The 288,358-nt window shown below is 37.7% G+C and overlaps 2 protein-coding genes across 4 annotated transcripts; one reads left to right on the top strand and one right to left on the bottom strand.

The window, feature by feature from the left end:
* Positions 1–4,640: 4,640 nt before the first annotated feature.
* On the bottom strand, positions 4,641–25,469 carry GABRA6 (gamma-aminobutyric acid type A receptor subunit alpha6). Its single transcript, XM_058815619.1, has 11 exons — positions 25,432–25,469; positions 25,196–25,314; positions 24,865–24,932; positions 23,402–23,622; positions 23,221–23,303; positions 22,473–22,616; positions 21,901–22,053; positions 21,668–21,820; positions 18,439–18,698; positions 9,600–9,860; positions 4,641–4,691 (listed from the first exon to the last, which is right to left on the bottom strand). The coding sequence occupies exons 1-11, from the start codon at positions 25,467–25,469 to the stop codon at positions 4,641–4,643; spliced, it is 1,551 nt and encodes a 516-aa protein (XP_058671602.1).
* A 42,146-nt stretch (positions 25,470–67,615) lies between these two features.
* GABRB2 (gamma-aminobutyric acid type A receptor subunit beta2) lies at positions 67,616–201,348 on the top strand. 3 transcript variants are annotated; one of them, XM_058815194.1, is made up of 11 exons: positions 67,616–67,736; positions 68,504–68,736; positions 68,863–68,954; positions 69,750–69,817; positions 112,821–113,041; positions 140,215–140,297; positions 180,347–180,484; positions 181,657–181,809; positions 184,998–185,242; positions 197,161–197,211; positions 200,783–201,348. In XM_058815194.1, exons 2-11 carry the CDS (start codon positions 68,660–68,662, stop codon positions 201,128–201,130), a joined length of 1,476 nt encoding a protein of 491 aa, XP_058671177.1. In that variant the 5' UTR covers positions 67,616–67,736; positions 68,504–68,659; the 3' UTR covers positions 201,131–201,348. The 3 variants fall into 3 exon arrangements, with proteins under 3 accessions (XP_058671177.1, XP_058671178.1, XP_058671179.1); XM_058815195.1 differs by lacking the exon at positions 197,161–197,211; XM_058815196.1 differs by lacking the exons at positions 67,616–67,736; positions 68,504–68,736; positions 68,863–68,954; positions 69,750–69,817 and adding an exon at positions 77,760–77,808.
* The last annotated feature ends 87,010 nt before the right edge of the window (positions 201,349–288,358 follow it).

Here is a 288,358-nt window from a genome sequence, read left to right on the forward strand (position 1 = left end):
ATTTACGGAAAAAGCTTTAAATTTTGTTCACACAAAGATGTTTCTGCCTTACTTTTTAAAATTTCAGTTCAGTGAATTTTGAATTTTGGATGAAGCAGTAGATTATTTCTGATCATTTCTAGTTGCTCTCATCATCACTATCCAATCTTACCAACAGACTCATCTATGCAACAAACAGTTCATTAATTTAACATCCTCATGTTAAAACCTGTGACTTTATTGCTTAGATCCCACTTTTTAATCTCCCATCCACTTCTCATGTGTCAGTTTGGAGCACCATGACTCCATCTAGTTTACATGAGGCCACAGAGTTTGCAGCCCTTAGGAAAGTCAACTTCTAACAATTGATACTTTCTAGCTTTTATTTCAATGAACAGGAGTAGCAGGAATGAGTATTCTTTTATTAGTTTTATTTAGTTTCAAATTATAAAATATTTTTATCTGCTCCATGAAAATGTTATTATAAACAAAGCAGGTATTAGGTGGGGAGAAAAACCTTTGCTTTAATATTAAATATGTAACTATATAGGGCCTGGAGGAGGTTTATTTGCTCCTTAAGGCATGTAAAGAATTTAATATCTTTAAACTATTAGAAATTACTCTTATTTATGGAGGTTAAAATAGTCTAGTCATAACTGAAGCCAGATCCTGTTTTCATGAACTAATGACTCCTTTGAGAACCAGCCAAGTGTGCTGCAAAGTGATTCAGTACAGATGCATGTTACAGGGTTTATGGGATTCCTCGATGCCAGGTATTGTCCTGCTTATATAGAACTACATTAAAAACCCATGGGTATGGGGTTTTCCCTAAATGTGATTGGAAAGTCACATATAATTTGGTTCTGGGCAGGAGTAAGAATTTGTTTGGTCGGTTTTTTGTTTATTTGTATGTTCTTTAAGGACTCGCAATAAATTGGAATTCCCTTTCCTACTTGACAATTGTGGAGATGCTTTGGTTTCTTTGCATTCCTTCCTTTCTCTTGGTAAAACTTTCTGGTTTATGACTCATATCTCAAAGCATGGCTGAGTCTCATTTGTGCTCTGTCACCAACTTCTTCTTCCAATACACTTTTCAGAGTTCCTGAGGGCTGTACCCAAGTGCTGCCTGGAAATGAGCTGCAGAGTTCATTCTGTGTGCACAAGCACCACTCCAGCACTGGCTCAGGGATGATTTCACTGAAGCAGTGATGCAGAACTCAACTGTTTACTTCTCAATCCCTACCCATCCTGAGTGTGGGTAAGGACTTTTTCCTTCGCAGATTTCTCCATAAAGCCAGGTGACAGACATCATTTATGCAGAGAGTTGAAAGGCCTTGATTGATTACCAATTAGAGGAAAATCCTGCAAGAATGAATTCATTAGAGAAGGCAGATGAGGAATGCTGCTCTTGTCATGAACTGGAAGAGAACCAAGAATGTAATGAACTAAGCAATGACAAAGTCACCTCTGAATTTTATTTGCATACGAGAGAAAGGCCTTGAGTTTGTTACCTGACAGGTAGCATCAAAATATCAAAACACTGGACAGGTCCCTTTATCAGGACATTTTCTTCACATTTCTGGGGTTTATGCAGCTCCTGTTTTAGCTGCTGGGGAGGACAACCTTTTGAACAGGAGTGGATGATCTCAAGGCTGATCTAGTGTGCCATTGCATAATTTCTATGTCTTAAAACTGCTGGGTTCTCATTTGGCTTAGAAATTATGAAAAAAAAAATGGGGGAGGAGGGGTAGAGCCCAGATGAAGAATAACAAAGATTTATATGTAATCACAGGTTCTAATTTACTATGAAATAATTCTGTATTGTTGTTCATAGTTATGCTTTTTCTTGAACTTCTGATTAAGCAGAACATGCTAAAACTGAATGTAAACTTCATTTGGTCACTTTGTGTGGGCTGAAACCAGAGCATCCTTTTAACCAAGATCCATATTAAGGGAAGTTGGTGGTGAATGATGTGCATCAGAGTGCAATAGCTCACTGAAATTGCACATCTCCTCCCCACAGTGCCCTGTTTCACACACAGGAATTCCCATCTTAGAGCAACCTTAGCTTCTGCTCTTCCTATTGCAGTACAGTCAAAAATACTGGAAGAAATCCATATCTCTCAATTTCCTTTCAATTTGTGATACAGAAAGAAATATATACTCTTTATTATGGTATTATTTATTTATTATTTATATTTTCTACAGAAATACATATGTATATATGCATACAGAAATATACACATATATTTATATAACCTTTTTCTATTTCTCTGCTCTTTTACTGTCTTGCTTGGTTGATTAGTGTTTGACCATAACCAGGATTGTTAAGAAGTGACAATAATTGTAAGTAATTGCATTTATCCTAAGATATAACTTACCATTATTAACATTATTGATTACATTTGTGTCTCTACAAAGTATGTAACAGGAAAAATACACATTCCCTTCCTACCATTCAAAAAGCTGAGGAGAAACAACCCTTCTCTGTCATATCCACAAAAAAAAGCTCTTTGGAGAAAAAAGATAAGCAGTCTTTGTGCTGATGTTGAAATCTCTTTTTAAACACCAAGAGCTACTAAAACAATTTTAAGATGATGATACAGCTTCCTAATTGGGAAGTTGCCACCATTTTATACACTGAAATACATTTCAAGGAAATAGTCACTGTTTAGTAACTCTCTGCATCTGCTGTAAAATTAGTATTCAGAATTCTATTAAGCAAAGACCAGATACAAAATTTAGCTCCTTTAGTGTCACATGTTTTATCATATCTTTTAAAAATTTTCATATTGTGCATAAACTAGTTTTAAAATACTCTGGAAACTCTTACAGATATTAATGTACTCAAAATAAAAAGTCAGTGAAGCAAGAGTGAGTATAGTTATTCTAAAAAATAATTTCTGGGTCCCTACTGCATAATTTGCTTTTTTCAAAATAAGATGTATTTACAAATTATAAAATATTTGCCCAGTATCCATAGTTTAATTTTTTCTTAGAACAGTATAAAAAGGCTGAAAATAGGAAAATTTTTCACCACTTTAGTTTGAAAGCAAAATGTAGATAAAATTCCATGCACTTACAAATACATCCAAGTGTGCCAGCCTGCAGCCAGTCAGAAAAAGCAAATAGCAAATGTGACATTTATGTACAAAAAATATTTATTATTGTGTAGAATCCTTAAATTTTTCCATTTAAGCCCTTCAAAGTTAGAGAACAGGGTGTGCAAAAAGGATTTCCCATGATCACGCCAGCTACCACACTTGTAAAAACTCTAGAAACAGGAGGAGGAGAACAGCTGGAGCAAGGCCTTCAAACAGTTAAAATGTCATGGTACCTATAAAAGAGTTGGTGACCTACTGGAATCAATTAGTCAGCCTGTAAATATTTTCTCACAGGAATTAAGATGTTTATGTAGACAAAGGAAATGCCCCTGAATATCCTGAATCTGTGCATTATTTCATGTTTCTGGTTAATTTTATCATACTGAAATTTCAAGATAGGATGGAATACTTTATTTTTATTTAGCTTTATATAAAACTTCTTTGTATGCTTCTGAGTCCTCTCAATGTCCATTACACCTGCAATAATTTGGACTTGGGTTTGGTTTGATTTTGGCATGTGTTTCCTAACTACATTCCTGAGAAGGATCGTGGAGATGAAGGGTGAATGAAGGAATTCTGTGACTGTTTGTGTTGAGAGTGGCAAAATATTATTTCCTTTACACTCTGAATGTGCTGGAAGATCTTTGGCTCTAGGAAACATTTCTAGGGAGTTTTCTACAGGCAATTCAGTAGAATCAGCTGATAAAAAGCTGTTCCTTAACTGGTAATCAAGGCCTGCTTCCAGGAAGTTCCCTGGAGCTGGAGGCTTGCATTCAGCCTGATGGGCAGCTGCATCTTTCTGTCCATTCATCTTTAGACCTTGAAAACTCCCTGAAATTCCAGTCCTCCATTTCTGCCAAGAAATTGCTTGTTATTAGTCTGGTTGTACTTTAATGGTGACTTTCAACAAAGTTACATTGTGGTAACCAAACAGCTAAAGCACACAAAAAATAGCTTATATTTCTTTTTTTGTCTTGTATCTCACTTTATAAGTGTCACCCTAAAGATAAAAATTAATTTTAAAATAATTAAGAACTAATCCCTTATCTTTTATATGAAAGGGTTAAAACAGGATAGAACTACAGCCTTTTCATAGAGTTTCTATCCAACATTGTTTTGGGTCAATTTCAAGTGCTGAAATCAGTACAACTCCTAGATTTTCACTGAAACTATGCCAAGTTCTACCATTTCAGAATCAGCTGAGTTTAGCAATCCTTATTCTATTAAAAAAACTCAAATCCTTTTATTGATGTTTCATATAAATGTAAACGTTCAATTGTTTACAAATGTTTTAGAAGAAATGAACATTCTTTCCTTTGACAAATAATTTAAGAAGAACTTCTGTAGTACAATCATTTTAAGAAATCTTAAGAAAATATTAATTAGATCCCTAAGAAGTTTGCAGCTCCTGATTTTTCCAGAGTTCGCATCCAGGTAATGTCCAATAAAAATACTCCCTGTTTGAAAACTGAGATCACCTGTGGACAGACAAATCCTTTGAAGTCTCTTCAATGCTCTGTGACCTTGAGTGATTTCCTTGAAATCCTGAGCTGTTCTTCAGTTGGACTGAGGGTCATTTCGAAAATGCATTGCTGAAGGTTCAAAAAACTGGAAAAAAAGTTTAGAGGGATTTAAGCTGTGGCTTGTTAACCACTTTTTGTAACAATTGAGTTAACCCACAAACCCATGTTATTTCTAACTCTCTCAGCAGACTCAAAATAGAACTGCACTACAAGGAGAATCCTCTTAGAATTTGATGCTCATTACCTGGATCATCAAAGCTCAGTTGTTATGCATGTATGGCACTGACTGTTCCTCTTAACCTTTATTTTTCCAGTGTTTAAACTGAAAAATGATGTAATGATATGCACTACAAGCTTTATAATACCAATGTACTGAAGCTAAATATTTTTCCTGCTCTTGTTTCTTTATTTTTTTCTTCCCACCTGACATCATTAGCATCTTTGACTTATTATGTAACTCTTCTCCTGCCATCCTGCTATGTTCTCTGCATCCAAATAATATCCAGGACTCAGCAACTTTGGTCCATTCAATGACTTTGTATCTTCCTGCGTTCCTAAAAGCTGCCTCTGCTTCTTTTTCTGGATTTATCATCAAAATTTTAACATCATCTCCTTATCTAGCTTGATTCACTCTATTATTCCATGTTTTATTACATGAAAAGTTGTAATATAATGTTACATATAAAAATTAAGATAGATAAATTTAGAAATAAGGTGCATAAGATGATGTGGCAGTGGCATATGCATTGTGGGTTATGTGGCAAAGGTAGTACTTGCTGCTCTTTAAAAGGGGGCTCTTTGCACTCTAAATCAAGCAAATTTTAAAATAAACTAAGTGTGCAATTCACCTGCCAAGGTCACTGTCATAAATTAGTATTCGGCTCAAGGACTTAGGAAGATTTAAAACAGAAAACAAAGCCTAAATATGCTGTATGACAAAGTAAAAATCTAGAGTATCTTTTTCATTTGTCAGAAAGGTTTGCTCTTCTTTCAAGAACTTTTCTATTTGTCAAATTTAGACAAATGTGTCTTTTTCATTAATGTTTAGAGCTTCTTGTGGATGGCAGATATTGCTGTACCCTACAGAAGAACATGAACCATAGAAATATGCCAGAGAAATGTTCCATCCCCCATGTATAAATCATGGGGATGCTACATCCTCAAACTTTCCACCTAATTTAATTCACCTTACATAGAGAGGGACTAAGTCCTCTCAGAGTAACTCTGATGCTTTATTTTTTCTGTACTATAAATAGCACAGTGATATCACTATAATTAGTATCTGTAGCATTAACTTATAAAACCTTTTGAGAGAAAAGGGACTTATCTTACAAGTATCTTACAGCATTTTCTGTGGTCTGAAAACTAGCATCAGTTATTTTGTACATTCTGTAGTCCTTTTCTTATATTAAGTTCTACCAATATACAATCTAACCAAATGCAGAGAAAAAACTTCGCTAGTTTAATTAATTCCTTTGTTTTGACCAGTACAATTGATGCTCTGCAATGCTCTTGCTACTCCCCAGTGCAAACCCATTTACACTGAAATATCTTATGTATCAAAAGTTGCACAGTGGATGACTGCTATTGAATGTTTTCCCACTTGTTCCAATAGATAATTAAACCCTTTATTGAAATACTAAGACCAGAAGATGAATGTTATCCTCATCCATGTAAAAAAAAAAAAAAAAAAAAAGCATTCAGGTGAATTCTTAATTTTAACCTGGATTTTTTTTCTCATTTTTTTTCTTCAGAGAATGGTGCTGTTTTTGATTTAAAATATAGAAAAACATTAATCTTGTAATGAAAGTTTGCTACTAAGCTTCCTGGTTTGCAAAGCTTGACTTGGTGCAGTAGGTATGGAAGTATAAAATACAGAGTTCAGTTTAAGATATTTTTGCGTCTGTCCAGTCCTGGCTGCCCTCCCTGTGAAGGTGGTGAGGGCCTGGCACAGATTACTCAGAGAAGTTGTGGATGGTTTATCTCGGGAAGTTTTCAGGATCAGATTGTATTGGACTTGGAGCAGTCTGGTCTAGTGGAAAGTGTCCCTGCCATGGCAGGGGTGTGGAATTGTATGATCTGCAAGCTGCCCTCCCATCCAAACCAGTCTATGATGACAACATTCAAATGTTTACAGGTGTACATTTTATTAAAAACACCTTCTTCTTTATACACACTTCCAAATCAAAAAATGTCCGTGTAATTTACATACTCTTAGTTTACATGTATAGTAAGAAAAAAGATGATTAACCTGAAGAGAAAATTATTAATGGCAGGGGGAGAAAAAGTTATCCAAGGAGCACTTTTGAAAGTAGTCAGTCCCCAAAGTTCTCATAAATCTTATAAGATACTGTACATAAAAATGGCTTTTTCTTTTCTGAAACACATTATCTAAGCCAAAGAAAATTGCTTAGTAGTGTATTGAACTCGTACCAAACAGCTCAGAAAAGAGCTCCTCATTTCATGCAGCCCTGTGTCACTACACTAACAAGGCTGCTCCTTCCAGCTGAGGCTCTGAATCCAGAACATGAAGCAAAAAACTCTTCTTGCTCCTCCTTCAAAGCCAAAGGAAGAGCCTGGCCAGAAAATAATGATAGGAGGTGAAAATGACCTTTGATTCCAGTGCTTATAACCTGCTTTTACAAACAGGGCCATGAAATGCCTGATCCATTCTCTGTGTACCTCCAAAGACAGGAGGTACCTGTTTGGTTTGAGCTCATGAATTGCTGAATGATCTTCTGTGCTCCAAACTGCACTTACAAAAATCCCAGAGAGTTGCAGTACAAGAACTGGTGTACTGGAAATTTGTCTATTTCAATAAATTAATTAGATTTTTTCCTCTTTTTGTTTTTTAACAAAAGTCCCATGAACTCAAAAAAGTAACTTAAAAAAGCTAATATACCTGAAATACTGCACAAAATGCACTTTTTAAATTGAATAAGCTGAATAATATTGTAACAACATTAAATCTGTTGAGCCTGAGGGAGCAAAAGATTAACTGCCCTTGAAGCATTCCATGCTTTATTCACCCAACTTTTGTATCTCCTCTCTTTGGAATTAAAAGCTTATATATTTTAATATAATTTTAAAGCAAAAAGAATCTTGGTTGTTGTAAGTAACAACTGGTGGCACGTTTGGATTAGAAACCTAGATTGTGTATATCACAATTATTATTAGTTCTAACTGAGTACACAGATGCAGAAATTTAATTTAGGAAGAAGAGCTTGGTCAAAATTTACACAATTGTTTAAACTCTTCATAATTCAAAACACCCCAGCTGTCAATACTGTTCTCTTTTCTAAGCCTTGCTGCTGGATTTCTGTTGTTCTGTAATGCTACTATAGAACATCATTTCTCAGCTTCTGACCATGTTTGTGTGCTTTCACAGTAGCATTTAAAAATATTTATAGTCAGCACTTAGTCCTAGATTTTGGAAGTATTTTAAAAGCCTGGTTCTAATGTTATCATTAATATACGAGGTTCAGTGTAAATATTTCATCACCACCAGGGGAAATGGCAAGTATGTTCCAAATATTTCCAGATCCAGAATGTGAATGGTTTAATCACTGGAGTCTTGGCAAGCTGAGGAGCTGGCCTCTAAACACAAGTTGTCATGATCAGACATGAGCTTTTCCAATCCCTCCTCTGAGATAAGTCATTTGCACACATAGTCAATATTTTAGCAGCAGGATCAGTGACTCTGGCACAAATGCTAAATTTAGCACTGGGCAGGGTTGGAGTGGCCAGGAGCTGGCAGCTGTGACCTCTTGAGAGACATCTGCAGGAACATTTGTGAGACAGTGTCTCCTACCTTCCTGCCCTCACAATTCCACAGAAGCTGCTTGGCAGCACACCCCATCTCTGAGAGACAGCATTTCCAGATCATATTGATAGCAAAAATCAGAGTCTGCTAGAGCAGCAGCCCTTCAGCAGAGGTGAGGTGCCACCATCAGCTGATCAGCACCGACTTGTTTCTTTGAACTGCAACATCTCTTGGCTGCCCACAAGATTTCCCTTAGCCTGCTTTACCTTTGATCTAGGAAATAAAGGTACAGCCTGATCCCCACTCATACCATATTTCTGTTTTTATTGATGTAGGGACTTTGTGCATTTGGTGCTATCTAAATACCATCATTATCTCCTAGCTGTCCTAAATAAACTAAATGTACCAATCAAACAAACTGCAATGTACAGTGAGATCCAAAACTCTATAGCAACGAGGGAAATGAATATATTTTTTACCAAGGAAATAGGACACTATTAACTTTAATTATGTAAAAACAGGAGAAAAATAGAGATTTAAAGCATTAAAGAATTAAAGTTTAATGACTGATTACTGACTGATTATTCTAGACATGCTCAATTTGCAGGGCACATGTCTCTTCTGGACCTCATAGATATCTAAAGGTGTAATCACTGTCTGCCTGATTCAAAGAAGCTTAAGAAAAGATTTTTCAGTTTTATTTGCATAAGACAGTATGATATATATGAAAAAAAAACAGGAAAAATGTATTTAAATGAACAAAACTAAGGACTCTTGATTCACAAACTTCATACTGCAGTTATTAATCATTTATAAAAACTTTTTGGGGAAACTTATGGTACTAGCTCCCTGAGAAAATCTTATGATAAAGTTCTTATCTCTTTCACTTCATGGCTTCAACAGATATTTCTAGCATTCCTTACAACAGCTAAAGAAATAGAAGATTTAATATCAGTTTGTTTGCTGAGAATGTCATCCTGTGCTGTCTTACAGAGCATTTTCTGCTCAGCGCAGCATGAGTTAGAGAGAAGTGTTTACATTTCCCCTCCTCAAACAGCTTTTCTGCATTTTACTGAGTGCTACAGCTGATTTTTTTTGATAAAACATTCTAGTGTTACTCAGAAAGGACTGATGAACTGAGTTGCAACAGTAAATGAACAACTGAAGTAATGCTGGGCAAGTAAACATATTACATATTATAGACAAGTATTCAGGAAATTTACTACTCACCTCCATAGTGTCTTTTGAAAGATAAACAACCCAGTACACCAGGTTGAATCCTGCAAATGCCACTGGAAAGAGGATCCTGGAATACTGGTCTATTTTACTTGCACCTCCAATGGCTGGTGGTTGTGGTGGGGCTGGTGGAGGAACCGGCAGAGGTTGACACTGGGATGCAGTGTTTGATATTATGCTGGGCTCAGGAGACTGCTCTGCCTGAGATGCTATGGAGTTCACTCTCTTCTTCAGGTTGGAGTTGGAGTCAGAATGCTGGGAAAGAAAAAAGAGGGAAAAAAAAAAAAAGGTGTTATTTGGATACAGAGTCTTAGGTTTTGTGACCTTTAGACTTTTTTCCACCTTTTAACTTAAATTTCTGGTTTTATTGTTGCTTCTCTGCTATAGTGCAATATCTGAAAATCACAAAAATAATGCATCTATGCAGAAGGACATATATTTTTATGGCCTAAAGCTTTCTTGTAAAGCCATGAAAGAATATGTGCTTTTCACATTGTTAACATTGTGATAAGTGGAAGCTCCAAGAGAGAAAAAGAGAAGATGGAGCTAAAAGGGAAAGAAAGTAATGGTGTATCCAAATTGTAGTAGGTTGGTATGACTGAAGTGTGTGCAGATATGGATCAAGATTAAACCAAGCAGCAATATGGGCTGGCTCAGGTGCAATCTTCCTGGCTGAACCCACTGATGAGTTTGGTAAACACTGAATGGAGTAATGCAAGAACTAGAAAACTGCTGCACAAAAGGCAGTGGACTACCTTTACAGCTGCTGAAAACATGAATGCTGAATTGTCCTCTTGTTTTTTCCAGGATAAAATTTCATTTTTAAATATATCTCATAATTCCCACAGCACTTCCATGCATACAACTGAAGACAAATATACTCAGCTGCAATGGGACTATTTTTATTTTCATTTATGGTGAAATGAAACCAAATTACTCCCATATTTTGTGCAGCATTTGCAGCCAGGTCCAATTACTCTTCAGAAAGCTGTATTAAAACTCTTCTGAAAATTCAGCCAGAACTCAGGGACATGTAGAGCTTACTAGGCTAGTGTGTATATTAATTTTGTACATCTGTTTTATTTGGGACCACGTTGCCATTATTTTACTTTCCCAAGATTAGAAGTGATAGAGTTCTTCCTTCCAGAAATGATTAGGAACAGGAGCTACCCCAGGCTCTGAGCCTGCTCTAATGGATATCAATTGCTCACTTTCACAGTAGTGTCAAATAGGAGGAAATATTCAAAAACCTTGCTGCTCCTGCCATATCCCAGCATGGCCATTTGTGGATGCATGGCAGCAGCTCTAAGATTTATCTGATGGCTGAGAAAATACAGAAGGATGACGTGAGTGACTTTGTTTGTTTGTTGTTTGTTTTGAGATGAAGTACTGTAGTGTTCTGTTATATGGAGCTTAAGCCTAAAATTTTGTCCATAAAACTCATTTCCCTGATTATTGAGGAAAAATCTGGTGCAGAAAAATCACACAATGTACACAGATGTTCTTGGATTTGAATACAAAGATTTTCTGGTCAGCAGAATGAGATGACGAAATGACTGAAGCAGATGAGGGAAGTCTTGGACAATGTAAATAACTCCCAAAATAACAGCACGTACATCTATAGTGAAATGGAAGACTAACATTGGAATGATTTTAAGGTAGAAAAACACTATTAGATAGGCAATTTCCAAAGCCATTCATTGGGAGTGATTTAATGACAACCATTCACATAAATGTAGCCTGCTGTCAGCATTTTTGGGATTTATCTTGCAGATTTCTAAGCATAGGAACAGATTTTAGTCAATCAGATAAATGACTGAGTCACTAAAAGGAAAGGAAGCATTTTCTGAAATGCATTTTGCACTCTTGTACTTGGGCCACAATTTCTAGATAACAGACTAACCTAGCACAGCTGGTGTCTCCTGGGTGACAGAATAGTTGTAACAGGAACTATCCTTCCAGAAGTCATCGTAACTGTCAGAGAATCAGAACAATTGACATTTCCACAACAGGATGCCAAGTTTTGTTCATGAATGAATGGACTGGTGTCCAACTAAAATTAGGGAGAGATGGATTTCTCACAGCTGATTTTAGTCTAAACAGAAGGTGAAGAGTTGAAGTAAGTTTTCCTTACTTCAAAAGGAAAAAGGTACTTTTTATCTATGTATTTCCCTTACCTATTGCCTTTTTCTTCCCCTACAACCAATCACCACTTCCAGTTTGCCCTCTATACATTATATGGCTGATATCATGTTGTGAATGGGTATTAAATAGCATTCCTGCTCTGTGTCTATCTGGAACACAGATGGTTCGTTTTGCATTTTGCAGTAACACAGCAAGCAGCAGACAGATTTAAATGGGGGATGAGCTACAGATGTGTCACAGAAACAGAAAGAGGGTTATCCATGTCCACTTGCAATAATCATAATAATAATAATCCCCCTCTATGAACAGACTGGCTGGCTGAGCCTGCCTTCCTGCTTTCACTCCACTTCTGTTCCATTTGCCTGCATGCCCTCCTTTGAACAGAACTGTACAAACTGTGAGGCATCTTGTTTTTTCAGTCTTGTTTTTCAATTTCTGTGGAATAACGACCTTTTGTGGACACTGTGTGGTGCCTAAAAATACAAGTGTTAAGGTGAATCTTGGTCCTTTTTATCAACAATATTCTGGTATGAGGCAGGTCAAATTCTACTCTGGGTTATTCAAGCATAAATCAGGAATTACAGTGCTGAGGTGATGGAGTTAATAGTAAGTAGAACAGATGTAGTGTATGGTCACTGGATGATGTTTAGTACTGAACATATTTAGAATATGGAGGTAGGAAAATCTTTGTGATCATTTGAATAAGCACTTGGAAAAGTGTAATCCTGGTTATTATTTTATTTATATTTATTAAATCTCATTCTTATAGAAGGGGGACAGCTAAAGTAGGAGGATTATCTCAATGTGATTTCATCTGAAGAAAAAACCCTGAGCTGTTCTTCTCACTGTCTTTAACAGTCCTGTGTCCCCACAACACCAAGCACAGGGTCAAACCTATTTTCTTCTAAATCCCTACTCAGGATATGGAATTCTAAGTCCAAATTTATCTCAGATGGGTAATGAGGATGTCTCTCAGTATGGGAGTTTTTTGTAGACCAGACTGCTGCCCCAGAACCACAACTCATATTTTTCATTGGAATTCACTGCTAAACCAAGAACAGGAGGCCTGAGGATAAGAATATAATTCCTTATTACAGTCATTCTGAACAGCAGCTACAGTAATTTGTCTACTGTATCTAGATTTAACTTCTCCTTTTGACAAAGATTACATACAATAACATCATGAAATGTTAACAAAACAGAGAAAATGGAAATGAATAGCCTATTTTGCATAGCTCCCAGAGCCAATCACTCAAGTAAGGACTGTTTTACAAGCAGCAAGAACAAGAAGCCTGAGGCACAGCACACTGTGTCGTAAGGAAATAATGGATTTTCTGGAGTTACTGAACCTTGATTCAGAGGTACTCTTGCACTCATGTGGAATGTTAGTCCCATCAGGCAATTAAACTTGCAGCTCTGTCTGAGCAGCAGTGACACAGAGCAGATTGCCAGGCCATTGTTTAATGTGAGACACCACCACACTGCACTGCTGTGTAGATGGCCTGTAAGGTACAGTCTGCCTTCTCACTGAGCTTTGCAGCCAAGCTACCTCATCCTCTGGAAAGCTCACAAAGCACCCTCATCCTCTCTGTAAAGCTCTGCTCTCACAACCCTCCTCAATATCACTAGAAGCTGATTATACTCAGAATATCTCAGGAGGTTTTCACCAAATTTCTTGCCTTCCAGATCTAAAAAAATACATCACACATAACCTTGGAGTAAATAAAATTCTTTGTCTGCTCTTTCTGATTCCTTTGGTGCATGCTAACTGTGATTTATGAATGCACTTTGTTCTTATGTTTCTTTCCCTCAAGAGATTTCTGTAATTCATATTTGTAGAATTCTCTCCTCTGTTGCTTTGTACTGGAAATACATATTCTCACTATCAGTTTGGTTTATGATCTAACAGTAACATCAGTCTCTTATATATGCAACCCAGATACTGGCTAACTTGAAAAAAATGAATATCTGTATGTCCCTCCTTATCTCTCTTTTACTCACATCCTGCTAGCAATGCAGTAAAAAGAGGTTCATGAGAAAAAAACCCTAAAAGTTTAGATAAAAATAATGTGTTATTTTTTCTTCATAATTTATTTGATTAAAGACACTGAACTTTCCTTATATCGAAACCCACACACACACAAACCAACCTCGACGTAGAGCTCAGTGCCTAAAAGGCAGAATGCCTAATTAAATACATAACATTTTTGCCTCTGCTCATTAGTAGATACAGTTTGAGAAATTTCAACCATTACAAACATGACAGCATGCTAGTGACTTATCTCCCAAAGGGGGAGTTAACCATGGTTTAGCCCCTACATCCACCAGTGTGATCTGCAAAGCCTCTCCTCAGCTTTTGAACAATCCACGTGCAGCAACCTCCAGCAGGAAAGTTCACTGCACTGTACAACATCACCTTTTGGCCATGTACTAAGGAACCTCCTTCAATACAGTGCTGGGCAGTTTCAGTATCCATCTCATGGCTCAGATTCATTATAAACCCTAATTTGGACACTTTGAATGTCTCGTCTGTGGAATCTGATTTTAAAAGAAGTATATTGCAAATAATGTGTAAATGGCTATTAGCAGTGTCCTGCATAATCAAAAACTGAGTATAGTTTAGAAGTCGTTAATAGCCCTAGCTTCAGGCATCTCTTAAGGAAATTTAAATTACTTTTGCTAGAAACACTCAGGAAAAACATGCAGACTTGTTTTTATCATTTTTTACCCTATTAAAAGGGTTAAATCACTTAGGTTAAATTGCTCACTTGGAGCAGGGGAAAACCATGTTCAAAATCTTTCTTAACCTCCAGGAAAGGAAATTCACTTTTCTCAGAATACAGCAAAAACATCAAGTGAAGGTGAATAAGGGGAGAGGCTGTTACCTATTACTTCAAAGCCATTTTATTTTGCATGGAAAAATCTAAAGACCTATATAGGCAGGAAGCATAACTGAAAAATACCCAATGCCCATTGTATTAAAATTGCTGTCATATAAAGCAGATCTGCAGTAAGGAGAGCAGAGGCTGGAACCCTGGTCATTCTCTTTTCAAAGGGAATGAGCTATGGTAGAGTTTCTTCATAACATTAAATTTGTAGCATGCCAGATAAAACATATAATTGGCACAGAGCCTCTCTGCTGTCAAAATATGTTTTTACATTAAACAGATTTAAATGTTCAAAGCCACATTTGGCTCTTAAATCTATCAGTGTCTGCCCATATGCTTTTTCCCTATAATTAAATTTACTTTATTTTATTCTCACTAGCCACCTGAAAAAAAGTTGCTGGGATTATGTCTCAATGTTGTCAGTGAAGACCTTAAAGCATATAGCTGTTTTAGGGTGATCCTAAAGGGCGGTTGGTGATCCAGATAGAAGTATTCTGCTACACCGGGATGCTCATTAAACAAACTCAATATATTCTGACATAATTGTAGGAAACTAAATCCTCTATACCAGTGACAGCTGTTCTGCAGCTGGCCAGGTTAAAGGGAATAAGAATCCTTTCCTGCCCAAGCTGTGTTGTTTTGAAACACAAAGCTGGAGGGAGAAGGAAGCTCTCCCACAGGTATTGCACTGCTCTGTGCTGATTTCTGTTAAAACATAAGGACTTGGAGAACATAGCTGTGAGCAAGCTGTTACAGGGTGGTAATCTTTTGTCTTTTACATGTAGCCTCTCACAGGGAAAGGATGTCTTTTGATCCATGGGGTTACTCCCTGACCATCCCACAAAGCATTTCTGCAAATAGCGTGCTCCACACAGTACCACCAATTCCCTTCCCCTGAAACTTCCAGAACTGGGATCTCCCTGGGAAAAGGAAGCCATCAAGAGGAATGCAATGATATAGAAAATATGCATTTGAAATGGATTTAAAAGCTAAATGCCATCATGGTTTTATATGTGCATGTATAGGATGTTTGGGTTTGACATGTTAAGCCAGCTTGGCCACCGCAGGAGTAAGAACAGGTTTGTGTCAGGGTCCAGATGAAGGCTCAGCTTGCTGCCCTCGTGCTCTGCAGAGGAACACCCAGAGTTTTGTATTTCACACAGGGACTGCCTGCAGCTGATGGAGAGAGCAAGCCAAATCCTGCTCTCAGTTAACTGAGGTAAATAGAGAAGCTTTCCTGGAGCCAGCCCAGGCCTGCTGGGCTCTCAGCTCTCATACTGACCCCACCACAGTTCAGTGGCTGCAGCATTTTCTCCTGCTTTCATTCTACACTAGAGCAGAATTTTGGTCTTCTGACATATTTCTTTTCTGAGTGTACAGGTTTTTTGGCTAGATGATAAAAACCTGCATGAGAGACTTTAGTTTATTTGAATCAAATTTTAAAAAATATTAACTAGACTGAAGGGGAAAAAAGGCTGCTTAATATTTTAATTTTTTTTTTTCAAAAAGCATTTAATCTGAAATTAAATATATATGTTCTGTAGATATGTTTATCTTGACTTTGGGCCTCACTCTAGCAGAAAACTGAGTATTATGCTGTGTGCCTTAAAAATATCTGCCCTAGGATCAGTAATGCAGTTATAAAAGCACAAGGCTCAGTAAGAATGACAATCCAGAGGAAATGGTCATACACGTGCAATCAGCCTGTATTAAATACACTGTCAGCATTCAAATTAGACACTTCAGGTCTGTTTCATATGAGATTATATCACTGACTGCAGTATATCTATGGATGTGTCAACATAGAAAAGTTCCTTCTCCCTTATCTCTACCAAAGGGAAAAAAAAAGGAATGAAAAAAGAAAAGCTTCTTAAAATCTGTTATCCCATAATCACTCCTTTTTCCCAGAATGCCCTTCTGGAAGGGAACCTTTTAAATCCAATAGCTAATTCTTCTAGAAATCTTTTTGACTACATCATCTTGCCTTCAGTTGTGAGTACCCTTTGTTTTTATGATCTCACTGAGGTTTGCTCTTTCTCTTACTGCAGTTCTCATAGAGAACTGATCCTGGGAGAAAAACGTGGTGGATGCGCAGGGTTTGAAAAGGCTGTCTTGCTTTGAGCAAGATCAGGTCTGTAGAATTTTGTGGACATTGTGAGCTGTTTCAGAAACTGAGTTTACTTTGGGGTCTAAATGTTCTTGGATTTACTACTCTTCTAAATCTGTATGCTGTCAGCTAGATGTAAATAGTTTTCATGAGCAGATTGTTGCAGTGAGATTTCTAGATGTGTATTTTATTCCTAGATTCTTTCTTTTTTCTTTTGTTGGTTTTTACTTGGAAAACCTAGTAAGTTAATATTTACAAAACAGGAAAGAAGGTCTTCAGTTTGCTCTTTGCTTTTTAAGGCTGAAGAACTTGATAAGAAATTTGAGCCTTTTAACTTCTCTATCTTTTATTCATTTGTTCAACAGAAATTTTATGTCTGGTGCCTACCTTGGTCTGCTGTGATTCATAGATCACGTAAATCTGGAGGAGCCCTATCATCAGGAACAAGTTCTTAGCTTATCTGGGCAGAAGCAGGAGATTATTTTTGGATCAGTTGTTTTCCTGAGACTGGGAACGTGAGGGGGTGGCCACAGTGGCAGTGAATGCACCAGCAGCACGTGCAGTCAGCCTAACTGTTTTCATACTGCTCAGCAGGGACTTTCCAGGGAAAACAAAAGTAGTATTTTTTGTTGAATAAGGAAGTTTGTGAAGGACAGGTCCAAGCTGTTGTTCCTCTTCAAGATATAGTAGTTATCAATATTTTCTTCATGATATATAAAACGAGGTAAACTTTTTCATTTTTCTTTTCTGATTGCTTGTCCTCCAAAAAAGAGTCAGCAAAACTTATCAACTATGATTTTAGTAGTTGGAAAGTACTCAAATGTTGTAACTTTAACTGCTATTTATCAGCAAATGTGGAAAAATTACTCTGTGGTGGGTAAGGTATTGCCTTGGTATGGGCACCTCTTAGACTGACTCCCTTGTTCAATTATGGATTCAGAGGTATTGCAAAATGTCATTCAGATTGTTATTTCTCTAAAAATGGAAATCATGGTGGTAGTAAAACTGGTTTTGAAACAGGAAGGCCACAATGATAAATAGATGAACATATGCTGTGAGACAGCATTCACAATTTAGCATGAGATTTACAGAGTGAAATTTGCAAGCAATTCTGGCACAGATTTTGATACTAGAAAGACTTCCTCTCTTTTACGTGTTCCAAAATCTATCCTTCATTTATGTTTTTTCCCCCCAAAGCTTCCACCAACACAGATTTCAGTAAGGTAAGAGATGCCAAGTTTATGTATAGGCTAATTACCCATCTCCCAAATGGCTCACCTATGGTCTGTACCCTTGCACTACAGTGGTCCCACGATCATCTGGCCAATGCACATGTTCATTCCATTGAACACTGTCCCACAAATTCTGCAGACTTGCTGGGAACTACAGCTGCCTGACCACACTGCCTACAGCATTGCTCAGGAGAAGTATCATGGATAACAGTCTAATGGTTTTCCTTAAATATCTTGCCAAATAAACATCTCCCTAGAAAATCATATTGCAAATTTAAATAAACACTACAAATAAATGAAGTATTTTCATTTTCTGGAATCAAAACAATGTCTTTGATAAATAGACACAATCTGGTTACATAATCTGCTTCAGGTTAAGATCACTTTAATATTGTTCTGCATTCTCTACTTCAGCTGCCTGTTCCTATATGATGCTTATTATCAGAAAAGCAAGCAATTACCGAGACAATCTCGTCCTCTGCCGGTACAGTTGCTGCTGATAGTGCTGCTGCCAGTGCTGCTGCCCTGGCTGCCTTCCTCATTGCTCTCTGAGCCTGGAGATTGGTGAAGTAGTTGACAGCTGCAAACTCAATGAGTGCAGAGAAGACAAAGGCAAAGCACACGGCGATGAACCAGTCCATGGCGGTGGCGTAGGACACCTTGGGCAGGGAGTGGCGAGCGCTGATGCTCAGGGTGGTCATGGTGAGCACGGTGGTGATTCCTTGGAAACAGGAGAAAGAATGGGGGACATCAGAACTTGGCTCCAGCCCTGATACTCTTAAATTCATATACATGAAAAAAACCAAAGCACAGCACCCTTTTTGATTTTAGCTGTCATCCTACTTCCCAGCAAGACTCCTAAGTATTTTGTATCCTTAAATAACTCATGTGTACTGGATTCAGCATCTAAAAGGTCTGGAAAAATTTCCTTAATGCATTGAGGAGACTGAAAGATAACAACATTCTACATGGGACAGCTTCTTAGAATTGGATAAACATGGCTATAACAAAATCCAGGCTCAAAATCTGAAGGAGATTTTCCTTGGTGGGTTAGTAAGTAGAATGTTTGGCAGAAACCTGGCTTTATATATTGTCATTCCCCAACAGTGATCCTCTCTTTCTCCAGTTGTAGTACAAGACATGGCTTACAGAACCCTCACTAAATCAGGCAAATTCTACATTAAAAACAGTCAGAGCCTGATCTAAACATTTCAAGTAATAATGCTTTGGTCCCCTGAGCTGTTGTCTTTAATCACTGGATACATTTTTTAGGATTCAGTAAGAGTATCTTGATTTGAAAGCTCCCATAGCTACAGATAGGGAAAGACAGAAAAGCTACTTCTCTAGAGCTGCTTATCTATTTTCACAGAGCAAATCTGGTCATGTAGCTCATGGGCCCCATGGTGTTCTTCACATGAATTCATGAATTTATTCTTTCTGTGTTGGAGTGTACAGCATTAATAATGTAGGAAATATACTTACTTCCTACTGCTGCCTGATACAAGCAGAAAATGCAAGAACAAACTCAATCATTTACATACAAGCCTCTGTGACTCATATTTACTTATAATTATGCCTGCTAGAATGTAAAAACTGTGGGTATTTAAAGACAGTGAGGTGGAGAATATCCTCTTCTATTTTCTGCAGTTGGGAAAGGGTAGGTGGCAAAGTGAAAGATGTTTTAATGTCATATTGTGATGGTCATGTTGAGTTGATGAAGCAGTATGCTATGAGTTGTGCTCAGAGGAAAGGATGCAGTGTCATAGCATATTGCAGCATCAGAAAGGGTGACATTATTTTCAGTTTCTCTGCAACTCTTTCACATGATGTGGCTTGCCAGCTGTCTGAGGTTAACTACATCCCCATGTCATTACTTATCACACTTTAATGAAATACAAATAAGAGATGGTATAGAAATATGTAGGATTCCTACTTCTCCCAAATCTGCCAGACTCATTTTATTATATGAATACAACTATGCTGAGATGCATTTCAATTTCAAAGGTCCAGAATGAACTTTTTGAAATGATGTGTGATTAGATTAGAATCTGTCCATGTGCTAGTTAGTAATAAAATAGATATATTCTGTGTCTGAATAAAAACTCACTGCAGCAGGAATTTAACTTAGGAATAGGTCTCCTATTCTTTTACAGATATAGATAAGAATTCTCTCCATGTGGAGTGAATATTGATGAAATGCTTTTCACTTTGGATAGCTACTTCATCAAACTGAATACCAAATTACAGTTGGTAAACTGCAACTGCTGATTGTTTACCCTTGTCTTTACATTTTGAACACTTCTTGGTAAGTTTTGAAGAATATGTTACATAATGCAAACACTGAAATCTGATAACTGACATCCATTTTGGAGGTAAACAAAGTCCTTGAATTATTTTGTGCTGAAAAACTGGTTTAGGCACATCATTATTCTTCTACTATTAATATCTCTTCTCTCAAACTTAGCTTTCAGACTTACAAGTACAAATGAAAATTTATAATTCAAGTAGTTGCAAGATGATACATTTTAAACCTTCACCATTTTAAAATTTTCTTTTTCAGTGAAAAAGACCAGAAGTCTTTTTTTGTCATAAAGAATTTGCCCTCTTTTCCTTAGATTAAGGTATTCAGAATCCATGGGATTTTGAACGAGTCTGGACTTCAAATTCAGACTATGCCCTGGGAGAAATACAAATGGAATAAGGATTGAAATATCCTTTTAAAATGCTAACATCGCTATTTTCCACAGAGGTGGAGAGTTGCTTATTTTACTCTCTTCATAAAATTTTTTCTCAAGTCCATGTTAGTCTTCAGTACAACACCTAGGAGCTGTTATTCCAGTGTTTGGGGTATTTATATAATTATTACCAAATTGACTACAGACCTACTTGCACCCTCTTGAAGCATGTAGTTACCTTCCATGCCCACTATGTTGCAAGCATGTTTTACTCAAAATGTAGAGGACATAACTCTACAATCCAGAGATGTAACATGAAGGAAAATCAAGTAGTATCATATCTGGATTATAAACCATATCATATCATATCTGGAGTACAAACCTCAGATATATATGAGCCAAGAGACTCAAAGCTTTGAGAGCATTCATTCAAACCACTGGAAAGAAAGAAAGAAAAAGGCCCTGCCATGCAGTATGGATGCCTCTTTCTCACTCTAACTTCAACCTGTGCTAGGGCCATTATTCATCTCACTGCTCTTTATCCATCTAAAGCCCTTGTTAGTTGTTTAGATACCTTTGTAACCAAGGGGAAGAGAGCACTCCAGGATGAGTGTTAGATGGGGTACCTTATGTCAGATAATAACTCCATTCCATTCCATTTTTTTTTCCTTTTAAAGCTTTAACTCATATTGGTTTCATGAGACAATAAATCCATCGGAAAAAAAAATCCTCTTGAAAAAATGGCATTTGCTTTGAAATTGTCCCTTTCTGCATACAAAAACACAACTGGAATACAATTAAAAATTGTCACAAACAAGTCTGGCTACCCAAACATTCTGAGTCAAGAATTTTGACCCTCATAGGCAAACTGACTATCATTTCACTTTAGTATTTACTTTTGCTGACTGAAACCTACTAGCTGCCTTTCCTAATGCCCCCTAGCTTGCAGTATCTGATTGATCGAACAGATTCAATACAGTGAATGAAATGAATGACAAAAGGAAAACACAAATACCAGCCACGGTTCTTGCTGGAACAGATTCTTTGTTAATCCAAAACACAACTTGAGACAAGACGACAGTCATGATGCATGGAATGTATGTCTGAATGAGATAGTAGCCTATTTTCCTTTGCAGATGGAAATAGAGCAGCTGGAGTGAATATTCCCCTAAAACAAACAAGTAATGAAAGGAATGAATGAATGAATGAATGGTAGATGCTGAGCTCAAAGACTTTAACACAGCATACCAAAAACTGTCCTGGCTGGAACAGACTCCTTGTTAATCCAGAAAGACACCTGAGAAAGAATGACTGTCATAATGCAAGGAGTGTATATCTGAATCATGAAGTAGCCCATCTTCCTTTGCAAGTGGAAATAAACTGTCATGATTACATATTCACCTGTTAAGAGACAAGTATGTCAGCATTATTCTGGCAACATGTGAGTGAACATTATTGGCTTAAACCCAACATAATATGTTCAGATGAAATCACAGACCTCTTAGTGCATAATAAAAATAAGCTGCTTAAAAAAAGGTAAAGTGACCTTATGGAAACAGAGCAGAATAATATTCACTTTATGCACTGTTTTTACTGGGGTGGAGAGGTAGTGGGAATTCTTACGAATGTAATGAAAAAATTTTGTGTTTGATGGGAGGACTGTATTGAAAAGCTGTCTTTTAGGAGACAATGGTTAGAGTCTTTATAATAATTTTTTTAAATGGCAAAAGATAAATTAATTCACTCTCTATTAAAAAACCCTGTAATTTATTATCAAGATGTTGCAAAACACCAGTAGTTTCCACATGGCTCCATCTTACCTGTGTTAGATTTAATTGTTTCACTAGATACAGTTTGTCCTATGAGGTCGTACTGGAGAAGACTGGAAGACTCCTGAGGTACTTCTACTGAATGCAATGGTCCTTTTTTCCAAGTATAAATTATTTCACTTTTTGGATAAGCATCTGAGTAACAGAAGGGAAAATTACCATTACTAATTATGTATTTTATAAGCAATTGAAAAAATAAATAGAATAATCCCTTTTGTAGCTCAAATGCCCTCAGAAACATGCATCCTACTCCAGGAAGTTCCTAACCTCATTAATTACAAAATGAGAAAAAAAATCAACAATAAGAGAATGACTGAGGTGGGACCTGAGAGGAACAAGCTATCACCTCTTAATTTGTTATAAAACATACATATTGATTATAACAGCTCAACTAAATATTTTCAAAATTATATTACCACAATATTTCAAAATTGATTACCACATATTTTCAAAATTATAAGTAATATAGTAAATGTAGCAGAGGTTTTAATATTTGTTGAAGGACCAACTTTGACTACCAGAAGTGTAAGTATAATAAACAATAAAATATGCTTCAGCAGTCACACTTCAGTGGATAAATCCATGTCCATATGATTGGTCTGAGTCTCAGACAAAAAAGTAAAATTCTAGTATAAAAATGCAACTTAAAATTTCAGCCATGTCACTAAGAAATATCTTAGGATCTTCCTCTTGACCAAATGTGTTACTTTAACAAACTGAAAAATACAAAAAAACTTACAGCTTCCAAATTTCAGTGGACAAGCATGTCCATCCATTGGGAAATTCACCAACCTCATAGGACAGTCAGCATTAATGGTTAGTCTAGAACACACAGTTGTAGATAATGAAAAAATATGGTATGTAGGAAAATGCTGATAGCATCAAAAATACAGGTCAACAAAAGCAGGGCAAGCTCTCACCTCATAGTGTAAAGAATAGTTCCATTCTGCATAATTCTGAAAAGTTTGTTAGGAGTTGTCATATTGTGAGCAATTGATTTTTTTCCATTTCTAAAAAACGTGTCTGGTGTCCAAATTTTACTGACCATTAAATTGTTCAGTCTCAAAATTTCAGTTGGCCCACTAAACTTCAGCCTCTCATCAGTCCATGTCTGACGAAAGAAGACATCCATTGTGTATTCCTGTGGGAAATAAATAGGGTCTGACATATGTGTGGGGGTCAGCACTCCCAAGTGCCTGTGGGGCAGTAACTCCATGAGACAATTTAACACACATGTCAATGGCATTTCATTTAGTGCCTAAACACTCAATCCTATTATCATTAAGTAGTTACTAAAAAAGTCATCCATGAAAACATATCCTATTTTCTTATTATTTGAAGAATAGTTACAAATGAATCATTGAACAGATAATTGGACATGATTAAGGAAAAAAACTAACCCTCATTGTACTCTCATAGATACTAATTTAATTCAAAGTGACTGAGGTCTAAGGAAATACAAATGTCTCCCTTTCAAAGTGCAAGACCAAGCTATCAGTGTTTAATTGCCAGAAACAAAAAGACACGCTCGGTGACTCTTCTGCAGCGTCCTTTGGATATTCACAAAGTGAGGACTGATCTGAGTCACACCACAGTAGGATTATGGTGTCAAGTTGATATTAATCAATGGGACTTTTTCCCAAGAATTCTTAGTAATATTTTCACAACTCTTCAGAAAAGAGGCCTCTGCGGAAGTTGCTTAGGAAACAGAGCTAAACCTGGCCAGGGGCAAATTTTGTAAGAATGCCAGGTTATGCCTTCTCTTTGACTGATGAAGAGCAGTGGAAAAACTCTGGTATTACTCGGAGCCCACAGTTCCAGCCTGCAAACTGTTAGAGGGGTGTGCAAGTGCAAAAATAGCAGCCCAAGTCAATGTCTACAAGGAGAACAGCAATGCCATCCTCACTTCCATGACTTAATGTGTTCCTGGGGGCTACTGCTGCATAGACAGAGTCCACCCAAGTCTGAACCTCTCTCTACACAGACTGAGTGCACCCAAGTCTGTGGCTGCCTGAGTTTGGGGGCACCCAGCACGAACAGGGGCAGCTGTGTCAGCAGTGCCACCATTCCCCTGCAGCTGCTCGGTGTCCTCCCACCAGGCAGCGTTCTGCAGAGCTGGGCTGGCACACGGCGCTCACCATCTTCTCAGGGTTCCAGAGGCATCTTTTACCTGCGGCCGTGCCCTCACCTGAGGCTGTGTGCGCCCAGCCCCGGCTGGCGGGCCGGGAAATAGCTGTATGCAGCTCTGGCCAAACTGCTCTGCTGGGCCCTAGAGATTGTCAAAGAGATTAAGCCTCGTAATCTGCTTTAATGACGGTCAACTCAGATGCCACCGTAATGAATCCCGGGAAAACAGAGCAGGGGCGGCGAGCGGGGCCCTTACCATCTCCACGTCGGACACCGGCCCGAAGCTGGTCACGTAGATGTCCGTCTTGACTTCTGTCACGGCGCCTGCGGGACACGGAGAGGGGCTGGGAGAGGAGCGGGACCCCTGTTCGAGGGCAGCGGGACCCCTGTTCGAGGGCAGCGGAGCCGCCCCGCAAAGGCAGGGGCTGCAGGGCACGGCCAACTTTGCTGTTCGCCGCCGCTTTTGCGGCTCCGCCGCCTCCCTCCTATCGCGGGTGCAGGACGAGCCGCTCCTGCCCGGGCACCCGGAGCGCCGCTCGCCCTTCCCCACCCGCCGGCTCCCCGAGGGGACCAGGCTTTCCCGCTACCTCCAAATCCCGGTCGGAGCCTGTTGTCGTAGCCGTCCAACAACTTGTCGAGGATGCGGGTGATGTTTTCCGAGTAGAGGTCCGCCCCGTCGCCCTGGTCCCCCAGCGCCGTCCCCACGCTGCGGGCAGAGGCGAGTCCCCGTCAGCCCCGGCCCCGGGGGGCGCACGGAGGGACAGCAGAGCCCCGGGCTGCGGGGAGCCCTCGGGGGTCGGCGTAGTGGCGGGGGCTCACTCACCTCACAGCCACACACGCCCAGGCGAGCAGCAGAGCCATGCCGCAGGTGTGTGCCGGGACGCTCGGTGCCCTCAGAGCCGTCAGCTGGAGCCGGTGTCGGCGCTCATCCTTCCCCCGGGCCCGGGTGAGGCTCTGGCACAGCCCGGTTCCTCAGCCCCGGTGAGGCTCTGGCACAGCCCGGTTCCTCAGCCCCGGTGAGGCTCTGGCAGGGCCCGGCTGGCTCAGCCCGGTTGCCCAGCCCGGTGAGGCTCTGGCAGGGCTCGGCCCGGTTCCTCAGCCCCGGTGAGGCTCTGGCAGGGCCCGGCCGGGTTCCTCAGCCCCGGCCGCTCGCTCCCGGGCCGGGCTGTGCCCGCGGCCGTGCTCGTCCCTCGGCTTCGCCGCCGCCGTTCAGCCTCATCTGACCGCTCCACGGGGGGAATTAGGGTTTGAAGGGACGGTGCGCGGCCGGAGAGCAGTGACAATAATCGAATAAGGCATTAGGGGAGATTAAAAGGAAGAAATCCACTGCTAGTTTTGGCATGGAATTAGCAGGGACCCGTTAGGAAATCTGGAAAAGCGCTGGCATCTTGCTGATAGAGATTATGTTAGAAATGGCCTCAGCTTTTATTATGTTTATGGTTCACAGGGAGATTATTATGCAGCTTCCACATCATTAGAACTTTAGGGGGGGGGGGGAACCCAACAGTTGGCAATTTATTGGGGATTTTAACCTTTCTCAACAGTTTTCCTGTTGATCAGTTCTTCAGAATTGTACAGATATGTCCAGTATGTAAACGTTGATATCTGGACATTAGACACTAAAAGTTGGTTCTGGTTCAGATTTCTAGATTTGTTTGTTTGTTTTTCTTTTTTATTTGTTTTTGTTAATACTAAGCTGTTTTGGAGGGTTACACACACAGATTTCGCTCAGACTTTAAACCAAGGCATTACCAGGACTTTTGTTAGAACTGGAACTCCTTACTTTTAAACCACTGGGATTATATATCATTACTAATTTTGTCCTGATAAGTACTGGCTGGGTCATTACTGTCCCTTCCTTCAGTAAGTGTGTTAATGTAGTCTGCCCTAAAGGAAAAAAGTTCATGCTGCTCCAGCTTTTTGTGTGGCCTTATTGCTTCTGAAGAAAACAGTGAATGATGTAACACTTATATCATTTAGCTGCACTCTAAACAAAGGAATAGGGTCCATTTTCTTTACATGGTAATACAGAGGGGCTAATAAATACACCAAAATAATTTTTTTCGTATTTTGTTGCAAAAGCCTAATTTTCTCAGCTCCTAAGAAAATATTTTAATTATCGAAAAATGTATTCACATGAAACCAGGAAAATCATGTATTTATTCAGGAGTAAAACTAGATTAAGACTGACACTGAGGTTCTGTGCTCAAGTTTTGTGTTTTAGAGAGATTGTGATGCTACAAAACCAGGAGAATTCAATAATGTAATTAAAAATACAAGATACCCTCTGTCACTGAGTCCCTTTCCCTTTTGCCATGGGCAGTGTTGTGACTTAATCCACATAGGGGGGCTCTGCATTCTGCCAGAGCTCCAGGTCTGCCTTTGAACAGTTGGAAACATGAGCTCATGAGAGTCCCTGGAAATGCTCTCTGAATACACCCCTGTGAATTCTGTGAACTCACCATGGGCTGGTGTAGCTCAGGATTTTTGTTAATATTCAGAACCACTTATCTGCATTAATTTATTCATGGACAATACTATTGCATCTATGAAAAATCAAAGGTTTGTGTGAAATACTAAGTGGAACAGGGAAAAGAAGAAAAGGGAATTCAACAAATCACAACCTTCTGGGGTTATGTTCTTCTCTCTGGTCTTGATTAAAATCTACCATTTGAAACTTTACCCCATTTTTCACATATGTTAAATCTGAGACATGTTTGAGTTGAGTGCATCACTCTTCTCAGAATATTAAAACTGTACTTAGCATGTAAACATTATTAATATTCATCATTGTAAATATGATCACATTAATATTAAATATGAAAATACACTTGAAAGTTTAGGGCTCCTTACTTCTTTTCTTTTTTTTTATTTTGGACCCATTGGATCACTTTATTTACTTCTAAGGGTTCTATATTCTGTGTTTTACCTTGCATCTCCTCTCGGCATGATGTCCTGTTCCTTTTTCAATAAAAGAAAAAAAGTCTTGGCAAAATATTAACAGGAGTATTCAAATTTCCTTCACAAAATGTGCAAGAAGAGTTAACTTTATAAAATTAAGCATATGCTGTGTCCCATCAGCATCCCCCAGCTGAATAGAACACATCCAATTTGTCTTCTTTTAAAAGGTTTATTTTTGCAGCTTCTTTTAATAAGCATCTCCTGGGTATTAAAAGGCCAGTGCTTCATGGGGCCACCAACCACTCCTTCCTTCTTTTACTTCACTTGTTTTATTGTGAATTAGGTAAACCACATTTTCTGTTAATTGCATAATTGTCAATTACCTTTTGTTCAATAGCACCCTGTTCCAAATTAGACTCCTATTGTGTGAAAACACAAACTATTTGTCTCTTTCACTAAGAGTAGATTGGGATGTGAGTCAGACATAGATTTTTTTTTCCCTTTACCTGGAAATTGGGGGGAGTTTAACATTTGCTTTTTGGACCAGGTTGGGATACATCCCAGGCTGGGATGTTCTCTGGACTCCCCTCATTTTCTGTTATTATCTCACCTCTGGGTCTAGCCCAGCACTTCTTGCATGGCAGGAAGGATCTCTGATGGCAGAGCAGGAAACTTGGGCAGTGGGCTGCATTCTTTGAATAAGTTGTATAATTTCAGTATGGGATTTCTCTGCAGGAAAATAATGATAATATTCTTCATAAGGAATTTGCAGTTAGAGTCAAAGGCATTAAAAAAACTTCAAGCCACTTAAAATATTCCAGCCTACCTTCTAAAATGCTAAAAGCAGCCTTTTCTTGGTAAAGGCAGTAGAAGGGGCTTTACTGTCACAGAGCTAGATGGTTTCAGGAGCTGAAAGAAGCTTTGGACAGATTGTTAGATCTAATTTACCTTGAAATTTCTGTTAATGTTTTCTTTGTGTGGATTTGAAACTTTCAAGAGTGAAACAGATATATTCCCCTTCTCAGCAGTTTTGAAAGTCTCTGCACCAAGAAGTTGAGTACTCTTGTGTTTGTTTTCTATTTATGAAATGTTCACACTATCAGTTGTACAAATTTCTCTATCAGAGATCAAACCAGCAAATTGTATGAGGCTGATTATCAAACCAGTTTGAAAATAAGCATATCTGAGAAAATCAGTTGGAAATTAGAACTTTATAAGTGAACTAAGCACACTTTAAAAAGGAATAGTGATCATGGAGACAGGAAGAGATGTTTCTTGGTAGACAAAGCTCTCATGAGAATAATGAAAATGTTATAAAAGGCTTGTCAGCAACATATGCTTTGGGCTTTTAATTAAACAAACAATTTGGAAATTTGTTGAGAAAATGGCAAGAGCTGAACAACAGGCTTGAAAAAAGTGAATGGCAAATTGAGAAGTGTGGTGGCAAGATTACACTTTCCAGCTGCTAATTTTATCACCTTGTAGGGTGTCATTAGCACTGAGATGAAAAATGAGATTTCTGATTCATTTGGGAATACTGTTGCTGAAAATTAGATCTTTTGCAACAGCTGAAAACTTCTTGAGAAATGTGTTTGTTTTCTTCTTGAAATTGAGGCATTTTGAAATGAAAATAGTCTGGCTGAAGTTTCTGTGGCAACAAGGAAGTTAAAATATGACAAATTTGGCACAAAGTTTACAAGCAATTGATTCTTTCATATTTGCATTTAGTCTGATACCTGCTATCTGTTCAGCCCCTGACAGAGAAACACATCTCCCATTTATTTTTGTTCAGCATCTACATACCTATATATATATAAGAAGAAATAAGATTTTATGCTGTGGATGAGATTATAAATTAACTCAAGGGTCATAGGGAAACTTTATTTTAAAATTGTTCTTGCTTTGTGGGAAAAGCTTTCATTTCAAGGTTTTGTTAGCTTTTCTTTTTACAATCTTTATTTCCCAGTGAATTAATTATTTTTACAGGGAATATACAGCAGAGGTATAAGGCAAATAGTTTTAAGATTGTACAATTCCGTGTAAATGGAATGCCTGCCAGATTGGTATTCCTTCATGCTCATTTTGCTGTCAGAGGACAGTGTTTACTCTGTTTACCCTTTCAAATGTTTCCTGTGCCTCCCAAAGCCTTCAGAGAGAATATAGGCACATATTGTTACCTGTGCTGCTCACCCCACTCTGCCACAGACAATTCCAAGTGTGGATGAGTCATCTGCTCACAAATTGCCTCCTTGGTACCTTGTAACGCCAGGAGCTGGCACAGGACAGAGCAGCTCTCAGAGCTGAGGGAACACACTGAGGTAAAGATGCTGCTGTCCTATTTATTCTTGTCCTGTACAAAGCTCCACGACTGTGAAAAATTTTCTAATTAGTACATACAAATTTATGCACCTGCAAAGACATATGCAGACATACGTTCCTATTTTTCATATTAAATGCTTAAACATTTGAGTTTATTTGCATAGGAGATTGAACCTGATTTTGCTTTTATGTCCAGGGAAGTCAGAGGTCCAAACAGACAGAAACCATAACACTTCAAATCTCAGGCTGGTTCTTAGACATTATTCAGTGTGCAGTCTAGCATAAACACTTCAGTAATCTGCTTTTGGCAGATCTTCTGGTCAGAAAATGAAACAAATTCTTTATTAGGCATTTTTGAAGGGTGTGGGACAGACTGCTGTTCAGTTGTTAGTACTTGTTCCACCTACCATGCAGATACAAAAATGGCATTTCAAGGTACAGCTAGAGCTGGCTGACACTGTGTGTACAAATCAATACAAGTATAGTGTGGTTTCTTGGTTTTCTGAGTATTTCTGTCCTCATAGGAACTGATTGTTTCTGGGAAATGTGATGTATCCATGAATCATTCTGTGAAAGCTGGGGGCTCTGTCAAGATTCCTACTGAGGCACCTTCAAACAACCTAAACCAAACTGAAGACTTTAGGCTCCTCACTTGCTGTACAGAGGTGAAACACCACAAAACAAACCTGGCAGGAACCACACTGGAACAAACTGTGCAACCTTCCTTTGCCCCAGAGCTTGAAATGATGCCTAATGATTTTTGCCTTTTTTCTTTTCTATATTCTGTGTATTCTTTACACATCTATTTGGAGCTCTGTGCCTGTTATTGCATTCATAGATAGTTCTCCCAGGACTATTCCCTGCCCTGGTAGGCAGAACGACAAAACACATTTCAAGAGCCCTATGCTATCTTGGTTCTCCTTAGAAACCAAGGTTGAAAAACAGCTCTTTTGGACACATTTTCAACAACAAAGTTTAGTCCCATCTAAGGGGAGAGGATTTAGAAGGGGCTGAACTGGGGGGAATTACGTCACTACTTGTGCTCCTTATTGGTGATTTTTGTCAATTATGCTAATTTACTAAACTTATAAAACAGTATTCACCCAGTGGAAGGGTGGGCTTTTGTGGACATTTTTTGTGGGCATTTTGTGGACATATCTGCTCCTGGGGCCTTTATATTACCTCCTATACTATTATAATCTCAAAAGTGTGTGTTGTTTCATTTATAGATTCTTTCAGGCATCAGAAGGACCTTTTCTTTTGGTGGCATTTTTGCCACATGCCATTCCAGTCGCCTCTCAATATTTTGCAGCAACTGTTTTGTGTCCTGAGCTGCAGAGGGAAGGAATCAGGGAGTGGCAGCAATACCACTGTGTCACCATGTGCCTCTATGTGTCCCAGTCACTGACAGCAGAGCTGATGGCAGAGAGATCATTCTGTCACTGAACTTTTTGAAGCCTTGTTGGCTTTCCAGATCATCTCATTTATGTAGTCAGATTCCCCGTTACTAAAAGAGGGTGTTCTCTTGTACCTCAGAGATGCAATGCAGAAAGCAAAATCTGATTCACTGGGTTATGTTAATTGTACTTGGTAGTAGCTATCCATTTTTATTTCAATTTAAGAAATCTTTACAGAGCCATTCACAACTAAAGAATGAGGCTTAATATTAATTTGTCAGGAATAATATCCTTTATCTGAGGATAGACATTTATAGTAGGGGAGAGACAGGTTCTACTCCACATTCTCTGGTTTTTCTGGATCTTGCATAAACTTTCCTGTCTTGACTGTATTGGCAAGTGTCCAAGTCCCAGTCTAGCAGAAGGAAGTTCTCCTTATGTCACTGTCAACCTGGGACACATTGATTCTCTGATTGTTTGGATAAGTGTCTGGAACAGGTGTAAGGTCCAAGCTCCAAATGAGGAAATCCTTCTTTAGCAGCAGCACCTGGGGTAGGAGGTGTTGGGAACTGCAGGCTCACTGCCCTTGACTTGGTGTGGAGCTTGGTGAATTCAACAGTGTTAACTAACAGTAATGCTTGTGATTATATAATTGAAATAATGGTGGCAATGCTTTCTTTTCACTGAACAGGAACTCTGTGATGAGGGAGAGATGGTCTCTAGCCTGGCATCCTTCACATTTGAATAATCAGTGAACACCAATTGTTAAGTCTCAAGATTTCCCCTTTTCTGTAAGTCAGTCCTTTTTTACATAGCCTAGAGACAATGCTGAGCCCAAATGCACAGTGAAAAAAATCCCAGCAAGTCTATGCTGGCTTTCTGTTAGTTGTGTGGCAGGAGTTAAATGGGTTTCTGTTCAGCCATGGAGGTGGTGGGCTGCCAAGGATGTACAGACAGAGCATTGACACATTCAATATTTTTAATATAAAGGTAAAGCTGTCTGGTTAAACATATGCATGGCTGCACAAGATACATAAATTAGACAAATTATTTAAGGGATTGTAATGTGCTGGTTGGTATTTTTTTCCTTGAGCACATGTCTTTAGGAACTCTCATTTAGAAAGTAGCCTAAAGGAACAAACCAACTTTCACATGTGTTTAATAAGAATTTGCCAACTATTGCCTAATGAGGTTTGTTTTATTGTACAGACTTAGGGTTAAATTTAATTTGTTTTCATGTTGTTTTGGATATAGCTTTACTTCTGAGATAAAGATATTTCTCTACATGATTTTTTCTTCCAAAAAGATGATTAAAACTCTTCAGCTTATTTTAAACTGAAAGGAAGGTAAAAATTAACTTCTGATTTAATCTTCAGCAGGTTTTGTTTGTTTCCTTTTACACGACTTGAAAAAAAAGTGTATGTGTGGAGCTTATTTGTCTCTTACTCAGAGTCACTTAAACTCCTACATTGCCTGGATGACTTTTTTCGTGTCTAGTAAATCCATATTTTTCTCTTGGAATCTCATAGTCACTGGTTTTTGGGTTGTATGTTAGCTAATAAGCTAATGTAGAAGTGTTACTTTATTGTAGGGGCTCTGAATAAGATGTTAGGTCCAGAATTCCTTAAGTATATAATTTATTATACTAAACACATGAATATTGCCCTCTGGAGTGACTGTGAAATACATTGGTTACCACTATGATCCCTTCCAGCTCACACTCCTTGCCTGTGATCAGGGTTTGGATTTATGTCACTTCCCTGTAGATACTCACCTAAGCACTTGAGCAAAATTAATTCATCTATATTTGTCTCTGTTTTATATATTCTCTCAAAAACGGTTATATAATTGAAATACATCATTTAAATGCATGAGTTCCAAAGTCATGCACTTGTATTTCTCTGCATTTAGGAATGTGCCCTTAGCTGGGTACTCGAACAGAAAGCAAGAGCCTCTTGTAAGTTGTTTGGCAGTCACAAGTTAGACCAGCCTTGAAATCTTGCATACTGCAGAGCAGCATTTATACAAAATATGTTAAGTATTTGAAATAAAAATTTTTAATTGTCCCTTTTAGTGTGGCAAATAATTTTCCTATGTTTAGAACCATGAGGCTTTCCCCTGCTTCTTTGCCATCTCTGGAGGAAAAAATGAGGGGAGGGGGAAGGAGCAAGATTTCTGAAAGTATTACTTGTGGATTATTTGGTAATCCTTAAAGGTTTCTCCTTATTTACTTCATTGCACAATATTGAAATTTCTTTTACCTTCCATGTTGGAGAGTATTTGGGTGCTTGCATAAACCACCCCATCTGACATCTGAATCTTTCCCTCTTGTTGACTGTTTGGATAGAGATAAGCCACTTAAGTGTCTCTTAATTAGGTTCATTCCCAATGTTGCTTGAAGTTATTAGAAAAGATTAGATGTTTGCATTACAGAAAGCAGCAAGATGCACATGTACTGCTCTGTATTAGTAAAAAAATATCAAAAACATTTTATTCTGAAATTTCCTGTTATAATGTCAATAAATACAACAACAATGCATTTTATATTAATACCAATACAAATTATATTTCTCACATGTTTCCCCTGTGGAGTTAGCAACTTTTCTTTCTCTCTACCTTAGTACTCACCCAACCTGCATATTAATCATAATATTGAATGGGCTTTTTATTTTACACCAGTCCTAGCATCATCAAAGTTGTGGTGCTGTAAAATATTAACTCACCAAACATCTCAGAAAATGTAGCCTTTGTAAATCTCCTGAGGTATTTTACAGTCAAATTTTTTGCTTACTTGTCTGTAAATATTTTAGACTACCAAACAGATGTGTTAAAATATTAATTTCTCATACTGCAAAAAATTTCTGCTCCTTCTTGTGTTGCAAGTAAATTACTATATATTTATATGCAAGGTGCTGCATTTATTTGTTTTCCAACAGAAGTTGTTAGGCCTCTTAAAGAACACCACAGTTCTGTGACTTTTCTGTCCACATCTGTAAAGATTGTCCTTAAATGCCTGTTACAAACCAGTTCAAACACAGAAGGGTGAGGGAAACTGAGCTTCTGTGAATAAAACAGTTTAAACCCAGAAAAGTTCAAAAAATATCCAAGAAACAAGATTAAACCAAGCAAGGTTAGATGTTGGTGCCAAAAATATCGGCATATTTTATTTAATAATAAAAGAGGCAAAGAGATCCCAAAATTGAATCACTTTATTTTATTTCTATCCATGAGCAATGCAGGTCAGGAGGGTATGGAGGGTGTGGTGGTTTCTCTGCAGTTTTTGTTACTCAGTTTTGCTATAATGGGCAAAGGTGCTTCATGAAGATGTTAAAGCCATAATTGATAACGTGCCTCACTCTAAATGGGAGCTCAGTATCTCAGCCAATTGATAGATGGATTGAAAGCTTCAGATAAAGCCAAATGCAATGCAGTTTAAGTGTATCTATTTATGTATCTTCTCGTAGCTTAAAAAGTGAGCATTGTTTTTGTGTAAATGATAAAAAAAACCAACCCAATCAAAATTAAAGTGTGAGCTGCAGGGAAAAAAACCAAAGCACAACAAACCAAGAAAATGTAGTTTATTTTCAATAAATATAGTATGTACCCTCTTCCATTGCAATCCTGAATTTAAAAAAAATTAAAGATGAGTGTTCATTTCAAAAATTTAATGCAGAATTATTTATATAGAAAATTACAGGAATCAAAAAAGATTGTTATATTAATCATGTCTCTGCCAAATATTTCATGTAAAATAATTTTTCTTCAATTTCATAAACCCATATAGTCTCTCAAAATTTTAATCATGTGCTGATTAGTAGTCCTCCAGTTGTTAAGAATTTTGAATCATCTGTCTCTCTTTTACAATAACCTTCAAAATTATAACTTATTGTCATTTTTCCTATCTTTGGAAGTTTGTGGTACTGTATATGCTATTTATTACTATTTTTACAGTGGATAAAATTGTATTTCTTGGATGCGCATCTTGGAATCAGTAATTTGACACTGGTTATAAAATATAGAAATACTAATTAGAATAAGTGCTTTCTAGGTATTTATAGCCTTTACTAGAAAGGGGATCTGGCAGTGGCTGAAATGAAAGACACGGAGAGAGAAAGAAAATAGATAAATTGTTTGCTTCAAATATTTGCCAGATGTTCTTTGACATGATATATGGTAAATAATTAAATATACTCCAGAGTCATTTTATTACCACAGATATAATACTTAGAGGCTTATCAGGTTGCTGATGCTTTTACATTAATGAAAAATGATCCTTTTAGTCTTTAAATAGAAAGATAAATAAACACAATGTCAAGAGTGGATTGAAGTGGATCTTTGATAGTTCTTCACATATGCATGATATAACCCAACCTGTTTATATGACTTAGTGAACTCTCCAATCTTCTACTGTCATCATCAGGACCCCTGCAAATAAAGAAATGCAGACAAAGCTTAAGAAATCTGATTTGGAACATGACATTTGATCCAGAACATTCCTGTTGATAGAGCTGAGGAAGGAGAGGTGTGATGCAGGATTCCTGGTTTTGCTGAGCACTGTGAAGGGACGGCAGCGAATGCTCTGTGCAGGGCTCAGACCCTGGGCACAGAGCACCTGAGGGAGCTGGGCTGTGCCTCAGAACCTTGGGCAAAGACAGCCCCAGCCAGCAGCTGAGTTGTGCCTCTCACAGCAGGCTATGACTGCCAACGACAACTAAAAAACCCACATGTGCTTCCTTCCCAGACTGTACAATTCTAATTTGCACGGGGAGTGGGTGCAGCATAAGCATGGACACTGGATTTTGCAATCAAGCAAGGCTATAGTTTAGCAGATTTATTACAATGCCCACTAGCAAGGCTATGCAAGGTTTCATGGGATTGTGCCCCTCTGTTCCCATTCATCTCCTCCTGCTTCACAGTTGATAATTTTACTTTCTGTAGCTTCATTCAAACTTGATCATAGGAAAAAAGCCCATCAATTTAAAATTAAATCCATCTGAAAATACTTATTTGCTTCACTTAAATGGTTTCTATTTCCTCCACTATTTTTGCAGTATTGTGTTTATTATTTCTTGTATATAGTAGATAATATATTTTATATATAACCATATAAACATACATTCTTATTCAGCTGTGGCATTTTTTCATATATGTGCTAATGCATGTAATATATGAGAGACAAAATAGTTTAGGCAGTGGACAAAACCCATTATAGGACAACTGGAAGAAAAATAACAGTTTAATGACAGCTATTTTTATCTTCTTTATCCTATTTCCCAATATAATTATTTCTGGATCAGTGTCCTCCTTTTTGGATGCTGGCTTATGTGAAGATACTGATTTATTTTTTTTTCCTTTACTCTAATATATCCTTACAATTTATTTTCCCCAACTTGCATAGCTATGTTTTCTCCATTTCTCACAAAACTATTTATAGCATTAAAAAAAAATTCAAATGCTTATATTATTTTAATTCTGACATGTCAGCCCTTTCTTCACAACAGTAATGGAATTCCTAATTGAATCTTTCATGTGATTTCCCTATGCAAATGCTACAGCTGTAGAAAATTAGATATAGATGCTGTTCCTCTCAATTTAATCAATCTTGGGTCACAGTGGCCTTAAGTTCTTAACATAAATTAAGCTTTCTAAAGTCTGAGTGCTTGAGTAGATGGGAAGAGGGATGCTGGGTCTATTTTGAAATGCCTTGAGATCTATGGGAGCAAGTGGTGACCAGTGGATGAAAACTATTGTGTATAATTTCTGAACTGATGTACTGGTAACTCTGTGTTTCCTCTAGGATGTGTATTGTAGGGGGATAGAATATAAGAAAATAAAGATAGTGCAGAAAGTCATCTCACCCCTGAGGAGTTGCAGCTGGGCCAATTATCAAAGATCAGGAACAGGCCTGGCTTTAACAGGCCACAGCTGTGAGCAGTGAGAAGAAGATGCTCTAACAGAGTGGGGTGGCTGGGTGAGAGGGGAACTGGAGTCAGTGGCTGCTTTGTGAAGGAGAAAGAGTCAGTGCTCTGAGGAGATGCCCATGAGAAACACCAAGCAGGTATGGAACTTTTGTGATAAGGAGACAACAGTATGGAGCCCCTGCAATAAGATGGCAACAATTTATGGGACCTGAGTTGGATAAAGAAACAGTTCCTGCCTAATTAATTTTTGCCAGAGACTGCCATTCCTCCACTTGAACATTTTGTACGTTACTGGGCTTATTTTTTTATGCAATTTTAACCCAAAATTTATGTGAATAGAATTGTCCATCACCATACTCTAAACTTTTTCCCAGGTAGCTTTTACTTTAAAAGTAGTGCCTGAAAAATATAGCAGCAGTAATTTTTGATTGACTTTTGCCTCCTTTTATTGTGTCCAGTGAGTCCCATCCTCCTTTGTATCCCAGTAAATGTAGTGCCTCACTGCAGGCTCATCATTTTACATTTTGAAGCCTCAACTGCTTCTGGTTTAGCTTATCTACCCCAAAATCTGAAGTTTTTAGTGGTGTACTTGTTTGGGTATAATATGCCAATTTTAATATTACTGAGTGTGAACCTACAGGAACATGTATTAAAGTTCACATGAGTGTAATATTGATTCATGAGAAACAACTAATATAGATAAATCTTGTCTTATGATAAAACTACAGCTGAGAAGAAGATATGGGAGTCTGTTAATGGCTCAGCTCTTCCTAAAATTTATTTTCATGTAAAAATTTCTATAAACGTCTACACTAGTGATGAAGGATAAGTTGTAGCAATAGCCAGTTGGAAAAATTATGATTATAATAAAATTTCTTACTCATGACTTTTTATTGAAATAAATACTCTGGGAGAACTCTCAAGTTCTGTCTCAGCTGCAGAGAATCTTAGACTTCTTCCTATGAGGGCCATCTGTAGGCTTTGGAAGCTTTGCTGACCCAGGTCCTCAGCAGGCACATTGTCCCCTAAATAGGGGAACATTATCTAAACCTGTTCTAAGGACTCTGTCCTTACAACAGCAGCTCTGAACTCTTGCTATGCCTTATTAACTGGGCTCCCACTGACCACAGATCAGGAAAACTCTCTTGGAAGGCTGCAATAAAGTCAAAGTTTTGCAGGAAGCATCTGCATTTTGGGATTTTGTTATCTTTCAAAATCTAAATGTCGAAATCCATTGCAAAAACTCTTCGTCTTTTCTCAGTCAAAGGTAATTATGATACTGCTTTCCTTTTCCTTCTTTTCTCTTATGTGTCTGACTTTCTGATTTTGATGATGTAGCTTGCGGAAGTCCATGATAGTCTGAGTTTCTGCAGTGCTGCTACAGTTGGCTCTTGTGGAGTTTCTGCATGACAGCCTTCATTGATGTGGTAATGCTTATCTACTGCAGCTTTGAAAACTATTAATCAAATGCCTCATGGGAATTGCCAGCTTTCCTCAAGAATGTATTTTCTAAACCAATGGCAGATTGAACAGCTGAATTTCAGTCAAAAATTCTTTCTGTGGGAGTATTGAATGTCTGTCAGTTTCAGCAACCAAAGACTACTAAATAATCCCAGTTGTCATTTGTCTGACAAGCAGCTTTTTATCAACAGATAAAATACTAGTTGTACTAACAGTTCTGCCCTAGTAAAATATTGTTCTGATTATTTTTTATTATGTCCTAAAATTTTTTTTTTAAAAACTCATATTTGCTTACTTTTTCCTTGTATTATTATAATATTATCTTCTTGTTTGGTATATCTAAAATAAAGAAAGGAGTCATATGCTTTCATAAAAACCTAAAATAATTTCAGTTGAAAGGAACTGCTGGAGGTAATCTGTTCTAGTCCCCTGCTCAAAGGTTGGCTCTAGCTTCAATGTCAAATCAATTTACTTATGCTCAAATCTACCTCAGCTTTTCCAAGGATAGGTTTGCAGAACATTTTTGGCTAGTCTGTTCCATTGTTTGACCAATCTTCCCATGAAGTTTTATTTCTATTTATCTAGCTGGAGTTTCTGTTCTTGCAGTTGTTTCTGTTTTCTTCATGTTTTATATCAGTGCCTTAATACTGTTTATCAGAAAGTGAAGAAAAATGTTCTCCATGTATAAGAAAAACCATATCTAGAAATGGCAGGAGAGGCTTGTTTAGGGTTTAGTCTTTCTGTCCTGCACAGAAGTTCATCCTCTCTTCAGAGAAACTCTGGCTGTGTGTATGAAATGGAACTTTCCAGATGGTCAGAGTGTGGTGCTGCTAACACCAAGGTCGAGGGTTCCATCCCTGTATGGGCCGTTCACTGGAGAGTTGGACCTGATGATCCTTCTGGATCCCTCCCAACTCCAGCTGTTCTGGGATTCCTCCCACCCTCTCTGATCTGCCTTGCACATCCAGATGTGCAAGCCTGCACGAGGTGCCAGAAACACCACAAAGAGCACAGCACAACACAACGAGAATTTGATACAGTGAACAACAGGAAACAATAACACTCTGTGTGATAGTTTAGCAAAGAAGGTGAAATTACAGATGGGAATGGGAAAGGAAAGGAGTGGGGCGCAACAATGACAGAGTAGCAATGAGCCTCCTTCAGGCCACAGTGCAGTTGCAGAAATATTCCTACTGAAAGTGCCCCGAGTACCTGATGGGGAGAGAAAGTATTCTTGGCAACAAGAGCAGTAAAAGAAAACACGTTTTTTCCTGTGTTTCTGGCAGCTGCAGGTCCCTGGCAGCCCGGTGTCAGGAGCTGACCAGCAGCTGCTGCCTGCGCCCATCTCGTTTGCTTTCCTGTCTCCATCTGCTGGAGGCAGCACTGCACGGTGCTGCGCTGGCGGGCGCTCACCGGGCCTGGGGCTGCCTCAGCACTCAGATGAACCTCCGTGTTCTGCAACGCACCAAATGTGTGCTGCAGCCAGTTAGGATACTTTGCATAAGGACCATATTGGTTTAAGTCAAATTATTGAAAAAATCCAATTTTCAGCTTCCTTTGCCCTATAATATATAGGCACAATGTTAGGGAGAGGAACGTTCATCATGAAATCTATTGATTTTAACAGGTGATACATCACTGATTTTTATTAATTGGTTTTGCTTCATAGCATTAATTAATTGTGTTAGTACTAATGTGCACTTATTAAATATTTCACAAAAAATTATTGCAATAGGGGTCTTTAAAGTTTTAACAGTTTGGTTATGACTACAGCAGCAAATATTGTGTAATTTCACTCATAAATTCCCTAAATTAGAGGCATTAGTGCTTCAAAGTTGTCCTAATAAAATGTTTATTATTTTCCATACCCTTATCAAAGTTACTTTACCTTTTAAGTCTGCTATATGCTTTCATTTGCAAAGTTTGATTGGGTTCATAAGATTTATTATCCACAATCTGCTGAATTTCTGTGTTGTAGGTATAGAGGAAAGTGGGGTTTGACATCTTTAACTCATTGGTTGAGATTTGCATGATTATTGGTGATCAGCTGCTCTAGAGGCACTAGAAATTCCTGATAGGAAAGCTGCTGGTCTTGAAGTTGGCTTTTTGTGGTACAACAGAATCCTAGTTGGAGTGTAGAGAACAGTCCAAGAAGAGTATCTTTGTGCCTTTACTTTGTGCCATATTTTACTGAAATATTTTATCTGAGAAAAATCTATGTACACAGCTCTTGCTTGAACTTCCCAGCTTATTTTTACTTTTGTCTGGACATCATTATGTAACTTTTGCTCATTAGGAGGAGTGATCCTGATTTTTTTTTTTTTTTTATGTTAGCAGTCTGAAAATTTTGTTACTTATTCCAAGGTGAAGATCAGGCTGGTATTTATGGGCTTTCTTCTATCTGAACTATGCTGAACTGTTATCAAAATCAAATTTTGATCTACATTCATTATATCAGGATTTGTTCATTTCTATCCAAAGTCAGCAACAATGGTGTCAGAATGTTTAAGATATGAAGAAAATTACATTGGTCTTCCACTGCCCTGTGCTGAGTTTTTCAGTTTATTTTAACAATCAAATAAGTTAGATGTTATGTAACCAACTGAAATGCAGATTATCTTAATTTAAATGTGTATACTACAGGCAAGTGTAGTAATTTTAAAAACTTGCCCTATCTAAATCTGGATCTTTGCATAATTCTTAAATATTGTAATTTCATGCACCAAGAGAAGTCTCAATTTTGTGATTACCTTGCTAGCAGTGTTTTAATACTCTAAAAAAGTTTTTAGTAAGTTTTCCTCATTTTGTCTTCTGATAAATCTTATTGTTAATTTTCCATTATTATAATTTTTCCAATAAGAAATAATACTTGAAAATTTTTTCCAGAATCATAGCACAAATAAATAATCCAGTTTAATGAAACATTAAAAATTAAGCTTAAGTGCAGTTGAGTAAAATCATTAGTTGATCTACAGTAGAGATATATGATAATGATTTCACTTTCAATCTGTCAAGTCCTTTTGGGACCTCCCTTGTCTTTTTCAGTACAACTCTACCATTGGGGTGGGGATATTTCATCTATCTTTGTTTTCCTCTAATCTTTTCAGTTATGTGGATGACTATTAGGGCATACAATACCTAAATTTCCTGAATAATGCCAGAGATAATTGAAGAACAAAATCAGATCCTTTGGAATAGTTCTGAAGGTGGATAAGACAATGACTGAAAGTAAAAAGAAGTTTGCTGGTGGACTGAAAGAAAAATATTTGGTCTTTTTGGTATAACTTTAATGTTTGATGTGTACAGTTAAATCTGTAACATGTGCTTCATTCCCTATAAGGACAGTAATTTCTGACAGCATGTTCAGGTGTTCTGTTCAATATTTGTGTGTATTCAAGTTAATTAATTTTTCTCAGTTTCAGTACTGTAAACTGATGATGATTTTAGTTCTTGCAAGTGATAAATTTGTTGGTTTTGTCAGAAAATACAGTTTTTGTACTGAAAATCCATTATTGCAGTAAATGAGATTTTTCAATTCTAAAACTGTGTTAATGGGGCAGAATGAGACCTGATAATTCAGAATAACTCTTCCTTATTTAAAGAAGACCTCCATTGCGTGAGAGGACTGAGAATTCAGGAGCCTTTGCAACATAAGCAAATTCTCCTTACAAATCTTTCTGCCCTTCATTTCTGAAACAATGACTATCCATTGGGAGGGAACTCACTTGGGTAAGGGAGCAAGCATTAGATGTTAGTATTGGTTTTATTTTGGAACTCAATACTTAAATCAACAGAATTCACAAAATTGTCTGTTCCTTTGAAATAGCCAAACTGACAGCTAAAACATAATTGAAGGGAAAACTATCCCTCCAGTAATTAAATTGGAATTCTGAACTTTATCATCTTTTGCTCAAGATTTCAATTTGATTCTCCTGATTGTTTCAAAGCCTCTAATTTTTTTGCTTAGTAAAAATAAGGTAAGGCTTCCCCTACTGGTCTATTTTTTTACTTTTTGTATGCAAGTAGGTTAAGCTACAGACGTTTCATAGGCAGTTTTCCTGCTAATTTATTTATGACCTTAATGTTAAAAAAAAAAAAAAGCAAAATAAAAATTTCTAGTATTCCAGAACTACCATAATACAATTCCAATTCTTGTGCCGATCAACTGGACTGTGGATGTATTGCCATCCTTCTCTTCTGCAGGCTGTGGTAGCTCAGAAGTGTCCAGTTCCAAGGGTCACTTTATCCATGATGTGACCAGAATGGAGCATGTCAGTAAGATGCTCAAAGTGTCATGTGACTAAGGAAGCTCATTAATGCACTTAAGATGAGCATTATGCAGAGATTTACTAAACTCTAGCTGCAAATATATAATCACAAGATATTTTGAAATAAATAACCACTGTTTGGATCACTAGATAGCGTCATGGAATCTGAATATGCGGAGACTTTTCCAGTAATCTAGAGCACAAGGTGTTGTTTTAACATCGCTTATTTACAACATTCTCATTACTCCAATTTTAAAGCACATCTCTTTATCCTGATTGTAAAAAAATTTGACAGCACAGGTTCACCAATAACAGCAAAACTTGATGACATTTGTTTAAAGCTGTAGTGGAATCAATGTAGAACAATGGGCAGTGGGCAAAACCTGCAAACATGTCTTTAGATCTGTAGAGTTATTCTTTTGTCAGATAATGAGCAGCAGCTTATTTGGAAGGAGAAATTTCATTCATGGCTGCCAGACTATCTATGGAGAAAGATGAGTGGACTAAGTAAGGCTTTTCTGGTGAATGTGTAGGAGCAGAACTTAAGTTTGAATAGTTAACACTTACCCTTGGGCTTTCAGAGAGCTTTAGAAATTGCTTCTCTCCCTTCATTCAAGTGGGAATAAGAAAACCCTTGGAAGGGAAAGCCATGCATGGTAACTAGAGTACTCAAAGGGTGTGTATTTTAATGATCTTCCTTTGTAAAACCAAAATATCTTTTAATTTTTTTTAAGAAATCACTTAAGAATCTGCTGTACTGAGTTCTCAACAGTTTTTTGCTGCCTTTCACTGTTAACTTCAACTCCTGATTGCAAATATGATCTCTTTTATCAAGACTTGGACAGGTGACTAAAAGTTAGTAGGCTTGTTAATCACAGCTCATGCCTTTCACTTATCTTTCAAGTCCTTCTGGGTAACCACACTTGATTATTTTCTTCATACCATGTGAATTTGATGTGTTGACTTGAGTGACCATTTACAGGTGGATGCTGTTTAGCTGTTTTTGTCCCTGTTCTGAGGATTTCTATGACTGGAAATAGAAACTTCCATATAATTGGTGTCATCTCAGTCACGGAGGACAAAGTGGAAGACACAGCTGGAAAATACTTTCTTCTGTTGCATTAAATCTGCCTGATAGGGGCACATGGCATTTTTCCTACTTTAACTGTGACTTTATGACCTGAAGGAGGCTTTGCAGAGGGAATGAAGAGGGGAGGGATGGGCACTTGGCCCCTGTAGCAGGAGGGAGGCAGAAGCTGCTCTCCTCCATGTCCCAGCCTCTCCAGGGCAGAGCCTGATGACAAAGATGCCTTGCTTGGTATGAATTCTTCTCTCAGGCAACCCAGGTCCAATGAAGACAAAATAACTTTCCTGTTGGTTTGTAAATTGAATCTAAATTAAGAACCCCAGAAAGATAAATTACTGTCTCAGATGTGTGTCTATGATACTGTCACCTCTTTCTTTCTTCTTATTTTTTCTCCCCCTGGGCACATCATTTGGACATGACCCCAAAAAGTAATGATAAAATAAGTGTAACCAAATCATTGCAAAGACATTTTATTTTGAAAGCAGTGAAACTAAATGAAGGCTTTATTTTGTACAATGAAGGCTAAGTAGAAAAACTTGGCAGTATTCTGGTTTTGAATTTGAGAGGCTTCAATGGAATATGACTTCTGGGCTCCAAGACACTCTACTTTTTTAGTTACTTCAAATAATGTTTCTAAATAACTCATTGCCTCTTAACATCTCAATGTTGGTGTGACTGCTAAGCAAAAAGAAAATGTCTTTAACAGCTGAGCACGTTGTCCAGCAATGCTGAAGATGAAGAGAAGCATTTACTAAAGAAAGATCTATTTAGGTGCTTTGATGATACAGTCAGATGTTTAACAGAATTATTTAAAGGCAATTTAGACAGCAGTATCTACTTCCCACTGAATTTCACTTAGTCACTTCTATAAATCCCATATGTATCTTCTACATCTTTAGGCACACAACTTTAGTTGAAAATCTGTTAAAGCTATAGGCAGACTTCTGTTTTCTGCTACTGGAGGAAAATCACATTTTTAAGGCTAAGTCCTCAAGTTAAGAAGAATATCAACCTTGGAGAGGGTTGTTCAATGGGAATATTAAAATTATTTGTGACATTTAGTCAGGATGGCCTGGTAGAAACATCTGTGCATATTATTTTTCACTAACATAATTAATTTGGTAAGAAATGTAACCGCAACTGCAGTACTTTCATCAGCTTTCCTTTTTTTAATTTCTTTTTTTCTTTCAGAAATTAGACTATTAAATGTTGCTGGCTGAATACCAATTCTAATATTTTCTAAAATTAAATAATCATAAATCTAAGTAAGTATAGCTCTTTTCTTGTAGGAATGGAATAATCTGCTAAGTAACAAACTCCTACAGAATGAGAGACATAAATTTGTTTGGTGTTTGCTTTTTTTCCTTTTAAATACATATATTAAGCTTTTCTACTTTTAATCTTACACACTAGTAGGGACTAGGGATGAGTAAAGCCCACACTGCAATGTTTTTATTCTAAAACAAGTATCCAAATAATTCTATGGATTTATTTAACAGATTACTCATATGGACAATACAATTGGAAAGCCATCTTCATCTGCAGTTGTCTGTTATGATGACATGCCACAACACAGAAGGAAAAAGTGGACAGTGTTTTTCTTTCAAGTCTCAACTGGTGTTACATTTTGTTTTTCTTGATATTATTCAACTGAGTGCATAGGAGAGAGTTCCAGGTGCATCATTTAATTTTAAATGTATGTTCAGTATGTGCTTGGCTTCGTAATAAATAGAAATCTTCACTCTTAAAAATGTTCCTAAGGTTAGTAGGGATGCTGGTATGGTGTCAGGCCAATTCTACTCATTTTTAACACCTATTCTTATAATGAATCGGTTTATACAAAACCAGAAACTTAGAACCTTAATACTTAAATCTGAGCTTTCAGGCTAGGGAGTTTTCCTTAATATTAATCATTAAGGGTGTTTAAAGATATAATTTCATATAAAACACAGAACAGGTTGATAACTGCATTTCAATAAGAAAATCCTGTATGCAAGACTATTAATGAAAAGATGGCCCATAAATTTAACAGCAGGTGACTCCACCTGGTAAATATTTGAATGCTTCCCAAAAGGTTTTGGGATAATCTATTCAGGAAATGAAAGAAATAAGAGGTAACGCCTGTGATTTTGGTAAATTAACTGAAAGGTGTAAAGGGGGAACACATAAAGCAGCAGCATTAGTAGATTTTAAGTAGGCCAGTAGCATTTCTTCTGCATACATGTGTATAAAGCAGAAGGTGGTTAAATAGTCATGGCCTGCAAAATATTGTGCTAGAAGAAATAATAATGAATTGGTCGTTTGCACAAAAATAGAGTTGTAAATGTTTTAGCAATTGCAAGCAGTGTATGGAGGAGGGTCTACTGAGGGAAATAGCCTGTGGATGACAGACAGTGAGAGTAAGTGACCCTATTAACTCTTGTTAGCTGCTCTTGGATGCTTGGGCCCCAAAGAGGTTCCTGTTTTGTGTTGTTTCTTTCTCTGCTGTATTTTTTTAGCATGAATGGACCATTTGCAAATGATTCTGTGCCACTGTGAAACATTCTGGGATCATTATTAATAAATTGATACCCAACTCTACAGTGAATTTTATCTAACCCAGATCTCACAACTCTTGTGTTAGCTAATTGTTAGAAAACCCTGGATAAATAGCTGTAACTTATTGAGACTAAAGTAGGCATTGCTCTACTAAAAACCTACATGAAAAATGGCTATGAAAAAAAGGGTGGAATACAGAAAGCTGGACAATCTTTGATAGGGCACGTTGCAAGCCATTGCAGGCTTAATGTTTTCATACACTCAAAGGGTGTCTGGTGGGCAGGGAGTCCTGGCTTCCCTCTGACATGCAGGACGAAATGGAAGCACTGCAGAGGTTTTTAGGGCAAGAGACTTGTCCTATCCTTTGAAATCCTATCCTTTGAAATCTACAGTGAAACTATGCAATATCCTAAATCTACAAGAGTAATCTGCTGTGCGTTCATGCTGGTGATGATTTGACAGACACAAGGAGCTCTAGACTGGTCTACCAGGATCACCACTGATCATGGCAAATGCCTATCTGCTAATTTTAAGTGCTAGTGACTTTCAAGGACTGTCTGAAACTGATTTAGTTTGGTAGTCTACCAAAAGTGATGAATAAAACTCAGCATTGAAGGAAACTGATTGCAGGGACAGTATTTCTAGGCAAGTTATATTGCATGCTCATAGCACAAAGCAAAGTATTTTCTAATGTGTTTATTTTCAGAGTTGAAAAAGAGTTTTACTTATCCTGCATCAGAATGTATATATAAGAGCTGACATTTTCATAAAGCTGTTGCTGATTTCATGGAAGAAATACACTTCATTCTAGCTAATATAATCTATTTTTGTAACAGACATTTGGGTCAATCTGTTCTCATACAAATTTTTAATAAACACATTCTTTCTCCCACCCAATGCAGTCAGAATAGAGGGGAAATGTAAAGCAAATGGGCAAGCTAGGAGCATTTCATCTTTATATTTCCAAGAAATGTTGTTATTGTTTACTACTACATAGTGTGAGGACAATAAAAATAAATCTTACTTTTTATTGTAGTCTATGAAGTTTCAGGGTATAGTTTAAAAACTCTATTTTCAGAGCTGAGGAATAAAAGCTGGTATTTCTGCTGACAGATGGCTAAGGATCCTGCCTGCATGTGCAAACAAGGATTATTGCAGTCTCATTGCCTACACCTTGATTTCAAACTTTGGCCTTTCTTTTATTTACAAAGCTGTTTATTAAACAACACAGGAAGTTGATTTCGCTGTGCCTCTTTTTTCACAAGGCTTGTAGAATATAAATGAATTAGGGTTATGTTCTGAAACCATTTTATCTTACAGCAAGATTTAATAGGATGTACATGTAATTAAAATTAAGACTTGATTGCCAGCACCAGATCTACTCTCATGCTTATATATTTCATTATCTTAGAGAGTGCTGGTGTTAAATTTTTCAGTAATTGAAAAATACTATTGCATTTTAAATTATTTAGCAATTACTGCACAGTTTTTAAATGTAATAACCTAACCAGTTTGGCTAAAATTACTCAGATCTTTTGAGTTGCTAACACATTTCAAACTACTTAGACCAGTCTGTGAGCTTGTTTCGTTCTGCACTTTATAAACAAAAGACAATTGAATATCTTCATGAAGGACTTGCTTTCATGATATACAGAGTAGAGAGAAATAGTCCAGTGACTGGAGTCTGTTTGTGTGTGGCTTGGGTTTTCTGCTTTGGTTTTTTGTTTGTTTTGGGTGTGGGTGTCCTGGTTTAGGGCAAATTTGGGAGGAAACTTCTAAAGGGGACCCTCTGGAAAGCAGATTCAAGCAGCCACTCCCCCAGCTGGTTCAGGAAAAGGTTTCATTGGAGAAAAGTGGAAAAAATTTGTTTATTTAACAAGCAAAGTATTCATAAGCATAACAAATGAATAATATTAGACCCTTGCTCTGGGAACCAGTCCTAAAAGTGCAGAACTTAATATCCAGCATAAATAGAACTGGGGATACAAACATCATTAAGGGACCCTTGGATGGTGGGGTTGATTGCTTTGGTTTTGGGGCTTTCTTGGGTAAGGCAAAGCATTCTTTTCCTGATGCAAAAGAATTTTTTTCTGGAGATCAAAGATTTGGGTTTTGATGAATTCACAAGAAAACCCAAGCCTCAGGATTGGATCAGATTGTGGGGAAAGTGATGTCTATCCACTGTGTGGCTTTGCACCAAGAAATGTGACTGACAATCTCTGATCAGGAAAGGTTCAGAATGGGAGAAGCTGTGCCAAGGTGCTTCTCAGGAAAACGTTCATATACCAGAGCCAGTTATCAGGTGTCAGTTATTTATTCTTAATAATACCTGTTGAAAAAGTCTCAATGTTCGATTCTATTTTCACAGGACCCATGTATTGCTAAATCCCAATTTTAAGCATTTAAGTAACAGAAGCTCAATTTGGCTCCAAGATTAATTTTGCCCAGACCATGATTTTTTGGACATATTTTAATTAAAAGAAACTAGGGTCTGGAATTCTGGTGTGAATGTGAAGGGGGGGAAAAATCCAAACAAAAATCCCAACATTTTTCCCCCTGCATGTTCTGCTTTGATTGAGAGATGGGGTGAGGAAGAAAGGGTGAGAGGAGAGCTTTTCTAATGAATAAATAAGAAAGTACTATTGATCTTTTTTTTGTCTGGAGGGTTTTCTTGGGGGCTGAGAGCTGAAAGTTCTAGCATAAATCTATGTAAAAAACAGTGTGTCATACTCTCTCATGATGAAGGCAGATCACAAACAAGTATCAATTAAGCAAAGTATTTACAGGAACAAAACAGAGAAGGTGTCCTAATTATGTTAATGAGCTGCGGCTCTCGTTTTCTGTGGCTGACCAGGGAGGGGAGGGGTCCATACTGTAGCTGATAAAAAACAGAGCTTCAAGAAGACTCTGCAATCTTCCTGAATCACTGCAGACAGGAATTTGTCATGGCTGTCTTTTAATTCTGCTTTGGCCTTTTTGCTACTGGTTTTGTCAATACTAATTTAGGAAATTTTTAGCGTTTTTTAATATACAATCCAAAGTATTGAAAAAAGTGGCAATGTGGCAGTGTTTTTGTGCATTTCTGCACTGCATGCAGCCCAGGTCAGTATCTTTGTTGGTTACCTTGGAAACTGTCATGGGGGACAACGTGATTGGCTGCATCCTGCAATTGATTATTGAAGTCGTGGGCAGTTTCAAGTGCCAGACATCTCATAGGTTGCACAAGTAAGTAGCACTAAATGATTCACAATTTTAGGTTCTTTTATTTTGAAGTAAGCCACATGAAGCAGTACATCTGCAATGCCTTGGAAGTTTGACTAGAATGAGTTATGGATTGCAAATTTCCTCTTTATAGTAGAAACTATAGTGTTTTGGGGGATGTGCCTTGGTTTTTCTTTTTCTTCCTGGCTGTTTCTACTGTGGTACATGCTCAGTATATTTAAGAGGAAGGAGAAAAAACTCCCAACTTGCCTCACAGCAACAAAACCAGAATCCCATACTGAAACAATAAATAGTTTGTTAGATCTGTTACAAAATATAATCTTTTACTTTATGTTGTCAGAGAATAGAGATTTACATCTCTTGAGCTGCTTATAGGTTTCCCCTTTTTTATATCATAAGAACTGATATCAGAGTTCTTAACAATTGTTTAATAGCCTGTCCTGCTCCTATTGATGAGTTGATAAATAGTGATAGCCTGTAGTGATACATTCAATATCTTGATTGTGCTTTACATACATTTTTTTCAACAATGTAGGAACACATCTTTTATTTTCAACCAAAAATCTGTTGGTGACTAAGGCCTCCTTATGTCCAGTTTTCTCAGCTACTTTTGAAAAAAGCAACTTGTATAGCATCAAGCAAAGTCATTGTCTTGAGAATATCTTTAGAAAGTCATGATTGATAATGTAGTTCCCCTATGCTTTCAGTATCTGATGTTACTTGACCATCATTGCCTACAGAAATACCTGGTTTTAGTGAAGAGTTGATATCACATTGCAAAGAGTTAATGGCCCAAATTATTCTTGGATGTTTCTATGGTTGTATTAGGAGTAAAAAATGGGTTTAAAGTAAAACTGCTGTACCATTTAGAGGTAGTTTATTATCTTTATTTTTCAGCAGCTCCTTTCTTAGTAGCATTTCATTTGTATCCTTGAATGACTCCAGGATTCTCAGAGTTGTAGACATTTTTTTCAATTCAGAAAACAATGTATAGCTATAGTACATCTTCACCTCTGTGCTCAGCCCTGAAAGCAGTGAATAGAACAGGCTGCCAAGGAGCTTTTTCAGTCTCCACCTTTGTAAGTTTTCAAGCCCAGACTGGATAAACCCTGAGCAACCAGAGCTGATCCAGTTTTTAGCAGAAGATTGTGCTAAATGACCACTGAGGTATCTTCCAGCCTGATTTATCCTGTCCTGTGAACCACCTCATTGAAAACTGTGTCTTATTTCCAGCTAATATTTATCTGACTGTAGCATTTAACCATTGGTTCCCATTGCTCATTGCCCTGTTAAGGAATTTGTTGGTACTTGATGCCTCTCTCGTTGTGAGTGAATACTGAAATACAACAAACAAACCAACTCCAGCCTGTTTCAAGAGCAGCAGCTGGACAGACACTTGGTTTGTCTACCCTGTAAGTCATTTGCTCTATTTTGCCTTGGGCAGGACAGCACAAAATAAGTAAACCTTTTTTCAAATGCATATATTGAAGCAGGGTGCAGAATTCCCCTTTTGGAGTTTCCAGTGGTGGCCACAGAAGTCTTTCCACATTTCTTGTTTCAAGGTGGTCAAAAATACTCAAAACAGATCTCTGGATCAGAAGTATTCTAATCCAATAATTTTCTGTGTAAATTTTTAAGCTATTATTTGTTGTGTGAAAAAATGAATCTGAAGTAAATTCTCACAACTTTGTATTTCTCACAACTTTGCTCACCAGCTGGGCAGTCAGACTTTAGGTAAAGGCAGCCAGACACAGGGATCTGCAGGGCTGCTCCAGTCTCAGCTCAGCTGCAGCTACCATCACTCAGTCTTTTAAAGCAGAAAGTCCCAGGAATTTAAGGGCTAACCCTCCAGAGCAATCAGGTACCTTTTTCTGCATGGATGGAGCACAATATTAAATTCCGCTTGTTTTTGATGCCTTGCAAAAATTAAGTTTATTTCATGCACATGATTACCTTCATCAACAAAGTTTGTAATCTTTTGAAAGAATAAAATCAAGCTTTTAGTCCAGACCAATTTCCTCTAAAATAATTTAGCTGTGAATTGAATATTTTTCTATAATTTATCAAACAGTTGCAGCAGCTTTCCTTTATGTTGCCAAGAACAGAAGTTGGGCATCTGGCCTGTGGTTACCTGATTCATCCCTTTTGGCATTTTTAGTATGGACACAACATTGCCTCTCTTCTAATCTTCTGGAGTTACTCCAGCTTTCCATGATTTATTAGAAAGTTAATGCTAGCAGACAGGAGATTGCCTCTGATTCCTCTCCTTTAGTACTCTTTGGGGGTTTTTTGTTTGTGCTTTGTTGCTGTTGTTGTTTGGATATTTTTCATATAAAGCATTACTGGTTGTACTTTTTAAAATTATATCTCTAATTATTATACTATGAATCATATAACTTGTTACTGTATTTATACTGTGCCTATTTTTTCTCTTTTATTAAAAAAAACCCTCCAAAATTTGATTAATTAAAAATTACAGAATTGACTTAATCTTAGCTGTCTGACTTTCTGGGAGAAGATCCTAAAATCAAACTGAGACTCGATTGAGATTATTATATTTCCTATTGAAACATGAAGAATTGAACTTATTAAGAGTTTTGTACCACTAATCCTAAAATCAAACTTGAAAATTAAGAATATGCTTAAATATCTTTAAGATAGTTGGGCTAAGGGCAATATCTCTGTCCGTGCTGCGCAACTTTTAATTTCTATCACTTACTATCTTCACTTTTTTTATTAATCCTATTTCTACCATCACCTGATCACTGAAATGATGTTGCCTCTTTCTGGCACTATCATAAACTCGGAACTTTTCATATTCTGGTTTTTAGCAACCTTTGAATTTTCAATCTTTGTTTTCGTAAGTATTATTTTTTTTGCCCACCACTGGATTTCTGATTTGGAGGGAAGGTGACCCTTTGTAAGCACTGAAGATGGGGAGTGCTACCTGTTTGTTCATGTTGAAAAAATCAATCAGGATAGTTAGTAACTAAAAGAGCAGCACAGTCCAGAATAGGCTCAGTTGCAGTGTTTGAAAACATTATAACATTTTACTGCTCTAGCTGCAGAATAGGACTGTTGGCCAATCTGCCACAAGGAAATTCTCCTTACGTGTTGCCCATGCATTCTGGGTTGGTGTTCAAGATCTGTTCTGAAAGCCTATTCAGAGATGAACCTTCCTGGCTTTCTTAGAGCATGGAATATGCATTTACAACAAATATTTTGAGTTTCTTCACCCTCTGAAACAAATGACGGATTTCCATCTGTATTCTAATTTAAATGGATTTAAAATTTTAAATTTAAAGGGATTTGAATTCTGGTGACTACCAGCAGCAATAAAACCAATTATGTATGCGTTTGTTCCTCATCCAGGAGAATTTCCAATTTATCTTTCATAACAGCTTAAGAAGAGGGTGATAGAATTCATACTTTTGGTTATATCTTACATTGTAACCTAAGACAAGAACTGACACCTTGTTGGTTAGGTGGTGGTGGCAGACCAATTAAATGGTGGCTGCAGTCCTGTTGGAGTGATAGATGTGGTTCTGTTGAAGCTGTGATCCTGTGGTAAAATCTGCTCCTCCTCTGGAGGTCCAGTGGTGGTTATTGAGCTCTTGTCCTCTGGCAATCCAGTGGTAGGGCTCTCATGTTGTTCCAGGCCTCAGATTATATCCAGGAAGGAATGTTTGATTCCTGCCTTGGGTGGGGCATCTCCCAATGGGATGGTGTAACTCTGTGAGTGATGCAGTGAGAATAGAATAGAATGCATGGGAATGGAATACATACTTTTGGTTGCATCTTTTATTGTAACCTAAGACATTTAGCATCTCAGTTATTGGTATTATGTAATGCTTTATTGATGATTTTTTACTCCTCTGATCAGAAAGTTTGCCTCTTATATGTAAAGGTTCAGGTAGCTTCATTTAGTCTTTCTTTCTCATGGAATATTTATTAAATATTATACAAATTCATATCATTAGCTTCATACCAACCATCCAATTGTTTCCTTCATTGTAAGGGCTGTAAAATATAATTATTTTCTCCTCCCCCTTAAGATTTACTCCATCTTAAACTAAACAAATATTTACCTTTACTTGGTTTGCAGTATTTCCTTTATAGCCTTTCTTTTATATCTCCAATTCTATAAAGTCCTGATACTTATGCTGAATTCTTTAATGGAATCTCAAGGGCCTGGAATGTTGCTTAGTGCTTTCTCCAATGGATAATTAAGTGTTTAAGATCAGATTCTGACACAGAGAAGCACCATCAGGTATCATCTGCCAGGAAAACTCAGCACTGCATTAAGGCAGCAACCGCTGCTGCCTGGTTTTCTGCCCGGTGAATCTCTGCCTGTTCCGCTGCATTCTGGCCCCCTGGCAGTCTCTAGATTTGCCTTCTTGCTCTCTTGCTTCAGCTTTTCTCCTTGTCATTTTGTTGCTGTTGTTCTCTGTTTCTAAGGTTCTGTCATGCCCCCAGCTGTGTCCTCTTGTGCACAGGACTGGGCACACCTGAATTGAACTTCCCAATCTGCATTCTGTGCCAACTCACTTTGTAAAGATTTGGGGTTCTCAACTAATTTTGAAATTAATGAGATTTGGATATGAGGAGGGTTTTTTTTTTTTTTAACTTGCATGTCTAAATATAGTTTAATTATTTCCCTTTGTCTGTACCTTATCCACACCTCCAAGATTTACTTGGGCATGTCAAGTGTTAAAAATTTGGGAGGTACTGAAACATATGCCCCAGATAAAGAGCTGCAGTGTCAGGCAGCTCTGAAAAAATATCCTTGTGTACCAAATGATTTGACAGGGTGCTAGGTGCTGCTTGTAGCAACAAGTCCCCATGGCTGTGTGTGAAAGAGTGAGGATACAGCAGCGCTTAATAGAGAGTGTTCTGAGTATGCAGTTACACTGGAAATTGTCTCCTGTAACACCTCACCAGTTAGCAAGAGTGAGCTGACTTAGCAATAGTGGTACCTGGCAGGCTGTGCCTGACTTCATTCAGTCAGCATCTTTCCATCAAGAGAACTGTAAAATTCTCAGCCTGATTGTTCTTGTATCAGTTCATATCTGCATCCTAGGAAACACCACTGTGATGAACTGGAAGATACAGAGCAGTTATTACAGCTGCTGGTGGATAGAAAACCCAATAACAGCATAAAAGCTCAAACCAAAACAAAAAAACGCCCTCAAGTCAGTGATTGTCTATCAATGTTTGATTGTGTTTAGGCTGTGTACAGGCCTGTAGTTTCTGTGAAACTCAATTGTTTCCTGGCTGGATTTCTGTAAGTAAGGGCAGGGCTGCTCCTTGCAGCCCATATTTGATAATAGACATTGTTGGAAGGCAAATAAATAGTGACTGGCTGCATGAAGCAGTACTTTTTTTTCAAGAGGAAAGATGTAAATCCAAAGGGAAATGCTTCTCCTTATCTATGAAGATGCTGCTATCAAACATGGTTTTATCTCCCTTTTGCCTGAAATTAGGCAAGCTATTTCCTGTGTTATACTAACTAGATAATATTGCAGGTGCTGAAATAGTTCAGAAGCTGCTTGCTGCTCATTTAGTACCTTTCTGTATGCCACTCTGAAGCCTGAGTACAGTTTATGGTGTCTGTGTTATAGATACTGTTCTGGACAGAATATTCTATTAACAATATAAGAAAAATCTAGCTCTCTAAAAGTAGCTTTGTCTTCTTTGTCTTTCATATTGTTTGATCTTGTTACTATTTTTCATGGTCCCAGGCAAGCAACATTTGACAGGCTGTTGTGTGGGGGGTTTATTTTTAGGTTTTTGTTGTTTTGTGGGTTTGTTTTTTTTTTATTTCCATGAAAACACACATGCTTGGTTGCTAGCTTGATGTCAAAAATATTTGATTTAAATTGTGTAAGTATTTTCAGAATATATTATTACAATCTATTAAAATAAATGCAGAAACTTGCTTACAGAATGGAAAAAGGATACCTGCCTGTCCCTCTTTGTTTTCCAACATTATGCTCAGACTAGCAATAATCTGCAGTGGTTTAAAAGTCATAAAACCACTTGCGCTAAAGTAACATCATTAGATATTTTAATTTGAAATTCCTAGCTTACAGTAATGAACAGGCATTTTCTTGTAGGATGTAGGAAAGCTACAAAATTGAAACTTCAAAGTTCTTATAGCTCTCCTGACTGCTGCTGGTCCAGAGGTGGGTGCTGAGGTGTCTTTGCCTGACTTTTGAGGATGTCTTTGCCTGACTCAGGTATGGTCCAGCAGTAAACAGGGAATTCAGAAATTCTTTCAGTCCATTGATGCATATTCACTGCAAGATACCATCTGCAGATGATGTGTCAAACCTTGGTCCCATTGTGCCCTTTTAAAAAAGAGACAATGTGCAAGAGAGAGAAAGCAACATTTTACTGGGATCAACCTAAACACAAGAAATCCAAAGCCAGTACTTCAGAATGTGATGAAATTTGGGGGGTTTAGTATGCATGTTGTTTTGGAAATTATTGTAATTTTGCAGGGTTGAAGAGTAATTAATGTCTTTAAGTTGAATCCAGCATTAGACTCATTTGACATTTTAGATTGTTACTACTCTGCAATCTGTTAATTCTCTAAGCATTGGTTAGTCTTTGTTACTAAGAAAAACAAAGGGGGAAGGGGGGAAGTGTGAAGGTCTAATTAAAGATGGATTTGTTTACTTTTTTGTCTGGTGCTTAATAAGAAGCTGTTAGCAGATTTAACCTTGGAGGCTGGAGATTAGGCCTGATGTTCTGCATTGAATATTCACAAGCAATTTTCAAATACATTTTATTTGTGATAGGCTCTAATCCAAAAGTTAAATTATGAACTTGGAGAAAATCCTTAGCATACAACACATAGCAGTTAACGTAGTTTAATATGTGACATCTTTGTACACGTCTTTATTTATGTGAAATGTTGAAATACAATCAAAGATTTTGACCAAACCCCCTCTAATTTAAAATCAAAGTTGTCAGTTGAGACAGCTGTGCTGCTCAAAGAGGATAATGTGCAGATGAGCCACTGCTTCTCTGGGCAGTTCCATCAGCAGTCATAGGATGCTTCTCACTTTGGATTGCTCTTCCAATGCCTTAACAAGGCAGATTACCTAATGTAATAGCTCTACTTTAAGGGCAGGAGGAGAAACAGAGAGATAAAAATAGGTATGCAGATGGAAACTGTTTCACTTTTCCATATGCTAATAGCAAACTACAAGGCCTCTTAATCATCCCTCTCATTAGCGGCTGCATTTTCTAAATGGTCTCTAAAAGATCTTTAAATGTGAATAGCCAGAGAAATATCTGCATAGATAAAATTGAACAAAAATTTAAATTTGAGAAAGAAAAAATTAGATACCAAGAGTTAGTGTTATCATGAAATAACTGGAATGCAATTTTGAGTGTGCAAATAGCTTGCAATTTTTTAATCTAAAAAATTACTTCAAATACCAATCTCTTTGAACAGTGTAATGAGAAATATTTTACATTTTTCCTGTAGTCAAAGGTGGCAACTTTCTTAAAATGCTTGAATAAGAATTTTTGTTGCTTTGGAAACTTTGAGTATGAAGAACAGATAAGTCTTAAGGCCAGGGACTCACTGGTGCCAAGGAGAGAAAGGTAAAACACAATGATTATAGGTGGAAATTTAGTGAAAGCCATGGAGTATTCAGCAGATTTATTTAGAGATGCACAGTAGAAGCCTCAGATTCAAATGTCCAATTGTGTGTTTTTCTAAAGAACAGAAAGCTACTCTTCAAACATGGAAAATAAAAGTAACTCTCCAGCAATGCCCTATATTGCTGATGCTATCAGTGGTCACTGAACAGTTTGTTATTATGTGTTATTTTAGAACTAAGGCCTTGTTTGTTTAGAATTTAAGTCAAGATAAATAAAATGTGTTGCACATTATGTGATTTGTTATGAATATAAAATAAGACAGCTCTGTTCCTCTGAGATTTTTATGACACGGTTGAATTTCTCAAAATGGACATGATTAATTTCTAAGAGTTATGAAATTATGGCAGGAGTCACTGTCAAGTTGCAACCAGAATCCTCCTTAGACTCCCTTTACCATAATATACATTGTTTAGATTTTGCTTTACTTTGAACAAAGATTTATATTCAGCCTTCTAAACACTAAAATCTTCTTAACATAGATCCCATCTTTTCTACATTGTCTGTGATAGATTTTGATGGATTCTCTGCAGCACAGTGGAAATAAATCATATCTACCCAGTGAATACTCACTACGCCCTTGAATTTATCTTATTTGCAGATGGACTTTTTTCTGCTCATATTTTGAAAAAGCTATTTGTAAAAAGGTTCTGTATTAAGAATTATTTGTTTGATATTGAAAAAAATGTATTATATCACACAATGTGGGGTCTTATGACTGTATCTATTTCCAAGTCTGTTTCTTGAATAACTAAATTTATACAAACTTTATTGTTTCTGCCCATTGGACTCAGTGGAATTTGCTACTTTATAGAACTGGTTTTAAAACTCCTTTCCAGCACAGATTGTAATTAGGACATCAGTGACTGCAAAAGTTCAGATAAAACAGGATGAAATATTCTGGGGTTCATGGCTGGGCAAAGGGATGCGAAGCACTAGAACATTTTAGTATCCCCAAATCCTGCCAGTTCTCAGGGAAACCACAGGCTGTGGGGTTAGAAATTCAGGCTCCTGACTCGTTGGGGAAAGCATTCCTGCTCATTTTAACTTTAGGAATCAAACAGACAACACACAAGCTGAATTTTGTGTTTTAGAGCCCACAGTAAGGAAATGTAGAACTTGCAGATGTGCAGCTATTTTAAATCATTTTAAGAAAGCTGTTCAAAGTACTGAAACAAATCTCTGGTTTCTAATCAACTGCGACCTCTTCAATTCTCCAAGAGTTTCTAAAAGTGATTGCTAATGTTTCAACTCTTGCATTTCTAATCTGTTACCACCTGTAGGTGCTATTTTATTACCACTTTTATTTTCTTCCAGCCTTAATTCCTCATTGTTCATCTTTATTCTGTTTTTATAACACATAGGCACACACACACCTTAAAATGTATTAATATAACTTGAATTTAATATAACATTATCCTTTATATTCCCATCTTCTCCTAATTAGTGGTTCCCTATTCCATGACTGTTTTATAGGACCTTTAAAAGTCTCTTTTTAAGAACAAAGTTTCCTATTCAATTTGTTGTACAACTTTATGGAACAGCGCTGAAAATTAAGACCATAAATGTAAATTTTCACATATTATTTAAAATCTGTTTTACCTGCAGCTTATTATTTGAACTCCTTAGCCTTCCTCTAGCATTTTCTTATTGAAAATTCACTAATTTCTTTTATCCACATTTAGGCTAATCTCAAAGTCTATGTCTTCCCCTGTATATGTCATGCTTTATTTATATTTATAATAACTTTTTTATTATAGTAACTCAATCAATAAATCAATAAATATTCCTGATATGTTTCATGCACCATGGAGTCTCTAAAGTTTTTCAAGCTCTGTTTTTCAGGATCTTGTAGAGGCCATAATTTGGAAAGAGTAGATTATTCCAGATTTTGGAAGTATTTACCTGTTGCCAGAATTCACTGATCACTTTCATAAGGGTGTTTCTCTTTGTTGGTTTGGTCATTGGGCAGGTTTGCTTGCTTGGTTTTTTTCAGTGATTTTTTTTTTGTTGGTTTGTTTGTTTGTTTGTTTTTGGGGTTTTTTTGATAAGGGAAAAACCTATTCTTTAGGAATTGTATGTTTTAATGTATCAGAATCAATCTGCCAAGAATCAGCAAGTTGCCTTGTGAGTGTAGTGACACAGAGGAACATATTTAGAAGGCATATGGTAGAGAAAGCAGGGTGTGCTGCACCCTGGGAGATCTCTTCCTATTTTCCTGCAGCACTTCACTGACTAGAGCACATGCATATGGGGCTCTCTTGAATGTGTATTAATTGAATAAGAGATGATTTCCTAATGATGAATTCTATGCTCATTTAGTTTCTTTCTTGTTTACAAAAATAACACCCTTGAACAGTCAGTATACAGTAATTGCTGGTCTCCCCCATGAGAATTAAATAACATGCTTTTGTTTTTCATTATGCAGTTGTTCTGTGCATAACATACAACTTCCAGCTGAAGAAAAGCAAAGAAAAAGCCAGAAGACATGATATAGGTGTATGGTATCTCTATATGCATAAATAGAGAAGGTGCAATTAAGATATGACATAACATGGAATAAATTTATATGTTCATGCCCAGCTGCCTGGTGCCTTGTTTTCAAGCACACATGAGCAAAATGCATTTTTTGCAGGGCCTTCCCCAGTGCAGTTAGAGAGGAGCAAAGGAGCTGTTGGGGCTGCTGTGTGTTTCAGTGCCAGCAGTGCTGCAGCCTCGCAGGGCTGAGCGTGGCCTGCAGGAGCTTTCTGAGGAGCCTGACTAATTAGTGCATGCTGAGCCTCATGCTGCTAGAGCTGAGCTCCTGATACCCAGGCTAAATATAATTCCACAAGAAGCCCTCCAAGGATACAGTAGTGGAGATGTGTGTTTTGAAAGGTACAAAATGCAGAGGCAATGCACTGCTGCAGTCTTCTCACAACTTGCAGATTTTTTTTGTATCTGTATCTTTGGGAATGCTTCAAAAGCTGCTTTCTACTTCAGTGCTGTATATGGGTTTCTCATTCTCACTTTAAAGAGCAAAGGAAAATGATTGTCTCACTGAAAGATCTCTGGGGGTACTGACATCCCGCATGCATTCTGCTAAGCTTCCAAAGTTTGGCTTTTACTCTATTTAGTTCTTACTTTTGGCAATCAGATTGGAATTATAGCCTCCTAGGCAGCTGTTGTTAGGAATCTTACTCGCTGCCATAATCTGAGTTCCATTGATAAAAAGTGGCTTCAAGGCCAACTTCATATTTAAACCTACTCTGTTCATTGCATTTTTGTTGATTTAGTATACCAGTTTTCAGAGCTTTCCCCGGACTGTCTAACAGTATGGTGTCCAGACTGCTTCCTATGGATTTTTGTTTTCTGTTCTTTTTACTTCATTGTCTTTTGAACTGCTATAGCCTTCTCATTTAAAAATAATTTGGCTCTTGAATTGCAGTGTTGCAAAGTACCACTGAGTTTGGTCTCACAAAACATGTAAAATTTAATTCTATTTTTTCTGTAGCAGGTCAATCATTCTTACTTACAGGAATTATTTCAGGAAGTTACTTAAGGCAAACTCAAGAATAGCCTTTTCTCTACTATGCTTCAGACTTAGCTCTTGCAAGATGCAATTGTCTGTTACTTTCAAAATTGTCTTTCCAATTTTTGCTGTGATATATTTGGTATGATAGTTGTCCTAACAAACTTTGTTAGAGGTTGTTCTAATCTCTGTGAAAACCAATTTCCAAAAAATTGACAACAACATCCATCAGCACCAGAAAAGAGAACTCTGACCCATAGCCCCAACAGAAAGTTGTGACAGTGGATCTCAGACCTTATAGTAGGGAAACCTTATAAAACCTTGTACTGGGAAGAAGATGGTCAAGCTCAAAACAGAAAAAAATTCAACTGGACTTAAAATTTAGGGAACTAGACAAGAAAGTGTTTAACTCACAAGTTCTTAATATGTTCAAGTGAATCTTGATGCCTCATGGTGATGCAGATTATCTGTATTTATAAAGTATAACTGGAGAAATGAAAAGGTAGTTGAAAGAAGAGTCCAGCTCTTTTTTGAGCTTGAACTCTGAGACAGAATGAATATGTAAGTAATTCATGTATAGAGTTAGGATTATGGAGATTTGTTGTGAAATCTGCATAAGGCATACTTAATTGTTCATAGTGAGCTAAACAGATGCATGTCACCAAAATTAGGGGAAATATATAAATAAAGAGGCATAATTATGTTACTCTGCAGAGAAGGTTTTTCCCTTAAATCTATTTTTAGATTGTTTTTTGGTGGGTGTGGATTTGGGGGTTTTTTGTAATGGTATAAAACCTGTAGAGTTGCTCCTGATTTACACTGGCAAGAAATGTCCAAAGTTGCCATGGTGAGAGATAAAATGCAAAGCAGTGCTTTGAATTTGCTGTGTAACAACATCAAGTATGGGTATTACTCAGCTGCTTTTGCCACGTATGAGAATAAATTTACAAAGTTAATACCTTGATTAGTATGACTATCCAGAGCTGCTTCCAGTGACGGATTCTTGTTCTGGCTGGTTCATTCACAGCTATTCCAAGTGGCTCTGAAGACAATTTTGTCACCCTGTTTAAGATTTCCCTGAACTGCCCACATCTGGCAAAGCAATCAATAGGAGCTGTTGAAGTGACCTTATGTCGGCTTGTGTGGAATCAATACAAAATGTCCCTGGGCATCAGAGGGGAGGTCACACAAAGCCAATTCATCAAGGCTTCACCCCCTCTGTGAGCCCCCAGTCTCTGCTGGAGGACTCAGCATACCTGTGCCTTTGACCTCTCTAATAAGACACCTAGTTTGAAAGACTAAAGACCTTAGAGGATCCAAGACACCCTCTAGTTTGAAAGCTGTAGCCTCAAAAAATATAACAACCTGAGGATGTTTTCATTTCCATCTAGTACTTCATTAGATTAAAATTAGAAATATTTTTAATTCGCTGTAAATGTGGTAGAGACCACATTGGTAAAAAGATTGAATAATCATATCTGTTGGGTCTCTTACAGTTTCTTAACACTGAGTGCTTTGTATGATGGGCCTTGATGTTGCTGTTTCTGACCTGAATGTGGATTTTGCCATTAGTTTCAGTAGGGATTGTCTTGGGTGCTGAGCCAGTGTGTGCTTCCTCTACCTCACCTGCGAACCTGGCATGATAATATTGTACAAACTGGCATGAGTGAGATCTATTCTAGACCACAGCTGTTTGTAAACTACCAAGTCTGAGCACAAAATGGGATGGGTGGAGAGAATGAAAGAGAACTCTCCACAGTAACACTGAAATATTTTAAAGAGAGATCCTTGAATGCAAAGTGGTAAATACTGACAGTATTCCTAGGGGGTTTTTGCTGTGTATAGCTTCTTGAAAGGGATTATTCCACAGTAAGTTTTGTGATTGGTTTGAGTGGGTTTTTTTTCCTGTCCTGGCATTCTGAATTTTCCCAGGATTATCATAATGTCCTCTAGGCCTGAGCTGCAACACAGGTGCCTTGCCATCTTCATTGGCCCCCAGCCCATCTCCATGCTTTCCCTTTAGGCAACAATTCTCTTTCTGCAGAGGATAATCAACTCTTTAAAAACACTCTCAACTCAAGAAAACTGGTTTGTTCAGACTTGGGGATTGCTGCTGAACAGAAACATCTTTCAGTGAAATTTCTACCTTTTAGCATCTGGAAACAGAGGCAGATCCCAGGTAAAACAAGTATTGATTCCATGAAACAGAACTTGTTTCTGCAATCTGCTTTCAGCTGAATCTTGCACAAACATCATGAAGGAGATTTAAACAGTATGACATAATCTTGGTGCACATTTTTTGCTGTCTTTTAAGCATTTTACTATCCTTACCCTATGCAATCACTCATTCTGCCTTGCCCTGCCTTCCTATCAAAGGATATGGATGCTGCAGATATTTCTTAGCTAAGTGCCAATGTAGCTAAAATCAAGGAATTAAAAAATTGCTGTCTATATAGCTGTTAAACTAATTTATTCCACCACCTTGAATGAAATAGGGCAGCTTTTTGTGGTGATTTCATGATTTGATAAGAGGACTTCAGTTCTCAATCTATAGTAATTCTCAGTGCCTGATACTTTGTATTTTTCCAGTCCCCACTGAGTTGCTTCCAACTGTCTGCAATCAAAGCACTTGGGGATGTTTTGTACAGTCAACTTGCCTGGTTTTTTTTTAATCTGTAATTCAATTTCACAATAAAGGACTTTCTTCAATATATACTTAAGTTCTGCTGATCTCAAGCTACACAAAAGATTTTTGTTTAAAGATGTAGCAGATCCTTCACTCACAAAATACTGCCTGGGTCAAGAACTGGGATAAGATCTTACCTATAGTGTCTTTAACCCTGTGGAGATGCATGTAGTGAATAGAGAATGAAAAAATATGAGCTCCAAAATCTAAAGTCTAACAGAATTATGCAAACCGAGATTATTATTTGCCCCTCCCATTTGCTCTTTTACAGTTAAGTGATAGTCACGCTTATATCAGGTGTTACTTGTTTCCTGAGCAACTTATTGGACTAATTTTCTGTACAATACTGAGAAATTAATATTTTTTAAGAGCCAAGAGCAGAATAACTGGAAAGTCTTACAAAATTGCTTTTGTCAATAAATTTACTGGTTTGGATTCTTGTAGATACACAGTAGTTGAAGTTGATATGAATCCCAGAAAATTGGGGCTATGAAAAAGTGAATTCCATTGCCCATGAAAAGCAGATTCCAGACACTTGCATGAATACTTTTTTCTGTGTTTGTGATGTAACAGGTATGTTTATGCTGACATGCTGATTGCTAATGGGATGGTGTATGGTGGCACACTAGATCTGGACACCTACAGTGAAAGTAAAGAAACCTAGATAAAGTATATTGAAACCTTGTTCAGGAAATGTCTACAATGGTTGACAATTTTGTGTTGTCTTTCACATGAACTTATATCTTTATAGGATTTGGAAATTGAAATCATCAAAATAGTTTATTATTAACATTCTTCTGTTAATTAGATAATTAAATGTTATCTGATACATGGAAACAACTTTCACCTGCATATTTCTGATAGTGCTGCATCCTATCCAAATGCTAGAAAATTCAGGACTTTGACAGAACACAAAAGCCTGTTGAGGTGCAGTGAAAATAATTTTTTTAAGTGGGATTTTGCACTTGTTGGTCACACCATTTGTGACACAGGACTACTGTTCTTGGGGTACCATCAATCAGCATCTCTTCTGTCTCTACTGACTTGAGTGACTGAATCTCTTGAGAACCTATCATGAAACTCTTACTCCATCTGGGAGTTTATTTCGCATAACAAACACATTTACAGCAACCCATATGAAAACCTTTTAGAGTTCCTAGTACATGGACTGGGATATTACTTGGGAAAATAATGCTGTAGCCAAGGGTTGACAAGATGAATAAGTATGATGTTACTTTATTGCCCATTTTTTGCATAGCACCACACACTGCTCAGCAAGGACTGTGTGCCATTATTTCAGAGTATTTCAGTTTTTAGGGTATTTTTTTTCCATCTTGAAAGCAAAGAATCAAAATACTCTGCAACTGCCATTTAAAATAAGACCATCTTTGCTGGCTTCTCTGTGAGATTACAGCACTTGTACTCTAATTGAGATATTTTTAGAACCAGAAGCACCCAGCTGGGAACCAGGTTGTTTTCCCATTGTAAGACACCCAAAATCTTAGCAATCCTTAAACATGCCACATGAACAGTTCTGCATTTTGCCAATACTGGTGTTCACACCAGTTATTTCCTTCACTTTTCAATCAAACACACAGACACAAGTGAGAACAAGAGGGAAACAATTTATTTGACAAGTTCCTTAAAATAAATGGGAGATTTTGAAGGTGATAAGAAATTTTAACTGGCAGAGATAGACCACAACCCCATAGTCAGGGAAAAAGTGGTATTGTCAAAAATGTATAGCAAAGCATGAACACATTTGTAGAAGGAAAAGTGTTGTATGACTTTGCACACTGTCAATAAGTAATGATGAAACCCCTAGCCCACAGGCTTGTCTGGGCACACAGAGCCTGCAGGGTTGCTAAGACAATGTTACTGCTACAGACACATTTAGATGGTGGTGTATTTACAGCTAGCAAAAATAGTGAGCTGTGCAGATCAACCCAAACATGGCTCAATGGAACCTTTATATTTCCAAAACCCAAGGATATACATTAATTTTCCACACATAATGCACCATGATATCCACATATATTGAATTTGCTAGAGAAATGTTCAATTGCTTTTTGCTAGGATAGCCAGACTGAGAGTAGGTTTCACTACACATGGCACAGGGGTGCTCTGGGCCTGGAACAAGTGTTCTCTGACTTAGTGCATACACCACATCAGAGATATTTTGGCATTGTTTGAATTCTTCTTAATATGAAAATCAAAAATTCTTGTCATTCCAGCATCAAATATTACCAACCTTCAGCATCAGGTTCATATTGCTATCTGTTCATATTCAGGTTTGGCAAATGACACACTTCTGTGATGTAATGGTAATTAATAGCAGACACTCAGAAACAGCTCAGGAGTGTCAGATGTGCTCCCAAGTTAGCACTTGCAGGTGAATTTCACAGTGCAGGATTAAAGCGCTTTATCTTGCGACCTCCTGGTCTTATCATATGATTGCAGAAAGCAAAAAAAAAAAAAAAAAAAATTGCCTGTTATACATCTAAAGTGAAATGATTCACTGCACAGCATATCCACCATCTTCCTTTCAGGGCTATACTTGAAGAGGTTTGGCAGTGAAACAGCCGGGCTGTGTGAGAACAGAAACCTCCGCTGGCGAGCAGGGAGAGCGGCTCCGTGAAACCAGCCACGGAACGAAAAGCTGCAAAATGGGGTGGGGGCCGTGGGTGTTTTGGTTTTAAAAATGCTTAAACGTTCTTTAACTTAGTTGTTTGGGGTTTTTTTTCCTATTGAATATATAAATGAGAAATTTATCACCCACACAATCTTGTCTGTTTCAGCAGGAAAAGTGTGTTTCCTCACTCTGTGCAATTCCAATTCTTACAAATGGGAACAGGTAGTGAAAACGACATGACGAATTGCCCCCAGCCCCCTAAAGGATGGCTATTTTGTTTCTGGGAGGAAAACCCGAGCAGCCACTCACTCGAGGCGCAAGGCAGAGCGTGTTGGTGCGAGGCAGCGGCGGGGAGGGACAGGGGCACGGTTCGTGCCCCGGGAGCGGTGCCAGGGTGCGCTGGCAGGCCGGGCCGGGCCGAGGGGGAGCCGGGGGCGGCCCTGGCCCCGCTCCAGCGGCAGGGCAGGTGGATGCTGCGGGGCTTCCCCGCTCCCGGCGCTCCGGCCGGGGGTGGCTGTCGCTCTCTATTAAATGGCTGCCTGCTTTTCGGGGCTGCCGACTGATTCACGGTTTGGCTGTTTATATATATATATATATATTTTTTTTTTTTTTAGCAGCTCTGCCGTCTCTCGGGGGCAGCTCCCCCCGCTCCGCCCCGCCGTTTCCCTAGGTGAGGCTTCATCCCACCGCCTCGCCGTCCGCCCCCACCCCAGTCCTTCCCGGGAGCCGCCGCCGCCTCCTCCCCGAGCATCCCCCCGGCCCCGCTCCCCTCCTGACTCTCCTGCTCCCCGGCCAGGGTGCGCCTGGATGCGGGCTGGGGCCGGCCCGGCCGTGCGGGGCGGATCGCGGATTCCCGGGGAGCAGGAGGCGGTGGCCGCTCCGGGGGCGGCGGGGCAGGGCAGGAGCTCCGGAGCGCCTCAGCCCGCGCCGGGGAGCGAGCGGCTCTCCAGCCCGCCTCGATCTCTGAGCAACACCTTCACCCTTGTCCCTCCCCCACCACCCGCCGGTTTTTTTTCTTTTTTTTTTTTTTTTTTCCTTTTCCTCCTCTTTTTTTTTTTTTTTTCCCTTTTTTTTTTTTTTTTTTTTTTCGCTCCTCCACTCTCTCGCAGCGAGTTAAATATTTCTTTTGTTAATTGACGCCCAAAGTGTTCCCAATCCCTTCCCCGCGCCGCCCGGGCCGACCGAGGACGTGTGCACGCCCAGATCCGCTCGGTGAAGCAGCACAGATCCGCGGGGCCGAGCGGGTATGTGCGTGAGGAGGAGGAGGAGGTGGTGTAAAAGGAGCGACGGGCACAAAGCAGATTTGAGAGGAATAATTTAACTCCGGTGTTTGTTGTTTTTCATGGGTTTGTTTTTTCCCTTCTCTCTCCTTTCTATCTCGTTTTCTGCTCAGGATTTAAATGTCACTCACAGCATCCCCAGATCAGCTTTCCGCTCGTCTCCGCTTTCTTCCGAGGCATTAATTGGACCACACGCTGCATTTGAAGAGCCTGGGTGTTTTACCCGCTAAGGTAAGTGGGTTTATGCACCTACGCGAGCTCTGGGTGGTCACTGAAAGCCTTTCAGGGTGGTGTTTTCCTTTCCCTTGGCCCCCCTCCCCCAGCTCCGTGGCCAGGTTCCGTTCTACCTGGACAACTCGCATCCCCGGGTTAACCATCGGGCGATGTAGGGAAAATGCGCCGGGGGGTCGCGGGGGCTCCGTGCCGCCCCTCGGGCACCAGCCAGTGACCAGCGGGAGCCGGCGACCCCCTGGGTTCCCAGCGCCTGTGCTCCGGGAATAGCGCCTGGCATCACAGTAAGGAAAGAAACAGCCTAATCCCCTCTTACAAGAAACTATTCGTCATCATTTTTTTTTTTTTCTCCTCCGTGAGAAATATTGTAGGCGCTCATCTCCCTCCTCCCCCACCGCCCGCCCCCGCTGCCAGCGCCGGCTCCTTTGCCCGCACCTCTCCTCGCTTCAGGCGCTTCCTTCCAGGGACTAAAAAGTTAAGCTGCCCCCTCTCTCCCCCCACCTGCCCCCATACGTACGCAGTGCATTCTCCTTTTTAACTATTCTCCCTGTGCCTAATCCGAGACCGTCCAGCCCCCCCAACGCTTAAACTAGGTTGCAAAGCCGCCGTACCTTGCAACTCCTAAAACTTCTCTTCTTGCTGTGATTTATATTCTATAACAACAAAAAGGACAACAAAATATACTGGATCCTCCTGTGGATTACTTTTTTTTTTTTCTTTTTTAAATAATGCATTTCCTTCTTCCCCTTTAATTTTTTTTTTTCAAGGAAATTTGCTCCATCTCCAGCAGCAACCACTGCTCCTTTTGATGTTGTGGTACGCCGTGCGCATGCGCTTCACATTAGAATTACTGCACTGGCCAGAATAAGTTGGATCTCTTCTTCTCTTCACTGAAACCCTAAATCATATCAAAAGCTAAAGGGATGCTGAGAGTCCGGAAAAAGGGTTACTTTGGGATTTGGTCATTCCCTTTAATAATAGCTGCGGTGTGTGCACAGAGGTAAGTGATTAAGGTATCTCTTTTCCTTTACTTTGAATTGCAGGGCATGCTGCTGCTGAGAGAAATGTACAACCGGGGGCTGAGAAATCAGAAATAATACAGTATTATTCTTTCTTTTTTCTTTAGTGTCAATGACCCTAGTAATATGTCACTGGTGAAAGAGACCGTGGATAGACTGCTGAAGGGCTATGATATTCGCTTGAGGCCAGATTTTGGAGGTAATTTGACTGCTTTTGCATAAGAGAGGTTGCATATCCGGGCTGGGTGCGTTGTGTATGGGGGCGGTTTCAAACGTCTTGTGGGTGCTGTTGCTTTGGGGGGTGTGTGTATTGCCATTTCCTGTAGCTGATCCAAAGTTAAGCCCATTGTTTCTCAATTTTCTTAGCAAAGGATGCTCTTAATGCGATCACTTAAATCACTTGTATATTCCTAATCGGTCCCTCATTGTGTGTGATGACACTTTACCAACCTGTAATTAAACCCTTGCTTAACTGGTTTTCTGGAGATGCAAATCTCCCTTAAGTTCACCCAGCGTTTGCTCCTTTCAGCCTAACGTGCCTGTGATCACAGCTACTATTTTCGAGTACAAGACGTGCCGTTAACTGATACAAAAATGTCATTTAACCCCCTGCGCGCTCCTACTTCCAGCGAGTTTGTTTATTTCGGACGTGTTCCCTGTGGGTGGCCCTTTACGCCCCTCACACACAGACACACCTTGTGGCCCCCATCGCTCCCGGGGCTCGGTGCTCGCCGTGCCCGGGCTGAGCGGGCGCGGAGCGGGCGCGGCGGTGCCGCACGTGTGCGCTGTTACATAAAGCACCGCCTCGGCCCGGGCCCCGCGGCCGCGCTGGGACCCCGCTGCGGAGGGCAAACGGGGGGGGAACGCTTCATGCCTCCCTCCCGACTTTCTGTATGTCGCTTCGTATGCGCGCTGCGCGTTCGCCCTGCTAACTCTGCTAAGAACGAGTTAAGTTCTTCGAGATCACATTGCGGACCATCTTGTTGGTTTGCAGGTCCCCCAGTGGCTGTTGGCATGAACATAGACATTGCCAGTATAGATATGGTGTCGGAAGTCAATATGGTGAGTACTTGGGCTTCGGGGCCGCTCGCTCTCCGAGGGGGCGGCAGCCGCCTCCCCCGCCCCTGCCGAGGCGGAGCGGGGCGTGAGGGGACCCGGCGCGGCCTCCTGCCCCGGGGAGGCGCCGGGGCGGGGCACGCCGGCTGCTGGGGGGGTCGGGGGCGGCCTTCCCCCGCTGACGGCGGCGGATCCCGGGCAGGGAGCGGCGGCTCCGGGCAGGGAGCGGCGGCTCGGAGCGGGGAGCGCGGGGCCGCTCCTGCGGCAGCTCCGGGGGCGCGCCCGCCCTCAGCGCCTTCCAGCGAGCAACGGCGCCCCCTGCCGGCCGCGCACGCGCACCGCAGCCGTGCCCCGCGCAGCCGCCGCGCCTGGAGCCCGGCCCCGGCCCGGTGCCCTCCTTGTGCGCCGGGCTGAAAACAAATAATAATCAGTAATAAGAACCTCTGAGCCCTGCACTTGCCATTATAAACAAAAAAAATAGGGGTTTGCTTCTGTGCGTGTTCAAAATTTACCTATTTTTTTTCCCTAGCCTGATATTTTTTTGGACGGTGATGAAAGAGTAGGTGATTTTAGGAGTTTAATTTTTCCAAGATGTTTGTCTCTTATTTAGAACTGACTGTCCTCAAGTACTGAACTTGTTCAGAATGTAGTAATTTGACGTGTTTCTTTCTGTGTTTCACTTACATCCCTGGGAGACTAATGATGTGTGGAGAAAATTGGACAAGTCTGATTCATACTTTAGAAACAGCTGCTCCTGACTTAGATTAACCTTTACTAACATTCAGTTTTATTATTTGGGAATTTTTGGGGTCAAATTTTGAACTTTTTAGCCTAACTTTCATCTTAATTGGTTAAGCATGTGGAATTTGGCCTAGCGCTCATAGAGGCTTATAAAGAGCGACAAAAGGCACTAAAACATAGTAGCACATGATTCAAAAGTGATGCAAAATAAATGTGATTTTGTCAAGTATTAGTGAATTTGCAAGTTTGTTGTTTGAAGCAAACTTATCATTATTCTTGAAGAAGTTCCAAGTAAACATTTTTCTAAATACGGGTGTGATTTTAGAGCTCTTGCTGTAGCTGTAACCAGGCATTTGAAAACAACACTTGGGAAGTTATCAGTTGTTTTAATAACATTGTACTACTAAAATATTTAGTTCCTCAGTGTCATGGTTGGGTTCTCAGAGATGTTGCACTGGATGAATTGGCAAACATTTGTTCTCAAAGTGGATGACTTGTGTGATGTGCAGGAGTTTTTTCATAATGTAAAATAAAGCCCTTGGCCTAATTTGAGGGTAACGTTACAGGTGATTTTACTGTGGGACAGGGAGGTGTTGGTGACTGTTTGATGCTGCTCTTTTTCAAGACACCAGGAGACCTGAATAATTTCACCTTCTGAAACATTACTTCTGGGAATTTCTAAGTGGCTAAAGGGGCTCCCAAACTTTGTATCACTGAACTTGTTACCGTGTTCTACCTTCAGGAGCTTTAAGTGCAGAGGAAGAGAAGCACATTGTATTTTAAACCACTTGTGTTTCATTAACAGAACTGTGGGTAGGAGAAAAGGGGACACAGAGTTATTTCTTAGCCAGCCCTGAGCAGTGAGGGAAGGAGGAGGGTTCTTTGCTGGGGCTGCAATCTACCAGGTCAGTGTAATATCCTCCCATCCCTTCAGAACTGGAAAGTTCATGTGAAAAAATTGTTGAAAATCTTCTGATTCTTTTCTTTGTTTCTTTAAATGGTTTCTAGACATTTGGTCTCCAGTTAAAGGTGATAACAGATCAGAACACGCTTACAGCCTAACTATATAAGGCAGTATTATTTTTAGTATTCTGTAGTCGGTTTATTGTGTTTCTATAATGAAATGTTTGACCTTTCTGAAAAAGTCTTTTCAGACTATCTGCAGAACTCAGAGGAGGAACTGTATCTACAATTTTGTCCTACTAATTTGCCTGAAGCATTTAAGCTCTGGGTTTATTTTACTCCAGGAAGCCACCTATTTCTTAAACCCAGGCAATCACGTTACATAATTTTTTCTTTTCACTTACAGTTTCAAAAGAGATACCAAACCAAGATTAGAATCTGCTTAATTGCAAAATGTAACACTTGATTTTACAATGATCTATATAACATAGCAAATCCCAATATACCCTGAATATAACCTGAAATGAATGAGGAGAGAGACATACAAGGAAACAACAAAATCCTTAAGTATGCAAGGCCTTGGCTTTTTTACTTGCACATTCACCAGAATTTGGAGTAGAAACCAGGAGGAATACCATGGAATGCCAGCTGATGCAAAGCCTTCTGAGATAACAAGAGACACAGAAAGAACCTTTTGGATTTATGGACCTGGTTTTTTTGAAGCATGGCCTTGTTGTAGCTTTGTTTGTAGTCATGGCAAACACCACTGACTTTAGATAAAGGCAGATCATTGCCTGGACTCATGTACTGACTCTTGGGATCAAATTTATGCCTTGGGAGAAAGGCTAAATAATCATAGTTCTTCAGCTTTAGATAACTTCTATTAATTTTAATGTTTATTTATTTTAAAATTGCATTTCTTTCTCAGTCTGGATATATTGCAACTACCATGTAAACTTGTGCCACCCTGCAGGGAGAACGTTCATGTCACTCCAGTGTCATGAAGTAAATCATGAAGCTTGCACTTTGTTGAAGGATAATTTAGACTTGCTTTGATAGAAAGTACGAGTATGTTAAGGATGTTCAAGAATATCATTGTTGACTTTGAATTCTTAAAGAGGTGAATTAGAATTTGTAAAGAGCACTTGCATCATAAAGAACTCAGACTGTATTAGGCTTTACAGGTGCCTTATAATTATTTCTTTTATGCAGCAGAGCTGAAACTGTAAGCTATTTACCTTGGGCAGTCAGAAACTTGAACTAGCCTTTGTCTGAGTTTGCAGAAATGGTTTCAAAGTACTGGTACTTGTCAAAACAATTTGTTCCAGCTCAGAGGAACGCACTGAGTGCACATGAGAAAAGTGGGAACTTCAAGTGTTTGTGGTTATCGACAAATATCATGACTATTTGGACTAATTCCTTTGTATTCTGCAAAGAAAAAATCTACAGCAGGTATTTTATGTGATGCAGGAATGATTATGGCTAATTCCACACACTGCCAAGTCCTGCAATATTGTTGAGTGTATTTTTATTGTGGTTATACTATAGATTTTCTTAGGGATTCTCTTATTCAGGTAAAAATGGAGAACAAAGATGGAGATCTGTGAAGGTTGCTTACATGGTTTTCCTGGGCTAATGAATTTGATGTTATGTAAGATTAGATATGGTGCACTGGGTCTACTTTCGTTTCCACATCTTCCTCTCAGTTAATTTTTGGAACAGACCCCTTGAAAATGTAGCAATGATGACCATTCTAATTTTCTCCTTTTTTTCTCCCAACTATTCCCTCATAAACTCTTTGAAAAATTGTTACAGGATTATTAAAAAGTACAGAAATAAATTTTCTTCCCTAGACACCCCTGAAGATTCTGTGTAACATGTTCTGCATGTGATCTATCTAGATAAGACATGAGGATTTCTATGGATAATGTTGGTCATGTGTTAGTTTTCAATGTCTTGGCTTATTCCCTATTAAATAGGTCAACATTTCCTTCCTTCCCCCCCCCCCCCCCCCCCCCCCCCCCTTGGTCTGTGGCTATTCTGGGATTCTAGTACAGAATGTCTTGAAAAGAGAGAGAAATATTCTGTAGCTACAGATTTTACTCAGGAAATACATTCTTGTTGAGGTATTGGGTTGTATATGTGTCCTGGAGTGGCTGTATGGTCCAGTATCACTATGGTCTGGTTTTTTTGGTCTAGATATAAGTATAATTAAATATAACTATTCACTCTGTGGGTCATTGGGGTCTGCAGAGAGGAACCTGAAGTATTTATTTAATTCCAATGTTTGCTTGTCTAGTGTGCAGGTTTTGGCACGTGGAGTCAGTGCTGTGTGTGGAGTTAGAGATGATATATTGGTTTGTCTTAGTTGGGGCCATTACTGTTGATTGAGAGCATAATCCTTCCATCAAGTGGGAGTTGGAGAAACAAAGGAGCTGTTACCATCTATCAGGGAAAGGTTTATTTCTTAGTGTGTGCCAAGTTTTACATAGCAGAGCCTAATAGCTTCAAAGCTCTAAAAGAAAGCTTTTTATTTTTTCTAATATGATATTTCACTTCTGTATTTGAGTTATGCCAAAGTTGCACAAAACAATAAGTATAATTCTTATAGATCAGAATATTCTCAGAAACGTGCAGGCATAGCTGTAATTTGCTGGTAGACCTCAGATTCTGAGTTGCTCTTGATACTGGAAGCCCACTACTGGTTTACTTAAAATATCTCCTTTTTCTTGAGGTATTTTCAGTCGGGGACATTAACAAAGCTCAGGGTTTAGATTATTAAATAGCTTTAGATAATGAAAACAACAGGACCTGTGTAGCTGCCTCTCAAGTAGCAGCAATTGCCTTTATGTATGTAAAGGGAATAAATGGCTTGTGATATAAAAACAAATGGGGATTAATTGGTAAGAAAATAGGGTGGAGCTGTTCCAAACCCCAAAACTTCATGGAAAAGTCTTGATAGAGAAAAACAAAGAGAGGAAAAAATGTCCTGTATACACTAGTGTAGAAAGAGATGAGGAAAGTAGTCATGAAAATGGTTTCTGTCAGCAATATTTTCTTTTTTTAATCCTTCCTATTTGTTTATGTTGCTGCACGTACTCTATAGAGAGAAAGAGGAGAGAACAGGGCTGAAAATGCATTGAAAATGAAATATTGGAATATTGAGAAGGTGCTGCCTTGCTAAATACTTCTGTTGCCAGAGATAGTGGGTTTTATTAGTTTCTCTGTGTCATAAATGCATGTGTTTCTTCACATAAAATTGCATTTCTCAGCAGACAGTTTGAATTTGGCTCTTGTCAAATTATTGTGCTTATGCATTACTGACTCATACTGAAATGTGTCTACAGAGACTTCTGTGAATGCAGAGCAGGTGATGTACATCTTAGAAGTGAGAACTTCTTTTTACCGAAAACCTTGTTTCACCTTTCCCTTCAGTTACTGTCTGGAATAGCATTGCAGGACATTCTTGAACTGAACTAAATTACATTAGTATGGATTTCCATTTTTTGTTACTACATGTCACTAATTCAGGCATTTTCCTTTCTTAGTTTTAAAGGTATGTGAAAATAAATAAGAACTCCTATGTCCAAACAAAATATTTATTCTTGAGGACCAAAATGAGTCTTCCTCTTGATACTCCACATGTGGATTGAAGTTTTCATGCTGGTTTTGCTAGAATATGGGTAGCCAGAGCATGAAAAGATTCATCTAGAAGGTATATGCAGGAATATAGCAAGTTTGTAGGTACTTTTACAAGATAGTTCACAAGTAATAAATTACTATGTAAATTTATATCTATATTATGTGTATCTATGTTCTACATCTCTAGAAGGGTGATGTAATTCTCATTTTACTTTAAGGTCAATATAATGGTTTGTTAATTGGATTGCACTTTCAGGGTGCTACAGTGTTGCAACACTTTAATCAGTAGAAAAATCTTGTTTGGTTGGTGGTGGTGATCACTCCCTTCTGCAGACCAGAGGATGGTTGTTAGAAATTTAAAGAGATTGCCTTGGAGGTGATTTGTACTACTGAATTAATAATTATTGTCTTCTTGTTTTTTTTTTTTTTTTTTGTTTTGTTTTGTTTTGTTTGTTTTTTCCTTTAATAAAGTCTTGATCTATAAACATTGAAGTGTTTTGGCTCTTGGCACCGAAGAAAAGATAAATTTATCTTTAATGTATTTTATGGGCAGTGTCTTGGTGCTAATGTGTGGGAATGAACATGAAGTGCACTTGTTAGCTCCTGCTATAGGCTGCTTTATTTCATAACTCCTCTATTGAAAATCACATAAAATCTTTATAGATGAGCTGTGTAGTAGAATAAAAGATTTTTATGTTGTACTCTACAAACTTGTTACAAGTTTAAGCTGTTCCAGTGGTTGTATTTGTGCTCCTTAGTGACTCCAAAGTCTGTCAGTGCATCATGACTAAATCCTTATTATTCCTCCCTCCCTTTTTTATCCTCATACATCATGCAACCCTCTGCAAGGTTTATAATAGAACTTTTAGTATTCAATCATGTTGAAGAACAGTCTTGTATAGTAATTTTTTTTTTCCCAGAAGTAATCCAGACTCCTAGCAGACTTCCAGTGGTTAATGCTGTAGTTCTCAGATAGTGCTTCTAAGAATTAAGTGAGCAAGGTTCAGTCCCGTCATTTCAAAGGATGGTGCTCATCCTCAAGGTCATTTTTGTAAGTCCCTTTTAAGACATGGAAGATGGCATCTTATTTGTCTTTAGAGATAACTTCAGAAATAGTCAGATGTCTGTAGTTATTAAAACTGAAAACTTTGCTACAAGAGAATGCAATATGTCTGTACCTGTGTATAGGTATATATACATATTAATTGTAGCCATTAACAAATATTGTCAATTGTGGTCTGCAAAAAGAAAACCAGGACAGAATCATCTTTTGTGCTCTACATTAATTACCCTAACTGTGCTTCTACAGGGATTCCCACCCTGCTCCCATTTCTAGAGATGCAGTGTACAGTGGATGGATAACAGCCAGGACAGCACAAGCCCTGGAGGAATAGTGACATAGGGGCATATTTACAGTTTCAGTCTTGCCTGACTGAAGGCCAGAGAAGGAGCAGTACTCTCACTTCACAGCTTTTCCCTACAAATTTTTGCATGCAGATTTTCTGGCTAAGTATTTTCAAATTAGTTGAACAATGCAAAGATCCTCCCAAGACTTGGAATCACACCAACTGCATTTGACATTTTTGTATGAGTTTTTCAAATAAGAGTGTACTTAATTCTCAATAAAAACTAGAAGTTCTGTTCTAAATAAGAAAGCATTTCATATTCAGGAAATTGATATATGTGCAACTGAATACAGAATATGTAGATCATATTCAATGTAGTTTATCACAGGTCAGATAAAGCTTTGAGTGTGTGACCTCTTCTCCTGTCCCCAAACTTAAAAGAACAGGAGTACTGTGCTATTGCTATCTATCTTGAGATTCTTTTTCAATATCCATCAAAGTTAAGGCCTATTAATTTTTATTCTGTGAATACTGACAGAGGGATTTACTCATTAGTTTTCAAGTAGTAATTTAACTGTGTGGGGAGACAACAAACCTTCTGAGAGATGCATTTTGCAGCTCAAGGGTGTGCTGTTATAGTAAATGTGTCACTTCTGAGTCTTTCCACTGATTTTTCCTGTATACAAACCACGGATTCTTTGTGATTGTGCTGAAAGACAAACTCAACTTCATACATTTTGAACAAAAAAATTACAGAAAGCTTGGCGTTGGACAGGAGCAGTATATTAAATTACCCTAATGAAAGCCTTACTCAAAAAATTTAGCTATTATGTTAGACATTACCTAAGCACAATCATTTTGTCTGTATTTGCATAAGATTTAAATATTATAACCTGTCTGAATGGGCTTCAGTGGGAACAACATGCCTGCTCACCTGGAGCAGCTCCTTCCTGAGTAGATGTGCACTGCAGATCTTTGTGAACTGGGAAAGATAAATCATCAAAATGGCAGAAACTTGTGAATTTAATATGCCATAGTAGGGCACAGAATGAATGACATGCATGCTGCAACTTTTAACGTAAAAAGAAGAAAGTTTATTTGTCGACCTCTGTGGGGTGATAGAATGTAGGAAAATAAAAGGTAGTGCAAAGGTAATCTCACCCCTGAGGAGTTGGAGTGGCACTAATTACCAAAGATTAGGAACAGGCCTGCCCTTAACAGGCCACAGCTGTGTCCAATAAGGATGAGGGCTATAAAAGAGTGGGGTAGCTGGGTGAGGAGAGAGCTGGAGTTTGTTGGCTGTGCTGTGAGGAAGAAGGAGGAGTCAGTGCTGTGAGGAGCTGACCATGAGAAATCACTGAGAAGGTATGGGACCTTTGCAATCAGATGACAACAGACCTTGAGATATAGATGTACATAGAATTCTAAAAGTGACTCTGGATTGGAGGATGAGATTGCTACTTCTCTAATGACACTTGTCAAACGAACAGTTTTATCCAGAAAGGAATGAATAAACAACTGTTATTTACATAAAAGTGCATGAGAAATTCTATTACAAAAATGTAAACATCAGAAAACTTAGAAGAACAGGGCGACAGTAATATTTTTCAGAGATTAGTCACCACAATTTCCTTGAACAGTTGGTTTGGGCAAAAGGCCCTAATGTGCAAAATGCTTGAAGTGTTGTTTATTTTTAGATACAACCCTTGGAGAGAAGTTGTTACTAGGTGTAGAGTTAAGTAAAGGTCATGCTAAGCCCAACTGAGATGAGAAGGTCTTCCAGCAATATGGATACTCATATATATGGGATGCCTCAGAATGGTGACTTGTGATTTAGATTTCAGAAGTCTTTCTCATTCTACTTCTTGCATTACATACAGCTGTGAAACAGCCAGAAGTTCCTATTGCTTTCAAGGAACTGAAGGCATCTATTTTCTCAGTGAGACCCAGCTATTAAAATGTAGTAATTAAGTACTGGAAAAGATACCAAAGCCTTTTTGAAAACCATTCACTGCCATGGATGCAGAAGCCTTTGGAAAATCTGATCCCAATTTCTATTGTAAATGGATTTAATTTTCTTTTCCATGGAAGTTTTAATGTTGTTGTTAATAATTGGAAGAGATTTTTTTTCTTCTTGACTTAATAAAATTAGTGTTCGGACTTTTAAAATTTTCTGTATAGACCTTTAAAAATGAATATTGTATAAAAAAGGAGGCACATTACTGCAACCACAGCCAAAGTAGTGAAATACTGTTAATTCCTTTTGGTCAGTAAGGGTGAATGTGTTGTCATTTGCATAACAGTTATCACCCAATAGTCCAGAAATTGTTACGGTCCACTGTCTAATCCTTATTTTTTTCTTTTATAAGTGTATTTCTGAGTTAATAACCCTGCAGTTCCAAAGAACTTGTACAGCATTGTGGGGTTTTTTTTCTTTCCAAAGGACTGGTGACCCAATAGACTCTGTTGGCTCTCTCAGGTGTGTCATAATAAGAGTTTTAATCCATGTTTGACAAGATGTGCACCAAAGGAGGTGTAAAATTTAAGTGGAAAAAAGGAGTTTGAAGGTTCAGCAGATTTAATTAATGAATTAAATAACTTTGGAGTGTTTAATTATTCCTTATTAGGAAATGATTTATTATTTTAGATAATATCCAGGGTAGAAAGAAATAGGATTAAGCAAACATGCATGTCATTTACATGTGAAAAGGAGCATTTTTCTACTTATTCTATCATTGTTTCTTTAATCATGTAAGTCCAGAAATGACCAAAGAAGCATTTTAATCAGCCTGGAATCTTCCTTAAACTCATGTGACTGTTCAATATGTTTTACTGTCTAATTGCTCTTTTTCACCAACATTTTGTGTTGTGAGATACTTGTAGGAAGTCTATCCAGAATTAACAATGCTACAATTTGTATCTTGTAGCAGATGCTGCCTTAGGTTACTCAAAATAAAATGCTCAACAACTGCAGTAAATAGGAAAATGAGGTAAAATTACAATCTTTTCTTAATTTTGTAGGAAGCCTTTTCAAAGGTGTGGGAACATTTCCTGAATAATGCATAGCTGAGACCTTTCATATCGAGTTTCAGCTAAGAATATATTATTATAGCTGACATATAAATCCTCAAAAAATAGATTTGTAATGGAAATTCCAGGGGACCCTTAACTATAATCATTCCTGTTAGCGTAAATGCCTGGAAATAAATACAGTTTTTCATTAATCTACTATTATGTGACACAAGTGACCAGTTACAGAGAAATCTATAATAATTCTAGTGAGCCGGCTGCATTCAAATCTGCTGTTAAAAGTGCCCACCTCTGTGCACAGGCTCTGCAGAACGCTTTTGTGAGCTCAGGTCCCATGTGAGCCTTGTTTTGAAGTCTTAAAATGTGTAAATGTGATGCTGATTTTTCCACAGAGGCTATTTCTGCATGGGTTTCACAGATTTGTGGGCATTTGAGTGACTTGAAATGCAATAGAAGATGATTCTTATAATGCCTCAGCCATAAGTGTAAATGGGACTGGGTAATAGTCTCCAAAAATGTTAAAATGTTGCTATGCAATAGGTGCTCTTCTGAAGTGAGTGGATGTTACTGGTGGTTTTAATTGGCTGTAAAGTCATAAATAAAACTTTGCTGGCAGTTTTAAGGGTATTTAAAGTCCTGTTAGTCCAGTCATAGGAAGAGTACACTTTTTTTACTCTTGCTCTTGAGTTTGTGCTATAACCAAACACATTTCTGAGGCAGCATTAGGAGGTTCATGTGGGTTCCTACCAGGGCCATACTTTGCCTCTTGTTAAATGGGAGGCATCACTTGACATCAAAATCTTCCTGGCATTGTTTTTTCACTTTTAGTTAAATGAACAAAAATGAACTTTTTAAAATCATAGAATTGTAGCTGCATTGCTCTTCGCAGAGAAAAGCAAGGCACAACTTCCCAAGTATATTCTGGGATTCATATTCTCTGAACCTCAGAGACGGAGAACACAGTTCTGATCTCATTTGCTGCTCCTGTGTTGTTCACAAGTGGAATGCATTGTGGAAGGTTGTTCACCTGCAGGGAATTGGTGGTTGGATTCTGGTGTGAGTGTTGTGATTCGCTGCCCAATTGGATCCAGGTGTGTGTGTGTGTTGGGACTGTGGGCTGACAGTCATGAGGGCAGTTGAGTGGAGCTGAGTGCCTGGCAGGTTCAGTTTAGAAGTAATGTAATATAGAATAATAGAGTATAATAAAGTAATTAATTACCCTTCTGATAGCAATGGAGTCAGAGGCATCATTTCTCCCCCTCACAGGGGTCACTTTTTTTACTGTATAGAATCATCTCGGGTAAGCTAGATGGTAGTGCGAAGTCTAAAGTGTTGAATTAAATTTTGATTAATTTTTTAATTGCATTGATTTTTTTGTTAATGTAAAGGTGTATGAACGTTTGATATAGCATATAGAAGTTTAGGATAGATATCTATGTCCCAATAATATGTTGGCTGGATAACAGTTTTGTTTATTGATGAAGGCAGCAATTATATAGTAAAGATTGAGAATATGAGGTTTCAATCAAAATTGCTGCTTTTGGATATATAAAGGGCTTGTTTTAATCATTGTATCAGTTGTTTTATTGAGGAAATGTTTTATGTATCTTAAATTACCTCTAGAGTTAAACTTCATGAAAATAAAGCATGTTTATATGTGTTTTCTTGTTGAATAACTCATATAAGCTGAAATGCAGTCATGGAGTTCTTTGTATTGCACTTTAACTGGAGTGCAAAGCTTTCCTGCTCATGGCTGCTCTGTTCCTCTACTGCTTGGTCTTGTTCTTCTTGTTTGTTGTTCATCTCTGCCAGTTTGGCCTGGCTCTGCAGTGCCTGTGGACCCAGACCTGGGTCTCTTTTTTCATTCTGGCTGATAAAGTAAAGTGATGCTCTGTCTGAGCATCAGTGTGAGCATGTTTACAAGCAAACCCAGTGGAGTTGTAGTGTGTGAATATCTGACCATCATCAGCCTTAGTCTGCCTGGCCCTGCCCTTAGCTCCTGGCTCTGGCTGCAGCAGAGATGACAGCCCAAGATGGGAGTTCTGGTGTTCTGCCCTCACATCCTGGTGTGGTGAGGGCACACACCCAGGAGACAGAAGCATCTGTTTGGGGTTAGGCTTGGGTTAGCTCTTCTGAGCTGTTTGGGGTTAGGCTTGGGAGAGTTTTGCTGAGCTGTGTCCTTTGGATCACCCTGACCACAGAGTGGAGGTGGACGTGGGGGGAGTTTTCTGGTGTCACCAATGGCAATGTCACAAACAGGATTTCTGTCTGGAGTTGTACGTAGCAGACTAGACAACCATCAAGACAGAAAATCTGTTTCCCAGCAAATATTCCAAGTGATAAAGAACCTCAGGAGAAAAAGATAAAATCTGATATATAGGCAGAGTTGTTTCTATGCAGAATATTTTTTCCAAATTTCCCTGGAGGGATCCGCTGTTCTCTGAGCATCCAAGAAGTTCATTGTGCTTCTGATCAGCTTCCCACACGTTCTCACCCACACTACTTTGCTGTGTCATCTTAATGTCATTTTTAAATACTAACAAAAGTATTTTGTTTATAATGCAGAAATAAAAATCTTGAGAGGGGAAAGAATGCCTTTTGCATGCTATTTTAGCAGATCAAAGCTGACTCATAGTAGCAAATATGAAGTAATTAATGTATTTAAAATTCACAATTCCTGAGTTGCAAATTTAAGAAGTGTTTTGATTATAGTCATCAGATTCCATAGACTTTTTAAAATATGCTTAGTATTATTTTTAGAAAGTTTACCTTGCTGCAGAGTATTACATTTAGAACATAGAGGAGTATAGCAATTTATAAAGCTAGGTATAACTGGTGTTTTAAATAAATGACTGTGCTGAATTAAACAGTGTCCAGGTACACTGGAGGCCAAGTGGAAATATGGAAAAGCAGTCTTTCTGTGAGGAAAAAAATGCAGTTATCATTTAATCTGGTTGGCATGGGAAGTTTAACCTTTGTTATTTACTGCTTTTGTGATGGCCCAAACGTCCTGTAAATACAGGAACGTGTCACTGACACCATTGCAGGCAAGCACTCCTGCATGATTTTATTTGCATCAAAACTAAAAGTTTTCAAAATTAGTCAATTTGCACCACATAGAACCTTGGAACTGCAAGGTGAAACATTAGTTCTTGAGAGGTTAGTAAAATTTCAGCCAGTTTCTTCTGGGAGAAAAAAGGAGGAAGGTGTGGATTTGGGAGTGAGAGCTTTGTCTTGCTGGCCCAATGACACAAATGTTTTAAAGAACAGAAAAATAATCCAGATGCACATGGACTCACTGGTAATATATGAGTAGCAGTGGAAGAATAATTACTTTTATAACTATATCACATATCAGTAGAAGAATTGCTTAATTTAAGACTTAATTCAACTTTGGCTCTATAGTATTGTGGGCTTCCTCTTGTATCAATGAGTTTCCAAACTAAGGGTTATGAAAAGCTGCAGTTTCTTTTTATTTTGCAGTAGCTGCCACCAAGCTGTCGTAATGACCCCTTTGTAAAAAATGACAAAGAACTCTTGATTGAAGGAGATTGAACTGCAGTTTTTGTCTCATGTGAGAACTAATAATCCAGCTCCCAAGCTATCTGAAAGATTCCCCAAAAGATTAATTTTTAAATGTGTCTAAAAGGTTCTACAGAAAGCAAGAGAAATATTGTGGGGTTGTCACTAAATGCAGTATTTCATGGTAAACTTTTTTCCTAAAGCTCTGCTGAGAAAACTATTTCTTGAACTGGTGGTAGTGTAGCACAGATTTGCAAACTTTCTACTCTGGAAACATCTCCTCCTTCTAGAGAGGCCAAGTTTTATCTCACCTGGGGTTTTTTTTTCTGTATACAAAAGCAAACAAACCAAACCAAAAAATTCAGGAAAAAAAAGCCCACACAAAACTTACCTTTCAGAAACCTTAGAACATGGGTAAGCCTACAATTTACAGTAGTAAAATGTCTGGAGTTGTATATTTTTATGTGCAGTATTTTACTGGGATGTAGTTTATTAGTTTATTTTTTTTCCTGTCTCTGCTTGTGTAGCTGTACTCCTGATATTAAGATAACTTGAATCTTAGAAGAATTGTCATAAAAATCAATGGTGTGATCGAGAAATAATGTTTTAATTCCTCCTCTCTGAAGACCTCAATGTAATTTTTTATCCATTTGAGCATGTGTTAAACCTTGGAGCTCTCTCTTGAGTTAGACCAATATACAGGAATTTGTTGTTTCCCAGTTTCAAGTTCACCCGTTTCAAATCTCTTGTTCTAAATTACTGGTTGACTTTCTAAAGCTGGACGAGGTGAGGGAAGGCAGTGAGTTTTTGTTTACTTTCAATTTACCCTTACATCTACTTAAAGAAGGAATGGGAGAGAGAGTGAAGCTATTTGATTACTTTAATGTCAATGGGCATTAGCAATTATGTCTCAGCTTTTATCAATATGATGATAATCATTGCTTATCATTATCATAGGATGAGAACTTAACATCTTGGAAAAAAAAATGTGGATTTCAGAAAGACCTCTCCATCCTTCTGAACTCGATCCTATTTCACAAAATTAGCTTGTTTGCTTGACTTTTAGCAATATGACTGTTACCCATCCAATAGTTTTAAGTTATATGAGAGCTGATTTTTCTCTAATGGTGGAACTTCACTATCCTATGTGCCTGGGCTTCCCAAATGCTACTTGCATATTTTTATGTATTATGGAACAATGGTTCCGTTCCCTCTATCACCTCTGTGCACCCCGACACAGGATTCAGGATTTTGCACAATTGACTACATTATCAACAAGGCTTCAGTTTCACAGTTGCAAACCTTAAAACATGGTTTATAGGCGACCTTGTGTTTTCCCATCCTTCAGCCCCTTTTTCTTCTAAAATTATTGATTACTAATTCACAGCTGGAATTTACATAGATTATGAAGGTAATAATCACAATCAGGAAGGTTAGAACAGTTGCCACATTGCTTCTGTCTCAAACGAAGTCTTCAGCAGAAAAGAATTGCTGTGTTGGGCTATTTGCCCTCATGTTTCCTAAATATAACTCAACAGCAGTCTGGTTCCTGAAGCCATCTGCATTAATACATCCAGAGAAAATAAAATATCATATTAGTCACTTATTTTTTAAGTGAGCAAAACTTGGCAAAATTGAAAATCTTTTCTTAAGGAAATACCCTTTTAAGCAAAGACGGGATTATTAATGAGCTACAGCAAAGAGATTTTGAAATACTGCTGATTGTGCCTCTCTCCTGTTTATAGCTCCCAATCGTGGAAGTGCTTTCAAAATATTTTTTTAAGACCTAATTTTGAGAGAGCAGTAATTATTCACCTTCCTCTGAGATTTTTACTTCCTCTGTTTTCAGCCTAAAGCATTGTCTCTTAGCAAAGGGTAATGATTTCTCTGAAGGTGAACCACAGTAGCAGACAGGGGGAGGTTTTACGTAAAGACGTGGAACTCAGCTAAGCCAAATGTTCCAGCATATCAGCAGTATCAGTTTTCCAAAATCACTGTTTTTATAAAAATAGTCCTTTAAGTGGACACAGGCAAAATAAATTAACCAGTATTTCTGCTTGGAATAATTAATCATAATCAAACTTTTCTCACTGTTCAGACCTGCAAAAGTATTCATGTGAGGGCAGTCATTTAAAAGTAGCCTTCTTTTAGTTACTATCACTCAAATTTTGTAGGTTACTGTACAGTATTCCTCTCTTCTACTGAGGTTATGCTGTCATTACATTGCAAACCAGAACTGTGGGCTGCAGTTCTTCCAGGAATTCACCTGCCTGACAGTGACACACAAAATCCTCAGGATTATCTTTTTGGCTGGTGCTCTGTTGCTGTTGTTACTTTGCAGTTCTTTATTTCTGTGGAATGTTTTTTCTGACTTTTGGGTCCATCTTACCTACAGTCTTTCTTTTCTGAATTAAGGTGTGGCAATAGCAGAAGGAGATTCATGGTTAAGAATTGGGAGGAAGTTTTAGTTTTCTTGGTGCTTTTTTAATCTGTGTGTAGTTTTTGTTTTGGGTTTTGTTTTTTTTTTTTTTTTTTTTTCCTTTGGTGGTTTTTATTTTGTTTTTTAACCCAAATATTTTTCTGGAGGTACTTTTGGTTTTAGTAATCATGGGAAACCTTTCCTCATCGTGCTACTGTAGAGGAGGTTTGACTTATGAAATGTCTTCTTTTTCAGGCATCTGTTGTCAGCAGCTTTCTCTGGGAATTATTCATTTTGGCTGCATATGCCCCTTTTTCTGGTTAAAACTTATTTTCATTCAGATATCAATTTGAGAGCTGTAACAGTCTTCAGATAGGATATAAGACTTTCAGCTTTATGTGTGTTCTTCGACTTGGTTATTTTAAAAGATTTGAAATAGTTTCTGCAGTGACTGCATTTAATAAGTCATCACTTACTAGTGACATATATACAGTAGCATTTGAGCTAGAGCATTTGTATGGTTGGAAGTAACCACTCTAAAACATCATTGAGTACTAGCTCCAGATAAATGCTGCCATTTCCATTTATGACCCTTCTAATGCACCCTTCTATCTTTTCCATGTAGATAAAGTTTGTTTTTATTTTTATCAACTGCATGCTGTTCATGCTATCCCTTTTCCTCTTGCATCTTCATAAATGCTCCTTTAGTAGAATGTCAGTGTGTGCCTGGAGAAGGAAAAATGTCTGGAATACAGCATGCAATTCTCTGGGCTGATAAAATAATCTGAGGGCAATTTTAGTGCCTCATCTATTGGATCATCTGGATACTGTTGCAGGCTTCCTCTCAGTTCTGTAAAATAATAAAATTCCTTGGGTTTTTGCAGCTGAACCCTAGTTTCCTTTAGCCATATTTCTGCTTTGAATCCTTGAGTTTGAAAGGCAAATTAGATGAGAGGACTAGTTAACATTAAATGGCTAATGATGAAGTTTTGTCCTGGTGCTTGGCTGTCTGTAGCACAGAGGGAATCACTCATGTAATGCATGTTTTGTTAACGAAAAAGTAGTGACAGAGGCACTTTGGTTAGAGGTTGGTCTCAGAGTTCCATAGTCTGTGTTCACAGAAGGGATGACTGTGTACTAAATACTTTAACAGATGATTCTTTGTTAACAGTTTCCCCAGGTACTGTTAGCTTCTTTTTTTAAACAGCTGGTTTTGAATTTCTCTCTAACACCTTCCAAACCTCTACTGCTGAATGAAAACACTGCACAAAAAAAAAAAAAAAAAAAAAAGGGAGATAAGAGCATTAGGAACGAATGTGAAAAACAATTCTGTATTACTGTGACTATCCAGTGCTTTGAGAATTTTAATGGAGTACCCATTCATACTGCCTGGAAGAAAACAAATCCAGCACCAGAGAATGTGAGAACATCTGGAGTGCAAGCCAAGTATCTAGGTCAGCAAATGACAGTTAAGTTATTGCTTTAAATGGTGCAAGTTAAGGATAGACAGTGGTTGAGCCTTAGTTCTGCAGGATTATCTTAAAGTCATGTTTTTTTATTCTTGTTCAGTGATTTAATTTATCTTTCAAGTTGCTGGGAGAGTATAATTTTCAGTTTCAGCAGCTTTCCACATGCCATTATTCTATGGCCAAGGTAATTTCATTGATCTCGTTATTAAAAGTGTGATTGCAACAGACTTTGTCACAGGGGAGCAACACATCTTGAGAGACACTTGTAATAAAGAATGATGTGCCTTTGATGTCTGTGTGCGGGTTCTCCAAAGAGGAGAGCTTTTATTTATATTTTCATAAAACTCTCAATTTTTTAGTCCTATGACATAGACTTTAGTGCAGCCTGAGGTTATTCTCATGCTGATAGAGGGCAGGTTTGAGTGGCCTTGAAGAAGTGTTATGTGTCTGGGAGGACTTTATTATATGTGTAAGTGTATTAGGTTGTATAAAAAATGGTGATGTGAATGAGGAATTCAGCTGAGTAATAATGGACATGTAAAAGTAGTTTGACCAATATGTCATTGTTTTGTTATCGATATTCTACAGTTGTACAATGCCATATTATTTTTAGCAGATTGTCTGGAGTTAATGTACTTTTAAAAATGGAAATGAATATGTGTGAAATAAATGTGGTTGCCTGCAGCAGAATCTTACCTGCTCTTCTGTAAGTATATTGAAAAGTGCATTGCTCTTATCTCAGTCTTATCCTCCAAATAGAAAATACAGTTTCACTTTTAAAATAATTCCAGTTTGGGTTTGAGGGCACTTGAATTATACACACATACACTATAAGCAGCCTTTAGAGTCATTACGTTCTGATGGAGAAAGAATATGTGCAGGAATATGGATAAGAAAATTGGAAGTACAAAATTTAACTTGGAACTGTGCGCTGTAGCTGTCCTTACATTGGGAGTACCTTATTTTATGTAGAATTTTATTTATGACTAGGCATTTTTCAGAAGTAAGCATCAAATTCTGTTTTCAAGGTACAAGATGTATGCCTTATTCCTGTCTAACACATTTATAATCCATAGCATTTCCACTGAGCTGAGAAATGTGTTTCTTTGAATATTTTCTGCCAGCTGATTATCTGAGTTAACTGCAATGTAAAAAAGCTGGCATAGCTTTGCACGTTTGTGTAAGCATGTTTTGTACTCTGTAAAAAGCAATGCAGGAAATAAGTCAGCAGTGGGGCTGTGCTCTGCTTGCCTAAAACACAGCTCATTCTTTATGCATTCCTAAATTATTATAAAGAAGCCTCTTGAAAAATTTAGTAATTTTTGTACCAGAAAATAAAGAAAGAAAGAAAAAGAAAGGAGGGAATGCATAGAACCAGCTAAAATTAGTAACCAGCTAATGGCCTGCTTGTTGTTCAGGGCTATGTGCAGCTGACAAGTGATGTGCTGGCAGACTGCAGCCAATTTCCATTAAAAGTACACTCAGGGTTGAAGCAATCTGCAACTTCCTCATGAGGGAAAGCACAGGTGAGCAGTGGCAGGACCTGAGGGGATGGCCTGAAGCTGTGTCAGGGGAGGTGCAGCCTGGAAAACAGGAAAAGGCTCTGCACCAGAGGGTGGCTGGGCACTGCACAGGCTGCCCGGGGAGGAGGTCACAGCACCAGCCCGACAGAGCTCAGGCAGAGTTTGGACAACCCTCTTGGATACACAGTGTGACCCTTGATGTCTTGTGCAGGGTCAGGAGTCGGGCTTTGGTGATCCTTGTGGGTCCCTTCTAATCCAGAATATTCTGTTATTCGCTTAAGGAAATATTTGTCTTATGTATCGTGAAAACCTCAGTATAACATATATTAAGTCTCCAGAAAAATTCTTGCATTCCAAACCTCTTCTGGCACTTTAGAGTTGTCACATAATTCCAGATCTATACTCCTGATGAAATTATCACTTTTACTGAGAGCAGACTAGTTATCATCAATGTGTGCGTTGAGCTCTGTGGGGCTGTTTTCAGGGACCAAGAGCTGTGTAGCATCCTCATGGCATGTGCTGGAGCTGATGGGAATTGGGCTTCCTGGGCTTCCCAGGAATTACTTCTTGTATCTCAGGTCTGAATTGGAAATTGGAAGTAGTGACGAAAGACAGAAGTGTGTTCTATATTAGAAATTGTCACCTCTGCTTTTGGGTACACACTCCAAACATGTGTTTGCAATGCAATTAAAAATCACTGTCGTTTCAGAGGACCTTAATTATATGGAAAGTGTGGCTCGAGAAAGCTTCAGTATCTTGGTAATTGACTTTGGATTTAAAGTTTAAAAAAAAAAGTATAAGTGAAGTGAGTCATATAAAACCAGCAGGCTCTTAGGGATGGATGGTTCCTCTAGACTACAGCTGCATGCCTTAATCCCCTCCTCAGCATCAGTGTGGACTGGCTCCATTCCATAAATAGACCTCATGGTAGAAAATTTTGTCTTTATTTCCACACTTCATTTGCATAATATCTCAGTGGAAATGTTTTCAGTTGAGATAAGAATGAAAACATTGGAGTCTGAAAACTGTGAAATACACATTTTAGAGCAGAAGCCATTAGCTTTCATGTTGTCGGTTTTTCTTAGCTGATGTTTAGTAGTCAGAAAAGTGCTTTGTTTCTTAATTCTACTTTTAATTTTTATGACAGGAAGTCAAGTGATCCAAGAGCTAAAGAAGTGAATGAAGTTTAACAAAATAAACTCGAATTAGTGACATCATTTTATTGCTGTGAGCAATGTATAACTGATTCATGATGTGATGAGACTAAGGAGAGAGATCTGTTTTGTCTGCAATCTCTATGAATTAATAACTGATCTTACTGGCCATATCAAGTGTGTTACCTTTCTGTCCTCATATTTTATTTTATCTGGACATTTTGGAGATGAGAATTTTAGGATTTTTTTTTTCAGTGTTGAATGTGGATCTGTTCTCTTTTTGGGAAATTGCACCTTTTCCTCTCTGGTCACATGTTTAGTTTATAAACTGGGAGGTGTATAGGAGGAATTAAGTGCTCTAAGCCAAGGTTCAGGTTTTTCATTTATTCTTGCTAACCCCTAGCTAACCTTTGTAAAAAAGAGAGAGAGCTGGGTTTTGCTTTGAGCTTCTGGCATGCTCTCCTTCTGAAGGTCACCTGCCTTTGCTCCCCACCCTTCGGTGTGGGCTTGTGACCTGGCAGCTGCTGCCTCCTGTTTGCAGGGAATTCACCTTCTGGAATGTTCCCCATTTCTTACTCATGACTTCTTGTACCTTTTAGTAGAGAGATTGTTGAGGATTTTCTGATGGGAAACAAGAGCTGTGGTTTCATGAGCACATGTCTTTTCAAGTTTGCAACATCCTTAGAAGCAGGTGAATGGTGACACAGGTATGTGTCAGAACCACACAGAGTTTGAGGGTTTCTTCTTTTGAAGTGTGTTATTCTCATCTACCTGCCATATTCTGAACCTTGTTGCATAAAATGCATGTCGAGACAAAAGACAAAATGTTGGTTTTAAAATGTAAGGTACCTCTACTTCCTACTGAGACAACCAGTAATTTCTGGAGCTTTCTGTTGTGCACATGGATCCACAGTGTTCCTGTGGATGAATTTGCATTTTAATTCAGAAGTACTACAATAAGAAAGAAGTCAGCTGGCCAGTGCTGAAAAGTGCAAAATGACACCAGGGAGGTTGGTTTAGAGAGTGATTTGGATGAGGGAGTCAGACCTATTTTAGAAGGTACATATAGGTACTTTACTGAGCACCACAACAAGAGGAGGCCAAGCAGGTGGCCTGTGGGGAGTCAGACAAAACTGATGACTCAGATGGAAAGAGCTATGTATAATTGAAAAGCACAGCATTTCTGGTTTTTGAGGTCAAAGTCTGTGAGGATGCAGCTTTGGAAATTTGGAACAGTTGAATGGTGTGATGTGCAATGGACCTTTTCAGGCATAGACCATTCTTTTATTATTTGTTTGGCCCAGTCCAAGCCTACTGGGGCTTTAATGTGCAATGAGAGTTTTAGAGCACTGTCCACAGGCAATAACATTTGCACAGTAAAATTTGTGCAGTTACTGCTGTCACACGAAGAACCTGAGGCAAGTGGACTTTGGGAAAAGGCATGACTCTGTAATTGTATGGATAAAGCCATTAATTACCAGCAGATTTTTTTCCAGAGCTATTATTATACATCACAATTTAACGTGTAACACTGAGGAGTTGAAATAGACACTGAAACATTCCTATACAGTCATTAGTAAAAGCAGCAGGGATGCCAAGAGCCATTACGTTGCTGGAAGGTGGGAGGTAAGGAGTGCGGGACACCTTGCTGTAAGGCTCCCAGTGGCTGTATGGAAATGAGGGGACCTGTACAGGCACACACTTCAGGAGGTGTGAAACAAAAAAAGACAGCTTGAACAAGAACGAAGAAGATATTTAATAGATCCTTTCGGTTAAGGGATGAAGAATGATTATGGAGGAAGAAAAAAGTAATTTTTCAGAGATCCTGCAATAGAGGAAGAACACAACTATGTGAAATTTGTATTACAAAAAAACCCAGCCTTTAATGATGTTACCCAAGTGAAATCAATGACAGGTGATTTATTCAAGTTTATGTACCGTTTGTTTTCACTGTCTTAAAGGCTATAATAGTTTATATTTCACAATAGTGTTTTATTTTTTGGATGTGTGGGGTAATATTTTTTGCCTGGCCTAAAGCTGAGTAGTTTGGCAGTTTTAGCTCTGGTCTACCCATATTTGTGGAGAAAGGGATAAATTTTTTGCAACTATTTACATTCTTCTCACTGTAATATTTTTTGTTGTCTCACGATAAATCTTCAGGCAGACAAAGCTGCTGCTTGTCTGGAGGAACATTGAGATTAGAAATTTTAGTGGAATCAATATGCTTCTTCCATGCTTTCAGAAGTATTAAAAAGCCTTGAATAGCAGTAGTTACAAATCCAAAGCCTCAGATAAAAGTAAATTAATTTTTGACCTCAGTAACAATAAAGATGCTGGCTTTTCTTTGTTTTTGTTTCCCTCCTTTCTGCATGATCCTCCTTCTTCACTCATTCAGTGAGGTGAGGAGCTTGCAATCTTACCTGAATTCCTGAGAATGTTCTATGGCAGAAATAATCACAGTTGGGAAAATCTATTCCATTCAGAGTTTTATTAAATTTTCTCAAAGAAGAGTAATTTATATAATAAATGCTCTGAAGTGGCTTTTAGGAAGTCTTACTTAAAGGACGGGAGATTCAGAAACACAAATGTCCTGTCGAGCCAAAGCAGCGCTCAAAGCAGCGCTCAAAGCAGCACACAGGGATGGTCAAGATAGACAAGTCTGGACTTCAAGAGCTGCTCGAGCACCATTTTTAAGGGGCTTGGGGTTTGGTTCTGGTTTTTGGGTTTTTTGTTTGTTTTTCAATTGACTTACTTCTGAGAGCATTTGCATTTATGTTAACTAGGGTAAAAATTTGGTGATTGGAGAGTCATTTAGCTTCGAGGGAGAATTCATGCGAGCATCTGGTTCTGGGAAGAAGACAAACATGTTATTTAGAGATTTGCATTGCCCTGCAAGGCTTCTATTAGAGGAGACATTAACTGAAAAGCTGCTGCTTTAGCAGGCAAAAGATTTTTGATCACTATTTTTCTGTAGATGCTTCAGAATTTGGTTTTGCATTGCTCAAGAGATAATTTTCTTTCAAAGATTGCTTTTAAGCATATTGCAAAAGGAAATGACATTTTATTAATTACTGAGAATACTACAGGACACTTCCCTATCCACCCCTGTAGATTCTCAGTAGCCAAATTATCATGTATATGCTGTACGTTAATTTCACACCTAATTTGAAGCAGGAGGAATCTGAACAGTTTTATGTACTCTAAAAAACATATCTTTATTGTGGTGGAATGATCCAAAATGGTCAGAAGAAAAGAGGGAAATGACTGTGGTTTAATTTTAGCAGAGGGAAGGCATTTGGGTTGGTGGTACTGCAGCACGTGTGTTTAAGGGTCTTTTCTGTTTATTATCCTGCTCTGTTTCACACTATGAGTTCATTGGCATTGAGATTAGGATTAAAGCATTTTATTTATGACTACAGAAGTGTGGTCACCAATTTCTTTTCATATGACCTTTTCTGACATTTTTTCCCCTTTGATATGTGGCAATCCCCAAGTTTTTACACTTGGAGTTTTTCACAGTACCTCATTAATATATATCACCATGCTTTGAAATTAAAACTTGGCATTGTCTCTGCACCCTTTGTGACTGTTACATTTTGCTACTATTATGGGATTTCTTTCTGTAGTATGCCAGTAATATCACTTCAACATTTCTGCAGCAGTGGCAGGTTTTAAGTTATTATTTTCAGAAGTGCTTTAGACTTTTTGAAGTATGTGAGACAGAAAAATGAAAGAAAGGTGTTACATTGCATTTTTAGAAAAATGAGTAAGTTCTGTTCTCATCAAAGCTCTCTTCTTATCCATAGAAATATGAGTGAGAAAATAATTTTGGTTAACTTTGCCACATAGTCATGTCTAAGTGTAGTCATGCAGCAGTAACATTATTATACATCTCTGAAAAAGAGTTTCTTTGGCTCTCAGAATTCATGTATTTAGTATCAGCAAAGGTTTCCATCTGTTTTGGTGTTATATGCACAATGATTTTTTTTAAAAATGAGACAGACCTGAAAGGATAAGCATATTTTATGGCTAGATGATGCTCTGAACCATCTTGAAATGGTTTGGTAAGAACCATAGGAGGTGTTTTTTGCCCATAACAGAATCTATTTAGCTCTGACATTAGTAATGCAGTATTATCTGAAGACAGTCAGGTCAGCTTTTAATGAGGCAAAAATTACCAAGAAAAATGGCATGTAATGTTCTGGAAACAAAAAAGATAGATAGACAATGGTTTTGCAATTGAAAATAGATGCTACCAGCTGTTTTATAGATTGGTCACTGGGGCTTTAATGTGAAATAATTAACTTGACCTCACATAAGGTAAATTATGCTTTTACTCTTTGAGTGCTATGAATGAGAAGCCCTTAGGAACACAGAATGAACTGCAGGATCAATTTTTAAGTCTGTCTGGTGTTGTTTACTTTAGCTGCCACATTACCTTATGCCACAGGGAGTATAAAAAAGGAAATAACCATCCCTTATCGAGACAAGGAAAACCACAAACATGTAGCACGTGCAATTTTAGTCTACCTCGAGAGCATTAGTGGTATTTTGGTGTCTGCTGAGATAAATTTAAGTATTGTTAGATTTCAGGTCAAATTCTAGCAAATTTTAGCATTTCCAAGTCATATAATGTATTTAATATATTTCTGCTAGCAGGGAAATATAGTGAACTTAGAGAATGCCTTAACTGGGTTCTTCCTGATCCCAGAAGTTTGTAGAAGGCAGAGGAACATAACTGAGGTTTAATGACCAATTGACCAGATGAACATTAGACCATAAAATGAGGTCTGCATAAAAAGAGAAGAGGATAAAAATGCCCTGGGCCTAATCTGCTCTCCCAGATTAAAAAAAATGAAAGAAAACTTAAAATTTATCAAGATTGTATGCTTTGGAGTTCCTTGAGAGGACCATTTCAAGATTTCATGTCACATTGCTTTCACAGCACCACTTATTAGTCTGAGCTGGATGGGTGCTGATGACCTAAGTTGTCTCTTAATAACTGATTAATAGGAATGATTTTACTTGTAACAAATTTGCTGCTTTCACTTATTGTGTAAGCTCCCTGAGAAATTACTCATAATTCAAATACAAACTGAAAGACAAAAATAATGCCATAGAGTTCTGTGCGATATAGTGGAGCTTGAAGTTCCTAATAGGAAGAATTGAAGCTATACAGTAACATTTAATTCTAAACATGAGATCTGTGGTAGTTCATTAGAGGAAGCTGAATGACAATTGTACGGAAAAAATTGAACTATTAGAAGCAAGCTTATAATAATCAACACTGCCATGAAGTTTGTAATGTAGCACTCTTCTATCAGTTACTGAAATGAACATGATTATCATTAGAACAGTCTTGGTTTTCCTTCCCACGACTGTCTGTATATTGTCTGTGTTTTGCTGTGAATATGCGTGTGATTTAAGCTCCCAAATTTCAAGATATTTTCAGTTGTTAAAATGTGAAACAGAGCTTTTGTGTCTTTGTTCTCAAGCACCTGGTGTCTGAGTTATAGTCAGGTTTAATTTTTTCTCCATTCCCCTGGACCACAGGGGAATCCTTGCTTTAATTAGTAAATTGCTTTTCAGTTATCTTTTTACACAACCAATCCTGGTTGAGTTTGCATTGCACTGTGGTGCTTATCCACTCTGTCAAGTTTGTGTTGGGAAACCAGCTCACCAGCTGTTAGGGAAGAAAAGCAGCCAGTTGGCAGCTCTTTGTGAAACCTGGAGGTGCTTATTCAGAACTGAAACGCTGGGCTGGGAACTGGTGCACAGAAAGGCTCAGGATCTTCAGCTCCTGATGGTGTGGCACTGCTGAGCCCAGCTGCCCTGGCAGCCCACAGGTCACTGTGTGGGGCAGAGGAGATGCTGCTGCCCCTCATTTGTGTGCCAGGAGCCAGCAGTGGCAGCAGCCCTGGGCAGACCTTCCTCACCAGCAGACTTTTGTGCGAGGAGGGCCAAGAGCCTCTGCTGTCACTGAGGTCTTGTCCTCTGTGGCTCTGGAATGCCTGATGGGTTTCCATTTTCCTATGAAGAGTCATTTAAGCTACCTTTAAATATGAATAAGTGTTTGTGTCTCCAACAGCACTATGCAGCTGTTGCTCTCCCTGCTTGCCTGTGCTCTGTGTGTTTTAGGGTGGCTCTTGATGAGCTGGCACTGGCTGCAGTTTCTCTTTTTACCTACTGCTGCTTAGTGAGATCCATGGGCAGGCACCAAGGCAATCACCAGCAAGCCCTGCCTTCACAGTTCTGCCTTCTTTTGCACTGCGATTCCCCACCCCAAATCTCCATCCACCTAAAGAAATTGGAAAACATTTCTGAAGGTACAGCTGCTTCATGACAGGTGAAGCCTCACTCCAGTCATCTGCTTTGCCCTTAGGTGAAGAAGGGTTGCAGGACCTTTTCAAGGAGTTCATCATAGTGTAAAAATTCAAAAACTAAACATTTTTAAAGTCATGCTTCTGAGACTGAACAAATCTGAGTTACAAGAGCTTTGAGGCCCCTCCTGTGCAGGAGTGAGGAATAAATAACAATTTAAAGGCAAGAGCAATCTCCTCTGTTTAGTTATGTGAAGTCCTGGAAATATGATGTCTCCATGCCCTCTTTTTGGCATCTAGAATACCTAATTTGGAAGGCTGAAAGGATGCAAACTCTTTGTGCTGCTGGTATAAAGCACATCCAAGTTTTTATGTGCTAGCAAATGGTGCAAACCCCAGTAGGAAGGTGTGCCTCTCCTGTAAGGTCAAATATTTCTCCATTTTGTTTCTAGTTGCTCTGCTAAGCTGTACTATAAGGTAGGGTGAGTCTTAGTTTCTCTATGTGCCAAATGGCCATAAAAATATAAATCTAATGTTATTTTAAGGCTTTGCTGATGTTTATGTGCTGGGATTAAATGGTGCAAATGCTGCAGGTTCTGTGGGCGGTCACTTCAAATACTGCAATTTTAGAGCAGCACTTTGGAGCAACTGTTGCTCTGTCATAGTAGCAAATATCAGATCAAATGATTGAATCAATGTACCCTATTCAGTGTAGTAGAAATGCCATTTGTACTAGAATATTGTCATTGGAATAATGTCCCTTGCTTTGCATGTGGCTTAGCTGTGCCTTGGCATTTAATAGCAGCAGGAGACCATTGTCCTCTAACAATGCACTATTTCATTGACATTATCTCTTAAGTAACACATATTGCACAAAGAAATTTTCAGATGGGTTTCCTTCTATACAGAAGACAAAGTGTTTATGGTAGTTCATGCAGCTAATTCTGTTGATCTGCTTTTTCCCTTCATTGGGATACGTTTGTGTTAAGATTTTCTTAAGGTATTAACAAATGAAGAAGGAAAATTTTATGATGATTTTAGAAGAGTGTGTGTGGGATCTTAAGGCTTTAATTAGAAAGCCACATAGCTAACCTTCTCCTTTTTGAAAGCTGCATCATGATATGGGGTTGTCTGGTTCTGTTGGTCCTTTTCTGTTTTGGTTTTTTTTTTGGGATTTCAGCCTCGGTAACAGCCAGGCTTTTGGCACAGATGTCACCCCTCACTGCATCAGGTCCTGAGTTATGCCATGTGTTATGATACCAGACTTCCACGTGCTGCAGTAGTTTATTTGCCTGTTTATTTTTCTTTTTTGCCAAACTTAAAGTGGTTGGTGTAAAATCATCTACTAGATTTGGAAATCTAAAAAAAAAAAAAAGAGAATAAACTTCTCAGCCTGTTCTATGGCTGAAATCTGAAATATTATTTGTATCTGGAGATCTCTGTAGAATTACCTATATTCTCAAACCCCACAATTTGTGCTCATCTATTCCTGTATTTGCCTCGTTGCAATTTTTCTTCCTTGAAAATGCAAATATGTGGTTTATTTTTGTGGAACTAATATTGCTAATGTCCTGTTGCTATCAGGTTTGTCCCAGATGTGGGGTACCCTTAGCCAGTTGCAGATAACTTTGCTTGGCGTAACAAAGTTATATCTTTAAAGAATAGCCATGCAGAACAGGAGGTGCTAAGTCTGCAATAGATGCAGAAAAATCCACCAGTGAAAGATTGGAAGCAGTCTGTCAATTGGAGGTACCAAAGTGATTTCATAAATCTTTATTATGTCCATGTTTAGGCTTGTTGTCCATGTGTAGCAGAGGCACCTCTTGCTTTTAGGTGTGATGTTTGGTTCTTGTTCACCAGACATATAACAGGGTGAGGACTTTGGGTGTTGTAACTGACATTTTCAAACTTGCTGTTTAAGATGTTTTGGATTGTTGCTCTTTCAGACTTTGTATTCTGTGCTGCAGTCTGGAATTTCCTCAATTTTCTCATACCAATTTTGCGTTGCAATGTGGAATATTGTGATCTAGGTTTCAATAACTTTTTCATATAGTCATTGAAATACCACTTTACGGGAAGACAGAAAAGAAAGAGATTATGTAGGCAAATGGATCATTACAAGAAAAATAAAAATCAAAATATGAACAACTAATTTAAATGAATGCATAGAAGCATCCAAACATCAGTCCCTAACCCCTATTAACTGTTAATAAAATATTGAAAATTATCTATTTTATTGAAATTCTCAATGAACCCTTCCACATGTGACATGATTAACTCATTTTATAAATACCTATATTGCATAGCAATATATCTTTGAGTGATTGAGAAAGTGACCTGGAGGAGGAAGTGCTGTGAAGCGACAGCAGCACTCAGCTGTACATTTTAAACCAAAAGATTGATAGATGAATTAAGATGTGCTTTCCAGCATTATTGGCTCTAGATGCAATTTGGATTTTACCTGTGGATTTGGATCTGGGTTTCAGCATGATTACTGCTGAACTAGAATGGGCAGGCCCCTACTCTGCTGCTAAAGACCACAACAACCCACTGGGGTTTTGTTCTGCTCTACTCCTACAGCAAGGCTGGTGCTGCACTGCCTGGAAATCATCAATGTCAAAGAGAACTCTTGACTGCATAATGAAAGTGCTGGCCCATTTACTCTGAACAAAACCTCTGAAAAATCTCCATGGTAGCTACATTTTCCATGATAGATTATTAGGAAAACAATGAAAAGAAATTAATTTGTGTATTTTTTTATCTACTTTAGGTATTTAGCTGTATGTGAAAATGTCCACTTAATATATTTCAAGTCATATGCACCCATGTAAGTGTGGGTAAGATCACTGGCTTTCCTGTCAATTTTTGTGTAGAAGTAGTAGATGGAGATTTAAAAATAGTGTTTCCTTGGGGTTGGTGCAACAAGGTCACCACGAGTCTCGTGCACTTACATGGCACCGATTTTTTCACACATTCTGTTGAGCTGACCTTAGGAAGTTAATTACTATTTAGTGACATTATAAAGTGATCTCAAAACTGCAAGTTAATAGAAGTACTGTGATGTACAATGCTTCTGATAGTGCCCTGTGTTCTTGAGGTAGAACTTTAAGACACAAGTCACTGAAGTTCAAGAGAAAATAACAAGTTTCGATTTTTTTCTTCTTTCTTAGTTTATTTCCTTTTCTCTTTTTGATTAGGGATGGCAGTTGGAATAATTCACTGCTGATTGTATGATGGCACATTGTCCTAAGCAGAACATTTTCCATAAACATTTGTTCCATAAGTAATTTTAACTTATGTCAAATACTTATGAATCATCCTCTTATCACTTACAAAAAACAACTTTTAGTCTTCCATCTGTTTCTCCTTAATTTTCAGCTTTATTATACAAGCAATTACAATTTTCATCTTCTAAAAAATTCACTACACAGTTCATTTCCAACAGAAGGTAAATGAATAAAATTTGTTTTCTTTAGTATTAGCCTGTCTGTTTTCTATGCTTGGCTGGCAGCCAAGAATATTGGATTTCAATATTCAGGTGTTAGAATGTGACTTTTAATGTTAATAACAGATAGTATGTGTGGATATTGTGTAAATTATCCAGTGACTGGAATCTGAATCCTCTTTTACCCCTTCTTTTTTGTTTTCTGTTTAATTCTAAGCAGAATGGTTAATTATACTGAACTAAGATGAATGTGAAAAATTGCTATTGTGCTACAAATAAGCATGAAGTAATGAATAGACTGAGGTTTCCCTATTAAATAGGAATTTCCTGTGAGATTGGGCTGTTCTTGAATGTAGAAATTATAAAATAACCTGTAAATAGTAGCTTTTCCCAGCTCACTCACTGCAGTTGTTGTATTGTCATGTTCTAAAGTCATGGAAACCAATCTGTTGTGGTACTAAAAAGTCATGATATCCTTAAAAATGATACTCAGTAATTTCTGTCTTTCATTGTAACTTCATCTGGGTAGAAGAGGAGGTTAAATTTTAAATACGTGATGTGATCATAAAAGTTGAGGTCTGTGATGTGGAGGGGTACATTTTTGATTAAATCATCCAAAGACTTATTTACAATTATACATTTTTATATAGCAGAGTGCAGAAAGAATTTTTCTTGCTAAGAAAAATTAGAGAAGTTCAGGGCTGTGTAGTTTTTTTTGACTTTTATTTCCATTTGAATCAAAGGAATCACACACAGGTAAGGATTTAGAATAGACTTAGACTAGGGAATAAAAAATGTATTTACTGTTTATTTAACTGATTAATGGGTACATTTTTTACAAAGTATGATAGCAATGTAAATAAAAAGCAAATGAAATGAAGTACAAAAAGGCTTTTCTTGCACTGTGATCTAGAGAAGTAAGGATCAAGATAAAACATAAAAATCATACAGAATCTAATGAAGAATCCATTTTTTAAGTGGCTCACATTTATCTCCAGTTCTGAGCAGCTCCGAATTGTCACTGTCTGCGTCAAAAATCCCTGGAAGTTTTGTTTGGGTTTTTTGTGGGTTTTTTTTTTGTTTGGTTTTTATTTTCAAAGCCCTATACTGAAGTGTATCCATGATTTCACTAGGTGCAGGATTAGCAGACATGTGAACTTTGTTGCCTAAAATCTCTGATCCTGCATGAAACTGAAGAGATAGCTGGTTTTGCATGAGAAATTACCTGGTTTGTCTTGCTTGGTACCAGGGGTTTTTTTGGTTTGGTTTTTTTTGTTGTTGTTGCTGTTGGTTTTTGGTTTTTTGTTTGGGTTTTTTTGTTGTTTTAACACTCTTCACAGTATTGATTTGATGAAGTGCTCCTTTGTAAAACCCTAAATGATATGCTTAGTTTTAAGCACTTAATATTTTCCTTAGGAAAGGTGCTTTTATTTTATAGGTGGCGCTATTATTAGGTGTTTTATTATTATAGAGGTACTATTGACTGTATTTACTTTCTGTTTGTGCAAATTTTGCTATAATTAGTTTTAGGTATTTTTTCCTATTTAATCTAAAGAGTCTTTAATTCTCCCAGGCTCAGAGTGTATCTCCAGCTGTAAATATTCCTTGCTGAATAGCTGAAACAAGCAGACACGGAATTCATGTTTCAGTGAGTTCCTAAATAATTGTGTGTGAGAGCGCTGCATTCCAAGTGTAATTGGTTAATTGTGAGCTGCTGTAGATAATCATGTTATGCCGTAGGCCAGCTGAGGTCTAGCTTGACTTTTTGAACACTGCAGAGATGAGGAGATAATTTGAGAGGAGTACTTAATTGTAATATTTGGTGACATTAATCACAAGTCGTCTAATATAAGAAATGAAGCAATTAATTTGGGGTGTGCTCGTCTCAAAGCGCTCATGGAACAGCCCAGGTTGGGAAGGACCTCGAAAGATCATATGTACTTGCTTATATTCCTTTTTCTACTCTCTTTACACCCACTGAGGGGAAAAGAAAACCAAAAAACCACTACCAAACAAACAAAAACCCCACCAAATTGTGCACCAGTTTTCTAGATAAGAACCATGAGCTAGAATCTGTGTCTGGGCAATATTTTTATTAGTGAAATCTCTGCTAATACAACATACTCCAAGGATCTGCAACATCCTGCAGTGTTCAGGAGGAGACCTTGGTACAGGTAATGAAGAAATGTTGCATCGAGCAACGCAACAAAAAGAAACAGTAAAAAACTTGCCTTGATATAGAGCAGAACTTCAAACCAAGTTAAATGCAAATAGTGACAATAAATGAGCTGCTTTGAGGAGAATCAAAACAGGCATTTTTAGGATCGTGTAAGTGCTGGTTCTGATATACTGTTTGGAATTAATACCTGCTGCTTGTTTGAAGATTTTTGCCTAACTTTAGGATTGGCTTAGGTATTGGGATAACACAGCCATGAGAAAACATATACCTGTTTACAGGAAGATTTATTCAATAGGATTTTCAAAATCCTTTATGTGTTTATGATTCAAGTTGGTGTTTGAAAACATAGTTTATTCTCATAATGTTTGTTATATTTTAAGTCAAAACAAAAAAAGTTTCCATGCTAACAATTTTTAGTCATTGTGTTGATTTAATTTATGTCTATATATCCTCTCTTTGTACTTAAATTGATGTTTAGGTATTTGGGAAGAAATAATATTGTTGCAAGAATATAACACGAGTGCTTTTCTCTAGAATTATTCCTTTTTTTAAGATCTACAACCCTTACCTAATCTACTCTGTATGTTACTTATTATAATGAACGCAGATACAACAATTATTTCAGGAAAGCATTACCAACAACAGAGAACTGTGGGTAGAATTCCCATATACCAATCTCATTTGCCAAACAAAGTTTCTGATAAATTTATACCTTTAAATACCTTTGGGTATGGAACTCTTGTTTCAAAACAATTGTACAGCTATTCTCTTCTCAAGAACAGGGCAGAGCATATGGGCAGTACTTAGCAATTTATTTATTTAAAAATTATTCTCAGCAGTGTTCCTTTTCTAATTATTTCACAGCAAAGAAAATTTCAAGCTTCCTAGTGGTTGGTTATGGGTTAGCTAGAAGCAATAACATGGAAAAACCTCAAGGCCTGTCTGTAAAAACAGAGAAGGGTTTCTTATCCATGGTGCTGGTATCAAATTTGGGTTCTGTTGTGTTTGCTTATAAATGTGGATCTAAATGCTTCCTCATTTTCCCTCTGACTTTCTGGGAAAGAATGGTGATCAGAATTCAGGGGTAGAGTGTTGATAAGCAAAGCCCAGTTGGTAAAAAGTGTAGTGTGTAATGCTGGAGTGTTAGTGCTTACTTTCTTGCTTGCTTACTTAATGGGAGGGAGGAAAATGAGGAAGAGAAAGAGAGAGGCTGTTTCACAGGAGTCAGTTTTCTGACAAGTGCATTACTGAGGAATTAACTTTTTAAAATCAAACAAAATCATTCTTAAAGATAAAATTTTATAGAGCTTCTTCTTCCTTTGGACATGATGGTGAATGCATATCAAAGAAGAGTTTCTTTAAAAAAAATCCTAAATTTCAAGTAGTGTGTAGCAACATAAGAATATGTTGTAAAGCACTTTGGTGACTCTTGAGACAGGAAGCATGCTGTTATCTTAGGGGAATAGATGTGTCATCAATCAAACCAGTGAACTGCTGGATAAGAGCATTTCATGCATGGGTTAACCAGCTGCTAGCCAGTAGATATCAAATCGACGTGTGCTGCTCCCCAGCTAACATGGAACGTGCTCAGGCACAAATCCTATAACCAGCACATGGGGTCATGGCTACAAATACATGAGCTACTGGAGGTTTTGCTTGTCTAGTACCTGCTAAAGCCCTGCACTTATTGCTGTGGCTCTGCACTTATTTACTATGGTCTAATAATTTGGGAGAAAAAGCAAAGCATTTCAGCTAATGTCTTTTTGAACCTATTATGAATAACATACTTAACAAAATCTTTATTGTTAAGGTAGAAAATCCAGTGTTGGAAATTCATCAGGACTGATGAAGCTGCCAGGAGATGAGTCATTATTTTCAGGACAATCTCAGTGGAGTCATAACAGAGCTTTTTTGATTATTTTTGTGTCTTTGCATGCTTGATTTGTTTTTTATTTTAATTTCTCTCGAAATTTTTTGTAGTAGGACTGCAAAATAGGTTTGATATCTTCTGACCATTGGAGGGAAGGGGAAATAATGGTTCTGTCATAAACAAGATGACCTTTTGCCAGGTCATCTTATGAATGAAAGCATGTTTTGTGTAAGCTTTAGGGAATGTTTGATGATTAGTTTCTCCTGCAAATTTAGTGTTTGTTTCTGATCCATGGATTAGTTGGTTTCCATATCTTTATCTTAAATTTTTGACTATTTTTAATGGAAGAATTGACACGTTTTAAGTTGGAATACGTCCTTGGAGTTCTTTAAAACAGAGCTTGTTGACTTGGTTAATTTTGATTTATTTCCAAATATATAATGATGTGAGAATCATTATCCAATTCCACATGTCAAAAAAGGGGCCAAATGTATTATTTTACCTGTGAAAAAATGACTACTGCTTTTGGAACCCCTGGTTTAGTGTTCCTTCAGCTGTGAAGAAAAAGCAAAACCCTTTCTCAAGGGGTTCTGAAGTATTCATAGAGCTCTGATTTTAATTTTCCAGAAATTTCAATGAATGTCAAGTGTGTGAAGTAGAGAGAAGGCAGGAAATATTGTATCCAGACTGCTGGTTTGGATGTCCAGATGGAAGGAATGATGTCAAGCTGAGTCCCAGCAGGTTGTGTAAATGCCTTCCAGTACGAGTAGCTGGAGGGAACTGCTGTGGAAGTTGAAAGTTTGCTCTGTGCAAGGTCTTAAAATTGCTTAAAACCCATCCATGTGTCTGCCAAGTCAAATGCATTTAAAGTACAATTATAATGAAGCAGCTTGGTTTAAAATGTGATCTGTGTTTCCTGAATAATTTCCTGGTGCACTTATATGGCTATTTGCTAGAAGGGCTAAAAAGCATGGAACCAGTGATATTTTTATTGCCATATCCCCAACAAGAAGTCTGACCGGGGGGGGGGAAGAAAAGTATGGCATCCTTATTTTTTTAAAATAGGCTGGATTTGTATTAATGCTAACTAAGAAATACTTTCCATGTCATTTCCATTTACCATATACCTTTCATTCCCTGAGAAAAGGTTCTCTTGGGCCTTGTTCTTGATCTTTCCAGCTGTAAACACAGTTACGTCCACTCACTCACTGAAATACAAGGCTGACTTGAACCCTGGAAGAAATAGTGAACCACAAAGGAGGTGACAAATTTTGAAGGTTTAGATGAGGTATTTAATCAGACACAAATAAATAAACCCATTTGGTAGTAAAGGATGCCAAATTAATTTTTTTTATTATTTTGATTCTTGGATTATATTTCTGAACTGATAGTACAAGGGTAGAGACATTATTAGCTCTTGATGAGAAGATAGCTTCAGTCTTATAAAATATTATCAGGATTGTTTACAAAGTATCTATTAACAGTGTTGAAAGTGGGAATAAATTATTTAATTGCATAGAAGCTTCTTTGGCACAGATGGAAACCTTGAAGATGAAGAGAGAAAGAACAAAAATAGGCAAAAATCATGTACTGTATAGGAACAGGGAATATTTTCCTGAGGAATTGTTGGTGCCAGTTGAAGCATATAGGAAATAGTGAACAATGGCTGCATTCAAAACCTCAGTGGTAACAGAATCCTGTTGATTTCTAAGTGTCTCAAATAGTAGTGAGATTAAAGAGTGGAGGCAATTGCTGGGAAAATGACACAAAAAGACTGGAATAATAATGCACTAAACAGAACAGATAAAAGTGGTAGTGTGCAGTGGCTCTAAAAATCAGACAATGGGTATTTTGAATCAAACTGAAATTAAGTTGCAGTCACTGCTGGATTAGAGTGACCATCCTGATTTTTCCTTTTTGGATGATAGGGAGCTTCTTTCTAAATGCAAGTAGCAGTTTCATTGTTATTAAAGTTTTGTTCTAATCCCTTTTCAAGAGCTTTGAAAGCCCTGAGCCACTTGGTCTGACCTCACAGTAGATCTTGCTTTGAGTGTGAAGATGAACTGGAGGAAAATACAGTTTTGTGACAGAGGCACTTGTAATGAAATTTCTGCTGTGAGATATTCCAACAGGTTTTGGCTTCGAGCCAGGAACAATTTAGAGTATAATTCATTACTATTAGAGATGCAATTTTTTTTTCCACCTGTGGATTTTTCATTTTTTTTTCCTAGAGCATAATAATAATTTTTGTTTCATCTGAATACATCATTTATTCTCTTGCAGTGTCTCAACTCAGTGTATTCTCTTTGCTGAAGTGTTGCGCTGTCATGCAAATTGGACCTTCTAGCTTCCACAGGCTTGTCATCACTGAAAGAAATTATATGTATTATAATAAATTGTCATTTTTACTTCAGTGCTGCCAGTTCTCTGCAGTGCCTGACATTTTTGAGAGGAAACAGCCTGTCACATTGTGGGCTTCAGGGAGGAGATCTTTAAAATGCAGAAGGTCTAGGTGACATGACACTATTGCTTTTTTTTTTTTTTTTCATCTTCAGGCTCCTCACTGTTGAAATTTCATTAAATCTGTACACAAAGTTGCAGTATGCAAGAGATTATTGGCTGAGGAAGGGCTGAATCAGGGTGGCTTGTCTATTCTCACAAGATTGATGTGCAAACCGGGAGGAAACGCATCAGTTTGCGGTGCAGCCTCTGGCATATTGCACCACGGTACAGAAACACTTGTGGGGATGTTTCTGGGGAGATTTGTGCTCTCCAGAGCCCTTTGCTCCCTTCAAGGTGTCAGTTTGTTACTGCTGGATTAATGAACCGTTTCGGAGAGCTGGGAATCGGCAGGGCAGAGGATGAAGTGTTGTGGAATGTGACAGTGTTGAACAGGAGGGAGCTGCTGCTGCTGCTCCTCATGGGACTGGGGAATGGCATGAGAAAACTGCCAGGTCACCCTTGCCTAGAAACAGCTCTGTTTCCAAAGTGCATGTGTTTGACAAAGATTTAGAAGAAAAAGGGGAAAAAAAAAAACCCACAAAAATGCCAGGAAAATCAGAATAAAAATCTACAGTTTAGTACATTTTCCAGATGTTACTTGCAATGATCTGGAGCAGCATTAACTTGCAATTTTTTCAGTCTCTGAATGAATTCTTAAGCCTTTGTTGTTTGTGAAGGAACTTAGGAATCTGTAAAGCGTAAGGAAAAAGAGCATTTATTCAAATGTTATGCCAGTTTAGTTCTGCATCTAGGCAAAACTTAAATTCTCAGATTTAAGCCAGACTTCATCTATCAATAACTATATTCTTACCTGGAATTTCTCCCTCTGCCCCCTCCCTCCCCCCAAAATATCAGACACTCAGGGTTTTGGTTGTTGTTTCTATTTTTTCACTCGTGAGTCTCTTCTGCAAAACAATATCTTAGGCCACCATCTGCTCACACCAACCTTTCAGCTGGATCTCCAGTTCTTCTTAACCACAGGTTTATTTCCACTCTACTTAACAATTATTATAATTTTGTTGTTCTTTAGTATTTTCAACAAATTCTCTACTATTTTGCAAGGCAATTATATAATATGCTATAATAGAAACAATATAAATATGATTTCTGTTGAAGGTATTTACCTTTCTGAAGATCTGTCGAAGTGTACAATAACATAGGGAATGATCTGTGAGCTCTGGGAAATAACTTGAGATACCCAAGTAAAGAAAACTTTGAAACTCAAATATAAATCAACTTTTTTATGGTGGCCTAAAATATTTTATTTTACTTCAAAGACACAACTAAATAATAATTTTGTCTCAGGCAGAAAACTGCTGTTTTCATAACTTCTTTTAAGTGAGAGTAGTTGCATTTTTTCATTGTACTCTGAATTTGCTTTATTCATCTGAGACTCCTGCAGTGCTGTGTCAGGATGATGAGATCCTTTAGAGGAGAACAATCTCAGGATCTCAGACACATGACTCTCTTAACCAAGCAGCAGTTAGATTGCACTTTCCACTCCAGGTTCGCTTTAATCAATCTTCCTCTTCTTAACAAGAGACAGCAAACCAGAGGGAGCTGGCAGAGCTGTGGCAGAGCTCTCTGGTTTCAGTGATGTGCACATTGCTGGCTCAGAGCAGTGCAGTGTCATGATTCAGTCTGGTGACCTGTCAGAAATTCAAATCAACTGTCACAGAGTCTTGCTAAACTAATTAAGGTTACAGGAAACTTATCAGCCAGAACTGCTTCAATTCATTTCAGTGCATGAAATCCATTGTACTGTGAGGCTGTGCCATTATCTAAATCACCATGGAAAAACATAAACATAACACAAATATTATAAATATTGGCTACCCTCAGGAGACACAGATTCATGCTCTTGATGCTGAAATCCTACAGTCTCTTATTTCAGATTTCATATAATCGGGGCCAAAACTTTCCTGCTAAGGAGTCAGGCTGTGCTGACACTCATTTGGCGTTCATACCCAAGCCTCTTGCTTGATTCTGTAACACTTTTTCTGAGAGCTGTGGTGGGAGATAAACAGCCTATCTTGGCTGCTTTGCTCAGCTGACAAATGAGAATTGCTGATGAATAGTTCCAGGACAGTTGCAGAAAAATAAATGGTAAGCTTGGTGTTGGGAGCTTCTTTTTGGAAATATCGTAAACTTGTGAAGATGTAATTCCCATCAAGGAAAACTCCCCTAGTAAGTTTTAGGAGACTCAGTTAAATACAAGTGTTTCACAGATTTAAAGCCAGCTTGGGAAGTTGGATTTCATAGACTGAGAGAATTCAACTTGAATTCTGTGTAAGGTTCCTGATGTCATTGTTTGTGGCTTTTTTATGTGTTTTGAGGAATATTTTTTTCATTTTAAAGTAAAGATTTACAGAGTGTGAAAAATATTTTTTTCTTAAGGGCACATGACTATTTTTGCGTTTCTTTCGTATCATACATTCCTTCAACCATTCTTTCTACTTTTATAAGTCACTTTGTGGTGTCTCCAGCATTAAGCATAATTTTTACATTATGTTTTCTCAATGAGAGACTGAGATGGATAATTTTGAATCAAACATTGTAGTGGTTGGTTTTATTTAAAAAGAGGGTTGAAAAGATTGTCAATTAGCACTTTTAAATGTTGTCAACAGTTTTTTAAATGTACATGTTAAATAAATATAGTGCTCAGGCAAAATCTTCAGCTTCAAGCACCTTCAGAAGGGAATTATTTTCTTTTAAAATAGCCATATGTGGAAATGTAGTAAAACGTTTTTATAAGTTAGTAATAACCAGGAATGTGATGAGTGGACTTAAGCCAAACCACAAATGAGTTCTCTGTTCATTACTGCAGAGCAATGATTAACAGCATCTTCAACTTCACTGTCTTACACTGTTTACAATATACAGAATGTATATTATATACATTAGATATTGTATATTTCTTTTGCATTTTTTTTCCTCTGAAGTTTCTTGTTTTTATTGCTTCCAGTGTTTCAGTAGCTGTTTTCTAGCCCTGTTAATTCAAGTGTTGGTTACAGTTTTAAGCTGCAGTGTGAATCAGTCCTGATTTGTGTAATGCAGAAGAAGGAGCTTTATTTTAAATGTGTTTTCTCACATTGGACTTTATTATTATGCTTTGAAAAAATTTACATCTGGTAGAGTCTTTTGCATTAGACACCCACTGTCATTGTGAATATTCATGACCTCTATTTCCTTTTTTGCCTTGGTACTTTTTCCAATATAAAAAAGATCAGCAATATGTCAGTTATTGGCCCATGGGTAGGTTTAGCCAAGGCCTGTGTTCTAATCTTTTGAAACTAATAATAGGCCCAAACTGATTTTTCTTTTTTTTTGCTGAAACATTTATTTGAGAGCATGAATGAAATGTCAGAACATAAATAAGAATGCCAGTATTCCAGTATTCAGATTTGATGCTTTCCTATCCAGTATCTTCTGTTACATAATTGAAATTGATGGCCATTCACTGACACCATGTCTGTCTGTAATACTTGTATTTATCTAAATAAAAGTTTAAATCCTCAGTGTATTTAAACTTCCAGCAGCTAAAATGTTTGAAGGCAACCACTGCAGAATAAAAGTAACTCATGAATATGCTAATACTAATGAAAGTGTTTGATAGTTTTTTATTCATATGGAAAATTATGCATAAACATTAACTTTGTCTTATATTTACTGCTCTTTTGTTCATTGTATGAAATAAAGAAGAGGGAAAGTGGAAAGGTGAGGTGAGGAAAAGAGACACCTTTTCTTTGATCACAATAGAATAGGGGTAATGATCCATTTTCTGATGCCTCAATTTTTGCTCTGGACAGAACAAAAAACTTTATTAGATTTAGATCTAGGCAAACAATGGAATAATAATGAAATAATTAAAAATAATGAAACTCTACAAAATTGATAATATTTACAGAAAATATGTTTGCTTCTTTATGTTCTAGGTTTTTCTTGCAGCTTTGTCAACACTAATACAGTTTTACACAGCTTTTCATGTCCAGGGCAACTGAGGAACCTCTTTATTTCTGTGGGAGAAATGTGTCTGTGTGGCTGTGCTGCAAAGTCAGTGCCTTTGTAGTTTATCTGTGCAATGGTTTGCACTGACCCCATCATCAGGAGCTTTGGGCTTGGAGTTCTCTCAGCTCAGTAGAATTAGTCCCTTGTGCAAGGCTGTGAAAATGAATTTGCTCCTGTTTCCTCCAACTTACACTGGTTCTAAGAGTCTCATCTTGTTAATTTAAAAGGATGCTAAACCTTAATGAAATAAAATCATCCTTTACTTCTATTTCTCTACTTTTGTGTGCCTCTCTTCCTAGAGACAAGATATTTACACGTTTGTTTTGCAATTTATCCCCAGAATAGAGGGGAATGCCCGTATTTAATGTGAGTTTACCAGACTTTTTTCTTGTAGCATTCCTAGATGAGAGTGTTAGTGTCAACATGTAAAGGATCTTGGGATACTTTAGGGACATCTTATACCAGCACACCTTTTTTGAATTACTCTTTCATTTGGGATTTTGAAAACAGATGCCTCTCTCCTTTCTAAGGAATAGATCACAGTTTACATGACAGGTTTTGCTTTTTTCCTATCTTATCAAATTCACTTTGAAATATGTAGCTTGGAACATCTTTGGGGTTTTTTAAAATTATTAAAAATAAAAACCTAAATTCAAAAGCTTGTGAGAATTTTATAACAATTTCAAAGGAGTTCTATTTTGACCATTAGAAACTCCAGTCACGTCTGAAAACTAGGGCCAACAGATGACAAATAATTTTTAGTCAGAACACCAGCTCTTTCTGGAACACAGTGTGTTTGATTTTAAACTCCAGCCTGGTGACTTGGCTTTTCTTTCAGCTCTGCCAGTGCTCCAAATTTACAGTTTTATGTAATTCACTTCTATGCAGTGAACCATGTATGTTTAGGGTTTTTCCTCCTCTTCTTTTCCTCTTTTACTGAGGTGTAAAAAGGAAAGCATGTTCTATGCATTTGTGCAGAATATTAATACATGTAGGTTATTCCTTGGAGTAGAAATGAAATGCAGCATTCCAAGGATAATAGAGAATCAATTGCTATAGATCATTACTTGATGATGTGATATATTAGTACAATAAAGACTAACAAATTATCCTACTGGAGATTTTCTGGTAGCTGGTTATGAATCAAATCCTGCAGAACAGTGATGAAGCATAACAGTAAAAATCTTCAGATGTAGGTGGAATGCTCTTGCAAGCTCATCTCATCCTGACCCTGGTTTCAGATCGTTAAAACTGATCAGGTTGTAGAACAGCACCAGGTGAATATATTTGGTAGTTAAACACCTGGGAAGGCCTGTTTGGTGTGTGCCTGCTTGAGCCCCTGCAGAGCGGCTGTGGTGGCTCCTGGCCAGAGGTGCTGGGGCTCCAGGCATGGCCAGGGGTGCACAAGGGAAGGGGATTGGCCTGGAACCAGTGCAGGCAGGAGCACTGGAGGGACAGCAACACCATCTGTGGTTTGTGCTGGGCAGGAGGAAACGCAGTCACTGCTCACAACAGAAGGTGTATTTCCCCCTGCTTCACTGACAATTGAAGAGGCATTTTCAAGCCCATGTACGTGGGCTCTTCTGGAGAGGGATGAGGGGAAAAAAAAAGTCTTTCCTCCACTGAAATGCATATTTCTATTAAAAAATAGCTTATACTGATTCTTCTGAGTGCACACTCCTTTTGCAGAAGAGGCAGGGTCACTTAGTTTCAGGGTTCTGTGTCATTGCTTATGGAATTCTGCTGAAATAACCACAGTTCTCACAGACCCTCTCTAGTTCAAGGGTGGGTCTTGTACATTGTAAAGAGAATAATTACAGCAACCCAATTTCAGTGATTTCCTACTGGGATGTTCTGGGAAAGTGCAGAATAAGAAAAATTTATTTTTGTATTATCTGAGATATTCTATATAGTGTTCTCATGTCAAATATCCTTTTAAATGAGAATGCTTGTAAAATACACTTGTGGGATATGCTTTTAAAGTAGTTCAGCAGGAGGATAAATTTTTCTTTTTCAACTGTAATAAAAATGCTTTAAATAGTGGACTCTCCTTTACAATATAAAGCGGGGAATAAGAACTAATATTGCCGTTTATGCAAGTCTTTCTCCACAGGATTGCTCTCAACATATTTTTTGGACTATTTGTAGAGGTTTTTTTTAGCATTGGCTAAATATAATGATTATTCTGCATCTGGATATCAATTTTGACAAAGGTATAACCTTTGTAAATACGTTCTTTAAAAAACCAAGAGGTCAAAACATCTCTGAAGCACTGTACAATGGTGGTCTGCATCAAGTACAAGTCTCATAATACCATGAGTAACTACTGAGGTGCTAGGTGTGCTCTCTGAATTGTCCCCCAGAAGTAAGCAGACTTACTTCATCTGTAAAATTAAGGCTAAGTATATAGCTTAGGAACCTTACAAAAATTCCCATTGGTTTCAGTGCCCAGGGAAAAGTTAACAGACTTGGAAGAAATTTTAATTTAGGGAAGTCTTTGGATGGTGACTGCAACTTCAGAGACAGAAGGCTTGATCCAGAACTCTATTGGATACAGTGGAGACCCTGAAACCCTGAAATTAAATTTGGATCTGTGAATGTTCCTTATTTGTAGAACTCTTAGGCTTGTAAATTGCTACAGGCTGTTCAATGTCTACAGTTTTTTAAATTTTATTTTTAAATATTGAAGTGAGAACTTCGAAGCTATTAATAAAATTTAGATGCCCCATCTTCTTTGTGTTCTCACTGCTGTTATTACACCCATTCAAAATGTTCAGTACCATAAAAAATAAATCTACTCATGGAAATTCTGAACAGAAATGTTTGCCTTTAGGAACAGTCACAATGAATACATGTGTATTTGCATTGTCATTTTTTTTGCATACGTATCTTTCAATGCAAACCTTTTTTGGTTTTTTGTTTTTTTCTGCTCACAGGACTATACCTTGACCATGTACTTCCAGCAAGCGTGGAGGGATAAGAGGCTGTCCTATAATGTAATACCTCTAAACCTTACCCTGGACAACAGAGTAGCTGATCAGCTCTGGGTGCCTGATACCTATTTCCTGAATGACAAGAAGTCATTTGTCCATGGTGTTACTGTGAAGAACAGAATGATTCGTCTGCATCCAGATGGAACAGTCCTTTATGGGCTCAGGTCAGTATGAACATTCCTAACTCTTCTGCCTCTTAATTTAAAACCATGATTAAAAACTAAAAATAAAAACCTTGCTCTTTTTTGTTTGTTTTTTAATGCTTTTTATTTCTGTGTTCTATATAGCTGATGATATTCTAGGAAAAAAAGTATTCTAAGCTTGTATTCTAAATCTAAGGATTGTATTTTTATACAAATTTTTGAGATAAACTGCCATTTTTAGTACAGTTCAGAGACTTGTATTAAGAACAAATAAGACTGTAAATATTATTTGAAATACTCATTCTGGATTAAAAGCCTAGTTTAGAACTGCTTCTTCAAAGGAATTGAAATATGAAATACAAAATGAGGATTAGAGGAAAAAACAGAAAATGTATATGACAGCTGAACTGGTAGTTTAACTGATATGCTTTAAAGATGATTTTCACTGAGATGAGGTATGACTTGAAATGTTTTATGGTCTGTTGTTGTTCTGTATGACTGTATGGAGAGGGGTGACTGGAGAAATCAACCAAAGGGCTTCACTCTTGAGAAGCTCTGAAAACTTGGGAAATTGTCTGCTTAGTGATGTCAGCAGGATAAATTATTGCTGAGAAATGGATTTAAAAATAGAACTGAAAAAGGTGACTGCCAGTGCTGTGTGGGTAGGAAGAAAACAGCAGGAAAGCATTGCCTGGGTTAACAGCAGGAAATGCTGCAGAGCTGGGGATGGTATTTACCAAAGTTTGTTGTGTCCAGTTGTGTTTTCTGTGGGAGCAGTTCAGGCTCTGGCACTGTGGCTGTGAGCAAGTCTGGAGTTTTTGTGCTTGTTCAATGAACCAACAGATACTTGGTTCCATGAAATGCAGCTGTAGTGTAAAGTGAAATATAAACCAGCTACATAACACATATTTATATTAATGGAGTGAGAGCCAGACTAACAATGGTTTGTTTTCAGTTTAAGCTCCTGAAATCATAATCTTTATTATTTTCTTCCAGAATAAATTAGAAATAAATATCAAATTTAATGTCTTCAATAATGCTAACCTTTTTGTGCTATTTGTGCCATTTTTTATTCTGAGTGCTTAAGCATCTGTAATAATTTCTGTTTTTTTAAAAGGTTGGTAAACAGTAAGTAGAGCTCACAAAAAATTGTCCATAGAAGAATCAAGTAAGAGAAAGTTTTGTTTTCTGGGAGTTTTTTTGATGCTCGTTTGTTTTTTAAAACCCTCAAAACCTTTCATGAAATAGACTTTGTTTAAGGTTTTGAGGATTTTGTTTGTTTCTTTTCTTTGAGCTGAACTGATGTTGATACTGCTTGATTGTTTTGGGTGAAGCTTTTCCTCCTTTTCATTCAGCATAAATAGCAAAGCAGTTTTACTGTCTCTTATGAGATGCACTAAAGTGAAATGGTATCTATTTTTCACTTTAAGCTGTTTAATGTAATTAAAAGAATCATTATTAATGATTTGAGCCATTATTTCCCAGAGTTATTTTCTTCAATACTTGCAATCCCAATATGTTATCCAAAATGGTTTTGGAATAATTCTAAAATGGGATTTTTTTTTTTTTTCTATTGTAGGGCTGGTGCACGGCTCAGAGTTAAAGGTATTTAGGCAGGTTTTTTTCCCTAGGTAAAATAATTTCACTTTAGGAGATAATTTTCTAGTATTCTGGTATACCTAGCAGTCTCATATTTGAGATTATCGGTTCTTACATCTCTTTTAAGACTCCACTTGGTGCATTTTAGAGTGCTCTTTGCCCTGTGAGCTGGCAGAGGCTGAGTGCTGGCTGTGAGTTGTGCCTGGGGGCAGGGGCAGGGTGAGTGTCCCCGAGGCTGGGGATGGCATTTGGGGACTGCAGTTGCCTCACTGCTGTGGCAGCTCTGTCCTTGGGCAGCGCAGGGGTGAAGGCACTGCTGGTTCTTGTTGTTCTGGGGTGGGGACTGTGGGACACAGCAGGTACCTAATAGATGACGTGTAAGAAAACCCCTTCTTACAGGTCCTAATTCTTGATGAGCCCCAGACAAGTCTTGTGAATTGTAGAATTGATTCCTGCTCCTCAGACTCAGCCCTGTAGGGCTCAGAAAGGCTCTGTGGCTAAAACTTCCTTCAAACCCTGGGCCGGATGGGGAATATGCACCAGTGGAAATACACCAGGGTTATGTGACTGCCCATGTTCTGCTTTTGCCTTCCCTGGATCAAGTGGCAATCAATGATCTCATTCTAGCATTAAGGTTTTAATTTTATAGCTTTAAGTAGCTGTATCTATTTCATCTAAATTCAACTCAGATTTATTGTTATTTCAAATGTCCACATTACTGATATATTTAATTCTTGCTTATTAGTAATTCCCACATCTTAAAAATGCCTGCTTAGTTACATTTCTCACATATCTAAAACCCCCTATACACTATTTATTCTGAAAATCTACTGTTGTTGCTGCATTAATTTACTTTAACTTGTACTTGCAGTCACACATTCTCACTGTGGGATTCATTTTTCTAGACTGAGATTCCTTTAAGTATCAGTCTGAAATTTTTCACCTCCCTATACATTTATTTATAAACATCATAACATACACATATGTATAAATGTTGTTGTGAATTTGGTTGCATTTACCTTGATTGCTGTAACCAAATCCATTGAATAGCAAGTGATTTCATCAGTATAAATGTAACCATCCCTTTCTTTTGTGTCCCTACATTTAATTTCTATTTCATACTGCAAGCAGTGATCCCTTAACATTGTTCTCTTTGTTTCTGTGAGCAGAGCCCACACATGTTCATGCCACATCTGGTTAGATTTGATGTTGGGAAGGTAAATTTCAGGAAGGACTAAGAGGCAGTTTTGTGAGCACCTGGATTATGCTGCTGCAGAAAGAGGGGAGAGAAAATGGGAGAAAAAAGAGAAATGGCTCAGAATAAATAGCTAATAATGGATGGAGGCATCTAAATGGCTGGGATGCTGTCCACATAGCCTGCCTTCTCCACTGCAATAGCGCATTAGTTAAGGGCATAACTAAATTTTTGACCTTGTTTTTACAGGGAACATGACATGCTGGCTGCTTTTAGGTTAAGAAGGACTTTTATTTCTGAGGGATAACTGCCAGCTATTTATGTTTTGGGAAAATGTTTTATTTAGTATTTTTTTCATATTCCATCTGTCAAGAAAAATTATTCACTGCTGCCAAGACCAGGACATTCAGTAGATGATTTACTTAAATCACCTAAATGGTAGAAAATTGTAAACATGTAGTCTTAAATGAAGAGTCATTACAGGGAAAATTACTATGTTGGAAATTAAGATGACTTGCAAGAGGATATTAGTGATTTGACAACATTTAGAACAGTACATTTAGACATTCAAATCTAGGATAGTAAACAGTATAGGTTGAATAAAACTTGCCAATTTAGAATTACTGCTTTTTGAGTAACCACGTTATGGTGTCTCTCTGGAACTTGTCCCTTTGTTTGTAGAGTCTTATGATGCCATGTGTCAGAGTAAGGGGGGAAATTTAGTTTAGAGTACAAAGATTAAAAATAGTTGAAGAAGTGGCTGAAGACCAAGATGTTTTGTGTGGTTTTTGCACCATTACCAGGATGTTTACAGAGATATTGACCCTTGCACGCACTTCTCCCAATATTCCTCACAAGAGAGCTTTGTGACTGTGGCTAGAGAACTGATAATTACTTGACCAAGAGCATTGTGTGCTATCGTATCTCTTCAGGAGGATGGTTTTATGCTTTCTGTAAATGAAGTTTGTGGGTGTTCTTTTACAGAAAAATGGGATATATACAGAACACCTGATACAAACTATGTTCTGTGAGGTAATGACATTGCCATCCTTTTTAGCCAGAAGAAAAACAAAAGGAAGCAGAACAGAGGAGTTTTTTAGAAATTAAAGACTTTTTCAATTTGAAAGCCCAACAGTTTTACTTGCCAAGATTCATCTAATGCATTACCAACTGAGTCTCCAACTCAGCCAGCAATAATTCCTGTTTGACTGATGGAACACAGTAATCTCCCACAAATGAGAGAATTATGTGTATGATGGCCTTGCTTTGTTCTCCATTTCCTGCTACCAGCATTGAGTCACAAAATCCTAAACAGTCCTGGATGACTCTATTTTGTGTTGTCTCAGCTGTGCCTTCTGCTGTCTGCTCACTCAGTTTCAGCTGCTTGGAAATTTTCACTTCTGCAAATGAAATAGATTCTGCCATATTTTTCTCTGGTAAGACAGCATTGGGCATTTTTGTTGCATTATTAGACTTGTTCAGCAGTTTAACTCCTCATAGCCACCTCATTATCTATGAAATCCCATGGACTATTTTACAAGCAATTGCTTTGCAAATGTCTTTAGTTCTCTGCCCAAATTCTTTGAGAGGTGAAGTGCTCACACCAGCTACCCTTCAGTAAAGCGTTTTATCTTTATTTTGCTACATTTTTCTTTTTATTTTTTCTCATTTGTTTTTGTTTGTTTTTTAGGGTGTTTGTTTTTTGGGGGGTTAGGATTTTTGTTTTGGTTTTTGGGATTTTTTTCTGGTAGGGCTTAATTTTAATTAAATGCTAAGCATAATTTGGAGGTACAGCTCCATTCTTCAGTTTTAAAATATTAAAATAATTTCTACTAGCTGGAACTCTAGAAGTGTTCAAGAGCAAGCTCAAGAACCAGGTGGGAGATGTTCCTGCCCATGGCAGAGGTTTACGACTGGATGGTTATTAAGATCCATTCTAACCCCTTAAAATTTTGTGATTCTGTGAATTAAAATTAAATCTTTGAACTGCCTACAATATTTCAAATACCTTTGTTATCTCAAAATATCTTCTGCAAAAAGGCAGCAGACTTATCTTTTTGCTACAATATGATGTTTCCAAAAGCTGGACAGAAGGTGTTTAAGGACTTTTAATGCACATTCATGTTAAACAAAATATTTTCTCAAAACCTTTTCTCTTTGGGGATTTCAGAAGAGATAAGAAGAACCTGGACTTATTTTCTGGGGAGAATATATTATTTTGGATGCTCTGCTCTTGATCATGATGCCTGTCAAGGGGGCAGGTGTTTCTGCTTCCATCACATTGGTGCCTCTCTTGGCTGTGCAGCCCTTTGCACCAACTGGGGCCTTGTCCAGCCTCAGGGGAGAAGAGGAAATAAACATTATAATGAGTTACCCTCTAGCATAAATAGCACCAACGGTATCTCAGAGTAGTGTTGCTGTTTGTTAAAATAAATAAGTGAACGTGATGTTTATTTTTATTAGGATGCCTGAAGTGTCAGTAGTTTTCTGTCCTCCAATTAAAAATACAAGTTTTCTTAATTTTGGATATATAGGCATTGCAAAGAGGAAGTAAAAAGTAATTTTTATATCACTTGTTTGAACATGAGAATATCCATCTGTGAAGAAGCATTTCCATTGTGTTAAGTGGGTAATTTTTTTGTGCACCTATAGATGCAATTACTGACTTTTCATTTGCTAACACTTGCCAAGGCTAATTCACAGTCTGGCATGCAGTTATTTACTCTTGCCCAAGAAACGAGGTTAATTCCATTTCTGTGTCCAGGTTTTCAAGGCTGTTAGTGTACATAGACATGTGTAAGGACCCTTAAATCTGTAAGGACCCTTAAATCTTGTATGCAGGTGGTCAAAGCAAGAACTTGTTGAGAACTTGCAGAGATAAATGCAAATGTAGTAAAACAACATTTCAAACTGAAATCATGTAGCTATTGCAAATACTTAAAAAAATGGATTACTGTACAATTATGTAGAATTTCAAGTACAAATGATTTCTGCATTACCAAGGAATCATTACCACCCCAATCTGGTTATTTGGAAATCCTGGGGCACGACATGTCTGATCATGGCTCTTTTCTTGCACTGTCAATATAGATCCAGCATAAGGAAAGGAACTTAAATTCCAGTGTGTCTCTTAAGTGAATTTATTGTTGTTTTAAATTAAGAAGGTATCAGCTCTGGCCCAAGATTTGCCCAGATGCTGTTTTCCTTTCTCATGCAAGCAGTTCTTTTGTAAGTTTCAAGGAATAAAGCAGAGAAATGCAACTACTGCTATTTCTAATATCACTGTTTCTGTGAACTGAAAATTTGGACACGAAACAAATCATCCAGCTTCTCTGCTCAGTTATTCCATTTGGTGAATTGAACACTAAAACCTACCTTCTCACAGGGGTGTTGTGAAGATTAATTAATTAGTTTGTAAAGTGCTTTGATCCCATAAAACACTACACAAGTGCCAAGCATTATTATGAAGTATTATAAAATGCCAGCCCTCATGTGCACCTTGGGATGGCCGGGTTATGGATACAAATCTGCTTTATTTTCTCGGAATCCCATTGTTCCACTTTCCCTTTGTAGCAGCCCATTCACAAAATGGGCCAGTTTTAGCAAAGATGCAATTTATGGGGAAAAAAAAAATAAAGGAGATCATTGACTCTCATAAATATCTCTTTTCAGTTACAGACTCATAGGTTATTATGCATTTTTCTGTAGGATTTGGAATGGCATCTTTTCACCATTCCTCCTCAGCAGGAGGGAGAGTAGTTGTGTTTTAAATATCTTTCCTATCTGAAAGAAAACAAAGATATCTTTCTTTTTCAGTACCTTTATTAGATTTTAAGTATAGGATAAGTATTCAGAAGGGTCTTTTGCTTTTATTTTTTTTATGAATTAGCCGTTAAATTAATATGTGAATAATTAATTCAATTAAGCTTAATAAGAAAAAAGCTTTAAGTCACAGGAATCCTTTCCATTAAAAGCCCTATTATCCAAAATTATTACATTGCAATGAAGTGAAAAGAATTCTGAGTTTTATTGCCTAACAGACAGACTGTGGCATTTAGTCTTTATTAGTAAGAAAAACTCCATCAGCTACAGAACCATGAAATAGTTTAAGTTGCTCCAAGGGTATTGCATATTCCAAAAAACAAATAGAGGTCATCAAACATTTAATCTTAAATTAAAATGTAATAATTTATATAATTTAGAATTACAGCAATCTACCATTTCTCTTCTGCAATGTCTTTGATCATATTTGAGCTGGTAGTTGGTGACCCTGAGAAGGGAGATTTTCCAGTTGGAAGGACATAGATAAAATCTCAGAATTCTCTGATCAAGACTCAACTTGATAAATGCTAGATGTGTGTATACAAACACATACATATATGATATATATTTAATAAATAAATACAATATATTTATATGTGTAGAAATTCTACTTCCACATATTGGGTTTTTTACTAAAATTGGTAAAATCTGAGATGGATCTCAGAAGTAGGAGCAGGGTTGGGGTCCTTGCGTATGTAACAAAAATAAAAGTTAGGACATTTTAGAACTGATAACACCTCTTGTGGGTCATAATCACTTTCTAGTTGTTGGGATTAACAGATGAAGCTTTTCTTTCACATTTTAATGTGAGACATTGTGGAATACTATTTATTGAATGGAAGAATATGGGCCTTGAATGGAAGAATTTGTCCTTTCCAAATGTCATATCTGAAGGAGTAAGTACTTGGATTTAGTTTTTATTCTTGTTAAATATCTAGTTTGGGTAATTTTTTCACCCAGAACACATTTCCTTTATGTTTTAATGCATTTTCTGGGACAATAATTACTGATTTGTTCACCCAATGTTTTATCTTGCTTCGGTATTTAACTTTACAGAATGATAAAATGTTTTCTGGGAGATAAGGATTACCTGAACTCCTCAAGTGTAAGGGGTTTGTTGGGGTCTCTTTTTCTTGCATTTCCTGGATCCATTTTTTTATTTCTCTGAAAATTCAAATTTCTTGTGGACTTCAGTGTGCAAAGTAATTGAAGAGAGCTCTTCTTGGAACAGTTCTCAGTCCTGCTTTGCAGGAGAGAAACTATGATAAGTTATAAAAAATTCTGGAGGTTTGTCCTTCCAGGTATGTTCTCCAGATTCAGGATGCGTGTGAGCCTCAGCAGAAGAGCACTTTAAGGCTGTGTCTATCAGTGATTTTTAGACTATAATGCTGATATTTCTATTTGCTGCTCAGTGACTAGAATTTTTTCCTCCTCTAAATTTCTTGTGTAAGATCATTTTTTTTTTCTTTCTGAATAGTCATTCCTAGAACATTTACTGCATCTGCTAGTCTAGAACTATCTGAGAAGAGAGAGAATAGAAAATGTTTGGAAAACCCTTTTTTAAAATGTACATGAACGTGCCATCTGTACGAGCAGATGGCAAGGATGTCTCAGGGCCAGGAGGAGGCTGTGAGATCACACCACAAGGAGAGAGCTCCATGAGAAATGCTCCTTGTGTCGGAGCAGAGAGGAGCTCAGCAGTCCTGGGGCTGCTCCCCAGAAATGGCTGTGCCAGCACAGAAGGGGCTTCAGGGGGGTGCCGTCAATGCAGGGAGGGTCCCCAGGGGTTCTGGTCCCTGGACATGATCTTTCCTGGCAGTTGCTCAGAAACGAGCAAATCTTCAGCACCCTGAATTGTTCTCACAGATGGCTGTGAGTCCACATTCAGCATTTCCCAGGGAGGGTTGGCCGGAGTGCCTTATCCTGCTCAGCTTCTGAATTGAGAGGCTACTGTTTGCTCCATCTTCATGTGGTGCAGTGGGTCATTTCTGAGAACAGTTTTCCAAAAAAACTGCATCATTTGCAGCATATGGAATACATGCGACATCCTTCAATGGTTTACCTTTATTTTTTGTTTGCTTTTTTTTTGTGGTGGCTGCCGCTGACACATCTCACATCTGCACATCTTTGAAATCCCTGCAGGAATGGTGACTTTACCTCACTAGGGCAGCCCATTACCATGTTTAACAGCCCTTACTGTAAAGAAATTTTTCCTAATATGCAGTCTACACCTCTCCTAGTTCAACCTGAGCTGTTACTCTTGCTCTTTGCTTGTTTCTTGGTGGAAGAGAATGACCCTCACCTGGCTACAGCCTCCTGCCAGGGAGCTCTAAGAGGGACAAGGTCTCCCCTGAGGTTCCTTTTCTCCAGGCTGAGCCCCCCAAATCCCTCAGGGGCTGCTCCAAACCCAGTCCCAGCTCCACTGCCTTTCTCTGGCATTGCTCCAATGCCTCTATGGCTTCTCTCCCTTGCAGGGATGGGCTCTGAACTGAGCCTTGCAGTTGTGTCAGTCATCCCAATCCCTTTCCACTATGGTAAATATATAATAACTTTTCTGCTGCACAATGGCCCCCTGTTCCTCATGTGTGTTGCCCAAAAAAAATACTTCCAGCTTATGGGTTTGTTTTCATTTGCTGACAGGGATCTGTCTCAGGACTGTTTATTAAAACTCTGACATTTTAAAATATTTTCTCCAAAAATTTATCTTGAAAAGTGAAAGGCATATGAAAGCATAAGACCTTTTAATGTGGAAAAATATCCTTTTCCCAAAGCCCTTTGCAGGGTTGTAAAGCCACTGGGGATTATAAAGTTAACATTTGTTTTCACATAAAAAATGTAGTGATAGACCTTAACAATCCTTGCAAGACTGAGATATCTTTACTGTAGAAGGTGTTGCATCCAGCTTTTTTCCTATTTAAAGTGGTAATGGAAAATTTATTCAGTATATATTGAAAAATGTTATGGTGCATTCTCTTCAGTGTCAGAATGGAGAAAAGCAGGGGATGTGTAGCTGTTGGGGTGCTCCAGCATTATCTGGCTGGCTTCTCTCAGGGATCATAACTTTTTAATCTACTTCGGAGAGCTGTTTCTGTCAATCCAGAACCTATCTCCATTTGGAGATCTCTAGGTAAGCATCAGAAATATTGGAGTAAGAAGGAAAATTTTCTTTATCACAATGTTGACATCCACAAATTCTGTACTCTCTTTTTGTCCTTTGCTATTGTGACTTTCTTTGTTGCGCGGGTTTTAACAGTGTTTGTAACTGGTAGAAATGCTAGCAAAAATTAGCTATCAACAACAGATATTTGTGTAGCTTTGGGGTTTTTTAACTTAAAAAATTAGTTGTTGTGATTTGCAGATGGAGCCTTTCACATTTTAATGACCTAAATTTTAATGACATTTTAATAACTTAAAACCAAGATGTGCACTTTAGAATAATAGTCTTGTACCTTAACAAGGCAATATGACTGATACTGCATAGGAAGAAACACTCACAATAAAATTTGCAGTACTTCTGCTGATGGGAGAAACCAAGAAAACATTAATTTACTGTAATCATAAAGCTTGTTACAGTCTACCTCATAGATATTTTTACTGAAGTATTACAAATTTTGGGCAATGAAAACTACTTGGAAAGAGCTTAGAAATCCCTTGAACTCAGATGACTGCAGGACATTAGTTTGTGTGCAGCTGAGGAGGTAAATTATTGGTAGACCTTGCTGATAAGCTCTACCCTTTCAGGGTGATATCAGCACCTGTGTTTTCACCATATCATTCACTCTCTAGAACATGGCTCATGGCTTTTCCATTTGGTTCTCTCTGTAAAAAGCAGAGATGTCCATCAGTGCATGAGATGGAAAACAAGACAAAGGCAAGGAGGCAAATGCTGAGTATTCATCCCTCTCTCCTTCTGTTTATCATTACACACAACAGGAGCTTGTTTCATAGTTCCATCCCAGGGTGTATCTTATTCTTGGCAAACAACTGAGTGTAAAACACTGTGCATCTTTAAACACCAATCTGTGGGCTGCTTCTCCAAGGGGTCTCCAAAGCACCTATGGTTGGAATGTACAAATGTTCCATTATGGTTATCCTGAAATGCCTTTGAATATTGTTTCACAGCATTAGTGTTGCTGCAGAAATGGCACATACAGCAGAGAGGAGATGACTTTTGTTGCTGTTGGATTTTTAAAGAGGTGGTAGAGTAGCTATAAGAAAGATATGCCATTAGTCATTTCCATGTTACTGTGCTATGCCTTCCAGAAATGCATTCAAGAGATGCAATATTTATCTGAAAAAGAATTTTCTAAGGACACTGCTTTAACTGTGTGTTAAAGAAACATCTACCCAATCTCCCAACCAGAGCATTTTATTTCTTTTTGAAGAAAGAGATACTGAAAATGCACTCAAGATTACTTTTTCATGGCCTTCTGTCTTCATCTTCTAATGCAAGCTGGTTTTATGTTATGAAGAACTCACACTATCATTTCAAGTAAATGTTTTGCCCATTATTAAAACTGAAGGATATGGATAAAATGTTGAATGCTGTTGTTCAGGAAGGTATTTTTATTTTGCATTTATGTATGTAATAATACAAATACAAAAAAACTTAGCCTGGCTTCAAAGGGTCCTGGAGTAATTTCCAGGTGAGTATACTGCAGTATTCAGTATTATGATTTTTTTTAAAGAAATAGGTTTTTCAGTTTTTTTTTTTTTTTAACTAAGTTACAATCTTAGAAGAAATTAAAATCTGATTGAGGGTATAAAGATCTTTATAGACAAGGATTAGGAGGAAACCTTTCCCTGCACAGGTGGTTCTGGAGGTTACCACTGATGCTGCAGGTAGGGTCCCACTCATGTAAATCAACTGCAGCTGCACTTTGCCATTTAATTCAAGCCTCCAGTCATCATCTCTTTTCTGCTCCTCTGATTTAACTGGACAGACACAAAGCTTGTGTCATGGTGCTCTTTCTTTTTTTATAACTGAACACTTTACAAGACCTTGTAAAAAGATTATGTGTAGGGGTATCTCAGAATCTGGTACTGGGGTATTATGGTAACTGTTTTGGTAGTTTTTTTAGTTTGGTTTATTTGCACTTTTTGGAGTTCTTTTTCTGTGTTAATATTTTGTTTCCATGAGTACTGAAGGTATTTTTCTTGTATTGAAGGAGGTAGAGGCCCATTCCAGTTGTCTTATCTGGTCACATCTTCTCTGGTTCACCTCATTTAATTTTCATTAGGGTTCATCTTTCCATTTTATTTCAATATGGCTTTAATTTCAGCACAATCTATATTTATGATTTATAGGATTGCTAAGACAATTGACTGTGTCCAGGTTTTAGAAATAGGGATAAAACTGAAGAAGGCAATGAAATTGTTAACAGTGGGGAACGCTGAACCCCACAGAACTGAAGACAAGTAAAAGAGCATGGAGAGTAGTTATTGTTCAATGTCAAGAAAGAAAATAAATATTGAATGTTACCTGCCATTACAGATATTACAGAACTTTATCAGTAATTTGTTCAGAGGAAGGTATGGATTTAACATCAATATAAAGCAATTAGAAAATACATAACCATTAATGCAATGCTTAATCTCTAGATAGGCAGAGGTAATTATTACCTACCCATTTGAAAGAAAAAAAGCATTGGTAAACCAGTTTTTTGCACTTGGATGAATTTTTTATTAAGTTATACTTGTCAGTGCAATATGTAGTAAAAACAGGATTTTGTTTTGTTTTGTGAAGTATTGGATCAGCAGATTGTGTGATGATAGTTGTGTGATGGCCAAGCTGATAAACCTGGAGAGACTTCTGGGCTGAATATCATTCCTAGAATCATCAGTTTCCCACTCCTGCAACATAGGGTGGGAATGCAGCAAATTTAATATTGTGCCCATGGCACAACCCCTAATCTAACCCAACCCACTATTTATAGAAGTAAAGAATCCTTATACTTTGAGACTTTTAAAATTCTGTTTCAGTTGAGAGAAATGAGCAGGGTATCAGGATTCATTTTGCTTGTTTAGACAGGGATGAAAAGTGAAAAGTTTTGTTCCTCACAGTTATTTGTTGTTCAGCACCTCTTACTAGCCCTGGAAAAGATGATGTTCAAAGTGCTTTTTAAAAGACAGTGACAGTTCAGGCCTAGTGTGACACTCTATTATCTTCTGTTCTGAAAGTGTGATGCCAGTTAGGAGAACAGGGTGTCAGCTCTACATCACGGGATTGATCAAATAAAAAGGTTTTAGTGAGGATGTTTTGTGCCCAGGAACATGGGAGAGTTTCCATTTAGTTAAACAAGTCCCTCTCAATATTGGCACAAAGGGTGAGTGTCAGCAAAACCATTCCCCTTCTCTGTTGGAGCATAATTTGTGTTATTTTCAATATTGAGTAGTAATGAAAATAGCACCCCTGGCCCTCCCCAAATTTTAATTCATCAAACATAGTCTTAGCACTGACCAAGTTTTCCTGCTTTCTTATGATTGTTTTGAAAAGACATTATCCTCTCTCTTTCTGCCTTTGCTTAGTTTTACTATTCCATCTCATCACTGTGCTCATCCATGCTTTCTGTTTAGCAGTTTTCTAATGAAAAATCTCTCCAAGCTCTAAAACTTTTGGAAAAGCAGTTGGAAAAGAGGTTTTGTAGTCAGTTTTTCATTGAATTACCGACCTTTATTATCCTGAGTTGTTTTTCACTAAAATTTAGTATGTGCTCTATTTTTTTTCCTCCTAATTGTGAAAGGGGGAAGTGAAGAGGGCTGCCTTAGAGTAATAGCACTGGATTGTCAGTGCATTTGATGTCATGCTTCTGCTTACCAACTACTCTTTCAAAAGGCATAATTTTCATCCAAATCCAGTGGGACCATTTTTAGAGTATTGTTTTGGAGCCACTGTGACAGCTTCAGTAAATGTGAATTTTAATTTATTTGTCTAATGAAGATGAGGACCTTGGCTAATGACTACATAGTCATAAGTGATGATGCTTTTCCTCCTACTCCCTCACTGCTTAGAGCATGTATTAATTGTGCAGATGGTAGTGGCTTAGCTGTGTGATATCTCCTCCTCTGGTGGCATTTACACTGTGCAGAGAGGGTGTATTGCCATCTCATTATTTACCAGGATTTGTGATTCATCACCTGCCTTTTAAACCCAATTCTGTGATCACATCTTGTTGCTAAGAGGCAGAATTTGCACGTGCACTTTTTTCTTTTAAGTACACCTGTGCCAAGCTTTGCCTGAAACCTCCAAGCAAATCAGAGCCAGGAGCACTGAATTTCCATCTTCATTCCTGCTAACAACATGTGACATTTGCAGTGCCAGCTTTATGTGGGTAACTGTAAGTCATTCCTTATGTGTTCAAGAGATTCTCAGACTCTTCAGCCTGTGAACTTGCCAGAACTTAAGTCAGGGTTTCCAGATATTGAAGTTTCACTAAAAGCATTTCTTGTATGTGAAAGGAAAAAAAGAAATACTTTTACTGCTTTATTGTTTTGCTTTTCTTTTCTACTCATGCATATATTTGTTTTTATCACTTTCAAGAAACAAGAGGAGTAATTTAGGCGCAACTAATGAAAAAAGTTCCTTAAAATTTTATTTCTTCTTTGATTTGATCTGTCTTTCATGGCCATTCTGCTCCCCAGATTTTCTATTATTGCTTCTTTCACACAATAGTATTGGCATTTCTGTGTTCAAACATTTTATGCTGTTCTCCAAAGTCATAGATTAAAAATATTTTACTTATAATTTAAAGGCTTGCTTTCTTTTAACTATCACAGCTGATAGTTAATCATACCTGATCATTGTTTGCAAATGCTAGGGCAGTTTGGTTTGGTCTATTTGTTGTTGTTTTGTTTTTGGGTTTTTTGTTTGTTTGTTTTATTTTGTTTAGGAAAGATCCTGTGCTGCAGGTGCAATTAAAGGAAGTTTATAATTACTTTTTAAAAGCTACAGTTCTTTTTCTAGCAATGAGAGTTGTGCCACAGGTGTCTCCTTAGCAAGTACATATTTACTGTTTCTGTAAATATGAATATAGGGATGAATTCCCCTCCACCTGCACTGCATGCAGGGTCTGGGGGACAGTGAGCCTTTGGGAGTGACACAAAGTGATGCTGAGAGAGGGGGACTCAGGGCTGTCTCTGGCATGTGTCAAGGTTTCCAAGATATAAACAGAAATGGGAATGAAGTGACCTAAAAAGAAGTAGAATGAACCCGAAGAGGTTTTCCTCAGAAAACCTGGTTTTCCTCCATACTGAGTTGTAGGCTTGATCCAGAGGATGGTTTTTGTTACCTAACACAGAAAATGCAAAGGCTTTGCATAATATGCAGTTTGCTCTCTGAGTCAAGTGCTGGTGTTGTGAATTTAGGAGTGCCTCTGCTATTCCAAGAACAGAGAAATTATTAATACCCTTCTAAGGCACTGCAGTCGTGTTTGAATCTGTTGGTAGAAGCAGCCTTGGAGTAAATGGAAAGCTGAGGCAGATCCACTGCACCACAATCAAACTTGTAATACTTTCAGCATTAAAAATTTGAGATGGTAATTGTTGAAAATTCTGAGAAGTGGAGCCATTTTGAGCAAGCCAGTTATTGTCTCAGTTTCTTTGTCTCCACAAAATGTGGATCACAATATAAACAGACTCCCATCTAAATTCCTAAGAATGATTTCTGTAATTCAGTACCGATGTTCATGTGGTTACTCTTCTCTTTTGCCAGCTTGTAGGGGGCAGCAGGAGAAAAACATTTAACCTTAACAGGGGAGTTATTAAACTGCTGAAATTGTTCACTAAATTTCTGGTCTATGGTTAGATACCTGAGAGAGATTTTGCAGTGACTGGCTCTAGCATTAGGTTAAATGAACGTGGGTAATGCATGACAGTAGTGATGAATTCTGGCCAATGCTTGAAATATCTGAAATTAAATTTGTATCAAAAATACGGTTATGTTGTGACAATTAAAGAACCCTGAATGAACCCAACAAAACCCAAACAGATGGATGTTTCTCCTAACACAGCATTTAACTGCATACTTGAGAAGGTGTATTGGGAAATGAGAAAAATGCTGGGCTGGCTTATAGGGAATTGTTTTACCCATTTAAAACATGTCACAGATAATTTTCATATTTCACCCCATGTTTGTCTCTGGGGAAACCTGCTTGCCCATGGAAGTGTGCCTGTTTTGTTACACAGTGTCCTCTGCTTCTGACCTCATATTGCAGGCAGCACCAACTTGAGTCCCCGTGCCTGCTCAGACTTTGCTGCTGAGTAGTTATTTTTTAAAAATTGCTTTCAGCATGTTTCCCATGATCACTCTGCTTCATGGAGGGAGTGTTGGTTTTCTTACTGTGCTGGTGTTATCCTTGTACACTAAAATAGTTAAAAGGTCTTGCCAGGTGGGCAGTGGTGACTTTTGACCATGGTGAGTGACAGCAGTGCTGACATGTCTGTGGTTCTGTGGGTTTGGCTGATGGCTGTGGGTTGGTCATTGCTCACATGCCTGGCTCAGGACTCAGGAGTGATGAGGATGAGCAGAGGGGACACAGCAGCCTCCAGCCCCTGTGCTGAGCCTTGGGGATGGCTCTGTGCTCAACCTGCTGTGCCTGTGGTGCTTTTGCTTTATGCCAATGCTTGCAGTCACCTCAAAGCACCTGTGCATTTAATCAAGTAAATGCTTCCCAGGGCTCTGAATTTGATTTACTGAGTTGCAGCATGTGTTGTCCTATTGTTGATGTATAAAAGACTTTTAAGTAAAGCATAATTTTAGAGATGGGTTAAAAAAAAGAAAGAAAAAGGTGTACTTTCTACAGCCAAATGATCACTTTAAAAGTTTCCTGGATTGAAGGAATGGGTCCTGGACAGATCTGACATATCTGAGATAAACATTTAATTTCTTATCACATGTATGTTTGCTGTGTTGGGTAGGACTGACATTTTCCATCTGACTTTTCATCTACCTCAAATGTGAACTAGTTTTAAATTGTTTCTTGGAGAAAAGAAGGTTCATGTATAGACAAGGTAACAGAAAAAGCAATCGGAGACATATTTTCTAAATTAAATTATAAAAGTACACACTACAAAGAAATCCTTCATATGTAGCCCGTGTATTGATTCAACTTTCAGTGCAGTGTGAAGCATTAAAATGCAGCTCTGGCTGCACAGAATGTTAAAAGGGATCCCCACTGTCTGCATAAGTCTATGGGAAGCCAAGACTTGATTAAACTCTGATTAGAATCAGTTGAACTCAGACTCTCTTTGAGACTGAGGATGTCAAAGAGAGTCTGAGTTCAACTGATTCTAATCTGCCTCAGGTCACATCCTCTCTGCTAATGGGATTGTGAACAGCATCATCCTGGGCTGGTTGCAGGTCAGAGTCACGTCTCTCCCACATCTAATGGCTTTATTGATCATAAATGCAAATAACTTTAACTGCAGAAACTGATGGATCTAGCTAGCTTTAGAATGGAAAGGGACCTTGGTAAGTTTTCTGAAGCTTGTTTTAAGAGATTTAATTTATTTAAAACCATTTTTTGTAGGAAAACATGGTAATGAAGAGGAAACTCTGGATGTGTGTGTGTTTGGGGTTTTTTCTTGCAGTGTATGGATTAGTCTTCTAGCCACTGAGATCTACTTACTGAGACTTTTCAAAGGTTTTATTTTATAAACAGGACAGGACCAACTGAATATTCCCTATCCAGATTTTCTATTTAGATTTCCAGCATTCAGTGTGTCACACAGCTTATCAAGCTTTCAGCTCTTGCCAGTATGATGCAGCTGATATGTCAGAAGTGTTTTGGGTGGTTTTCCTGTTTCTGTTTGGAACAAAGATACGAATGTTCTGAAATTAGGATGAGGAAGAGAAAGGTTGTGACTGAGCATCCTAATTTTGGCACAGGAGGAGATGTAGCCCTTGGGAGCTGGATTCCAGAAGGATGGCTGGAGTTAACTTTGATGCCTTGTTAATTTTAGTCATTAGGTTTGACTCATTGTTATGCTTCTCTCACACATTCAATCAACTCTTAGCTAAAGCTGAGTTGAGTTGATGGAGGTACAGATTTTGGAATGTTCAAGAAGGACATGGCCTCCCAATCTCAAAATAATATTCCTGCTGCTTTAATAATATATTAAAGCTATAAGAGTATTTTGTGTTCCAAATGGATCACATATGAAATGGGCAATACAAGCCTAACAAAATAGATGGGGAGAGTGCTGAGGCCAGATCTGACATCTGGAATGTGATAGAAGGCAATTCTAGGTAATATATTTTTTCATTGTCAATATAAAAAAGAATTGTACTGGCTTGGGCATGTCAGTAGACCTATCTGTCAGAAGAGAGAAAAGAGAGGAAGCAGGATCAGAAGTAGCTGCAAAATGGGTTTTCCCCACAGATCTCCACTTGCAGATTAGGCTGAGCAGGGAAAATAGCAATGTTTAAGAGTAAAACGAGCAGAAGGAGCTTGTTCATATTTTGCTCATGTCAGACGTATCCTAAAGCATTTATATGAATAAGGAGGATCTTCTTTTCCCAACTCCCCATTACAGCATTTTATATAAAAATCATCTGTAGGTGTTTTTCTTGTCTTTTTCTTTTCCCCTCTCTACAGGAGCCTTACCTAAAGTCACTTGATGACAATAGAAATTTGTAATTTGAAACTTATTTGCTGTGAATTAGGCCTAAAAATATCTCCAAAATCTTTATTCATTTCCTCAATTAAGTACCGTTCACATGGGAGTAGTTGTTGAGCTGAGGTATATAACTACAATGCAAACAGGTGATTTGTTCAAGGCACCTTAAACAGCCTCAGATCCAGCTGATAACTGGGCAGGACAATTGATAACTGACAGTTGTCCCACTGGCACTCTGGACACACTGGGCTCAAGTGAAGGGTGAGGATCTGTAGCTTTATTTCCCCAGGAGATAATTCTTAGTGTGCCCATAGAGGCTGATATATGCAATATGTGTCTTTCATCTGTGCTTTATAGGTAATAATTTAATAATAATTGAATAAATTGTAGCCATTTTTAACAATTCTAGTTGTCATTTTACGTAAGTGATTTCTCTTCTATAAATTCAAAATGTTGTTCTGGAATACCCACTGTCTGTATTTGTACTGCCCATGTTTGTCAGATCTTATTTATTCTCTGCAGGATTTGGTGTCCTGTTTGGTATACATGGACATCTGCTTAGGTAATTTGCAGGATTAAATATAGGCACTGAACCTTTAATTGATAAATAACGCATTTTTAAAAATATTAATTAAGAGTATATTCTACAAAATAAATGATGTGATGTCCTTAATACAACCAAGACAAATCTTCTGGAAACAAAAGCATCACTTAAAGCAAAATGAGGCAATTCAAAAGCAATTAGCAGCAGAGTTGCTTGTCCTTTTTTGTTCTCTAATACTGCCTCTCCCCACTTAGCAGTGCAGTGTAGGCCTTTCTATGGATCATGGCAAGCAGGTGAGGAGGAGTAAAAGTGAGGAAAGTAGTTGAAAGTAGTCTGTAATTAGTCACATTGGACTAAAAGATTTGAATCTTAATTGAGGTTCTGACACTGAAAGTGTTCATTCTGTCCTAAAAATGTCTTCATCCTGCCCCTCTGCAGGTTTGTGAAGTATCTGATGCCTGTAGTGTGCTTAGACCCTTGGATCCACAGCTCTTGCAGTCCTGTACTTGTGAAGTACTGCCTATATGGTGCAGCCTTAACATTAACACCAGTATTAAAACTAAATTTTATTATACATTTGGCTTTTGGTTGTTTTTTGTTTTTTTTTTCATATTCTTGGTATCTAACTACCTGGAGTGCTGTTGACCACTAAATTTCTCCCTGTTCTAGGGAAAAATGCTCTCATTCCTAAGTGAGAATCTCGACACTATTCAGTGATCACACTCTATGGACATAACAGTTGCTGCAAAAGAACCATTCAGAGCTTCCCCCAAGGGCTTCTCTGTAATTTTACAGTGCCTCTTTTAATTCTGTGTGATGTTCCAGGTCGTTATGTATTATGTCAGTTGTACCACTCCAATATCTGGAAATAGGCCCTTGGTGCTGCCATGCAGACATTCCTAAGGGCATGAATTAAACACAGTTTTAAAAACCGCCCAATGGTCTCTGTGTGCAGTGTGTGTGGTCTGCTGACATCAGAGCTTTGGGGAAAAAAAGAATAATCCAGTCCAATTCTCCTTATTACATTTTTGCAGTCATATAATGGTAACTTTTTTGCAATAAAAACAAAACCTAGAATCACTTGGGATAAAATGATAGGTTTGTTGACAGCAGTTGTACTGTTTATTTTAACAGCTACAGGAATCAGTAAATCAAATTATGTAAAAAATTAGATAAAAACAGTGGTACAAAGTTGAATTCTTAGGAATGCAATTATAGATTGGTGCTAGGTATTAATTGGGGTCTTGTGACATTAGTATTGTGGTCAGCTTCTGTTCTCTGTTAAATCTAAAAATTGACTTGGGTGATGCAGTACTGAAGTACAGTTCAGGAATTATTAGTACTAAAGATTTGTATAAAATCGAGGATAAAAACTTGGTGAGATACTTCTCAATCACGGTCACCCAATCCATAGAAAATGGTATTTGGCTTCAAAAAAAGGAAAATACAGCTGCAGGGATAAGCCCTAAAAGTCAGAGCATTCATCAAGTATAATTAAGGAGCATATGTTATTTACATTGTTATGTATATATGTGTATGTGTGTGAATGTATTTGTGTTACTTGTCACTCATGATGAATAAGAATACAAAATGTAATGAATAGTGTTTACTGATATGGCTGCACAGTTTATTGAATTGTTCTATGTGTTTCAAAGCTATTTTTGTTTTCTTCCTTTTAAAAAGATGCTTTAATGTACTTTGAGACCCACTGTATATAGGAAGAAAGATACTTTTAAGTATTTCAAATCAGGGTTTCCATTTTCCTTTGAGTTAAGTCCTGAAAGACATGGTTTTTAAAGTATCAAGTCACAAATGGGTAACTGCAAGGCAGCAGGGCTCACACAAAATGATGTAGTTGTGGATCTGCTTGGAGGAGGATTTTTCCCTTACTCATTCACTATTGTGGTGAGCAAATCATGGTGTTGTGTACCATGTCACTCTGACATGCTACTGAAATAGTTTCTGATGCATTTTAGGCAAGGACATGTTGTCTATAGACAGAAAATATAAGAATATATTAAGAAAAGGTGAGCAAACACTTCATTACTAGCTCTGGTGAAGTTCTTTCAAAGCAGAGAAGAGGAAATGTTTGAAAGCTTTCCCTTTTTTTGCTAGGAATTCAAATGTAGATAGTAGATTGTCTAATGGGGGGAAAAGCATAGGAAGTCAATTGTCTAATAGAAATCATACACAGGGGCAGTGCAAGTCTTTGCATTCCAGTATGTGTTGGATAAAAATTTCTAATAAAAATTGAGTTAGGTAGTAATAATCTGTGTCTGGTGTTCTACTGTGCTTCTTGCCGCTCACCTTCATGCTGACTCTTGACTCTCTCACTGTTTGATTGTTTTTAAAGTATGACTCCTGTTTTAGAATAGGGAGAGTTCATTTTTCTTTTGTTTCAGTGCTTTGTAAGAATTGCATGGGTTACTGCTTTATTGTAAAGGTGTTGAAAGAAACTTAATAATTTCTGGTCTGTGCCATAGGGTTTTTTTCTGATTTTCCCTCCTTTTTGGATCTGGGAGTGATTCTGCTTATTAAGACTCCACGTGCATTTATGATTTCTATTGACATTTTCCTGTGGGAAATGAGCTGTCTGACTCACAAAAGCCAGAGGAATGGGAGTTTTGGGCTCTTATCCTACTATTTCTGTAATTACTAAATAAGCTGCAATCCTAAAACTTCTTACTGAATATTGTTTTGACTTTCTACTTGAGTTAAAAAATAATGTCAATTTTTTTCTTCCAGAACAGTGAAAACACCTTCCACTCAGTTTCCTGGAATCTGATACATGAAATACATCTGATAAATCAAATACAGAGCAACCATGGATTAACAACTCAATCAAGGGGCTGCAGTTTCTGTGTGAGCTCATTATCCAGAGCACAAGCTCCTCACTAACAGAGGGAGGCGCAGGTTGTGTCAGCAATAAATATTGTTAGTATAGAGTACATTTACAGTGCAACGTACTTGTTAGAGATAAGCACGTTATTTTAGGTGGTGAGAACTGATTAAAACCCCACTAAATTCATGTGTCCCCTTGAAAAGTTCTAGCTCTCTTCCCTAGTTTGAGAGCCTGTATTTGATGTGGTGTAATATCAGAACAACTGGTTTAAAAACGTTTTGTATATAACATTTATTTTATGCAGTGTGACTTGGATGGAAACCATATAAATTTGTAAGAGAAAGAAAGTGAAATAATGCACTTTTTATTTCAATGCTGACATTGAGTGAAGTAGACATGTCGTTTTCCCAACCAGAATAAGAAATATCTTTTGTGAAATATTTTAAGACTTTCACATTTTCAGTGATTGCTAGTAAAGCAAAAGGGCTACGATCTCTGGATAATAGAGGAGATGTAGTAACTCTTTATTCCAAGGTTGCTTGTTTTATGCTACTGGTCATGCTCATGTTGTTTCATTTTCTGTAAGTTCTGTAGTACTTTAGCATAACTCCCTTTTATTTATTTCTTTTGAAAGGGAGAAGTGAAGTGAATGCTGAAAGACAAGGATACATTTCTCTGTGATAAAATATTAAAATTATGAAGTGCTCCTCTGAGCTTTTCTGCCATTTTATATAGGTTTTATTTTCTGGAAAAGAACCTATTGCTTCAGAGAAAGGTTTGAATGAATTCAGTCTAAAGCTGAGGTTATTGTAGCAGAAGATTTTACTGCTTTGTGATGTGTGTTTTTTGCAAGGATATAATTACAATGGTGCAATGGCTGAATTTTGGACACAGTGACAGGATAGGAAATGCTATCTCACTTAAAGAACAATTTATAGAGCTACATATATAGCAGAAGATGGAATGGAACCCTGCAGCAAAATTCTGATTCTTCTGTGACAGAACTCTTTTACCATGAAATAAGAGCCCAATTCTCTGGTTTTCCAGGACTCTTCCCTTCTGGCATGCAGATGGCACAATAGGCTGTACTTCAGCAGGGAAATGCAGAACATCTTCCCAAGAAAGATCAGAGGCACATAGATTTTATTTTCCTTTAAAAATCTGATCTGCTTCTTTTACCAATAATCTCAGCAACAACAAAACTCAATGAGGTCAAAGTTTCTGTGTGGATTCTGACTCTGTGTGTTTTATTAGCTGCAAAAGTTTTCTCCTCTATTGTATTACATTTAGATAATGCTTTAGTGTAATATCCTTCATATTCTTAACTTGTATTATGGCTATGCCTTTCAGCTTTGACAAATATACTTAGAGCTTTCAGAGAACACTTTAGTGTCTAAGGATTGCACACTGCAGAATCAAGGGGGAAATATCTACATGTCATTACTTCCAGATGGAGTAAGGAAAGTGAGCTGTTGGCACTTAGGTTGGAATACTCAGGAAATGTTGAGGAGTAGTGAGAAGAGAGTAGTGAGTAGTGAGAAGAGAGCACATTACAGGTTCTGGGTAGCATGTGTATATTGTTTCATCTCAAATAGAGACATCAACGTCAATAAAAAAGCTGTTCTTTTCCTATAAAACTACACAGGCTCTATGTGTAGTTTTATAGGAAACTATAAAGTTGAAAGTTTATAGCTGATTTATAGTTGAAAAATCCAGTAGCTGAATTTAATGTTGATTTAATGTTGAATTTTTAGAAAGATTTTTGTTTGGAGTTTCCTACAGCCAACTCTTTACCTATGATCACACAAGGGAAGCTTTTCTTTTCTATTAATAAACAGGAAAAATATTCTGTGAACTCTCTAATTAGCAATAAATTTATCTTATTTAAAAATAGATCTGTTATGTGTGTTAACCTTGACACATGTTTAAATCCAATGTTATCACCCAGGACAGAAGTTTATCCCCTGATGTTTTGTTCCCAGCATTTCCAGGTATTTAAAATTTGTTCTGCTGGCTGCTGCTGTCACAGGTATTTCCAGCTGTCATGCACGAGGACTTTTTCCAAGAAGCAAAGGTGAACAGTGGGTTTAGCTGCAGTAAATTATTTCAGCAACTACTTTAGAGAGTTCCTGACTCTCTTTCACCACACACAGAGAATTTTTATAAAATCCTCAATAAAGAGATTGAGTCTGTTGTCCCTGTGAGCTGTTTGGATTGCTCCAGGTGCTGTTGATGGTCAGCAGTCAGCTTGCAGGTACACAAAGCTGAAGGAGAATTTCACTCTGCTTTCAACAGGATATATGTGCATGCATTTAGAAATAGAATTAGTTTTCGTGTTTTCCTCCTGGGCTCCACAGGATCATGGTCTGTTAGAGCTAGAACAGGAGAGGAGGATGACAGAGTTCTTGTACTGAACTTGTCACCCTCTTGCTCATCATTCCTATGAGTCTGTAAACCTGTAATTACAGGTCAGGGCTGCGTCCAGGGCAGAGATAAGTTTCTCTTGCTGCTTTTTCTTCACAGCTTTGCAAAGCCATTGCAGCTCCAAGAGGGAATTGGATTCTGTCCATCTCCACATGGCATTAGCATTGCTCTCCTGTCTTCCTGTGCTCTTTTTCCTTCACTAGTGATGTCAGAACTGTTTAAGTTGCTATTTTGGATTTCAAATCATATTTGGACTTGTCAGAAAAGCAAAATTTATAGGATTGTGAAGAACTGTTCCCTGCATAGAACTGCAAAATAAGACCTACTGGCACTTCTAGGATAGTATTATAATAGGGTTATTATTTTCTATCTCACTTTAAGTTTGGAAGTGTTTAAAAATGTTCTTTATGGCCTTTGCATTCAGCCTCTGAAAGTAGTGAGAATTTTCAATTCTTATTTGAATCACAAACCCTCCAAAGATCTGGAGGTGAGCAGATTTTCAGTTTTCTCAGAGTTTATCTGAACTATTTTGAATTATTGACAGCAAACTTCATTTTCCCTGCAAGTCAGTTGTGGTGCAGATTTTTTGCAGTGAAGCTGTGCTTGTTTTAACACAAGAAGTTTTCTCTGGGTCTACTTCATAATACTTTGTTTAGTCAGTTTAGTGGTGCTTCAGGGTTTGCTTTTTTTTGTGCTTCATAATCAGTCTACATTCAAAATATGTTTCATAAAAGAGGAAGATGAAAACTCATTTCCATTGTTAGGAATCATAAAATATCACAAGGCTCCTCTTTCTTTAGCAACAGATGAAAAGATGAGTGTATGAGAGAGACAGTTCTGTGATGTGTTTCATTTCATGTGGTGTCTCTGAGTCCTGGTATTGTGTATCATCCCCAATGACTGCAGTGCCTTGAGTCACTGTGTTGTTTTTGTAAAAGCTTTCACTTTTTCACTGTTTGTTCTCAAGGTTACATTATGCAAAACACAATGTTATATTTTTTGCACTAGTACAAGCTGTATAAAAATATTTTTAATCCTGCTGTGAAAATTGAAGCAGCTCTACTCTGGGAGAGAGGCTTTGGGCCTGTTTCAAGCATTCCCAACTTCTAAAATGAACTTCTGTTTCTTCCTCTGTCTGAAAAGGTGTGGGTCATGTTTCTTGCACTTTGTTCCTTTGGTAAATTGATTTAGCTAATCACCATGAATTGGGAACGACTAAGAATTATCCAAAGGTAGTTTTGCTGTTTAATTAATTATGAAGATGAAAGAGAGTTTTTTCTGCTTTACTTTTAATGTGAGAAGCCAGGCTAAAAATATGAGGGAGGTAAAAGGAGAGCAAAGGACAGATTACTGATTTTATTTCAATGGATTTGCATTATGGATAGGAAGGAACAAGCAAGTTGAATTTTATACATTATTCAAAACTTCTGTTTTGACTTGATTAGATCCCTGCTCTACAAATCATTTTCCTTACCATGCCACTTTTTCCCCCTTTACTTTCTAGTGAGGTGCAGGGCATTGTGCCCTTTAAAAATTTCCTGATGTTCCCTGCAGAGCTTTTATCCCAGCTGTGTGCAGCCTTTGGCCCCTCTTGGTTTTTGCACCAAAAATCCTCTGGAAATGAGTAAGAACTGTGAGTTCTCCACTCCATCAGTGGGTGCAGACACTTTGCAGAGGGCAGCATGGGCTGGGATTGTCTCTGTGTGGAACCCTTGGATCTGGTAGGCTCTGGGAGGAAGTGTTTAGTGCAGAGAAAGCTCTGAGAAACTTAGTAGTCAACCAGGTTAGCTTTTACCATAACTCTTTTGTGTGTTTAAACCTTGGCTGTAAGTCTGTGCTCTGCCTTTTCCTCTGTGAACTACTGAAACTCTTGTAAAATCCTGACTATAATATACAGGTAAGTATGGAAGTACTGAGGAAATCAAAACAAACCTCCCCACAAAGAACCCAAACATAACCCAACAAAATACATGAGCTGTGTTTTTTTTCTGGTCTCACTTTACCTTTCTTGAAGTTTGCCCCAAAATAATCAGTCTTATATTGATACTATAACAGGGTGATTTCTTTGATTTTTCTTTAAATTTAAAAATAAGGAACCAACTATTAACTGCTAAGAGGTTTTTTTACCAATATGTGTTGCTGCTTGCTCCATTTGCATTTGATATCAATGCACATGTGTGATTTTGTTAAAAGCTGAAATGCTTTCACTGAGAGGCACCAAAGGAGCCTTTTTCCCTGTGCTTTTGTCCCTCTCCAAAAAACTTTCTTGTGAAGCATCTCTGGTAACACACACTGATTAAAAACATTATATTTCAAAAGCAATTCTATGAGTACACCTACATGGAATGAAGAAAGGACTTGGTGCCAAAAGATGTTTGTTTTCTCCAAGAGACCAGTAGGATAGGACAGTAAGCATACTTATGAAGATTGCTAATTTCTGCCTTGCAGGAATGATTGTTACAGTCAATTTTGAGTGAATTTTAACCAGGCAACTGTAATTTTCTGCCATTAATGAACACTTTTTGGGTATTCAAGGAGAAAGAATAAGATCTGTCAAATGAAAGAGTTCTCTGAAGTCTTTTTACCAGAACAAAGAATATACAACAAGTTTATGAACTCATATTGAACATTCTAAAAATCTACTATGAAAGGCCAGTAGTAAACCTCATACATGACACAGGATTTTGAGAAGAAAACAGTTGGTCACCCAATCTCTCATTAATACCTTGGAAAGACATTTATCCTGCAATGTCTTAGTGTCTGCATGTGCTGCAGGCACTCCATCTACTCCACCTTGGGTCTCATTGTGGAGATCATCATCTTGGGTTTTACAATTTGAGTTCGTTTGGTCAGCCTTGCAGCTTGAAGAAAGCTTGTACAAATGGCTGCTCATTTTTCTCATGGTGTGGAAGCAGGCTCCCCAGGTGCTTTGGCCAACCAGCTGTGCTTAGCACACAGCAGAAAACCCCTGTGCTGAGGGGAACTGTGCTGGGAGGGGAAGCACTGGTTACCAGCCAGCAGCAGGCATGGCACCCAGGCAAAACCAGGCTGAGCATCAGCTGTGCAGAAATACAGATTCTTCTTTCAGCACAGTGTGATGGAGGAAAGATTGGAACAAGGCACATTAACAAACTCTTCTCCTTCCCTCCCAGAATTACAACAACAGCTGCCTGCATGATGGACCTGCGGAGATATCCGCTGGATGAGCAGAACTGCACGCTGGAGATTGAAAGCTGTAAGTACTTCTGCAAATCCTACTTATTCTCTGCTCAACTGCTCTGGAGTTTTTATTTCTATTGAGTTCTGTTTTTTTCATGTTTTGTATTCGGGGTTTGTTTTTTGTTTTTTTTTTTTTACATGCTACTAACCCAGTTGTCTTTCTGTCTGATGATGTTTAGATCCTTGTAAACACAAGCAAAAAAATAGCTTTCCAGATGGATTTAGTAATTTGTGGCACAAGGATTAGCAGAAGTTATTCTGTGTTTTTATAGACAATTTACAGCTTTAAAAGTCTCATTCAAATGCCTTGTTGGAGTTCATGTGAGGAGCACAAGGATTATTATCAGTTCTTTATCCTCCTTTACTGCTGAACTGTGTGGCAGCTTGTTTCCATTTATAAGTGAAGGCAAGAGGTTAGAATTGTCCTTGAAATAGGTGTTTTGTGGGTTTTTTCCTAACCACTGTGCTCTAGTTAAACTTTCAAAGCATGTAAACAGTCTGTTTATATATATTGATTTAATGACTGGTGTCTATTGAACTTATGTAGATAAAACTTGTGAAGTTAAATCTCTCTTTTCTCTGAAAAAGATTCATGATCACTTTTATAATGACAATATTGCAAGCATGTTATTTAACACTCTAATTAAGATTATATAAAAACTTTCAAGATTAATGTAACATTTTAATATACAGCACACAAATGAGTGTATTTTTTAAATAAGTTCTGTATTATGAAATATGTGGGATTTCTGTGTTTAATTTCTGCTGCAGTCTGGTAAGAAGTCCGTACAGCTGAACTTCTGTTTGAGAAAGCATTTAAGAATATGTTTTACATTTGTGTCCAAATTTCATTCATCTTATTGGAATTTACAGATATGCAAAAATTCTTGTGACACTGTTGCCTGAAATAATTTCCATGCATAAGTAAGCAGAGTTGAGACTATCTTTAGAATTCTGTGTACTGATATTCACAAGCAGCAAATACAGTGGTGGACTTGGCACTGAGAGTGGATAAAATCTAGTTTGTTTGGGCTTTTTTGTAGTTCTGTGTACAATTTCCATTGATAACATTTGATTCAGGATCTCATACCTGCAACCAGTATATAGGTACTATATATATATTAGGTTGATTATAATGTGCAAGAAAACTCTTGGCATAATTCAGGCTCAGAGAGATTTTTATTGAGAAATTTTTTGCTGTGACTGTGTCTTTTAATTGTTCTTGTAGCGAGGACCTGGTATTTTTCTATTTTTCAATTGTGTGTGTAAGGTGGGAAGCTGGAGAGTCAGGGGAGATCGTTTCTCTCTGTTGACAGCATTGTTTAAATGGCCAGCAAGGTCTTGCCATCTCTCTGCATTGCTGAGATGACTAAATCTTATTGGGATTCACAAAGTAGATATCCCTCCTCTCATCCTTTCACAATCTGCTCTGGAAAATATTCCCAGGAAATACCTGTCAATTGTATCTCTGCTTTTCAATGAGAGCTCTTGTTCTCATTCAGACTTAGAATGTGGGACTTGTCAATTGAAATTTCCCTTTTATCTGATTTAGAGTAGAGGTTTGATGCAGATCACTTGTCTTTCTAGAAACAATCCCAAAAACCTGAGGTATTGAGTGCTCAAAGTTGTTGTTCCACTCAGTGTAAAAACTTAATGCACATTATATCATAGAGATGATAGAAGTTGAATTTACCATAGAAGCTGGGATGCCTGGAGCAGAGGTCATTTGAGGATTTGTGAGCACTGTTGCAGCATCACAAAGGTATGGATTTAAATCAGGATACTAAGTGTAGCCAGCCTGTCTGTCATTGCAATGATAAAGTCCACTAAAGAATGTGGATAAAGTAACACTTGAACTGTGTTTTGAAGCACTGTCAGACTGCTTTAGAAAATGATTGGTCTTCATAAACACCATTTTGTCCTGCTGAAAAACCTGTGTGTCTACTCCTCATGAATCACTTAAGGCAAAAGTGCTGGTAGGTAGATGGGCAGGGTGAGTAAGATTGAAAGTGACCGTCCAAGTTATTAAATGCAGGTGCTGGAGTCATAATCACTTGTAAAAAATGCTTAAGCTGCATGCCTGAAGAAGGTTGGTTTCTTGCTCCTGTGATCCTCTTAGATGGCTGTTTCACCTCTGCTTTCTTGTAGTAGTTAGATATTCTGTGAATTCCTACCCCAGGTCTTTTCATGCCTATGAAGGCATGAAATTAGTATTCATTGCTTGGGCCTACAATTTTTTTTTTTTTAATTCAGTGTCTTTTCTGACCCTACTGGGACCTTCATAACATATTTAATGAAAACACTTGCAGTTTCTCATAGACTTCATTTCATTAAACTGATTATTCCAGTCTTTTTTAGCTTTCTCATGCAGGGGTATGTTAAGAGAAATTCAAAACTGGCATTAGTTCTTCATTAGGAATAACTTGTACCATGAACAGTATCCCAGATGAAATCTGCATTACACTATGGTGTTAATCCTGCCTTTCTTCAAAAAGCCACCTCTGCCTTTCTTCACAACTGCATATCACAGGTGAGAGTCTTTTCTGGAACAAAAAGTACGGCAAGGTCTTTCCCTTCCTCACTCATTTTCCAGAAGTGGGTTCTTGCTGGCTTTTTGAAGAATTTTTTTGCATAATGCTAAGAACACATGACTTGGCATTTCATAACACTGTTCACATAAATCAGTGTTCTTAATATTGCTACAGTCCTCAAGGTCATCCAGTTCTTGTTATATTTGTTCTGATCATCCTTGTTCCTGACAATGCCTGCTGATTTTGTTTCATTAGAAATTTCATCAACACACAAATACTAAAGAATATTAATGTCAAGAAGGAAGAGCTTTGCTTACAGTCATTCTCTGTATTGAGCATGACCTTTCAGTGCAGTACAATTTCCTACACATCTTTTACATATCTTTACTAATTGTCTTTTCTTAGTTAGTCTTATAAAAATATTTCTATGAAATCCAGTTCAGCTATGCATTGTCAAGTCAGGTAATTTGAGTTGTAATGGTATTTTTATTCTGTTTCAATACATGTTACTGTCTCTAAAGTCCTTCCATTCTTTCTCTGCTTCCTTCTTCTTTTCCTCTCCTCGTTCTCTTACTGATGCCAGAGTTGAATGCCTTCTTTAATACCTGGGCTTTTTTTATTTTTCATGTCATAATGTTTACTGACATTTGTGGCCAATATCAAGCTTTTTTTAACCTAGATTTGCATTAATATAGATTAATTTGCAAATTAGAAATTCTTGTGCAAAAGGGTTGTATAAAAAATATAAAACATGATATAGAGGGGGTGATATCATCTATTAAGATTCAAGAGAAGCATTTTTAAGGGCAGTCTTAGATGCTGCAAGTGTAGGAGAGGACTATTCCCCATTAGTTTAAAAAGTATCAGTTGTGAGGAATGAAATCCTGTTTTTTTCCAGTATACCTAGTTACACTCTGAGGTCCTTTAAAAGTAGAAGCTTGTTGAATATTCAGTTTTGCTAAGATGCTTCTGAACCTGTGGGCTATCATGTCCAAGGGGGCCTACTCTGAGCTATTCTACTTCTCCCTTTCTTTTGTTCTTCTCCGACATACTGAACAGCAGGGTTATGATAGCAGAGAGAAACCAATTTTCCTATACATTCATTTTTTAGTTTGCCAACTTGCAGGAAACAGAGTTTTTTCTTTTTTGGTTGAATATTGCCTTGACTCAGTAAATACCTGTCTGTTCTGCACCCTACCTGGGCCACTGCAGTTTGTATTGCTGAGTTTCTGATGATTCATGAGAATGATTTTATTTCTCTGCTGTTTCCTGCCTCTCTGGAATTGTAACTGTTGAGAAGAATGTCTCAGCTAATCAACCCTAAGACTAGTGAGAGCTCAGAGGTAATAAGAAGTACAAGAAAATTTGATGAATACTTCATATTCCTATAAACTAATAAAATATCATATTGCACATCCTCAGCCTAGCAGAAATTATTGTGATTCTTTTGACTATTCTTAAACACAATTATTCAAGATTCATGTGGTACATCTGGACCTTTGTCTGTTTCAATTATGTGGTGCCACATAATTTACTTCAATTCTTTCTTATCTTGTTTCATAATATGTTAGACCTGGCTATAATTATGGTATACTGAGTAAAATTCAGAATCTGCCTTGTAACAGTGGAGTTTTTTTTCCATTTTTTTGTTGATGTGGAACAAATAAGAATTCGGTGAGTTTCTCCTCAGAAACACTTTCCATGGTGTGTGGCATTAAAGCAGCACATCCAAGCTCTTGGCAGACAGCGAGCTCCCCATGTGGCTGTACTGATGGGAAAACACAGACAGGCAGGGGGAATTTTTGCTGATGAATCTTTGCTGATGAATGAGAAATAATTATTTTCAGGACATTTCATTTATGTGAAAGCCTGATGTGTTCAGAGCAGAAACCATTAGATTTTTTTTTCTACTTCATCACAGAACCACCAGAGAGGCAAGAGAAGCACACTAGGTTAAAAGGTAAAAGCACACCGTTCAGTAAGAGGATGTGGCAAAAGCCAGAAACAGAGGCAAAAAGAGTGTCATTCCTGCCCGTGGCAGTGCAGCCCAGTACCAAACACTTTCTAATCAGATCATCTGTGAAATCTCATCAACAAGAGAGAGAGAAGTCATCTTTGTGTGCTCAAGGTGACTTTATGAGTACTTTGAAGGCGCTGAAAAGAAATCAAAGCAGCCTTTCCTGGAGCTTTGAGTACTTTGCAGATGGCTGCTCTGGCCATCGATCAAAGCTGTAATCAGGTCACAGGGGACAAATGGTGGAGCTCCAGGAGCTGACCAGGCAGGGCTTTTCTGCGTTAGAGGCCAATGTGTTTGATGCCAGGCGAGGAGCTGCGGTCCCCAGCCTGGGGTGCTCAGCACAGCTGGATGCCATGGCAATACGTGACTTCAACAACTGCACAGCAAGGAGAGAGTTAAGCACATGACTCTTGGGACACTGACAGCTAGAATTTTACAAGTTGTTCATTTTATTTTCTTCTTTTATCAAGCATAATGTGTATTCCATCCCCTTTGTTTCTTCAGCTTGAAACTGTTTTGCATTATGGCTCTTGTAGAGAGGCTATTCCTCTATCAGCAGAAGGTGGTCTTATCAAGGTGCCCCTTTTTTCATCTTGTTCATCATCTCCATATTCAGATTTCCTAATTTGGATTCTGTGCCAATTCAGCCTGCACAGCACTGTGTGTGGAGCACAGATGTGTTGTTTAACAGTGATGAATTCCACCTCTGTCTGTTGCCTTTTTGGCACCGTCAGCTTCCAGTGTGGCTTCCTTGGGACAGGTACTTTGTTCTTTATTTGTCCTCAGTAATTTCATCTCCAGCATGCTGAGAAGAGAAAAGGTATAATTTCAGTGGCATAATGCACACTGAAAATGAACAGGAAATCCTTGACTCCTCTTCAGAGTCGAGATAGGATGATTCAGGAAGAGCTAAAATAATCCCCAGCAGTAGATGATTCTTGTGTGTCGCCTGAAGAGGGGAAGGAAATTCAGACTCACCAGCAGTGCATATGATCAGGGTGGGCTGTGCACAAGGGAACCAGTGCTTGTAGGGTTTGATAACACACACCCCCACACCCAGCTGGGGGTTGGGCTTTCAGGCTCAGCTCAAATAACACCCGAGATTTATTACCCTAAGGTAGGCAAGAGGGAAGTATTTTCCTTTTTTCGTTATATCTCAGTAAGTCTTTGCAGCAGTCTCTGCATCCTGTGAGTTCTCATAGCACTAACAAGGTGATGTACTGTTTGCAAATGAAGAAAGAATTCTACAGGAGCTCTGCAACAGATTCTTGATGCTTTCAAGCTACCTGGAGTTAAATCTAAAAGGCAATGCAGTATACAAATATCTAATCTGTGCCTTTCAGCCCCAGACCGTACCAGCAACACAGATTTCCACAGAGAAATTAATTTTAAGTGCTTTTTTTTCCATTTCTTCTCATTCTGTAGTTGAATATGGAGAACATATATAATCAAAAAGACGAAATATGAATGGTTTTAAAACTTTTACTGCATTTTGACTTTTATATTCAATTTGAACAAGAGTAAGTTTTTCCTTATTACAAATAACCCTAAGATAGAGGGCTTTTTCCCTATATATAACTACAATTGCCTTTTGTTCATCAATTACATTAAAGAATGAATTCAGTTTTTTCAGATTAGTTTTCAAAACATCTAGGGCAGGAGGGCACTTGGGTCTGTTGTCAGTCTGATCTGTGTTTGCCCTTGGTCACTGATAGCAGCAACTCCAGCAGTCAATCCCAGTGCTCTTGCTCTGCAATGCTCTTCAGCTCATGCTCAATTACTTATGTGGAGGAAGAATGAAAATGAATATTTGAGTCAGTGCAGGACTGTGGATTCAGATGAAATCTGATTAGGAATTTTGGCTTGTTTGCAAAACAACAACAACAATGAAAATGGGACCAACTCTCACCCACCCTGGCAAAGGGTCCCCTGAGTCCCCATGGGCAGCACAGCTGGGCTGGGATGAGATGTGGCAACGCTCATTAGATTCCTTTCTGACAAGAATTCACTTGGCTGCTTGAGGAGCAAGCCAGATCACTGGATTGGTGAGTGTGCTCTGTATTTGGGTCACTGATACTTGTCCATTTGTCTTAAGTTTCTAGAATGGGAACTGGAGATTCATCTCTCGAATATGAGCTTAATGTTCTTCATTAGCTCTTGTTAAAGAAAAGAAATAGCTGTGTTCCCCAGAAGGGTTGTAATTTTTTGGTTTGGGTGATTTAGTTTTGTTTTTTTTCCAAACTCCAAATTTTCTTTACTTTTTCTTACTGATGCTCAAATGCAGAATATTGCATCATTGGTCGCTGAGCAGGAAAACAATTTAATTGGTTTTCTTTCTGCAAGTAGAAGCCAGAGTGAGTAATGGGATCATCTTTAGTTTTTGATTATGACATTAGATTTGGTTTGAGGGAGGGTTGACCTTCCAAGCAGACAAGTCTAGGAAACGTTATTTTACTTTGGTGGAACAGAGAAATAATTTAATTAGAAGCAGCTTTGGCAAAGTTAAAATTTAAAATATTTTCATTCCTTGATCACACCTTCCTGTGATGAGAGCTTTGTGAAACAAGTTAATTTTGTCTTCATTTGCTCATGTTATTTGGTACTGCTCATCAGGCTGATCAAATTGATCACCAATTGCATTGGTGTGCAGGTCTGCACAGGGAAACTATTCCAGATTTAGAAATGTTTAATACCTATTCCACTCAGAATATCCAATGTGGTTTTGACACCCAGTCCAAAATTATTTGGATGGAAATTCAAGCTATCTTTTGTGTATGAAATATTCTAACTCTTAGATAAACTTTCTCATGATATTGCATTTGTTCTGAGCAAAAATGAAACACCAGTAGTACTGTTATTACTCTAAGTAGCCTGAAACATGTGTTGTGAATGAACATTTATAAAGGAAATGATGCCTAAGTGGTTTAGAGAAATAAAGATTATGGTCTTTATCATTTATGTTGTATTTATAAGAGAGTTGGGGTTTATTTTTATTCTTTTTCTTATGCAATAATTAAGGTGTGGAGTGTTTTAATGTTGCTTTTTACATGAGGAAAGAGAAGTCACTAAGTAGATTAATATGTACTTACGTTTCAAGTTATACTTCAGGAATAATTCAGGATGAAAGGGACCTCAGGAGGTCCTTAGTCAAATGTATCTAAAAAATGGTCAGCTCTTTGGTGAGACCAAGTTACTCAGGGATTTGTCCACTCTGGTCTAGAAAACCTCCAAGGACAGAGATTGAAAAACCTCCCCAAACCACCTGTTCCAGTGCCTGACCATAGCAGTGAAGAATTTTAATTGAAGTTTTCTATCTGATTTATCCTGTCCTGGGATCCTACATCTGCCCTACAGAATCAGGAATAAGTATTCACCATTACTGATCTGAAATAGAACCTCAGGGCTGTGTGACCTGCATGGTGAAAAAGTTCTGAGTCATGGAACAGAATGACAATTCCATGAGAATGCTCTGAATAAACACTATGCTGTACAAGTAGCCTTGTAATTTAACTAAGAGTTAACAATGCAGTTTTTCTTCCATGTACAGTCTGTTGTGGTATAATCTGCTCCCTATCTCTTTGTTCAGGTACACAGGTGCTATTCCCATTATATAGATTGAAGTGTGTCTGTCACTGCTTGTTATGGTTTAAAAACTCTCAAAATAAGGGTTCTTTTCCCCAGATAATGATCTCAGAGTTTCTTTCTTTATGATGTTTGGTTCAGTAACATCTTCATTGTTACATGCATTTAAAAGGCAATTCTCTGTATTCTATGACTGTACAACATACAGGTTGTCTTTATTGGGTATGGAACACAGCTATAATTAGTTTTGCAGGAATGTATTGGAAATGCAGAGATTTTAAAAGCTGTGGTATGTCATACCTCAGCTCTTGCTCCAGAGCAATCCACTGTGTGCATTTCCTCTCAAACAAGCCTGTCTCATCTGGTGACTGATGTGTCACTGCAGCTGGAATTTGAGATGTAACCTGAGCCCAGCCAATAATCTCATATAAAACCAGGGTAACATAACAGAAAAAACAGTGTGGGAGTTGGTATTTGGCTGTATGTGTAGGAACACACCTTTCCACTCTGACATGATGTGCAACACTGGAAGTAACACCTTGTTAACAGGAGTCTGCAATGGATGGAGTCAGGTACTCTGCTGAATCCTGGCACTTTATTGATGTGCCAAAGTTGATTATTTGAGTATTTGGCAAATTCTGCATAAACTTACGTGTCAGTTTCCTGGTTAAATCACCGCTTTTAGCTGTTTCCCTAAACAGTTAATTGACAGTCAGCATACATTACAAGTGAACATTTGTCCAATATCAGACTCAGCATTATTCAAGGCAAACAGCTATTGTGGGGTGCTGTGGGAACAAGTTCCATAAAAGCGCAGCAGGCACCTGAATCTGACTGTGTGGGAGCCCATCAGTGAACATCAGGGCACTCCAAGGAACCAGCAGTTTGTTGGTGGAACAATCATCCCTTCAACAGCTGACTTGTGGGAGAATGATCTGCCCCAGGATGTTACACGCACAACCTGAGTGATGCTGAAATGCTGGTAAGTTACATTTTTGCTTGTGAATTATGATTTTTATTCCTATGGGGGCTTTTTGTGTCTGGAAGCCTGTAACCTGTTCCTGACACACAAACTGGAGAAAATTCTGTAAAGAGACAAAGAGCAGAGCAGTTTTCATTTTACCTATGGTCCTTCTCTATCTTCTCTTCTTTGCAGACCAAAAATGAGTAATATAAAGAGTAAAATTAGGAACTCCTATCCTGTTAGAATTATTATCATAGTGATGGTATCCATGCCAAGGAACTTCTCATTCTCCCAAAACACCTAACAGGGATGTTCAGGGGAGCAGATGTGCATCAGTGCTGCAAGTGTGATGCCTTTATGCTGTAAGCTGTTTATGTTGCTGTAGCACAGGTAGGTAGTGGGGGTACTGTGCACATGTACTAGTTAGATTATTGTTTTCCTTTCAGGTTTCAAGAACAACTTTCTTCAAGTCCTGCCAGTTCAACAGCATTATAGGTAAATGCACTTTTCTCCTACAAAATCAACCTGACTTCCTGTCAAAGTTGTTGTCTTGCTGCTCAAGAAGAAATATCTTTTACTTCTCTCTATTTTTATTGATTTTTGAGAAGATGGTACTAAAGAACTGGGTTTTACATTTTGCTATGATGGCAGAAAAACTGGCATCTCACTATGTCCAAAATTAGCATTTTACCCTACAGTGTGCTATGTACAGCATAGCTGTCTCTTCTTTTTTTATTTTTTGCCCCTTTGATCTCCTCCTCTCTTTCTCTTTTCCTCTTTTTCTTTCTCTTTTCCTCTTTTTTGCCCTTTTCGCCTTTCAATGAACCTTTATGTACTGCTGATACTACTGAAGAATTGATTGTATAAGTGTGGGAAACTGGCTTGCTTTATAAAAGTACAAGGTGCTTACTAAATATGTTAACTTTCTTTAAAAAATAAAATGGTGGTTTTAACTTTCATATCTTGTGTTTCTTTATGAGTGCAATGCAATTATGAACACAGCAAAACATGGACAATATTTGAAATCTGCTGAGAGAAGATGACTGTGAGGTCTGAATGTCTGACAGCTAATTTTTCTATTTATACATATAAAAATATACTTAAAAAAATTATTTTGGGTGGGGATTCTTGAAAGTGGTGCAAATATAAGTGGCATTTCTACTGTGCACATTCCTATCAACTTGTGCTGCTGAGTGATCCATGAAGAGACTTTCAGTCACCTTTTTTTGAAGATAGGTCTTTGTAACTGAACAGTGAGTTCCTATTTGCACATATTTACGTGTGTGCTAGCTCTCAGCTGGCCTTGAAGCTGTTCTCAGGGACACTTTGTTCTATGGCAGGATGCCAAATTGCTTTTGATTTTAAGGAATTTTAAAAAAGATATTTGTTAAATTAGGTCAATATGCTTGTTATATATGATATGGCCATAATTTTGCCAGACATTAAATGGTAAAAGCAGTGATGTAATTATAATTTAAGGATGATTTTCATAGTTGTAATGGCCACATATGAACAAGCATTGTAAACCTGTTTTCATACTTTATATCTCAGAATGACTTGCTTTTACAGGGAGCTCTCTAGGCTGATTAAAACTGCACTTTTTCTCTGGGCATGAAATCTGCTGTTGGAAGATGAGCTTTTTTAGAAAGGGCTGGAGCACATCTTTCCTGCTTGAGCACTGGCCAGCACCTCCCACCAAGTCCAGCTCCTTTGGCTACTTCTTTGAGTTTGTTTCTTCTTGGACTAGAAAAGTGTTATTGTGAATGAATTCTGAGATGTTAATATTGCTGCTCTAGAGGTGAGTAGGATGATAGAAACAATGACCTTTTGTGATTTTTCTTTCTCTTACAGGGAAAATACTTTGGTTTGGAGTGCAGCATGTTTTCCATAAACACAAGGCAACCTAGAGCAGCTGTTTGTTTTTTGTTTGTTTTTTTTTTTTCATTTTTTTTCCTTTTTGGGGCTTTTTAAAGTCATCTTTACCTTCAGGGATTTGGATTATTGTGGCAAGTATTTTAGCCAGAAGGTAGAACACAGCTCACTAGGGAGACTCCAGCTGGGACTGAAAATACAGCAGTGTTGGCTCCACACATTCAAAAGTGAACACATGAGGCCTCTTGACCAGCCAAAAATTCACTCAGCCTGTAAAAAAGGAGGCAATACCTTGTTATTACAAATGTATATCCGAATTTCCTAATTTGCTTTTGCATAATGGTTATTCCATGAGTGTCTGACCTTCGAAGAAGATCAGCTCTCAGCTCAAGCGCTATCATCCCTAGTGAGCTGTTCAGAATAGATTGCAAACAGCTTCCATAGGAAGGATGAATGTAAGCCCTAAATAATTATGAGAATGATGACTAGGCAAGCCTTTTAGTTAGATCTTTCCTTATCTAAATTGTTTTTCCAATCATGATAAAAATATCAAAGTATGCTATAAAAATATCTGAGCAAAATATCGGAGTCTGTTGCATAGAGGAAGATAATTAGCAGATAGTGTACATCTGTTCTTACAGAATCAAAGAAGGGCAGATGAGCTGATGTGGAGCTCTGTGTGCTTTAACCTGGACTATTTTCAGTCCCTTGGTTGTCTTAGATTTTGTCCGCTGCATTGCAGCTGTCTGCAGAAGGCACATCTATCAATAAGCCAGTGCCATTTCCTGTAGCGTGTGTGGGAACAGCTGATGTCAATGTAGTTTTCTGGTCAACATAGCTAAAAGAGATTCAGAGTCCTTATCTCTCACTAAAATCTGATCAAATAAATGTTAACCGAAAGCTTTCACCCTTTAAAGAGGTTTGTTCCTGTCTCAAGTCATCGTGGTTGGAACTGGAACACACAGTGTGAAGTGCGTTGTGCCTCTTCTGAGCCGAGTGTTGCTGGTTTCTCATAAAACCTGTTACTGTTGGTGTGTGCTGATACCCAGTCTTTAATAAGCGGGTTTTTATTCCAGATTTTTGGGAACATGTCATCAGTGTATGGAGTTTAACCCATGGAAGCATTCTGCTGTCACCCATGTGGCAGAGTGGCTGAAAGAGATTTCTAAAGTTCAGACAAAAATTTGCCCAGTCTTTCCTTGATGTCTGCTCATAGATGCTCAAGGTGTGAGGTCAGTCTGCTCCAGCTGCCATCTGGACAAGGCAGGGTTTGGTGCTTTGTGTTGTCTCAAGGAGATCCTGTGTCCTGTGACTCTATCCTAAATTTGGTATCAGTGCCTCACTGTACACAGCATGAAATCCTTCTTGACTGACAGTTCTCAATCTGTCAGCATACCAATGTTTGACCATACAGGATTATGATTAAGGGAATAAATGCAAAAATAAATGCTAATTTTTAAAATTGGTCTGATTTTCAAAATAAATGTAATATAATTTAATTAAACACATTTAAATAGAAGTTCTCTTTAGTTATAACAGCTTTTGATGAGGAAATTATTGGGTGTTATTTATTGTGTGTCTGCAGCTAAATGACATATTTTTGCATTTTAAGTTGTTGAAACTAGTGCAAAAAGGCCTTGGGAAGTGTATGATCAGATAGATTTCCCAGAAATTTGTTTTCTAAGGGTAGACATGCTGGCTTATGGAATGCACATGCTTGTGCTTCCATAAATCTTGCTAATGGTTGAATATTTCATCTAGGGGACAGGTTATTCATTCCATATCTATTTTTTACCTGTCTGTATGCTCTGTATGACTTCTCTGAAAAATGATGATAGTAAAGTACAAAAAAGTTCTGCAACTTTCAAGGTATTTTAAGAGAGAAAAGGTGGTCTATTGGAGTTGGTGCCTATCTCAATATTCTCTTTTCTGAACATGAAGGGCTCTGATCTCCTAAAAAGGAGCTGAGCCAGTTCACTTGCTGTGTGCTTGATGTTGATGATTTGAGTTTTCAGATTGTTAGAGTGAAATATAAAAATTTCTGAGAGTATCCATTCTTGCTTATTAATGTTCAGTGCATGAAAGAGGGGGAACACTGACGACCACTTTCTTTCTCATATATAAAAGAAGGTAAGGTTATCACAGGCCTCTTGAGCAATGAAAAAAAAGTCTTGCACATACCTTTAAAATTCCACCTATCCCTGAATTATCAGAATTTTTTCAAAGCTCCACAAAGTCCACATTCAGCCCAGCAATTTGGTAATCCCACAATGTCAGGATAGGAGCCCAATACCAGGTTTGCAGTTGTTATCCATCTTTTTTAAACCAAGGTAATTCCTTTCATGTTCCCATGCTATTTCAAGACATGCTGGTTACCTGAATTCCTTGTGATTTGTGTCATAACTCCAGACACATTAAATGTCCTGTGAAGTATGTCCATACTTATGACCAGACCAGAAATTCTTTCTTGAGTATTTTCCTAAAAGGATGTCATCCCACAGAAACTTGGCAAGTAACCTTTATGGCTGTGAAAGCAGTTCTGTGCTGCTTGGATTTTTGATTTTCATTGCCTTTTTCTGTTTTCTATCCCCACTTGCCTTTCTAGTAGTAAGTGCATGGATGTCTTTGCCTCCCTGCTCTGTTAAGTGGAGTAGTAACATGCCTCACTCAGAAATGTTATTTCTAGGTTTTTCCTTCCTGCCTTTCGGAGTCTGACCTGGGTTGTGGCACAAATATCAAGAGTCAGTGCAGTTGGTGTGTCTGCTCTGCCACATCATGGGCAGTGTCCCATAACTGCACCTCACCACTGATGGTTCCATGCTAATCCTGATATTTGCTTTCTGAGTTCTTGTGTTTGAATCATCAATAAGGGGTTGCTCTCCTTTCTAAACCTTCTTTAATAAAGCATTTATCAGAGCGTTTGCAAAGCTGGCAGCACTGTGAGACCTTGCCCTCTGTGCCAGCTGAGGAGCCCTTGAGGCTGCTGCCAGCACAATGGCACTGTTAGAGGCACAGTCTCCAGAGAAAAATCACCTCTGGGCAGTCACACTAAGAGCTGGAAATGTTAATGATTTTAAATGAGCAACAGAATTATTTGTCCAATTAGTATTTTTAAACCTCTAGTCTGAAAAAATGGTCAGCTGTCTATATCTCCCCCCTGCCAATGGAAATATCTCCTTTTTTTGTGACTGCTTTTTCCATTTTGAACCTAACACTCCTGTTCATGAGTGGATCCCATGTGGTGGTGCCTGGATGATTTCTGAGCAACAGAGTTGTTTGCTGGAGGCAGTAGATGTCCTATATTTTGACATTAATAAGGCTCCTGATGTTGTATTGAATGACATTCTTATAAACAAGGTGAGGAAACACAGATTAGAGAAAACCACATTTGGAAAATAACATGAACATGATTATTGAGTTTTCAGGAAGGAAACAATTTTTTATCAAGTCTCTCTTCACTGTTTTCATTTAATGATCTGAAGATGATGTAACTTTCAAAACATTTGTGCAGCTTGAAAGGATAGAGTTAGGTTGTCATGGTTCTCGCTAGAGAGGTGGCCTGAAAAAAAATCAAATTCCCAATTTTACATCTAATACTGGCATCTCAGAACAATGAAATAACAAGGTTCAAATGGCAGCCCAGGGCAGGGGTGTGGGAATCAAAACAAAATAAAAAGCCCAGCCTTGGGGAGATATCATGGATTGTGATGTGACACTGATTGCTTGGCAGCAATAGTTAGACTGACATCAGGGTCTGTAAGTGGAAGTGCTATTTGTAAAATAACTGAATTTTTCTGTTTGGTCCTGTAGTGGCAATACCTGGTGGTCAGGCTATGTCCTTCTAAGCACTGCACCTCAAGGAAGGTTTGTATCAGTTAGAGAATATCCAAGGCATAGCAAGAAAGTTAACCCAAGTCCTAGAAAGCATGACTTAGAGGAAAGAGTTGTTTGGTAAAGGGAATTTAAGGAAGAGAAGTGTGAGTCTTGTAATGTAGAAAATGTACTGCAGTAGAAGAGGATAATCTGTTCTGTATCATGTTGGTTAGGACAAGAAGGGAAGATCTGAAATTGCAGCAGTGAAAGGTCAAAGTGGAGGTGGTAGGAATGGGAAGTAAAAAGAGAACCACAGTGAGATGCAGGGATGGACTTTCACCCATTGTGTTGCACACCAGGAGAGCTCTCAAGAGAAGCAGAAAACCATTGGACAGGATCTGTGGAGGTACAGTTGCCCCTAACCTTGCTGAGAAATAGATTTTGCATGAATGATGGATATGATGGTAGATACACCAGCATTAAATTATCATTGTATAAACAGTTGATTAAAACCCAAAAGTAAGGCTTGATAAACAGATGAGGAACTCAACATGTCTTACTCAAAGACTATATTTGCATTTTCCTCCTACCAGTCTGAAGCAGAGCTAGAATGAGTGTGTCTGCGTATAATCAAGATCATAAAGGTTGTTTGGATTTATTTTCTACTCGAAGGTTGTCTACACTTTCTCCTTGTGATGGTGTATCCTCCCTCTTCAGGTGCATACAGCATCAGCAAATAACAAGTATACTGCTGTACATACTGAGTAGTATTTGATTATGCATAGATGTGTTTATCTTTCAGTATTTGCAGGCACAGGACAGGTTGAGCTGTATAAAAGGCTGTGACTTTGTAAATTTGTCTCATGTTCTCCTGTGGAATAGCTGTGGGAAGTAGTTACCCTCTTTATTACCTTGTGTGTGTAATTTCTGTGCTATGAAAATAATTTAAAAGAGAATGAGTACTAGAGGTTTTGGTGGTTGGGTTTTTTCTGAGGGAAAATGCACAGTACCCTGCATCAGTACTGTGTGTGTTTCTGTTGCTTATAAGAGTGAAAGAAGCAGCCCATAAGTGTGTGCAATATTATTTAAAATGTCCTCAGGAGCTTCCAGTGACATTGCTGGGCTTTGAGCAATTTCAGTTTGTCAGTATTTCTGGCTTTTAGGTGTTCATGAAATTGGCACTGTTCTGGGTTGCTGTTTAAGAACAAATGTATTTCTGTTAAATTTGCTTTTCTTCCAATGTTCTGGAAATTAAGGAAGGATGTTCGCCTTCTTTTTAAGTTTCCTCAGATATTTCTGCTTCATAGGAATCATGCTTTTGGGTATCAGGTATTAGTTCTAGCTAGTCCTAATACCTAAAAGAGGCTACTGTGAAGAAATGGTGATGATGTGGTTCCACTTTTCTCTCCAGAGCTGACTCAGCAGGGGAGAGCATGGCATGCTGCATCATTTGAAGATCATCTATTGCAGCAAGTATTTCCAAGAATTTTCAGATGAATGAAACAGAATGAATGAAACAGAAATTTAGTTTTAGATGCTTTGTGCCCTGCAACTTCTCATTATCTGTAGCTTCAAATCTGAAAGTCATCTTTATTAACGTAAGAATTTCCAAGAAAAAAATTTCAGCCTTCAGCAGGAAGGGAGAATACATTTTATTCCAATATGGATATACCAGGGAACTCCCCTGACAACATTCTTGTGAAATGTGTGACCTATGCTCTGTGCCATGAAGGGGACAGAGCCTGTCTGTTTTCTGTCTTCTGTCATCATCCTTTTATGGGTGTTGTATTCTGTCCTGCTCCTTAGTTAAAAAGTTCTTTCCTGTGATTAACCTTGGCAGGTTTCTGCTATGACAGGGAAAGGCAGTGATGGCATGTTTACAGAGCCAGTCAGTTTCACTATTAACTCTATCTAAACAGATTGCAATAAAAGTAACAAAACATGTGGAAGCAAAGTCCCACATGTATAAAATAACTTATTAATCAGCTAAGTACTTTTAAAACAATATGCAGTGTCAGTGCAAAATATTTTTCTTGTAGAAGACATAAGTCAAAGAGCAGCCTTTACTGTGTTGTAGCATATGCTTGTGCTTGGCAAAAGTAGTGGCAGAAAGCATGTCAAACGACAGTGCTTAGAGTATTAAAGTTTTAACAAAATGTCAGAGAAAACTGGAAGCTGGTTAATCCACAGAAATCTGTCATAAAGATTGCATTGTAAGGTGGCTTCAGCATGAATTCTAGTGACATATGGGAGCTTAAAATATAATCTAATGATATATCTCTATCGGTGAGATGTTTATGTAACATGATTGCAACAGAGATGTCTTTTCTTGTTAATTTATTAGGATAATGAAAGTTGCCGTCTTTGTAGAACAATGCAAAGAACAAGTTTTATTCAGAAAAATCTTAGTGTCAGAACCAAAATGCCTTTTTTCCTCTGTGTGTTTATGAAAAAGAGAAATGATGCACCTAGTTTGAAGCATGCTGAAGACTGGCAGCCTGCTATGGAAGTCTGTGATGCTCTGGCTTCTGTTCTGCTCTGGGCATTAGCTCGTGTGCCCAGGAGAAAGATCTGATGGAAATACAGGTGGAAGACAAAACTTTGTTCTGAGAAAGCTCTGGCAGAAATAATAACAATAATTCCCATAATTTCATATGGGAGTAATCAAGTGAAGGTCTTTTTCCATTGGAGCTGGAATTGAAAATCTCTGTCTATAATGCTGAAGAAAAAATCCTGAATTATGTCAATATGCAGCAGTTTATAAACCATGGGTTTTATTTCTGTGCTGCTTGGTTTTATAGAAATTATGAAAGAAATTTTGAGTTGCAGTGTGGTTTCAGAATTCATATTGATCCTAAGTTTAAAATATTTTTGTGTTATGGAAGGCTTATAATTCAAATAATTTTTGATGGACACAATTTTTAATGTGATGGGCTGCAATGTATCACTAACGAACCATCTGATTTTGTCAAAATCCCACGCGTGACACAGTTAAATTATTTTCTCACACTCTTTATGTCAGTGGCAGTACTTACACATTATATTAATAATAATTGCCTACTTACAAATACTGTGACAGAGAGCAGAAGTCTCTCTACCGTTTTTTCCTCAATTTGTGCTGAGCCCTGAGGGGCCCTTTGCAGCTGCTGCTCTTTGTGTGTGAGGTGAGGAGGCATCTCCTGCAGGGCTCTGGGGGGCCCAGGTGCAGAGCAGTGTGCAGGGATGGCCTGTTCCTGCCAGCTCAGTGCTCCCTGGGGAGCAGGACAGCCCTGCCACCGCCCTGAGCTCTGCAGCTCCTGGGAAAGCTGCCCTGGACAGCCCTGTCACCACCCTGAGCTCTGCAGCTCCTGGGAAAGCTGCCCTGGACAGCCCTGTCACCTCCCTGTCACCTCCCTGTCACCTCCCTGAGCTCTGCAGCTCCTGGGAAGGGTCAGAGCCCAGGAGGGGAAGCTGCCCTCGCTCCTCCTGCTCTTCCCAATGATCAGGCACGCTGCATTCTGGCTACTTTTACAGGTTCCAACCTCCTTTTCGAAGCTAGGTTTTAAATTTAATAATTATTTTAGGTAGATTGCAGAAGGACTGAGGAAATTCCTGTCTAATACGTTGTTTTGGAAGAGCAGTCCTTTTAAATAAGGATGAAAGTTATTACTACATATGTATTCAGATCACATTTCTTCTGAGTGATTTTCCTGTACCCTGAAAGATGTATGCAACTGAATATTATACCTCTCTCACATATTCTTCCTTTTCTCTCTTTCTCTTTTTTATAACACTCATGGTTGTGTGAGAGAAATCAATGCCCAGTTTTGCAGGTTCTGTAACAGGAAAACACAGGCTTGCCACAAAAGATACCCATGTACACAATTTCTTTTAGCTGAAATATTTTCTGTATCTGAGAGAACAATAAGTCTCTGTTGGCTTGTTGTGTGTGGTAGGGAGAGTTGTGTGGGTAAAATGCCATGTGATTGCCTCACTGTGGGCTGTGTCATAATGCAAGTGTACAGCACAGTGAGTTAAGGGAACAGATTTCAACTAGAGAGATTTACTGTTGGGCTTTAGGGCCCCCATGTTTTATTCTTCATATAGTTTAGAGAAGAAAGATGTTGGAGGATATTAGTCCTTTTAATGTTGTTACGTACGTGCCAGCAGCACACTCCATGTATCTGTTATGCTTTACAATTCTTGAGACTGTTAATGTTCACAGCAGATATAAAAATGGCACAGTTCACAGGCAAATTTAACATAATTGTTTTATGACTTTGGCTTGGCTGTGTCTGCATAATTTTTTTTCCCCTACAATATGAGACCAGTATTAAAAGCAATTCCATCCTTCGGTTCAGGAGAATGTCCTTGTGTTCTGTGATTCTGCTGAGCTCTTGTAAATGCTAAGAGCAATAAAAAACACCCTGAGAGTAGCATTTGTCTGATGTGTTAGTGTTTAGCTCACCTAAGGACAATGATATAGCTAAATAAGTTGTGTGGTCTACCTGGATTGCCAATGGGAAGTTGTACATCCCCAAAATCAGGTCATCAAACCTGACTTACAAGGGGATGTAACCTTCTGAAGGTTAATTCTTTCCAGTTTCTGCACATGGAGTCCAGGTGTCTAGTCTGAGTCTCAAGATTAGGACTGTGAATTTAGGGATCCTAAATCTCTCTCTAGCCTGAATTGCACTGTTAAAATCCTCAGAATTCTCAGTATGTTAATTTTGTCCTTTTGCCTATGAACATTTAATATGTATTCTGTCTTGTTTACTCTGCTGGTGAAACTGGAAATTTCCTCAAATTCTCATGTTTTGTGTCTATGGAATGTACATTTTATATCCAGGCAGCAACTTAATAATCTGGTGAATTGATCATGGGTCTTAGTGCTCACCCATGAGTACCTGTCTTTTTATATAAATATATCTGAATCCTAAGAGGCTTTAATCATGGTCATTCATTCAAAATGAGAATGGTTTCAGGTTAGGTATAATCATGATTTGAAGGACTGTGTGTCTTCAGTCATCTTCTTTTATCGCAGGGAAAAAAAACCTCTTATGTGTTATAATTATTTATATCTCTAGATTCTCTCAGAGAAAATTTCTTAATTCCAAAGTAATCTTTGGAATGATCAGTCATCTGGGCTAGAGGAGCTAATACCATAATGTCAGAAGCAAGGCTTAGTGTCTCTGACATTGTGTGCACTTTTCCCTTGATATTTTTTTTTTCAATTCCCAGGGTATGTGAGCACAGCCCATCACTCAACACTGCTTCCTAAATGTTGAGCAGAGCCTCTGCAGCTCCCTCCTGTGTGGCTCAGGGATTCAAAGCCAGCCTGGTGACATCATGCCAGACTCATATGAATGGTATTTCTCTGGCTGTGTTTGTGTTCTGTAGAGAAAACTGGTGACTAAATGCTAATGGATATGTGAGCACAATTGTTACAAGAAAAGGGAGCAGGAAATGTTAAATATCTCAGGTGTGTAACCCACTTCCAAGTAGTGCACATTGGCACCAGGCCCTGGAGGCTCCACCTGATGAAAATTCCCATTTGAGGAGTGCTGCTCTAAGGTGTAGAGCAAGGTGCATTTCTTTGAGTAGCTCAGGTCACTGATTGTTGTTATTAGATTGACAAAAATGTGTATCTCTTAAAGAAAGCTCATTTATGAGAGTTATGTCCCAGTCAGGATGAGCAGCTGGTGTGGAAAAACACCAGACTGGGAAACAGATTTCTGATTCCACATTTACTACTAATTTGGTCATTTCTGTGACCTGTGGTGACATTTCTCTGTGCTATAGTTTCTTTTTGTACTGTATTAATGTTTCTCTGGCTGTTGTAGCTGGTGTATTCTAGAATGTCAGGAGCACAGAACATTAGGAAGAAGCTGCCCATTGTAAAAGTAGTGAAATAGAATATAGGTAACAGTACTACTGTGAGAGAACTGCTTAAGTAAATTGTATTTCCAGGTTAGCAGCAATAATTGCTGTCAACATTATGCCCTTTCCATGTAATTACTTCTTTATTTAAAGCTGGTTTTGTAAAGCTTTTTCTCTTCCATGCTTTTTGATTCAGGCACCTAATGACTCCCCAAGAGCAAACACACCGTGCACAGATTGGCCCCATTAGTGCAAACTGCATAATAAGATAATACTATAAACTGTTACACATTAATTTTCCAAATTTTTTTGCCTTTCTTACAGATTCCAAGCAGAAATTGATAGCATTAGGCAGTGTATGGAAGCACAGTAATCTGATTTGTCTGTCCCCAAAGATTACAAGCTATACACCGTCTGCCTGTTTGAACACAATTAACTGATTATATTTTTGCTACATTTATTAAAAATATTTTTTATCATATCAGTATTCACATACAACATTTTAAAAAGAAATCCAGTATTTATTTATGTATTTTGAAGAAAATTATTTCAGGTAATCAAGAGATTTTTAATACCAACAAGATTTGAAAAATAGAGCAGGTATATTGAAATCCAGGGGATTAAATGCACTCCTCCTGATTGCATTTATGTAACATATGCATGAATTCCTGATTTTTTTTTTTATTTCTTTGACTTTGGACTGGTTTTTTTTTTCTTTTCTCTTACAAAACAGAGAAGTACTTGGAATTTATCTAGTTAAGAGAATGTAATTTTCAGGAATGATCAAGCCAGCCTTCTTTTATCTGAAACATCCAGTTAGTGCCTTTTATTTTTTACTGTATAGTAAGTTGACTGATTAAAATTAAACACTTTGAATATTGAGGGCATTTGCACATAATAATGGCATTACAATCAGGATAAAACTTCCTGCTTTTGTATCTCAATCAATCTCCACCAAGGACAGAATTTCTTGTCTTATCTTATAAAACTGTAGAATATCAAGTATGAGAATAAATTTTTGTCACAAGAAACAGACGTTCCTTTGAAGAACTCAAAAAGCCACAAAAAACCCCAAAACAGATCAGAATAAGCCCTGCTGCCCATGTTATTAATAGCAGCAGAGCTCAAGGAGACACAAGGATCTGGAATATTTCAATGAGGAGCCCTCAGGTCAGAGATTTTAGGAGAACTTGCCCGACAAGGTCGCACTGGTTTGGATGCTGCAGTTATGTTCTCATCTCTGCGAGCAGCCAGAGCTTTCATCTGGTTTGTAGGATGGATTTGAAAGTGGATTGTTGGGATTTTTTGGGGTTTTTGTTTTTTTGGTTTTTTTTTCCTTCTCCTGTAGTGTAAATCCTGACAGCACAGGTGAGAGGCCAGAGCAATTGAGGGCTGGAGATTTAGAGGAGATATGATGCTGTGTGAGGCTTTCTGTCTGACACGGGGTTACAAATTTAAATGATGAGATTATGCTATTACCTGCTTTTTTTACAGAGTAAAATCTAAAATTGATGTGGAATGTGTGGAACAGATTTTTCTTGAGATCAATGACACTTAAATCTGATTTTGGAAAGAGGCTAAATTTGATCTGGCTGCCTTCACTGTGTGAAAGCCACATATGTTAAGTCTCCAAGGTAGAGCCTAAAGTAATAGAGTGCTGATCAGCACTGGTAAATCATGAATCAACCCAGCTTTTATTGATTAAATCTGATGGGTTTGATAAATATGTGATGAATAGAGGCAAAGTCATGTATTTAAGCGTATTCCTTGCACATTTTTCTATTTTCTTACAGCTGCCTTGCCCCATTTAATTTTCCAGCCTTTTCTTATTAAGGCAAGTCATTATTAGGATGAAGAAGAAATAATATTATGTGAAATATAACATGTTAAAATGACTTCTCACCCTTGCATATTGATTAAAGCTATCTAAATGCCAATCGGGTGGGACTTCTCCAATCTTCAGTAACAGCTAATCCATTTTAGTTGTTCTTCCTAGACAGAAAAAAACAATTGGAATTATTATTCTTTTCTATGAACTGAATTAGTGATTTTTTTTTTTTTCCAAGTACATCATTAGGACAAGGGGAAGGGATCTGAGAGTGGAGGACTTCTGATTTCTCAGTGATTGCAGATTTTTCAGTATATTCCTGTAGTTCAGTATATCCTTAAGGAAATAAGAGGAATTTGTAAACACTCAATGGGGGAAAAACAACTGTATAGATAAAGTCTGAATCCTTTAAATTGGTCTGTGTTAAAGATATGCAATGTATATAAATACAGATATATGCATATAAACTAACATGAGGTAGCATTTTTGTTTCTTCTAAAGCATCAGTTCCCTATTTAAAGTACTAGGTGAATGATATATGTATGAATGCAGAAGTCTTGGGTTTAGTTATTCAAGTTCATGTACAGATAATCAATAGAAGAGGTGGAGTGTCTGTCTTCAAAAGCTCCATTATAAAGTAGAGTCATGTATCTAAATCAAGAGTGATCTCTGCCTGTAAGTGATTCAGAAGTTCCTTTGTGCTCCCACAGAAACACTTATTTGCTGTTTAAACTATTGAGCAGCCAAAGTGAACTGCTGACAGATTTTTTATTATTTTGCTGTTCTTGCTAGGTGTAGTTAAAAGCACAGAAAGTTCATTGTCTGGTAGTATCAACACCAACCTACTTCAACAAAGACAGAAAGCATGTAACACATTGCTTCTTTTAATAAGAAAGATGAATTAGATGGGTGAGAATTTTCCAGGAATTTTCACTTCATAGTTATTGAATATAAGCAAGAGGAAAGTTAAGAGTGTGTTCCTTTCACCTTGAAGTTACTTTTTGCTTTAAAAGAAAATAAAAGGGCTTCTCTGGTTCTGCCTGTGTCATCTGTGGAGATCCTTCAGCCATTGCACAGTGAAAGGGGTGAAGGACTCTGTGAGTCCCAGCCTCAGCACCGGGAGGATGTTTCTTTCTTGGCACCTACCTGTCTTCTAATTTTAGTGACTCCCAGAGCAGAGTGGGGCGTGGCACATCCTGAAGTTCCCCAGGTCTGTAACTAACAGTAAACTAACAGTAAACCTAGTCCTGTGTTACTGTCACAGCCCAGTGGTGCAGAATGAGAGCACAGTGAAAAAAATAGCAATAATAATCAGCATAACAGCAATTAAATCTTCTCTGCTGGGAGACAGGGCAATAATGGAAAGTGGAGATTCAAGCCTATGCTACAATTCTTTATTCAGTGTGCCTTTTGTCAGTCAGAGTTAGAGCAATTCAGTTTTTAGAACCAAAACCCCCTTTAATCTATCTTAAATAATGCTTTAGTCTCTTAAAATTGTTGATTCCTACAAACTGCTGAGATTTAAAAGCAGTGCTGCTGTAGGAAGTATTAAAATACCTGATTTTATAGATGCAGGTTATAATTGATGCAGGGTGCACACACAGGAATTGAGGCATTTCTTCAATCAACAGCTTGCAGCCACTTTTCAGCAGATAATTAAAGTCACTTGCTGACTGAGAGCTGAGTTAGGGTAACCAAATGCTCTAGGTGAGAAGTGGGTTGGGAGGAAATCCACAGTGCAAAAACAAATAGCAATCACACAGCACATACCATGCCCTGGAGGCTTTCCTGCCACTGTAAAAGCAACTTTACAAAAGCAAACATATTTCCAAAATAAATCAGATTTGTTAAAGCTGAATATATTTAATAAAACCACTTCAGAACATACAGTAATATCAATTGCTTTGGATGGCTTGGTGAGATGGACTTCTGAACCATTCTTTTTTCCATTCAGGGTTACCAGTAATTGCTTTTATTTCATCTACCCTAAGATGTAGCACTTGGAGATCCAGTAATATATAGATTTAATTCACAATTTCCCAAATCACAAGGCTTTATTTTGCTCTCAGTAAAAGTTATTGAAAGCAATACCATGCATATACCTTCACTTTATGATAAAATTTTTTATTTTCTAAATTGAATCAAAATTCTTATGTGAGAATTACAGTAATGGTGTTCCATATTTCTGTTATTCAAAGGGCAGCCTCGAGGCAAAAATGAATTTTTTTGAAACACTCTTTGCTTCAAGGTTTTAAAAATTATTTTCTCTCTCATTATTTATGTAATTGTCAAAGCTGAAAGCTTTAATCTTGATGCTTTATTTGTCCTGCACTGTAGCTACATGTGGATTTACTAACAGTAGAGTTCATTAATGCTGGGTTTCTGATATGTATTCCTTTCCTTTCATCAGTAATAGGATAGGATTTTAACTCATAAGTATAATGCTGATGGATATAATGAACAGCTTAATCAGTGGCTTCATCTTTCATCAGTGAGGTAGTCCGGTGACTTGATGTTAATGATAATGAAGTTGCTCGTGAACATAGAGAAAAACATTAACTGCAGTCATTAAAGATAGTAGAATTGAATTTGGATTTTAATTCACAATGTTAGTGAATGTAACAACTCGCCAGATGTAGAAAATGCTCTTATTAGACAATATATCCCTGCTAGAATTGTAAATGAAGGATATGTTTCCAGGGATGTTTTGCATGTGGATCAAAGCAAATACCAACACTCTCCTAAGCAAGTAAAAAAAATACCAGAAGAATATAACAGAAAATGGTGATGATTCAGTTAATGGCTTTAGTTAATTTTTAATATTTCTGCTGTTGGGAACACTTAAAAAAATTAGTCATCTGTATTTCAGGAGGTATTCAAATATCTTTAGGTAAGTAATTGTCCTCATTGCTACTTTGGGCATGCTAAAGATAAATAGTGGAACTTAAGAAAATCTTAAATTAATTCAGCTTGGAAAATATGATAGAACCGAGTTTTTTTGATAATGCATTTGTGGCTGGGCAGGTGCTGTGGACTGTCCTCCCAGGTGGGACATTCTGGGTGAATCCAAGTGAGGAAGCTGGTTTCACTCACTGAAATCCTCCCTGCCGTTCGGACCTTGTTCTCTGGCCAAGGAAACAACCTCAGGCTCACTTGCCCACTTCCATGTGCTGTGGGCACAACCCTTGAGTCTTGTTGGCACAACCCTTGTGTCCTGTTGGCCAAAACCCCTGTGTCCTGTTGGCACAACCCTTGAGCCTTGTTGGCACCACCCTTGTGTCCGTGGGCACAACCCTTGACCCTTGTTGGCACAGCCCTTGAGTCTTGTTGGCACAGCCCTTGTGTCCGTGGGGACAACCCTTGAGTCTTGTTGGCCATAATCCTTGTGTCCTGTTGGCCATAACCCCTGTGTCCTGTGGGCACAACCCTTGAGCCTTGTTGGCACAACCCTTGTGTCCTGTGGGCACAACCCTTGAGCCTTGTTGGCACAGCCCTTGTGTCCATGGGGACAACCCTCAAGTCTTGTTGGCCATAATCCCTGTCTCCTGTTGGCCATAACCCCTGTATCCTGTTGGCACAGCCCTTGATCCTTGTTGGCACAGCCCTTGAGCCTTGTTGGCACAGCCCTTGTGTCCATGGGGGCAACCCTTGAGTCTTGTTGGCACAGCCCTTGAGTCCCCTGGGCACCCACAGCTGCTTACAGCAATCTCTGCAGCTTCACAGAGGGCAAAGATGCAAATAAATGGGATTTAACCTGTGTGCAGAAATAGGAAAATCAGCATTTCAGTGCTCCAGCAGTACTGCTTGGGCTGGATTAGGATTTTGGGATGAGTCAGAGGCTGCAGCAGCGCTGGGAGCTGAGAGCTCAGCACTTCCCCAGTCTGAGGGAAACAAGGGTCTAAATGCCACTGGAGGAGCTGTCTAGCAAATGCAACGCGAATTATGACCCAAATCTTTGTTACCACATATTCCTTGTCACTTTACACTTCAGAACAGGTGTTAGCCACAGTCTTCTGGCAAAATTTTCTCTTTGCTAATTAAATTCTGCCCTGCTAAACTCCCCCAGTAATTTTAATTGGATTTTGCATTCCTCAATGTATGCCATAAATTGTTATGTGGGGCTACTTTGTGCCTACTTTGTGCTATTAAATGGCTGCATCTAATTTGTAGCTGGCATACTCCTTAACCTCTAATACATATAATGATAATTTGGGAAGTGATTTAAAATGTATAATTTTTCGCAGCTAAAATTCATGAAATCTTCATCAGACAAAACTCATTCTTGGTTTCCTTTAGTTTTCTCAAGGGATTTTATTTGGCTAAACACTGTGTTAAAGAATTGTCTCTAGGGAATGTACAGGTAGAATCGCAGAGTTTCTTTCTTAAAAAAAACAACTGAAAGCCCACTTTTGTCCATGCTGGGAACTAATTTAAAAAGAAACTACAAAGAAAGTGCAAAAGTAACTAAGCTGAAAGCTTATTCTCAAGAGACAGAAGTCTGGTACTAAAAACTGTTTTTCTCTATGGTTTAGACAAGTGAGCTCTTCATAAAATTATGTATTGATTTGCACATAACATAAATATATGGTTTAAGTGAATTTAGGTGAAAAGAAAAACATAAACACTTCTAGTCTACCAAAGGTGAAGACAGATTGAAAGCAAAATTGTTTCCCTTGGATTTTCCTAATGTGTTTCTGAATCATTTTCCTTTTTAAGAAGGGCCTTTTTTGTTGCAATAGGTTTTTGCCTTTTCCAAATTCGATTTACCTTTTGCATTTCTATAATTTCAGTTCTGAAACACATCTAACCTTTCCAAACTAGAATGATTTTTCCCTTGATCACCCTGTTTTTTTCATGAACGAGTCTCTAATGCAGCCTAGTGTTGTAGTGATGGTAAAAATAGCCATGAAGGATGAGCCCAACAATATTTCTGATCACCTTTCTGTGTGAAAAACATTTGTTGGTAGATCTTCAACAGGGGTAAACCCTCAGGAATCTGTCCATAATCAACCCTATCTGAGGCATTGTCCCTGTGTCATTTCATTTCAACGAACCAAAACTCTGAGGTTTCTGAGTTACAAATAATTCTGAAATATTGACATTCAGTAATTCTGCAGAGCAGAGATGATGGAAGTGCAGCTTCTGTATTTTGCTCACTTGAAATATTTTTCTCAACAAAGTCAGGGAAAAATTCTTTTCAAAGGTGTCGTTGCTGGACATGCAGCTCTGATGTAAATCCATGGGAATGTTGCCATTGTCATGCACAATAATTATACATTTGATAATGACTTCCTGTTTTACCTTTTTCCTAATATTCTTTGTTATTTATATGGGATCTTTCTTTATATACTTGATATTAAAGTAATGTTTGTTTATATCCATGGCTTTATGGATTAGGCTGTGTAATTATGCTATTTAGAGTGGTTACACATTTTAAAATCTGGATATTCAGAAGGAAATATGGCATATTTTTAAACATATTTTCAGAAATTTTTTTAATGTTTTCTGCTGTTTTAAATTGATTGTTTGCTAGTGTGTCAGCCTCTTTAACTGTTGGCATTATATTTAGTTCCACATCTTCAGCTACCAACCTTCTTCCCAGTGCAGTGATCCTACAAAATGTTAACAATGTAGAGCTATTTGCTATACTTAATGGTGCATCAAATAGCTGTAATGGACAGGTCATGAATACATTCGGGTTAGTGAAGAGGACAAAAGTGCAGCACAGATTTTTTGTTTTTTATTGTAATTAGGCTGGCAAACTGCCTTCCACGTGTTCAATTTCATCCAAAATCAAAACAAACAAACCAACCTACCTTTGAAGTAAACTTAGCATTATAGTATTAGGTCTTTTAAGTGTTCTATAGATGTTGATGTATTTTATGATGTGATATTGGAAGGTTTTTTATTGATGATGTCAGCCAGTAAACTGCATGGAGAGTTCAGGGTGTGCCTGAGGAGGTGTAGAGGTTGTTTAAATCACCTCAACTGAATGTGGGGCATCCTCTCAGAGAGCTGCTCCTCTCCATCCTCCTCTTGCTGGGTTTCTGGTATTCAGCATGTGACCACAGGATTTTGGATGCTCTGTTGGGGATGACCCATTCTTTATGGTCACACGCATTTCTGTTTATGGTACTCAGGAATATTTACCATTACTAATGGCCAGGCACTTCCATCCAAAGGAAGGCTCTAATGGGCCTCCAGGGAGAGCTGCTCCACTTCATCCCTTTCAGGTTTGTCCTTGGCATGTATCTGTACTGACGATTTTGAAGCAGCACTGCATTATTATGAGCCTGTAGACCTGGAAGGTTTTTGGTTTCCTTGAGGAACAAGTGCCCTGTGTTTTCCCTGTTGACTTGGCAACGCTTTTGTGTTTCAATAGCTCTTGATGCTTTAAAAAGCAAGAATCAGACTCAGTCTGTCTTTCTGTATTTTGCTTGGTACAGGGTAGGAAATGAAAGGCTTTCTTCGCTTCACCACTCTACACACAAATTGGATGTTATTACAGATCTTGTGCCCAGGACAACATCACGTTTGCATACCTTCCATTTGTCTAACAGCTCCCTGAGGTGTTCCAAGTCACAGGGGCAGTTTAAAGCCACTTGGGACAGGTCAGTTTTTCAGTGTTCCCACTCCTGACTTGTTACAGAATGACATGATAAAACTCAAATGACAGAGATTATTATCTTCAACTCTGTGCCTTCCAAAGATGTTTTGTTTCACATTTTTTATTTACCACACAAGAGGCCTTTCATTTTTAAGCTTTGGACAAATAGTTGCTTTATGCAATCATAGTGATAAAAATTTTCCTTATAATTACTGCAGCATAAACAAACTTCTAACATAAACAGGGTACAGCAGTAATTTAATGATGCAAAGTTGGGAGCACCACCAAAACCAATGGTTTGATAACAGTGTTTACAAGGTGGCTGTTAGATACCTGCCTCAGGGATGTTCCTGAGCCCTGACAGCTTCCTGGGCACTGAGGATGCTGCAGAGCAGAGGAGGAATCCAATTTTCATATTTATGGTAGCAGAGCTCGCTGTACTTTCAGTTTCTTGCTTCTGCACTGAAGCAATGTGTTCCCTGCAAGTAGCAACTTTTCTGATTCATAAAGCCCACAGACACATGCAGGATAACACTTCCAAAGGAAAGACAAAGTTAGAAAATAAGAATATAGATGTAGATAAGGGCATATGTGATGCACATAAGCCTTGAGTTGTAAGGATAAGCTAGAAATTAATGTCACTGTGTAAGGGAAAATGCAGTTTAAAGAAGGAACACACAGGCACAGGTATGGAACACTGTAGGTTTATTTGAAAATAGCTACACTGGTATTTTGGTGGGTATTTTTGTTGCTTGGTTTTTTGGTTTACTTTTTTTTTTTTTTTTTTTTTTTTTTTTAGCTTGGATGTGACTTTGACTCATAACTCCTCCAAGAATGATTCTGTGCAGTTGTGTCAGGAGTGTATAGTGATTATGAAGCACTACTTATATTCCATTGCTGCGTGGTTTATTATACATTATTGTATTATTCATGTGTTTTTCTCCTGGTTTTTTCTGAGGAAGGGTATTTATTTCAAAGGCATGAGAGAGGTGCAGTCCACATGGGGCTCTCAGCAAAAAGTAGTAGTTCTTTAACTTTTGTATTTGAGGCTGATTTCCTTTTATGTATGTAAAAATATTGTACTGGATTCTTCTTAATGAACATTTATATGCAGATATTCTGCTTTTCCAGCCCAAGAGGCAACCTTATGTAACACATATTTGCGTATTGACACAGTTACAATACTAGAGCTAGAGGAAAACAGAATAAAAGTCAACAGGCTGTTAAAATGTGCTTGCAAGGAAAAGTCCCTTTAAGGCTTGGCATTATCTTGTCTCAGCCACATCTACTTCATGAACTAGGCACAGCCTTGGGCAATGCCTGCAGTTGCAGCTCAGAAGAAAAGTGAGTGTTGGGAAAGTTACAGACAATTTTGTGAACTTATAAACTTCTAAAATGCAGTAATGAAACCTAGTATGGTACATCAGTGCAGATCAGAGGAGGATAACAGATAATGAGTAAAAGAGTATATTACCTATAGAGCAGAATTTAATGCAGCTTTGTGGTGCATAAAAGCCAAAACATTAAACTTGACTGGGGCAAGTGGACTTTTCTAGTGGAAAAAAAATGTGAGGTGAGGTTGCATGTGCCGTGGATTTACAGAAGTAGCTGCTGAATGGTGTGTTTGAGGCTCCCAGGGTTAGTCTCCTGTGCCAGGTAGGTGCAGAGAGCTGAAGAAGCTTTGATTCTCCTCTGGCCTTGTCCCCATCTCCTATTAAAACACTTCCAGTTCCTGCTACCTTGTGCACACCCATCCACAACCATTAGCATCTTGTGACCCACCAAATAACTGTTCCCTGTGTTCCATTTCTAAAAAGCTGGAGGGATGGGTGTCAGAAGAATTTATTCTGGCCTCTTTCAGCATCCCAGGAAAGTAGCTGGGACACTGCCAACAAACCTGTGCTGTCTTTTCTGATAGAGGTGTCACAAGAGAGTTTCCTGCAGGAAAGTCCTCTGAGCCTTGAGGCACACAGCTCCCTCTGAAATATTTTGAGAAGGCAGCGATGTGGTTTCTGATACCAACCAAGCTGTGTGAAGGACACAGAAATGTTACAGGGCTACTGCAATTTTTAGAAAATAATGATGTAGTTCTAACAATATCATGGTCTATAATTAAAGTTCCTATAAACTTCATTCACATGGTACTGTATAAATAGTTCTCCACATCAAAGGTAGATGTAATTATCCTTGAAAAACTTGTAGATGACAGAAGACTTATCCAGATAGGAAAGATAAAGTTCCCAAATCTAAACATGTGGATGACTTTAGAAGGAACATTAATTATAGCTTGCTCATTACTAAAAGAAAATTAATTTCTGCAGGTTCAGGTAAGTGTCCAAACCCAATCATTATTCTACATACGTAAAAATCTGTGGGGGTTTTTACGTTCTAATGAACATTTCACTCTTGGCAATAACAGATTTTAGCATGTTCCTGCTGGACAGTCTATGAGACCAGTGTTCCTAAACCTTCATAACCAGACTTGTACCTAAAAGTAGAAATGCTTTAAATACTGTGATGTCCTTCAGGCAAAGATGGAATAATATTTCAGAATATTACCTCACACTTCATTGCAAGCTAGCATATCATAATGAATAAATATTTTTCTAGACTGAAAAAATGGCGCAGCTACAAACAGAAGGGCTTTCTTCTACAAATTGCATTTTTCTCCTTGTGGCCTTGTATTTTTAATACAGCTATGGGATAATTAAGCAGAGTGGAGTATTAATGCAATTTTATAAATAAGGTTAAGGTTGCCAGATGTTGTTCATTTTTTCTCTCTTTTTTTAATGTACCTCAGCATTCAAAATGTAGGCTGGTAGTGGGTTGCAGGAAACTTAGAACATTTGGTCTTACATATCTAAGGTATTAAAAATTGAGCTTGTGGAGATGATGCTTTGCTGATTCATTTGTTTGGATATACCCCTCATTTCTATTTCCAGTTTCAAAAAAACCACTTCTTAAATCAGATAAGAGAGCAAACAGCATACACAGTCTTTTTATTAAGTCTCCTCTGAAATAAGCAAATTGTGAGATTTGTTTGTCTAAGAGAGAACAATATTCAATGACCTTTATAACTTACAAATTACATATAATTGCTTTGGATAGCAATTTTCCTATGCATAAATTAGTTAATGTAGTCAAATGAGATAAAAGTATAGGAATCAGCTCAAATCGTGAAATACAGGCTGCAGTGATGAAATTCATGGTAGGGTGCAAATATAAGTATCTGGTTTCCCTACATGATCCATGTCCTTACTGAAGGGAGACAGGAGAAAATAATTTGTCATTTACACCCACTCGTTATGGTTGTGCATTTTACTATAGAAGTTCTGTTCCTGAAATATGGCCTTTCAAAAGTAGAAGACAGTTGCTAATAATTATTTTCAAGGAGCAGAAACAGTGTTTAGTTTTACATAGAGAGTTGAGGGTTAGGACATTTCCATCAATCTTCAAAAATATCTTTTCAGAATGCAGTTAAAATTTGTGTGTATGTATATATATATATATATATATATATATATATATACACGCATCAAAGTACCAAAAATTGTTCCCTCCGCACCCGTGTTGGTTATTTAATATGATGCAAAAAGAACACAGTCCTTCCTATTTGAATTGTTACTTATACATAACCCTCATTTAAAAACACAAAAGAGTTTTCATATTTGATTGTGGGGTTGATGAGATTACCAATGCAAATTTATGGACTTTTAAAAATGATCCAGTTAATATATGAGAGGCACCATTAATTTGCTGAATGGTTCAGTTGAACATTTTTAGCCATGTTCATTAAGGTTTGTGCACTTCACTACCATGCTCTTTAAACTGGAGGCTTTGGGTGTGGCAGGAGGCTCAAGCAGACCTTGAGTAGTCTCTGGGCATTCCAAGTTCTCTCTCCCATGTAGATCTCCCAGTTCAGCCTTCTGGGACTTGTGTTCTGTCTCTGAGATTAAATCTTGTGAACTAGGGTAAACAATATTTGTTTTCCTGTAAGCAATTTCTGATGTCTGTGAGATATTGAAGGTGTTTTTTATTATTTTTTATTTAACTTTGACTTTTTTTCATTGATTTAAATGTGGAAGCAAATAACTATCAATTATGTCGTAAAATCTTCAGTCTTTAAGCATAGGAAATAATTTGTGTTTTCACTTTGTTGATCATTCTGGGAAAAAAAAAAAAGCCTATTGCCTGTTTATACCTGATTGCACTTGTCTTTTCTCAATGGTTATTTTCACTTGAGTTCTGTTCATTTTGTGATTTAATGGCATTGAAATAGATCACTTAAGTATTCATGTATTCATTTTTATCCTATTTACATCAGTTCACATTTCAATAGAAATTTATTTCTGCCTAAATGTTGCTTTCCTCAGCAATGATTGGTATCATCTTCATGGTTGCATATTGCGATTTCTTACTGCATCTTTGCAGCTCCACCATTGCAAGAAGTGAAAGTAAATTTCTTGGCTTCTCTGTGTCACTGACAATAAAATTGAGATTTAAGGAAATAGTTTATTATATTGAGTTTCTTAATATTGAGTTTGAGTTTTCTACCATAGTACTTTTAATTGCAAATGAAACTAAACTTCCCACCATTTTTTATGTCTGGGACAGATTTGTCGTGTCTCACGTAGTCACTTGTGTGTTCCAGAACTCCTTTTTTTCTGTGGTATGTGTAATAAGGAAATAATAAACTTGACTGCATAAATCTAATATATACTAATCTGGGTTTTTTTTATTTTAAAGATTAAGGGTTTTTTTCTTCATAATTTTAGTAGTAGCGGATGTGAGAAATATGTTTAGCTCTAACTTCATATTGACAACTGTTGCCACCCATGTTTTCCTCACATATGTGCTTAATGTCACCCATGCTACACTGAAATATCCTTCAAGATGATCCAGACTTAATCAATGTGCTGACATAATGCTGTCAGCCTTATCCTCAGAAAAGGTCATTGCTAAATGAAGTGGGTGGGTTGGGGAATACAAACTGTGGCAGAAATGGGGGAGAGGATGTTTCTGTGCGCTGTATAAAACATCATCTAAAGCTGTTTGTTTGCCTACAGAAATCAGATACCTAATTTCCACAGTGATGCAAATCCCTGGATTTTAGCCATTTAAATGAATAAAACTGAGCCAGATGTGTTGCACTTTATGGTGTTCTGGGATATATTTAATGCATTAACATGGCACTTGGTCTGCAGGACAAAAGGATGACGGAAATCAGAAGTAAAAAGATGGAGAGCATGCTTGTGTGCAGGAAGGGGGAAAGATCTGAGCTCCAGCCCACCCAGGAGGGCCCAGCTCTCCCTGGGGCCCCAGAAGGAGCTTGGCTCTGGTGCTGGGGCACCCTCTGTGTGCCACCCAGCCACCTTCACCTTCCTGGCACCAGCAGCTTCTGCTCCACATGCTCTCGTTGTCTCTGCTGGGTGAGGAGCTCCAGGGCTTGCAGCATCTCCACAGTGTTGAACCAACAACCTTTTAGATCATTCATACTGGTGGGAGTAACTGAACTTGTAGAAGTGAAAATATTGTGAGAAATTGCTGCGTTCCAGGAGATAAAAGGTTTTTTGGATATTATTGCATGGGTACAGTTTTCCCTATCTGATTCTGATCTTTCTTTCCTTTCCTAGAAGTATTGTAGCAGTGGAAATATATTTATGAAAGCATTTTGCAGGAGGTGCTCTCAATTGTGAATGGTTTTCAGTGAAGTCATTAGGGAAAAAAAATAAAAATTAAGGAGTCCCACCAGAATACCTATTCTGTAAGTTACCAGCCTTCCTGTAAGGATCAGCTTGAAGTACCTACATAAAAATTAAATTTGATTCTGTTAATATCATGGAAATCCCACTCTAAGGCCTGGAATCAATTTCATCATTTCACTTGTTCATCAAAAGATATTTTTTGTTTTAAATAGCTGTATATAGTAATTACAGCATCACATTTCTGTCTCTTCCTTTGACCTACCCTACTCTGCCCAGTAAGGAGCCATTTGTACAAGTTGAAGATGATTGTTTCTTGAGAATGTTGCCAATTTAATCTCAGAATCACTTGAATTTCACTGCAGTCAGAAAACTGTACATCCTCTTTGTATCCAAATCCTCAGAGCCTTAGGGGAAAAAGCCTTTGTAGTGGAATGTAAGAAAAATTTTAATGTTTTATGCAGAAAGACAGAATTTAGAGGGGATGAGAAAGAGGAGAAAGAAACAAGTGTGATGTGCTTTTTTCCAGTTGCTGTGGCACACAAACTCTGGTTTTCCTACTCACCCTTGTATCACCCCACTGGTTTCAGCACCTCATGTTTCATGTTCTCCTCAGCTTTAAACATCTCTGCAAATTCAAGGAATCACTTCTAACTTTCTCTTCCTGGATATGTTTTTGAATGAATAAGTGAATTGAATAAGTGAAGGCTGAAGTGATGCAGTGAAACAAGTTTGAGAGATCTGAAAGGCTTCTGAATTTCAGTATATGCTTTGCATGTTACTTAGGATTTTAAAAGTAATTTTGCTGTTTACTCTGTGTGAATGCAAAGCTGCTGAAGAAAATCTTGAAAAAGGAGGGAGTATTGGTTCTATGTTTAAAAATAAATTAAATGTATGGATTTTGCTACTAAAGGTGTTCTACAGTCTATTTTACAAACAGGATTAATCACTTAATATTTTTTTGCAGCATTCATGTCATTTTACAGGGCCTGTAGGTGTCAAGTTCTTCAATTACTTTGAAAGCCTATGACCTACATTTATTTAAATTAATGTATTACAGTTGCTAGCTAACGATATTTTATACAGCTGTATTCAAAACTTTCTCTTCGGTACAGATATCATACATGAGTTCTCTCCTTTTTATTTTGGGAAGCTACCATGAGTGGCTAGGCAAAGAAAATCCATTTGATAGCAGCAGGAGAAATTAAGTAGCTTGTTACTCATTCCCCACCTATGAGGCCATAGATTTTGTATTTAGTAATGTACATTTGAATAATTTCCACAAAAATATCATGTGTATAATAAGTCTGTTATTCTCCACCAGGTATAGGCTGTTCACCTTGTAAATGGTTGCTTTTTAATAGTATTTAAGACCAGAATCTGCTGTCAACTGAGTTCTCATATGTTTTTTATTGGTAAGCAAAAGACAAAAGACCTCAGGTGATCCAAGGGGGGGGTGTGCTCCCAATTTTCATTGAGTCTCCAGACCCACTCAGCAAAAATTTTCAAGTAGCTGAGCAGTGCTTCAGCATAATTGCATGCTCTCCATGCTCAGAGTCAGAGATGCAGGCTGAAAGTAGAGGAGCAGCTATTTGGATAAGCTTTAGCAGCTGGAGGTGGCGTTCGGACAGCTGCCAGCAGGATGCTTTTGTCTCCTGAGGCTCCTGGTCAGGGCTGAGGAGGCTCCCCTGAGCCCAGAGGTGATGCAGGATGTGTGCATGCACTGCCCAAGCTCACACAAATTGCTGATGGTTCACAACAGAGACAGGTTAGGGCATGGCCTCAAAATCCTCCCCCCTTTTTAGGCACATTTTCACTGTTTTGCATGTTTATGTCATTTCTCCCTCCCTCCCATAAAAATCAGCAGCTGCCTTATGTTCAGTCTCCAGGTGCTGCCATGGTGTCAGTAATGTGAGCACTTGGATTCCTGCATAGTGCACACTGGAGATGTGTAGATGTAAAATATTTCCTGGCTGTCATGTATAAACTGCAGCACTGTGAGGCAGTCAATCCTGATAAATCCTGAGTTTTTCAGAAAAATCTGCTTCTTTTCTTCCATTGTATGGTGTTTCTGATAATAGTCTTGTGTCTAAATATTTTTGTTTTCAGTCAGTAAAGTTACAGCTTTCATTTTAGGTTGTTTGTATTAGAAGAATTTCCTATTTTTGACTTGTCTTGCATAGGCTGGAAAAAAAAATTGGCGCTTTTATAGTTTCTGTGTGAAGGGAGTTTTATTTTATGTTCTATTAGTTGTTTGTTTTTCCTCCACAGTGCTTCGTCATCTGTCATCCCTCAATGCACACAGGATGATAAACTCCCTGTCCCTGTTAATGGGACCTGAGAATGTTTTGCTTCTCTCAGGATTGGTGCCATATTACCAGGACAATGTATTGATTTGGGTGGCTGCCAGTGTGTGATGCATGACAGAAATGAGAAATTGAACTTTCTGAACGTGAAGTAAATCGTGCTGATGATGATATATAAATGACTGAGGGAAAAGCAATCAATCAGATGCTCTCTGCTGGCAGCTGAGCTACATACAATTTAATATATAGTAAACCAACAGTTGTTTACAGTCTAAATCAAATAGTGTTCTGTGCTAAACTCATATTCTTGCAAAGATTGCTTGGAACATTTCTGGGTTCAGCATGCTTTCCTTTCTGCTTTACCAACATGTGGTGTCTGATAATTTAAAAATATTGAACTGACTCTATTAACTCTTGTTTTTTCTTGTCAAGAGCTACAGATTATTTTTCAAGACTGCTTATTACTACTATAAATTTGTTGATTTTTAAATAATTTTAACTTGTAAGTAGAGTTGTTTTGAGTCCCAGATACCTGCAGAAGGAGTTTATTATAGCCACAGGTAATTGGACTTTACTGTAAAACATCCACTAGAGACATGAATAGTCTCATTCTCTCTTTTGGCAGATGTTTTGCAGATATTACACTTATATCCAATTATCTTTGGGTACTTTAGCAGTACACAAGAGCATTCATGTGCATATTCTTTGCTCTCCTTCTCCACATACTGAAATGAATGGGATAATTTATCCTTTTTGGAAAGAGAAGTATTTTAATGAAAGCTTCAAGAGACTTCCTGAAATTCTCCTTATTGATAAATCCTGTCATTCTGGGTCTGTCTCAGGTTATCATTTGCCCAATGTTAAAACCCTTCAGCAGCAGGGAATTCTGCTCAGTTCTCCCCAAAGGTCCCAAAGCTGCAGAGTTTGGAATATTCAGAGTTTGAACTTTGGGGTGGGAGTTTCCAAAGATTCCTCTCTCCTGGAGAGTTGTCAATGTTTGCTTTGTGTTAAGGCTGTGAGAATCCATGGAGAAGCTGAACCACGAATTCCTGGTAGAGGGTAAAGCTGAAGCAGTTGGCAATCAGCTGGAATGAAAATCCTGGAGGTCTCTTGTGAACCCTGCTATGATTACACAATTCAAGGCTAAAGTGTTCATAGACAGTTCAGCAAAAAAGGTCTTCCAACAGATATTCTAAAAAATACAACCAAATAAAAAGCCATTTGGGCTTTTTATAAACTTTTTCTCTCACGTAGGAAAGTGGGGGTTTTCCCTGCTCAAACTTATTTTGACATTTGTTTTTTCAGAAATATACAAAATGAAAATAAAATAATTAATTAGCTGTGAAGTTTAAGAGTTTAGTTACCTCAGAATTAAATATATTGCCTTGATTAATTGCTTTAATTGCCTTGATTACCATTTACTGAACTTGAATCCAAGTTCAGTAAATGGTATTAGAATCTGGAACTTGCCATTGGAGGGCGGGGTTGATGTCAGAATATCAGCAAAACTTGACAGTATCACAAAGATAGTTCCAAAAAAGTAATATCAACCTTCCTAAACTCTCTAAGGGTGTTCTTTTATACTTTTCAAAACATGAAATGCAGTAAGTTGCTTTTACATCTCAATGTCAGGCAATATAATTATTCATCTTTATTTTATTTTAGACTTGATTTTATTTTATTTCTCTCTCTGAAAGCCTAGAGGAAGACTTGACAAATATGAAGTTTCTAGGCAAGGAAACATAAGTAAGCTGTTGGCCTCTTTTCTGAAGACAGACTTGTGGCCAGGAAAGTATGAGTCACTTACACAAAACTCTGGAATTGCTATCAACATGCTATAGGAATGTATCTACCAAAATACTTTTTAAAATTTTGTGTATTAGATAGATTTTTATAGTTGTTTTAGTGGTTTTACCGATTATTTGGTTCATGTCTTCAAAATTGCTTGCCTTCCACTAAAGTTGAACTCTAGATTCTACTTGGACTATCAAAAATTAATGATGCACAGGAGCAAAACAGATTCTATGCATTATTCCCTGAAATTCAATGGTATTTGAGCATTTTGAAATGGTATTCAGTGTTCAATTTTGTCTTCAGTTTGTGGATGAGGACTTAAAATCAAGGTGTTTTATATATTTATTATATCAATTTGCAAAGTCGTGGTCAATCTGTGTTTTATTTTCAGTGACAAACATCTTTAGATTAATGCATAATGAAACATTAATGAATATTGTACTTCATGGTTTTGCAATAGATTTATTTCTGATGTCTCACAGTCATTTCTGTACACCAACTCTGGAGCATGGAACTTGGCTCAGGTGCCATTTGGGAGCACAGATTCCTTTCTCATGGATGTTTTATCACTGTGTGAACATGTGCTGTGTTCTGAGGTGTTTTGTTGGCTGGTGGGAATTTTATTTTTCTTTGGTTGGTTTCTTGTGGGTGGTTTTTTGCCACTGATGGGTGTTGCATCTCTTGCTTCCTACATGGCCTCTTACAAGCCTCACTGAATGTGGTGTGTTTTACTGCATTTAAGCCATTTTAGAAAAAGAACTATGCTGGTTTTTACAGCTGAAAACTAAACATTGCCAGTGCTGATGTTTTAGCTCAGGGACAGAAATTGCAGAAAAGTCATGCTGTTTTATCCAGCCTTGGGATCAGAAGTTACCTTAAGCTAATGTACAGTTGCTATCTAGAGATGGGATATGTGTAGTCTTGATTTGGTTTTAAAGGTCTGTTTTGTTAATACATTCATGTGATATATATTTTAGAAAAATATTCAACCAACCAAACCCAACCAAAAGCAACAAATATTAACATGTATCTCGGATTGCCTTTTGAAGTTACATTTGGAATGACCTGTGTCTGTATGTTTATAAATGGTTTCATTTTAGAAATATATTTCATATGTTTTGAGTAAATGAGCTGTTCCCCATGATGTCAGAAGAGATTTGTATCTCACTTGTTTGTCCCTGTTTTTATAGATGGCTATACAACAGATGACATTGAGTTTTACTGGCGTGGGGGTGATAATGCAGTCACAGGAGTGACAAAGATCGAGCTGCCACAGTTCTCCATTGTGGACTACAAGCTTATCACCAAGAATGTTGTTTTCTCTACAGGTTTGTGGAGGGGAACCTGAATGGGGCATTCTTTTAAGGAGTTTTAAAACTGGATTAATTCCCAGTGTGCTGTTGGAGAGCAAAACTTTTAGAAGCAAGAATAAAATAGAGCAGCAGCTGTGAATTTGGAAAGCAGAGGTTTTTATTAAAGCTTCCATAGTGTATAAGGCACTACTCATTAACATAATAATCTGTCATGTTCAGGCTCATCAAATGAGCTGTATTTTCTGTTTACCCATGAAAACTTATTAAGCCCCTTATACACCTCTGTTCCCCAACATGTAGGATATTTAGGAACCTTTTTCTTCATATTTTTAGATGTTCCTTTTGCCAAGTTGGGGATGTATTAGACAATTACTTTGTCTTCAATATAAAATCTTTAAAATGCTTGTTCCAGGATTTCCAGTTTGGCCTATTCTAGTAATTGTATGACTTTCTGAAGGCGGAAAAGATGCTTTCTGAGAAGGAGCAGAAAATCAGATTGCATTTCATGAAATAACAATAATAATAATTAAAAACACCCTAACATATTTCGATGATATTAAATTGTTAAAGAGAGGCAAGAGTTGAATTGGGCTGCTACTAGGAGATGTTTTCTACCTATTTCAGAAACCCCTTAGGTGTGTTAAAAAATTCTCTTCAAAACTCACTGTCCAGATATGGGTAGAAATCATCTTTGAAGGGACTATAGAATGATTGTACATTGCAAATTCTTCAAAATCAAGCAGAAATGGGATTTGAAGAATGATTTCTAGGCACCCATATTAACAAATGTTTCAAGTACTACAATATTTCTGGTGTCCAGTGACAAAAGAGGAGTGTTGCATTTCTTGGAGAGAAGTTTAGATCAGGGTCGCACTGAAGCTGGCATATGAGAGTTTGTCAGAGAAGAGGAATTTCTGTGCTTTGCTGCTCTAATTTGTGTTTTGGCTGTTGATTGTTCAATGTTATGATTACCAGCAGATAAGCAACTAGAACATCTTTGTATCCTTAGTATAAAAGATTATTTAATCCCAATTCTTGCTAGAAATTCTGCCCCTGAATATCCTGGATCTTTCAGCTCTGAGTGTACTCTACATTGAATGAAAAAATAAAACAAAAATGACAGAAAAGAAAAATGTTTTCGGGCATTATACAAATAAATTATGGCCATACCAAATATTCTCTTTTAGGTGCCTACCCAAGGCTGTCTCTCAGCTTTAAACTTAAGAGAAACATTGGTTACTTCATTCTGCAGACCTACATGCCTTCTATTCTGATCACTATCCTGTCCTGGGTTTCCTTCTGGATTAATTATGATGCTTCAGCTGCAAGAGTTGCTTTAGGTAGGCATTTTTACACATCTCATGCCGTGTGCATTAGCTGAATGGTTTTTCTAGCTTCTGGCTGAGTGGATGGTGCATGATTTGAAAGTAAAAAATATATGTGTTAGATCTTTTTATGTCTGGCTTGTTAAGCTTTGTATTATTTGAATCAGCATTTTAAACATCAGAATTTAAATAAAAATTAAAGTGATTTCATGTCTGAATCAGCTAACTTTATAATCATTGTAATCAAAATAACCCTAATTGTCTCAACATATTCTGTTGTTCTCTTGCTGCTTGTTTTTTTCCTCTGAAAAGAATGCACTTAGTTTGCTTTTGCCCATGGCAGTCCAGAACACACGTTCAGCATTGTGTTATGGATTGTAAATTGCTTTTCCTTTCAGGAATTAAATAAAGTTTTACTAGGTTTGTATAGCTCACTTGTCCTTATGTTGAGGGAGTGCCGCAAACCCAGTTCCAGTTTTCTCAATTCAGGACAGACATTGAGGGGCTGAAGTGTGTCCAGGGAAAGGCAGCAGAGCTGGGGAAGGGTCTGGAGCACAGAACTGACGAGGAGCAGCTGGAGGAGCTCAGCCTGGGGAAAAGGAGGCTCAGGGGGGACCTTCCTGCCCCCTAAAACTCCCGGGCAGGAGGGTGCAGCCAGCTGAGGGTTGGTCTCTTCTGCCAAGTGAAAGACCGAGAGGAAAGGGCCTCGTGTTATGGCAGGGGAGGTTTAGATTGGATCCTAGGAGACATTTCTTCACCAAAAAGGTTTCTAGCCTTGGCAGAGGTTGTTCTGGGAAGTGGTGGAGTTACCATCCATGGAGGGATTTAGAAGATTTGAAGATTTGGTGCCTGGGGACACGGTTTAGTGGTGGATATGGCAGTTCTGGGTTAAAAATTGCATTCAATGAACTTAAAGGTCTTTTCCAACCTAAATTATTGTGAGAGCCTGATTATTTTTTCCTTACTGTTACCTTATGTTCCAGAAGCAAAACTGTTTCCCTAATTAATCTCTAGAGTACTTGTCTATCTCATCACTAGTCCTATGTGTATCTGTTTATTCTGTGCCCCTCATCATAAGGAGCATGTTCCAAAAATAAGTATTATCTATTGCCAAGTTTTGTCAAAATCAGACTGATTCCTGCCAGTACAGCTCTTGTATAGCTAAAATAAGTAAAACCCCATAAAAGATGCCATTGAAAATTTGACATTTTAATGTTATAGAATACATCTGAGTTTTACCAGGGCTTTCTGTGTAGCATTTTGCCTTAAGAATTTCAGACTGCAGACATCCTGAAAACGCTGGAGGAAAGCAAGATAAAGCAACTGTAGCCTGTAATTTTTAGCTGAGACTCATTACAGAAGGTTGCAGTTTATCTGTTTAAAAATACACTTATGGAATCCAACTACTGTTTGCTTGACTGAGCTCCTTTTATTACAGGTGTAATGGTTTTTATGCTATGCAAAAAATCCAAGTCCAAGATAAGGACTGAACAAGATGTCCCTGAAAAAATTCAAACACAAAAAGGAAACCTACAGAGGGTGTTGGCAAGGTCAGGTAGCCTGTGAAAAATGCACAAAAAAAATCTGAGCAGCCAGGGATCAGGTTAGGTAAGTTAAAGCCCTAAGACAGAACCTAAATCTGTCCAGGGACATCAAAGGCAATGAGAAAAGCTTCTGTATAGGTACATCAGTGCTAAAAGATGATGAGGGAAAATGGGAGTCTTCTCTGAAAGGAAACAGGAGGCCTGGATAGCCAAGATCTGGAGAAGACTGAGGTACTGAACACCTTTTCAATGTTTTGCTCTCATGGACGTGCTCCAGACACATTGCTCAAGCTGCAGGAGGCAAAGGCTGGCACTGGGAGAATGAAGAGCCACCTGCTTAAGGCATCTTCTTGGAGACCCTCTAAGGAACGTGGGGATCCCAAGCACAAAGTCCATGGGACCTGATGAGATGCATCCACAGGGCCTGAGGGAACTGGGAAATGAATTGGCTAAAACTCTATCCATTATGTTTGAGAAGCCATGGCAGTCTGGTGAAGTCTCACTGACTAGAAAAGTGGAAGCAAACCCCCCTTTTAATAGGGGGGACAAAAGAAGACTTGAGGAACTACAGAACTGTACAGAATTCACATTTGGGGCTGTCAAGGTCATGGAGCAGATCCTCCTGGAAACTATGCTAAGGCACATGGAAACCAAGGAGGTGATGGATGAGAGCCAGCCTGGCTTCACTAAGGACAAGTTGTGCCTGACAGAGTCTGTGGCCATCTAAAGCAGGGTCCCAACACTGATGGGATGAGGGAAGAGCAACTGATGTCATCTACCTGAACTTGTGCAAAGCATCTGACACTGTTATCCTTGAGATCCTTGTCTCTAAACTGAAGAGTCGTGGATTCGTTGGATGGACCACTCAGTGGATAAGGAGTTGGCTGGTTGCACCCAAATAGTTGCAGTCAACAGTTTGATGTCCAAGTGGAGACCAGCGACAAGTGTCCTCAGGGGTCTGTGTTAGGATTGTGCTGCTTATCATCTTGGACAGCAACATGGACAATGGGATTGAGGGTGTCCTCAGCAGGTTCCTGAGCTGTGTGGTGCTGCCCACATGCTGGAGGGATGGGGTGCCATCCAGAGGGGCCTTAACAGGCTGGAGCAATGTCACAAAGATAGTTGTGTGACTGGAGCACCTCTCTCTATGAAGACAGAGTTGAAATTGTTCAGCCTGAAGCAGGGAAGGCTCCAGGGAGACCTTAGGGCACCTTTGAGAGCCTAAAAGTGCTCCCAGAGAGCTGGAGAAGGACTTGGGAAAAAGGGGAATTCCTATAAACTGACAGCTGAGTACTGAGGATTTAGATTGGATCTTAGGAAGAAATTCTTCTCCGTGAGTGTAGTGTCACAGTGGATTATGTTGCCTGGAGCTGGGGGATCCCAGGGATCCCTGTCCCTGGAAGCATTCAAGGCCAGGGTGGATGGGGTTGTGAGCAGCCTGGTCTAGTGGAAGGTTCCCTGTCCATGGTACTTGAGGGAGCCCTTCCAACCCAAACCTTTCTAGGATTCTGTTAATATGTACAATGGTTAGAGATATCTTTTGTCCACCAGGGGAAAAAAAGTATTTTTCAACTCCATAATTTGAATAATATAAATTGTTATTCTAGAAAATAAATAAAAATTATTTCAATCACTAGATTTCTCAATTCTTTTTTCCAGGAATCACAACTGTGCTCACAATGACAACAATTAACACCCATCTTCGAGAGACTCTTCCCAAAATTCCCTATGTGAAAGCCATTGATATGTACCTTATGGGATGTTTTGTCTTCGTTTTCATGGCTCTGCTGGAGTATGCATTGGTCAACTACATCTTCTTTGGCAGGGGACCTCAGCGTCAAAAGAAAGCAGCAGAAAAAGCTGCCAGTGCCAACAATGAGAAGTTGAGAATGGATGTCAATAAGGTAAACTGTAATGGGGACACATTTTTAGCATTTTCCCAGGAAGACAGGCTCTCACTTGTGTCAGACAGTGCTTTAAAATGAAATTTCTTGTAGAAAAAGAGTGGAGTGGAATTGTGATGACCTTGTCTTAGCTCTGCAGAGCAGTGTGCTTAGGCACCCCAGCAATGAATGCTGCCCTCCAGCCTGGGAGGCTGAATGTCTTGTTTCTAAAGCATGCAGTCAGCGAAGTTTTACTGAGAGATGTTTTCTTAGTCAGAATGTAGACTTGAATATGTACAACCTGTTTCCAGAGGAATAAATCCAAAATGATGGCTGTATATTCTAGTAAGAGCTGTATGGAACATTGGAACTAAAATCTAAATTTAACCTGCTTTCATAAATCTTTCAGATGATCTGGATAAGAAATATTTGCCACAGAAGTGTTTAAAGTTTGAGAATTTTGCATATTTTCAATGTCTAATGGGCCAGAATACTATTGAATAAATGGGGAGCTTCTCAGAAATAAACCATCAATGTGCTGTGTACTTAATTTTGAATCTCAAAGTGGCCCCCTAGGGATGGAGAATTGAGGCAGAAAAGGTATTTGCCAAGATACACACTTCTGGGAAAAGTATCCATTATGCTTAATGAAAATGGGGCACTTAACATAAAGCACTTGTAATTTATCACTTTGACCATTTTGGAAGGAGTTTCACATGGTGGCAAATCTGTGCTGAATGCAAAAATATTCTCAGTCTAAAATGTGTAAACTTTCACACGCACACGAAGTTGGAAAGTTACATAAGATTGAATTATCTTTGGGGGTTTGGGGGCTTTTTGGAGGGGTAAGAGGTTTGTGGGATTTTCTTTTGTCAGGGGAAACTCTTTGAGTTGTAAATCATGACAGTCGAATGAGAAAAAAAAATCAAAGTTGAATTCTTAAAAAAAAAATCTGTATTAGAGAAAAAGCAAGGGATTATTTGTCAATTGGAAACTTAAGTTTCATACAGCTCTAATACTGAAATTTCTAATGTTTGTTCAGAACCTCTACACACATAGTGGGTCTGCAGACAGAAGAACTTTTTATTCCAAAAATCCATCACATATTGATAGCACAAAATCGTTTTACAGGTTATAGTTTGTAGTCTTTTAAGAAGGAGAGTTATATCATCATGGTTCATAGCTCATCCTTTTTTTTTTTTTCTTTTTGACTGGAGAGAAATTCATATTTTAATGAATGAAGGCATACTCATAATGATGAATTTAATTTTGATGTTATATTACCATATATCACCTTTTAGCATTATAAAGTTCATGAAGACACTGTAACACATTTTTATTTCTATTGGTGATTTTTCAGCAATGAAAAAAATCTGTGAGTTTTTATTTAAACTCTTAGGGTTTTTTTCTCTTTTTTTAGATTAAATTTCACTTTTAAGGTGCTATAAACTACCCTGTAAGTAATTTTGTAAGATTAAACTTGTATTTACCTGAAGTCTTTCCTCTGACATCAGTGGAAATTTAAGATCCATAGGTGTCAGACTGCCATCAATAGCTGAGGTATATTTTTGTACGCTTTGCTTCACTTGTGGTGTTTTAAACATTCTTTTTCATACAATAGACCTTTCAGCTGTGTAACAGAATAGCCAAAGCCCAGTGGCAAATTGCTGATCATGAAGCAGAATTTGAAAGCATAGCTGGTGTGTTAATCCAATTCACTAGACAGAGTAATTTCAATAACTGTTGCAGAGCTCTACCAGCTTACTGGATTGACACAAGATATGCTGTGGAACGCAAGGAAGAATTTTACATTATTTGTATTTTTTTCATAGTGAGCCTTTCAGTTAATGCTCTAGGCCAGCATGGCTAAGAGTCTCTGTCAGTTCTGCTCTGGTACCCAGATCCACTCTGATCTGGTAATCAGGTCTGCAATCCTTTAAGCAATAGGCAGGGAATCAAACAGGAGAGGATCAGAGAACTTGTCCTGCTGCACAGACTGCTCTGGGGAGAAGGAAAGGAGCTGACAGCTGTTCATGTTGTTTGACCAGCAGCGAGAAAACATATTAATATTTAATGGACCCGAATATTTTATCTATTAAAGGGAGACAAATATTATGTAATTATTTTCATTGAAAAGAATCAAAAAGGGGTCCAAACTGCTGAAATTAGTTCAGAAACAGTTTTTTCGCAAAAATCAACATATTTTAGAAATGGGATCACGCAAACACTCCATCTTTAACTAGGCTCCAATAGGGAAGGACTGATTTTACAAGGTATGAGTTTTCTTTTGTGATATGAGAAGATTCCTGTTGAATCACTTTGTGCAATATTATGAATTCATAAGAATCAGATACTATACAGGAGAAGATTGATGCCATGAGGAATAAACCTCAAAATATAAGGATGAAAACTTCTACACAAAACTTCTGTTGCTGCATTCAGCATTGACACTGTAAAAGAAGTGGATAAATAGTTATTGGAACTGCTATTTGTGGTGCAGTATCTCTGCTTATACTTTAGAGACCAGAAAATCTGTAATGGTTTTCTTGCAATTCCAACACTCTTATTTAGTAACAATCTCATAAAACTCTCAATCAACCGAATGTGGTGAGAGGAGAAGTGCTGACTGGTCCTCTCATCCACAATTCTGCTTGCAAAATCAAAGGAGAAGTTAATTCATGCTCCCTTTATGCTGTTGCGTTCTCTTCCATGGACAGATCCAGGGTGGACACAGGCATTGGTAATCTCTCTGGTTTTGCTTGGTGTTATTCAGAAGATATTAGGGAGCCTACAACACTGTGTGCAAGGGAAGCTTTATTTCCATGGCTGTGGTATCTGCTGAATCCATTTTAATCTCTTGGAGATTTGGTGACTCAGGTGTCATTGTTTTTTCCATTTGAGTGAACTTCATCAGGCTGGCTGCAGAGCTTCCCCAGGGTTATTCCAGATGAAACTGTGGCCACATCTTTCTTTAAATTTCACATCATATTCTTATCGTGTGCAAAATCTGGTAGTTTGGGGTTTCTTCTTTCTTTTTTTTTTTTTAAGTCCTGGAATAGTTTGAGTCGGAAGGGACCTTTAAAGGTCACCTACTCCAACCTCATTTTAATGAGCAGGGCCATTTTCAGCTAGATCAGGTTGCTTAGGGCGCCATCCAATGTGACCTTGGATCCCTGTTTCCAGGGATGGGGCATCCACCACCTCTCTGGGCAACCTCTTCTGTTTCATCACTCTCATTTAAGAAAAGTTCTTCCATATATCTAGTCTGAATCATCACAGAAGATATACTCCATTTTCAAAGATTGTTGATCCTGTTTGTGGTAATGGAAGGGTAGGGAAGGAATTGGGCCTGTATCTTGATTTGCTTCTTGGATACTGTAATCTGAGTAATAAAATCATGTAGAAATTTAAAAAACATAAAACTCAGACTGAGTTACCAGCAGATAGATTGCCACAGACTTGTTAAATCATATAGGACTTACTTGATTTTCTTTGCAGTGAGTTCAGATAAAAATGGCTGTATCATCATTTCACTCTTGAAACTTCTCAAACTGCATTTAGCAGTTTGTTCCTTTAGTCTAACTCATCATCTTTTGCCTTGTCAAGACTAGTTGTTCTTTCTGTAAACAATCTATTGCTGCTTGTAGGTAAATCACTGCCTTTCTTCTTACTCTAGAAGAGTACTTACTCCTTCGTTTATTTGAGATAGCATTCACATCATTTCCTCACCTCTCTTTTCAAGTTTTTCTTCTTATGTCTTGAAATGCCTTTCTTGCCTTGGAGGTCTCAAGTTTCTTAGTCTGTTCTGTTCTGATTGGCAAAGTACTGCAAGTGTACATAAGGATAGGTACACTGGGAGTGTCCTATGTCTGCTTGAGGACCTAGCATGTCATAAAGTATGATATATATTCTGTAAGCCACTGTTATGTCTTCTTATTCTGTGAACTTTTGTGTTTGAGAATGTTGATGGTCATCAGTGTCCTTTTGGTCCTTTGCATTTCATGAATCTTTATGCTAATGTTGTCTGTGCTTCTTCAAGATGATTAAGATACATTAAAATACAGGGCCAAATTCCTGCCTCTGACTTCCCAATCTTGTGCACCTGTCTTCCTGTGGGTAATTATACATTCATCTGGGATATGTTATCCCTTCTATTTTAAAATAATGTACCAAAGGCTTTACTGAAATCCATAAATCATATCTCATACAAATGGTCCAGAAAGATTTGGTCTAGAAGCCTCTGTGACCCTGTTTTTCTTTCCATTGTGATTTTTTTTTCTTGTTTCCTTTTGGGATAGAAGGGGACTAGGGGAGGGGAAACAAGCCACTGTCATAAATTTTTTCACATTTTCTCCCAGTGAAGTTTGGCTTTGTCTCCAAGAAGATGACTCACCTTACCACAATTCCAGTGTAGAGCCTGGTACAGCTGCAAATGATTTCTTAGGCAGACCCCCAGCCATTTTAATAAGTTGCATTTCTGTTATGAGAGCTCAGATAATGAGTTTCTTGGTGCTTTCTCAGAGCTGATTTATTCCTCTTAAATTTTTTCCAGAATCTAGGAGCCAGTTATTTTTGGTTAATTTTTAAATATACTCTTAATTTGTTGTTTCTAATAATTTTACCTTGGATATTTCCATCTTGGAACTCTGATTTAGATGGGCTTGCTGATGCTGACCATTGTGATGAGTCTGATATATCTTCTAGACATGTGCTTTTGATCACCTGCCAAGTTCTATATTTTCCATATGTTTTCCTGTGTTACTAAATTTCCTGTCAGCCAGCTGCATAAGCTGCTGATTTGTCTATTGGATTCTACTGCTGTTTTTTCTACAGTTGTTCATCTGACCCATTTGATCCAAACTACTATGTACATGAACTGACTACTCTTGAGACGTAAGTAGGGTAAAAATGCTTTTCAATATCAATGAAATCTATATTTGTTATTCTGGATAGATCAGAAAACCTTCATTAGAGTGGTAAAACCAGGACTGTCACTTTAAAGACCATGGTAAATGAAAGGCTGACTCTTCTTCCTCTGTAAAGAAGTGCTTCTTGCCATCTGGATGTTTGACAAGAGTGATTCCCATGGAACAGCAGCTCTGTGCCATCCTCTTCCACAGCAGCAGAGGCAGCAGAGATGATACTCACTGTGAGTATTGGGAGCACTTCCTACAGGAAGACTCTCATTAAAGGAAGAGCTACAGATCTGTCTCTTGAAGGAGGTCCTGGTCAGTCTCTTCAATATCATGTTGTTGCCTCGCTAGGACATGACCCACAAACAGGATATGATACTTCCTTTTTTTAACTCGGATATCAAACCTTACAGAGGCATTACCACATAATGATTTAGTGCACCATTCTTCCATTTCTACTCCTTCTAATTCTTACTGATATGTCATTCAGGTAGTGTTTAAGTTATTTCTATGTTATTTAATTTTTTTCTTTATAGTTCAATCATCTAGGTTTATAAGAGTTAGCAAATTAACATTGCTTATATAGAATTTCTTAGCTATGTTCTTTCAAATAACTTTATTTGCTACTTCACAGAAGCAGCATTACGTTTTGCATAATGTAAAATACATGTAAATACATCATTAAATGTGGTTTTGGATTGCATGCAGTTGCAGTAATGACTAAAGTCTATATGCTTCCAACTTTGCTTAAAGCACAGAGAATGCTCCAATGCACAGGCAATATACCTGAAGTATATGATAACATAAGTCACATAAATAAAACTACCTTTAATTTTGCAATCATACTTGGTTATTGTGAGCAGTAACACAGCAATTTCCCTCTGGGAAAGAAGGGAAAAATGTCAGCGTATTATGCAATGCTTTGTAAAACTGTTTATGCAGATTTATTCAGTCATTTTCTGTAAATAAATGTGAAGTGACATTGCTAACCTCTGCATGTTTAGATAAGGTTCCTTTTTAAACATACTGAGTGTATTTTTAAAACAATGAGTAATTCTTTACTCAGACCTCTTTCTATTACATAAGGTAATAGAAAGTCAGCACACCTGAAAGGGACAGTGCTTTGCTGCTCATAGTGCAAACCATGAACAAGGGAAGCTGTCAGACTACTGGCATTTTTCCATCCAAAATTTGGGTGCCAAGAACATGGAATGTCAATATGACAATGACTTTAAACACATCTTAATAGATTTGAATACAATAGAAGTGTTCTCAAAAAGTTAATGAAGGGCTTAGGAGGGTAAGAGGGTTTAAACAAATAAGGTATCTTTGCAATTCATTGCCCTCCTGGCCCACTGTTGTTATATCTGGATTAGCACAGGGGTGCTAGAGGAGGTGAGATGGCAAACCAATGACAAATAGAAACTTAACCTGCCCTCAGAAACACTTGGTAACTTTCTTCCCCTTCAGGTTGTCTCAGCTGCTATTTTTTTCCCTACAGCTTTTTGACTAAGGAAAGGAGTCTGACTGAGTTTAGCTGGATTAGTTTAGTAGTTCTCCTCAGATCTTTCAGTCTAAGGGAGCTCCATTGCATTATCAGAGCTTTGAGAGAAATAAGAGCATGCAATCACCTGTTTCACAAGTGATTACATCTAATTATTTCAACTACACTGGTAGGCTAAAGATGGAGTGGCAGTTTGTAATCTAGCAAGGAAATGGGGCTCCCACAGCATCCTCCTTCCCCAGATGCCCACTTTCAGATTCACTGTCTAATGTATGGGGGTTCTTGGAGCAGGGACTCTGAAAACTGTCTAGTCCATTGTGCCAAAGTGTCCTCTGTTCCAGCAGCACACTTGGAAATGGCACAGTCAGTTCAGGTGCTGCTGTGCTACCTGACATTTCCCATGACAGCTTCCAAACTTCTTTTCACCACTTTACTAGAGAATAACTGGAAGAGCCTTGTATTTTTTTTTAATCTGTCATATCCATAGATGTCTCTAGAAAAGGATGTGTGAATTAGATGAAGGAGTGTGTTAACCTGAGCCAAAGGGAATGCTCTGATCTGTACCTGTGCCTTTTTGCAGTTTGTGATGGCTTTCAGTGCTCTGCAAACAGACCAGGTCACTCTCCTCAATTTTCAGGCTGTGGTGTGAAGATGCATTAGCAGGGCTGTAGGCCTGAGATAATAGACCTTGCTCCAAAGCAGTGCTCCAAAACAATTAGGCTTGGCTAATGCCTTTATTTCCCCACTGATTTGCTGCTGGCTTGCCACTGGCCTTTTCAGTTCATAGCAATATTTGTTCATTTCTATCTGAAGAAATCATATAATGCATCTTCAGGGAGAAGAAACTATTGCAAAGGTATCTAAAACCAGTCAGTACTTATTACACAGAATGGCACTTTATACCCTAAGGACTAGAGGTACTTCTATTATAAAACATGAGTAAGCATATATAACATCTAAGTGTATATAACATTACAAGATGTAAAAGCTTTTGGTAAAAAGCGGATTTTTAAACTGGTCATATGCACAGACTCAGTTAATAAACTGAACAGGATATTAAAACACTAAGGCAACAGGAAGTTCTTAAAATTTCAGTCTCAAATCCTTACTGCTCTATATTGCAGGAGCTAATGCTGCCACTGTCCAGATGTCAGTGAATTCATCCCCTTTCTTTCTCTCCAAGGAGAGTTTTCCTCTTGTTTGCAGTACAGGTAAAGCTGCACAAGGACTGATTGTTGATCCAGGATCAGAAGGTATTCTTTCCACAGTAGTTTATTGAAGGCCATGTAACAAAGTAGGCATGGATGATAAAACCTTGCCTTTTCTCCTAAATTTCCATTCATGCATTCTCAGGGAACAAGTTGCACATGAAACAGTCAGCAATGCACAGGGTGTCTGGCCAGCCTCTGCAGGTTTTATCAGACCAGAGCTTGGATAGGAGTGAAATTTGAGGAGGTTCCAGTTTTGGCTCACAGCACTTTGCAGAAGCAGTCAGAAGGTGATTTTCCACGATCTGTGCTGGTATTCCACATGACATCTGAATAAAGGTCAAGGCAGCTGCGTGAGGCTTTTTTCCCCAGTTGCACTCCTTTGAATGCCATATTTAATTAATGTAAGACCAAAGCCTGTGCACTTGTTTAAAACACATTCTCCTCTTTACTTTTGTACTGCATCTACAGCCTGTGACCCCAAGCAGAACACAACTTTTAGTTCATAAAAGAATCCCTTAGTGCAGTTTAGGTCATTAGATCAAGTTGTGAAGAAATAAGACACAAAAAAAGACAAATTATTGTCTTAAATAATTACAGTGAAGTACCTGCAGTCCAGAAGGTGTGTCTGGCTAGGGAAATTTAGTGAATTGATTTCCTGAAATGCAACACATTTTACTTTAGTCAGATTTGGGTTTTTTTCTTTATTTTAAAGCAGAAGACTTTTCATTTTAATATTGTCAGGACTAGTCCTCTGAGCCTTGCAGTATTTACAGCTGTGGAACTGTCTCTGTTTCAGGCTTCTTAATCAGCAATGAACTGATCATATGAAATATTTTTCTGTATCTTTTTTAATTTGGACATTTGTTGTAAAATGTCAGAAATTAATCTTTTTTTTCTTTGTAACAAAATCTTCTCAGTGATTTTCCCATAGAAAGATCTCAGGAATTTTCTTTTAGTTTTGTTGTTGTTGTTGAATTAGTTGCAGTTTCTCTCCAGAGTTTTATCCTTGGACCTCTTGCTGTCTCTGAACATGTTTGTCTTTGGCCTGGGCCCAAGAATTATGTGTTCCCCAAAACCACAAGCCTGAATCTGTTGACAAGTGAGTATATCATGGTCAGACGGATGGAGCTGGTAGACTGCCATTCAGCCCACCCACTCTCATGACAAGGATGTGCTGTGCAGTTCTTTGCACATTATATTTGGCTTCAAACAAGAAAAATAACATCTTTAGTATATTTTGCAGACGCTGTTCTAGAGGAACAACTTAAAAACCTCATTTTTACCATCTATTTCATATTTCAAAACCATAGCTATATCCAAATTATACCCTTGAAATTTTGAAAGTTGTGGTGATAATTGTGTGTTTGATGCATTTTTTTAATATCTTTCACAACACTTTTTTATATAACCAATTTTGCTCTGTTTCTGTAGTAGATTTTTGATGCTAGATGTACCTGCTAAATTGTGTTTTGTAAGACACCATAATGGGAGACTTATGATTGTTATAAAGGCTTGATGAAAATTTGATTTTGTCACAGATGGAAGTGAGCAGCTTGAGATGCAGGTTCTTGCTGATGTGTTCTTCATTTATATTATCTTCAAGAAAATTAATTATATTCTCTTAAATGGGATGATATTTTTAAAAAGAAATAACAATAACTTAATCAGAGTAGTATTGCTAAAAATCTGGACTGCCCAACGCCTTGGTTTTTGTGAAACAGGATTTAAGCTGTTGTTAATTGCTACCCCACACATCTTCTTCCCAGATCACCTTCCTCTGCTTCCTCCTAAATGTCTCAATAGTAAAAAAATTGTTGCTGAAAATTGTATTTGAGAAGACATTGATATAAACTTCAAGCTTATTGGATTCTGTGCAGAGGTTTGAACAAGCTCATATTTCATGGGCTTTTTTCAAATGTCATCAAAGCAAAGATGCTTTAGCCTCTCACATTTCATCTGGGCACTCATTCTTCAGTGCCTTAAGTACAGAATGCCATGTTTAAGTAATGCATACTAACAGGAATTTATATTTTCAACCATTTCTCCAGAATCCTGCAATACTTGCAACTAAGTTATTGGTGGGTTACTAAAGATAATTATCAAGAAGTCACATATACCAGAAGGTAAAAATAGATGTCTAGAAATTGATTTGCAGTTATTTAGAGCAATGTTAAAACTCCATGTTCAGATCTTGTATTTTTCCCTCACCTCCTTTTTTTCTTTAACTCTTACAGATTTCTTGCAGGGTCAGGGTGTGCTTAGATATTTATTTGAAAGGTCAAGAACCTGAAGAAAATCCTTCTGTAAAATTTGCAGACTTTCTCTGAAATTTCTCAGCTGAAACCATGTGAAGCAACCTGAAACTATAAGACTTCCCCATTAGTGTCGTCTATTTGCACTCTTTACAGCCTGACCCAGATTTTATGTATATAAAAATGCATGCCTGGTTTCGTATACAGTAACTGAGTTTTGGACAGACAATGGAAATGCAGTGTTTGTTGCATTGTTAAAGACATTGTTTCACATATGGGTATTTTAAAATATTAGGCATTTGCGTCTTATAAGTTTCTATAGCTTTATCTCAGCAGACTGGCTTATCAAGTCAAAAATACCACTATAACTTTAGGCAGGTGCCTTTTGAAAATCATTCATTGTTTTTTCACCCAGAGTGACCCCAGCAGCAGCTTGCACAGAGCTGTCCACCTCCCACACGTTGCCTGTGTAGTCAGGGCTGTCCCCAGAGCTCAGGGGTTCCCTTCCATACGTCAAACCTTGCTGATGAGGTGAAGATCCCTATTACAGGTAAAGTGCACATCATACTTTCATCTGGTCTGTATAGAGCCCCTGTGCCTAGTCAGAAATAGAATATTACTGGTTTTCCAAGCAAACCTCAGCTTTTAAGAGTTGGGAAACTGTGATACATAGTAAGGTTTTCATCCATAACAAATTAAATTATATGTCTATATATGTCATATAAGTCTTCATTGAGAAAGGGATCTTTGTCTTAATTTCTTAGGAATATCACTTCACAGGATGTATAACTGCTATATTTCAGGTTTTAATCTTTGTAATAGACTGGGTACTAGTTTAGACTCCATGGTTTAGCTCACCAGATTTTGTTTTAATCTAATGGCAGTTCTACTTAATAAAAAGTAAGTTTTCAATTTGCAACTGTTTTGTTTGAAAGAGTTTTTTTATCAGGAATTCTCTTCCCACTGTCTATTTTATACACAGTTTCTGAGCCAGTCTACCGTAAAATGCAGTTCCTGCCTGTCATTGAAGGTTACAGGTGAAAATGAACAGTGTATGAGAAAGGAGAAATGTCAATGTTGTATCTTTTCAATTCATCAGTATAAATTTCTCTTGTACAATAAAGATGTGTTTGGCAGAGCAGCAGACCCTAATCACCAAGGAATTGATTTACTGAAAGTTAATAATTTCAGAGGTCTGGTCATCCTTGGAGGATTCCTAATGAATGTGTGTGGGAGTTGTAATTTTCTTGTATTTAACTGTTGCTAATGTATTATTGTAAGAGGAATTCCTCAAGAAAGCCATCATTTTGGAGTTCTAGGTAATAGGAAGAATATATAATGGTAACAATTCTATGCTTTCCTCTGTTCCCTTTGTTTGAGACCATCAAAAAAGTCATGGCCGCTTTCAAAGCTCCAGAGTCAGCTTTTCTTCTGTTTGACCTGGACCTGTAAATGAATCATTTGCATAATCTCTTTTGTCATTCACATTTAAGATTTATTTATAAAAACCCCAGTGTCTTGCATGGTTGCTTAGCTCTGGTCATTTCTCCTCCACTTCTGCCTTCACCTTTTATTTCCATAGTACTTGCTGCTGCTTTTTCTTCATCTTCATCCTCCCTTCCTTTCTCGTCCTGGGAATTTCTCCATTAAGTTTGAACTCTCCTGTTCACCATAAAGAGTCTAGTTCTATGGTTGAACAATCCTTCAGCACCAAGAGATCTTTTTAACCTTCCTCCACCTCCTTTTGAAACCACTTTTACACTTACTTTCCCCCCAGAATAATTTTAATAATTGTTTTCATATCATCATATCTTCCTTGGTCAAATGACCAGTTGGAAAAAATACATTTACATCACAACATTATGTTACCTTGAGGAGCACAGCAAGGCAGTAATAGCACCTCTGAAGCCAGAATGTACCCATGCTAATTGTTGGCTTAGAGGTCCCTATATATTTTAATTACTTGTCCTACTATTATACTACAGTGCTTTAATTTTAAATGAAAGATAACAGCTGCCTTATCTCTAAGGAAACTGGTCTTGATTTTATTAACTTACAGGACAGAAGAATAATTGGCACATATCATTGTCCAGAAATGTATTCAACAAAGGTATCTTTCATTGTTTTCTAATGTTTTTATCCTCAGAGACATAAAATTCAGGTCTTGACCGGTTATGGTCATTAAAGATCCCATGGCACTTTTTTATAGCGTGGTCATCTCAACCCCAGGCACCTGGGCAAATATCAATTTGTGTAACTGTTCTGCTTACCCAACATTCCCCACCACCACTCACCCACCCCATAGTTTTAATTGGCTACGACATTCTCCATTTCCTCGACTAAAACAAAGTGTGTTGTTCTGCACTGTCAGTCACCACATTTCACCTCAGAGGTGATTGGGCTTCACTGGGAAGTGAAGTGGTTCTTCTTTCTAAAGCTTGTAAAGCGCTTTGGGATCCTTTTGAATGGGTGCTGCTGTTTACAGTAAATGTAGATCACTGTCATTCTATCTCAGGCGTCACTTTGTTACAAAAGCATGTTTTAATTAGAGCTGGGCGAATCTACTTGGTGAAAAAAACAGTCCCAGCTCTCTCTGATTTGACAGGGAACCTTTTGGCAAAAGTTGAAGAGTTAGATCCCTTCCCTTCCCTTCCCTTCCCTTCCCTTCCCTTCCCTTCCCTTCCCTTCCCTTCCCTTCCCTTCCCTTCCCTTCCCTTCCCTTCCCTTCCCTTCCCTTCCCTTCCCTTCCCTTCCCTTCCCTTCCCTTCCCTTCCCAAGATATCATGAGAAAATGCATATATTCTTATGGTCAGTTCATTATTCCAGATGCAGGAGGGTCAAATTAGTGGTCAAGAAGCAGCTGAGCTTTGTGGTGTTTTCCTGGGTATTGTAACACTTGAAGGTTCGCCCATCTCTAATATTTACTGTATTTTGCATTATTTCTTCTGAAATAGTCTTAGAATTCTGAAAAATGTTGTGCTTCATCTCTGATATGAGTGTGATATGTACAGAAGAAGACATTTTTCCCTAGAAGATAGTTTAGAATATTGCTTAATGTTTTTTTCTGCCCAGCTTCACTAATCTTACTAACTGCTTCCAAGATTATAGACATCTGCAGCATTTTGCTGCATTGAGGAAAAAAGTTGACTGGAGTGACATCATGCTGCTAAAACATGTTTGTGTCTAACTCTGGCAGACTAAAATAGCCTTTCTTGCATGTGTGCTGCATAGAATGTATGCAAATACGTAAAGAGCACTCAAATTTCTAATATCATTGCAGATCAGAAGGATAAAATGGTTAAAGTAGATTCATCTTAAGAAGATTTAAGATGTGAAAAAATTTTTGGCACTAAAATATTTTCAAAAATAGTATCCTAGAATGCACAACATTGAGGTGAAAATAACCCAGGCTCTGGGCTAAAGGGTAAACCCATTACATTAGTGGATGTTACATCCAACTTCCCCTGATGTCACGGGAACTAAAACTTCTTTTCTTGAGGTTATATGAAAATAAAGAAAATGTAGTTTCCAAATGGCTTTGCACCCCTCATGTAGTAAACTTACCTCTTGTGATTTTAGACATTTTGGGACCAATGAATGCCAAGTACCTGTAATTAATTGTTTTATTTTTAGGATCCTGAGAGTCCTATGATTGGCCTGAGATCTAATAACAAAAATGAGTCCCCTTTCGTTTTACCCCAAAAATCAGAAAAGAATTTTCCAAATAAATACACTCATTAGAAAATAATGTTTTAAATCCATCTTGAGAAGTTTCATAGATCTGTTTGAAAGCATTTGCAGATATTTGTTGTTGTTGGAATTACAATGGCAGAATACTACTATTACTTGTCCAATGCAGATGAGAACTGATTTTGATGGCCTTCCTGGATAGAAGCACTGCTCTCTCACTATTTTCAATATCATGTTACAGAGCTCTTAAAGGAATTTCTCTTAAGTTCCAGCTCAACTTTCACATTTTTCCAGTGCTTTTCCAGTAAAGATTGATTTCCCACACTATGAATTTCGTAAATATCATGTGGCTCTTATGAAAAGCTAACAGAAAAGAAAGATTTTGTCTTTTTCACATTGAGTCATGACATTTGATTTATGAATAAAATATAATGAAACTAGAGGGGTGCAAACTCACACAGATCGGGGAGAAAAAAGAGAGGGAAATTTGTCATCTCAGCAACAGTAGGTTTTCTGCATCACTTGAACAGATGTAATCACTCAAATGACAGTGTTTCAGTAGGTCCAAAGTACCTTTGTGAGTGACTTCTCAGTTCAGAACACTGGGCAGAGGGTGCTTTTGGTTTAAACCCAGTTCTCTCATCTTGCCATGGTAAATATTACACAGGGGGTTCAATAATGATAAACACAGTCTGCATTGGGCAGTGCAGGGTGGTACAGGCTGCTGACAGCTAGTTTCTAAATATTACAGAATATGCTAATACCCAGTTATTGTTTAGAAATCCACAAAGGTCACAGTTTTTGCACTTTGAGTAATAATCATAGAATATATTCTGTACATGAAAAATGAATAATGTGGCTGAGTTATTCTTAAAGGAGCTCTGGGATAGTTTTTTCTCTTAATTGGCCTGGAGTGTATCTGCACTACCATCACTAATTCAATGTAATTAATTAGCTTCTCATTAGCTATTATTGTTTTTAAGAACTTTTAGTTAATTATAATCTGTTATCATACAATTCAAAATACATGCTTAAAGAAAAGGCTGAGAAGAATTAGAACTTCCCTGAATAACTTTTATTTGTTTTCTATAAATGGATTCTTTTTAAAATCTACTTCCACACTCCAGATCTTCTCCAGATTGCCTAAGAGTAGAACTGAGTTCCTTATCTTTGAAATCCTCTTGATTGTCTGAGGGGTTTCTCTACAATATTACTTTATTTTTTTTTTTTCACTGAATTGCTTTAAAAAATGCATAGCGGCTAAATCTACCCATTGAAACAACTGTTCAATGTACATTTGATGTGATTACATTCTGCATATCTTTCCCTTGCTTGAAATTGCAGATCTCTGCTATTACAGCAGCATGCTATTACAGCATGCGTTGTATTGAAGAAATTTATTAGTTCTGGGGGATGGAGTTTCCACAAAGCTATAGCCAGACTATGCCAGTGCCTTTCCCCAAGTAACCAGCACTCCTGTTTGGAATATGGGGGCCTAAAATGTGCATTCTCTTGTGCAGTGCTCTGTACCTCATTCACAGAGGCAGAGAGACCACGTGAATAATGGCAGTTTATGTCAGAGCCAAAGCTTTCATTTGAAAGAGGAAAAACCAAAACAAAGCAGATCTTTTCCCATTTGATTTCCTTCCAAAACCCCTGAAAATTCCAATATTTGCCCCAGATATCCTACTCAATGACAGAATGCCATTCAGGACCTGAGTGTGTTCTCTGTTCCCAGGTATTGCTTGTGCTTGCTGAGCATCGGGTCCAGGGAAATAGCATTTATTGCTTTATACTATACTGGCCTTATTTCTCCTTGAGGTCACAAATAAATGATAATAAATATAATCCCAGCTATGCTTAGAATCCTTCAGGCTGACGTCCAATCAATTAGCAATGCTAGATACGGCCCTTACCAGCATGGCTTCATTTTGCAGCTGACCGGGCTTCCTTTCCTTCCTTCTAAATCCACCTCCTTATTTTTTTTACAGATGGACCCACACGAAAACATCTTGTTGAGCACGCTGGAGATTAAAAACGAGATGGCTGCCTCGGAGGCTGTGATGGGGCTTGGGGACCCTAGGAGCACAATGCTGGCCTACGACACCTCGAGCATCCAGTACCGCAAGGCCGGCCTGCCCCGGCACAGCTTCGGGCGCAACGCGCTGGAGCGGCACGTGGCACAGAAGAAGAGCCGGCTACGGAGGCGCGCGTCGCAGCTGAAAATCACCATCCCTGACTTGACTGATGTCAATGCCATAGATCGATGGTCCCGCATCTTCTTCCCCGTGGTTTTTTCCTTCTTCAACATCGTCTATTGGCTTTACTATGTGAACTAAGAAACAAAGCCACGCAGGAAGAAAGAACTGGATTTTCTCTTCGAATCTGTTGTACAGCCAAAAGTGGGACTTGGAAAAATTCTATTCAGGACAAAAAGTTATTTTAAAACACCTTAGTTGCTGGCCCACTCTATGGTCTGTTTTTATAATGTTTTGGTTGTATCTGCTAAACCATATATCTGTTAAGTTGCAGTATGGACATATCCCCTTATCAAAATATAAGTGCATTTTGAGTGTAAAGGCAAATTGCGTTTTGAAAATCACTTCTGTCTCATTGTCCCTCACTCTTTTTTTTTTTTTTTTTCTTCCCAATGGCCATTTGAGTTTAGTGGCACAAATTATAGAGCAGCATTTGAGAAACAAGTTTTAATTTCAACAGCAGTACATGCCATTCTAGGGAAAGTGCATATCCAAGGCATGCATATACACTAAAAGAGTGTACTAAGTTATCATGCTTATGAAACACATACACTTTACTTTTTAAATGTGTAAACTTGAAAACAAGTAGTGCCTATCATCTTTCCAAGATGATGATGGTCAGAGGTTTCCCAACCATATTCAGGTATTTCCTTTTATTTATTGAAAGAACTGAACCTTTGACTGATAATATTGGGGTTGGGCGTTTGCACAGAAGCTGAAGCAAGAAGCGCTAGTTTGTATTTTAAAGAAAGAACATATGCTCAGTCACAGTGACTGTGTTTGGGATCAGTAGAGGAATGTAGGGACAGTATAAAAATGCATCAGCACTGAAAGGGTAAATGCTGTTGGGTTGTGTTGAGGAAAGGGAATCTGTCCAAAGTGCCAAAATTGATTGCCCAAATAGTAATTCTGTAGATGGCTGAAGGAAGCCAGTGGTGCCCTGCCTTTCTCCTGGGCAGGGAGAGTGAGAGAGCAATTACAAAGTGCAGGAGCAGGGGAGACAGGAGGCAACATATACATAAAGGTGTTTGTATATACATATATATATATATATGTGTGTGTATATATATATTTATGTATATACACAGTGCAAGTGAATGTTGTCAGTTGTACACACCTTAGTCTGAAATAGTCATGTGGAGTTGTGTGATTTCTTCCAGGTTTTCATCTTTCCAACATTACACTTCCTGCTGTTGGTTAAAGGTTCTGTACCTCTTTCAGCAGTTGGGATCTGAGCATTTCTATTTCTGTACAAGAGGTACTGACAGGGTGTGTTCTCAGCCTGGATTAGGCAATAACATTTCACTTTTTGTTTTCCTTAATGCACTGTTCTAAAGGAAAGAAATTCATAGCAATCACTTTAAGAGTTTAAGTACACTCTTGAATGTTTCCTGCTTTAGGGTGATTTCCATTGAAAAACTAGAAAATTTCTGTTTTTCTTTGGGAAAATTCTTGAATTAGAAAGTTGATATTTTTTTCATTCCATTGAGCTTTATTTTTACAAAATAGCAAAATATATAGTAGAAAAAAAAATTAGACAAAATATTTTGTCACTTATTCCACTGTGGAATTCTTTTTGTAATGAAAACAGCAGTCACAAGAGCTGTATAAAAAGTAAAAATTCTTGATGGCTTTTACTAGATCAGATCCCCAATATTGTTTGACACAATCTTTCAAGAAGCAAAAGCCACATCTGTTGCATCCATACTACCTCTCATCTGTGTACGAATTTTTGAAAGAGACTAGAGAGTAAAAATGGTTTTTTTCAGGGTACTAAAAAATTCTTTAGAATATTTTTCATAAAATATATTTTTTAATTTTTTTGTTCTTCAAATGAATAATTTTCTTACAAGTTTCTGTGGTTTTATTTTTGATCCCCCCCCCCATTTGATAGTAAATGATACTAATAGGAGGAGAATAGTTCTGAGAACAAATAGGCAAATATTCTGACTTTTTTTTTTTTTTTTTTTTTTTTTTTTTTTTTTTTTTTTGAGCACTTCATATGCTTATTTCTGGTTCAAATAAGAAAGGATAGTTTCAGAGCCTGGGATGGGATTTGTAATACACCCTACCTGCCAGGAAGTTGTGTACGTTCACACACTGCCTCCAGGCTCAGACTCTGCAATATGTACAGACAGGTTTCCCTCATGTGATTAACTTTCCAAGTGAAAATTTTGCTCTTTGTTCACACAGTAAATTTGTGACTGCATTTCATGCATAACGCAATAACCTTTGTACATGCACTTGGGATTTCAGCTGATAGCTATGAGTCATGTTGGATTCTTTTTTTCCCAATTTTAAGAAATGGAGCATATCAAAATTCAGTATTTCTCCTCAAAGTCTGTTCTTTGAAAATTATATTAATTAACCTAAATGAAAGCAGTCTTATGGTATTCTTCTGTACCAGCTTTTCTTTCATTTCAGAAATTGCTGACAGCTCCATTTATTGTTTCACAGAAGCAGAGTGTGACTGCAGGGAGCTCACAGCCTTCCTGTGGTTGATACACATCAAATATAAAACCTTACAGGGAATATGTTGACTCTGCATTGGTAACTGCTTCAGCTATTACAAAAATCACAGAGATCGAATCCTGGAACTGCACATTCACTTTTCTGAAGCTACAGTACAAGCCATAATACTCTCTGATATTGCTATTCAGAGAGTGAAAGAAAATGTTTGGTTTCTGCTCAGGTGTCACTAGGAAAGATAAATTATCTGTGGGGAAGGAGCACTTTTGCTTTTACTATGTTCTTCTGGCTATTAATGTGATGTATAAAATTAGTGAAAGAGAAAGATTCTACCATTTTGTACTAAGGCTTAACACTGTGATATAAAAAGATGGGGGTGAGAAAGGCTGGTGAGGCACTATCAAGGAAAAAGCATAACTCGAGCCCCAGGTAAGCACTTACTCCTGAGATACTTGAGTGAAAGTGGGAAATGATGCCAACAGATGTGAGAATGGGGTTTGCTATGTGTGCTACCCTCCAGGTAAACTAGAATAAATTTACTTTTACTTTAGAATTGACCGAAAATAAATATTCTAGATCTTTTTAATCGTGTTAATTGTTGTTGGTTTCAATAAACAAAATAGCAAAGTTAATAATTTAGATAAAAAAAACTTGTAATATAATTATAGTTGCACATTTTATTGTTCTATTAGACATAATAGCCAGCAATTAAGGTGTTTTTCATCTTTGCGAAATTCATGGGGGAATTATGACTATAACATGGCACAGTTTTAATGAAATCTTTGAGATCAATCTGTAAATATATACTGTACATGACTGCTAGTAAGTATGATACACATTTTCAGAACTGAAAATTCATGCAACATATTTCTGTGTTTGCATAAGGAATGTTATGTTTCTATCCTATCTTCAGTGACTGGGAAGAAAGACTCAAGCAATGACATTGTGACCATTTCTTTTCTCATTCCCAGGGGAGGAAAACAAGAGTCCTAGATAACAGCATGTGGCAGAGGTCTTCAGAGAGTTCTTACATTCGAATAAAAAAAAAGACATAAAATCTGTAAGGTACAAAAGCACAATGCATGGAGAAAATCAGTGGTGGTCTTATACCTGGGGAAAATATCCTATTTATTTCAGAAAAATGTGCATTAAAATTGAGCCTCAATTTATTTTCACTCTAATTAGTAGACTGTGTTCCAATCCTACAACACAGTGCAAAACATAAGTGAACAGATGTGAAACATTTTCCAACTGTATGTGCATATGGACGTACCCCCAAATGTCTGTATGGACATATGTGTGTATATATACACGTGCTGAGTATATATATATATATATATGCACACACATTCACATGTTGGTGTGTTAAAGGAATAAGCTAATAATAGTTTTGTTTCTATCATCAACCAGTGTATGAATATATTTTTGAGAAAAAAAAACAAAGAGTAATGTATTTAGAAAAAAAAAAAACCAAACAACTAACTCTACAGGGTAACTGGGCATTTCTATATCAGCAGATCAATGCTTATGATTCGTATGGAGTATTGCACCGTTTGACATGATGATAGTACTGTACCTCCTTGCATCTGGAATTAGACTAGTCCTCACATTGCTTGCCTATTTCTTCTCTCTCTTTTTATAACAGCATTGTCCACTAGTAAGTTTTCAAAACCAACAAATTCCTTAGGGAACCAAGAAAAAAAAAAAAGGCAAAAATAGTAACTATTTCTAGAAAATAATCTAGGGTGGGATGGCCAGGGTACAATACTATATCAGTAGTGATCAAAACATTTTGCTATGTGTACATAGAACATACGATGTGAGCAACCATAACTTAAGCTGAACGTGTGTAAATATTATCAGATTTCTTAAACATTTTTAACTTCTAATTTGTACTTTATGGTAAGGCAAAAAGCTAATTCTACTTATGGTTTAGGTTAATGTGTCCTAAAATTATGTAAATAATTAAATAAGCTGTAAATGAGCAGTCAATAGATACAGTATTTGTTTAGTGACTTTTTTTTACTAAGTACAATAATTGCAGTGCTCTAGCAGAGTAATTTAAACACCCTTTTGCATAAACAGATTTGGACTCCAGATATAAAATAGTACAGGAAGTGCTGTAGTGTAAAATAGCCACCGTGGCAACGTTCCTGCTGGCACAGCTGTTTCTTTTGTATGGTTAGAATGTTCAGGCCACACTCAGTGCTCAGACTAACCAAAACTGACAGGGCCTGGTTTTCACTTACAATAAGGCACCTTGATGTTGCTCCAGTGAGTGGAGAGGTGAGGGTGTCCCCAGGTAAGTGAGAATTCAGCTGTCGGCGATTTCATTACAGAAGCCTGCATATTGCATCTGTCTGATTCTGAAATCTGTCTCTTATGGTATTTAATAGTGGGCTTATATTTTTCTTTAAGGAAAAAAAAAAAAACACAGGATGTTTGACTGTCGTTAGATAGCATAGTCCCCCAAAGCCAAAGAAATTTCACTCCAGAAATTGTTTAAAAGGGAAATCTAAAAAGTCACTGCTTAACACCAAAGGTAAAGCTTAGTAAAATGCACTAGGAACTTTGTCTAAATTTTTAAGAAGCAAATGGAATGTTGTTGATCAAAAAGACTGCCCTATTCTACTTTGTAAAAATACTGAGAATTTAAATATCCATTATATAAAATTGAAATAGATAATCTCTACAAGAATATGCAACACTAGCATTTCATAAATATAAAATTATTTTCTTTGTAAGTGCTTTGACAAAAAAATGAAACTTAAATGATGAAAAATCTCACCTCTACTTTCATACTAAGGGTTGTATTTTTTTAATGTTTTTCAGACATGAGGTCATCTATTCCAATTTGATAGCATTTTGTATGTTTTCACTGTTCCTGTCATTTGGCAGATACTCACCAGGCTGTATGGTTCATGGTCTGTCCTGTTACTTTCAGTTGAAGACAAAAAGAACATTTGAAACATGATTAATTCTGACAAACTGCCTATGATTTCACTTCTATCACGTTTTTATTGGCATGGGTGTTTAAATGGTTCTGTTAGTACTGTCTTTGCACAGTTCTGAGTTATCTTTTACTTAGTACTATTTATTTCATAATGTAGTAATCATCAGCCTTACTAATGACCTTGTAGCCTTTCTTATATGCACATAATGCACATTTTCCAATGGCTAGAAAATGCAAAATACTAGTGGATATCATTGCATCAGATCTTCATGTCTTTCTCAAAAGGACTGCTAACCTCTGGGATTTATGAGGTAGTAAAATGATGATTGTAAATGAGTAGCACATAAGAGATATTTTCTTGAATTTAAAATTATTGCAGCCAGTTTCAGCATGTAAATATATAATAATGTTGGCTAGTGTGTAATTCTTGAATTTAAAAATATAAATAAAGAAAACCTAAAATATGTACATGTAGTTGTGTTATGTTGGGCAGGCTCTTTTCTCAAAGCTGCAGATTTCAGTTCTCATCTGAAGTGAATAACTCTGAGTTTGGGTCATAAAGGGACTCAGAAGTTGGGTGTTGAGGCACCTGAAATGTAGGTGTAGGATGGGAAGGGGGGAACCATAACATGGTGTTAATTTGCCTGTGCAGCCCTTGGGGGAGCTGAGTGTCTGGGGAGTGTAAGCAACATGCAGTGAGAAGCCTGGTGCTGGTCAGTAAGGAAAGGCTGAGAGGAGGGAGAACAGCTGAGAAATCTCAGAGGTTCAGCAGCACCTCCTCAGAGCCAACTCTTGTGCAGCTGTTACTGATGGTGAGTTGCTGGTGTCCCCCTTATGGAAGGGTTTGTTTGCAAGGGGATGATATTTCCTTTTACAGTGAATGGTCTTAAATCTGAATATGTGGACTTCAGATATGGAAGTCCCAAGTTTTATTCTTTCCTCTTCCTACTTAGGGTCCAACAGGAGAGATTCTGGATGACAAATTATTGTCCCTTTCAGGATGGAGGATTTAGATTCTCCTGGTTGAGTGGTTCAGTTGAAGAACAATTCAAGATGAGCAGAAGAGAGGAGAGGAGAGGAGAGAGCAGTCTGGCATGGTCTGAGAGGCTCTGGCTGCTTTGGACAGGGATTAGAATCTGGGTCTCTCATTGTGTTCCAAAGAAGTAAAATGTCCACTAATCCAGGTCTGGTTTTGCTGCCTCTTTATGTCTTAGTGGAATCTTGAGCCTTAAATACATTTCAGACTCACACCTGTTTGCTGGCTGTCCTGGGTGAGCAGTTTGTGTCTATTGGATTTTCTTGTTGTCTGCTGTCCCAGCTCTAATAAAAGGAAGTCCATAGCTGTGTTTCCAAACCCCAAGCATTACTACAAGGGGGATACTACAGGATGTTTGTTGGTAGCTGTAGCTGCACATTCCTGCAGTTGATTCTTTTCAGGGGGAGCAGATGGAGCACCAGAAAAGGGAACAAATGGCCATCAGACAAAAGGGTGCCAAAGGCTAAAACTGCCAAATTCTCATCTTTGTCTGGAAATGCAGACAGCAGTTGGTAATTCCTTCTGAAGTTGTCCACCTAGCTATTCTGTGTACCAGCCCCACAACAGCACTGCTTTAATGATGGATCTGTTCTCTCTTTTCTGTGGATGAAGGGCACCAGCTCTGCAGAGAGTGAAGATGGGAAGACTTGAGCCTTACAGATGGCGCTGAGGTGAGGAGCTGCTGGTGCAGGATGCTGACTCTGTGTCAGGAGACACAGAACATGAGAAGTTAAATATTCCAGACTGTTAAGGAAAGCTCCAATATGACTTCCTTCTCTCACTGTTTAAAATACCACATCTTCCTCTGAAGCTTCTGAAAAGTAGAGCAAAGTTCTGAAGACTGAAATGTCAGCACATTTGCTTTATTACAACTCTGCGAAATACTGTTGCCCCTTATTTTCAGGTTTATTACAAGATAGGAAGCAAAGTATTTAAACTTTAAGACTGGTTCATGATTTCAGAGACTAAAAATATTTCTATTAATTGGTGAGTATCATTTCCAAATCAAAAATGTCTATTTTACTTGTCTGGGTTTATAAATGCATTTGATGTTATCCCATCTTAACAGGAGTTATATCAAATCAACTGGCACAAAAATAAGGCTAGTACTATAGGGTATTTGAATAATTTATTTCCTTTACTCTGAGTTTTAACACTTCATGACATGTAGCATGGTCTCTCCTTCATTCAATTTACTAGATTGCAAATTAGAAACCTTAATAGTGACTTCTTATGGGTAAATTGCACTGTTGAATAATCTTGATAATCTAAACTTAACAAAACATGAGAGAAATTATCTAACATCACAGTTCTTAGCTTATAAAAGGAAAACGAGTATTTTAAAGAATGAAATTATGCATCTGTCAAATACTGAACAGCTGTGAAACAGTGAAATAATGGGAACTGGCATCTAACACATTGTAACTGCTGCATATAAATAAATGCAACATTATAACTACATAGCAAGTATGTTCACTGACATAAATTCTGTGGTTATCAAAATTAATGACCAGCGTGACATTATTAATTCATAATGCTTGTTGTTCTTGAGGGATATCTGGAATGACTCATTTATTATGGTGTTCATATGAGTCTAATCATGGGATATGTTTTTTTAAAAAATTATGGCTATGTCAAGAAATGTGGGTTGGCTATTCAGGTGATGAAAATTGATTGTATAAAAGGAGATATGATTCCCTTGGCTGAGCCTCTGGGCCAGGTTTTCTGGGGAGAGGGGGAGTGCTTGTTTCCGTGTAAGGGCAAAACTTCTGAACACCTCTTATTCTTGGAGCAAAAGTATTTTTTCTTTCTTTCTGACAGATTGTCACAGCTGACATACTACATTCATTTTGGCACTCTAATGGCTAGAGGCATACTTCCAGCTGAGACCACCTTTTTTTTACGTTTTCTCTTTTTTGGAAAAAAATATAGCCAAGGAAACATAGCTATCTTAAATTCCCTTTCAAATGCTTTAAAGACTAAATCACGCAAACTGCACATTTTTGGTTTTGGTGCTGTTTTGTTTTCAGATGGGACTTGAGTAAATCTCTGTATAACTGTGAGTGTTTATGGTCCCACACAGATTTCTCACCTTGGTTGATAACATCTGAAATCTGCTGCTTTCTAAGCCCACATGAAAGTGGACTGAGACCTTTGAGGTCTCCTTGTTAAACATCCCCAAAGATCTTTTCTGAAGGGTCTCACTGATCAGGGCAGTCTTTAATCTTCAACCCTTTGCTGAAATTTCATGGCATTGATGCTTGTGAAGGTGCTGTGAAGAGACAGCACAGGAAGCACAGGAGTGCAGTGTCATGCAGGGGACAGGGGATGAAGCCCTGTCATATCCTCTTTGACAGCAGCAGAAAGGGCAAGAGGGGCAGTGATAAACCCACAGCACAAAAGCTGCTGTGGCCATGGTAGGGTCAGTGCAGTTCCATTACTGAGGGGGATATTTCCACTTCCATGTCATGCCAAGAAATTGTTTCTTCAGGTGAGAAGACATTGACAGGAGAAGCAATGTGGATAATAAACAGATCAAAACCTACATGTCAGGACTGCAAGATTTATCTGCAAGATTTGCAGACAAATTGGATTGCTTTTGATGTGCTTCTGTGTTTTAGGTTATGAAAAATCAAGGCTTTTTTATTGCTGCTGTTAGTCATCATTCAAACTATATCTGAATTGGAAATATGTTCTAAACAGACAGGAGAAAAAAAAATGCTGGACAGGAAAAGGGAGAAAAAAAAACAAACAAAAAAAACCCACCAAAAACCAAAACACACACACACAAAAAAAAAAACCACACCAAAAAAAAACCCCAAAAAACAAACCCACAACCAAAAAAAAACCCAGTGTGGTGAAATCCAGCAAATTCCCTCCCATTCTCTCAAGCAGCCATGAAGTGCAACATGCATCACCTAATTTATGTTCTCTTTTCTCCCACTCATAACACACTTTAAAATTAGAAGGTTTTAAGACTGTGGGAAGGACAAAATTTTTCTTTCTCCTTTCCCAGCCTTAATCTTAATGGCTTTTTCCTTAGACAAGCTGGGAAATTTAGTACTGTAACTTTGGCTAATTCCAGCAAAAATCTAAGCCTTAATTGGTTTTGGAAGGGTCTCTAGATCTCTTTAAGAAAGGTTGAGCATTATTTATTTGCCTTCATTGCTACCCAAAGCAATGTGATTACTGAGAAGGTTTGACATTCAAACTAGTTAAGGATGAGAAAAAGAGGCAGAGGGAAATCTTTTATGGGGTCCAGACAAAAGGAAGAAACATAAAAATGGGAAGGACAGGCAGATGAAAAGTAAAGGCTGTTTCCTCACTCGTGCTGTAAGATTTTAAAGCAAATACCACCTGCTCCTCTGGCAGAACGTGTTTCCCTGTCTTTTAACTGCAGCCCAGCCATCCATCACCTGGGTTTTCCCATTTCAGATTGCTTACAGGAAAGTGATATGAGATAATAGCTCCTGGTGTTGATGAAAGGAAAGGATGTCCAGCATCCAAATCCTTACATTTTCCCTAGATGTAATACCAAATCCTGCTCCCTTTACTCTGCCCAAAGGATTTCCAAAGGTGTTAAGCACCCATTTCCATTTATTGTGCACACTCTGAGAAATATTTTAGCCTGTCTATCAATGGAGAAGGGAAGAACTTTCTCCTTTAAAAACTGAGATAACAAGACAAATCTGTTGCCCTGTAATTGAAAATGCTTTGCCTAGATATTGCAAGCACTCATGCACAATGTTGAAATAAAAACTACAATTTATGCCAAATCTGTACACTGCTGAGAAGAGAGTTGCCTTTGCTCATTTCTGCAAGAATTAAAGAGACTTATTTAATTCTAATGAAACAGAATGGTATGGACATTGGACAATAGAAAAAGTCAAACTGCAATGCCCCTGCATCATTCTTTAGCAGACACTGAATGCCTCTTGCCAGATTCTATGTTTGAGACCCAGCTCTGGAGCAGGACGACAAATGTGTGCAAGAATTGACACTTTGCTATGAGGAATTAAATTAAAATTACCAAATCTTTTGCATAATGGGACTTTGGAAAGGATTTCTGGGATTTCCAAAAACATTTGTTTGATAGACAGTAAGCCTGCTGTCAGATTGGGACTTGCCTCAGGTTTGCGTCCCATGTGGCATCCCCTTCTCTGCTAGACACTTTACCTCCACTACTCTTGAATTAGATGTTAACTATCACATCAGTAGTATTGTTATACCTGTGCCTTAATTATATCATTAATTGATAATTGCAAAGTGTTATGTAACTAGAGCACTTTGTTACTGTTATTTTGACGGGAAAAGTGACAGAATGGGAGAATGTTAAGTGAAATTCTCATCATGCTAATAATAACTTCAATAATTTCTCATGTCATCAAAGGCTTGTAAGAAATTAAGGTATAGAGATGAAGTTTCCAGGTCTTGAAAAGCAAGAGGTTAACCTAAATTTTCATTAATTACAAGTTGTGCAGATCACTGCACTGAATGAACATGCTAAATAGCCCCTTATGTTTTGAAAAGAGCACCTTTAATCTGTTTATCATGTCCCACACTCTGTGCAGGTTGTTAGCATCAGTCCCTGGTAGCCATGAACAGAACAAATAGACACCCTCAGCCTACCTGCAAGGACCCTGTGAACAAATGAGCAAACAGATACATCACAAATAAAGAGTGCCTTTGTAGACAGCTGGGGCCTAATTAATGTGCAGCACAGCTGAGGAAGGCAGAGCCCTTGGCCCTGCAGGTATCCCTGGATTTTGTTACTGCACCAATTACGATAAAGCTCTGCCAGCACAAACAGCAGAAAGGCATTTGCTGTGCACTTGGAGAAAAGGGTTGCTAGTTATTAGTCTGCTGGAAAAGGGTATTGTGATCCTTTGTATTTGTTTTCTTTATTTTAACTTCTTACTCCAGACAAACAGGAGATTTTCTGTTTTGGTTTTTTCCTTTCTGGTGACCAATAAACTGACCTCCCCACTGCTCCTGCCTGATCCCAGACAAGTGAGATCTTCAACATGATGCTCCTATAAGACAAGTAGAGCAACACTCCTTATTTCATTGGAACCAGCTCCTTTTCTGACTGCTATGGTTCATTATGGTTAGTCCATTATAAATTACATGGTGTCTCCAGGGACCTGTTCTATACTTGAAATATCACAAGACAGCTGTCATGCATAATGCTGCAGAGAGCTGCTAAATTTATATCCACTAAAAATGTTCTTTATGTTGCAGAGTGACCCACTTTAACTTTGATGCATAAATGGGTTGGTTTTCCTATTCTTTTAAGGAATTATCTGTTATTTTCTGTTTGTCCACAGACTTAACTTGCTTAGAAAACGCCTTGGAAAATCTGTTATTTGTGCTTGGTGTATTTTGTGATTATCATTATTTTATAAAACTTGGACATACTTCCAAATTCCCCTAGAGACAAAGCATGCAAAGGGCAAATTTTCTGCCAGCCCATGTAAATTCCATCAGACTACATAAACAGACAACAGTGGCAGATTGGCTCCTGGAGCTTATGGTTTCCTCTGCTCCTAAGCAGTTTGCACAGCAAGTAGACAGAAAAGACACTAAAGCACAAGTTATCCTAACATATATATAATGGCAGTTTACTTGTATACTTTTCAAATGTGCCCTATGAGACAATTTTAAAAGCTTTTTTGCCTTTTTTTTTAATGAGAATAATGCCTTTTTTTTTAATAAGAATCCTTAAAATTCCACCCTGTTTTTAACAACATTTTTAAAATCAAATATAACTGTCTGATTCCATGTTAAATTTTCACCCTCTTAGAGGGGAGAAAGAGAGCAGAATAACTCTTAAAATGCCTTCAGGACATTATGTTCTATAAATCATTATCTATAAGATGTCCACAGGAATTCTGCCATAAAATTTACTTATAATAAAATAATATACAATAAGACATTTATGCTATTTATTGATATGGCTTCTTGATGGTTAAATAGTTGATAATATATTCCACTCCATAGAAATTTATAAGTGAACATAGGGAAGAAAAGAGGTAAGAAAATTTGAAAATTTTCTGGTTTGATGTTTTCTAAATCACCTTACGATGGTCAAAAATGATGACTAACAATTTTATTCCTTTTAGGGCAAAAATATCTCCTTGGCCCTAAGTGGTTGCACACAATCTAAGAAGTTGGCCTAGATGATTGCTGGAGGTCCCTTCTAACTGAAGGATTCTATTCTGTTCAATTCAATTCAATTCAATTCAATTCAATTCAATTCAATTCATTTTTGTCCTGAAAAAATGGCATGGCATCCACTGTGCCTGAAAACCATGGAACTGATGTACTGTGATAATGAACTCTTCTGGGCCATGAGCTCCATTCCTACTCTTGGACAGTGTCTTAGGTTACAGTGTAAGATGCAACCACAGGAATGTGTTCTGTCCCCATCTTCATAAACTGTTAAAGCAGATGGGGCAGTGCTCCTTATCTCATGCCTGATAACTCCCTCTGGGGTCTAGGGGCACTAATGGGCCTCTCTCACAGAGTTACATCATCCCACTGGGAGATGCTCCACCCAGGGGGAGGAGCCAAGAATTCCTGCCTGGATACAATCTGAGGATTGGAGCACCACAGGCAGCCTTTACCTACTGCATTCCCAGAGGACAAGAGCTTTACAACCACCACTGGACCTTCAGAGGAACGCCAGGCTATTGTATTTGCATTGTCCCCGGACAGAGGAAGGAATGATGAATCCATGTTCTCAGAAGGCTAATTTATTATTTCATGGTACTATATTATATTAAAGAATACTGTACTAAAACTATACTAAAGAATACACAAAGGATACTTACAGAATGCTAAAAACATAATAATGAAAACTCCTGACTCTTTCCAGAGTCCTGACACAGCTTGACCCTGATTGGCCAATGAGTCAAAACAATTCACACCAGAAACCAATGAAACAACCACCTGTGGGTAAACAATCTCCAAACGCATTCCACATGAGCAAAACACAGGAGAATCAAATGAGATAATAATTGTTTCCATTTTCTCTGAGGCTTCTCAGCTTCACAGGAGAAAAATCCTTGGCAAAGTGATTTTTCCAGAGAATGTGAATGTGACACCAGGCCCTTCCACAGGATCACAGCTTCAGCAGAACCACGCTCATCATTCCAACAGGACTGCAGCCACCATTTAATCAGACTGCCACCATCACCCTGGCCAACAGGGCGTCAGGTTGTATACTGACTCTATCAGTTTAAGCCAGTATTTTCTGCCTTTATTTCATTTTCCTTTTAGACTGTAGTTCTGACTTGTAATCTCCCACTGGTTTATTTTCGAACTAGTATGGACAGGCAGAGATGGGTGATGGAAGTTCTCTTCCTCCAGGTGCCTTGGTTTCATGTATCATATTTATTTGAATTTTGGGCTATGGTACAGTGGTAGTTTTTGCAGTAGTAAATACCAAGCTCTCCCTGCTCTTACCCCTTCTTCTCTTGGAGTCCTTCTTAAGTGAGTAATAATCTCTCTGTTTAAAATAGATGAGAATTGTGGAGTTACTTAAGAAATCCAGTGGAAGGACTCCTCACTGTTTCTGAATGCTCCTGCTGTTTCACTATTCAAAAGAGAGAAGCTCATATATCCTAATGTTTTAATTTAAAATTTCAACCTCAGAATGGTTATTCTGACCTTTTTACATCATGTGTTCTGTCTCCTGATTTTTAAAATAGGTTTAAATTAGTTGCAATTGTTACCAGCAATGCACAGGAAGAGTTGTATTCAATTAAATTTAAACCACATTTTCAAAATGTGAGGGCTAAATAAGGTTTGTTTATGTGAAGAGTTAAAGTAGTACTAAAGTACATACTAAGACATATTCAGTAACAAATACTTTTCTTGCACAGGCAATTTGCTAAACTTGCCCTTTCTGTGCTTGCATTGAAAAAAAACTGTTAATGCAGTGGCGTTTGCAACTTTCTTTTGACTTTAGAGTATTTCAGGGAGAAGATGTACACAAGTGAGGGTCAAAGAAATGTGCATACATATCACCATTTCAAATGAAGTTAGTGGAAATGTCAGGAGTCTGGGGCAAAAGGTTTTGAGGCTTTAAAATTTGAACCTTGTAGGCTGTGTGGAGTCTGGAAGCTAATAAGCTCTACTTGATCAGAGGGACCTCACGAAAGTTCATGCATAACCTGGAGGTTTGTAAATAATAAAAAAAGGTTTTTTAAAGCTGATTTTAATGAAGAACCAGAGTGTTCATGGGTTAGCTTTTGAATGGTAAAGGTTAATGTAGACTGCAATTACTTACTGGTTTTTCTTCTTGTTTGGGCTACTCCTGGACAGGAAAATAGTTCAACAATCTAATTAGAAGTCTTGTCAGACACCAGAATTTCTTGACTCAATCTGATGATTCCACAGAAGGTATTTAAAATTGTCTAGAAGAATATTAAAAGGGACCCTTTTCAGTACTGTAAAAGAAAATAAGAATATTAATTATGGGTTCATATTCACACTTTTGCTGGGAGTATTAATTTCCTACCATTGGAAAGCATCAGCTTTGCAGAAGGTGACCTGGGAGACCTGGGGACAATCAGCTGAGGGCAGGTCTGTGGTGTGACCTTGCAACTGTGACACCACTTGTATGTTGGGCAGTACTACCAAGGCTTGAGGCAACAGCCAAAAGGGAAAGTCTCTCTGGGCAAATGATGGCTGTGTTTAAACAACACACAGTGGTCAAAAAGTCCTCTTTGAAAAAAAAAAAAAAAAAGGAATGGTTTACTCATATACTATCGCTCCAAAATAAAATTATTCATTTTGCCCCATTTCTCTTTTTCATTTAATTGATAAAGGTATAGGAAATTCAGTGCACCTGGGATTATTTCAAGTTCAATACAAGCAACATAATTAAGCCCATTGTTCATACAAGTACTTCCTGAAATTAGGAGCATGATTTGTATTCACAGTGTCACATTACTGTGGCATAAGAGGAATAACTGAGAGAAAATTTTTATTTTTGACTAGACTGTCTCTTTACTCAATTTTATGGAAATCTGAATTTAATATCATCCCAATGTTAAGAAAAGGAAGTCTATAGAACAATTTCTATTATTTGAAGAAATAAGCTACATTTAAGGAAAAACTCTGAGTTCAAGCATTTAGTTCCATTACATGAAACAAAAGCCTACTTACCTGCAGAAGTGTGACTCAGATCCTTAAGCACTGTGCATTTTCTGGGGATTTAGGCTTTAAATGTCAAGGCAGTTTTTTCATGCAAGCAACACATTGCTTTGTGGTTTGCTCTTGTTTTGGCAGAAGCTGCATAAAAAAATCAATTTTTACTTGATTTTTCAGGCAGCTGCTGTCCTCCATCTTAATAACTGCTGTCTTAGCTGCCTCTCAGGTCCCTTGTCTGTCAATATATTATCACAGAGTTGCCACTTTTGAAGGATAGTAAAGGAAAAGCTGTACTTTTCCCAATTTTCATTCCATAAATTCATAAATGTACTTTTTGAATCCATATAAACTGGGTCAATGTGATGTATCAGCAATAATCTCCATAGTTCAGTTTGTGTGAAATTGCTTCTAATTTTGGTTTGAATTTGCATCCTAGTCATTTTGTTACAACAAAAAGTAAATATTGCTGTTAAGCTTTCTCATAATACTCATAATTTTATAGATCTCTGTTTTATTTGCTTTTCTTTTCTCTCTATACCTGAATAGTGAGAAGAAAGATCTCTGACTCTTGGCTGAACGTTCATATTTGGTTGTATTAGAATTGTTAACAGAAATATCAAACAATGTCAGTTATAGGAGCACTATTATTTAGCAATCTGAAAACAAAAAGCAAATAACCTTATGGTAGACACAACATTTTAGCTGCATCCTTATTTTCATTAGCTTTAAAGTATTTGCCTTAGAAAATTATTTGATCATTTGTGATGGTCTGAGCCACTCTGGATATGAAATTGTGAGACACAAATATGCACTGGAATGATCTTTGAGGCTGTGGTCACATGAATATCCTGGTGATTAGGAGAGAGGAGGCTGAAATGGTCAGGTGGCTCAGTCCAGGGGGTGTTGTGCCAGCTGGGGTGTCAATTTTTATTCATTAAGGGAGAAACCTTTTTTTTAAAAACGTTTTAAGCTAATTTCTTGCCACTATTTTTTGAAAATGTGTCTGCTAGAAGTGACACCAGTTCAGTTGCTCTTCAGTGAGTGGCAGCAGAAACCCTCATTACTTTTACTTACTAACAGTCATGGGGGTTATGATAATGAATGGAATGGTGGATGAAAAGCACAAGGGAAAAGGACAACGTGACAGCAACTGCATTTTCCATTATGAGGGAGATAAAACATACACTGCTAAGTGGGAAGAAATCCAGAGGGAATTAAGGGGCAACTGAGTTACTGCAATAAAAAAATTAATTTTACTGGGGAGACATGAGAGAAGAGATGTGGTGTAGGGGTGAAGGCAAGTATCAGAAGAGGTGAGGCCATGGACTGGAAATAATGAGTCTTGTTAAGACTGAATATTTCCTTGGGATTTCCCTGCTTTACCACTGTAATAGCTGCTCCCACTGGTGTTATCTGAACTTTCCTTGATACTTTTCTCAAGGTGCCACCTGTGCTCCTTGTCTGGGGTTTAGGAGGATGTTTGGAAATACAGAGCCTTGGTTTGGCCCAGATGGGCCAGTTTGCTCCTCTGCAAATCATTCCTGGCCTGGAGCTGACTGTGCTTGGGCTCCCTGCAGCCCCAGGGAAAGGTTTAACCAGAATTCAGACAAATTGCTCATTTGTACTGGTTTATACTGGAGGAGAGCTTATTTCATGGGACTGTGTGTGCGTTTCGTCTACGACAATGTGAGTCCTTGTGAGGAAAAGCCTTCAGAAATGGTAGGGAAGCCTGCCTGAAAAATGGAAGCTCTGTTAAAATTAGAGGGGTTTGACATTTGTTCTTTATTCTGAAGTGAAACAAATTAAGACCATGCAAATTAAGTTTGTGAAAACATCAGAGAGCAGCACTGGGCTGGCTGCTGGGAGCCCAAGGTTTGAGATGTTGCTCTTCCTGATTCATTAACGTCATGGGCGATGCTCCAAATCAGCCTTCATTAGTTTGATGCATATTTAAAGAACTATGAGAAATGGCACAGAATACCAATATCCCAGTGATTAGGACTTCAACCAAAGGTACAAGAAAGATGGATATTTGTTCCTGTTTTGTGGAAATCCTTGGTTTGAGTACAAGTCTCTGATATTCCAGCAGTTTTTCTCTGAATAACACTTATTAATTTTAGTCTGTGCAAAAATTTTTTGCAGGAAACCCATATATTGAAAACACTTCTTTTGAAAGTTTGTCCATGTATTCTAATAGTGAAGAACCATAAAGCTTTCTGAGACTGCTTTGGAACACTTCACAGACAAAAAATGACAAAATTCTGTCATGAAACCGTACCTGAAATAGGTTTAATCACACTGTGCTTCATCACAAAAAATCCAGTATCTCTTGCACAGTGAGGTAACAAGTTAGTACCTTGATCTGCACCATGGCAAGAGATAAAAGAAGTTTGTTACTCATTCCATGTAAAAGAATTCCTCCTTCAGATGTATGGCAAACATACTTAAAAAATTCACTGAAAGCCTGATGTGCCTGCAAATGAATGCCTGAAAGGCAAGAATATTTATCTCAGTTCAATCCCATAGACTGTAGACATAACTGAATCCTCTGAGAAATCAAATATACAAACTCTGACTTTTAAAAAGCTAGATGGCTTTTCCTTGAATCAAGCCAACAATATGTGAGAAACAGCAGTATTTATCTAATTAAAGGCATAGTGACAGAGAGAGACTCTGATCCTGTGAGATAATAAAAAAAGTATTTTTAAAAATCAGGCTTCTTTTTTTCCCAACCTTTTCTTTGTCTGAAGTATTACTTAAATGTCAATGTATAGAGACTTCAAAGGCTCTGTCTTGATTTGGTTTATCTTACGTGAATTTTTGCAGTCTGCAAGCAGCAGAGTGGAAGACATTAGGAGCTAGATATAGAAGGTAGGCTAAAATACTTCTCTAAACATGGTTTTTAAATCACTGCAAATGGAGAGATGCAATCACCTCACCACAGGGCCTGATTCAGATTTTGTTCCACATCTCACAGCCCATGGGTCAGGCTGCAGTGGTGGCTCCCACACGCTGACCCTGAGGGACAATGGCTCAGCAGAGCCTGGAACCCTGATTTTGTAGTGTTAGGAACTGATACTGTCAAATAATGAACCCCCTCTGGGTTTTCTTGGGTTTTGCATGGTGCTTACTGAAACAGGCCACAGGGTGCAAGCCCCACATCCTATGCATTGAATGCCCATTTTCACATGTGTTTAATATTTGCCTTAATTTTTTTTTATTGTGACATCAATGGTAAAATATTCAATAGACTCCAGGCACAGAAGAAAGGGTTTTGCTTAGGAAAGCATATACATTATTAATACTTTATTGTCTTAATAATATGTAATTGTTCTACAAGATATAAATTTGGATATGAAATCACAGTGGTAAACTTTTTCATGTAAACATGATATACTGAAGAATTTTTCTCTCATCTAAACAAAGGAAATAGTCTGACTGCAGTATTTGAACTCATAGTACAGCAATGCTGACAGCAGAAGAATGAAGTATTACATGTGCGCTTCTGGATTATGTAACTATTGAAAACTTCCTTAAAAAACACCAGAACAAACAGAAAACCTGACTTACCCCAATTCACTTTCTGATTTTGGCTTTTAGTTTTGCTGGAATTTTTTTCTGGTTTGTTTTTACATATCTATAACTTCCTGCTATTCTTCCAAGAATAGTTTGGAGACAATAATTATGCACCATGAGACCTACAATTTCACATTCAAGTCTACAGCTTTCATGGCATCAGTGTCCAAATAATGTTGGTCCTAATGGCTACTTGGTGCTTTTGGATGGAGTAATTAAATTTCACAGGGAGGGGAAGGAGCACTGCCAAAACATTTTAAGTGCTCTCTCAGCAATGTGGAAGACTTGGCATTTCCCACTGTTGTTTTTCATTCTCAAAGAACTGCAAACATATGCTGAAGAAGTGTTTCAACTTCCTGATCATGGTAACACAATATAATATCAGTTCAAGTCCTCTGAACTTCCTAATTATTTTTTTCTGAATGAAGACACTATACTTGAAGAGAAAGTAGTGCTGACCCAGGTAGTCAACACCAAAAGAGAGAGTGCCCTTTCCACTGTTGTTACCCAGATCTATCCCAGCTCTCCATCACACCTTTTCTAGTATTCCAGGGATATCCTCCTGCCCTCTGCCCACAGCCATGCACTCCAGAGCAGGTATACAAATTTCTGTATTTTCAGAGAACAAATGATAAACTCTTCTAATTTTTAGATTCTATGATTTGTCCCTTTATTTAATCCAGGCAACAGCACCAGGAAATGGGATGAGTATGTTATTGCAGTTTAGCACCAATGTTTGCATTGACTCAAGAAGTTCCTGAATTCCTGGAAGAGATGTGTTTTACATATATCCTCTGCCATTTGGAGTGTGGGTGGAAGGCATGCTTGAGCTAAAGGTGTTAAAATGACACTATTAATGTTTTTTGCTGATGCTCCCTCTGTAAGAACAAAATAGCTTCAACCAGTTCATTTTTTGTCTGCAAAAAAGTGGAAAACTGATTTATTACTGACCTTGAAAAGGCAAGTGTGTGTGTGTGTATGTACAGATAGAAATCTATATATTTAAATAGACATGCATAAAAGGAGTAGTTCATTGCACTGAGAAAGAGGGTGACTTAAATGATTTCTCTAGTATCCTTATTTATTTTTCTTGCTTCCTTAGAGTCACTCTGTCCTAAGCTACTTAATACAAATAGAAGAAGCAGAGAGCTCATGGTGCTTCCTTTTTGCCACCCTAATCATTTCCAGCTATGTGAAAAGAAACCTCCAGTGAACACAAGTTCTGTACCAGAACAACAAAATAATGATTCTGATAGAAGGCCCAGAAAAAGATAAACTGAAAAAAAACCCCAAATTGCTGGTGCTATAACTACAGCATTTCTTCTGTTTGTTTCATATAAAAACTAAATTTCCTTTATGTAGTTCATGAACAAAAACTGTGTTTAGCTGCTTACATGCCTGCTGCCAAAGAGAAGTTGGAGGTCCAGGTAAGCAGAAGACAAGATTTTAGTGTGAAACAATGAAAACTCCAAATTTTGCATTCTGTGCAGAGAGCTCAAATCAATACCTCTAAAGGAAAGATCACTGTGTTCCAGCAGTAAGGAAACTGTCAGTGGCTCAGCAGCACTGAGCCACTCTTCTGGAGCAGTATGGGAAAGGATTCTAAGGTTTATGTCTTCTTTTTACAGCAATTTTCTTTAGAAATTATGTTTTAAATACTAGTGAGTTATCCTTAACAGATCTTTCCCTAAACTGCATTCTGTAGTGTGGATTCAGCAACAAATGTCCTGACAAACTGGAGCAGAGCAAACACAGTGACAGCCAACCTTCAGGCTCAGTGCCAGTTCTCCAGACCCACACAAGAACCCGTCTCCAACCTCACACTTATGATTCGAGACACACTTTCTGACACATATCCATGATTTCTCCTCCAAAAAAATATTAAAACAACTTCCAGATAGATTTCTGATTATGTTATTTTTCATTTAGGCACATTTGAAACAACAACAACAAGAAATCTTTTCCTCATTCTCTCCTTTTTCCTTCAGGTTGGTTTTCTTGTTATTGCCTTTTTGTTTTTCTGGTCCTCACTTCACACGGTACTGCAGGTTTGTGTCTCAGAGCCAGAGAGAAATTGATACAGAGTCGTGCTGAGAATGCATTGTAGTTACCAAGGAAGTGGTTTCCCAAGCAACAGTAACCACATGGAATTTGACAGAATTTCTTCCTCTGTGTCTGTATCATGTTTGCTGCTTTGCAGGACGCAGTGTGTGGGCAGCCTAAGTGATCTCATTGTTAACTTTACTTTTTGAAGCAGATGTCGTATTTCTGTATTTGTTAAAGAAAGACAGCTTCAGTTAGAGTTGGTTTTGTGTCTATATTGTTTTTTGGTTTTTTGTTTCTTTGGGGTTTGTTTGTTTGTTTTAATTTGTTCTCCTGCTAGCAGATAGATTGTGGATAGGCCAGATAACGCTGCAGCATGTGGGCAGATGCTAGAGGCAAAATCCTCAGCTGTTAGACACTCAGTGATGATATTTACCATTCAAGAAAGCCATGCCAGCACCTTGGTTTTCCCCAGCAAATTGGATGAGACACTTGCCAGCTTGATGATGTCAAAAAGTGTAGGGAATATGCACATGTTCAGAATCAGTGGAAGGCTGTGAACCAAGGGAAAGACAGGGGTAGAAGTCCCAACTCCTCTATGGTGGGGCAAAATAAAAGACTGTGTGACAGTCAAATAAGATTTTCAATAATTTTTCTTAAATTCAGCAGTGTGTCTTAATACCCACTTCACATGCATAGTACAATCTTAAAAAAGAAGATGTGGTGCTATTTACATGGGCAGAATCCCAGGGGAAGGTGTGTATTTGAAGCAGCAATTATATACTGCAATACTTTGCATTCATGTTGTGCTAGTTTCCTTAAATGTTTTCTGACAAGTTTCTACTTTGTCTAGGATAAAAAGACTGGGTTTGACTGTGTTAAAATATCAAATTTTTAACTGTCTTTTCTTCTGGATTGCAGATAACTATGAATAAGGCAATGTTTGAGCTACAAAAGCTTTTAAAGTGTGTGAAGAAACCATTAAGTACATTATGAAAACACTGAGGACCAGGGATCTGAGCCAGTTCTTTGTATACCCAGCTCTAATGAACCTACTATTTACCCATAATTGTGAGGCTCCAAGCAGAGACAGTGGAGTGAATGAGCAAGGAGATTATTTGACTGTTGGCTCTGGATCTATATCAGCCTCACCAGGTACAAGATGGCTCATAAAACCTTTTAGTCTATTCCATCATTAATATTTTTTCTACCTTCCTGAACTTCATACAAAGAAACCTTTGACTTGGACTTTTTAACCTGTCTCTCAACCCGTGTTCAGGCTCTTAGCCAAGTATCATGTTCTTTGCAGAGAAAGCAGTGTCTGTCCAAGCAAGCCTCTCATTTTACCAGGAAATATGCACTGGGAACAGACCTGGTCAGGGTCTGCATTCAGGTTCAACTTGTGGAAGTATGTAAAAATAATTTCAGATTTAGTGGATAAAATTTTTGAGATCTAGTGCTGTTTACTTAAAGGTTTGGGATTCTCTCTCAGTGTGGTGTTATGTGTGGGATAGCACCCCCATGGACTGAGTGTCAGAGAACCCTACAGTGCCAAGAGCTGGAATAAAGTGTTTTCTCCACAAAAAGTCCAGGGATAGAGGCCGGAGGCTGCTCTGTAATGGGAGTGAATGAAAAGCTCTTCATTCCAGAAGGAGGAGGAGCTCCTTTTTCTCCTCACCTCCTGGAATGGCAATAGTACCTTAATTCCATGATGTGTCAGCTGTTAGGCAGAGTCTGTAGCAATGAGAGGAAGTTAAAGGAGCCAGAAAGCTCCAGCTTTGCAGCTAGAAAAGTTTCCTATGAGATAAATAAGAGACCTGCAGCTGTGTTTCAGGACTTTTTGTTCCAGATGTGAATATGTACCTATGGATAAAAAAGTTTTGTGAGAGGCTGGATGTGAAGGTTGATTTGAAATTTAAAATTCAGAGAGCTTTTAAAACTGGCAGACAACAATTATTTATCTAACTAACCTGCCTGTTGAATCTCCAAGGCATCTACCACTCCACCTTCTCTTTTTGTCTCTGTTCCTCTATACATCACTCATTTTCCTCTTTGTGTGAGATGATTTATCACCTGCTCTTCTTATTCTAATCTATCAATAGACAAGATGCCTCTCCCTTCTTTCCATTCAACGTCATTTGCATCCCTTTAACCCCAGAAATTATAGTCTACATTCCTTACTCTTCATTGTCTCTCTTTCCCTCCCTCTAGCACTCCTGCTACAAATGGACCTGAGGCCTTTATTCAAAGTCTCTTTTCCTTCACTTCCATCAGCTTGACCTGCAATCAAATTTATTCTTCCTAATTATAACCATTTAGGTTTTCATGGAAGTGAAATAGCACTCAGCTCCTGGGATCTAGGCTGGTCACCCTAAGTGCCTGCTGTTGAACTGTGTTTTTATGAACTGTCCAATGCAGTGCCAAACTCTGCTGTTCTGAGGGCATGATGGGAACAGGTGGTCCAGGCAAAAACAGCAGTGGGAAGCCTTTAACTAGGTATTAAAAAATTGACATTGGCTGGAGGACAAAATCCCAACCAGAAGGGTAGAATTAATTTTTACGCCCTCTCTTTTTCAAAGTCTTTCCCCTTAAACATTAGCATCTTTTGTGTTTGATATGTTACAGAATATTGATTTAGTTGCTGTTTTGCTTAGAGTAGGGAAACTTCTGTCTCCTGGGAACAAAAATCGTAAACATTAATGCAGAATCAAACATGGTGCTAAAATGCCACACATTCAAGTGGTACCCTGCAGTGAAAGACTGACAGATTTGCCTTAAAGTAATTTATGTTTTCTTTTTTGCTTTTGTTATTTAATGGAACTTTATTTATATAATTGGCCCATAATTACTGCTTGGTTTCTATCTAGAAGATTCTTTGATTAAAAATTAAAAACAAAACAAAACAAAGCCCGGCAACAAAACAAAACCACCCTGAAGTACTTGATATGTTTTGTTCAGGACTCACATCTGAGTGGTAAGAAGCCTTTTTTGTACAATTTGCAGGATATCTGGTCATTCCAAAATGATGTGTTACATTGCCAGTGGCAACAAGGCAAACAAAAGTCCCATTGCAGTGCTCAAATATTTACTTTGTGCTAATTTTCAAGTTAATGAATTTCAGCATCTCCTTGTGGGGTCCGGTTGAAAACATGAGGCAGACTTCCAGAAGAGGGCAGCTGCACAGATGCTTGGAGATCCTCATCAAAATTTAGGTCAGTGGAAACATCCAGGCAGAAGGTCTTTCCTATGTAAGGTATGCAAAACAGATCTGAGTGCTCTGTAAGCACCCTGAAAGGTTTTAGCTGGCTGATACTCTTGAAATTGGAAATTGGATATTGGATATTTGCAGGGAGCCTCTTAAAAAAGTGGCAGTAACCTGAAATCCTGTAATTCTGGGTTAACATACCTGCAGAAATGTTTCGCAGTGACATGCATTAAGCAGAAGATTGTCTCTGAAGGGACAGGACAAAAGGTAATTATTTGACTGGGTTCTGCATATTCATATCAACGATTTCCTTATTTTTAAAAAACATTCTACTCCATTCACCTGCTCCACCCTATTGGATTGTAACAGCAATACTGTTTGCTGAATGCCATTGTTTCAGAAAAGCCTAAATTCCACCAGACCACTCTTCAATGTTTCCTCCTCACTAGCTGGAAACACTGCATTTCGTCCAGCCCATGAAGCCAAATTTGCTTTTAAATTATGAGATTCTGAAAGGATGCTGCTGAAAAAGTCTTTGCACGTTAAAATCCTTGCTTATTGAAGCCCTGGTGGAATACTAAAGCTCTAAAAATTCAGATCTGATCTATGACATTTATATTCCTTCATTAACCAGTAACCAGACTTACCATCTTCCAAACCCAAATATCTGAGCAGCTAACAGCTCTTCATGTTTTCTGTAAAATCTTGTCCAAAATATGCCCATCTTTTTCTCAAATCTTTTGGGTAGATTTTACAACATTTTCATAAGATGTAAATATTTTTGTTTAATTATTTCCCTCTTGTTTTGCATGAGCCAGAAAGATAAAGAGTACTGCTCTTCACAAATGTGTACAAATCCTTCACTCAGGTCTGCAGAGTACATGGTGTCCTTGAAATTCTTGGAAAAAGTACACATCTGAAAAAACTATTTTGCCCATTGTGATGATGCATAAGAGGTATTGAAAAAAAATAATTTCTACTGACCTGTGAAAACAGGAAAATCCTTTGTATGTTTCTCATTGTTTATATGAGCCACATTCATTGTTAAGATGAGGGGAAAATTACAGATCTTTTTCGCCCAGGCACTAAGGGTAAAATATAGTTTGCCAAATCATTTCCCAGGTCCTTTTCTTCCAACAGGTGGAGCCACGTAATTATTCAAATTGACAGATTTTCCCAGCAAAACCTTTGTTTCACTCTGTGCTTTAGCTCACCTGTTCTACAGAGTCACAGCCTAATTTTAAAATAATTTCATTTCTAAATCCAAGCAACACTTGGAATCACAACCATTTTCCTTCTTTCACTTCCCAGTCTTCTCTTGATTCTATTACACTTAAAAAGGAATCTTTAATATAAAAGTGGGAATGTGTACCTAGGAGGGATGGCTCTGCTTCCAAGTAGTGCTAAGTCATGTTCTTTAAATGGTATTAGCTTGTTAATTCCACGTGGGGTTTTTTGTGACAGATTAATTCACTTTAAGACGCATTCATTCAAGAACTGTTCAAACAATAATTTATGAATGAAGCTTTTATCTTGAGGATTGAAGAAATAATACCAATACCTTGTGGCATCAGCAACTGCTTTTGTGCATAATTTCTCAGAAAGATTATTCCTGAAGTTTAAATGATAAATTTAACTTTAGACTTAGCCATGTGGCATCAAAATTTTACACAAGAATTCTAGAAACTGGAAAGTTTCTAGAAAGGGACCACCTAGTTAGTTCACACTGATGGATAAGCACATTCATGTGTTTTGGTTTTCATTGAATATATTTTCTAGAACACTGGCCTTGATTTTATCATTTATGCTAATTCAGAATTGTCTGCATTACATTTCATATTTAGGTTATTTAGTGCTCCTCACAATAATGAAGATATAGTGTCTTCCAGAACAAGCCCTTATGATTACTTATGATTGTTCATGTTTTAAAATGGCAAAAAGTGACAAATATGGAAACACATTTAATTAGGAGTCATTTCATTGAATAAAGCAATATGCACCATTTCCAGGAATTATTGTTTGCAGTTAGTATTCAAATAACTAAACACTTTCTTCACAGACTTTCATTTATTTCATCTTGGATTGGTAATCCTTTTCTCCCTCAGAAAAAGCACATAATCTGGTTTGGAGATATTCAGTACTTACTGAGATACCATGAATTTTCACTGGCTGAGAATGAGGTTTATTTCTTTTTAAAAGAAGTTCACAAAGTTGCTGTAACTCACTCTTAAATTCCGGCACCAGTTGAGATTCTTTGTATAAAACATGCAAGATAAAGCTAAATTAAATGAAACTGAATTCACCTGAGTGTATTTGACCAGTCTAACAATGCACTTGACAAGAGAAGTTAAGAAAGAAAATTAAAGGACGTATTAGACAGGAGGACACCGTCCCAGCCACTATTTCACCTTTTGTCCAAAACCTTCCACGCAAACCAGATCATTGACAAGAATTTCCTGGATTATCTTTGATTTGCTGCTGATATTATTGCTGTGACTAAAACCTCATAATGAGTTTTTGGCATTTACTAAAATATTCACCTGAAAAATCAAGAGGCTCTGTAGAGCACTAAGATCTCACTGAAACTGATCACAAAAGAAAAGATTACTCAAGTGAGTCCAAAGTTAAAATATATTCTAGAAAAAAATTGCATCTTTTTGAAATCTAAAGGAAAAAAATTATTTGGAGAGAGGGAAATATAGGACTAGTTTATTTAATTGGAGTAATATTTATCTATTTATGATTGTACTTTGCACTGAGAGATTTATTTTGCTCTGAGCTATTTTATTACACCAATAAAAGGATATTGTTTCCAAGAAGAGCAATTCTCATGATAAATAATTTATAAATCATGATAGATAATACATAAAAATAACTTATTTTCTGAAGCTGAGTAACCCTACATTTAAATACAGTATGGAACTTGTCCTCTATATCCAGACTAAGAAGTCTGGATAAGAGAGTACAAAGTACATATGGCAATTATGAATGTTCTCATTTACAAGCAAATACCTGATCAAAAACATTCAAAACCTTTTCAAGTCATGGTAATTTTTTTACTCTACAGAAATGAAGATGGTGTGAAAGGACTAAAGTTTCTATGGATAGGAGTAGAGTGCATTTTTTGAGGGGAGGGAGTCTCTTCTCTGAGCCCTATGAATTTCCCACCACCTTTCTCCTCTCTCTCCTCACTGCCTGATTTCCACAGATTCAGTTTTAGTCTCTGGGATGTTTCAGCTTTAAGTTTTTTGTCAGACATGATGGCCATAACAGCTGACGAACTGCACATTCATGCACAGAAATGTCCTTTTCTATGTGAAGCTTTGTCTTTGTTCTTTTTTGCTTTCTCCCAAATAACTGTCTCTGACTCAGTTCTAGAATTCTAGATAGAATCTGGCAAGCAGAGAGCCCAAGACCTGGGTGCTGTTCATCAGAGAAAGGTAAATCACACACAGTTCCTAAGGGAAAATGATCTTCAGATGTGTGACAGTGTGATCTCACACCCTGCACTCAGATCACACCAGTTTACAGTCATTGACATCTTATCTGCTCTTCTTATTGCCATTTGTAAATTAGGCCAGAGTGACTTGATTAAGGTTTGGGGCTTTTTTAATAAAGAGTTTTTTAAGGTACAGGGATTGAGTTTAAGTGTTAGCATAATACTTAAATACTATTGACATTCATTTATATCTGATGACATAAATTAATACAAATTATGTTAATACATGACAACATATCCCTTTAAATTTGTGAATTACTTGGTATGAAATTCCATTTTTGTAACTGCTTTTATATATTGACTTTAAAATCATGTGAAATCTTTGGCATATGCAGCTCTACTCTTTTTTTTAAGTTTATAGTTCTTAATGAGATTACTTTTCATGGTTTTTGAAATGTTTTGTCATAAAGTGGTCATTTAAGTCTTGTACTTTAATTGTAATAGGCCATGATTGCTGCTGATTTATAATATATTATCCTCTTACAAGCAAATTTAATCACAGGAGCTCTATTTCCCTCTAATCTTTATTAGTACAGTGGAGAGAAAATTCTGCCACATGTATTATTTAGCAAATAACTGAGTATTTTCAAAGACAACAATTCCTGAAAATCAACAAAAGAAAATTTTGTTAACTGGAGAGTATCTTGCAAATAAGCTGAATGACTAAAGAAAAAGGCCTAGAAAAAGAACATGGCTGTCTTCATTAGTAATTTGACAATTTGGTGTTGTGCTTACATTGTAGAAGAATTAAGGTAGAAATTTACTTGAATAAATTCATCTCTGCTTTTATGTCTAGGCATTCTTACCCCACTAACATTTCGAGTATCCTGGCTGGAGGTGGGTGGTAAGGTAAGTCAGTTGTCATATCACACTTTGTAGCTGGTCTGCCTGTGTTTGATCCTGAGAAGTGAGAATTTTGCATTCATGTTTGGAAGAAGGCAAACATTGAAACACAGGTTACATTCCTAAACATTTTATTTTATAGATTTATTGTTGCAGAAACCTGGGGTTTTTTTAAGGTTGAGCATTAAAATAAACAATGCTTCAGCACAGAGCAAATTGATTTCAAACACCGAACCAGAGAAATGAACAAATTGTAATTGAATTCTAAATTGAAATGAGAAACAGTTTCATTTAATAACCAAACATTTGAATTACTTACTAAAAGTTTCATAGCTATCTGTACCGAGAAAATCTAATGCCTTCAAAACAAACAGCAGAAAAAGTAAATGCTGTTAATATAAGCAGTGTGTTTTCAAGATAACATGAAAACAGAATATTTAATAGAAATGCAAATACAGTGCTAGTTTCTTGAAGAGATTTATCTTAGGAAACAAATAATTTAATTATAGTGAAAAAGCTTGCAAAAAAGATTTTTTCCTAGAGGTAAGTAGGAATTTTCTGATTATACATTTTTTCAATAAGGAAAAGTTTATGAAAACTGAAACATTCTACTGGAATACTCTTCTTTCTTATTTTAACAACGAGCCATTTTCCTGTCCTGAGGGTAATTTCTGTTCTGCCAAGAGACTGATTCTGAGCAAAACAAAGAATTTTCTTACCCTCAGTCTTTGTGTGCCTGTGAAAGGAAAAATATCTTCAAAGTTCCTGCTCTCAATACAGAAGATTGAAAACCACAATGCAGGTTCCCTACAGCCTAAGGGAGCATCCAAATAATAACTACAAATGTACTTTTGGTCTTTTCTTCCTCTTCTGCCCTCTTTCCTTTGTGAGGAAAAGCTTTGAGAGTGCTTTAGTTTGTTGTAATATACAGTGGGAATATTCTGAAATTTCAAATGTCTGTAGCAATACAACTGCTTCCTTCTGCACAGTGCAATCTTCAGCTCTTTGCTTCCCACAGTTCACTCCAACCAGATCAATGGCAATAATTGGTAATAGTTTTGTTCCTGTAGTGGATTGACCCTGGCTGGAAGTCAGACACCCACCAAAGCCTCCCTGTCACTGCCCTCTGTCACAGCTGCACAGCAAAGGGAAAATACAACAAAGGCCTTCATCATATGTGGACCACAAGACTCAAACAGATTAGGATGAAACACATATTAGTATGAAACACAGATGAGGATGGCTTTGAAGTTTTAAAACATTAGAAATTACTCAACAAGTGATAAAAATCAGCATGATCTGGATTTGAAGGACTGATTACCTGAAATAGATTATATACAACTTCTTGCATTCATATTGTTTCACCATCAACCTCTGAGTTTAGTTTCAGTACAGGCACTTGCTTATCTCATTTACTTTTGGGATATGTCATACTGGGCTCCCTGTCAGTACAGGGGGATTTCAGCCTTGTCTCTCTGGCATGAAATGTAAAATGGTATCACAAAAGCAAGTAAGAATGGCAAAGACTGTGATGCCAGGCACGGGAACCTTGACTCTTGATTGCATTCTAAAATTTCGGTCTCCCCCAGCTTACCCACGTGTGCTCCTGAATGCTGCATGCAGGAGCCAAGTTCCACAGCGAGGGAATTTCATCAGCTGTAGGCTTAGCTTCGAGGGCTCACTGGACATGGAGGAAATTTCTGACAGATTTTTGCAGCTCATTCCCATGGTTATCTAAAAAAATATTAATTTCTATTGATTTCTAGTTGCTGTAAAGGTGTCTTTTTCATTTGTGGTTTTAAAATTATGGGTTTTTAAAAGGAATTAAATACAGTGCTTCCATTTCTGCAGTTTTACACAGGCCTTTCAACAAGTTTCAACATGAAAAAACAGGGGTTTGGTCAATCCTACACAACCTATTCAAGTGTGCTGCCTTTCACTTATTTCTAGCTATTCTATTGCTGAGGACATAAGAAAAATATTTACTAAAATAACATTTAAAATTGTACTCACAGAACCGGCACTAAAACTACAAAAATATATTAATTTTATCTTAAAATAATTGGATGTAGGCAACCCATTATATTTACCCAATAGATGTTTGACCTATAAACTGAAATTACTGACAGCAGTAATGGCTCTGATAGGTGCTCATTAACACTAAATGTGATGAAGAAGCAGCACAGCTAATGGCTGTGCTAGTGTTCAGAACCAAAAGTGTCAGCAATCTTGGCTTCCATGTGGACTCCAAAGAATTTCCTCTCACAGCCAAAGACTTTCCTGGTTTCTCTTGCGTGAGTTTTGTGCAATTTATTCTGGTTCTGGAATATTTTCTCTACCTCAGCTTGTCTTGCTTCGTTTTCTTTACTATTCACTTATGGGCTCTGTTTCTCAGGCTTATTGACTCCTTTATAGAATCACTCTTCAGGTCATGTTGTGCTGAGCCCACCTGTTTTCTTTTCTCCATAGTATTTCATTATATTCTCTTTGGTGGTTTATGCATTTTGTGTCTTCCCTCCTTTCCAGATCACAGCCCTTCCCTCTCCATCACCACATTTCACTGCTGGTTCCTCCCCTGTTTTCTCAGAGCAGCAACTTTGATTCCTTTGGGCCTCTCTTGGACTGCACTTTGTGCATGGGCTGCACAATGAGCATCTGGCCTTGTTTCCTTCAGTACATGGCTGCACTGGAATGTCAGACCAAAATAGAAACAGGACTCAGTGCAAACTCAGAGCAAGAGAGGGCACAGGAGGCGCTCAGCACTTGGCACTCGGGGAGGAGGTGCCTGCCCGGGGAGCATGAATCACTGAATTTAACCACTGTGCAGCACCCAGGGAGCCAGGGAGAGGAGAAAAACTCCTTACCCTTGAAAATGAGAGATGAACTAGATCTGATTGCGTTGAATTATTGTTTGAACATAGTTTCCTGGATTCTGATTGAAATTCATAGATAAATTCATCATATTGAAGATCTCTGACAGAAAATATGAACAGTGAATATATTGCTGAGAGAATTACAGTGAATGAATGGCAAACCCAAGTATATTTCAAAGTTTCATTTTGTATTGAAAGATGTTAATTTTAAAACTTTGAACCTCAACGGGACTCAACTTATTTGTCATTCTTTTTAAGCTGTGTTCTTGTTTCAAAGTCTGTGAGGTCCTTAGAGCAAGGTCATCAGAGCTGAGATTGTAAAAAATATGTTGTTCTTTTTCTTTTAACTTTCTTTATGTTGAAAATGTTTTGCTCTATACTTTTCTTAAAGAAACATTATATTCTATGATTACTTGGGTATCACTAGGGGGAAACCGTGATTTCAAACTTTATATTTATCATGGAGAAAATGTATGTGACAAAATAGTTAGCTTAAGCCTTTCTAAAACCAGAATTTGATTTCTGACTGAATTCTGATTGATTATTTTATGATTACTTGACTGAAGGCTATTGCTTTCCTTGATAATTTTTTTTATTATATTAAAATATTGTCCTCAGTTTCTTTCTCCCACTACTCAGTTAACCCTGCAGCAAATTGTTCTCCTTGCCATAGATGCATAGTGAAAAAAACCATCTTCCCAGTTCTCCAGAGACTACAAAATGTTTAAAAGGGTTAATTAATTTTAAAAGTCTTCTGAAAGTATAAATAGAATTCAAGGTATGTTAGAATTTATTTTGGAATATTATGAACTGCCATAAATTGCTACAGATTTTCAGGTGTCAGTGCTATTTTCCTTCAGATGCAGATGAAATCTCTCTGATACATTCCTGCTAACTGCAGTATTTTATAAGATTACTGAACTACGTTGTGTTAAAAGGCTAAATGCATGTTTGATTTTTTTTTTTTTTTTTTTTTTTTTTCTCTAGATCAGCTCCTAAGGTATGTGGCACCTACCTGTGTAGATGCAATTCCACAGCATTTCCACCATGGGCCATCCCCAGGCTTCCCCTTTCCTGCCTGCCAGCCACCCCTACACGTGTGCCTGCAGCTCTGGTAGTTCTGTCCTTTGGGGTCCTGTGACCTGTTAATTAAGAAGGCAAGTAGAACTCCTTTAAAACTCATTTATTTGTTTTAAAAATTGACCTTTGATTTGATTTGGAAATCAACTGTATGAATAGGAGAATTTTTCCTGTACATAAACATGTCAAAAATGTATTTTGATAAAGTATATAGGAGTGGTTGAGTCACTGGAGGGATTGGCATGCCCTGATAGTAACTAGGTCTGATCTAATTTCTGAGATCCCTTCTGAAGCTTTCTCTTAGCCTACTCACTGTCTTGAGCAGCAAACCCTCCTGAAGCAGGTTCAGAGATTTCCTTTTTCTTTATTCCAGGATGTGGGCCTTCCTGTTTACAAAGATCCAGAAATGTAACCAAGGCATTTTCTGGCAGCTACACCTACACACAGTGACTCTGTGAGGTGCATCACCCTCACCCTGCCTGTGTGATACTGCAAATCTGCCTTGACCTGGAAATAAAAGACTTTGTGCTGTCAGTAAGGGAGAACTGTAGACCATGGTAGGGGACTTGGAGCTAGATGACCTTGAAGGTCTCTTTAACCCAAACTCTTCTGAGATCCCATGATTGTCTGTTGGGCTACACTTTACAAGAGGGATGCAATCTGTAGCAGGACATGGCCACAAGCCAGCCCTGGCACTGTCCCACCCAGCCCTGGAATCCTTTCCCTCAGTTCTGAACTTTAGTAAGAGATGCTAAATCATGTAAACAAGTGCAAAAAAAGTCCATGCCTTTCTACATCCAGAATTTATTTTAAATTCTTTTAAACCCCTCTCTGTGGTTGCCTTAATAGACAATCACACCATGTTAAGGCTGTGGATCTGATTAGATTCCCACAAGTGAAGGTATGGCTAGGACCAGGATCTCTTGAATTTGTAACTGTAAATAATACTTACTTCTCACAAAGTCTGTGCATGTTTAGTTCTGTGTAACCAAAGTTTTATTTCTCTCTGCTATGAATGACAAAATTAATTCTTGATTTGCTCTTCACATATATATTCTAAGAACTAATGACACCAGTGTATGATGCTAATCTCAGCCTTGTAGCTCCCACTCCCCACAGATGTTTAGGAGCTTCTTTCACTGGCAGTAGCTGATAGATTATAATATTTTATAATATTGAATCCACAGTTGCAACAAAGATCTCATTTGAAGCAATAATAGCAGACTATTATTTTAAACAGCCTTAATCTTCCTAGCTGTAACAAATCATTTAGAATTATTCAGTGTAAAGAATATAGGTGAGATGTTAATAGAGAACATGTTAGCCCAAAGTGCTTTTTTAATCAAGAATTTGAAATTCAGACTAGAGTAGAATTTGATACTATAATAAGACCTTTCATACTGAAGGCATTCTAAGGCAATTTCTGTAATGAGCTAGATAGTATGGATGCTCTGACAGTGTGAGGAATACAAATATCATTAGCCACAATTTGTTCAACATAACCTTTCTTACACAGAAATTAGAGTATGGAAATATGAGGGATTAAATACCCAAGTTAGTTTTCTGCATTTTCAGCAGTCATTTTGAGGGCTTCATGTCCTCCAGTACCTCAAGCCTCAAAACCAACCCACATATTCAACTTTACTGTAAACAAGGTAAGGAAACAAGCAGTGGCATAGCTAAAATCCATAAATTATCAAAACAGGGGAAAAGCAAAAGGAGAGAGTGCATAAAATGTTTCCAGGGTGTCATTGCTTCCAAGATAGTGAGTGGATTGTAGCCAAAAACTGTCAGAAAATGAACAAAAATATTCTTATTTTAAGAAAAGGAGAAAGAAAAGATTTTTTTATTCTACTATATGGAAATAAGTATGGTAAAGACAAATTATACCAGGGAATAGGAGAGAAAACCAATAAATTCTTCCCAGTTAATTAGCTTGTGCATTGGAATTTTTTGTATATTAGCACCTTGTAGCAACACTCTGGCAAAGAAGTCTCTAAACTTCTGATGGTTGCATTGTTAGAAAAGATCCTCATTGCTGAGGTACAAGTCTGTAGAGCAGAGAGCAATATCTTAATATACTGTACAAATATGCTTTAGCTTCACTAAGGAAAAATAATTAGACTATCTAAAGTAAGAATACTCTCTGTTAAATACAAAGTGGAAAGCTAAAGAGTATGTGATTTCATTCTGATTGAAAAGCTGAAGTCAGTTTCAAAAAGCAGTTTTAATTAAAAAGATTCAGAAAATCTGGTATTATTTGATAATAGGGAAATGAAAATGTTTTAACTTTTTTACTTGTAAGGAAGTAGAAATAAAATCTTTGGCCAGTAGAACAAAGATTTTTCTATTCTAAAGATCAAACACTTCATTCTTACTTTGTGACAAATGCCAGTAACTTAACCATGGATTTGAGCATACCAGTTCTTCGGATAAAACAGGATAAACCAGGCTGACTTCCAAACAGAAATATGTGGAATAGCTACAGAAGTATAACTTTTTATTTGCAAGATGGTGGAAAACTGTTTCTTGTTTTGACAAATACTTCTGTCATCAGTTCAAGGAAAAATCTGGAGCAATTCATCTTTAGTTGGAGGACCAGACACAAAATTTCTTTGTTTCAAAACCTACTAAATGTTCATGTTGAATTCCTTCCTGATTTTGCAGGGAATGTGTCACAAGTTTCAGTTAACGGACGTGGATGAGATGTTCAATGTCACTGTGAACTTGTCACTGACAGACACAGAAATTCAAATGTTTCTTCTGTGGCAGTTTTGTCGAGCGAAACATTTCACTTTGGACCAAATGTCTTTGAATGTTTGGCTTTGATGACAATCAACCATTGTTCATAACAGATCTGAAAGGCATTTTTGTGCATTTTGCAGAATTTAGATGTCTCCTATTCTGTTAGCTATCTCACTTGAAGTGACTGATGTGTATCTTAGCATGTTCTGCAGTTCTGCTCTCCAGATGAACAAGGTGAGTAGGATAACATTTTAGATTTAAAAGTTTTAAAGAAGAAAGTGTCCTGTGGGAGTTATTGTTCAGCCTGCAGATTTTTGTAACAGGCAAACTAATGGAAGCTCCAAATCTTCTTAGAGAATATTGCTTCCTTGCATATCAAAATATTGTACATGGCAGAGACCAGCATACTACAATGAAACAGTCAGCTGGAGGCAAAGGGAGATCTGATTGTTGAGTAAAAAGGTTAAAAATTAATGTTGAATTCATTATTTTGTGTTAATTCCTGCTTGCTTAACACCAGTTAGGATGGAATGGAACCCCTTTGTTCATTAGCTACAGGAAATGCCTTGCTACTCTTGAAAGTTCTGAAATGCTTTCAGTGGAGCATGAGCAAGAAAAAGTTGTATTCCCTAAGCAAAACCCTTTGCTACTAAACATTCATGTTTTCCCCTTTTAATTTTATAACTTCATAAAATTTATGGGGGATTTTTTTCTGAATGTTTTTGAAGTTACATACCTGTACTTATACTGTTCAGATTACCTTTTGTGGTTGCAGTAATTTGTAACATATTTGAGCTGGTTGTCTGACTTAAACCTCATCCTATAAGCACACACTCTTTAAAAGATACAGTTTTTTTCAATTGATTTTGCTTGGTTTCATTAATAATTTTTCAAAATGCACATGTATGAATGTAGTTATGTTTTGAGGGACAGAGGAATGATAAGCAGTGATTCATCTCTAAGAATGGCATTTTGGTGTTCACTAAATATATCAAAAGCTGCCATGCTCAATATGAAATAATTTCCTCAGTATTTACCTATTATATAAGTGGTTCTTAAACATGCAGTACATTACTGCCTGCCTTATTTGCATTTGTCATGTTCCAGGGCTATTCCCTTATCAACATAAACCCCTCTGCAGTTGTACTGCTTGCAGTAAATTACTTCGGCTTTTTCTTTTGTTCTCAAGGTTGTCCTAATCTCTCAAGAACACTTAAGGACAGTAAGGCTATGAAGAAACAGAGAATGACAACTGAAGTTCCATTACAGCCTAGTAAGTTCATGATTTTAACACTGAAGAGGATAGAAAGGATATGGAGATACTGCACCATCATTGAAGAAACTTTTGCTCTCACTGCAATCTCAGCTGTGAACAAAGCACTACATCATGGTGACACAGAAATTTTAATAATTTCAAGGTAATCCCATGTCTAGTTTTCAAGAATAATTCTTTTATTTGAAAATTGTTGGGCTGGGGGAGAGAGAAAGATAGATATGCAATTTCTCTGATCAAATTATAAACAATTAAGATGCCTGTTCTTCACTTAGGAAAGGGATTGGGTGTGACTGGTTCAGATTTATTAATCTGGCATTTAGATGTCTGAATTAAGCCCCATCAGTCCCTCACTGTCTGTCTAACTAACAATTTCTGAGCTCAAAACTTAAGCTCCTGTCCCAGTAAACAGAGAAATGTAGCTCCAGCAGGCCACAAAGAACTCAGCCTTTTGTTATAGTCTATGCTGAGGCAAAATATTCAATACTACTTGAAAATGTGGCTTTGCATAGGTATAAATAATTTTAAACCCACAAAATATTTATAATTGATTCAGTATGGAACAGAACTAAGCTAAGGAGGCTTTGGATATGATGCCTACAGGTCAGAATAAATATATTTATTCTTAAAAATACAGGAAATCACATAAGGAAGTAACAGAAGACAATAATTATTTAATATTTTATATTATCAGTATTTAAATTTTTCTAAATAATTTCCAACTTGTGACATATTCCTGTATATATTTTAGTTTACAATGTCGCAGCTAAATTTCAGACCAGTCATGGCATTTGTGTGAGAATTATCTGAATGTTACTGATTTTAAAATGTCATTATTTCATGGTTTTTACCAAGTATATCCATCATCAATTTAATCCCATTGTTTCATTTCTTTGGCTCTCAGAATGCTGTGCATTAACTTCAAACAGATTCATACAACTTTTGACACTTTCTTGAATTACATTGCTGGCACCACTGACTTATTTATTCCTTCTCATCTCAAAACTGAAATAATATTGAGGGCTGCTTTAAATGTTGTCACTGACATAGACAGTGTTTTTAAGGTACTTTTTAACCAAAAAGAGTATTTTTTTTATAAACATGGTATTGCAAAATAACTGTTCTCCACTTGCCTGAGAAACACTTCAAAATGCGGTTTGTTCTGCTGCACACTTTAATACAGTATTGGTTAACAATCTATGTCAGGAAGCCAACCTACATCTTGAAGGAAATATTATTATTTTCTCTGTTTTAAATCCAACTAAACATTTAGACAATTTTTAATTGAGACAAGGTTGAACAATGTAGCATGAATTGGGAATTGGGAGTAAAAGCAAAATTAGTTGCTCTGGCGCAAGCTCTTGGCTTGTTATTAAGTAAGATGATTACTATAATTAGTGGCAGAGAAGATGTACAATTGTCTTTATGAAATGGCTGTGGATGATCTCCAAAAAATTATTGTGCTGTCTGTCTAGCCAAAAAAATATCACAAGAGGACACCTGTGTTCCAGAGAGGAGCAGTTGTGGATCTGTTGTTGCCCAAGCTGTCACTGCACTGTCACAAACTGTACTTGCTGCTGGAATCAGCATGGGATGGGGAATACTTTTTGTTCCAATTGAACCAAAAGTAAAAGAAGAGAGATGAATAACATTTAAACAAGATCCCATTTCCTTCAATTGTCTTCCTTAATGTTTTGAAATACATTTGTCTCTTTATTCTGTAGGTCAGCCTAGAAATCCATCTCCCCAGCTGCCCTCTGTTATTCCTAGGTCAGGGAATACTACCCAACCTTTCTCCTTCCTCTAAGTACCCAACAAGCAGTGCCTGATTCTTATATGGAAAATGCCTCAGCCTCCATGCCATAGGAAGCTTGAAAGCACTTCTGTCTGTACCTCTGTGCATTTTCTTATCTGGTAATTACACAGGCTTGAGCAGCATTTTAAAGGCAGGAAGAGAATGAAGCCTGGGTCACTGTTCCAAAGGGTGAGCTTTAGTCTAAAAGCAAGGGAAAGGAAAATCTCACTCTTTTTTTCTGGTCATTTTGAAAAGAAAGCTCGTTCTTGGAATTTTTTTTATAGGAGGAAATGAGTCTGCAATGTGCTTTAAAACCTTCTGGCAGAAGTTCTTTAGAAGGGGAGGCAGAGAAATGCAGGTTAATCATCTGCAGTGAGGTACATGACGCTTAACTCTTTCAGGAATTTGTTATTTGTCATCATTTAGAGAAGTTAGAGATTTTTTCATCTGGAGAACTTTTATATTGAACTCTCTCTGGATTTTATGCTACCTAGAGTCTGTGTAATCCGTAGTTTCAAGGTTGTGTTTTTGCATTTGGGAGTTCAAATTCCATGTAATTTATGTATTAGACATTTAAATCCTTTCCTGAGCTGGAATATCTGGTTTGGGGCGATTAAAACATTTTACATGTGCTGTATTTATTTGCTCAGTCAAACAAGACAACTGTGAGGAGACCTGATCTGGTATTTAAATGCAATTTTAATCAAAATATCTGTTATCTTGCTACTGTGATATACATTTATTGTCCTATATATATAATTTATCTTCTCTCTGTAACTTCTAGCCATTATTCATCCTATATAGATTGTTTATCTCACTGTTACAGTTTTGATACCTATGGTGTGGAAATAATGTGGAAAATCTTCTAACAGCAATGCTACACAAATAGTACTTTGAGACTAGGGAGAGAAATACAGTGCATCCAAATGAAGATTAAAGAGAATTTGTAGAAAATGAACTACCTGATTTGGAATGAAATCAGGAACCCCACGGCTAATGAGCTCATCCTTGGGGAAAAAACACCATAAGGTAAATTATGAACTCAGCCCCAAATGTACAGGTTATTAAAAGTAGATCGTTAATTAAATTTATTTAATGAAATACATATATATTAAAAATACTATTCCACAGGATCTGACACAGTGACTTCAATAATGATAGCATAACATTTAACTATAAAACAAATTTTGATGAGAAATTTTGCTGTCCTTCTGAGAAGAAAATCTGTTTCAATAGATGACAGCAGGATCTTTCTGGCTTTTTTTCTTTAATCAATTTCAAAGGCCAACAGATATTTCATAATGGTGCCTTTCTTTCCTACCGCAGGCATCTGGTAAGACATTATATTTCCCAAGCTAAAATCCCCTGCCTTAACAATTGTTCAAGGTGAGCTTAAATAGGGCAGGACACACGCTGTTCTTACAGCTGTATTTGTTCAGGTGCACAGTTCCCAACTGCATGGGGCTGCCCACTCCTGTACTGAGTGCCAGAAGACAGAAAAAAGGAAAATGGGTAGGGAGGAGAATTTTATTTAAAGGACCTGCTATTGTTAGAACAGTTATAGTATCCAAAAGCATTATAATAGTACCAAACATACAATTTTGTAAAAAATTGGTGTAAAAACCCCAAGTTATATTAGTGGGTGCTCATGGTTTGGTTGGGTGCACTGTTCAGTGAATGAAAAGCAAGCTGGCCAGGCCCAGAGTGGTGGCCAAATCCAGTTGATGGCAGACGACAACTTTTGTCCCTCATGGGGCTATTAACCTCTTTATCAATGATACTATTTAACATCTTTATCAATGGTCCGGAATAAGAGTCTGAGTGCAGCCTCAGGCAGTTTGCAGGGGACACCAGGCTAGGTGTGTACATGTCCTGAAGATCAGGAGGGCTCTGCAGAAGGCCCTGGACAGGCCAGACTGATGGGCTCAGAGCAGTGGTCTGAGGTTCCACAAGCCCCAGTGCCAGGTCTGGGGTCAGAGCAGCCCCTGCAGTGCTCCAGGCTGGAGCCCACCCTTGCATGAGCACAGAGTGGCAGCAGGACCAGGGCAGGGATTGTCCCCTGCACTGGGCACTGTGAGGGACCTCAAGTGTCCAGTTTTGGCCTCTCCATTCACGAAGGACACTGAGCTGCTGGAGCAGGTCCAGAGAAGGGCAGCAGCTCTGGGAAGGCCTAGAGAGGCCTACAAGGAACAGCTGAGGGGCTGGGGGTGTTCAGCATGGGCAAAAAGGAGTATCAGAGGAGAGTTTATTTTTCTCTACTGATCCCTGAAAGATGGTGGGGAAAAAGGTGGTTGTTGGTCTCTTCTCCCAGGTAATAAGTACAAGAGGTCAAGAGGAAATGGCCTGAAGTGGAGCCAGAGGACGTTTTCTAGTGGGATACTCTAGGTTGTTCACTGGAATCTGGAACAGGCTTCCAAGGGCCATGGTCACAGCACCAGTCTGCCAGAGGTCACAGAGCATTTGGAGAACCCTCTCAGATACATGGTGGGGTTCTTGGGGTGTCCTGTGCAGGACCAGGAGATGCACCTAATGATCCTTGTGCACCCATTTCAGCTCAGGTTGTTCCACGACTCTATACTGTGAGGAAATCTTTTCTCACTGACTGGGCTGTCCAGCCCTGGAACAGGAGCCAGAGAAGCCATTGAATCCCCATCCCTGGAGGTGTTTAAAAGACCTGTAGATGTGGAGCTTAGGGGCACGGTTTAGTGCTGGGTTAAAGGTTGGGCTTGATGACCTTTAAGGTCTTTTCCAACCTAAAACACTCTATGACTATTTCATAGAGATTGTTCAGATTTATCTGTGTTTAAGAAACAGAGGAGTTCCCTCCTCTTTCTTCCCAGGGAACTCTACCTTTTCTTCTTTTATTTTTTAATATTTCTCACAGAATCTTTATTAAAGAAAATAAGTGTAAATGCAGTGCCTCTAGCAGTATAATTAAACTTTAAGGCTTGATTAAAGTATGCAGACTGTCAACTGCTACACCATAAGAGATTCTGCCACTGACATTTTATAATATGCAATGCATTCAGGGGAAAATATCCCGAAAGAGGGTTGCTTTCTCCTAATAAGCATAATTCATAGCAAAATTTAAAGAAAAACATGAAGTGGACTAAAATAAACAAGACACTTCTGTGTGAATCTTAGTAATGTTCGACCAAAAATTGATGCTGTATTCCCAGGATAAGGCACTACACATTTATATATAAATAATGAGATGTTATATAAAACATATGTGCTACAGACAGCATTGGAATCTGGACATCTGTCTTGCTTACTAATGAGGCTAAGACACTAGAGTGAGTCATGCTGCCAGGGAATATGTTCTTGCATTTCTGAGAGAGATTTTAAGATCTGGGTGTTTAATTCAAAAGAGGAGGTTTGTGAGGAAGGGCCAGTAAAAGTGTGTGAAACATGAAGTAAGAGGTGGGGAGGCCTTATTGCTAGACAAAATGTTTGTATGTTTTAATACAAATTTGCCTTTCAACAGAGAGTAACATCAATTCAAGGGAGAGTAAAAATAATTCATTTATAAAAGCTCACTTTCAGAGGCTGAAAATTTTTCACTTAAAATGACAAGTCCTATCTTTTAATTCTCTGTAAACTTCTACTCTTTTTTTTCCATTCTTCTTTTTGCCTTTTGTAAGTGACCCTGGAATTTGTCCAATATTTTAGAAACAAATACCTTGATTTTGAAGTAAATCAAGTTAGTTGTTTTCTCTGTATACAGATTGAAGCTTGAAGCATGCTTTTTAGTTTTTCATAAGAAACTGAAAGTTACCATACAACATTTTACTTTTTTGCTTTCTGGATTTTATTTATGCAGCTCAGGTCTGCATCTTGCTTAGGACTGAGATCCACAGAGCATGAGAGTGGCTCTGACATTGGTGATCGTGTGACACTGCCCTAAGTGAATATTCTCACTGTCATCCAATTCTTTTGTTACAGCTTTACACACTCCAGTCTGCTATTGGATCTTCTGAATGCTGACTTTTGCATTTTTTCTGCATTATGCAACACTTGCCCCTGGATCCCTGCACAGGTTTTAATGACCTATCAGGCAAATCAAAAAAAACCCAAACTTTTTCTTACTAAGACACTCTGCAATAATAAGAAAACTCCTTCCTGCTAATAGAGCCTTAATATTTAAGGCTCATCTTTCTTTGTTGTTGGGATAGTAATAGAAATATGCAGGTGCACCAGGATCAGCCACTCAGAGCCTTCCCTCAGCAGGATGGTGCCTAATTCCCCTGGCTTTGTGCTGGGCATTATTAGTTTGAAAGTGAGCTGTTTTCCAGCATGAATCATACCAAGCAGAAATAGCCCTCTGGAATACTTAATCTTTCTCTCACTACACTAATTTTATTTAAAGATATCGCTGGTGATTCAAATTCAACTGTGGTTCAACTTTGAAACTTTTGCCATATGGATTTCCCTGAGTTGTTATGTAATTTCTCATAGGCCGAAGAGCCTCAGTTATTAACAATTCTCACTTGAAGCAATTTTTTTTAACGAAGTGGGAAAGATAAAGAACTGAAGGGGATTTAGTGCTGTTTATTTTATATTCTTTGAGAGCCACAGGATTATGTGCTAGCTTGTAAATGGGCTGTGAGTTTATTTTCCCTCAAGAACAAAAATGTCCCTGGAACACCACAAGGAAAATGGATTTCAAGACTCAGATCTAAATTTAGAACTGTGATTATTTGTCAGCTTCTGTGAGAATCAGTGTTTTATAATGGTTGCTCATATGAACTGCTTTCTAACCTATCTTTCCATTTTGAAAATGTTTTTTCTTATTTAAGCTTTCGGAGACATCATGATCTTGGCAAAACTGGAACATTGTCTTTGCCCTGTTCTAGGATAAGGATGATATCAAAAAGTGTTACTAATACGACCTGTGACTAAACAAAGCACTGTAATAAATGAAAGAAAGAACAAGTTTCAAATTTTAATAGACATCACAAATATGTTCAGGTTTAGACACCTTTGTGTGTTTCATGGAATTTGTCACGGATGGAATTTTAAATGTAAACTACCTCTGTGTAGGTGAAGGATAAAAGAAAGTGGTCAGCATTTGAACTTGAAAGAAATTTGCAGATAATATCTGTTAGGGGTTTCTGATTATCCATTCCAGTTTGTTATTTCATTCTCTAAGATCTAACAAGGGAGAAAATAGAAGTACAGGATGTAGATCAAAAAATGCGAATATTTTTTAAAATAGTCAATTTTATAGAAAAAAACTGAAACCACTTTTTCCTTTTTAGTCACAGAGGTGATCAAATTAATGAAAAAATTTCAAGTCCTTTAAAGTAGCTCTGAAACACAACTGAAGTAGCTCTGAAAGCAATTGTATATAAAAACTTCTGGTACTCAAAGTAGCTGAGTTAATACATTTTAATTAACTTAAGATAATGCCTGAATAATTTTGCTGAGTTGTACAAATAGGATTGGCAGATAATTTTAAATTGGTACACACCCATTCTGAAGAATGAATTGAAGTAAGAATTTGTCACCTTCATGATTTTTGAGGAATTTTATGTAGGAGCTCAGTTATGAAATTTTTGTATTGCCATTCTTTATATATCTCCTCAGCTGTTTTTGTTTTTCTGAGTTGAAATGTCATGATCTAGTTACTCTGCTGTTTTGCAAACATTTAAAGCCAGCATTGTCCCTGAAAGGTTAATCCCAGCATCCTTCCATTCATTTAATCCCTGTCCCCATGGTTCTTTCTCACTTGTTCTGGCACAAGAGCTTGTATGACCATATGGTGCATCTGATGGTGGTGCTGATCTAATGAATTACTATTGTTTTTAACCAGATGTGGTCCAAACCACAGTAGTTTCCAATTCATTTACTGTTCAGCTGTATAATCTCCTGTATAGTTACTTGTCAGCCTGGTCCTCACACTTCTGGTTTGTCTGTGAAATATTTTTCATTTGGGTGACTGGAATTTATAAACATGTCTTAGAAGTGCTAAACATGCATATTGTTTTGCCATCAGCTCTTTTGTTTATTTCACTAACGTTCAAAATTTTCATTTTGTTAAAATGTAAAAACCTGACATTTTATTGGCTGAAACCCTGCATTGCACTAAACATTTGTGCTGAGTTGACAGAAGAGATGAGTCTTTTAAAGAATATCAGTCCTTATTCTGACTTGTAGTGATACTGGGTATGCAGAGAGGCATCTTTCATTATTCTAAAACATAAATCCCTCCCGTATTTCTTGACAAAGAAATAGAGAGCAGAGCTAGTACTATGGGTAAGTAAATGGAATCCCAAAATAGGGTGCTATTAAGAATACGGGTGACAGTCATTCAGGTTCTCAAAACAAACTGTAGTTTGAGATTTAGGACAGAAATCAGGAATAAGATCTGGTAGGGTCAGTATATATCTAGGAAGATTGAGTGAGTCATATTGTCTCCAGTGTTTAAATACAACTTTCCTTATTTTCCATCTGGCATGGTGGGGGGATGAGGGGGTGGGAGCATTATTTAACATGCCCAAGTTAAAGCTTGGTGGATTCAAAGATTCCCTGTGACAAAAAGAGAAGCATGTTGAGAGAAGAAATGGAGGAGAACATCCTTTCAGACAGAAATAGTTTCCTTCCATGTTCTTGTACCACACTGTAAGAATGGGCTTGTTTAATAGGGTAAGAAAGTGTTTTCAGGTGATTAAAATTTTCTTACTTGAGTTTATATGATGGTAATTTATCGGAGAATAAATTCAGGCTGGTTTTTAGTTATTCTATGAACTTTTTTTTTCCTTCCAAAACAAAGGAAGAACGTTTGAAGAAGGGGAGGAGAGAAAGAGTGGGTAAAGAGAAAGTAAATAAAGATTAATAAAGAGGAAAGATTAAGGCAAGTGAACCTCACTGAAATAAACACACTTAAGTATCAGTGGCTGTAGGTGCTTTTGTTCAAATTAAGTCTTTTAAGACACAAGGGCAGAGATTAAAAAAAATTAAATGCAGAAAGGCAATTGAGTTGAACATATGGATTTTTTAAAAGTGTACATGAATAATGAGGGTTTATCAGCCACTACAATTTAGCGTAGTTGAATTTTCTGATATCCTTTGACTACCCAGTCCTGGAAAACTTCACTATGAAAACCTTAAATTATGTTTTGATTTATAGCTTTCACATAGACTTAATGTCACTTTTTTTAATACCGTTATCCAAGACTTTCATCAGCACAACAAAACATAACATTTCTGTTTGTTTATTTGAACCATAATATTTAGGCATCATTATTTGGGATTAAATGTCCACTGCATGAGCTGGAGGTCAGGATTTTTTTTTCCCTTTCCTCCTCTCAGGGAATTTTCTCCTGTTTTTTGCATAAGAGATGATAACAATGGGTGCTTAAGAGAACGAAAAACGTGGATGGAGGAAGAATGCAACTGTCTTAGCTGAGGGGTTTTCTCTTGTTTTCTCTTGGAAAAGGCAGAGATACTGAGAGATTTGGGCTGGGGGTGAGGGATTGAGCTCTGCTCCTCCCTCTCTCTTGAGACTGGATTGGAGAGAGGTGGGACTGGTGCCTGATGCTGCCCAGAGGATTTGCTGCCAGTGCAGAACTTTTGTCCTCCTGATGCTTCTCCTTCCATGGGTGAGCCTTTGCTTGTAAAAGCAGATGTTGAACTGGGACCTTATCAACCCCTGACCTCACTGCAAAAGGGCCCTCAGCACACACTGGGGTGCCCCAGGGGAGAACCCAGAGCCCTAAGAGAGGTTCCCACCTTCACTGGCAGACATTGCCTTGCAAACCATCACAGCCTGCTGTCTTTGAGAGTTCATTCTCACATCATTGCTTATGTGAAAGCCCACAGTGGAAATAAACTTCCCTATTTACCAAGATACAAACAGAGCCAACAAGATTTCTTTTCTCTTTAGAAAAGAGGATCTGGTTTCTTTTTCAGTTTTCTTGGATATCTGCTTTCAGGACCTTATCTTTTAACTGCTGAGATATGAACAGATTAGATCCAGTAGCTACAGCAGAGAGAGATTATAAACTACCACAGTTACTGACACACTTGGTGATTTAGAATCTCTTGACCTTCAAGTGTATTGGAAAGCCCATCTGCTTGGACAGGCTTTTGCCTGACAGGGGGCCACCTTTGTCTAATTTCAGTGTCATCCCTTTTGTCATGTTTACTAAAATAAATTTCATATGTATGCACATAGTGCTGTTCAGTGGGTAGCACTGTTTTCCTCAAGTCCTGTCCCCAAAAACCTCATGTAACTTTGAATGTAATGTATGCCTGTCTCTGCTACTGACTGGAGACCCATGTAGCTAAAACTGTCTTCCTAAATGCAGGCTAAGGGAGAAATTCTGACAATTACACCATCATTTCACTCTTTTAATAGCTTTACTATTGGCTGTCCCAATGCATTAATTTAGAATGAAGCTAAACTGAATTAGTCATATCTATAAAAGCTCTTCAGGGTTGCTCTTGTTATACTAAACTGAAGGATTTCCAGCTGGTGTGGCAGTTTGTGGAGCTTTTTTGGCAGAAATGTCGTGTAATTTACCACTGGGTGCAAAATAACAGTTCCTTCCAATTTGTTTTACAGGTTTTACTCCGTCAGTGGTAAGTGCAGTTGCTCGAGGAGGTTGGGAAAGATGCTGCTAAGACATTTCTTACCAAACACCATGTTCAGTTCCTTGCCGTACCCATCTGACATGGAAAATTGAATGTTCCTCAAACAACCTTTTATGTGATGCTTCTTCCCATACATTTTGGTAAACAGTTAAAGGTAATAAACCCCCAGTGATGTGAGTGATTTCTTTAAAAAGAATGTTTTCATTCTTAGAGTTGCATATATGAAACAGCAAATCCAGGAGTCCGTGTCTATAACCTTGGATGGTGAATGAGTTACGAGTCTGAATCATCACCCTTCAAACTGAATGCATAGATTGAGTGTTTTCATTCAGCCTGGTCAATGAATGAGTTCTGCAGTGATGAAAGCAATAGAGAGTGATCTTGGGAGTCGGAGGATCTCAGGCCAGGCTTTGCTCTTAAAATGAAAATCCTTGGATTCGTTCTGTTCAACAACATTATGTAGCCCAATGTTGTGTTAAGGAGATCAGAAGTCACTGGTTTTTGTTAAAGGATACTTGGATAAAGGGCAGAGCCTTGCACAGACTCAGACTTGAAGGTTTTCATTCTTCTCTGACTTAGGATCCTTAGCAAGAGGTTTGCCACCCTCTCTTTCCTTTATGTGTGGTAAAACATTGGTTATTATACTGACTGGATTAGATGTTTAATAGTATCAAATTATCAAATACAATTTGAAATATATCAAAGGGATGTATTCTTTTATAGTCTAGTAAAATCTTCAAGTAGCTGCAAAGAATTCTTGATTTCCTAGATTTCCAGGTACTTAAATCATAATTCCTATTTAGTTATAAATATTTAATACATCATATATTTATCTTTAATTTTTCTTCTTTAATAATTGCAGTGGGTTTTCACAGAATGTAGCCCACAGATTGTGCATTTGTTCAGTTCTTGGCATTTTTTTCTTCCTAAGAAATGTTGGCATTGTCCAGGGTACTTGATCATAAAACTCCCCTTTTCTCTTTTTCAGAGTTTCAAATATTTCAAGCATTCAATGAAAGATAAGAACATGAAATGCCGCATGCATTTCTGGCTTACGTGAAATGAAAATTTTCCACTTGAAGTAGAGCTCAGAAGAGAGAACTGCCAAGATTATTCCTATTCTTCCTTAGTATCTGATGAAATTGTCCAATCTAGATTATTTTTTCCCTAAATTTACTTTCAGGAAGCCTTCCAGAGTTAGAGTTCCATTATCACTTCCTGCACACATCTCCACTGCTTTCTCTTTTATTTCCATGAGTTTTATCTCCTTGCTATATGTTGTTAAATCTAAGGAAGAATATTAAGTCCAAAACTTTTCCTCCAAGTAAATGTGTTTATTTCTCTAAAATGGATTCATAGCATGAATTTAAAATACCTGCATTTTTCAAGGTAGTGAGGAGATTTTTAGTGAACTTAGATCCAGCATTTCAACAGGTCTAAATATTTAAATATTTTTAGGAGGTTAATTTTGAGAATGTAAGGACAGAGATTAAATTCTGTCCTCATTAAATTCCATGGAAGTAGGATTTAATTCTGCAGTTTCAACTCTATGGAAACCCTTTTTTTTTCCCATTCATATATTAATCAAATTGCCCTCATGAAATCAGACCTACGTGTAGAAAGTGCATTATGACCAGTCAATATTATTACATAATAGTTATAATTTGGTTTCACCTCTTTCTTAGTTTCACCAAAAGCTCTTTTTCTGCCTGTTGATCTGAAGTCAAAATGGGTCAGTTGGCATATTAAAGATATAATAAGACACTGTTAAAAATACCTGAAAATTTCAGTTTTAAACAGAACTGAAGGCTTCTTCCTTTCACTTTCACAATATAAATCGTTTATCTTATCTAGGTCTGATGAATATTATATTATATATGGAGGAAATCATATCAAGAGACTTCTTTTATTATCAGAATGACTGCAGGGAATTATGGTCAGTCACTTGAGTGAGAAGTAAGTAGGGTAAAATAATAAAATATGGAGATTGGATAATACATCATTTTAATCAGGTTTGAAAGTAATAAACATACAGGAGGTAAAAAGCTAGAACTTTGCTGGGGCCTTGAATTTCCTACTCCTAATTTCTTCTTTTTCTTGCTTCTGTGGACACATAAAATTGCAAAAATCATGTCATTCTATGGAAACATAGCTATACATCCTCTGTCCAGTCAGGATGTCCAGTCCACTGAGTGAGCAAATGCCTGGGAATGGAGAGGGCTGAATTTTCTACTTTTACTCCAACCTGAATTACAGGTCTGCAAAGCACATCCATCTCTTTGTCTCATTTTTTTTCCTGCCTGAGAAGCAGATTATTAGAGGCTGTTTAACATTTCATCTGACTCTGGAAGCAAGTTTTCCCACTGGTGTGAGTATGTGAAATAGAAAGCATTATATCCTTACCCTTTTCGTGTCCAATCCCTTTGGAGACTGGACCTGAGAGCAGCCCACGTTTTTTCCCTCTGCCTTTATTTCTATGCCTGTGCCTGTATTTCCTACTACTTTATTTCCTTTATTAAGGCAGGAGTTGGGCATATAAAGCTGAAATAAAGTATTCTTGTTGAATGAAAAAGGCCTGAAATGTCTGGAAAACAAGGCCCAGGAGGATGAATGAGCCTATTCTGAGGATGTCCATCAATGTCCTGTATTACCCAAGGCCTGTAACCACTGCACCTTTGGCATGGAAATAGTCTGTCCTTCATGAGAGTGAGAGTTGCACAAGGAAATTCACTCTTGCAGAGTGATGTTTGAATTCTCCAGCCATGTAGCTCACCAATGCATTATTAAGGTAATCATTAGGGTGCCATTGCAGAATTGATCTTTAAAAACTGAAGTTAATCAAGTATTTGACTGGTTTAAAATGTTAAAAAGGGGGAGAGGGTTAAGTGCAATCTGGGGGGGTTTGTTTGTTTGTTTGTTTGTTTGGTTTGGGGTTTTTTAATGTTCTCTAGCTGTATCATAGCAGAGAATCTATCAAAAAAAAAAAATAAGGAATTACATCAATTTGTCTTGAATGACCCCACACAGGATTGAGGCAATAAAAAAGATACCAAAATAGAAAAACACGTAAACATAGCAATTTAGTCACTGCAGTCCAGCTGCTCTCTTCTGTTAATATTTGTCCATTCAAAATAAATACCAACAAAAATCAGTTGTATTTTGCTTTCTGGTCACAAATTTATGTGATCTTTTCAGAGCTACCAGGTGGAGACTACATAGCTCCAGAGTCACAATGGAGAGGGTGTGAAGCTGCTGTCCTTTATTTCTGAGTGCTGCAACACCCCCATAAACACACACAGCTCCCATGTCCTACTGCCAGAACATACTACAGCAGTGTCACTTTAGGGTTATTTCTGCTTCCCTTAATATCAATTTGAACTGTCCTTTTGTTCATTAGTTTTACTTTAAAAGCCCAAGCAGGCTAGCTGGGGGATGGATTCATAGTCGATGTGGGCCATCTGTTTCAGTGCTTAGCAATCCCTGCTGTCTTCCCTGTCCAGCTAAAGACCTTTGGGGTATTTTTAATCTTATCTGTGTTGACAGGAAGAACAGATTATTTTCTTATTCTTTTCAGGCACTTGCTGTGTATATGAATTTTTATTCTTCACCTCTTCTCCCTATATTAAACAAATTCGATTTCTTCAAACTACACTTATATCTTATGTTTCCAGGTTGCTTATTATTCTTGCATTCCCTGGATTTTTCTCCAGTCATTCTACCTATTGCTTAAGTTAGACAGTCTGCAGCTGAGATACAAGTACCACATGCAGTGAATTGATTACTTTGGTTTTTCTATGTCCCACAATGTTTGCTTTTCTTCCAGAAGTGCAATATTCTTGATTTTTCTCTAGTTGAGATCAAACACCTCTTTTGAAGAAATTGCCTATTGACAAACAGAGAACCTGCATTTATAAATAAAATATTGCTTCAATAATATAATAATTTGTTCAAATCCTGTCTTCTGATGTTTTTCAGACTTCAAAGGGTGGTGTTGTTTTGGAGCTTAATAAATATATGCATTCATCACTCAAGTTTTCATCGTATTTTAAGATGGCATGAGGAAAATATCTCTGGCTCAAAGTCTCCCCACCTTTGCAAGTAAGTAGTTCAATTTTGAAAATGCCTAAGTGCAACAAACATTGAAGTCATTAACAGAATTTAATAACAATGATTGACCTGTAAGATAAGATGCATAAGGGCTAATGATAGAATAGCAAAAAGAACTTTTTTATTAGTGATACATTCTTTACATACTTAACAACTTTACCATTTGCATATGTTTGTAAGAATCATATGAAACACACCCAAACTGAAGTTAATAGCAGTTCAGCAAAAGCAACATTGACTTAGGCCTGTGCATCATCATGGGCAATATTCAGGTTCTGTTCACAGTCACTACTGCAGCAGATCATTCATCTAAAACTATCTTATACTTGGGAGCAAAGAATCAAAGGTCCCTTAAAAGTATCTCCTTAACTCATAAACATAAATGTTTTAAATGAATGGATGATAAATGCCTTACTGGTTTGGCTTGTATCCCTTAAGTACAAGTAACATAAGTTGAACAAGGTGTCACTCATTGTCTGATCTCCCTAGAGATTCCATTTGTTCTTCTGGATAGCCCAGCATGCCTTAAGATAACACACTTGAAATTCAAATATGGTAGACAGAGGCCTTCAGTCAAAATCAACACTGGAAAAATAGAAATACAGAGTGGTTGGCTGCAGGTCACTTTTCCAGTAAGCAGCTGGTAAGAGCGGCTGAAGCCAGCAAAATGAAAAGAGAATGTTAGAATGAAGGAAACAGCAAACACAGAATATGATTAATTATACAAATCAGCTGAAGTAATAAACCAAAGGAGGTTTGTAGCAAAAGTTATGATTACAGCTAGCAGTACTGAATAATGCTGCAACTGATGAGATAAAACTTCTCAGCTCTAGAATGCAGGAGGTACAATGCAGGGAAAACAAAATAAAAGAAAACCTTGGATAGCTCACCTCAGTCAACTCAACTCTTCACAAATAATGGCAAAAGATCTCCCAAAGGAAAAGTTTATCCACAGGTACCAGCATGGTCTCCACATTCTTTAATTAGCATTGAATACCCAGAAGCATTTCTAGAGGTTCAGAAGATAAAAGTGAAAGGGAAATATCTGCTTTAAAGTTCATGTGTGATTGTCACTAGCAGAAATTGCTATTTTATTAATTGTTAATCTCAAGTGAATGCTAAAACTAATTTGAGGGGGCAGACCCCAATAGTTAAGAGTTCACAACTAAAACATTCACAGGAAAATCCTAAAACACGCATCTGTGCTTCCTGACTTTCTGGTTTTTTGGCTCAAGCTAGAAAATCTGTGTCTACCTGTCTGTCTCTCCTTCTCTTCCTCTCTTACACACCATCATGCAGAGATAACATTTGCAGGTCAAGTCCTTCACTTTAGTGAATGTGATTAATTATGATCCTGTGAGTTCTGAATCAGACACTCATAATGTGTCTTTTTTTGCCTTAAAACTCAAGTAGCATTAGCTATTTAAAAGTATCAACTTCCCAAAAATAAATAAAAATGAAAAATAAGTAAGGTCATAGACATCTCAGTGCTAATGAACCTTTGAAAATGTGACCTGAACCTTTATGATTCAGGCTTTAAAAGAAAATTAAAAAGAAAGGAACTTTAGTCTTTAATGAATGCTCAGAAATCTTTAGGTTGCACCTCATGATTATTCAGTGGAATATTGGTGATATGACTATATCAATTCATTAGTATTTATTTTATTTTAGTTCCCAGAAACTAATCATGGACCAGGGCACATCAGGCTGGGCACTGAATGTCCATGGCCAAACAGATTCAGTGTATTGAGGAAGTCAGTGGTCTTCTGGACTGGCCAGGCAGCCACTCTTAACGTGAACCATATAAATTAAAGTTCTTCTCTTCATTACATTGGTCCACACTGAAATGCTCAGACTATGATTCACATTCATCCTCTGATACTGCAAAGTAGAACACATCCCTTTGAACTGCTCCAAGCTAAGGCAATGCAGAAATAAATCTGAAACCCTTTTGCTCCTGTCCTAAATTTGTTTCTAATCACAGATGGCCAAAGTTGCCTATCAGCAAGACAGGACCTGGAGCTGGCAGTTTGTTCTGCACTCACCTCAGAGCTGGATGGTTGGAACCATGGGAGGATCCCCAGCCTCGAGTGGCAGACTGTGCTGATGGACCCTGAGCCAGGCAAGGACGAACTCAAGGTCAGATTTCATTGGTAATGTAGGAAATATAACTGTTGGTCATGTCTGTTGCTTCCTGACAGGTGATTTTTATCCTGGGGAAGAGGGAACTGCATAAAGTACTTATTCTTACATGGTTTGTTAACATATTCTTGCCTAACACACAAACTGTTCTGATAGTTTTGTAAATATTGCATTGCAGGCACAAAAACAGATTTTAAAGTTTGGGTATGTATCTCTAATCTCTGTCCCTGCAGGGTATCGTAGTAATGATGATTTGTTCTTTGGAGTTTAATTAAGAAAAAGTTAAGCTCTACTTACTTGTGTTCTTACAATTAAATGCAAATAGGTTTAAAAGAACCTGCTTGGCTATGCAAAGCTGAATAACACTGACAATCCAATAATAATAAAAAGAAGTATTAAAAAGCAGCTTAACTCCTAAATAAAGCATAGGCAACAAGCCACACGATAGGCTGTTTTGTATTGATTTGCAGGGACTGAAGTGGTGGGCAATAAATAACTTTAAATCTCATTCAAAATAATAGATACTAAAAAGTTTTCTGTCTTAATCAACTCTGCTCCTGGTCATTTGACTGGATAACTGTTCACACTGCCACAGGTCTTTTTATTAGTGCTTTCACTCACTCTGATATGCTTGTACATCTCTGTTAGTTCATTTTTTCTTAAGCAATTCTTGGTTTGTTTTCCATTTCTTGTTGAACCTGCTCATAGATCCAGACCCTCATATTTGACCTGACCCCAAGCAGCATGAATACACATTCTACCATTTCATATGTCCTTAAGTCATGGTGTGCAGCACATTATCCTACACACAAATGCATATGCATGTGAATATCTCATCATGAAAGTAATGAGAACTAGATGGAAATAAATCTCAGTTTTAATATTCATTAAATTAATAATGTGAAATCCTTGCATTAGCAATTCTTTCACATGGAGAAGTGTTATCTTAAGTTTCTCTAAGGGAACATCAAGGTCTTCAGTACAATTTTGTATCCCTTTTCAGCTTGGTACCCTTATCATGTGTGTATTCTCATCAAGATAAATCAGACTGACTAGGACTGGGGACTTACTAAATCAGGGCTTTTCAATGGAATTTTAAAAAGTACCAAAGGAATTTTGAAAATCCATTGAAAGGCATTATTTCCATCACATCTGATTCCTGGCGGAATGTGCATGACAGAAAAGGCCCACAAGCCTGATGAGGAGCTTTCATGAGTATTAGGAGATCATTTTACTGCAGAGGAATCAAATACAAACAGTTAGTATGTCTGTGTCTGTTTGACTCTTATCCATTAAAAGAGTAATTTTCTAGATGAAATATAGTGAAATTAGTCCAGATATGTGTAGTTTTCTCAAATTTCCCTGCTGTGTGCTCCCAAGTTTATGATAAATTCAGAGGACCTGTGACTTTGAATGACATTGAACATATATCATTGATGTGAATGGGAGATTCCTTGGTTTTGCTTCAGTGACAGTCTATTACTAATTACTGTTGAATATTTTGCCTCCAGTTTATGACTCAGAAGTCTCAAATGGTACACACCAGACCACAACATCAGAATGTGTTCTATCTATTTAACCATAAGTGAGCTGGAGAAACAATGAGAAGAAAAGAAATCCTGCAGGTACATTTTGCTTGGTGTCTTTTGTGATGAGGAATATTCATGATCATTTGGACACTAAATGCACTGAGTTTTAGACTGAGCCTGAAAGACTGAAGCCTCAAGCTTAGGTTTACTTTAAAATACAATTCTGAAATATGCCACAGGCATATCTCTGATATACTGTTATTATAAAACTTCAGGACTGATTTAATATTTGTACAAACAAATGATTATTCTAAATGCAACTATTTCACTGTGAGACACTTAATTTTCCTCTGTATAGCTTGGAGACAAAATACTTGACAGTATTGGGTCCCATGAGTTTCTGACTATGCCAGATGACAGACTTGTTACTAAGCACTGAACCAAGAACAGGCTGTGTAATTCTGCGGCCTGAATGGTAGGAGATAACTTACTGAAAGAGCTGCTCCCAGGAAATTATTCCAGATTGAGTGACCCTGAGTTAAGTCCATTTCAAATTAATAGAGAAATAAACCAAGTGGATTACTAATTACAGTTTTTTTATTATTTCAAAAGGGCAAGCTTTGAGAAATTAAAGGAGCTCATCAGAGAATTCAGCTGTGCTGAAGAGCTCAAACTCTTCAGTGTCAATGAGGCTTGATGTTTTTGAGGTTGTTGTTATTAATCAATATTGCACAGCTTCCCAGAATTGTCTTTACAAACTTTTGAATTTCTTGCAGGAAATAGCTTCAAACCTGCTGAGTGAATGACTGCTCAAGAGAAGAATAGCACAGGTGTGAGAGATGAGGTAATATTTTGCTGCAGCCTAAAGGTTACTAGGTAAAATAATGAAAGTTGTTGGTTCTGGGTGTTGTTTTTTATGGTTTGGTTTTGTTCCTGTTAATTTGTTGGGTGATGCCAGCAGTGGGGCAAAGAAATTTACCTACTAGTAGGTTCTTTCTGTCCTTTTTTCTGTGTAGTATTAGTTTGTTTTAACTCTTCTGTCTGTTAGATTTTTGTCTATTACATGAGTAATTCATTCTACAATAGACCAAATCAGCCATTATTAAAGAACTTGCAAATGAGAGTGAGGTTTGGGGTGCTGGCCACCCCAATAAAGCTCCTACCCACTGCCAGAGGCCTGGACAAAAGGCAGAGAATTACCTAAACCCCCACCACTACTCATAACAATTCCTAACACAATTATGCAGAGAGCCTGTAGGGAAGGGAGGGATTGATCAGCGAGCAAATGTGATTCAAAAGTCAGAAAGCTTATTAAAAAGTTAAGAACTGGGAAAAAACCAAAGTCTTATGGTAAAATTAAAACAATTCAATCTGCTAAAATAAAAATCATGAAAGATACAAGCAGAAAAAAATAATTTCTGCCTTCAATGGGAAATATGTTGCTTGTTTTTCAATAAAGGCAATGTTGAACTGGAAGAGGAGACAGGTCATTCCATGACACAAATAATCAGAAGAGCACTGAAAATTTGCTGCACTGGGGCAAAAATTAAAGGGGCTTTTTTGAAAGACTAAAATGCTTGCTGCATGATGTGGCATATGCTTGGTAGGGATTTGAAATAGGTGTTGTGCTTTAGAAGTGGATGTTGAATTTCCTTTAATATTGTGATCCATGCAATGGATCTGTGCAATATATTAATCAAAAATCAAAGTGTGATTTATTCCTCATGCTGCCTTGAACTGCTTAATTTCCTTGTAATCTAATGATCACAGGTTTTTCATAGCATGCTATTCCTCAGTGTTCTTTCAGCTTTTCTCATCACTTCTGGGAAACCTGTTTCAAGGGCATTGTAACTTTGCAGCTATTTCAGGCAGGGAAAGACCAGCCATGCTCTGAGGTCTTTTTGTTTCTGTGCCCCAGTCAAGGGTTCCAACATCTCTTTGTTTATTACTTTGATTCTTGGTGTCATAGATGACATTTAATCTTCTGTCATAACTCACTCTGTGGATGGGTACAGAATGATCTAAATTTAATATCATTCTACAATATTCTTAAATGCTTGAATTTTTATATGTTGTGTATAGAATACCTTGCAAATTTTTTTTTCTGCCATAAAAATGGACTGTTAATGTGCTTGTGAAACAAAGAAGTCCCATGCCCCTATCAAAACAGAATATAATTTTAACAAAGACTTGTGGTTGGTATCCATTCTGAGTGTGGATTTATCTGTCAGTTTTAATGGAGTCCTTTATGCTGGAAACATTTTTGGGGACAAGCGGAAACAGTCTGTCCGTTGCCACGGACACATCCGTGTGCAAACCCTACATTCATTCCTGTTTTACCGTGTGGCTGCATGCTGATGTGTGCTCTACAGAACTGAGTGTCCCCAGCTCCATCCCTGACTTGCACTTTTGTGCCACTCCCCACACAGCTAATTTGCACAGCTTGATTTTGATGCAGTCTGTAACAATTTTGTCAATTTCTTGTGAGAGCCATGGCACCACAAGCTCAGTGATGGCTCATAATAAGCCAGGATCTTTGCTGTAAAGATAACTGTGAGCATCATTAAATGAATGCTGTGCCAGGGGGAATGGGTATCCTTCCAAAAAGCTTTTCATTTATCCTGTGGTGTCAAGCACAACAAACAAATTGTAATCAGCCTGAGCTGCTTGGGATTTCTGTGATTGGAAATTTCTCCTACAGTGAGAATTCAGTGCATTCAGACATGAGGACAGCAGTGCACCCTCCACCTTCTGGTAGAACCTTAGATGTCCTCAGCTAAACCTAATTTGCTGTTTGCTTCAAAAAATCCAGCCAGATGCTCCCTTATTGTTTTATCATTATAACAGTGTTAACAGTTGAGATGAAGGGAATTGGGAGCATGCTGATAGATGGGAATAATGTAGAGAATGCATTTTATCTCTTTAAGTTTTTTTTTATAAACAATATAAAAAGGAAGCATGTTCTGAATGGGTTATATATGTTCTAAATTAGTATAAATAAGAAATGAAAGAAGCTGAGAAAATATCACTGACTGTATCTCTAACAAGTTCATTTACTATAAACATGATTTTATGAGGACATAACAACAGTGGTGTGTTGGGATATCCAGCTGACAGGTCTGCTACTCCATTCACCAGATACAGCTTATTTGGTCCAATATGAGAAAAACCTATGTTTAATTAATATTTATTCTATTTATTTTGGGCAAGTTTCAAGCTTGTAAAAATGCTCAGAGCTCTTCTGAGGCCCTTGGGGGGACTGAGGGGTTACATTGGGATAGTAGTGGTTCCTTGAAATTGTCTACAAGCCAGGACTTTAAAGAGGAGGAAGTAACAAACTTGTGAGCCACATACATGTACAGCAATGTCCCATAATTTAAATAAACTGCCCACATACAGCTAATAATCTCCCAATGAGACACACAAAAGAACAATGTTGTTGATTAATACTACTCTGAAAGCAGCTTTGGCAATATTCTCTAAAAAATTCACACTTTATTGTCTTTCAATAAAGAAAAATTCAGCTCCCAGTAGTGAAATTATTTAGTTAAGAGTAGAGAGGAATAAAGAAACTCTCATCTGAAAAATGGGAGACAATATTCCATCCAGCTCATCCTTTGTGAGAACAAGAAGTCTTTATGGGGACAAAGGAGAGTCTGCAGAGCAAGAGGAATGTTTTTACACTTTCTAATCATAGATGCCAAGATGCTGCAGCCAGCTGGGCTGCTCTGTATTGATGTTGCTGCAATGGCCTCATTAGGAAAATGGAATTGCCATAATGTGAGTGTACTTGCCTCCATCTGCCAGGACGTTCCCTGAACCTTTAGTGGAAGCACAGGGCTGCTGCTCCAGAGTCCATTGTTCTGTTCTGCTCTGATCTACCTGCTGAAGCACTTTGCTCTGATCTGTGTGTCACTGACACCACCGAGCTGTGCAGGGGATGCAGTTGGAATGTTTGTGTCACAGCTGTGGGACGCTTACATTCCATGGGAGCAGCAGCATTAGTGACCCTGGAAGCAACAAGTAACAGGGTCAGGAAGGCAATGAGACAATATTTATGCTTAGTATTTATTTAATTTAGTATTTATTCCATAAGTACTATGGTATCTTATGGAAAGGTTTCATGGCTAGAGGCAGCTCAGTGTTAAAATACCCACTCCTGCCTGGGCACACTTCTGTGCTTATGACTTTGTACATTTGCAGCTAGAGATGCTTTCCTCCCTTTTGCCATTTGGAGCCACATAAGAGAACAAGATGTGTGCTGTAATATATTAGAAAAGAGAATATTCTGGACATGATGCTGTGATTAACTAGATAAACTCTTGTTAAAGACAGGATTTATAATAATACCAAGACTGTGGTATGTAAGGAGTGTTCTGGATTTGTTGGTGTTTTTTCTTTGCTGCAGTTCAAAAGCAGAAGAGGTTTGCATAGGCATTTGGGTAGTTGTTCACTCGTGTGGTACAGCTGATGTATGGAGCTTTCCAGTTCATTCAGAAATCCTGAAGGCCCCCTAAAATGGCAATCCCAGCCAATCAGGTTGTGTTTGAACGCAGAAAGCCAGGGAGAGCAAAGGTTTTTGTTTTGTTTTGTCCTGTGTATCAGGAGAGGTGGGAACAGGAAAATGCAGTAGTGTGTATGTATCTCTGCTCTGAAGTCAGTAAACTGTAAAATAATAATTTAAAAAGTACAAAATCTTCAGATTTTCAAGGAGCTTCTTGCTTCCTCTGTGTGATCCTCAAAGCTTCCAGCAACTCAGTGGGATTCATGATATCCTTCTCCTGCCAAAGCAAGAGATTCACATCAGTTTATGTAATAATATTATCATAGTGTGACAATTAAAAATAGATTGCTACCAAAAACATCTTTTAGAAAGCAATCTGTAAACGCTGAGCTCTTTACATGACATTATTGAAGAATTTTTACAAGCATTATATTTTTAAAGCAAATGGTATTGTTTCACATGGAAAGTGATCTAGCCTTATAAGTCAAAATAAAAAGTCAACCTAGAATTAATATTTTTTAATTTAAGGCTTTTCTGTAAAAATATTTTTAATTTAAGGTCTTTTTGATATACAAATGAAATTTTGTGGTCAATTAACCATCACTGATGAACAGAGAAGGAAGTCCTTGAGCAAATTCATGCATAACATATTGGTGTTTAATTCAGTGCAACCCTAAGGCATATCAGAGAAGGGATGGAGCCTCTGGAAAAGGGGCAAGGTGGGAGTTATCTCCTGAGGGAATTCCATGGTCACCAAGTGTCTAGTAGCTAAGAAATTTGTCAGCATCATGCAATTCCACCACTTCAATATGTTCTGACTCTGCACTACTTAGAAATAATCATTGGAAGGAAGAGTCAACTTTACCTGCCTGTCCTGTGGTCAATAGAGAAGCAGGACCAGTTTTCAAGTCCTTTTGTAATTACAATGCAGAACTGCTGGAGGTCTCTGAATCCAGCTCATTTCTCTTCTTTTCCTTCCTCTACCTTAACCACCACTTTTCTCACAGGAGAAAGGATCCAGGCTGTCTAGGCAACTGAAGGTCCTGTCTGGACTGGTTCTGACCCAGCTAAAAGTGAGTTCTCAACTGAAACTGAGTGTCCAGAAAAGCTTTTCTGAATTAGGTGAGAATGGAAGGGTGTAATAGTTATGAGACAATTGCCAGGGTCAAAAGGTATGTTTGAAAATAAATTGTGCCTGTTTTTTGTATTCCATGGAAATTAAAAGAAAATGAAGGATTAGAGAAATTGAAATTCAGCAGTATTTTTGATACCTCTTACAGAAACTGGATAAATTGAGGCCTCTGAAATTCAAAATGAGGTAACCACAATCTCAGAGGACAGTGATTAAGACATTAAAGGGAAATGTTCTGCCATTAATAATCCGAATTGTTTAAATCTCACATGTCTAACTGCAGCGCCTGTTTTCAAAATGAGTAATGGTGCAAGGGGAAAGAAAAGGGGAAGAAGCAGCAAAAAAAGCTTAAGCCATGTTTTTATAAATAGTGACATTTAAAGAAAGAGTAATCCTTGAAGAAGTTGAGAAGTTAAATCAAACATCCGTCCTTAAAAGCAAGCAAGAAGTCCTCAGATGATCTAAGTAATAAGAATAATGATTATCTTCATTTTGTAACTGAGAGGAGGGTAAAGGATGGATAAAGACTTCTTTCATAATGCTAATGACAAATCAGCAGCCATTTTGCTTTTCAATGCTGCTTTTATTTGTTGACTTCAACCAGTTATTACTGGACTGGTGTCAATATAGAGAAGTAAATTCTACACTTGTATTCAGCAGTAGAGAATATATCCTTAGTGCTTTCACAGGATGCATTAATTTACTTTCAATATGTATATAATGTTGCAAGTGTACAATTTCCATTATTTTATATTCCATTTTCATTGTTTTTTCTTTTCTTAAAAGATGTCTCAATATATTTTTATATTCACTGCTTCTATCAGTTCAGGTTGCCATGGTAATGCTGCAGAAATATTCAGAATCACAAGACATTCATGAATCATTCTAGCCAGGTTTCTGAAATTAAAGTTAAAACAAGTAACTTAAAAGTCCCTCTGGAATCTGTGTTTCACATCCTGAGATCAGTTTTCAGCGCTCAGGAGGATCTGTTTGCAGATGTGTGGATATATTATTGATATAGTGGAGGAGCTCATATACTCCTTATATTTTAGGGTTTTCTTCCCTTCTGCCACACCAGCCCGCCCTATTAAAGAGAGCAAGGTTTAATCACACATTTCCTCAGTCACAGCTCAGTTTCAGTACAAAAGACAAACTCCACAAGGTCATCTTGACTGCTCTCTTTCCCTGTCTTCAGGCAGTGCTGGCAGTGCTGCTCCTCACAGGTTCTCTAAGTCACTGTGGTCTCCAAAAGTGGATGGAGGTTCAGCTTCACAGGGAGGCTCACAGAGACATTGTCCTCACTGCTTTTCTCCTAATATCTCACCTGAGTCCTTCCTGAACTTGTTTCTATTATTTCTTGTTCTGTTTTTTTACCAAGTGACAAGAAGAGATTGCTCCTTACCATGCCCCAGGACTCTTTTATGAAGCCTCTTACAATATTTTCCTTGCATCTATCCAACTCTCTGTGCAAGAAATTTAGCACATTTAGGACCTGCTTCTAAATCTTGTGTCATTATCCCTGTCCTCTTCTTGGTGTTCCAACTGGCAGTGCCTTATATCAGATCTGCAGCATTAGCTGGGATGTTTTCAATGTCAGTACAGGAGCAGAAAACCAACTTCATGCCTCACACAGATCTGTTTCTAAATCATAATAGAGTGGCTGATTGCCCTCATTATCATGACATATACTTAACTAAGGCTCCATAACAGTCCCTAGAACATCTTTTGCAGAATTGTTGCTCACACTGACTTTAATGTGCCTTACAATTCTTGCTAGGTATTTATCTCACTCTTCTGAATAGAATGTTGGTTTTTTTTTCAAGACCTAATCTCCCTTTTTTCAAGATCAGTGTGAGTTCTGAGCATATTTTCCTAACTACTGGCACTCTCTCTTAGTCTGCAAATTTAATAAAGCTCATCTTTATTTTGTCTGCCAGGACCATATGAAATTAGGGGCTAAAAAATACACGTGCGGAACTCCATGCCCATGCTTCCTTTTGTTTTGACAATGCTTCTTCCTTCTTTTTTAAAATTAAAGGGAGGAGACCTCAAAATGATGGAGAACTGCCTCCATTGCCCAGGAATATTGTATCTCTGTGTGACTTCCAGCCTTGAATTTTGCTGAAAATAGGATATAATATACCTGCATTGGTCTGAAATATACGGAGTAACTGAGGCAAATAGCAAGTACCAGAAGTGCTTCAGATGTGGCAGTGTGGAGCTCTGAGGGGCACAGTGTGGATAACCAGACATTTTCATGGTACCTGCACTGCTCTGATCAGGCTCTTCTGGCAATCTGAGCTGTTCAGTGAAGTGCAGGGATTCAGGCTGCTAGAAAATAATGAGGCTTTGAAATCTTTGCTCCATGACTGTAAGTTCTACAGTGTCCATGAAGGAAAATTCAATAAATTGCAACATAGACATTGCCAAACAGCGTCCAGGAGAAAATATAACACTTTCTCTCTCTGTCTCAAGTGTCATCTACAGGGTTGATTGGTTTTGTGATTGAGTCCACTTTTCTTTCCTCTTTTCCTGAGCTGTACAAAACCCATTTATTCCCACCATGGAATGTGAATTCCCTTTCAGTGCAGTATCACATGGCAATATTAATTTTGTCTTAACAGAAGGAGAAACATGAGTTATTCCCACTAAAATTAGGAGTCCCCAAAGTTATTTCTGACAGACCTGTGGGATATGTGTGGCAGTAGAACACAGAGAATCCATCCCAATGTGCTGCAGGTGCCTGCAGCAGCTCTATCAGGAAATTCTGAGAACCAGAAGTTAGAATAAATGTTACTGTCTCTGATGAATCACAACATTCTTTCCAAGCCAAGGTCAAAACCAGCACTTCAAACATAAATGAAGGTTAGTTTGAAATCAGAAAGGATGAAATCATAGGAGATGGTAAGGAAATATCACCTATTATGTTCAAATTATTTACAGTCTTCAGCACAGCTCCTGCAACACTCTTTTCAAGACCACGTTTCCATTGTGGTTGGTTTTGCCACTTTTCCTTTTGATAGAAATTTCATTTTAATGACATTGTTGTTAAGAAATCTTTTATGTAATTCAGTAGAAAAGAATTCAGCTGCACTAATGAGCTGCTACAGAGTTCAGTTCTTTGAGAGGAGCTGTTCCTATTATCCTCTTCTGGAGGAGTCCTTTAAAGGTGTGCTGGAGAGAAGCTGTACCTTCAATAATTGTGTTTTTCCTGTTGCTGTGTGTGTGCTGCTGCTTTGCTCCCCTTTTAGCCAGTTCATTTTCTTTTTGAATGTGTGTGTGTGCTCTGTTGATGTTGAACTCTCCTCATGGTGTGACTCAGGATCACATGCATATTGAAATGCTGCTACTTCTTTATAACAATAGTAGTACAATTTTTAACTTTTGATAAAGCTGCTCTGTTGACTTTTCATGTGGATATATTGCCAGTATTTCTCAGGTCGATCATCCACTGGAATAGCCAAGAAAATTAACTTCAGAGCAAAGGAGATCACAGTAGATGAAAAGCAGTAATTATTAGCAAAATTATATTAACGTATAATTTTAAACCTGAATGCCAACTGCTTAAATATATTTCACTAAAAAGTAGAATTAAGATTTATTTCTTCTTTCTTATTCAACATTCTACACTGATTTTGCCATTTTTGAACTATATTACAATTGATGGCTTCTAAACAGTATTTGATAGGAGTTTTAATTGGAATTAATAACTTTATTAAAGATGGCATGGTTTATGAGGAAAAAGCTTCTCAAATATGAAACTTATGGGGACTTGGAAAAGTACATTTTCCATTTTATTTTATAATGATAAAATGTAAATGTTTCAAATTAGCTGCTTAGCTTTATGTTTTCACCAAAAGCATATGGAAATCCTCTTACTCAGTTACAATTAAATTGCATTTACTAATGCATAATTAAGAAAAATTTTCTTTTTTGTAAGTATATCTTAATTATTTCCATATTAAAATATCACTTTCTCAGCCTAAGCTTCACCTAATTTTCAGAGACAGGTTATCTAGCAAACTGTGTGCATACTTTTCCACATTGAGATGCAAGATGCTAAAAATGATAGGCAATCAATTTTGCCTACCTGGCTTGGAATCTTTTCACTGTGGGAGGATCTAACTTTATTCAGAATATGCTGAGTACCAATCCACTGAAATTTGGCTTGAAAACAAAGGTCGTTTTAAAAAGAAAACCCCATCATAAATATATGTCTTTCTGTTTGAATTTACAAGACTTAACAATATAGACAGTGATCTGCTATTGTTTTAGTCAATAAAAAGGAATAAAAGCCAAAATAATAATATTGCTCAAAAGATTTGTTAATTGCATTGCAAAGCATTAATTATCTGATAAGGCTTTAAGGGTCTGATTCAAGTATATTGAAATAAATAATAAAAAAAATACTTTGATGTTCTTATGAAATTCAAAAATCACAGCATCAATTCACAATAAAGATCAAAGATTGTTTGGGCTGTTTCAAGATGTTCCTCCCTGTCTGCATCCCCCTATTTCTCTGTAAGTTTTAAGCTCTCTGCTTTATTTTGCCTTTTTTCCCCTATTTTTTTAATGCAAACTGATGATTCATAGTGAGGAATAAGGATTTACTTTATTCATTTTCAAAATGACAGCACTAGATTCCAAAACATGGCATAGCTGAGAATGTGCACTTGAACAGAATTTAAAATCTACTGCAGATCTCTCTGCTGTGCAGTGGCAGGGTTTCTTGGTGGTTTTGGTTTATGAGTCCCACTGCCTGAAATTTTCTAATCTTTTTATCACTACATATGATTAAATTCACTTTCTTATTGTTGTAGAAAATGAGGATATAGCAGAAATGCAACTGGAGTGCTGTCTGCATTTAATTCTGAATTCAAATGGGGAGAAACGCATTTAGAAAAACTGCCTTAGCTTCTGCTTGTTGGTTTTTACCTTTCTAATATTAATGAGGAGGTCTTTTATAGTTACTTTCACTTTCACCACATCATTAGAATGTGCACTTTGTGGAATCAGTATTTTAAAATGAAAGCCATGGGATTTCCAGGACATTGAAGCATTAATTCCTTATGCTCTATGTCCATAGCTTGGAAAATTATCTCATAAGGAGCTCTACAAAGTAAAGGGTCTTGGGTTCAAGCATCTGTTATGCTGGTTCACTCAGACACCATATTCCTGTTGAGACTCTCTGTTTACTTTTATTATAGAAACTTCTGATATAATGGCACAACCTTTAGGTTGCTGTTGGACTGTGTGTCTCATTTCATCCTCCCTGTTCTGCTGTAGCAGCTCTGGTGTATGGTACCCAGAATTATAAAACCATGATTGATGGAATTCTCAGGATAACTAAGTACTTGGCAGGAGGTAAGAGTTCAAGAGGAGACAATTAGATTTTCATAAACAATTTTTTTCCCCTCAGATTAGGGTTATTTTTTTTCCACTGCTTCTACTGAAGGGTAAATAATAGAATGACCAGATTGTGCAGTTCCAGAGAGATTCTGTGAGTTGCCTTTGTGTATCTTTAGTCCTCTTTCAAATGCCAGTGTGTCTGAATGTCACAGGCAGAATCCTCTAATGAAATGCCACTTCAGCAATTATAGTTTTCAAAGAAGTAAATGCAGAGAAGGAGATGAAAACTGCAAATCAGTTTGGTTTTATGTTGTAATTAAGATTTTGATCAAACATCCAGCTATTTTTCCTGATCCCTGCTGCTAGATAGAGAGGGAGAGAAAGCCTTGATGTGAACATGGGGAAAGGATCTTCCCTTGTAGAACAGGCTGCCTGCTCCTTAAGGACTATACCCCCTGAAATTCCAGGCTGCTGCTGGAGCCTGGGCTTAGGGTGTCTGTCCCTGGACAGAGCAATACTGACCCATCCTGCTGTGCTTTATGCCCTGGTGTTCATTATCCCCCCAGTTCTCTTCTCCTGCTGTGACACTGCATGAGAGCTCAAGCCCTTCTGAGATCAGGGTTGATGGAGGGTGATACTCAACAGCCTCTTCTTTCTCTCACCTGGAAATCCTGATTGATTAGAGATGTGCAATTTGCACCATATTTTTAGTTTCTCCACATACCCTGTAGATGAACCAAGATTTAAATTTGGATGGTCTTAGTTGTCTTAGATTCTTTTATGTTCCTCAATCCAGATATTCAGACACATCAACTTTCATATCTCTCCTCACAACATCTAACATATTAGATGCAGTAATTATGTTATTTTCAGCTTCTAAAACAAATGTTTTCTAAAACAAATAAGGAGTCTGAACCCAAAAATTACTTCATTATATACTTTTAAAACTCCCATGATACTAGACTGTAGTTTGAGGTCATCAAATCCCCAAAATGTCTAAATTGAAGCTTTGAGGCTTCCTTCTGGTGTTGGACTCAACAGCAACCTCAGGGCGGTGTGCTGTAACTCAAGACCTGAATTTGTGCTCAGGGGTGGCACATCTGCACAGATGGAGGAGTGAGGGAGTTCCCTGTCTCTGTAATGAAACCAAAACAAAGATCCCAAACCTGCTACTCAAGGCCCAGCCTCAAAGTTGTGTCTTCGGGCTGTAGGAGGCCAAGGATGCTCAGTGTGACTCCTGTCATTTTAACACACAACCATTTCTGCAAATCAGGGCAGGCTCATATTAATGTTGTGGTTTAAGTCCATTTTACAGCAATTCAGAAAAAAAAAATGGACAACTTTAGTTCTTGTGTACCCAGAGATGAAAGCAGGAGCTCTATTGATGTTGGCAGTTCCATAAATTGATTAGAAAAGGACCACTCCATTTGTCACTTCTTAGAAGAGGCACAGGGCAGATTTGTCTTAGTCACAGTCTGGTTGAGTAATGTGACTAAAAGCACAGCACATTAGAATATTCACCCCCTTAGAGATTTTGTGTTTTCTGGACCGTTTTTATTGTTGAGCTATATTTAGGATGCATTTTACAGTGTATTCTGAGTATCTGTTGATGTATATGAGGGTTTTGCCCATGTACTACATTTGAATTAATTAGGAAATTATTTTCTATCATTTTGAAAGCTATGGAGAAACAAAATTATAGAAGCTACTTAGAACTTTTTCATATGTCAAATCCAATGAATGGTAGAGGTGAAACAACAATAAAAGGGTTGTTTACATGACTTATGAGGTAAACTATTATTTTGCAAATAAATGTTTCCCCTGTGAGGTTTTATTGTCTATTAGTGTGGTGTGCAATAAATAGAAGTGATATTAATAGAAAAAGATTTGAAATTAATAGAGGCTTGTAGCTTCCTGTAGAGTGTTTCTAGTAAATAACATGCCATTTAATAAAAACTTCAAATAATGCTTTTGTACTGTGAAAATTCAAATTAGATCTATTGTTTAAATCACATTGCTATCAATTAATGTGAATAATTAATATTTCAAACCCCATGGGACCAAATGTCACAACACAATAAAAGCAATCACCCTATTTACAAGCATTTAATTCCACTTTATGCAGGTTGCAACACGTAATTTGAAGATCTGTTAATCTGGCTTCTAAGGGGATATGTTCTTTCAATAATAGATAATTTAAGCAATTTCTTGAAGTGGCTGTTTTTCAGCATCAGTCTAGCAGTTAAACTTGGCTGAGTTTTTCTAAGCAAGATAATGCTTTAAGTGTAAATATGTGACAAAGACACTTTGGAATTACATATCTAATTTATACTTCAGTACTGAGCCATGAGTACCACCACCATGAGTTACTGGGCTTTTAGATTTTCTATATGCAACAAGTTATTCCTGTATATATCAAATGCACAAAGACAGTTCTTTTAAAACTCTGACAATACTCTTATTTGTCCTATTTGTCTGATTTGGTAAGGGATTAATTGTAAAGCAAAAAAGACATAAAAAGAATTCCTATTTTAAAACATTGGTCTTGACAAAAACATGAAATACCAGTTGTGTTTCTTGCATTCTAGTAAATAATAATATCCTTACCTAGAATAGGAATTGCACTGCATTAGACTGGAGATACAGGCATTTTATTCTACCAACTAGTTTCTATCCACATATGGCAGAGCTTCATGAATAATAAGCCAGATTTGCTTGAAATTTCAGGCTACTGAGTACACAAAGCAATTATCTCACTCCCTCATTGCATTAAAAGCTGCGCTGATAGCAAACACCTTAACACATTATGAATATGAAATATGTTTCAGTCTTATCTAGAGTTGAAATGTTTTTTTTTACAGGAACTATGATACTGTATGTAGTTGTTTGGGGTTTTCTGTACATTAAGTGAATATTTTCTTTGGAACTGAAAATTATTGGACTGATAAAATACCCAATAACCTTTCAGGCATTATATGAAATGTATTCTGTCCTTACTCACTGTAAAATTTGGTTGTAGTCCCTTTGTCATGCTTGTTTAGGCTCTTGGCTCATCCACCAAAATGTTCAATGTGTTCCAGCTAACACCATTAGTGGTGTGGTTGTGGAGATGTGAAATTGGAGAGGGACTCTTCAGGCAACGCCTCCACTGTCACTCTGGCTCTGTTTTGCTCCTGATTTCTACTCACCTACTGCTGGAGAGCCTCATTCGCCCCCAGGGCTCCCTGCAGAAGAGCTCGGTCTGTCTGGGGGTGTGTGCACAGCTGCCCACAGAGGCTCCAGGGTTCTTCCATCAGTGCTGGACTCAGTGCAGTGCTTTGGCTCCCACTGATATTTTTCTTTTCCTCAGATGCTGCTGCAGCTGCTCACACACCCTCCTGCCTCAAAGCTGGGGTGCTGAACACCCACTCAAACACCCACCCTAAGCAAATACTTGTACAGGAGTAAAATCCAGATAGTCATGTATTTATTCCAGAGTTATGAGTTCATCCAGAGTAAGGTCTGGATATTTTCCCCTTTCCTCCCTCTATCTGTCTGTCTCTCCCCCACTGATTTCTTGTACTTTTCTCTGGGAACCCAGAATTTTCATTTCTTTATCCCACTCTAATGCTAACCTCAGAGGCTCATCAAGGCTTGATTGTTTCTGTAGTGATTGGAGTTGGAAAAATGGTTAACTACAAGTATCTGTTACCTGAACTGTCCTTTAGAAGCATTTGCTGCTTCAGTCACCTCAGTTATTTTCCTGAAATCAGTATGGTGAATGCTGTCCACTGGTCCCTTTTTCCAATCTGCTGTTTTCTTCTCCCACTGTCATTAACAGAAGAATCAAGGCTTCCATCAGTCAGACCTGAGGCAGTCTGGAGCAGAGCACTTAGGAACAGCAGAATGTTGTTCCTTTTGACATTTTTGGTTGGAATATTATGCCATCTCCTTCGTCACTTGAGAGCCTTTTATTTATGTGCCATTTAATATTGCACCTAGCTGTAAAAGTAAGTCATTAGCGAGCAAAACATTGGCACTCTGAGGCCCAAAATTCCTTCTGCAGGAATATTTTCAACATTTATTAATTGTTTCTGAGTGACTAATAAGGATAATTTTGTTTCCATTTACATTCCCACTCTAATGAACACGTTTATCCTGTGAATTCACAAAATCACAGAATAAGCTGAGTTGCCTTAGCAGATGCTATTAGTAATATTAGTAATGCACTTCTTCACTATATTTATACCTTTGAACAGTTCTCACTATTCTTTTATTCTTTTGCTCCTAAGAGTCCTTTCTGTATTATAGACTAGGAAAAAAAAAACAACTTCAGGACAATAAAGTTCAGCTTCCAATATGCTACAACACCTGAGACTTTAAACCAGGCTGTTGGTGGGGATAAGACCAGGCAGGCTGGAAATGTCATTGAAATGTGGCCATTGTCAGTGTGATATAAAAAGATATGATGTGCAGATTTTGCCAGTGAAATCAGTTTATTCCGGAAAGAGCCCATTTCTATCAGTTAGATTTTTCTCCAAATAATACTTTAGCTTAAAGAAGAAATAAAGCAATTTCAATGAAAGAGATGGGGGAAAAAGAGTGAGATGGACAAAAATTGAAACACATTGTAAACACAAAAATACTGTCTTCATCTTCCCAACAACTCCTGTGTACTATATGTGTGTACTCCTGTGTACTATAACTGTTCTAGAGCATGTATTTCCAGCAGTTCTCCTATGGAATCAAAAATGTTAGGTAGGTAAGATGGGGTAGCTTCAGGAGAGGAGAGAAGGTTCCATTTCAGAGCAATGCAGAAGTCTTAGTACAGAGGTTTTCAGGCTTTATCTCTGCTGGTAGATGTGATGCAGAAACATGGTGGGAACCCATTATGAAGTACCTTCAAGCGTGGAACACAAAATTTGTGGATATAGGTTCAACCCAGCATTTCTAATTCATTAAGTGTTTGCACTTTATGTCTCTCACGTGTTTTGTTACAAATAAGCAAGGTGACCTCTTTGTGTCATAGCTGAGGGGAGCAAGGTGACCAGACTTTCAGTTGCATTCCTAAGTGTGATGTAGCTGAGCATTCCACAGAGAGAAAATCCTTTAACTGAGTCTTGTAACACCCTTCAGCATCTGGAGGCAAAAAGAAGTCAATAAGCACTGAGTAAGATTTTAGAAGGGATAATGCTTCTGTCACTGCTTCACTGAATGTAGAAGCATAATGGTGACATTTTATCTGCTTTTCTGTAGTTATGATAGCACTCAGGTCCCCACTGTGCAACACTAGTGACTTCAGGAGGCACAATTTGGCTCCATTTTAGAGCACTTATCTCCAAACTGGTAATGCAAAACTCTGAGGAAAATTTTGTTAGATCATTAGATCCTCCATCCACTCTCTACTTCATCTGTAGCAGTCCTTCTGAAAGAGATATCTCTGCTGTGTCTGTAGTTATTCAAAATTTTGCATGAAAGCAGAGACATATACTTTTTCTTGTACATTAAGGCCATAATAAATTTCCTCTCAGCTAGATTTGATCAATTAGGCTCAGAAAAAAGTTTTTTAATGCACTTCTGTTTTGAGAACTGTCTTATAATTTTTTTTTTTTTTTTTACATTTCTTATGGAGTTATCTGAGAAATGTTACCTGATGTCTGAAAACCAGCTGTCAGTTTCTTGCTATCAGGAAACTTTTACCTTCTAGCCTATTCTTTGTTTCAGAGACTCATTATTTTCAAGCTTAAGGAGTAGAGAAAATGAATTCTGAACAAGTTGAAATTCCATAACCTCCAAGGTTGTATTTGTAACTAATTCTGCTTCAGTGCTTTCTCACTTCCAATTGGCCTTCAGCAATTAAACTAGTTAGCATTCTGCTCCCAAATAATTTTAAATAGAAATTGCATTTTACAGATATCTTTTCTAGACATGCACAAATGAAGCATTTAGTCTGGGTTCCCTCTACAATCACTGGGGAGAAGAATACATCTTCATCAGTGATTTGTCCTGGGTCTGCTGGCTTAGAAGGCAATGGGTCACTCCCAAAAAGCATTTCTCTCTTTTCAGTTGAGGACACTTAGAGTGGCAGCTGAGCTGGTCAAACTCTGGTGAGATAAGTATTCCTAGCATGAAGTTTATTACAGGAAATATAAAAAATGTAATACATATAAAAATGCAATTTATACACATTCATAATGCATACGGTGGGGAAAACCTGCCAAATCCTTGTGCATTTGTCTTTTTGAATTTTTACTTTGGACATTCTCCAACATTACTCTAACAAGAATTGGATGTCCAAAGACATTTCTCCCATACAATGTTAAACCTAACTGTCTGCATAAATATTCTCCTTTTCTTGTATAGCATTACATCTGATGAGAGAATAACTTGATCTTTTTGATTTAGCCATAATTTTGCTGAATCTTGGTGGCCTATTCTGGATAAGAAATGCATCCATTGTCTGTAGATTATGTGACTCTTTACTGAGCCCTAAGGATTTCTTATTTCACTCTTAATGTGACCTGAAATAAACCAGACCATATTAAATAGGAGCATAACTGGGGATTTTGCTCTTTTATGGTTAATAGATCAATTTCAAGATCTGATTGAATATTGGATTTCAATTCCAACAATTCTGATGATAGACTAATTTCATTTCTGCTTAAATTACAAAAAGATCTCCTGCAAAATAAGCTTATTGAAATACTTAATTATCAGATGAGTGAAAATATTTAAGTTGCAGGAAATCTCTACCATTTATTAAAAGCTGATGAATTTAATGTGTTTTTGTGAAATATTTGGGGTCTGTGTAAACAACAATGCATAACAGTTTGCTTAGAGTAAGTGAAACCTTCCCCTCCCTTCAGGAATGAACTCCCCACTTGTGCAGAGCTCCCATACATAAGGGATGTAAGAATGCATGTAAGGGATGTGAAAAATCCTTTGTATTCTTTCCAGTGCTTCCAATGAAATCTTTGGCATTGGATTTTTACACAGACAGGAGGTGAAAAGATTTCCATCTCCATTTCATTTCAAACTGTTAGGATATTTGCATAAAAATATGAATTGCATTCTCTTCTTTTGAGACTACTATAAAACTGGCCATACCACAGGATGGGAAGAGCTGACTCACTGCTCTAATTATAAATCTGAAGACTAATTAACCTTCCATGACTAAATTAAATTCCAAAATAAAAACGAACAGACAGAAGAGGCCTTTAAACAAAGTTTTAAAGCCCACTAGAATATAAAGTACCACATATATTCTGGAGGCTGTTTTTGAATATGACATTGATGAAGTTGTACTGTGTTTGAAAATGGTACATGCAACACTAGCTTGGGAAACAGGCATTCACAAATGCCTGGGACATTTGTGGGGACAAACACTGCCACAACTAAAATGTAGTACTGCAAGGAGCTCAGTACGTTTATAACAAAACACTTTCCTGCAATATTGTTTCAGATCAACTTTTTTTTTTTTCATTATTTAAAATCAAAGTGGATTTTAAATCCTATTTTTACTTTTTTGGATGGGAAACCCCACAGAACAACTGATTCCTGGCAATTTTTTTTCTGCCTTGTATAAGTGGGAAGATATAAGCAGGAACATGTTTGTGGACTGGGCAACAAAATTCCATTGCCCTCACTGGAGCTGAATTGGCTTCATAAGTCCAAAGAGTAATAAAATTTTCCATCTGTCAAAAGAAGCAAATGGACCTGATTCTGAGTGGTTGAAGGCTGTTTGTGGCATATTTTTGTTCATATATATTCCAATAGAACCTTAATTTAAGATTTTAGTATGTCTCTGAAATAAGATCATGAATAAACTAATAATGGGTAAAATGATTCCTTCATTGGTCTTCTTTTCAAGTTTTTATTTCCAGAGATTAAGACTGAGCAAACACCAAAGGTGTAAGGCCCTGCCTCTGAGCCACTGCTTCTGTCCTGAGTACTGGGTTACTTTGAGTGGATATTCTGCATGATTCCTCCTGATAATTTGTTATAGGACTGCCAGACACTGCAGATTTTGCCAGTAAGGAATTCATGAGGGGACAAGAAAAAAATCTAGGTAAACTCACATCCACCTTGCTAATCAATGACTTTTTGTGAGTTCTTTAAGAGTCAGGCATTGAGAGGGAAGGATCAAATATCAGTTTGCTGCCCCTGGGATGTTGCCAGGGCTTTTAAGTTTCTTGTCCAGCTACAATATTTTTTTTAATTTCTCTATTTTATGTATCTTGTGTACATATAGAGACTGATTTTGTTTTTAAATCCTGAGCAGAGGATCCACCTAGTGAAAAACCACTCAACCTAACAAAAATCCAACATTCTTCTAAATGCAAGCTGTCAAAGTTTTGTTACCTTTGTAGAGCTTAAGCTGGGTCAGTCTGCACTGAATTTGAGGAATAATACCTTAGCACTGAAAAGCTCTGTGGGTGTACCTATGTTAATATGTACATTCATTGTCAAGGTTGTGCAGCAGTTTTATTCCCCTTTGGATGCTCTAAGCTGTGACTGATGGTGGCCAGAGCCTGCTGTGTTTCAATAAGCTTTGCTTGTAACCTGCTAAGTGATGGCTTCCCATTCCTCTGCAGGGTTATAGGATTATGAACCTGATAACTTCTCTGAAACAGCCTTCACTCAGCAGAGCTAGAAAATACTTTGATTGAAACGCTGCTTCCTAAAAGGGGCAGAATTTTGGTTAACATATATTATCAGGCTTTTTTTGCATCAAGTTGTAATTGATGGGAACCAATATAATTTGACAGACTTTGAAATATTTAGTTACTGAAAAAAGTTCTACATGTGAGACCCATTCTTTTCTTTCTCATTTTTAAATAACAATTTGAAGTTAAATATTTGGAGATGGGGCAGTCAGAACTTCACCCTGAAAGGTACAGAGCTCTTCTACTTTAGACCCAAAACCAAATATTAATTTCTTTTGGAAATTAGCACAATTGGTTTAAAAATCCACTATAAATTGCAAAAAGAATAAATCCTAACTGACCCCAAGGATCTCCAGCTTATTATAGTGTCTTCCAATTCTATTGCACCTTAAAGGTTTTCATTTTCTGTTATTGCTTTCTGTTGCTTAAAATTGCTCTTAAATTTACAAACATGTAAACACACAGGTAGGTGGGGGGATAGAATGTGAGAAAATAAAGGTAGTGCAGAAAGTAATCTTACCCCTAATGAGTTACAGCTGTACTAATGACCAAAGATTAGGAGCAGGCCTGCCCTTAACAGGCCACAGCTGTGTCCAATAAGGATGAGGGCTATAAAAGAGTGGGGTAGCTGGGTGAGGGGACAGGTGGAGTTTGTTGGCTGGCGTGTGAAGAAGAAGATGTCAGTGCTGTGAGGAGGTGCTCATGAGAAATTACCAAGGTATGGAAGTTTTGCAGTAATATGATAACACAGGTGTGTATTTGAAATATTCAAAATTAATAATATTGTATGTAACAGCCCTTACTCTCTGTGAGATCCAGCAAAATTTCCTATTGCTGCACTGAGTAAAAAGGTGCAGTAAGTGTTGTCTGTTCAGCAGCATTTTTGCAAAGGGCTCAGAATGATGTTAAGGTTAGATGTCACAATGAAAAAGATGATGCTTGGTCTTTTGATTGTTCCATCCAACTTTTGTTTATGTCATGTCTCCTTTAGTTATAAAGATTTTTACTTTTTCTCCTGTGGTCTTGATGGTTCAGAAGCCTGTGGAATGATACAAAACTGTGAGCTGAAATCTAATGTAGTGCTTTGAGCAAATCATCCAAACCATCAGAGAAATCAAATGTTTACTTCAAGTGCCTGTGTTAAGAGATTATAGCTTAGAACTTTTACCTCTTAGCCTCCTTGGAAGTTCTAACAATTAAAGAAAATGGTATGAGAAAACTTCATATGATGTTTAAGTCTGTCATGCCCTCTTTATACTCAGAATGTGCTATATAATTAGAAAATGTTTCCCAGGCAGTTTCATGGGTGTTGTTTTTTTAAAGGTGCATGTGGTGGGAGGGAAGAGATAAAGGTTTTAAGTATACACTTAAGTGTTTGAAAATAGATGTTATAATCTAATATCACAGGGTTGAATCTCCAAAACTTGGCAGGAAAAATTTCTTGTTCATATGAAAATTACTTTTGTGATCCCTTCTGCATGGAAAATGGTTTGCTGCAGTGTTTATTATATTTTCCTTTCAGGGTGGTCTTCTGACTACTGTTCTAATTTTATCATTTTATGCATCTCATATATGACTCAGAACATTGTTTTCTTTCCTTATAGAGGTTTTTCATTTTCACTCATTTGTAATTATTTCCATCATGCAGCACAAATTTGCATGAAGTGCAGCCTAAATAAAAGTAATTTTTATTCAATTACTTGCAAGGCATTGCTCTTCACTAGGAGCTGGAGCATTCTCTATAGTTACAGTAACTACCCAAATGTGAACTCAAGGGAATTAGGAGTCGTGCAAAGCCCTGGCTACTGTAAGAAATAAAAGTAAGTGATAAGATTATGGCTGTCAGTGGGAACTGATGGCTTCATACAGCATACACTACTTAAGTAAACTTTTGGCAACATTCTGTGTCTTCCCAAATGTGCTTGGCATTTCTCTGCCTCTGATACACTCGTGTTTTGACAGTGGCAGCTGGAAGAAAATGGAAAGACCAAATCTTGTGCTATAGGTACTGTTGAAAGGCTTAAAGTTGAACTACCAAACTGTGAAAAACACAGGATATTCTTGTAGCACTAAATAACTTCAGTAATTGATTTGGCATTTAGAACTGACTGAGAGAAATATTTCTATTGTTGGATATTCTCAGCTACAAGGCAGAGAGAAGACTCAGAGCAAGAACCATTGTAGCATAGGATCAAAACTGCAAAAACTCTGGAGCTCTCCCATGGGCACATGGAAGGCAGTTGGGTGATGCTGCTTTACCTTGTCTTGTAGCACTCCCACTACAGCCTCATCTATAAATTGATGCGTAGATCAGATCACTGGAAAAGAATACAGCATTTGCTTTTAAACAGGTTTAGTTTGAAAGGCCTATCAGACAAATGATGCACTTGATGCTTTCTGCTAGGGACTTGAAAGGCAAGATGCTGTGGCTAAAGGCTTGATATTGTTACCTAGGATATGGGGACACTGGCATGCTGTATTTAGCTTTAGCTAACTTACTGGTCTAGCAGGTTTCTGGTTGGAGTTCTACATGAGGTTGTTTTTAATATTAAAATGGTAAATACTTTCCTTTAAGCTAAAAGATATTTATATTATATTTCATGGACTTATGTCAATGAAATCCATTTTTGTAGGCCTCTGGTATTTTTCTTCCAAACAGAAAAATACATTCATGGGTATCTGAATAGCAGTTTAAATAAAATGAAATGTGTTTGGCTTACTCTTTACCACTTTATTCACCATGACAACCAGTCCATTTCTGTATTATTGCACCAGACCTTTTCTAACCCCTATTCATTAGAGTATTGTTCAAAAATGAGGTTTTATATATATATATAGTAATACGCATACACAATGTCTGGTGCTTTTTAAAATAGCGTTTAGTAATAAAGCACGTTCTTCTGGGCATGCAGATATGTGAGCCCAAGCTAGAACACATTTACAGGAAGCTGCATGGGATGCTCTGATGAAATGCAAGGCTATTGAGATTTGAGGGAGGTTAGAGAAACTTAACAGTTAAGCTGTAAATTAGATTGTCAAAAACTGTTGTGAGGCATGGCATTTAAATAACTTCAGTGTCTCCTCTCTGTTGTTAGAGAAAAGCTGTTTCTGGAAAGGTGAGTGCAGAGGCAGAGACTTGAGGCACAGCATGGCACGCCAGTGGTATTTTCTTGGTAACAGAAAAAACTCAGGGCAGGAGTGAGAACTAGTCACCCCACTGAATGAATTATCTGCCTTTTTCTTGACTGAAGCCTACTGGTAAAGATAAATCATTTAATACTGAATACCTAAATCAAGAGTGACTATCTATCTATGGAGGCTGCCTATCAAAAACAGGTAAATTATATCTCATGAGTCCCAAGTAGCTGCAATATTGATGCAATATCAAAAATAATGTTGAAAGGTGTTTTGCATATATGCTTTGAAGGCATTAGTGGAATGTTTCTTCCGAGACCTGGATGATATTTTTCCTTTCTTTTCTTCAGTGAATTGCCTGCTAATTAAATTATTTTAGTGGTTAGCTGACACTCATTTTTATTGCTAGATAAGATGTTTCAAAACTCATTTCAAATAACAAAGAGAAAAATTGCTTTAGCAAAAAAACCCAAAAATAACCAATAAATCTCAAGTTCTCTTTAGGGGCTAATCTTGAGCAATACATCTTTTCTCTGTAGGAAACCACAATAGTGCATAGGGACATCAGCCCATCTTTACTAACTGGCTGGAACATTAGGAGAGAGGGTTATTTACTTATGATCCCAAGGCCAGTAATGCAAGTGAGTGTTAGGAAAACATTAATGGCTGTAAAGTGGTCATAGATCCTGAGAGTGCTCATTTCTCAAGTGCCTTAACAAGCCAACCTTGTTAAGGTTGGCTTAACAAAATAACATTGCTTCTGTTGGAGCCTGCTTGCAATTTAGTCAAAATTAGTGTGATTTCAGTAAGTACTTATCCTCAGGTAAATTTCCTATATTATGTATTTTTTAATACACTGGAGTTGAACAGTCTTACAATTTCTTGATATTTAGCTCCTATTGCTTCTCTCAGGAAGTAACATTTTTCTGTCAGTGAGTTTTTCTCTATATATAGCCTGCATTTTCTTTGACATAATCTAATCTGTTTCTAGTTATGCATTGAGTACCACACTAAGTAATCCATTCCCACTTGGAAGTTAATAGCCTAAAGACATGTTATGCCTGGGATATAATTCATTCTTAGTCATCACTTAGCCAGACAAGTAGCTTGTGGTGGTTTTTTTCTGTTTTTATTTTATAACTCCCTTTAATCGTCTCAAGAAAAATGGTGATTTTTATTTTCCAGTTTACTTAATTTTCTTTTTCCAAAACTTCCTCTAGTTCTTCTGTGTCTTTATCACATACTGCCAAAAATTATTGAAATGTCTTCCAGAGTTATTTTGGAGGTTATTCTTTAATTTGTGATAGGGAGTTTTAAATAATCTTCACTTTGTTTTGAAGGCATATTGCATGGCACACAGGTGCTAAATCTGCTGTTTGTCATTACTTGTCATGGTTTGATATTGGCCCAATGCCAGGAACCCACAAAATTGAGTTTTAACATTATTTGTAAGAATTATCTTATCCAGTACTTCCTTTTTCATTGTGAAATTCCTTGTGCATCTAAGTCACATCAATGCAAACAGGTCTAAACCGCTTTCATGCTTATTTGTATTTCATGCTTATATCCACAAAAGGAGGGGTGAAAGGCAGTAGGAAAAAAGGCTTTCATACCTGCTTTTTCTATAGCAATATTACTATTGTGGAGAAGATAAGTAGGGAACAGATTATTCCTTATTTCTCCTGTTGCTTTCATTAACTGTTGTTTAGCAGATGAGATCTTAAAACAATGTGGTGGTTTCTTCTTTAGAACACATTACAAACTTTACTCTGTCAGGAAAAAATAAATTTGAGACCTTCAGCAAATTCATATAAAAGGTTGCCTGTGGCTGTAAAACCATGATCTGAATGCATCCTCTATTGCAGGAATTGCTACACACAGAGAATATACAAGAGATAAATCTCTCATTTATTGCCTTGTTATTTATGTTCTTTACCATATATTGATGATTCAGGTGAAAAATAGGTCTCAATTTTTTTCTGGCAGTTTTTATGTTCCTTACAATATAAATTCAAGTAATCCAGATGCACTGTGTTGATGCAATGGTATTAATCCATAAATTGACAAGAAACTAAGAATGGGAGAGCTGAGCTATTCAGTAGAATGTATTGAGTAGCTTTGGTTGGAAAAGTGTAGAAGAAGGTGTCTTAAGAGTGACTAGTGTGTCATGCAATCTGTGTGAGATTTTAAAGGTGTCTCAGGAACTAGAGTTTAAGTCTGGTGTCCGTATTGGCCAAATAAGCAGAACTAATGGATATGGAGATGAGTACAAAAGAAGGGGGAGAGTTGGCAAAAACAGAAAAGTCAAGTCATGGCTCAGAGAACTTGTTTACATTCTGTGAGCTAATAGTAAGCGAGTTGGCATGGGAGATCCAGCTGAGGTAGACTCTTTTGAGTACTTAAGTATATTTTACAAAGTTCTCCCCAATAGAACCTCTGGCTGAGGTGTCAAAAGACCAGAAGAGTCAAGTGGTCAAAGGATTGGATAAAGAAGCAGCAACACAGTGAAAAACTGATGACCAGCTTTGATGGGGTGAAAGGTTCTCAGCAGAGAGCCATTGTCACCTGTGTTAGAGGGTATGGCTGTCAGAGTACATAGGAAAGAAAAAATCTTTCATGGTGAAGCAGAAAAGAAGAAATATTTCCTTTCCCTGTGAAAGCAGGAGTCCTCAAATAAAATAATGGATGGTAGATGCAGAACAAAATTGAGTTATACTTGATGTGATAGGTAGTCAAATTATAGAAATTTCTATTACACTGAACTTGGGAGCAGAGCACCAATGGACCTCTGACCCACAGGCAGAGCTCTTGGGTAGAATGAAGAACAGCACAGGGAGGGGAAATTACTAATTATCAATTTACCTGATTTTCAAAGAAGGAGTGTCCCTTAACACTCCTTGCACTCAGAGATTTATATCTGCCATCAAAAATTTTCACAGCTCAAGCTATGGATCAGATTTTTTTTTTTTTGGCCAGTAGCAATATGAGTAGTTTACTTTAGACATTATCTTAATTACTTGTCATTGTCAAACACTGCTTGATTCTTGGAAATTTGCACTTCGTTTCTATCCTTGTGGCTTCATTACATTCTTTTAAGTCAATGTTTGTTCTCTTTTAGGCTCTCTGAGACTTTTTATCTGAGACTTGGATTTTTTTGCCAAAGTTTCATTTCTTTTGCTATGGATGCAGGGATTGTCTCTATGTTGTCTCTTAAACTTTCTAATCTCCTCTTTGTTAAGAGGGAAGATCAGGCCCCTTTTTAGGATAGGTTTGCTTCTTTGTGAGGATGTTTTCCATATCAACTCAAGTATATCAATAATGTACCAAGTATTTCTGTTGTACCTAATTTGAATTTAACCATGAGGAAACTCAGAGACAGATGTGATGCTTATACAGAGGTCATAAATAAATTGGTTTTATGCTGAGATACACCTTCTCTTTGATTTCAGGACCATATACACTGCAGCTTCCTTACATTGTGATAAGTTTATATCAACCTTATTTTTTTGCTGTTTCATGTACTGCTTATCTCAAGGAATACAGAGGAAACAGCAGAATGTGCATTAAAAATTGGCATTCTATGTTTAATAATGAGCAACTCCTGTGTGCCTACATTTTTTAATAACTAACCCTTGCTCAAAGAGAGGTTAATTTTCAGGATATGTAAATACAGTTGTTGATTGTGTAGAACCCTATTCTTAGAAGGCATATTACTTAAGATTCATTTGAAGATGTGTTTCAGCTAATTAGTTGCCTGGTTACTTCTATTGTAAAATATATTCTTTCTGTATTGAATCCTATAAAACAATCAGCTAAGGAATCTGAGGCATTCATAGTAAAGATGACCTTGTTAACAATGGACTCAGTCCAATTACTCAAATCCACCTGTGTTGCAATTAATTATTTCCTGAGGTTATGAAGTAACCAGAGAAATAGAAGTAAAATTTATTTTCCAGCAATTGATATTGATCTAAACATGTACATTTTCATACATTGCATTTAAGGCCATGCATATATTGTATTGCAGACCTTGTAAAAATGTGAGTTGTAAATATCTTAAATGTTTTTTAAAGATTCCTTAATTCATTGCATAATATTAAGTAGAAAAATTAATTTCTTGACTCAGTTTATTTTTCTGATTATGTTCACCCTTGGAACCTCTTAAATTATTATTTACTGTGTCCAAATTTTAAGTACTCAATTCCACTAAGTGCTTAGAAAGATTTTGGTTAAATTTGACTAAATGCTTGCTACTACCATGAAATTCTGACCAAGTATTTGGGTTTTGCTTGGTGTTCTGTTTAAAACCCCATGTGAGGAGACAAGAGACCTGTTTCTCTCCTAGCATCATATGTAAGTGTATATGTAAGAGCCATCATGGCCTTAAGTATAAAAAAATAGACATCTGAATAATTTAGAGAAGCTGTTTCCAAGTTGTAAAATATTGAAGTGATTTGGGCGAGCTCTGGTATCCTGTAGCAGTTGATGATGTTTTAATGTGACAGAACAAGAGTGAAACGATGTAATGCCACTGTAAGTGCACACACTGTATCTGGCCTATATAACCATCCCAAACCCAATCCAGTTCTCCATTTTCCATCTGCTTTATTCCACTCCTTTGCTGCAGGTGCAAAATGAAGGGACTTAGCAGATGGCATTGATCTGTTATCGTACAATGCTTTAAAGGAAAACAACCACTGGAAATTGGTGGTGACTACTCTGTAAAACATTGTCATTGGTTCCAGAAATAGAAAATTTGAGGTTTAAGCATAGTAAACTACACCTGGAAAATGCCTTTGTGGCAAATTAGTTGTAATTAGTTTTAAACCCTGGGCTAATTGTTTATAAGAAAGTAATTTTTTCTCTATTAAAACCTTTAACTTCAACACCTTAATGGAATAATTATAAACCTGAAGAGTACAAACCAAGAAGGTGGAACTATTTGTACTTTGTTGACAAATTATGTTCCTATGTATAATAACAGTGCAAGCTGTCACATGGCAGATGCTGCCATTTTTCTCCTTAGCAGCTGGCTAATGATCCATGACAGAAATATCTGAGCTGAGTGATACCTGTACAGTGATATCATTGGGCATTAGGGCACAGATTTTACACTCAGGGCTTCACTCATATTTTTAGTCACTTTGCTGTTGAAGGCTAGCGTTGAAAGGGCTTTCTTTTCCAAATAATTTTGTCTGGGTGACAGAAACTATTTACAAAGCTCTAAATGTGTGGTTCGACCTGTTATTTTTAAGATCTAACTGTGGGATATTCAACATAAATAACATTCTGGAAGGTATCATTAGGAATGTGTCTGATTTAAACCTGCCTATAAAACTCCATGATCCATAGAGAGGTGTTTTCTCCACACTCTTCTATCAGGCAGTAAAAGATCTCTAGATATGATTTCAAGATGCCTCTGATGCCATGTTTGGTTAGCTTTCTACCTAGGTTTTTGTCACCTCTCAGAAGCTAACAAACTGTATAGTTAAATAATTTTAGAAGAGCAGAGTCTGCCAGAGGAAATTACTCTGGTGGAATACCCTTCAGTGCATGAACATTTTTGTTGATCAAATTATTTATATTTTAAAGGAAAAATAAAAAGCAAAATCACCATGCCTAGAACAAAAAAATCCAATTTGGACTTATCTATGTTTTTCTAGAATTTAACAGTATAAAGGGAATTTGCTTAGAAATAGGTGCTTTTTAATGATAATCCTGTGACAATCCAGCATCTCATCAGGGATATCACTGCCAGGCTGATTGTTCTTGAAGACAGCACTTACTAGGGGCATGTTTAAGTATGCCAAGCAGACAAGCTTGACCCTTTGAGCCACAACGATTCTGTGTTCTCCTGAGATAAGGCTGACAAGTGATTGAGTAACAGGGGCCAAAGAGAGAATCAATTCTGTGTTAACGAGCATGCAAGGCTATCAGGGAAGCAAGTAGCACACAATTGGTTAGGTTAAAGACAATATTAATCTACTCACAGGGGAAGGGAAGAGTGATGCTGACCCTGTGAAATGCATTGCACAGGTTAATTTTTTAATGTAAGTGCTCTTGTTTTCTATGTCTTAACCAATTTTGCCCTTGAAAGTTATGGTGTCCCTGATTTATTCATTAATAACATTTGTCTTTCACACTTATCTTGGTGGAACTCCTGCAGTCCCACAACATAATCTCTTATTGTGTGCACCAGTATGGATGGACAAGGGATATTACTGTCAAGTTAGTCCATAAGTTAATAGCTTGGTTGAGAAATATCCCCTTCCAATAATGAGGATAGATGAAGCCCCTTTGACCAGCTTCATTTGGGCTGCAGCTATCCTGGACGTTCACTTTCTCCAGTGTGAAGGAGATCGAGGTGTTGTAGACTGACATCCAGAAGTTGAGGGATAAATGAGCTTTTTGCTTGCTTTACTGTAAAACACCTCAGAGTGCATTAATGTCTTCTGTGATCCCAGTTCAAATACATGTGATATTCTCAGAAGCAGTTGTGTTACTCCTTCATGCCCACCCAGAGCTATAACCAGTGTGGTCCCTCTGGGTAGATCAGGCACATTGAGGGAGTGTAGAGTGGGACTCTCTGCTCAGTGTTGTGTTTCTTGATGTTTTCTGGTGGTGGTCATGTGTCTCTGGTAGAAAACAGGAGACTACAAAGAGGAATTCAGTGCATGAATAACACTTCCTGTTTCACTTGCTATGCCAAGCCCCGCTCCAAACCTGGCCTGCATATTTTTCTTTGGCAGCGCTCTGTTTCTAAATATAATCACAGCACCTGTCTCTGATCCGTTGGCAGTGCCCTCTCACAGCTCACCTGCTTGAGTGACTCATGGTTTCCTTGTAAGGTGAGAAATAACCCTGTTCTCACTAATCATTAATTAGATCATCTTTTATCTGTGATGAACTCATATCACCTTGCACTGAAGGGACAATGACTTGATTTAAGATCCAGGAACAGCTTTACAGATTTGTGTGTGGTCTGGTGCTGTGCACATAACTCAAAAGTGCAGTCTGTGAATGCCAAGCAACCAGCTGTTGTTATCTCTCATAAACTGCCATAATTTGTCTTGCAAACATACCCCATTGTCTTTTAAATACACATTCATACTAACAAAAGTTGCAATTATCACTCACTGTTTCCCTGGCTGGTAGCCTCAAACTTTACTTTAGGATATGGTCTTGTACAAAAAGGGATAAAGTTTCAGAGTGTGTAAAGATAGCTAGACTGTAATTGTTTTCTCCACATTTTCTTTGTTCCTTTGCTATCAGTCCAGTTATTTTTAGCTGTTAAACAAAATTATGCATTCAAAAGTTATTTCATGTGCTTGATTTTTGTTTTGTTTTTCCAATACTTCTAGATGTATGGAACTATAGGGGAGACAACTTGTGAGATGTTAAAATCATTACAGAAGTTGAGAGAATTCTAGAAGAATTAATTTACTTGGAACTGTTTAGCTCAGTGTTCCAATCACAGATGGGAGCCCTGACTGAATTTTGCCACTCCACCGTTATTTTGCAGTGAAATGGTCAGTGATTTCTGGTGTGTATGAAGAGCAGAAGAGGTTCTGTGCCTGTGTTTTTCAGAGCCACCAGTGCTTATATAATATGCTGCTTAAAAAGAGTTATAAAGATAGAGAAACAGGACAAAAATCCTGTTTAAATAAAGAACATAAATGGCACAAAGGGAAATCTTGGATGCTCTTCATCTGCAGTTTGAGGTCAGTTAGCATGAAACACATTCTTCTCCCTACTGCTTCCTCTTCTGGGCCCTCACTTAGGTCACTCAACAGTTGAGACACAATTCTCACAATCTTCAGGCAAATATCACCTGGACTTCTCCGATGTTATGCACTTCTTCATAAATGTTACCCCAGAGGGTTATTTAAGCCTATACACAGCTGAGCAAACCAAGATTCTGTGGCCCAAATAAATTCAGTATCACAGCTTTTTCTCTACTGAGTCAGAAACCTTCCCTCTATGCTGCTGATGTAGCTGTTTTCTAAATTTAACTAGGGTGGTTTGAATAACTGAATAAGTCCATCTAAAAATACCTCCTGGTTTCTAATCTACTACTTAGTAGATCTATATATGAATTAATTTCATTTTGTTGAGTGAGCAAAGAGAATTACGGAAATGGAGCAGCTGGAAAACAGGACATGGGACAACAAGTAATGGAGAGAAAAGAGCTCTAGAAATAACTTTTAAACTATGATCTGTAATTATTGGTTAGTAGGTTTACTCTCAGCCATTGTTCTTTGAAGAAATAGGAAATAGCTTTGTAACTTTTGCATGGATGTAGCAGTCTTAGTGCAGTCTCTAGTGTTGGCTGTCGCACTGTGTGAATTGGTTTTGAAGCGGATTATGGTGCTTTGAGACCTCTAGTAGATGGATAGAATCTAAGGTCACTGGCTGTAATATAATAGTATTTACCAGACTTTGCATTTCATCACTTTGACTGAAATAGAAGAAAATAGTTACTTCATGCTTTGGAAATCTAGTTTTTAAATTAAAAGTTAATAATTTATATCATAACATATGGAGCAAGTGACATTGTGATGTCTATATTTGTTCTCAACATCAACAAATAATATTGTGGCTGGTCACAACAGGAAGAGCTGACATTCAAGTAATCCTTGCAGGTGGTTTAACAATTTGAAAATTGCCTTCTAGGAGTGAAAATGTAGAAATGTAAATAAAACAGACATTACCAAAAAAAATTGCTTTCTCTTGGTTGTTAAGAGCCAGCTCAGGTACAACCCCCCAATTCCTGTTTTGATCATGGTTTTGGTCACAGAAACCAAAGATGATTGAATTTAACCCTAAATAAAGAAAGCCTATATGTTAGACACCATAGTATTATTTCTTTAAAAGCTTCAGTGTGCGAACAGCAAGTAGTTACAGATGTGTAATCATCCTAAATTGCATGTCTTATATTGCAGAGCTTTTTACAAACATAAGAATTTAAAAACTTTAGTGCTGAAAGATATTTTTATAGCTAAACTTTCTGCTAATATGTTTTTTCTTCATTATAAATAATTTAAAACAAAGCATATTTTCAACGTTAATTTTTTCCAAATGCTAAGTTTAACTTTTCCCTCCTTTCTTTGTCTTATACTGTAGTTATGCTTTTAAGTACCTGGCAATAATCCTGATATTCGCACCCTTACTCTTTGAGTTTGTCTCTCCAGTTAATCCAACAGGTAGAAAAATCCATAATTCCTCATTTCAAGTAGTGTCAGTTCAGGAGTCAACCTAAACTAAAGAACTTCAAATACTTTCATAGCCTTAATCTGTGAAAGAATTATATTCCCTGGCTAGCCAAATTTTGTTCACATTTTCCATATTATGTGACAAAAGGCATGCTGTGCCTCTGCCTTAATTCTTATTTTCACAGCTGAGAAGTTAATGAAGCTGTATTTTGGGTACTAATGTGCCATAAAAATGAAGGGGTTGGGGTGTCTGTTTCAAAACTATTAGACAGGAGACTTAAAGTTCCAAAAATTGTATAAATTAAGAATAGAGATGACTGAAATATGTAACCTGTAGTCAAAACACTTATTTGAAAAAATGGTTTCAACTCTGATTTGAAACTTAGAATGAAAAAAAACCCTTTGAT

Source organism: Ammospiza caudacuta, chromosome 16 (assembly GCF_027887145.1).
Source record: "Ammospiza caudacuta isolate bAmmCau1 chromosome 16, bAmmCau1.pri, whole genome shotgun sequence".
Taxonomy (NCBI): Eukaryota; Metazoa; Chordata; class Aves; order Passeriformes; family Passerellidae; genus Ammospiza; species Ammospiza caudacuta.

Excerpts from the sequence above, each read along its gene's own strand:
- GABRB2 (XM_058815194.1), top strand. The coding sequence starts at position 68,660 with ATGCTGAGAGTCCGGAAAAAGGGTTACTTTGGGATTTGGTCATTCCCT. Across the intron at positions 140,298-180,346 it reads CACGCTGGAGATTGAAAGCT|ATGGCTATACAACAGATGAC; the intron begins GTAAGTACTTCT and ends CTGTTTTTATAG. Across the intron at positions 181,810-184,997 it reads AGCTGCAAGAGTTGCTTTAG|GAATCACAACTGTGCTCACA; the intron begins GTAGGCATTTTT and ends TCTTTTTTCCAG.
- GABRA6 (XM_058815619.1), bottom strand. The coding sequence starts at position 25,469 with ATGGCTCTGCTGCTCGCCTGGGCGTGTGTGGCTGTGAG. Across the intron at positions 24,933-25,195 it reads GCTCCGACCGGGATTTGGAG|GCGCCGTGACAGAAGTCAAG; the intron begins GTAGCGGGAAAG and ends CGTGTCCCGCAG. Across the intron at positions 21,821-21,900 it reads TCCAGCCAGGACAGTTTTTG|GGGAATATTCACTCCAGCTG; the intron begins GTATGCTGTGTT and ends TGTTTGTTTTAG.